Source organism: Delphinapterus leucas, chromosome X (genome assembly GCF_059928025.1).
Source record: "Delphinapterus leucas isolate spDelLeu-1000000601 "Yukka" chromosome X, BTC_Dleu_Yukka2, whole genome shotgun sequence".
Taxonomy (NCBI): Eukaryota; Metazoa; Chordata; class Mammalia; order Artiodactyla; family Monodontidae; genus Delphinapterus; species Delphinapterus leucas.
Genome location: NC_143150.1, coordinates 33,596,293 through 33,884,650, shown reverse-complemented (window position 1 = coordinate 33,884,650; position 288,358 = coordinate 33,596,293). Strand labels below are relative to the sequence as shown.

The 288,358-nt window shown below is 35.9% G+C and overlaps 3 protein-coding genes, 1 non-coding gene and 1 pseudogene across 4 annotated transcripts; 3 read left to right on the top strand and 2 right to left on the bottom strand.

The window, feature by feature from the left end:
- The first annotated feature begins 31,503 nt into the window (after positions 1-31,503).
- LOC115801576 (U6 spliceosomal RNA) lies at positions 31,504-31,610 on the top strand. The gene has a single exon (XR_004021884.1). It is a non-coding gene; the product is annotated as a U6 spliceosomal RNA (small nuclear RNA).
- Positions 31,611-85,451: 53,841 nt separating this feature from the next.
- On the top strand, positions 85,452-201,204 carry HTR2C (5-hydroxytryptamine receptor 2C). Its single transcript, XM_089904162.1, is given in 4 exon segments — positions 85,452-85,486; positions 89,816-90,129; positions 163,209-163,314; positions 200,916-201,204. Coding segments are annotated over 4 exon segments (744 nt in total).
- On the bottom strand, positions 140,845-143,081 carry LOC111165770 (mitogen-activated protein kinase 6 pseudogene; annotated as a pseudogene).
- Positions 201,205-201,256: 52 nt separating the features above from the next.
- LOC149744201 (5-hydroxytryptamine receptor 2C) lies at positions 201,257-201,736 on the top strand. Its single transcript, XM_089904897.1, has one exon. The coding sequence runs from the start codon at positions 201,257-201,259 to the stop codon at positions 201,734-201,736; it is 480 nt and encodes a 159-aa protein (XP_089761023.1).
- Positions 201,737-251,137: 49,401 nt separating this feature from the next.
- IL13RA2 (interleukin 13 receptor subunit alpha 2) lies at positions 251,138-267,207 on the bottom strand. Its single transcript, XM_089904161.1, has 10 exons — positions 267,184-267,207; positions 266,043-266,169; positions 264,114-264,265; positions 262,517-262,670; positions 261,868-261,988; positions 258,078-258,262; positions 256,989-257,134; positions 255,423-255,567; positions 251,949-252,064; positions 251,138-251,188 (listed from the first exon to the last, which is right to left on the bottom strand). The coding sequence occupies exons 1-10, from the start codon at positions 267,205-267,207 to the stop codon at positions 251,138-251,140; spliced, it is 1,221 nt and encodes a 406-aa protein (XP_089760287.1).
- Between the last annotated feature and the right edge of the window lie 21,151 nt (positions 267,208-288,358).

Sequence of the window (288,358 nt, the reverse complement as noted above, 5' to 3'; positions counted from 1 at the left end):
ATAGTACAGGGTAGGATCAGGGTAGGGGAGAGCCTTTGAGCTTTGAGTTTCTGTCCTCTTTGCAGATCCAAAATGAATCAGTTTTAACAGGAAAAACCTCACAGTGTAAAGGAACTTTGCTAAGAAATTATGAAAGTGCAAGTTAATTAGAATACAGAGCTACTTGCAAGGACTGACAGTTATTAACTACATGTTCTTGGGCTGGCTCAATTTCAGGCAATTTGCTGCTAAACTAAACAAAAAAATTTCTGTTAGTTTTCAGTCTTGCAGAGAAAAAAAACCCTTCAAGGCACCAACCAAGAAATAACTGCTCTATAAGGTGCAAAGAAAGCAGATTTTAGATTTAAATTTTTGAGCCAGTGTTTTTGGAGGCTTATTCTCTTTGCTATATATCACAATTCTAATTATATCAATAGCGAAACAGTTTGGGAGCTCGTGTGCTTACCTAAGTGAATAGCTGAAATTGTTCAAAAATCGATGTAGTTAGTGGGAGATAAGTGTGAGTTTGCCTTGTTTTAAGCAATAGATACATTTCTGAGAAGTTATATGTAACTGAACTTTCATTAAGTCATATTTTAAGTGCATGGAAACTATCTATAGCACCTCACGAGTCTCCTGAATTCACATAGGAGGATGACTAGAACTACCTGCTAAAAAACAAAATTCAACTGAGTACATTTTAAAGATCTAATTGGCTTTATTGAATGATTCATGAGTAGGGCAGCACATCCCATCTAGCAGATAGAAAGGAGCTCCAAGGAGTTGTACAAAATGGAAGCCCTTTATAGGCAGAAGGGGGGAAAGAGTGGATTATTTCAGTCTTAGGTAACCTACCTATGGGGACGGAAGGAGACTATGTGGCAGATTATTTTATTGGTTCTGACTAGAAAATTCCAAACTGACCAATTAAGACTACATTCCTGGGGGTGGTTGTAACTGTGGTTAGATCAGGTATTAAGTCTTCGTTTGCTGACATAGAGCTTAGCACAAGTAACTCCATTTGGGGCCTATTGTTTCTTTTTAAACACACTGAATTGTTCCCATTTAATTTTCTTCCCCCTCACACTTTAATCAGATTAGCATCGTATCCTTGAAAATTAGATATGTCGTTCCTATTTAATGGTTTATTAATTTGGCATATCACCTGCTTATAGGATCTGAAGGTTTTGGTATTTGAGCCTTTGTAGATAAGAGTTACATGCCCCTACTAATAAAATAAGTACTGCTAGAGGCTTTGAAGTAATTCTTTTCTCAGAACTGAAAGTATTAAAAATTGGTGGCAACATAATTATAGAAATAAATGAAAAGTGAGAGCATACTAAATAAAGTTTTAGACCTCAATACTGAGTTTCTTAATTGTGCTTAGTCCATAGTCGTGATGTGAGTGGCTGAGGGCCTCGGGTATGGGCCAGACATTGAGAAGAAGGTGAGTCAACAGAGAATGGTAGCTCAAATAATCCCAAAGTAGATTCTCAAATACAGCATTTTTCAGGAAGGGACTATGAGTAATTGGAGAGGAAAGACATATGAAAGCAGCCCATAGAAAAGCAGAAGAGGGCTTCCCTGGTGGCGCAGCGGTTGAGAGTCCGCCTGCCTATGCAGGGGACACGGGTTCGTGCCCCGGTCCAGGAAGATCCCACATGCCGCGGAGCGGCTGGGCCCGTGAGCCATGGCCGCTGAGCCTGGGCGTCCGGAGCCTGTGCTCAGCGACGGGAGAGGCCACAACAGTGAGAGGCCCGAGTACCGCAAAAAAAAAAAAAAAAAAAAAAAAAGCGGAAGAAAAGGCAGCACTTAATACCTCTATTGTTTTGGGAGACAAAAGAATTTCTGAGCTGGTGACAATAGTCCCTGTTCTATTGAATGCCAAAAAGCCACTTAACAGTTACAAAAGAGAGGAAGGAAGTATGAGGAAGCTCAGGAAGTAACAGAGGAAAAAATATATATAAATATCAGGTGGTGACAGGAATGCAAACTATGGAAGAAAATAGATACATTAGGGCTCATGTAAAGAAAAAAGTGCCTTAAGAAAACAGCATGAAGGTGATAGCTCCATAGAGGAGAAAATAATGAATATGAGAAAATACAATGGAAAGCCTGAAAAACAGTCAGCAGCTTCCCCGGGGAGCCACCAGGGGATCAAGAGAGAGAGAAGAAGGAGGGAGAGAGAAAAAAAACAAAACCACGAATGAATGACAAAGAATTAGGGAAACAAGCTGCCCTAGTTGGAAGCTGACTTTGAAAGTATAAAGGGCAAAGTCAGGAGAACTTAAGAAAGTTTAAAGGGAATCTTGAAGAATTGTTTAAAATCAGACAACCAAGTGTAACACAGTTGAAAGCATGTGCATGCAATGTGTAGTATAAGAATGCAAAAGGCAGGATCATAAAAATGCAGAAGGCTGTGGTGGTTTATGCAATTTCAGGTCAATAAATCAGATTTAATAATGAAAAAACCACTTTTACGAAAAGGGGTGAATATCGATTATTTCTGAATGAACTATATCAGTCACTAGATTTTTTTTTTTACAAAACAAACATAGAAGAGTCATTAAAAATGTGATTGTGGATGAGAAACAGTATTTTGGCAACATGCTTTGATTCTCATTTTCCAGTATGAACAAAGGTTTTTATTTTCCATTTTCCAGTATGAACAAAGGTTTTAAAATCAGCACGTCTATTTTCCTCAACTTCAGGTATCTGCAGGTAGTTTCCTTAACACTGCTCAGTTCAGTAATAGTTTACTAAATGCCTACTGTATGCAGGCACTATGCCAGGTGTTGGGGACCCAAAAAAGATTCAGTTATATTTGTTGTTAATTAATTGCTTCCAGTCTCACAGAGGAGAGAGATATGCAGACAAATAATGAAAATAAAATGGCATGAAGGCAGTGATGGAATAAGTATGAGATCCACAAGTACTGTAGAGAAGGGAATGGTTGGCACTGTCAGAGCAGGCTTCACAGAGGACATGATATCTAGCAGTGCTCTATGTCATGACTCTGAGATGGCCAAGCATGGAAAGGGTCAAAGGTCATTCCAGACAGAAGAAATAGCATGTGCCAAGACAGGGATGTCTTAAAACAGTGTAGTCTGTGTAAGGAAGGAAAAATAATTTTCCCTCTACCATTCTGAGTTCTTGGCTGAGACCCCCTATAATAAAAGACAAGTTAAGAAGTTTATTAACATGTGTACCTCCTGAATACATGAGAGATACTCAGGAAACTAACTCCCTGAGATGGCCCAAGAGGCCACCTTAAATGCTGCCTTCAGCTAAAGACAAAAGAGGATGTTGAGGGTAGTGGTTTGGGACTTCAAAGGGGAGGAAGGCAATTCACATGGAGATGGAAAAGCAAAATGTTTGGTAAATAAATATTTACTGGGCCAGGCAGAAACAATGAGACACAGCGTGGACTCTGATCTCTAGGCCCTCTTTGCCCCCCACCACCATCACACTGAGCCCATATTCTTTGCAGCTATCTCTGGTCATAGCTCTATTCGGGGAACAGGCCCTCTATCTAAATTCTTTTAGGCAGTTAGGGGGAAGGTCAAAGTTTCTTCCTGAGTCTTTTGGGCCTTGATTGTTTTCAGCTTGAAATAATCTGCATGCCAAAGAGACATTTTGGGGTGGCAAGTTTTGTTCCCCTAAAGTATCCACAGTCCTTGGCTCCAAGGGACTAGTAGTACATCAGTTCAGATGCAGGCATTATATTCTCCGTTTTTCCCCAATTATTTCATGTAAGTGTTTTCCACATATGATCATGACAATTATAGTACTAAATCCATAGTGCCTAGTATACTTTTCAAGCATTTGGGAGGATATTCTATTTTCACTTATCAAATTCAGGTTGTCTTTCAATACTATCTAAATATTATGCAGAAACTATTAACAGTTGGGAGCACATTTTGTCATTTTTGTCTACCGGCGAACAATGCAAATAGTAATTTTTATTCTTGTGGGGTTTTTTCTTGATGATTAATTTATTTTGATTATTCCCAATACAATATGATACAGCAGTCTTTCTTTTAGAATAGAGAAACACAGTGTTTATTGCACTGTAAATTGCATTTTTCTCTGAAAGAAAGCTTTGTTTTTTCATAGGTGGGGCACAGGTCAGGGAAGAGAGAGGATGTCATCAGGGCTTTTAGCTGTAGCTGTATCAGCCTGAGAAAAACAAGGTAGTCTTTTAGGCTTTCCTCTTTAGTTTTTTAAAATATCCGTATAACATCATTCAATCATTTCGTCATTGAATGACAGGTGAGAAGTAGGATAAAACATGGTTTTATCCACATACAGAGTGGTTCTGTCATTTTGCATGACTTCCTATGAAATGGAAATAGCACAAGACTGATTTGTCAGTCTTTTTTGGCATATCTGGAGAATGAGGACAAAACGGATGGCATAGATCTCTAAGCTGACTAAATTTAATGTCAGTCGTTACTCTATTGCAAAGTATCACATAAACAACTAATTAATGCTTACTAAACACAGATGAAAGGAAAATCCTAAAGTCCAATTTGCAGATCATTTACAAAGTAAAAGAAACCCATCTGATACTCAGTTGAATGTATTGAGAGGATTCAGAAATCACTGGGTAACTCTGAAGGTAGGTTTTTTAGTTCGTTGTAACACATCATTCCATCTTTAAAACCATTCAATGAAAAAAAAAAAAAAACATTCAATGCCTTCTTATCATCATACCATGACTTCAAACACCATAATGATAGGGTCCCAGGCTTTTCTCTCTAGCTTTTTCTTAAACGACTCATTCACTATTCCCCAGCCTCAGTGGCTCACACCCACCTTAAGCCATTTGCATTTTATGCTCTTTCTGGAACACTATTCTCCCAGATCCTCAACTGACTAATCCCCCTCTTTCTTCAAGTCTCAGGTCATACATCACTGTCTCAAAACTTCTACCCTGATGACCCCATCTAAACTACTCACCCTCACCTCTCATGTTTATCCGTTTTATTTTTCACAGCACTAATACTATATAAAATTATCTTATTTGTTCACTTCCTTATTGACTCTCTCCCTGTCCCTATATTGTAAATTCCATGGTAGACAGGACCTTATCTGTCTTGTTCACAGCTATATCTCAAGCAAGCAGTTTGCATGTTTATTGAAGTAAGAATGATAAGTAATAAAAATAGACCTCAGCCAACTAATTGATTAAATCTTAGGTCTAGTTCAGGGTGGTGGAATTGCATAATGATGTAAGAGAAAAGACTGAAAAGATTTCAGAGAAGAGATACAGAGATGATGAAAGGATTAGAAAATAAGACCTATGAAGAGGAGAAAATGGTGATATGAATTGGAGTATTGCTACTCCAGAGAAAGAATCCATTATAATTGCTTGTTTTTTATAGTTTACAGACTACTTTTGCATGTGTAAAGTCCCTTAACCTTTCACATAATAAATATGTAAATTTGTTATTATTATCCCTGTTTTACAGGCATAGAAACTGCGGCACAGAGAATTTAACTGACTTGTCACATAGTTATAAGGTATAATTCATGTTTTCTTAGTCTCATGTCCAATATTTTTTTCCATGACACCACTTTTGGTTTAGTCTGCAGAACAAGGAATTTAATTTGGATGTAATAAACAAAGACATTTCTTACTACAGTTTGTAAATTCTGGTAAGAGTTATCCCAGGTTGTTCCCAAATATCTTTGAAATGCACTTGGAATAGATATTCATCTGTCTGGTATGGTTTGGGAAAGGGTAAAGGATATGGCTAGAGGGTAAGAGATTACTTCAATATGGTCTCTTCAAGTGCTAAGATTTTAGTATAGTCTTTTGGCCAAATTTTCGACTTTCAGAATAAATCATTTCAAATTTATTTAACATTTAAAATTTGACCAAATGATACTACCTTTTGAGCTTTATATCACAGCTGGACTTGGCTCTAGGATGTGCTCATTGCATGGGCTGTGTATATTTTCATTCAATACCCAGAGCGTGCAGTGTGAACATAATAGAGATTGAAAGACAGCCAGAGGCTAAAACACAAATTCTTAAAAAGTAATTTTGTGCTTCATGTAGATTTATTAACTCTTCATTTTAAGCTTTGTACTAAACCTGCCTCCGAACTTTCAATTCCACAATCTAGATTCCAAACTCATAACTGGAATCTGCGTACTTCTATTTTTATAATGGATTTTTTTATTCCTCTTTTATTTAGATTAAAAATTTGTTAAAATTTCACATGGGTAGTCAAAGTTAGCTTTCAGTAACAGAAGAATTCTTTTAATAGAACTATAAAAAGCACATTTGGAAGAACATAATTATTATGATTTTTTATCATTTTATTGATATTTCTTTGCTGACACAACAGATGCTCTCTATTTACAGTTGATAGTTAAAATCTCCATAGTATGATTTTACTCCATGATAATATTGGTGAACATATCATCTTGTGATCAGCTAAATGGATGTTTCTTTAACCACCTTGTTAAAAATTTTCTATAATTTCCAATATTTTTACAATGAGAATCTATTACTTCAATAATTATAAATTGATTTTATATCCTTAAGTTGAAACAGAAAAAAAATTTCCTAGAGTATTAGAATGAATTAGTTTGATTTGACAGCTGTGTGATCTTTGCATAAAATTCCAAATATAAAATATACTTGCTCCAATCATGACTATAGTCCTCATAATTAGAAAATTGTTTTGTTATTCTTATTTTGGTATCTCCTTGCTTATATTAAGAACCAAAAGCTGGACTTTTAGACATCTAATAGCAAAATATATATTTAGAAGTTCTTATTAAGAGACCTGGACTTGGTTCAAAAGATGAATAAAAAGATATTATAGAAAAGAAAAATAACAAAAGTACATTTGAGTGAACCTATAAAACAGAATAGAGATAGAAAATGGGCTTATAGGGAAAGAGGAATTTTAATAAATGCTCATTTGAAATATTGGGATATTTTCTATAATATTATCAAACAAAATTATGGTGTAATAGTTTTAAAGAAAATGTCAGAATATGTTCAACACATTGTGTTTCTTCATGCCTGGCATATAGCAGGTCCTCAATAAGTATTTGTTGCAAGAATAAGAGAACCAACAAGTCTTATTTGAGCACCTGTTATGTGGAGGATAAAAACCTACGAGCCAAACAGAGCTTATGATCTAATATGGGAGAGAAGAAATATAAGGCTGATGCACAAATAACCACTACATAAGAAAGTGTGTGATAAGAATAAATGTATCTTGAAAGGTCGAGGAAAGCCAGATCATTTCCCATCTGGGAAGGTTTTAGAGAGAAAAGGTGACCTGAGCCTCAGAATTAGTAAAAATTAAGTGAGCAAAATTATTTATTGTAGAAATTTAAGCAAATATATAAAGATTACTAATCAATATTACTATAAGACACTTAATGAATCAAAAACAAATATCAGATCATCAAGAAATCTTTTTATAATCATCCATTCTTTAAAATTCCATTTGCCTTTTACCTTCTTATAATATGAAATAGTCTAGGTTCCTGGAAGCCTCTTTGTCTCTTGGCTTTGTTTTTCCTTAATATGTCACATATATCAATTCTAGTAGAGCATATGCAAAACATTTCAGTAATTACTCTGTCAATCATTTTATTCTTCATGTTAAACTTGTAGCCTAAGTTATTAGAAATTAATTTAAATCATGAAAACAACATTAGTTGTTTCTAGTATAAAAACTTGTAACTGTTTTCCTTCCTGGGAAGATCAAAGAGTTTAATTTTTTTTCTCTTTATTTCCTCTTTGGTCACCTTTGTGAGAAGTACCCAGTATTAGGAAATGTTGATTTCATCAGGGTAGGGAGCGGTGTTAGGAGTAAAGCAAGCTGATTGCCCCACCCGAGACATTTATGCCTATCATATGAATGATATGAAAATCACTTGGATTCTAAGCTAGTTTTCTCACCCCTTTCATGCATATTGCTCCTAACCCACTTTCCTATTTATCAGGAAATATCCTATTTATCCTATTTACGCCCATTTTCTTTTTCCTCTTTTTCCTTCTCTATCTCCTGTTTCTTCTTATTATTTATTAAGTGTACAGAGATCATGCAGGTTTTGCTCACCATTCTTTACCAACTACTAACACAGCCCATGGGCTTGAATGAGCATCCATATAAATATTTGTTGAATAAATTAATAACCACTTGGTCTGGAAAAGAAAACCCAATTAAATATAGCAATCTAATCAAGAAACACAATATAGGAAGATCAATCTGACTCCTGAGTATACACAGTGCATACTAAAATAAAATGCAAATGCTTTTTATTTTATAAACTCTTAAAATATTTCTACTACTGCTTCTCTACCCAACTCTGCCTAAGAGCACAGAAGACTTAGGGCCTGTCTGCCTCACACCCCTTCAACACTTTTTAGCTGTGTAACCTGAAGTCAGTGAATTCATATTCCTGAACTTCAGGTTTTCTCAATATAAAATCTGACTAATAATATCTTGTCAATCTGAAGGCAGTGGGTTGAATGAGAAAATCTATTGCTCCAACTTATTATGGATGAAAATGTGAATATAATTTTTTAAAATTTATGTGGAAAAATGCATGTGGAGTATTTTGCTCTTTGCTTATTAATTAAAACTAATTAGTTACTGTAACTAATTCCACGTGGGATTCTAAAACCCCCTAAATTAAAAATAATACATAAATATATATATCTTTTAATAACAGAACTCATGACACCTACTTAGTAATGCTGATTAATATTATCATTTCTAAGTATGTAATCCGTGACATTTCTAAACACAAATTTTTAAGATCAAAAGCTTTGTCATACACGATTGTATCCCTAGATGTTTAATAATCCTATATTTTGAAGGATTAAAAGTTAAAGAACCATTGATAATGGCCCTTCAATTGAAGTAATTGTAGAATACTTTTTATTGGTGAGCTCCTTTTTTTTTAACTTGCACTGAAAATTTATCCATATTGTTCTTTTATTCATTTAATTAAGTTGTATCTAATGTCTGGTATTGTGCTAGGAGCTGCAGATGCAACGATAAATAAGACTCAATCCCTCTCCTCAAAGAGATCAAATTTTATTGGGAGAAGTGGGCAAGTAAGCATACAATTAAAATACTGTGTTGGAAGTGCTACAGCAGGAGTAGCCCAGCATGCTTTGAGAGCACATGAAAGCAGTGCTCCTAGAGAAGGTGGTATCAGTGTTGCATGTCTCCTGCCTATTCATGTCCTTCCCACAGAGGTTGAAATGCAAATTATTTAAATATTTAATGTCTAACTGAGAGATGTAGCAAGAATTTATTGTTTGATTACTTTGAGTTTTGTACTACAAGGAACTACAAAACACGTTTCTGGGACTAGCGGTGGAGATGAAAAGAAAAGAAAAGAAAAACTAAGAAACAAAGAGGCAGTTTTCATGAACCTAGTAAGTAAATAAGGTATGATGAGGAATCAGATGGTCACGGGTACAATTCCTGGAAATTGCGAATTATGAGGTTGAATGCAAACTGATAGGTGACAATGCTAAGGATTTTTCTTAGAGGGTAATGTACTTAGATTTTTTAAGTACCAAACAAGACACACATTTTGAGTTGTGTGCATTAGGTTGTAGAACTGAACATTGCTATGAGGGCAATTTGCCATTACACTACTTCTTTAGATGTGTTAAATGGTCTGGCAAACCACCTGTCCAATCTGTTAGCCAAAATGTGTTAATGTGTTATAATGGCTACTTTAATATCTATTCTTAATTACACTCCTTCAATGTGTTCTCAACCCATATTAGTGTATTGCTAATGAATTATGTTAATATTCTTTTGCTGTATATGCTCATTTCATGGTTATTAGTTACTTTTTTCATTGTTCTTCAACTTCTTATGTAATTTCGGCACATATCATAGACTAAGTGTTCCTTTACTATATTTTTACAAATAATTTTACAACTACCTCATGTACCAAGCCAAAAAATGTTAGTAAATGAATTGGTTTACTAAAAATGCTAGAGGAGCTATATCTAGATCTGCCATTTTAGGAGACTGATGAGGCTACACATTGTAGAAATCTTTTCTGCCTCTTAAATTCCTTTCACTGGTTTGACTGGATTCTTTTGGAAGATACTGTACCTTCCCAATTTTTTTTTTGCGGAGCACAGGCTCCGGACGCGCAGGCTCAGCGGCCATGGCTCACGGGCCCAGCCGCTCTGCGGCATGTGGGATCCTCCCGGACCAGGGCATGAACCCGTGTCCCCTGCATCGGCAGGTGGACTCTCAACCACTGCGCCACCAGGGAAGCCCCCTTCTCAAGTTTTAACTGTGTAAAACTCTACTCATTTGAATTGACCTGCTAATTAAGGTTACAAAAATAACTTGCTGAATCATAGCACACTTATTTTGATTATTTCCATCCTGGCTTTCTTCATATTTTCATTATTATTTCAAATATGCATTTACTTTTTGTTTGCATGGTAATTTCAGCCAACTTACCTTCATTTAGCTCACTTTGTACAAGAAAATGAATTATCTCATTGTTTCATCCATTTGATTGATTTCTGCTACTGTATATACTTTTGAACTGTCCCAGATCTTTTCTGAGCTTCTCTATTATCTTTTCTGAACTTTTTATCTCAGAATCACCTATCATTGTTTTATATGCTAACTTTGTTACTCTTGGATGCTTTGTCTCCCTGCTTATTGTTTAACTGGAGAAATTAAAGATGGAGAGAAAAATAATTAGTTTAATTTAATCTCCGAATTTATTCCTGTCCTCTCTGCTTTTACACAGTGTTTTTCCTAAGGTATTGCTTCAACATGAAGAAAAAAGAATTCTCATTTAATCACCCATTGATCCATTTATACAAGTTTATTTTGTAACTATCATTAACACAGTTGGTTACAAAGGAATGGATATATCCATTAACTTCTTAATGCAATAAATTCCTATTTCCACTGAGTCAAGTTCTCTTTTGCTTTACCTTTAACTCCCTGTAGTCTAAAAAAGAAGAGAGACAGAGAGAGAGACAGAGAGAGAGAGAGAATATATATATATATATATATATACACATATATCTCAAGCATTGCTTAGAAAGGGTTTGCTAAAGTTGAGTCAAGTGTCAGGTAATATCAGGTAATTTTTTTTTCTGGAAGAGATTTGAAATTGAGCAAAAATTATCTAATATGAAAATATTCTGTTTGAAATAGCCGTCCATTATCATAGACCTTACACAAAACCTTCTCATGGAAATGAATATTTTTTCTGAAGTCATTTTTAGATATAGTCAAATTGTATCGGTCATATAGTTTGAAAAGTTAACACACTGATAATTTCATTTAATTTCAATTTGGTCAAAAGACATCTTGATCTAGAAAAGGGCATCTGGGAAAAAGAAACAAAAAATTAAATATACTTATATCATGTTTAACTTGGTAGGGAAAAGGCCTAAGTTATCTCAAGAAATGAATATTACATAATAATAAAATAATAAATAAATAATGTTTACAGTGAGATAGTCTTAACTCCAAAAATGAATTTTCAAGTTGTGATTATGAAACAATCTTATAAATAAATAGCTGCAGCTCAATGAAATTGGGAGGCACGTATCTTCAGCATAATTCAATTAGTTGCTATGTCTTTTGTCACACTTCCTTATTTTTAATAAATTAGTTTAAAATAGAAATATTTTCATACATTTCTTGATTGCTCTTTCATTTCAAAATAAGGATGGAATGGAACCAGAAAAAAAAATCATCTAAAAAATATTCATTCAGGGCTTCCCTGGTGGCGCAGTGGTTGAGAGTCCACCTGCCCATGCAGGAGACACGGGTTCATGCCCTGGTCCGGGAAGATCCCACATGCCGCAGAGCGGCTGGGCTCGTGAGCCATGGCCGCTGAGCCTGCGCGTCCGGAGCCTGTGCTCCGCAACGGGAGAGGCCACCACAGTGAGAGGCCCACATACGGCAAAAAAAAAAAAAAAAAAAATTCATTCATGTGATATTTTATGTTTTTAAAGACCATTGATGTTTTAGGGTATTTACCTAAATTACCCTTCATTTTTAATTGTTTAAATCCTTATTTGCTGGCAATCAATAGCAGGTTACATGCACAAAACCTGTGATAATAAGAATATGGGCAAAACTTTTCTGCTTTATAAATAATTCATGCAAATTCAGCAATGCAGCCTGAAAATGCATTTTTATAAACTACATGTAATATGGAAAGTATTTAGTGATATTAACAAGTAACCAATTTTAATGAATAGAAGAAATCTGTTTTAATGTGATAAGTCTACTTCCCTTAGGATACAGTTTGTCTAGAGCAGGCATGAATATGTTTTTATACATCATGATCCACCTAATCAAATTCTTCAGGGGAGGTAATTATTTTATTTCATTTTCATATTTTTAGAGTTCATAATTTCCATGAAGAAAAACTGATTATTGATAACTATAGCTTAGAACTCCTGAAGAATAAGCTAAAAGCTTGTTCTTTTCTTTTGATGCCTTCTTTAAAACTATTGACCCTTGTCAATTAATTGATGATTTGGGAAGCAGTCAATCATGCTCTGAACATCTAATGCATCTAGGCTAAAAACCAAGGTACCTCGGCTTAAAATCTCTTGGTTACTACTGGCAAAGCCCTGGATTTCTTCATCTTTGAATTTCTAGTATGTAGATCAGTATACAGTAGTTTCTCATTAAATGTTACTGACTGAATTAATTAGTTCCTTTCAGCAGGCATTTATAGGGCACCTGTTATTCCGCCTTCTGTCTCCAAACTCCTACTATACTTCTTGTTTGTACTGTTTTATCAGTACTATTTTAATACATACCCTGTCTTATGATTGTTTCCCTAGATAGTTTAGGACTTTATTTTATTCATATGTAGTTTATCAACAGAATTAAATTACATGTTCCTTGTAGGTAGGAATCAGGTCACTCATTTCATTTGACTCTTTCATAAAGCCAGCACATAAATACACAATAAATATTTTGCTGGTTAATTTGAACAGTATGAGAGAACATGAAAAAAATGCTGCCATATTCCCTTATACCACTCAACAAACTATTCCACAAAGTAACACGTATTTTAAGGGAAATGAGAGTATATATGTGTTATAAAGTAAAAATAATTTTTACTCCAGAATGTCAGCTAGGAATGCTGAAAACCAAACTTGCATAAAATAATTTGTTTAGAAGAACAAATCAGTGCTGGGGGAAGTCTTCTATTTTTTATTTTGTAGAATATACTCGTTTGTTAAATTTTGAGTTAGGCTTTTATTTGAAATTGAGTTATCAATTATATTTATTGCCTAATTTCTTATTTCATGGATAATATCTTGGTCTTCTGTGCCTATTTACTTTCCAACTAAGACTAGACTGCAATATGTGTGTACTTCATTGTTTTATTTTTATGATCTAATGTTTCCTTTGTTTACCAAAGAGGTTTAAATAATATGAAAATAATGTATTCAGTATACAGAGTTTTTCTGTGCATATCTTAATTACCCAATGCCAAGACTAGAGATTCAAAGAATAGGTTTTGTACATTTAAACCTAGTAGGTTTATGAGTATGACTTCATAGCATCTATAATCTCCTAGGATACCTAGCATGAGACTCAGTAACAGCAGCAGATAAGATATACTTAATTTTTTCATTCTTCTCAAATCAATCAGTATTCAACACTTACCAAGGAATCTATCTATAAAAAACTATATCTCACATATCTATCCATATTCTGCTGTCCTTTTGGCTTCCAGTACTCTCAAATCCCTAAGCTGTTTAGGGACCACTATTGTAATGCCCAACTGTGGGTTTTTCTTAACTTTTACTTAAATCTCCCAAGCAAACACACACATCGATCAAGTCTTACTTTCCCTAGGTCTCATTCTTTTTTAACGTTCAATTTGCCAGTTAATCTACAATGCTATAGTAGTCAGCTTGCCAGCCCTTTCAGATAGAATCTTACTGCAAACTAGCCATTTCAAAGTGTTTAAACATATGTAATGAATTTTTATGTATTGTACAGCCAATATGTTGCTTCATTCTATATTGATTTTTCTTTATCAGCAATTATCTTCCTCTTTGGGGCTAAAATAAATGCTGAAATAAAAGAGTGGCAGAATTTTTCAATATTATCTGGGAATACGAGATGAAGAGATTGGCTTTTTGAAATAACAAGGCATTTTAATACCTCACTTGGTACTTCTTAATTTCATATTTATCACACTCATGATACAGAATGTTGACAAGTACATAGAATTATTGAATATTTTGCTTAATTTTGTTTACATAGGTGTGCATATTATGAAGTTACATCTTTCTTTTTTTAACATCTTTATTGGAGTATAATTGCTTTACAATGGTGTATTAGTTTCTGTTTTATAACACAGTGAATCAGTTATACATATACATATATCCCCATATCTCCTCCCTCTTGTGTCTCCATCCCACACTCCCTATCCCACCCCTCTAGGTGATCAGAAACTGCAGAGCTGATCTCCCTGTGCTATGCGGCTGCTTCCCACTAGCTATCTATTTTACATTTGGTAGTATATATAAATCCACGCCACTCTCTCACTTTGTCCCAGCTTACCCTTCCCCCTCCCCGTGTCGTCAAGTCCATTCTCTACCGCTCCGTCTTTATTCCTGTCGTGCACCTAGGTGCTTCAGAACCTTTTTTTTTTTTTAGATTCCGTATATATGTGTTACCATACGGCATTTGTTTTTCTCTTTCTGACTTACTTCACTCTGTATGACAGACTCTCTAGGCCCATCCACCTCACTACAAATAACTCAATTTCGTTCCTTTTTATGGCTGAGTAATATTCCATTGTATATACGTGCCACATCTTCTTTATCCATTCATCTGTCGATAGACACTTAGGTTGCTTCCATGTTCTGGCTATTGTAAATAGAGCTGCAATGAACACTGTAGTACATGACTCTTATTGAATTATGGTTTTCTCAGAGTATATGCCCAGTAGTGGGATTGCTGGGTCATATGGTAGTTCTATTTTTAGCTTTTTAAGGAACCTCCCTGCTGTCCTCAGTAGTGGCTGTATCAAATTACATTCCCACCAACAGTGCAAGAGAGTTCCCTTTTCTCCACACCCGCTCCAGCATTTATTGTTTGTAGAGTTTTTGATGATGGCCATTCTGACTGGTGTGAGGTAATACCTCATTGTAGTTTTGATTTGCATTTCTCTAATGATTAGTGATGTTGAGCATTCTTTCATGTGTTTGTTGGCAATCTGTGTATCTTCTTTGGAGAAATGTCTATTTAAGTCTTCTGCCCATTTTTGGATTGGGTTGTTTGTTTTTTTGATATTGAGCTGCACGAGCTGCTTGTAAATTGTGGAGATTAATGCTTTGTCAGTTGCTTCATTTGCAAATATTTTCTCTCATTCTGAGGGTTGTCTTTTCATCTTGTTTATGGTTTCCTTTGCTGTGCAAAAGCTTTTAAGTTTCATTAGGTCGAATTTGTTTATCCTTGTTTTTATTTCCATTTCTCTGGGAGGTGAGTCAAAAAGGATCTTGCTGTGATTTATGTCATAGAGTGTTCTGCCTAGGTTTTCTTCTAAGAGTTTTACAGTGTCTGGCCTTACATTTTGGGCTTTAATCCATTTTGAGTTTATTTTTGTGTATGGTGTTAGGGAGTGTTCTAATTTCATTCTTTTACATGTAGCTCTCCAGTTTTCCCAGCACCACTTATTAAAGAGGCTGTCTTTTCTCCATTGTATATTCTTGCCTCCTTTATCAAAAATAAGGTGACCATATGTGCGTGAGTTTGTCTCTGGGCTTTCTATCTATTCCATTGATCTATATTTCTGTTTTTGTGCCAGTATCATACTGTCTTGATTACTGTAGGTTTGTAGTATAGTCTGAAGTCAGGGAGCCTGATTCCTCCAGCTCCGCTTTTCTTTCTCAAGATTGTTTTGGCTATTCGGGGCCTTTTATGTTTCCATAAAAGCAGTGAAATTTATTTTTCTAGTTCTGTGAAAAATGCCAGTGGTAGTTTGATAGGGATTGCATTAAATCTGTAGATTGCTTTGGGTAGTAGAGTCATTTTCACAATGTTGATTCTTCCAATCCAGGAACATAGTATATCTATCCATCTGTTTGTATCATCTTTAATTTCTTTCATCAGTGTCTTACAGTTTTCTGCATACAGGTCTTTTGTCTCCTTGGGTAGGTTTATTCCTAGGTATTTTATTCTTTTTGTTGCAATGGTAAATGGGAGTGTTTCCAGAATTTCTCTTTCAGATTTTTCATCATTAGTGTAGAGGAATGCAAGAGATTTCTGTGCATTCATTTTGTATCCTGCTACTTTACCAAATTCATTGATTAGCTCTAGTAGTTTTCTGGTACCATCTTTAGGATTCTCTATGTATACTATCATGTCACCTGCAAACAGTGACAGCTTTACTTTTTCTTTTCCAATTTGGATTCCTTTAATTTCTTTTTCTTCTCTGATTGCTGTGCCTAAAACGTCCAAAACTATGTTGAATAATAGTGGTGAGCGTGGACAACCTTGTCTTGTTCCTGATCTTAGTGGAAATGGTTTCAGTTTCTCACCATTGAGAACGATGTTGGCTGTGGGTTTGTCATATATGGCCTTTATTATGTTGTGGTAAGTGGCCTCTATGCCTACTTTCTGGAGGGTTGTTATCATAAATGGGTGTTGAATTTGCTGAAAGCTTTTTCTGCATCTATTGAGATGATCATATGGTTTTTCTCCTTCAATTTGTTAATATGGTGTATCACATTGATTGATTGGTGTATATTGAAGAATCCTTGCATGCCTGGGATAAACTCCACTTGATTATGGTGTATGATCCTTTTTTTTTTTTCATGGACCCAGTAAGATATTACAACTAGTTCAGACAAGAACTCAACATACCACCTTCACAGTCAGATAGGGATGCTGAAATAAATTTGCAAATGTATGCAAAACTGGGCAATATTCATAGGTTTACAATTACTTGCATTTTACTAGATACAATTTGTATTTCTATGGACAGAAATTGTTTGCATTACTATCAGTTTTCTGCAACTTCTACCTCTAAAGAATTGTGAGATAGTCTTGTCAAGGACAAAGGTGGAGGGACTTCCCTGGTGGTCCAGTGGTTAAAGACTTCTCGCTTCCACCACAGCAGGCATGGGTTCCATCCCTGGCTGGGGGAACTAAGATCTCACATGCCGTGCAGCTCGGCCCCCCAGAAAAAGAAAAAAAAAAAAGGACAAGGTGGAGATAACCCAGTTGAAACCATGCACCTCGGACTGGGACTCAAACACAGCCAAAACTCAGATTGGGACTTGAACCCACGTGGCTAGGACTTGAACCTGGCCAAAACCTGGATTGTGACTTGAACCCATGAGGCTGGGACTTAGACCTGGCCAAAACCCACAGTCTTCCAACTGAGATCACACACCTGGTTTCAGAACTTAATGAAGCTCAGGTTCTTGATGTCACATCGCAGAAAGAATTCAGTGAGAGACAAAGTGATAGATAAGAAGTAGATTTATTTAGAGAGAAACACACTCCACAGACAGAGTGTGGGCCATCTCAGAAGGTGAGAAAGGCCAGTGTACGGTCCTTTTAATGTGCTGTTGGATTCAATTTGCTAGTATTTTGTTGAGGATTTTTGCATCTATGTTCATCAGTGATATTGGCCTGTAGTTTTCTTTCCTTCTGACATCTTTGTCTGGTTTTGGTATCAGGGTGATGGTGGCCTCGTAGAATGAGCTTGGAGTGTTCTTCCCTCTGCTATATTTTGGAAGAGTTTGAGAAGGATAGGTGTTAGCTCTTCTCTAAATGTTTGATAGAATTCGCCTGTGAAGCCATCTGGTCCTGGGCTTTTGTTTGCTGGAAGATTTTTAATCAGAGTCTCAAATTCAGTGCTTGTGATTGGTCTGTTTATATTTTCTATTTCTTCCTGGTTCAGTCTTGGAAGGTTGTGCTTTTCTAAGAATTTGTCCATTTCTTCCAGGTTGTCCATTTTATTGGCATATAGTTGCTTGTAGTAATCTCTCATGATCTTTTGTATTTCTGCATTGTCAGTTGTTACTTCTCATTTTTCATATCTAATTCTATTGATTTGAGTTTTCCCCCTTTTTTTCTTGATAAGTCTGGCTAATGGTTTATCAATTTTGTTTATCTTCTCAAAGAACCAGCTTTTAGTTTTATTGCTCTTTGCCACTCTTTCCTTCATTTCTTTTTCATTAATTTCTGGTCTGATATTTATGGTTTCTTTCCTTCTGCTAATGTTGGAGGTTTTTTGTTCTTTCTCTAATTGCTTTAGGTGCAAGGTTAGGTTGTTCATTTGAGATGTTTGTTTCTTGAGGTAGGATTGTATTGCTATAAACTTCCCTCTTAGAACTGCTTTTGCTGCATCGCCTAGGTTTTGGATCATCGTGTTTTCATTGTCATTTGTTTCTAGGTATTTTTTGATTTCCTCTTTGATTTCTTCAGTGATCTCTTGGTTATTTAGTAGCATATCGTTTAGTCTCCATGTGCTTGTATTTTTTACAGTTTTCTTTCCTGTAATTGATATATAGTCTCATAGCATTGTGGTCAGAAAAGATGCTTGATACAATTTCAATTTTCTTAAATTTACCAAGGCTTGACTTGTGACCCATGATATGATCTATCTTGCAGAATGTTCCATGAGCACTTGAGATGAAAGTGTATTCTGTTGTTTTGGATGGCATGTACTATAAATATCAATTAAGTCCACCTTGTTTACTGTATCATTTAAAGCTTGTGTTTCCTTATTTATTTTCAATTTGGACGATCTGTCCATTGGTAAAAGTGGGATGTTAAAGTCCCCTACTATGATTGTGTTACTCTCAATTTCCTCATTTATGGCTGTTAGCATTTGCCTTATGTATTGAGGTGCTCCTATGTTGGGTGCATAAATATTTACAATTGTTACATCTTCTTCTTGGATTGATCCCTTGATCATTATGTAGTGTCCTTCTTTGTCTCTTGTAATAGTCTTTATTTTAAAGTCTATTTTGTCTGATGTGAGAATTGCTACTCCAGCTTTCTTTTGATTTCCATTTGCATGGAATGTCTTTTTCCATCCCTTCACTTTCAGTCTGTATGTGTCCCTAGGTGTGAAGTGGGTCTCTTGTAGACAGCATATATACGGGTCTTGTTTTTGTATCCATTCAACCAGTCTATGTCTTTTGGTTGGAGCATTTAATCCATTTACATTTAAGGTAATTATCAATATGTATGTTCCTATTATCATTTTCTTAATTGTTTTGGGTTTGTTATTGTAGGTCTTTTCCTTCTCTTGTGTTTCCTGCCTAGAGGAGTTCCTTTAGCATTTGTCGTAAAGCTGTTTTGGTGGTGCTGAATTCTCTTAGCTTTTGCTTGTCTGTAAAGGTTTAATTTCTCCGTCGAATCTGAATGAGATCCTTGCTGGATTGCATAATCTTGGTTGTAGGTTTCATCCTTTCATCACTTTAAATATGTCCTGCCACTCCCTTCTGGCTTGCAGAGTTTCTGCTGAAAGATCAACTCTTAACCTTATGGGGAATCCCTTTTATGTTATTTTTCCCTTGCTGCTTTTAATATTTTTTCTTATATTTAATTTTTGATAGTTTGATTAATATGTGTCTTGGCATGTTTCTCCTTGGATTTATCCTGAATGGGACTCTGCACTTCCTGGACTTGATTAACTATTTCCTTTCCCATATTAGGGAACTTTTCAACTATAATCTCTTCAAAGATTTTCTCAGATGCTTTCTTTTTCTCTTCTTCTTCTGAGACCCCTCTAATTCGAATGTTGGTGCATTTTGTGTTGTCCCAGAGGTCTCTAAGACTGTCCTCAATTCGTTTCATTTTTTTTCCTTTATTCTGCTTGGCAGTAGTTATTTCCACCACTTTATATTCCAGGTCACTTATCTGTTCTTCTGCCTCATTTATTCTGCTATTGATTCCTTCTAGAGAATTTTTAATTTCAGTTATTTTGCTGTTCATCATTGTTTGTTTGGTCTTTTGTTCTTCTAGGTCCTTGTTAAACATTTCTTGTATTTTCTCCATTCTATTTCCAAGAATTTGGATCATCTTTACCATCATTACTCTGTTTTTCAGGTAAACTGCCTATTTCCTCTTCATTTGTTTGGTCTGGTGGGTTTTTACCTTGCTCCTTCATCTGCTGTGTGTTTCTTTGTCTTCTCATTTTGCTTAACTTATTGTGTTTGGGGTCTCCTTTTTGCAGGCTGCAGGTTCGTGTTCCCATTGTTTTTGGTGTCTGCCCCCAATGGCTAAGGTTGTTTCAGTGGGTTGTGTAGGCTTCCTGGTGGAGGGCACTAGTGCCTGTGTTCTGGTGGATGAGACTGGATCTTGTCTCTCTGGTGGGCAGGTCCACGTCTGGGGGTGTGTTTTGGGGTGTCTCTGACCTTATTATGATTTTAGGCAGCCTCTCTGCTAATGGGTGGGGTTGTGTTCCTGTCTTGCTAGCTGTTTGGCATAGGGTGGCCTGCACGGTAGCTTGCTGGTCATTGAGTGGACCAACTGTGAGTAGTAGTAACTCACCTAGTCTATTAAGTAATAGACTAGGTGAAAATCTTGCCAGTAGGATATCACCTCTTATTCTTTTTGAAATTGCCAACAAAAATTGTCAACAAATCAGACACTATATTTTGTTTTGGGAATAAGTGAGGAATCACATGGATTTAGGGAGAAAAATCAACCTAAAATAAAATGTGTACAATAGTATCGCCTTTTATTGTAAAGTACTTGCATAAGTAACAGGAACATCATGATGCCTAATGTAAATGTCCGAAGTATAAGAGGGGCTACTCACATGAAAAAGTACTGTGAATTTTCACACGACACATTCAGACCATAGCAGATACGTAGTTGCATTCCGTGTGAAGCTTTGAGTGAAAATATGACAAGAGGATCAAAAACAACTGAAATCTATGCTTGCAATTTTCATCCAAATCTCTCAGACGAGTCAACAAAAACTAAACACACATTTTAAAAAAATCATTTCCATCTCCTTGTAGTTTTTGTTTTGCTTGTGCTTTTGGTGAATTGGTTTTATATGATGCTAAGATCTCTGAAACAGCAAGGCTATCTTCCAAATTTAACCACCACCAAGTGAGGGAAAAGTGTTTCTAACAAACCTGTGTTTGCTTTTAATTATTTATTTACTAGGTTGGCCTTTCTTCAGAAGATAAACAGGAAGACAATAAGTCAACTTACCTTGAATGTATTTTTATCAGTTGAGCCAGAAGGATAGGTTGAATCTTTGTCTCAGCAGGTAGGACTCTCTAGGAAGAAGAATCACATGAGATCAGGAGGGGACAAGGCAGGCAATTTACTAAGGTCCTAATTAGTAACCAACCAGGAAAATCTCTGATTAGGCACATTATGAATACTGACAGCAGTTAAGGTCCAGGCATACAGGAAGTTTATGTCAAAAGACCAAACCTATGCATCAGGTAGACATCCCAGAAATTAGGCAAATCATGAGATCGGTGGAGACTAGACAGATATATCTCTTCCCCTCTGACATACACCTGTATGGCTGCCACTGGCTGTGAAAGTCATCTCAATTTACCCAAGTACTTCAAGCTGATTTGTAGCTTAAGGTGAAGTTTTCCACAGTGCTGAAAAGTGTTCTGTTTCCTCTTGCTGATTTTCATGTAAATTTGTGGTTTCATTTTTAAACAGACTTATTGAGATATAATTTATATATTTGCTCAGTTTTTGATATGCCTTTCTTCTTGGCACATATACCCTGTAAGAAACTAAAGGTCCCTTTCTTTTTTTAGTATCCATGACACATTATTTTCTCCTTTCCTTAAGAGAGATTTTTCTACTTAAAATGTATTCTTTATCTATCTGATGTAACAGTTGTCATTTTTCCATCCCTATCATTTATAACCTAATTATTTCTTGGACTAAAACCTGTTTATAAGGAGATATGTTTGCCTATTTCATGCTGCTGACAAAAGATTCATAGTGATAGTAGGCAAAGCAACATGTTCAGTTATCAATTAAATATACTAAGGCAGGGGAAACATTAGATATAAGATCTAATGACCTAGAGGCTAAGCAGCAGATTGAAAACACAAGCTACAGTTGTGAGTATTGAGCTCAATTCTGTTCTGAGCTTGCTCTCTTTGCTTCAGCTCTCTCTGCAGAAATGGAGTAAGTCATGCTAACCAACCTTCAAATATAGTTGTGAGGAATGTTGCTAAAAATAATAAAATGTAATAGTCACTAACATAATTTTCTAGAGAAATTGAAATGAAAAGCAAACTGAGTATCTAAGAAATAGTTTTTCTAAAGTTTATTCAGAGAACAACCTTTCTAACAATCATCTTATTTCTCTTTACAATTATCTAGTTTTACCATATTAGTGTTACCAAGGTGCCATATTATGTAGGATGAGTCGAAAACTTGAATTCTGAGCAAAAATTTCATTTTAGGTTTTGTAATAACATGAGGCAATTCAAGATATGAGATTTGTGTTTGGTTATTTACATCAATATTGAACACACTGTGTTTCTTTTTCCTTCTAGTAGACGTGATTTTTAAGGTCATTTACATTAGAGCTTTATTTTTCCTAACACATACACATAACTATTATTATTTTTTAAGTATAATCCATTGTACAGCCAAATTTTAAAATGTTCTGAAGGAGTTTGATAATACCTTAAGTTCAATGAATAGCAATACTGGATACTATTGGATACCAAATGCATTGGGTAAATTATTTGTCATAGAGCTTTATTTTTAAAGTACAGTTTATATTTCAGAAAATGCACAGTAACTAAATTACTTCCCTACACTTTTCCTGAATAATCTTTTACTGTATTCTGGTTTTTTGGTTGTTGTTTTTTGTTTGTTTTTTACTTAAAATGTTACTTAGTAACTGAAGCAGTAATGTAAATAATAGAGCTCCCTTACAACATCCTTGCATTATATGTTCATTTTCTGCTCGGATTTATAGTATTCTATATAGTCTGTGGATTATCAGAATCATTGAACTCTTTTTTTAGTCATACTTCATTAATTCAGAATGGACATAAATTGAGGATGACTAAGTAAAAAACAAAAGAAAAGTATGGGGTTTAGGAAATACTCTAAATTCCTTCAGAAACAATAATGTTGTTCACTAGAAACTCCAGGGTTTTTTTCCCTTGAAAACATTTTTTTTTGCATCATGCAAGATTTCTTAGCAATGTGACGGTCACATTATATCAGAACAGACAAGTGAGATGATGGGGCACTGTTAATTTGATCTTGAGCAATTATTTCAAACATTCTATAGTACTCAATGATATCTATTATTAAAATAGGTTACAGCAAGACCTTTGCTAGTTACTTCAATCATTACTTGTTATCACTATATAATTATGAAAATAATTTAATAGTTTTACATTTTTATAATTCATGGTATCATTGAACTATTAATCATTTGTTTCTTGAGTTTTAAGCGAACTCTGGGCTCTACTAAATAGAGGAAAACAATGTCACATTGTGGGGAGCTTAATATATTCAAACCTGTAAGCAACAATTCTATTACACTTATGTTCTTTTTGGTTTTGTGAATCTATTGTATGTTTTTGATTTGTAGTTGTAAGCAACAATTCTAAATAGTAGATTATGAGCTAATCTGAAAATAATACTATCATTTATAGAATCTGTTGCTTTTTAACAATAAAGGATCCCTAGAGAACAACAATAAAGTATTGCTTACAGCAGTGCATTCAGCCGTTCCCCGGATCTGTCTTTTGCTTCAATGGTGTTTGGACAGAACAGACCCAGGGATGCCCCTTGCTCCAGCCTCAACCATCCTCCAACCCTTTTTTCCAGTCGCAGCTTTTGGAAACAGCCACTCAGCCATCCTCAGCTTTTGGGACCAGCCAACACCATTTTTTGAGCTTAACTCCTTATTACTGATCAGCCACGAGCTCCCAGATTCCTCAGAATTATTCCGCTGAGGTGGAGGCCGCCGCCAACCTCCTGGTCAACCTGCATCTGGGTCCTCCTACACCTACTTCTCTCTGGGCTTCTATTTCCACCGCGAGGATGTGGCTCGGGACGGCATGGGCCACTTTTTCTGCGAATTGTCCAAGGAGAGGCATGAGGATACTGACAGTCTCTTGAAGATGCAAAACCAGTGCCACGACACTACCTTCTTTCAGGACGTGCAGAAGCCGTCCCAAGATGAGTGGGGTAAAACCCAGGACGCTATGGAAGCCGCCATTCTCATGGAGAAGAGCCTGAGCCAGGCCCTTGCGGGCCCGCAAGCCCTGAGTTCTGCCCGCAGACACGCACCCCTGTGACTTCCTGGAGAGCCGCTTCCTGCAGGAGCAGTTGAAACTCATCAAGCAGATGGCGACCACCCGACTAACCTCCACAGGCTGGCTGGTCCCAGGCTGGGCTCGGCCAGTATCTCTTTGAAAGGCTCACCCTCAAGCATAACTAGGAGCCTCCAGAGCCCAGAGGCCTTTGAGGAGCCACCCTGGTGTCAGGGCTTCTGCCTGAAGCCCGTCTCTGCAGCCACTAGGCAGCTTTTTAACCGCCCTGGGGCCCTCTCCCAAGCCTTGGACCAAATGGAAACAATAAAGCTTTTTGCAGCAAAAAAAACCCCAATTATTTACACATGACTTTAATTCTGCTCTCTGTGAAAGGATACTTGGTTTCTGTCTTTGTTTTCCTGAGACCTTGAGAATAAGACAAGTAAATTTTGGAGAAGAGGATTTCTTTAGTTGTGTCTCATTTTTTTTTTAGTATTAGTTACTGAACCTATTTGTAAGCTGGCATAAACAATTGAATTATTGAATTAATCTAAAAGGAGCAAAGATCAGGCATCTATGTTAGGAAGCTAACTTATTTTTTTACTCCTCAATCCAACACTCAAAGCTTACTCTTTCCTTCCAGTGTCCTATAAAAGATATATTGATACTATAAAATATATACTGACTTGTATTTTGAGGAGTCTAAACTAAATGAAAATAGGACTAATTTGGACTTTGGAAACCTTATGAGAATATTTATGTTATTTATTATATGTTGAGGCAACTGAAGGTGAAACTGGAGCTGTGGAACTAGATGGCATTGAAGTCAAATGCAGCATTAATTTCTAGGAAGCCAAGTAACCAAATTGGACCCAATTAGCTTTTCTCAGTGTTGTGACCACAGACTGCACACAGGCTCTCTTCCAAATGTGTGTCACAGACCCAAGGCAGCTATGGAAGGAGTCAGACTGTGTATCCTGATTATGAGCCAGACACATGACCTTTACTGATAGGCAATGACATATTATGGGGTGTTTAAACATTTCTAGAAATACACAAACTTTTAAAATGTTTGCATTCCAATAATTTTAGCTAAATTCATTTACATACTTTCTTCTTATATATGGAAAAATTTACTTTCCTCTAGTAAAACATATCACCTATATCTGCCCATGTCTTGGAAGAAAGAGGACATACTAAAACTTCTGCTTCACTGATACTGAAGAGCAATATATGCATATATCCACAATACAAACATACATTAGATTTACTAAACATAGTAAATAATGAAAGGGTTTTAATATCAACATAATAGACTCTCAATGACAAGTCCTATGATTTTTTTCCTTCTCAGTACTTTTTCCTTTGTACAAGATATTGCCTTATGTTTCCAGAATGAGACTGATAATGGATTTATCCTCCTAAAATAGATGCCTGATCTATGCTCCTTTTAGAGTAAAATAAATTCTCTTAGGAAGAGCCTTACACAATAGGTTTGAAGGTACTTTGTGAACACGTTTTGAGAATACCTGAAGTTAATTACTAATCATCTAATTCAAAATGACAGGTACTCTGATTTACTTTTACACCTCACCCACACATTTTTTAAAATTTTTAAAAATTTTTATTTAGCTCTCAGAAATTCTGTGAGGGAATCCATCCCCTGAAGGACCAAAGTTCTATAATTACTTAAAAGATGTGTATTTATAGCTAGATTTAAATTTAAGATAGGTGGGTGCAGAAAAGGCATAGATAGGAGTAAAAGTAGGTTTTATAGCATGTGCCCCAATAAGTAAATTCCACTCCATACACTTCCTTCTTGCAAATACTCTAAATCCAGTGTCATTCTACTGTGTAGGTGCAAAGTGCATATCTCATAACCATTGAAACAGTAATATAATCATAAAAATGAGTACCAGGAATGATTTTTCTTTGCCTATAATATTTCATAAAGATGCTCTTATAACCCTTCTGCTTGGGAGGATCTAAAATTCAAAATGGAAGGGAGATTATACAGTCACAATAGTTCTTTGGAATCATTTAGCTATTTCAAGTAAAGTTACATATTTAAGACCAAAAATTAACTTCTACTTCAATAAAACATATACATATATTTTCTATAGTTCAGGCTATTTTCTAAACCAAGTAATTTTTGAAGGGTAGTGGTACTGCTGATGTACAGGGCATGAAGAGATATTTTCTTTCAAATGACTTAGAGAAGTCAAAAGTAAAGATGCTTGTGTTATGCTTGCGTTATAGTATATTTTCTATATTTGTGTCAATTTTTGATATATAGAAGAGCCTTTTTGCACTCCATTTCCTTTCAACAGGTCTTTTATTTTATAAAGTGCATTTTAATAGGTAAGATGTCACCATAAAAACTGATAAAAAGGATAGCAATCATACGGTGGTTTTAAATCTTTCAAATTAAGCTAAGAATTATATTCACACATAAATAACTTTCTGGTAATAAATTAGAGTTCTCTCAGCATGTGAAATATTACTTTAATTTGATGATCAGGTTGGTATATTAGAGCTCTTTTATGGGAGTAGAAAAACATAAAGCCTAATTCCCTGGTGATTTATGTAATAGTGCCCAAGCCATTACTAAGCCCACTTTGTCTATTAATTAGAATTTTGGTGATCAGATGAATTATGAGTCATTTAATTGAGTATAATCATCATCAGGTAAGCCAGTATGAGCCATGCCATTGAACAAATTAAGCTTACTAAGAATACCGATTTCAAACTAATATAATATTGCAAGTCAACTAGACTTCAATTTTAAAAAACCGCTGGTTTCAACTCTTCCCGTTCAGTACTTGCCAAACAAGATTATATCTTTTCTCTTTAAAGTTTTCTTTGCAGAGAAAAACTAAATGGTGACCTTGGCATAACAATAATTGGTTATTTCCAGACTCTCCTAACCTAAAGATGAATTAGTTGAACCTCTGAGCTACAAAATTTTCCATGCAACTTTCATTTCTTCTCTGCGTACTGGGAACCAAGTCAAACAGTTTTTTAAAGAGACTTTTAGTTAGAATTTACTTTTGAGTAGTGCTTTTGAAAAGATATAGTTAACTATTTTATTGATGAATACATACATTTCTACCCTTTAAGCAATGAGTTGAAAGAATACTTTTGTGCAATAAACTAGGAGTGTTGTGCACTGATAACAGCTCACATTCATTGAACATTTACTGTAAGCTCAGAATCATTCTAAGAGTATTACATGCATTTTTCACTATCTCTTCCAACAACCTTTTATGATAAGTTTTGCTACTCTTTTAAAAGATAAGGAAATAATCACATAGAAGTTAAATAACTGGCCCAAGATATACAGCTTGTACACAGCAAAGCTGAGATACCTCCTTTAGCAATTTATGGCATAAAGTTTTCCATTTTTATGCTCAGAAATCATTCTTTTGTGTTTGGTCTTTATTAACTATGTAAATAGCATACTGACCTTTGCCCCAAAGCAGTGCATACTTACCCTGAAATAAGCAGTTAAACAGTTGTACAGTTAAAAGAGAATTGATATTTTTCTTCTCAGCCTAGCATGCAATAACACATCTTATGGTGTTTACTAATCTAACAATGTGGATTCACTGTGTATAATGACTCTGTATTGACCCAAACGGAAATTTATGCAGTATATTAAATTTATCATTAAATACATACATTTGTGGCAGGTCGATGATTAATACCCTTGCAAGCAAACCCACAGACTGTTATGAGTTGGCCATGTGTTTGCTTTTAGGCACTTTGCCTGAATAAAATGTATTCAGGACCAAAATATTCTTCTCTTACACAAAAGTAGTCTGTTTTTTATAATTAATGTATGAGTTTAACTGGAGAACAGACCTGAATAAAGAATAGACTTAAAATGTATTTCTATTTAAAGTTATTGGAAGCAGTCAGAAAGAGAAAAACAAATACCGTATGCTAACACACATATATGGAATCTAAAAAAAATATGCTTCTGATAAACCTAGGGGCAGGACAGGAATAAAGACGCAGAAGTAGAGAATGGACTTGAAGACATGGGGATGGGGAAGGGTAAGCTGGGATGAAGTGAGAGAGTAGCATTGACATATATACACTACCAAACGTGAAATAGATAGTTAGTGGGAAGCAGCCGCATAGCACAGGGAGATCAGCTCAGTGTTTGTGACCACCTAGAGGGGTGGGATAGGGAGGGTGGGAGGGAGGCACAAGAGGGAGGGGATATGGGGATATATGTATACATATAGCTGATTCACTTTGTTATACAGCAGAAACTAACACAATATTGTAAAGCAATTATACTTCAATAAAGATGTAAAAAAAATAAATAAACTTACTGGATGCATTCAGTGAATTATCTATTCTTGGTTATCTATATATATGCATGGTGGCATACCATGTAAACCATGGACTAGCCTCATCATCAGACTTATGGCCTTTATTTGATATTTTTTGGTCAATGATTTTAATTAGGACATATCCAATATCTTCCACTTTGTGAAACTGTTTCTATACAGTTCTTAACACACCATGGGGGAAATCAAGCTGAAGATTTACATTTAAATATTCATGTATGCCCACTGGTATTCACTGATGGAAAAAATTCTAGAGTGCTTTCTTTACTGAAATTTATGAATGGTTCTTGACAAATAAATTTCATCAATTTCAGATAAATTTAAGTGAAAATCTGGGCTTTCCTGGTGGTGCAGTGGTTGAGAGTCCTCCTGCCAATGCAGGGGACGCGGGTTCGTGCCCCAGTCCGGGAAGATCCCACATACCGCGGAGCAGCTAGGCCCGTGAGCCATGGCCGCTGAGCCTGCGCTTCTGGAGCCTGTGCTCCGCAACGGGAGAGGCCACAACAGTGAAGGGCCCACGTACCGCAAAAAAAAAAAAAAAAAAAAAAAAAAATTTAAGTGAAAATCTAATTAAAATGACAAAAGCAATTATATGTAAATACAATTATATGCCTTGTTTTCAGATCCCAGATGCCCAATCACCAAATCACATAAAAATTATTGTTAATCTCAGTAACAAATATTAAAATGAGCATTTTGCTGCATTACTGGTATCTTGCACTTTTTAATCAATAGACTGAAAATTCAGAAGATTCGGGTTTGTAGCATTTAGGCTGCTTTGGATTTGACTTTAACTGTTAATTCAGCTATTTTTACATTTCCATCGTGATTGATGTCGTACAACAATATTGTATTTATTTCTGCAGTTGTTAAGCTGATCTATGATGGCTTAGACATTGTCACATTCCATAATGTGTAGATCTTTTGAAATACCATAAAATTTTCAGAATATTTCTTTGATCATTAGAATTATTAAATGCTAGTCATTGACATTATTGACAGGGACCATATTTTTAAGAATTTGGCATGCACAGTATTGGCCTCAGGCGTTACCATTATTCATAGTTGACGGTTCATTGGAAAGTAAAAAAATATTCAGATACTATTACCGTCTCTTCTCTAAAAGTACAGACAGTCCTCAACTTACAGTGGTTCAACTTAATGATTTTTTTCAACTTTACTGATGGTGCAAAAGTGGTACAAATTCAGTAGAAACCATACTTCAAATTTTGAATTGTAATCTTTTCCTGGGCTAGCAGAATATAGTATGATATTCTCCCGTGATGCTGGGCAAGCTGCAGCTCCCAGTCAGGCATGTGATCACAAAGGTAAACAACTGATACACTTACAACCAGTCTGTTTTTCACTTTCAGTACAGTAGTCAATAAATTACATGAGATATTCAACACTTTATTATAAAATAGGCTTTGTGTTAGATGATTTTGCCCATCTGTAGGCTAATGTAATTGTTCTGAGCATGTTTAAAGTGGGCTAGGCTAAGCTATGGTTAGGTGTATTAGGTTAGGTGTATTAAATGCATTTTTGACTTACGATATTGTCAACTTACTATGGGTTTGGGCACATAACACCATTGTAAGTTAAGGAAGGTCTGTATAGATAGTTGCATTCACTTGCAACATACTTGAGAATGAGTCTAATATGCACTTGTTATACAGCCTGTTCATAGAAAATGAGCAATGACAGTACCCAAACATTTATCTTTTTCTTTCTAAAGTACAGAAATGAAAATGTCAGGGTTCTGTTAGACATAGGCAAACAAGAAACAAGAAAAAAAAAACTCTTTGGGAGCATTTACCTTTATAAGAGAGAAATGTTAAATCTTAGAAGTAGAGTAACTTGGACTACAGAATTAAATTTATCTGAAATACACTGTAAAATAATATTTCACATCACTTGGATAAAATCACTTAAAAATTTCAATTCCATTTTATATTTTGGATTAAGTAACTTCACGCATAAGCATTTATTTATACAAAATAACTTTTAAAGGAATATGCTAGCTATATGACCTTGGGCAATTTACTTAGCTTTCCTGTAAAATAAGTATTTCTCACCTTTAAAATGGGGATAACAGCTTTGATGCAAAGATTAAATGAAAGAATATAATTACATACATAGTTTTAAATAGCTACAGCTAATATCTACATTAAGAATATTCACAACATATACAAACAGCCTCAAATTGAGGCGCATACACGTATTCTGTGGATTTTCAAATATGACTTTGGAAAAATGGCAGCCAATGTACACATATGTAGTAAAGTTAATAGGCAGAAATTGAGATTATTAGACTGTGTTACAATTTTCTGTTCTTGACTACATTGTTTGGTCAGTGTTTCCTGCCTTAAATTTTCATTATTAAATGAAACATGAACAGCATAGTTATGAAGGAAGGTTATCTTCATTTAACTATAACAAGATTAATATGGATCAGGAGACTTATCTGATTGCACCCTTAAGATCACCAGGATTTAAAGTGCTGCTTCCCCATGCATAATTGGGCTTTAAAAATTCTATGATTCTCCATTAGTGAGCTAGATATTCTCAGGGCAAAAGCTCTTTCCCAGTTGTCAAGTAGACAAACTTGAAAGCTATATTAACTCTTTAGGTTGCCAAAGAACTATAATTGGCCTAAGGTAATAACTCACTGAATCTCACTTTACTGACCTGAATTAATTAGAAATTAACTTCAGTTTGGGGTAAACCTTATATTAAATAGTAAATTCCAAGAAAACAAAAACACTAAGAGATAAATTATTTCACTAAATTATTCAAATTTTTATTTTAAACTTTATTTGTATCTTTATATTCCTATGACTATTTTAATGGATTTGATGGAAAATATATGATTGATAAATTTGACAAATATGAGCACTCGCTTCAGCAGCACATATACTAAAGTTGGAATGATACAGAGACACTTAGCATGGCCCCTGCGCAAGAATGACACACAAATTCATGAAGCAATCCGTGTTTTCAAGACCTTTGGACTGCAAAAAAAAAAAAAAAAAAAAAGGACGTATTGATATTAAGCCAAAGAAACCAAGATTTTGAAAGCAATGTTAAGAAATCTAAGGTTGTTACAACTCACCTTTTCCTTCATAAAAACTCAAAAAAGCCTTTTGGCCACTGCCTCTTCTCAGGATCTCCATCCTTAATGGAGGACATGCAAATAAATTCAGAAAAGGAGAAACACATTCATCATTTGGCATTCGATATTCTTGAATTCTACTATTCTTATTATAGACTATCTGGCATCATATGGCAATGTGAGGTTTTATTTTCAGTGAAAAATCTCAATATTAAGTAGAAAAATATGGCTATAAAATGATACATTTCCTATTTCATCTATGTGAAAATATACAGAAGTTTAAAAGTCGTTATATATGAGCGTTAAAATCACTTGGGATCTTTATATTCTTTCTCTTCTGTTTCTCAAATTTTATATGCTATATATGTATATTGTTTATAAGCAATGGAAATAATGTGATATCTTAAAACATTGGAAATTTTTTTGCCACAAAGACCAAAAGGAGTCTCAAACCTTCTACTTCTATAACTAAAATTTTCTGTCTCCAGATCTCTCAAAATACTTACATTAATAATACATTATATTATAATATATTCTTTTTTTAATAAATTTATTTTATTTATTTATTTTTGGCTGTGTTGGGTCTTCGTTGTTGTGCGCGGGTTTTCTCTAGCTGCAGCGAGCGGAGGCCACTCTTCGTTGTGGTACGCGGGGAGAACAGGCTCCAGGTGCACAGGCTTCAGTACTTGTGGCACGCAGGCTCAGTAGTTGTGGTGCACGGGCCCAGCAGCTCTGTGGCATGTGGGATCCTCCTGGACCAGGGTTCGAACCTGTGTCCCCTGCATTGGGGACTTAACCACTGCACCACCAGGGAAGCCCTATAATATATTCTAATAAGAAAACACATTAGCCTCTGGCTGCTTCCAGGCTATGTTTGATAAGTTTTTGAACTCCCAGCTTGTTATGGGCAGTAGGGAGAATAGCTCTGTTCTCAGTAGTTGTGTTTTTCCTGACAGTAGCTCCTCAGGGCAGTGCACAGACACCTTTTAACACATGAACAAATGTGTTTGTGGGTTAAACAAGGTCCAGGCTCTGCAATCATGACCCAACAAAGAGCTTCATAACGTGTCTTTCCACCTATTTCATAGTCTAGTTTTTCCAAGATATACTCCTAAGAAAATCCTTACCAGAAAAAAAAAAACGAAAGAGTGGCGTACGGCTCATTCTATCCAGTGTCTGAAGCTGTGTTTCTATGGCAACATTTAGAATTTGAAACACTCCAAGAGCCACCATTTCTCCTGTTAAACAACAAACTTTTCAGGGAAACTGCTGAACTCGTAGTGACTTTTTTTTTGTTTTTACAGTGAGACGTTTTCAAGAATTTTTTTTCTCTAAGTCTGCAGTAGGCAAGAAAAAAAGGAAAAATGTATCTTCTAACACCCCTTTTTCTTATCTGCTTTCTCACTTCAAACAAGTTTCTCATTGTGTTTCTGCCCATATTTTTCCAAATCCTAAATCAAAGAATTTGAAATAATATATTTGTGGTAAGTACTCAAGGCTGATCAATGTTCTTAAGTCAAAATGTACAGCACAATAAGAGATACTTTATATTACATAGTGTCTTATCCTTAAAAAATTACGTCTATTATTTCATTTGAGCCCCCCAGTAGTGGGACAGTTATTATACCCATTTAACAGATGTTTGATTAAGTTATGAGGGAGTGTTTTGCCTAAAGTCAAAAGCAGTGACTTAAAAGCAGTGGTGGTTCTAGAACCCATGTTTTCTGACTTTAAACTCTGCTGTCTACCAGATAATCTTCTTGATACTCTATTCATTACTGAGGTCTAAGAAGGTGGTAGATCTTAGATCCTATTTTACAGTTTCATACTCTGTTCACAATGGACCCTGAGCGCAAAATCATACTTATCTAAACTTTAGAAAAATATGGAACTACACTTCATCTGATTAGAGCTAAACATAGGAGGCACTGTGCCAGTTGCTGCCTTTGGCTCCTACATTGTGCCTACAAAACAAGCAAACTAGTGGCTTTCTAAATATTACATTAACATTTTCTTCAACATAGATGTATTATAAATAATCTAGTGGCATAATTATGAGAAAAGCTTATATATTCAGCAGCAAATATTCTGTATTATTTAACACATCTGTGGTTAGCCAGTTTAAAAGGTTGTATATATGTGATATAGGTACAAAAATATTCCTTCTTATAAATATTAGACAAATTAACCTCAAAACAAGTTGACTTTGTTAAGTTGGAATAGTCTGGTGACACAATTTCTGGTTAAATTCTTTTTGTTTTTTTAACTTCAATGCTTATAGTTGTACATCTTTCTAAAATGCATAAGTCTTCTGTTCTGGTTTTTATTCAAATATCTAATCTGTCGTTTACATTAATGGGAGAATTCCAAGGAATACCAAAGAGGTAATCAATCTATATTTATAGGCTCAAGAGTAGAAAGGGACCCGTGGAATGGCACAGTCTAATTTTCTCTTAATGTGTTATACTTAGTTTAACACATGCTTGTTGAAAGGTTATTTTATGTTTTCTCCTTGACAGTTCCAGTTTAAGGACCTTTGGTATTTACATTATTCCTTTTATTCCCTGGAGTTTGTTGTAGTACAGTGAAAAAATGAGTCATCGAATAACATGTGATGACCTGAAATAGTTGCTTTAGCTTCCCAAGAGGCCAGACATAGAAATAGTTTAAACCCTGACATCTTGATCATTTCATTGGACAAAAATTCAAAGGAATAAAAGTTGCGAAAAAATATGAACAATTATTGCAATGTTGAGAGATTTTTACAGCTTTTATGGGTTGTTTTGATAACCATATCTAAGAGTGAGTGGGTAAATATTAACTCTGAAAATCATTTGCCTGTAATCGTAAGTTTTGTCTGTGGGTGCCTAACACATACATGAAAAAATATATATAAATGAAATTGATTAATCTACCAAAATGACTAAGCAAAAAGGCTTGCTCTCTAACATTCAGAATTCTCCTTAATCTTGTGATATAATCACCTTTGATTGCCCATAGCCATTGTTCCATGCTGAAAATAGAAATGTGTTCCACTTCTGCTTTCTGAGGGAAGAAAAGACCCACTTTTGAAAAGGAAATTAAAAGATCACTTGGGCTGCAAAATGCAAAAATATTTCCATTTTTATGCACATTGGAAAAATCATTGCTAAGAAATCATTTGAAAAGAAAGAATTCATTGCGAGCTACAGGTGTGACAACTGTCAAATTGCAATACAGATTTTTTTCTTTCGCGGGGATTTATTAATTGCTGAAAGAATTACTCATGAGAGTTTTAAAATAGAAATGTAGAAAATTACTTCTCCCCAAAAAAGGGCTTAATTTGTTATTATTGCCCTATGATACTCTGTTTTTCAGTCGTTTGCTTGCTTGCTTGCTTTTTTACTTTTAGATCAGAATGAATATGCTCTATATGAAGTTTTTTTAATCCTTAGAAAACCATCAAAAGACTGCTCTGGAATTATCTACTTTTGAGCTAAAAACTAGTCAGATAACAGGTGGCCTGAGTGGGTGAGTGTGAAATTCAAGGGCTAGAAGAAGAGGGAGATTTGCTTGCTTAAAATCTTCCTCTAGTTCAGTGTTTGAACTCCTTAATTTAATTAAAATACCGAGCAATTGTATTTGATTTCCTCTCCGTAATAATAAAGGTATAGACTAGTGAAAGTGCCTGACACATTCAAGAAATATATTATGATTTGTGTTAGATGTGTGTGCATGTGTGCATTTGTTGTGTGTTTGCAGGGCCACTATTGATGGTGGAAATGAGAAATAGGCTTTGGGAATTTTGTGAAGGGCTAAAAATTTTGTTTGGACTTTATTCTGTGGTCAATATAGATTTCTTGAGCTGATGGATAACATGATCACATCTCACACAGGAATTAAGCTATAATGGCAATATTGAGAAGAATTGGAGCAAGTAAGAGTCTAGAGGCAAGGAGAACTATGTGGAGACTATTGGAATAGTCTAGACAAAAGTTGATGAGGGCCAACAGGAAAGGAGGGAACAGATCCGAAAATATTGATATTTTGATAAGCTGATGCCTTAAACTTAAGTCATCTGGGAAAACTACCAGTGTATAATATCTCAATGAAGTACTGATGGCTTTCGTCTTCTCCTTGGAGGGCAAACCTCATTTAACTACAAGAAAACATTCAGCCCTAGAGAATAATGAAGTACTTACTGGTACTTTAACCATGACACAATGAAACAGTATATTGGACGGAGTTAAAAATTCTGTTTTTCAGCCAGCAGCTTCTTAATGACAAATAAGGCCTTATATTTTAAAACACCAAAAGACTTGGAGATTTTAAAAACTAAACAGCTCAGATGATAATCCTTTGCTAATAAGAAATCATAATGGATGTAAATAATCTTGAGTACTTGTCAATAAAAGAGAAAAGAATGATAATTACAAGCAGGCTAAACTTTTTGCAATTATTATCTGCCTTCTTAAACAGAACATAATCGAGCTCAATTCTATGTATCTGAGATTAGGAAAAAATGAAAATATTACTATATCTATTTCTAATATTACCATTTTTTCCCTTTTATGATTTGCCAAATTATCAAAATGATCCCCTAGGCCATAGCTAAAAAAATGGGTATCCTAAAGCACTCTATTTTTTTGTTTTCCTGAGTTCTTATGACATATAAGGACATTAAGTGCTGCTACGAAACAATGCCATTTTACAATTAAAAATTTATTAAATTACTTCTGAACCAGAAGGTCTGGCCATCCTCCTCTTCTTTTTCCTGTTCTTTGAATTATTTTTGGACCCCAGCATAAATCAAGGTAAATAGACCCTGTGAATAGAGTATGGGCAGAATGATTCTTCTTCTGAACATGTAGTAAATATTAAAGGTTGATCAGACAGTATGTACTTGACAAGATATTTTAAAACTGCATATTTGGGTTCCATGCACAAACCACGCACGAGTGCACACACACACTCACACATTTATAAAGACTGATGCAAAACAGAACGAAATTTAAAGGATCAAACTAACCAACCCCTCAAATTCTGTCAGCCTTCCCACCTGTATTCTTACTTCCATGTTCCTAACTCAAACTGGAAAAAAAGTGATAGGCATAACCAGAAAATGCTGTTGTTGACTTAGTAGTGAGGATGGGAACAAGAGAGAGAAAATAAAGTTCTAGTGTTGCAGTGGTGTTGAAGATTAGCAGCCAGACCATACTGGGGAATGAATAGAGCCTCAATACTATTTAAAAAGAAAGATAGCATTTACTTTGCTTTTTTCCTCTTGTTTCCAATTCTGGTGATCTTGACCTTGTGAGGTTCAAATGAGATGATGAATGTGAAAGTGCTTTGCAAACTGTAAAATACCATAGATTTTAGGAACATTACACATTTGGGTTTAGGTAACATTTCAAATGATGTAGTAATTTTCATCTCTCCTACTCAGATTTAGTTTCTCAGTTACCCACATGTCACCTTTAAAATGTTAGCCTTAAGCCATTGCATTTTTACTATGTCACTACTAAGAAGAGCTATGAATTTAGCTAGTAAAGTGTTCTTGCTGCCTAAGTAATCTGTCAATTAGAAGGAGTATTTTCACCCACTGAAAGATGTCCTCTTAGACTTCCACAAGAGTTTCCTAAAGAAAAAAAAATTAAAATATAAATAAAACAGGCAGAAATATAAAATATTGGATAAACAAATCTGCTGAACCACAAATTGGAAACACATTGTTAGACTTCTTAGTAAAATAATTATGTAAACAATTCTGAATTGAGCCCCTTCTATGGGCATGGGCTTGTTTATTTCTCTCTTTTTCTCATTCCATACTTAATGTACAATTGTTATGTGTCCTGTGTCCTTTCTTTTCCTACATATAATGCTGGCCAATCCTTGGCAATCTGAAAGAACATTACTATCACAGAATTTTCTAAATGAATGTGAATTTAGAGATTATCCAGTAAGAAAATCACACCCATCTGGAAGGTAAGCTCTGTCAAAGTAGAGGCCATATTATATTTACAGTATAGCTGTATTCCTAAACCTAATAGCTTATATATAACGCATACCTGATATTTATGGAAGAGGAAATTCAGTTCTAAAAAGATTGTAATTTGTCCGAGTTCACAAAACTAGAATCTAGATCTTCACTCCTAGCTTAATGCTTTGCCTGACATGCCACGGAGTATCTTTAAGGATCCGATATCATCTTCAAATGAGTAAAATTTAGGTAGGAGAATAATATTTTCTTGGTTATTAATGTATAACTCACACTAAATTTGTAACTCTTGAAACTGATTATGTTGATATGTACTTGGTAAATTACAAACGATACCTACTTCACTTGGTTTATAATTGGACAATATTTGATTACAATTTCTCGACTTAAATTTGGAACCATGGAAAAGACAACAGAATTAAGTGACCAAAATAACAAAAAAGATATTGTTGTCCCCTTTAAACAAGCGGTAATTAATTACTAGATCTGAAACCACTTCTAATATCCAAGAAGTTTATTAATTATCTTGCCAAGAATGAAAGCTAAAAAAAAAATCTCCAGAAGAAAATTATGCATAAGATTAGTTGATAGGTTATATTCTGTGAAGATTAAAAGTGTTTAAGTGAATAATATATACCAAAAGACTCTTTGTTTAAAGCAACCTTTGGTGGTAACAAAAGTATTGTTATCTCCCTGTATCCTATATGTCCCAAAGTTTTGCAATTTCAAGCTTTACACGTTTCACAGAAAAAGCCTGCTATTGCCTTCTACTGATAAAAATATTGCCACGCAGATCATGGTGCCCATATTCTATGTTTAATTAATTTAGACCTTAGAAGAGAAAGTACTGTACTATACTGGTTAACATTGGTGACAGCCATATGGAAACCTCATTTCATCTGACTATCCGTTTTGCACTCCATCCAGAAACCTATGTCAATACTGAATTTTTTCAGTATCCTTCTTTCTTATATTATAGTTAAACATGTTGTTCCAAAAAGTTATCCTCTTTCACTTTCTATCCCCTGAGGAGATTGAGGACAGTTGGTCAACTTATTCTAAGTGAGATTACTATTTATATTTAGATATCATTATGAAATCACTCCCTTGGTCATTGCCAGCCTTAATAATTATTATAATATACATCCATTGAATGCTTTCTAGGTGCTATGTACTTGCAGGATTCCATGGTTCCCACAACTCTTTGAAGTAGATATTACCCTGTTTTAAAATGGAGGAAACTGATATTTTGAGAAAATGACTTGTCCTAAATCAACGAGTGGTCGATCAAGCCTTAACATTGGGTAACAATGCAAGAAACAAAAGGATAAAGGGGGCTCAAGTTATGATTTGCAGTTGGGTTTTCTAACCTCTACCTCCAAAGTGAGGAAAAGGAAATAAGAAGAGGCGATGGTGTTGGGGCAGGGGGATGAATTGGGAGATTGAGATTGACATATATACACTATTGATACTATGTATAAAATAGATGACTGATGAGGACCTGCTGTATAGCTCAGGGAACTCTACTCAGTGCTCCGTGGTGACCTAAATGGGAAGGAAATCCGAAAAGAAGAGGGGATATGTGTGTACATATGGCTGATTCACTTTGCTGTACAGCAGAAGCTGGCACAACATTGTAAAGCAACTCTACTCCAATAAAAATTAGTTTTAAAAAAAAGAGGCAATGGTGTCATCAGTAAGTTTCATTCAAACTTTTGAATGAAGTTATCATCTTTGATCATACTTTTCCTGGTTTGTCTTTTACCTCTCAGATTAATGAAAAGTCTCAGGTATTTTAGTGATCTAATCCCAGGAGATAATCATGATTGTCAGCTCTCTTCTTTCTATAGTGGAAACCTGTGCTGAAGGGACTATCCCTAATGTTTCTGTAACCTGTTAGAATATACTAGAGCTCTCTACTGTCAAAACATGCTCCTCAGGGGCTTCCCTGGTGGCGCAGTGGTTGAGATTCCGCCTGCCGATGCAGGGGACACGGGTTCGTGCCCCGGTCCGGGAAGATCCCACATGCCGCAGAGCGGCTAGGCCCGTGAGCCATGGCCGCTGAGCTTGCGCGTACGGAGCCGGTGCTCCTCAACGGGAGAGGCCACAACAGTGAGAGGCCCGCGTACCGCAAAGAAAAAAAAAAGCTCCTCTCTGCCAGTCTGCTTTCTATTAACCACATTCCCCTTCCTTCAAACACACATATTTATGGCTAGCAATGTCACAAAAGAAATGAGGAAAATGCAATCAATAAAGTGGGATACGGGACACATGGATTCCTTATTTTAATTTTTAGAAGGAATTTTTCTATCTTTACTATCTGAACAATTTAAATTAAGACTTATTTTCAGTCAAGTTTTGCCACCTCTAGAAATTCAATTGTTAGAGTTACCATATGATATATGATCCAGCAATCCCACTCCTGGGCATATATCCAGAAAAAACTATAATTTGAAAAGATGCATACACCCCACTGTTCATAGCAGCACTATTCACAATAGCCAAGACATAGAAGCAACCTAAGTGTCCATCAATAGAGGAATAGATAAAAAAGATGTGATAATATATATATAACGGAATATTACTTAGCTGTAAAAGAGAATGAAATAATGCCATTTGCAGCAACGTGGATAGACTGAGAGATTATCATTTTAAGTGAAGTAAGTCAGACAGAGAAAGACAAATATCATATGATATCACATATTGGGAATGTAAAAAAAAAGATACAAATGAAATTATTTTATAAAACAGAAATAGATCCACAGACATAGAAAGCAAACTTATGGTTACCAAAGGGCGGGGGGAGGGATAAATTAAAAGTTTGGGTTTAGCAGATACAAACCACTGTATATAAAATAGGTAAACAATAAGGTGTTACTGTATAACACAGGGAACTATATTCCATATATTGTAATAAACTATAATAGAAAAAATCTGAAAAAGAATATATACATATATATGTAGAACTGAATCACTTTGCTGTACACCAGAAACTAACACAACATTGTAAATCAACTATACTTCAACAACAAAAATCAATTGTTTACAATGTATACATGCCATTGATATATAATTACCTTGCATTCAGAGAAAGAATTTAAAGATTAGGAAACTCATTCCACAAGGTCACACTTATTTTTTCAATAAAACAAGTAATGAATACCTAGAACCATAAAGAAGCATATGTTAAAAGCATTAACGGAAGAATGATAAAATGAATACCTTTAAAATGCTATATTGAGATTTAATTGGTGTAGAATAAAGTTTGCCATTCTTCTCTCAACAATAACCTTTTAGATATATTTTTTAAGTGAGTAGTGCTATTTTAAATAGAAACTGAATCTTTTATAAAACTGGACTACTTAGTATCTATAATTAGTGGGTGGTAACACATACTGAAATTTCTAGATGACATTTTCATATGTAAATGTGCTTTTTATATCATTTAATATGCTGCTCTTTTCAGAATTTCAAAGTTCAGGGAATGAGGTTGCCTTAGAAATGAGATTTGTCATTCTCTTCAAAGAATACTTCATTAGCTTTCTGCTGCTTATTAAGTTTTAGACTAACATCTTCATTGAAATAAACTTTTTCTTTTTTTGCCTACCCAGAAAAAAAAAAATAGAAATCTACAATTCATTTAGAGATCAGATCTGTCTCCCTGTCTCCCTCCCCCACTCCTTCATACCCACCCAATACCTTTTCCTCGTGGCTCTGAAACCCAACCCGTGTATAATAGGCTTCAGCCAGACTTGTCCTTAAGCTTTTCTGTTTTTTTTTTAAGAAGCGGAACAGTCTATTGCATATAACTATTTGAAAAGGAGCAGTATGCCCTTAGTCACTTCATCGAACGTTTCCATTAATTTAACATTATTCGTATATAAATAGAAGCTCCTCTTTCTGCCAAATCGGAAAATACACGTACTCATACTGATGACACCAGGTAAGCAGAGCTGGTTCCCTGTCTTACTGATGGAAACATAATATGAGGCTGTAATTATGGCCATAAGATAAATAGAACAAACGTGCCAGAGATGTCACAACTTTGTGTCACTCTTGGAAGTTTGATGAAACACTTCAGTATTTGAAACACAGGTTGACTTTTTACCTATTTTTAACTCATCAGCGGTTGCTATATATACAAAGATGAATGTTCTCTTGGTGATTTTCTTTGTAACACACGTTGAAATACAAATAATGAATATAATAGATTGAGGATGGAAAGAGATAACTTATTTTTTTTTACATCTTTATTGGAGTATAATTGCTTTACAATGTTGTTAGTTTCTGCTGTACATCAAAGTGAATCAGCTATATGTATACATATATACCCATATCCCCTCCCTCTTGAGCCTCCCTCCCATCCTCCTTATTCCACCCCTCTAGGTCATCACAAAGCATCGAGCTGAAGAAAGAGACAACTTATCTTTATACTGCTGTTCATCTATGCTAGTATATCATTTAGCCATACAAAACACTTTCATACACAAAATGTCCCTGAATGCCATATTTGCACTTCCAAATTTTGCATTCCTAGTAAATGTAAGCTGAAGTTTCACTGAAGTATGGGTTGCGGGGGGGAGAGGGCATTCATCATTCATAAAATTTGTACACTGGCAAAGAAGAATAAGCCTTTAGGAATCCCAGATACTCTATATTCAAAATGCTTGACTTCTGAGAACTGTATTTTTTGCACTCAAAAATTTTGTTATGAGAATTACCTTTTAAAATAACAATATTCTCTTTACAAGTTCATCCAACTGCTAAGGTACATCCCTTTCCCTGAAAAAAATAATAACCCTTGGCAGCAGTGAATATATTTAATTAATAAAAATATATTTTTATGACATAAGAAAGCAGCTTTATATTGAGAACCCTTTGAGATACCAGGTTATATTGATAACCCACTTGGTTATTATCAACTACTTACCAATTTAGTATTTTTATATTTTTGTATCAGTTTTACCTTAGAATTCCACTGAAGTATTCTAACATACTTTGTATCATGACTGTTTCTCACATTTTGTAAAATGATTTGCTTACCAAGACTGAAGAATGCAATAAGAGTACATTATTCACTGACCTTAAGTAAAGATATTGCTCTAAGAACTTGTGGCCAAGCATAAATGTAGCTGGACAAGAATCCAAAGATTACACTTATTTAGAAAGAAGCATTGATTATACTAAAATTAAATACTCTTTATCAAGAAAAATTATGCTTTGGAAAGTCTTTTCATTTTCTTCTTCCAAGCCAGGTGTTTAATAACAGAAAATACCTCTCTTATTTCACAGTCTTGAAATTTGTAAAATCTAGTTTTGTTTAGTAGTTACCCTGGTTCTCTTGCTTATTTCGTGGAAGGGGGAGATATTTTTCTAAAGAAAGACAGACAATTTCCACTTTCTTGATACTATTTAAAAACACACTAAGAATAAGTACAAAAGCTTTTTTGGCATATAAAGTATTGCAGTTTTTTTGAAAAATATCAAATTTATGAAAATGGGAATGAAAGTTGGAGGATTTTATTTCTCCTCACATACTTTAAAAATATACTTTTATAGAAAAGGACTAACACAAGATACCTTTTAAAAAATCACCATGATATAAATGAATTTGCTATTTTAAAAGTTTAATCAAAAATAGTTCCTTCTAAAATCAAAAACCTCTACTGTAAAACTTTTATCTCTAAGTCCAGGCAGGTGATAGGTTTACACAAATATTTTAGATACAATAGGTCAAAAGAATAAAATCTTTCAACAATAATGAGGTGTAATTTGATGCACTGGAAAGAAAACTAGAAGAGCAATAATAGAATCTGTGTACTGCAGTCAAAACACTTTAGTAAACTAAAATTTGGTGGGTATTTTTTTTCTAAAGGTGATATTCATGTTTTTTTTAATTATTGTTTTATTAATTCTACCATTTATATTATAAATGCCATTAATTTGCGTCATTAAGAAATAGCATGATAATGTATTAGTGAACCAGTTAACAATAGCTGTAAGATTGATGAATACTTAAACTTTTATTAATGGTTTCTAAATGCCCTGGACTAATTAAATCTTCTCATCCCACCAGAACAATGTTTAATTATCCTGACTATACAGCTTATAAGCAAGATATTAATAGAGTATTCTTGTTTCACATATTCAGTGGTACTTTGGCACTTTAGTACCTTCAAAAGCCATAAGATGAATGCAGCATAGTTCTTTATATCCTTTAATCATGGAGACCCTGTCAATAAAACTATCACTTTGCATTGGTGCCACTTCATTGAACCAATCTCATGAATTCTGAATTCATCAGTGAAGTAGTAATCTATTACTGGAACTGATGTAATTTTTATTAGTACTTTGTGTGATTATATGTGCTGATACAGCTTTCAGGAGTTGATTTCTTTGCCTAAAACAAAACTGAAATTAGAGGAACCCATTACCAGGGAATTGTCAGTCCCTGGATGGTCTGTCAGAGCCACACATTTATCTGAGACAGGTTATAACAGTAGGTTAGCATAGATTCCTAGGACTTTATAACAAGAAGGAATGTAGCCCAATTGTTTTATTTTACAAATGAGGATTCAGTTAAGTGTTTCTACCTAGCCCCTACCTTTTCCTCATTAAAAATGTTGCTATGCAAGTCAATGAAGTGTAACAATATTTAGCCTTCAATAAAGGACAGTTGATATAAAGCAAATCCTTTTAAAATAAATAATATAAATTAAGGTCATTTTGGTAATTCTCTGACAGTCTTTCCCTGTTAGTATTTACCATTTACTCTAAATATTTTATTGTCCTCGGACATGATTAAAATGCATCTTTCATTTAAAAAATTAACTTTGTTATCTAAAACTTTTGACCAGATTAGGATATGAGAATCCTCTAGCAGAAGGAAGAATTTTTAGCTACTCTACTTTACAGCATGTTTCAGAAACAATTCTCCATTGGTTCCACATTCCTCAGAGCCCTTCCTCCATGGGCAAATAAAAAGAGAAACAAGGAATGTCAGCACTTTGATGCTACTGAGCACGTACAAATTTTGGAACTATTTTTCTCCAGTCAGAAAGTACTAACTTTGGGCTTCCCTGGTGGCGCAGTGGTTGAGAGTCCGCCTGCCGATGCAGGGGACACGGGTTCGTGCCCCGGTCCGGGAAGATCCCACATGCCGCGGAGCGGTTAGGTCCGTGAGCCATGGCCGCTGGCCCTGCGTGTCCGGAGCCTGTGCTCTGCAATGGGAGAGGCCACAACAGTGAGAGGCCCGCGTATCGCAAAAAAGAAAAAAAAAAAAAAGAAAGTACTAACTTTGAAAAGTACTTACTTTGAAAAGGCATTTCCAGTGGTAACTCTTGATGATTTATTGCTAGAATATTCATCTTCAGTTGAGGCTGAAGTTTCAATGTGAGAATGTGTCAGGAACTTATTTCTGAGAGGGCAATAGGTCTATTGGTGGAAGAGCGAGGTTGTTATTTCTAATTTAACATCTTGTGAATTATTTTAAAATATAAGTTTGTTAAAGTGTTCACAATTTAAAATGTTTAATTTGGAAAGTAGGCAAAGGTAGAAAGGAAGGAAAAATTTACCTGTATTACTTCTATCCAGAATAATTATATTTTTATTAAAACAATTAAAATAACATTTAAAGATTATAAAAGCAGATTTATTATACATATAAAGGAACATAACTAAAATAAATATACTAAATAGCCATTGTGCGAATACATTATAGATACAAACTTACCATAAATAAAAATAACAATACCTTCATAATATAATATTTCAGATAAGAACAAAATAGATTTAAAACCTTATGAATTGCATTTTATTTTCTGTTTTGAAAGAAGAGTGAGAAATTTTTTAAATTACTTTATTTTAATATTTGATATATCTTATATAGCTGAAGTTTTTCTTAGAAGAAGTAAAATTTGTATGTAAAGTCAGTGCCTGAAATATCATTTTGAAAATACAGCCATAGTGGAATTCATGGCATTGACTTAATTATGCTGAGGTTCAGAAGAGATTTTGTGAATTAAAAAGATTATTCCTATCATTTACACCAGTTATATTTTCTTCTGGTAAGCATTTAAAACTTGTTTTGGAAAGCGGTATGCAGAACAGTTACTTGGTATATATTATGAGATAAAGTGGAAAATACATATGAAAAACAATATTCTGAAAACTTACATTGTTCAGAAAGCAATTAGGTTTCTGCTGGCTGATAGACACAATTATATTTGTACTTTCACAATACATTATTTTGTGCACTTTCCATCATTTAATAATGTATCCATGTTTTATATGTTTCGTGTACTTGCACTGATTTGGGAATTTGAGTGTCTTTCAACATCACCTCAAGGTATCCTAAACCCTAGCAATTAGCAGTGCATTGCTTATAAAATGTCATGTTTGTTGTATATTTTCTATAAAAGCATTTATAATTCCTTTAGCAGAGAGTAAACAAATGCTTAAAATCTGTTTTTACTTTATTATGAATTTTGTAAAGCTAACAATTAAGATTAGGTTTATCTAACCTCAAGACCAATCTGGTATGATCTATGAAGTTTAGTAGCATAATTTCAGAGTAATTTATTTTAAGTTTTGAAAAGTATTATTTCTTAGTCAACAAAATACTGGTATAGATGATTCATATTTATAAATGTAAAGTGCATTGGAGATTCTTAACCTTATGATCTTTTAATGCAAATTTATTTTATTAGATTTCCTTTATAAATTACAATTCCATTCTTTGTCAATTTTTAATGTCTCAGGCCCTTCCTTTTGTACTATGCTTCTGATCTTCATTAAAGTCATCTGTTAGATCATAATAAATGTTAAACTAGTCATAAATACTAAACTCAGTTTCAATTGTTTTATGAAGCACAGATCTGTTTAAAAAATCTGGAAATGAAATTCACCTTAGCATTTGGGGAAAGTGCTATATCAACACCATAGTAATTGGCCTACAGGCACACAGCTGGCTAGAAAATGAATTATGATTACCAATTAATGATATACATAATGTACTGTGACATAGTAAAAAAAAGCTGTCTTATAATTTAACAGTCAAGTTTAATAGGTAGTACACTTAATTTAGCTGTTGCTACCTGGGAAGAGAAAGCTATTTTATCGTTCATTCTTTGATGAAAGCCTCACTGAAATAAGGAAATTGAATAATAGACAGATGAGGAGAATTCTAATTTGAGCAGATTTTTATTCCTGGTCATAGAAGCGCAGATGAGAATTTTGTCTTCAGATCTAAGTACTTATTATGTGGGAAGATACAATACTGAAAGAGCAGAAGAGAAAAAGGGAAGAACCAAATTTTCAGATAACACTCCTCACCCATATCCTAAGTCCCTTTTTCTAGCCAACTCTTATTTATGTTTCAAAACTCACTTACTATAAGGAAGTTTTAAAAATCCCTGTCTTGATGAGATGTGTTTCTTCTTAGCTCTCATAACACCTTGTAGGTACCTCCATCATAGTATGTAAGTCACTGACCTGCAATGGCCCACTTATTTTTCTGTTTCTCCTACTAGACATTTCTCTCAAACAGGATGATTTAATCTTGTATCTTCAGAAGTTAAAGTAAGCACTTATAAAAAATGGTACATAACTATTAATTTCCAATAACCAAATTTTATTGTACAAAATCTATGAAACAACCATAAAGGGCTTAAATAATAGCCTTTATTAATGTGTTGTGGGCATCATACTGTCCTCACAAACCACGTTTGCTGAACTTGCCCAGTTTCTATTAGTATCTTAAGGGGATGGTGCTTCTTCATAAGGTAATGTGGAGTCTTTGAGGAAACTACAACTTGGATAAAGATTACATCAGTCATTAGAGCTTTAATCAGCTCTTCTTCTGAAGCAATGGATTTTTTTATTCAAGTGATTGAAAATAGAAAAAAATGATACCTTTGTTTTCTGTCCTGATAAAAATTCACAAGAAAACTAGATACTGAAGAGGGAAAGGACCACAGCCTTGTAGAATCAGAGCAAACCTAGTAGCATTTTGTTTGAACCAGGTCTACTTTGCATTAGAATGGTTCAGTCTAGACCAGAGGCAAATGGTACTTCTGACAATTATTTTTTAATAATGGTTTTAAAAGGAGAAAATCTCTACAAATGCTTCCTTTCTAAAAAGCTTGGAAAATTCAGACAACTGCACTTTTAAAAACGTCTGGCCACTGAGAAAGAGAGAGAGTTCAATTTTTAAAAAGCAAGATTTTTGGTGGCAAATGTCTCATATTCCCCAATAGTACCTTGCCATACAAATTTATCCTCTAGGGTGTGAGTGTGATCCAAGAAAGGTCTACTTAATCTGGATAGAAAGTTCATTTTGAGGCTAACACAGTGTCATTCTGGTTCTATTTTCGTTAATGTCACATCAATTTGGCTTCCAAAATGACTCAGTTCCTTGAAATAAGGAGATATGGGTATATTTCCTTACTTTAATTTAGTAAAATAGGCTTTTTGTTGGACAATTCTGACTCAGTTGCATTTGTCAGTACAATTTGGCTGGCCAGAGGCTTATTAATAAATGGAAAACTGGGAACACTTGTGTAACTGTGGTGTTCCCAACTACCATATCTGTGTGACTGAAAAGACATTTTCTCCAAAATGGAAGAGACCTCAGGATTTGTAACACATCAGATGATTCATTATAACCAAAACAATGCAAAGACATTAGACTACAAACTAGATTTCACTGGAATTTCAATACAACACTAGTCCTGATACTAGTAACTTAATAGTTCAAGTGAAGTACAATATGGTTTGGTTTGTGATGCAGTAACTTTTTTTTTTTTTTTTTTTTTTTTTGCTGTACGCGGGCCTCTCACTGTTGTGGCCTCTCCTGTTGCGGAGCACAGGCCTCGGACGCACAGGCCCAGCGGCCATGGCCCACGGGCCCAGCCGCTCCGCAGCACGTGGGACCCTCCCGGACAGGGGCACGAACCCGTGTCCCCTGCATCGGCAGGTGGACTCCCAACCACTGCGCCACCAGGGAAGCCCCTGATGCAGTAACTTTTTAAAGTGAAATTAAGTTTACAGTTATTACTGGGAACATTTCCTGTCACTTGTAAGATAACTCAGCTCTCTTTTTTTTTTTTTTAAATCACTATTTATAAAAGTTATCAATTTGACAGCACTTCATATTTTTTTATTCAAATAATAAGAACAGCAATGCTGCAACTCTGTGTAATTTCCAACTAAAGCATCTGTTGTGTCTATCACTATTTTGAAAAGTCTGTTTCCTGGGTGAGGAATTATTTTGGTCAGCATATCTTAGCAGCACCCTAGAAAGGCAGCCTTTTTTCCTCAGAGCACTAAAGATGATCATGACACTTCTTGACTCTATGAGATACAGATGTAGATCTGGTTAAGAATTTCCAATCTGCAACTCAACCATTTCTTCCTCTACAAATTGAAGGCAAGGATTAAATATCTAGACATGTGGACATTCCTAGCATAGTGCCTGGTATTCAGTAGTACATGACAGTTTTCCTTTCCATTTTTCTTTTCCCCTCCAGAATATACCTAAAAGAAATGAAAACTAGCACTACCTGATTTTGATTGCTTGACTGTTTTCCATCTGCTGCAATATCTGTAAGATGTTTTTCTTTTTTTCTGTATCATCTTCTTCTGATCTAACAAAAGAATTCTATATAAAAAATGGAATACAAAGAAAGAACTTTAATTAAAAGACTACATTATGGGAAACAACTCACAAACAAAAATAGATGAACCATAGAGGATTCCTTTATGCCATACTGAGTAAATTAGTAACTAAAAAGGCAGTCGTTGATTCTGGGATAATAGAGCAAGTACTCTTTTGTATATCATTTGATGGTTAGCTTGAGATGAGCATTATAAAAATAAAACTCAGTTAATAGAGATTAAAAACAATAAGCATGCAATATTTTACTTATTCTCTGTGATGAAAACATTAATACTTTAATACAATACTGGAAAAAAATGTCTAAAATTATTTAGCAAGTTTACCGTGTTATGAAAAACATATAGCCTGAACCCTAGACTGAGACCCTTTTTGACACTACACTGCATCCTATTTATAGACACGAGTTGTCTCATTAAACAGGTATCCCTTGAATTGGTATCACTATTTATGTTTTATCATCACAATCATATTAACAACAATAATAATCTCAATTTCTATCATTCTCAATCCTCATAACAACCCAGCGAGATTGATGCTATTATTACCTCCATATTATAGAAGAGGAAATTGAGGCTAAAAGTGACTAAGTACCTTGTAGAACAAGGCCACACAGTGAGAAAGAAAGGAATTTTCTTTAAAAGAAATATTAGAACACTTCCTTCTTTGGTCTCCTTGGAAATTATTATATGAAAATCAATTATAATTACATGGAAATCAATGGCAAACCAGTGTGTGCGAACTAGAAATAGGCATATGCTCTTCAGTCTTATACACAGGACTGAGGTAACATAGAAATCACACCAGCAAATGCCCCATGCTGAACGTTAGAAGTGACAAAACAATAGTGGTGACATAGCCTACTTAACATTGAAACTAAGTTTATTTTGCTTTAGCACAGACTGATGAGAAATGTGAGTTAGAAAGCATTTCTGTATAAAACCAAAACTTACACATTTATCATATAACCCTTTGCTTTTTTGTTAGCTCTTTATCTTTGACAAGGCATATTTTTGAGCAATTATTTGAAATTTCTTTCTTTTTAAAGTATTTTCTCTGTCTTGCATGCCTCCTTAATTCTGTATAAATTCTTGAGAAAATCTCAACTAGTTTGAGAAATTTCAATAGTTTCTTCATTGAACAGATATTTACTAAACTCCTACTCTATGCCAGGTTCTGTCTTAAGGAATTTAATGTCAAATGTCAAATACCTACATTGATAATCTGAGACATGGTTTGGATTCACTTTGGCATCTTTGCATGTTAAAAACAAATTAGTTCCAAATGTATTGGTACAAATAAATAGGTTGTTTCATAAAATGTGTTTGCCCCAGATGGCTACTACTTGTTAGCAAAAAATAGCATCTATATATCTTGTTGATATCATCACTGCTAGCTTGGAATTCTTGAAACATTAGGAGGAAAAGAAATGCAACAACAGAAAAATGTTCTTCACTAAAATAGAAGTACTACGTTTTTCGTAAATTACTATCTTTTACAGAACGAACTCGTTCAGGAGAAGTGACTATCAATTTTTCAGTATTTGTGCCTTTCATGTAAGAAGAAATGAAACAGGAATTAAGAAATTGGGGTTCCTACTGCTGGCTCTACAGGCAGTAATATGTTCTAGTTAGACAAGTAGGAAGGGAAAGAGTTGGACACAAGCGGCAAATAAGAACTTTCTTTCCCATATAATGCCAAAGATCAAAAGCTTATCAAGCACTTGAGAGCCAAGAAATCAAAGTTGTGCCTAGGGAGCTAATGCATCTGTAGTCCCAATCTGTACAAAAGTCTTAAAACTGGGAAATGCAGGTGGAGTTAAACAATCGGAGGCATCCACTGTCAGGAGCAAATCAGGTTTGGGGCCGTTTGATAATAGATGTAGAATTGGATGGGAGAAACCTGAGCACAGTATTCAGCGGAAGAGTCCAAAATCCCAGAATGTCAGTTTAGAAAAGAAAACAGGATTCTGAGCCTGATAGTTTGCTTTCTGATCCCTTTTCCTGCTTAGAGTAGGGATCCCTAGTGCTGCAGGTACATAGATGAAGTAGGAAGGAATTAGCTAGAGAGAAGGAACTGGAGGACTTCAGGTGTACACTAATGCGACTCTAGGGGTGTTAGGAGTTTGGGGATATGGTACAGGAATGATCCACTAATGTATGGAGGATCTTTGTACTGTCATTTTTCCAATCTCTTCATTGAATTCCCAAGCCTGTCTGTTTAATTATCTCATGGGAATGAATGACAATGAGTTAAAAATATTTAGGTCTCTTTTGGTGAAAAAAGTTCTTTGAGTTCAGGATGTTTAGGTTAACCAGAAAGTGTTAAAGAATTAAATGACTCTCATTTTAAAACAGAAGAATGAACTCAGGTAACTGGACTGTGATTATTTTTTTTAATTTATAGTTTGGCTAGGTGTTTTGCCTCACTTTAGCATCTCCTTTATTACAGCATAAAGCCAAAGAAAATATTGACCTATATTTCCATATTACTGTACTGAAACATTTGTTCTTGGAGGAAGAATTGATTGGCAATAATTGTTTCCAGTAATATAGTTTTGCTTCCAATATTAGGTAGTCCCAGAAAAAGCATTTCACTCAGATCTAAAAGTTTGGTAAATTATAGGTTATACATTTTATTTCAAGAATATCATGTTAATATTCATCAGGCACCATTCCTGAAGACTATCATTTTTCAGCCAAAAAGAAAGTAGAACATTTTAGAAGTATTTATTTCTATGTACTTATTTCATAGCAAGACTTCAAGTAAGTCACTGCCCATTATAAAACAATTAGTGAGTTCTTATAGCCAGCTAGATAGAAAATGTCAGTTCTTATGGACTTTTCCAGAGGGGATAAGCATGCTTAACTTTTTCTTTTCAAAAATTAAGTAGTTTTTTTTTATCACATATGGTTAAAAGATTTAAGAATTTAGTGTAAGATCTTTTGTCTGTATACATTTATTAACTAGAGGTGTGTGGCTTGGGCATCATAAACTGAGTTGGTATATTCTTTAAACTTTCTGCCTCCTCTTTTGTCACCCAAATACTATATGGCATGTTTTGCATATGCTATAAACCTTCAGTGAAACTTTTCTTTCAAATTTAAAATAGCTTTCTAAGTGCTAAATAATATAGGTATTATAAGTGTTGCAACAAAAGATCATCAGCAGAAATGCTGCCTAGAAGATAAACTTGAAAACTTAATTAGCACACCAAACAATGTTAGTCCATTTCAATCTTAAAATACATAACTTGCTTTTTTTGAAAGCCAGTGGTTTACAGAATACTTATTCAACAAATATTTCTTGAGACTGCCTCTATATCCAAAGAACTCTCTTACGTTTCAAAATTCTCAGTTTCTGTAATTCTACACAGAATATTGAAATTGAAATTTTCCAATGCTACTGGCTGTGAAAAACCTAATTTGATATAATCCACTTAATGTTCACTTAAGATCAGTGAATTAACCTGACTACAAGAAAAAACACATGAAGAAAATAGTCATTTTAAAAATATGGTTGAATCATGAATCACAATTGCTAAAGCTAAACTGTGGTTTAAGATCCCTGGAGCCCATTATACCTAAGGGGGCTTTATTCTCCCCACTAAAGACTAAATGGTATGCAAGGGGGAAGAGATACGGGAACATATGTATATGTATAACTGATTCACTTTGTTATAAAGCAGAAACTAACACACCATTGTAAAGCAATTATACTCCAATAAAGATGTAAAAAAAAAAACACCAGACTAAATGGTAAAGAAAGTTAGATTTACTGAATGTACTATCACGATAGCAAAGTATCAAACCCTTTCAGCTTTTACATCTGTATTAAAGACAGAGTCTGTCCTAATAGCAGCTAAGGCACTGCTATCCAAGACAAGATTAACAATGGATGGGGTCCTACCTCACTCATATCACTGTCATAATTGGTCAACTTAGCATATTAAAATTCAGATTAAAATATACCTAATAGTGTTTAATTTGGAGAATGGTACCTTAATTGAAACTTTAGTTACTATCCACTGTAATTTGCTTTTAAATTGTTTAATGCAGCACTGACGTTATAATTAGAAAAATTAATCTGAAGAAACAACGTGCTCTAAAGGCTATATTTTGTTCTATGTCTTAAATAAAATGAAGAATAAAAATTCAATTTAAAAATGTGATAATGGATTTTTAAAAAAATAAATGACTTTGCTTGGGTGAGGAGGCTTCAGTAGATGATTGTCTGCTAGATTGCTCTATGTTGTTAAACATAATCAAGAGATTAGTGCATTGACCACCATAGTTTGAAATGCTAGTGGGCTAACAGAACGTTGTATTTAATCTAGTGTTCATGATGAATGTTGGGAATAAAATGGCATCATTTGAAGAATAATTAGAGGCATATATAATGAGTCATGAAAGAGAAGCACATCCATACTGAGAAATATAAATTAGCTTTACATGACTAGTATGAGACTTCTATGTAAAATGTCCCAGGACTTCCTGCTTCTTAAAAGATGATAATGGCAAATAGATTATAAAGAGCTGATATATGTGAAATATATACCACTGAATACAGAAGCCTAAAGTCTCTTGCTAAAGAATTACTATAAATAAAAAAGGACTAAATCCCTGGCAAGGTACAGCTAGACCAGAGTTTCCCAACCTCGGCATTATTGATATTTTGGACCAAATAATTCTTTGTTGTGGGAGCTGTCCTATGCATTGCAGGTAGTTTTGCAGCATCCCCAGCCTTTCTCCAGTAGATGCCAGTAGCAACATTCTTCCAATTATGACAATCAAAAATGACTCGACATTGCCAGAAGTCTCCTGAGGTGCAAAATCACTCTCAGTCAAAAACTACTGACTTAGACCCTAAATATTTCCACTGGAGTGAAGGAGACGTTTAGAAAAGGAAGAATAACCACTACCCCAAAGATATCCACAAAATAAATGCTATGGAAGAACAGAAATTATTACCTAATCTAGAGATAGGCAACTCTCCCTTATTTAAAATGACATCCATGGATTATTTAAAAGCATCTCTGATGGACTTGCTTGGGCCTCCTTCTTTTGGAAGAAAAATGCTGCTTTTGGTGTCTATGAGTAATAAAAACAGAAGCTATCAAGGCCAGCAACTTTCCATTCATTCTAGCCCCAAGTGAAGTCTTTTGTTAGTGCCATCCTGACTAATGCGGATGAAGGTGCCAGAAGAAATTGGGATGAATTCATCAAAATATTTAGTTATAATTTGACAAATGTAAACATTTTTCATGCCTTAGTTATTCACTGTTATCAATTAGCCATTTTTCCCCCACCATGAGATACTAAGATAATGTTTGAGGTTGGCAATAAGGGTAGACAGTGTTACCCTTTATTAAAAATAAAAACAGGGAGAAAAGAGAATCATAATGAGAACATATTATTCTTTGGTACAGTTTGAAATGCCTTATGTCTGAAGCTTAGTCATTTTTTTCTACCTATGAAAAAGTAGGCAAATAATAGTATGACCAAGCAAAATGCTAGAAAAAAAGAAAATGTTATTTTGTGTCAAAACATGGTTGTAATTAGCAATCAAAATTTACTGCATTTTTTTCTGAAAGTTTTAACAAGGAATATCTTTGGTTCTCTCTGTCTCAGATTTTGAAATTACTCCACCTACCTTTTCCTTGGCAACCTCATGTTTCTCATCTAAAGAAAAAAATCATAAGATAATTCATGAAATTATTTACTTTCCTTCACTCTTGAAAGCTTGAGGAATAATTTATTTTATTCTATAATTTTTTCTTGGCTTCCATTTATTAGCAATTTCCACATGGTGAAATCCAGGTGTTTTACATAGAATTTCTTTATTATTATAGACACCCAAAATAAATTCCATCTGCTTGGGCTTTATAAAACCATGGATTACATGTGTTCCAAGCTCAGTTTATTTCATTCCATGACTAAATATTCATTGGACAGTTTTAGGGTAGAAATGTCCAACAGAAAGTATACAGACAGATCAGAGGAAAATATTATTGCCTACTGAACACAATTTTGCATGCTTAACTACCCCATCTATTCTGTTTTTTCATAAACCTAGTCTAGCCCAGTCATTTTTAATTTACTTCCATCCCTTTTTCATTTTTCTTAGGCCATCTCCCAAATTAGTCACTTTAGAAATCATAGCCAACTCAAGATGATTTATGAGAAATACACAGATAGGGAATCGTGTAGTCAGCAAGGTGATTAATTTTTGGATGTAATAATTTGCTACTTGTTGAAATAATTCATTTTCTCAGCAAATGTAGTTTTCTTTCTCTGTCACTTTTGATCAAATTCAACATATCTCTCTTGCTATGTTTACCAAGGATCTAAATTTTTCCATCATGAAATAAAATCACAATTATTTGGATTATTCATTCTACTTTGGGAGATTTTTCTTATTATTATGAGTTGCTTTCTATACAGGTGGAGTATTTATTTGGCACATTGAATAAACAAAATTTATTTCAATTATCCAAATATACCTTTAGATATATGTATCTAATGTATATGCTCAGATTTTTGTATTATCTCAATATTTATGAAACTGTAATCATTTCTAAAATGTCCCTTGTACAAATGATAATGTCTTTCCTTGTATAAGTGGACTTCTGATTGATCCTGGAAGGAATGCTGTGCAGTTTTATGATGAAATCAGGAACATATTTGATACTAATAAAATGGTCAATGTTTCAACTCAGGATCTAGATTTTGGATTTTCCTCCAGGATGTAATTAAGGAACTCTCCCCCTATTAAGATAGTGCTGACCTCTAACATGTTTCCAAACAAAGATAGTAGAATCTCATTTGAAGGAGAAAAATATGTGTGCTTTGCAGAATAATTCAAACACATGTATCATATAAGCTCTGATGTCAGCATTAACTAATGGGAGATTTTTTTTGTAAGCATACAAATAAATGAACATTATCAGAGCAGAACATTTTTTTCTTAATACAAAAAATTATTTTTTATAATTTTATGTGTTTTTATGAGACTAATATTCAGTAATAGTCACATTTATTACTCTTCCTTGAGCAGCTTCCTGGGAAGTAATGCATTCAAAATGATAGCATCTGTGATTTATGTACATCATTACATATTTTCTGAAAATTGGTGCATTCAGTTGACTGCAGGCTTCATTTTAAGCTATTAAGAGAATTTTCTTTATGGATGACTTTTTGTAGGAACAAATGAAAAAAAAAGTTATCATTTTAACTGTTTCGTTTGTAAGAAATAGTTTTATATCTCTGAATGTTGAGTCCTTAGATTATTTGTAAAGGCTTAATGAGTCTCAAAATTCTAGTTGAGGAATAATCTTAGGTTGTTCTTGACCCCCTGGTTTAACTAACAATGTAGTCTTCTACAATTGTCACTTTACATTGAATATTTTGAGAATCATATCTTTGCTATGGACTCTGCCAGGTGCTTTGTCTATTACTTCATTTATTTACTTTCTCATCCCCATTCTAACTTGCTTAGCCATGATGAATAACATATTCTGAACTCAGCGCATCTTCTAGGCAGCAATCCAGTGACTTCCTCCCCTCAGGTTATTTGCCCTGAGTATATTCAACATTCACTTTTCTAAGCTCTGTGTTTTCTGAGGACACTCAAAAAGTCTTAAATTTGTGGAGAAAATAATTCAGCTGAGCAAGTATCAGCAAAGATAAGCAATCTTTGCTGTGAATTTTTCGTACAAGATTATGAACCCTTTGTTGATAAGGACTGTGTTTTATTTATTTGTTGGTCCCCAGATGTCTGCCATGATGTGCCTGGCACATAGCAAACAATGAATTGAGTGAGCTTGTTGGTATGAACATTTTTGTGAATAATTTGTTTCCTTTAAAAAATTATATTAATTATTTTCTGCAATATTAAGAATTGGTATTTGTAATGTTAAAAATGGCTTCTTGAAATTGTTTTTCCAGCTTTTAATCTTTGGACAAAATAGGTACTATCTATGTTTCATATATTGGGCAAATCAAGGCACTTGACAGAGGACACAATGAGGAATGACAAGATCATTTGTTGTCAGTCAGTGCTTCATTGTGTTGAATGCTAACATGGTATTCTCTAAGTAGCCTTTTAAACTTCCTCTAATAACATTATAATCTTTGAAAACAAGCCTTTGAAAAGTGTTCCTGGAAAAGATGAGCAGAAAGTATCAGACATTGCTATCTGTGTGCTTTTGAGAGTATTATTTTATATACCTAATAAGGTAATGTTAGAACAAGCTTAAATAGTTTTCTCTAGTCTACCTAAAGTTGGCATTACAGTTCAATGTCAGTATTCTTCACCAAACATATTTTTTGTTAAATTATGTATTTGAATAAGGGTGCAGTCAAAATACTTGCACATGTGCTTCAGATTACTTAATGTCACCAGTTAATTTAAGATGATTTATCAGGGTGATTTGTACTAGTAAGATAATTCCAGATAAGAAAAATGCAGCTTCCCAAACTAATTTTTTATTCATATTTGGACTCCTCATTCTTAAATCGATATGGTAGATTAAAAATAAGTAATAAAGGACTTCCCTGGTGGCACAGTGGTTAAGAATCCGCCTGCCAATGCAGGGGACATGGGTTCGATCCCTGGTCCAGGAAGATCCCACATGCCCCGGAGCAACTAAGCCCATGTGCCACAACTACTGAGCCTGTGCTCTAGAGCCCGTGAACCACAACTACTGAGCCCACATGCTACAACTACTGAAGCCCGCGCGCCTAGACCCCATGCTCCACAACAAGAGAAGCCACGCAATGAGAAGCACAGGTACCACAACAAAAAGTAGCCCCCAATCGCCACAACTAGAAAAAGCCCGTGCACAGCAACGAAGACCCAATGCAGCCAAAAATACATAAATAAATAAATAAATATAAAAAATCAAAATAAGTAATCAATACAGTGACTTCACAGAAGACGGCTCATATATTTCATGAGAACTTTGGAAATCAGACTTTCTCTTCCAAGTCATGATTTTTCGTTAAAAATTCATATCCAGTATGGAGGAAAAATATGGGGCAGTTATAAATTTGTCTGAAAATATATTATATTCCTAGTATTCAAGAACATCTTAGTAGTAATAGCAGTAGTAGTCATATTATTCTGCATTCATTCCCATGGTCGGTTTAAAACCAACATCGCCTATCTTCTTGGATTATGCTCTCCCATCTTTGTAATAAAAGTTGGCTAAAATGGAAGGTTAAAAAATAAAACAAAACAAAGAAAATTCATCAAAACTGGAGACAGAATTTCCCAAAGAAATCTAAGGGTATTCAATGAGAGTTGATTTTTTTAAATACTGCCCCAAGTCATCAGCAATTCTTAGACCATGACCTGCTTCTTTTTTTACTCTCCTTTTATTTTTTGAGACAATAACCATAAAACCCAATATGGAAAGTGACCCTATGGGTGCAACCACAAAGTTTCAGTGAGAAAATCATTGTTAAATTACTTTCAAGAATCTCCAAATTCCTGGTACCAACAGTAGACATCAGTGTCCTCCACAACTCCAGTTACATCCAGGTCAAGCCAAAGTAAGATTTTAAAGACTCTAAGCACTGAAAAGATTATGGTGCCTTCCCAGATAACACTTAGAGCACCAGGAAGGCAAAATAAAAAATTTAAACTAATAAGGCAACATAATTTAAGCATATTTTTAATGATTGATTAAGTATTGCATAAACTCAGTGCAGGGACAAAATATTCCTTTACCTGAGACCTTATGGCTGCTGGGAGGGTTTCTTTTAATTATCCCTAGCACACTAAAACAAGGAATACTTATTCTAGCTAGAACTATCTATTAATTTGATTTTTCTCAAATATATTCTGTAATATCTGTTATGTTTATGCTTTCTAGGACTGCTAGGATTATACTGTGTTCAAAGAAATGTTTTTGTTCTCCTTTGCTTTATAGACTCTCTTTCAAACCTCACTAGTAGCACAACGTCCTCTGTATTTCTAACCAATAATTTAGAAATTACTGCTGGATCCTGGGAATGAGGGGTTGCAGAGGGATAGAAAAGCTTGAAGTATTTCTTATTTTAAAATTTTCAGTTAATTTCACAGCTTCCCACTAAAGCTTTAAAGTTTAAAGGCAAGGATTATTGATACCTTGTCTCTCTTTAGGCTTGTTATCTAGAAGATTGTACCTTTTGGCCTTTTAAAAATAAGAGTTTCCTGTCTGCAATATCATCCCCTAAGGGAAGTTTGTCATACAAAGCAATTATTTGATTTATTAATGCCCTTAGAAATTTCATATGTTTTTAACAATGAAAACGATTATTTGATGGGGAAATTTTAAATAGAAACTATCTTTTAGTTGCATTAGAAACTCCTAAAGTGAACCACGAAAAAGAAAATATGCCAATAATTGTGTGATGGGAACATAGACCTAGTTCTGGGTTTTGTTTTGTTTTTGATACTATAGACTCAGATTCCTTAGGTAAGATTTAAAATATGTTTGTTTGTGTGTGAATGGGGACAAGAGACAATAGAGAAAGAAAGCTCTTTAACTTTCCTAATGCTGAATATCTATGTTTCCTAAATAATCAGCTCACTGTCCTACTGCTCTATCTCAAAATCAATTATCTTCAACCTCATCATGTTTCTCTCCCTTTACCTCCACAAGTTCATTGTAATAAACACAAGGAAGTCATTTTAAAATATTGTATTATATAATTCCTAGCACCATGATCTTTATTCACTGAAAAATTTTGAAGCGCTATGAATTTTTAATAGCAGAATTACAAAAATTAAGTTTTGTCCCAGTCAATAGTAAACACTAGTTGGGAACCAGCAGTGCTATAGTGAACAAATAATTCCTCCGAGGTTTTGTAAACTTTTCAACTTGGTTAATTGAACAATAGAGTTATGTGTTCACCCTGACTCCCCAAACTCAGTAGGAGAGTTAATATGAGTGCATTTGTTTTGCACATTGCAAATAAGAAGTGCCAGATAAATGCACCATGATAATAATAATGATGAGCTGCAGTGAAGCTTAGTGTCATTTAATTATATCTTAAGAGTTGATTTAGCAAAACTTTCCTCTTTTCATTAACATCAGAAATCATATACTCACACTAGGAAAAAAACGAATGTCACTAACGAAACAATTTTGTTCAAGTAGCATGCTTTCGAGTCAATTCTTCAAAGGCATATAATGGAGCATACTTCACACAGTGTTGAACAAGATTATATAAGCATTAGTCCTTCTCCCTGACTTCAAGTAAGACCACACCCTAAGCTCACTAGAAAAAACTGAAATACGTCCGTTTTCTAAAAGCTGAGATAAAATATGATTCACTGGTACCTCTTGTTAACTACAACAGTCAGGTCACCCATCATCACTTGCAGTATAGTGACTTCTAGGGTATACCTGTATCTGCTTTACCCTTCTTCTTTTCACCCGTACTTGGAAATAAAATCTGTATCTAATCAATAGCACCTACTAAGATGATGTTTCTAATTTACTGAGAAACCAGTAAGTATTTGCAGAAGAAAAAAGAAGTCTTACATATGCTACTGAAAATCATGAAATTAAGTGTAGCATTTACCTATACCATTTGGGGGTGGAAAATAAGTTTAGAAACACTGATACAATGCCAAGAATCCATAAAGATGGACTGTAATAGCAGTTACAGGTGCAAAACTGAATGAAAGTACATTCATAACAGGTTTTTTTTCATTTATCTTAAGTTCAAGTTGAGAGTGGTTTTACTTTCATTGTTTTGGACTCTTAAAGATTTGTGACACAAGGGGAAAAGGATTTGATGATTACTGATAAAACTATACAGTGTTGATCATTCTTCTTGTTCATCGTTCTTCTGTTTCCTTAGAGCATGAATTCTCTGTGGGCTTAGCATTTGCCCTCTTATTATATAAACCCTAAGGAGAAGAAAATAATGTCTTGTTCATAGTAGTTGCTTATTAATGGCTTTCTATGAGGTTTCACTGTGGGGAAAGGAATTAAAAACTTAATAATCCTGCTAGTTCTCTGAGCAGTTTAGAGCACAGGAGATATTTAAAGTTTTATGGCATTCTCCTGGGAAGCCATTATCTCTTTGCCTTTCCTCACATTTAAGATTTTAATTGCCTCAGTGTTTCAATAACAATTACAGCCTATTCGGAATTTTTCTTTTCATGATCTGACAGCTCTGAGTTTTAAATTCTGGGAATCTTTCCTGAAGTAGGTTATATTTGTTATCCAAAGTCTCAGAGGAATATCACTCTGTGCAATATGCGATCAATTTCCCATTTACTTGCTTTGGAGCCATCAGTCTTTTACCTGATTCTGTATATTAAGCAAGCAAAGCTTTTCAATGTTTCCATTTCCTTTTATGCCACTAATCTAACAATGTACTGACTTGATCACTTGATTTCTTAGTCCACATCAATCTGAATAAAGTGCCTTCTGCTTTTTTTGGCATAAATTTAATTCAATTCTTATTCATGCTTGTTCAAATCCAATAAAGCTTCTCTATTAAGATGGATTGTGACAATGTACAACTTCTAATTTTTTCCCATTTTGAGCCTGATTTTCCCATTTCTATCAAGGAGAATGCCAGAAAAAATGAGTTAAATAAATTAAAATGTAAAGGTTTTAAACCCATTTACCTAACAAGGAGAACAAGACTTCGCCTGCTACATCTTGTGATTCTTCTGTTCCTTGCCTCTATTCTCTTCTAGTCAGTTTTCTGAGACTCTACTTTTTGCCCATGCCATCGACCTCACTCTTCTACCTTTCCTGATATATCACAATCATTCCTACTCCTCACACTTTGATTCTATTTGCTCATGTCTCTGCCCCTATAATAACTGAACATTTTCCCCATGCCTCTTATATTAAATGTATTGATTAATTGTATGTTTTCTATTGCTGTGTAACAAATTACCAAAAACCTAGTGGTTTAAAACCATACCCATTTATTAGTTCACAGCTTTGTAGGGCAGAAGTCCAGGGACCTCCCCTGTATTCTCTGCTTAAGCTCTCAAAAGGCTGAAGTCCATGTGTCTGCTGGGTTGAGCTCTTATCTGGAAGCTCTGGAGAAGAATCTGCTTCCAGGCTCATTCAAGTTGTTGGCAGAATCCACTTCCTTAGGGCTGTATGACTGTAATCCCTATTTTCTTGCTGGCTGCCAACTGTAAGCCACTCTCTGCTCCTCGAGGAAACCCACATTCATTTTCACGTGGCCCTCTCTATCTTCAAAGCCAGCAACTGCATATAGAATGCTTTTCATGCTTCAATTCTCTTCATTTACAAACTAGAGAAAATTATCAACTTATAAAGCACTAATAGGATGAGATTAGGTCCACCTGGATAATATCTCTTGCTGTATAAAGCAACAAACTCATGGAAGTGATATCTCATATTTACATGTTCCAGTCACACTTAAAAGGAGGGGATTATGCAAGGGTGAGTGTCACTGAGGTCATTCTAAAAGATTTGCCTACCATGCTAACCCATTATCATGGAAAGCCTTCTAGTGCCTTTCAAACATTTTTGATTGATATCCATAGTATTGAAATACATTGTAGTGTGAAACTCAGAACACACACATACACAGTTTCACAAAAGAGAATTCTTACTGTGTGCAATAAATGATGTTATTTTCTATTTCATAAAAAGAAAAGATTGCTTTAACCTACTAAATTTAGGGCAAAACTTTTTTTAGCCAAAATGGGAAAAACAGTCACTTCTGTTTCCATTTTTGGAAACCCATTTGTAATTTTGGTGATCTGCAAAATTGATCTATGAAAATTGGGATGAGATAACATTTGAAGTGAGCTCTTTTCTTTTTAATAGTAACTTATCCTATTCTCCTTTTATATTAGTATCTTTGCCATGTGCACATGGAATTACTTTTCATGTAAAGAAAGAGGATTAGGAATTCAATACATAGATTGTTGTATTTAGGTGGGAGCATTTTATGCTGTGTAAAAACCACCATATGGCCTACCAATACAAATGACGTTTTTAGTAGTTATTGTGGTAGTCACTAGATGGCAGATGTGTATTGCCCAAAATAAAAGGTGCCCACAACCCAGCAAGGATCTCATTCAAATTTGATGGAGAAATTAAAACCTTAACAGACAAGCAAAAGCTGAGAGAGTTCAGCACCACCAAACCAGCTTTACAACAAATGCTAAAGGAACTTCTCTAGGCAAGAAACACAAGAGAAGGAAAAGACCAACAATAACAAACCCAAAACAATTAAGAAAATAGGAATAGGAACATACATATCGATAATTACCTTAAATGTAAATGGACTAAATGCTCCCACCAAAAGACACAGATTGGCTGAATGGATACAAAAAAAGGACCCATATATTTGCTGTCTACAAGAGACCCACTTCAGACCTAGAGACACATACAGACTGAAAGTAAGGGGATGGAAAAAGATATCTCATGCAAATGGAAACCAAAAGAAAGCTGGAGTAGCAATTCTCATATCAGACAAAATAGACTTTAAAACAAAGACTATTATAAGAGACAAAGAAAGACACTACATAATGATCAAGGGATCGATCCAAGAAGAAGATATAACAATTGTAAATATTTATGCACCCAACATAGAAGCACCACGATACATAAGGCAAATACTAACAGCCATAAAAGGAGAAATTGACAGTAACACATTCATAGTAGGGGAATTTAACACCCCACTTTCACCAATGGACAGATCATCCAAAATGAAAATAAATAAGGAAACACAAGCTTTACATGATACATTAAACAAGATGGACTTAATTGATATTTATAGGACATTCCATGCAAAAACAACAGAATACACATTTTTCTCTAGTGCTCATGGAACATTCTCCAGGATTGTTATATCTTGGGTCACAAATCAAGCCTTGGTAAATTTAAGAAAATTGAAATTGTATCAAGTAGCTTTTCCAACCACAACGCTATGAGACTAGATATCAATTACAGAAAAAGATCTGTAAAAAATACAAACACATGGAGGCTAAACAATACACTACTTAATAACGAAGTGATCACTGAAGAAATCAAAGAGGAAATAAAAAATTACCTAGAAACAAATGACAATGGAGACACGACGACCCAAAACCTATGGGATGCAGCAAAAGCAGTTCTAAGAGGGAAGTTTATAGCAATACAAGCTCACCTTAAGAAACAGGAAACATCTCGAATAAACAACCTAACCTTGCACCTAAAGCAATTAGAGAAAGAAGAACAAAAAAACCCCAAAGTTAGCAGAAGGAAAGAAATCATAAAAATCAGATCAGAAATAAATGAGAAAGAAATGAAGGAAACGATAGCAAAGATCAATAAAACTAAAAGCTGGTTCTTTGAGAAGATAAACAAAATTGATAAACCATTAGCCAGACTCATCAAAAAAAAAAAGGGAGAAGACTCAAATCAGTAGAATTAGAAATGAAAAAGGAGAAGTAACAACAGACACTGCAGAAATACAAAAGATCATGAGAGATTACTACAAGAACCTCTATGCCAATAAACTGGACAACATGGAAGAAATGGACAAATTCTTAGAAAGGAACAACCTGCCAAGACTGAATCAGGAAGAAATAGAAAATATGAACAGACCAAGCACAAGCACTGAAATTGAAACTGTGATTAAAAATCTTCCAACAAACAAAAGCCCAGGACCAGATGGCTTCACATGCAAATTCTATCAAACATTTAGAGAAGAGTTAACATGTATCCTTCTCAAACTCTTCCAAAATATAGCAGAGGGAGGAATACTCCCAAACTCATTCTACGAGGCCACCATCACCCTGATACCAAAACCAGACAAGGAGGTCACAAAGAAAGAAAACTACAGGCCAATATCACTGATGAACATAGATGCAAAAATCCTCAACAAAATACTAGCAAACAGAATCCAACAGCACATTAAACGGATCATACACCATGATCAAGTGGGGTTTATCCCAGGAATGCAAGGATTCTTCAGTATATGCAAATCAGTCAATGTGATACACCATATTAACAAATTGAAGGAGAAAAACCATATGATCATCTCAATAGATGCAGAAAAAGCTTTCGACAAAATTCAACACCCATTTATGATAAAAACCCTGCAGAAAGTAGGCATAGAGGGAACTTTCCTCAACATAATAAAGGCCATATATGACAAACCCACAGCCAACATTGTCCTCAATGGTGAAAAACTGATAGTATTTCCACTAAGATCAGGAACAAGACAAGGTTGCCCACTCTCACCACTCTTATTCAACATAGTTTTGGAAGTTTTAGCCATAGCAATCAGAGAAGAAAAGGAAATAAAAGGAACCCAAATCAGAAAAGAAGAAGTAAAGCTGTCACTGTTTGCAGATGACATGATACTATACATAGAGAATCCTAAAGATGCTACCAGAAAACTCCTAGAGCTAATCAATGAATTTGGTAAAGTAGCAGGATACAAAATTAATGCACAGAAATCTCTGGCATTCCTATACACTAATGATGAAAAATCTGAAAGTGAAATCAAGAAAACACTCCCATTTACCATTGCAACAAAAAGAATAAAAAATCTAGGAATAAACCTACCTAAGGAGACAAAAGACCTGTATGCAGAAAATTATAAGACACTGATGAAAGAAATTAAAGATGATACAAATAGATGGAGAGATATACCATGTTCTTGGATTGGAAGAATCAACATTGTGAAAATGACTCTACTACCCAAAGCAATCTACAGATTCAATGCAATCCCTATCAAACTACCACTGGCATTTTTCACAGAACTAGAACAAAAAATTTCACAATTTGTATGGAAACACAAAAGACCCCGAATAGCCAAAGCAATCTTGAGAACGAAAAACGGAGCTGGAGGAATCAGGCTCCCTGACTTCAGACTATACTACAAAGGTACAGTAATCAAGACAGTATGGTACTGGCACAAAAACAGAAAGATAGATCAATGGAACAGGATGGAAAGCCCAGAGATAAACCCACACACATATGGTCACCTTATCTTTGATAAAGGAGGCAGGAATGTACAGTGGAGAAAGGACAGCCTCTTCAATAAGTGGTGCTGGGAAAACTGGACAGGTACATGTCAAAGTATGAGATTAGATCACTCCCTAACACCATACACAAAAATAAGCTCAAAATGGATTAAAGACCTAAATGTAAGGCCAGAAACTATCAAACTCTTAGAGGAAAACATAGGCAGGACACTCTATGACATTAATCACAGCAAGATCCTTTTTGACCCACCTCCTAGAGAAATAGAAATAAAAACAAAAATAAACAAATGGGACCTAATGAAACTTCAAAGCTTTTGCACAGCAAAAGAAACCATAAACAAGATGAAAAGACAACCCTCAGAATGGGAGAAAATATTTGCAAATGAAGCAACTGACAAAGCATTAATCTCCAAAATTTATAAGCAGCTCATGCAGCTTAATAACAAAAAAACAAACAACCCAATCCAAAAATGGGCAGAAGACCTAAATAGACTTTCTCCAAAGAAGATAGACTGCCAACAAACACATGAAAGAATGCTCAACATCACTAATCATTAGAGAAATGCAAATCAAAACTACAATGAGATATCATCTCACACCACTCAGAATGGCCATCATCAAAAAATCTAGAAACAATAAATGCTGGAGAGGGTGTGGAGAAAAGGGAACCCTCTTGCACTATTGGTGGGAATGTAAATTTATACAGCCACTGTGGAGAACAGTATGGAGTTTCCTTAAAAAACTACAAATAGAACTACCATATGACCCAGCAATCCCACTACTGGGCATATACCCTGAGAAAACCATAATTCAAGAAGTGTCATGTACCAAAATGTTCATTGCAGCTCTATTTACAATAGCCCGGAGATGGAAACAACCTAAGTGCCCATCATCGGATGAATGGATAAAGAAGATGTGGCACATATATACAATGGAATGTTACTCAGCCATAAAAAGAAACGAAATTGAGCTATTTGTAATGAGGTGGATAGACCTGGAGTCTGTCATACAGAGTGAAGTAAGTCAGAAAGAGAGTGACAAATACCGTATGCTAACACATATATATGGAATTTAAGAAAAAAAAATGTCATGAAGAACCTAGGGGTAAAACAGGAATAAAAACACAGATCTACTAGAGAATGGACTTGAGGATATGGGGAGGGGGAAGGGTAAGCTGTGACAAAGCGAGAGAGAGGCATGGACATATATACACTACCAAACGTAAGGTAGATAGCTAGTGGGAAGCAGCCGCATAGCACAGGGAGATCAGCTTGGTGCTTTGTGACCGCCTGGAGGGGTGGGATAGAGAGGGTGGGAGGGAGGGAGAGGCAAGAGGGAAGAGATATGGGAACATATGTATATATATAACTGATTCATTTTGTTGTAAAGCAGAAACTAAGACACTATTGTAAAGCATTTATACTCCAATAAAGATGTTAAAAAAAATAAAAAATAAAAAAATAAAAATAAAAGGTGCCCACAGAAGGGAGTCTATTTATTAAGTATTAGAATTCTACCTCAGACATTCTATGGAATCTTGAGACTGTTCAACAATAAAGCAAGCCCTAACATGGTATAATTTAATGTCCTCCAGTTTTCTTTGAGAAATATTTATAATAGCTTTTTCTTTTATTTTAAGCTATGGCTTTTTAATATACTCATCTTACAACCCCAGCCCTATAAATGGATTTGGATCTGCTAAACTTGAGACTGACATACAATTTTTTTCCAATAACCTTGTAACCAAATGAAAAACTGGCCTAGCATGAATCCTTCAGATCCCAGTTAATTGTTACTTCTTTAAAAAGGCATATTTGACAAACCAATATAAATTAAACTCGCTCCTAGCACCCTATCCTTTCCTTTCTTAGCACCAATCACAATCTCCAGTTATATGGAATTGGTGTGATTTTTCATACAAAGTCTGTTATATGCAATAGACTTTCTTCTCCATACAAAGAAAGGATGTCTATTCTGCCTGTCACCATGTCACCAGCACCTAGCATAGTGCCTGACACATAAAAGGCCCTCAGTTAAGGCTTATGCAATAAATTAATGATGGATATGAGTGTGGATTCTTTTCTTTTTTCCTCATGAGGTGCTTTTTTGTTAGAGACCTTGCTTTTTCTCAGGGAGTACTAAGGCTAAAGTGAATCACCTTTACTGTCATTGCAAAAAGAAGGCAACTACTTTAAGGTATAGTTTCAAAAGTCTGCCTGTGCAACTTTTTAAATAAAATGTTGATTTTTTTAAAAAAATCCTTTCATGCATATAATTTTCATGGAGGAAGAGAAGAAATATCAAACTGCTAGCCAATGTGTACTTTCTTGAAACTGTATTTTCTGTGATCCATCTGATTTTATATGACTGCCAGTTCCCTCATTAACATCAAAGGTTACTGCCACAGATATTGGTCTGTTGCATTTCTTATGATTCAATATGAATTTCTTGGCAAGGAAAGCATGAGTCTACAGATTTGAAAGTATATATAATATAAGCATAATAAATGTTTCTCTTCATTTCACTCTAGCAGTTTATACTGGCAGGTGATTTTGTACTCATTCATAATTCTTCTTTTATAATAACATAAGTAATATAATGAAGCATTAAATTATTCCTTGAAGTGGAATATGAATTATGCTGAGTGTAAATAGGACTGACATGCTACTCTAAATCATTATAAATAGATGTGAAGGCATGTGATTGTACCTGCCTTTGTCAATAAAAAAATGCATTCTGTCATATTTTAAAGTTTGACGGACATAATACACCTTCCCTAATTCACTGGCTCTTCATTTTATTATTGTTTTATTAGAATAACAAATGCCCTGCTGAAATAGAGGCCTCAAGAATGTTTTGCTGAAGAGCTTTGAATCCATATAAAGACTTCAAATAGATTGGACACGCTCATTTTTTCTACACCTGCTTGCCCTGATTTTTTTGAACTTGAAAGTAAAAATAACCCAGTTATTTGACTCTTTTATGCTCATTACAAGATTTAAGAGCAAAAAGAATTGTGATCTGTTAAAATCAGTTTGCATAAATACACTCTCCAGTTGGCTTAATCCTCCTTAAAATAGGCTGGGGCTTCCCTGGTGGCGCAGTGGTTGAGAGTCCGCCTGCCAATGCAGGGGGCGCGGGTTCGTGCCCTGGTCCAGGAGGATCCCACATGCCGCGGAGCGACTGGGCCTGTGAGCCATGGCCGCTGAGCCCGCGCGTCTGGAGCCTGTGCTCCGCAACGGGAGAGGCCACAACAGTGAGAGGCCCGCATACCGCAAAAATAAATAAATAAATAAATAAATAAAATAAAATAGGCTGGATTATAGTACCATCTTATGCTGAAATCTATAGTTTTTGGTAATCCAGTCAAAAGAAAAGTAGTAACCAAATGATCATGTATAATTTATTTTAAAAATTATTATATGGTAATAAATTGAAATGTAATCAATCAGTGCTTTAAAAAAATAAGATTTTAAGATTTGTCCAGGCTGTTTTTTTCTAGAATTTTTTAAAAACAACCAAACAAAACAAAAAAGATTTCAACTGCTGTTGTATATATAGAGAAAATACAAACTGTCAATGAATACCAGCCAGCCACCCTAACTTAAATCAGAAAAAAATCTCCAAGAACTTGTTATCCTAAAACTTCAACTCAAAAAGCTCAAGACTATTTTTGAGTGCTTACTATATGTATGCTTAAAAAATGACGAAGTGGGCTTCCCTGGTAGCGCAGTGGTTGAGAGTCCGCCTGCCGATGCAGGGAACACGGGGTTGTGCCCCGGTCCGGGAAGATCCCACATGCCGCGGAGCGGCCCGCTGAGCCTGCGCGTCCGGAGCCCGTGCTCCGCAATGGGAGAGGCCACAACAGTGAGAGGCCCGCGTACCGCAAAAAAAAAAAAAAAAATGATGAAGTGATAGAAACTTCTTAAAGGAATTTTTACTCAAAATATTATTACAGACATTTAGATTAAAAACATATATCTATCATATTTTATAAAGATGTATTAATAGCGCATTGTTTCAATGGGACTATAAACCTAAAAATCTAAACATCACTTTAAAAACCTGCAGAAAAGGCCCATCAGTTTGAAAGCATGTGCTTTTATAGTAAACCATCATGATTGTTCAGTTACCACTTTCCCTTGAATGGATTGCCAAAAGCTAACGATTTCAGCTCAGGATGGTGCTATAATCCAGAGGATTATAAAGAAGATGAAGCTGACTGAAGAGCGTATTTATGCTGAATCTGCTACAAAAGAGTGATTTTTTTCACTATCAGAAATAATTTCTCCTTCTGACGGTCCACTTATTCCCATATTTCAGTTCATGGCTTATGTGAGTGACTTTCTTTCCCTACCCGTGTAAATTCTCAGAGTGTTTGTGTATCTCCTCATTTGAGTATCATGGAAACCCTGTTGATTTCAGTTCTACTCAGGCTTGAATACAGTTAATTCAGTCTTTCTGTCAAATTTGCCCTTTTCTTGAAAGTAAGACTACTTATACATAAATGTATTATAACCATTTCTAAGTGGCATGCCTCCCAATCTTTGAAGACAAAGAAAAAACTCTAGATGAAATAAATGTTTATTGTGAGTTGTTTCATTACGAATCTATTGTATTAGAGTTGCATATTAGGAAATCAATCAACGTTAACTAAAATAGTTTGGTACCTAATCATGTTACTCTGACCACGATTTTAAAATAATTACATGATTCTATTGACTAATTTCAGAAAATGCACTTACTCACTAAATCAACATACCTCTTTAATATCTGCCAATCATTTAGCTTTTTACAGAGCAATTTCACATTTACCAGCTTTTTGGCTACACACTAGATTTAAAAAGGCACAGAAGGATTAAATGAGTTGCCCAAAGTTATAAAGTTCAGATGTAAAATTTGTACTCAACTTTCTATCTTTGGACCGCAAAACTCAGTGCTCATTCAAATGCAGCATACTTCTGTCTTCCTTTAATAACAGTTAAAGTCAGCTTATCCCAGTATTTTACGCACCTTATCTTAAAGGTTTAGAGACATAATGTCCTCCAAAAGTTGGTTACCTGACTCAAAAATTTTAGTATTATTCAGTTTCACATGAAATGGACAAAAGACTTTCTATGCGTACTTAACTATGTGACCCAGAGGGAGAAGGCATTATTTGGCAACTCTTAAACTATAATAGAACACTTTATTGCTTGAAAGGAGTCTCTGCTTTCAAAACTACTAGTGCAATTAGTTTTATAAGATGAAAGGCAGTGTCATCATGTGAATCACTTGGGTTAATCCTAGTGCACCAAAGCTATCTTTCTTGCTATTTAAAACCTTCCTAGTGGAGTTTTATTTTGCCTATAATTGTGTCAATTATGCTAAATTCACAAACTGTATTAAACTAATAATCTAGGACTGTTGGTTGGTGGGATTATCTCCATACTACTTGTTTGAATACATAAACTAGTGTGTTTTCCAACAGAACAAAATTGCCTTCTTTACATTTTTACTCTAGTCTAAAAATCACTTTGTCCCCTTGCTATTGTTGTCAGTAAATTAAATGATCAAGAAAGCAACTGTGAGATTTAACAAAGTTTTGCATAAACACTAACTTATGTTTGAGAATAGCCCTGCCAGCTATTCCTGAAGAGTTAGTCCCTGGAACAGTATGCATAACACAACCATGTGGGGCTTCCAGACATCCAGGAATTAATACAGATTTGAAAACAATTTTCTTTCCCCTTCTTCCTTCTGTTCCCTTCCTCTCTCTCTTCCTCCCTCCCTCCTCCCCTTTCTCCCTTCTCTTTTTCTTCCTCTCCTTCCTTTCTTCCTTTTTTCTTTCTGCCTTTCTGCCTGACTTCCTTTTTTTGAATATTTAAAGAGTGAGGTGTTCAGGAATGCATTCCAAAGTAGCTTTCTACTGCATTTAATTGTGTAGTCTATGACATTTCCTTCACTTCTTTTATTTAAAGGGAGGATATGAGACATTGGTACTAAACATTATGCATAAACTAGTGAGACTTTAAACATCTGTGACTTTTAGAGGCCCTTTGCTCTTGGTAAGGCTCAGCATCAAAGGACTGGAAAGAGAATAGACTTGCTTCTAATCTTGGCACTAACAAAAATCAACATAAGGACATTGGATAAGTCATTTATCTCTTCTGGATCAGTTGCTTCAACCCTCAAAACAGGAAGTTGGATGGTCTTTGAGCGTTCCCTTCAATACCTTTCCTGAGAGCGTACTTATTAGACATAGAAATTGACAGGTATGATGTTCAACTTGGAGAATGTTATAGTTTCTTATAGGAATCAAAGAACCACTGTAAGCGTTGGTGGTACAAAGTGAAAGAGTATAGACATTGGAATGAACAATTTTGAAATTGAATCCATCTCTACCACTTACTATCTATATGTGATATTTTAACATCTCAATTTATTTTTTAATTTGGTATTGCATTGTTATCATGGCCAAGATTAATTGAGAAAAACTATATGAAGTATTTCTCACAGCATTTGGCATATAATAATAAATTAGTAAATGGAAACAATTATTATGCATCCCCTTTTCATATTCTTTTTTTATAAATGTATTTATATTTTATTTACTTATTTTTGGCTGCTTTGGGTCTATTGCTGCACGTGGGCTTTCTCTAGTTGCTGGGAGCAAGGGCTACTTTTCATTGTGGTGCACGTGCTTCTCATTGCGGTGGATTCTCTTGTTGCGGAGCATGGGCTCTAGGCACGCGGCCTTCAGTAGTTGTGGCACGTGGGCTCAGTAGTTGTGGCACATGGGCTTAGTTGCTCCGCGGCATGTGGGATCCTCCCGGTCCAAGGATCTAACCCATGTCCCCTGCATTGTCAGGCAGATTCTTAACCACTGCACCACCAGGGAAGTCCCTCATATTTGTTTCATGTTGAGAAATTTCTGCAGGGATTACTCCATCAGGAAGATCCTTTATTCTCTCTACATATCTTAGGGTGACAAATGGTGGCTTAGATACTAACATTTCCCAGGGTATATCACAATGACAGATTCAGTGGCATGAACTTTATAAAGTCCTGTACTGAGATTTTCTCTACTGCCAGATGCAAAATATCAAGCCAAAAGGTACGTGGGAAGCTGATGAATAAATTTACACAAATATTGGCAAGAGCTGAGTACTTGTTTTATGAATGTAAATTCTCAGTTTTTGGCAAGTTAATTGCAATGACCATTTAGATAATTTCTGGCTTTCTCTGAGTAGCAGGTGTTCTCTGGAATCTGTAGAATTTTTCAGACCTATATATATATATGTGATGTAATATGATCGGCTATGGAGGCACTATATTGCCAACTCTTCTATCTTTGGCTTTTTTTTTTTTAGTTGCTTTTCTATACAGATGGATTTAATTTGGACCAAAATATTTTAGTAATTTAAAATAAGATTGTAAAACTCAAGGAATCTTTCTTTCAATAACAAGTAATGCGGTGACAACTGGTTTTATTTCAGAACTCCAATACCAGCAGATGGTGGGAAAAATTGTTTCAATAGAGAACAGCAGTGAATATAAAATCACAAATATGTTATTCAGTAACCTTAAGGATTGAGGTAATTTGGCAAAAGTAGCTTGCAGAACTTTTATTCTTTTATTTGTAGAAGAGATGAGTAAAATCTTGAAAACATTTAGAAATTATACCAATTTATTTTATCATATATTCTCCATTAAGAAATAATTGATAATCAGGGAAAAGAACAAGAATGTAATCTCTACATGGGCAGGGGTCTTTGCTTTATTTACTGTTGTATTCCAAGTGTCTAGAATATTGTCGAGCATATACTAGGCATTAAATAAATGTGTTGAATAACTGAACAATGCCCTGATGAGCACTTAAGCTCTCTGCTTATATTGTCTTTCTAAATGTGTTGGTTTTTTAATCCGTAAAATGTTCTTTTAGAATCTTGACTTGTTATTTACTAGGAAAAACTGCTTAACCTCTTTGAATCTAGCAATTTCTTTTTCTGTAAAATGAGTTGTGGAACTTCAAATTAGGTGAAACTAATTGTCATAGTGCCTGGCACACAATAGGTGGTCATTAAATGTTTGTGGATTTTGTTTTATTAGCACTGTACCTGCATTTTGAAAAAAATAGGCCCCTAGAACTTTAACCTAGAAATTGTTATTTGTAAAATAAGAAAATAGGACTCCTGTGACAGTTTTTTTAATGTAACAATAGAAGTAACAACACTGCCTATGATTTACTACTTAAGAAGAACAAATGTCCATGTTGATGCATATATTTTTGTTGAACAAATGCATAATTTAGTCAGCATCATATGCTGTTTGGAAAAATAAAGCATTATTTAAATGCCATTTCTGTGATATCATGAAATACTGAGCCCCTGAAATGAGAAAAAAGAATAAAGTACTCTCATTAACCTATTTCCCAGCATAATTTCAAAGGTCTGTAAAATCACATATGAGGCAAAGGGGTCACACCGTACCTCAGTGAGGATTAGCACAAAATACATTTTCCTTTATAAATTTGCTGAGTGAACAGAGGTTTCCAATGAGAAATTAATACATTTAATCAATGCAAATTTTCAATATATTTAGTCACTGTTAAAAATTATGCCCAGTCATGCACAATGGAACCACTTTTGAATTTACAGCTACTAGAGAAATTCATAGCAAATTTAAATATTGTAATATGCATACTGCATGTGAAGCTGTCAGAAAACCTTATTTACAGTCAGTCACCCTCCTCTAAATGATCACATTGCTGTCCTGCAAGATTTTTAAGACCTTTACCAAATTAGAGCCATGCCCTGTATTTAATGAATCACCATGATTGCGTCTCCCTCGATAGCTTAAATGAGAGAGTTCAAGTTGTTGTAAGCTGTTGTTGAAGTGGAGAGGGTGTACTGATGAAAAGACTTTAATGAATTGGTATTTGAAATGTGGTTCACTCAAGGAGGCTACTTTTCTCAAAATACAGTGTCATAATATCCACTGGGAAGAAAGCTATCAAAGAAGAAAGAGGCCTAGATAAGTTTACAGTATCTAGAAAGATCACTTTTTTTCTAGAGAAAATACATTGTCTTCATCACATTAGAGATGGCTAAAATAATGTTTTGTGTTTTGTTTTTCTTTTTAACAACTGGACTGGTGGCATATTACGGTGCTAAAAATAAAAACTGGGTTGGGCATAAAACAATGAATTCTGTCATCTTTGAGAAAACTAAATATTTGTCATGCTATATAACCTGAAAGCATATCTCATTTGTAGTTACAATTTATTTTGAAAAACTTTCAAACATACACAGTAGTAGCGACAATAGTATAATGATCCTTCATGTACCCATCACCCAGATTTAATAATTAATAAGGTTTTTCAATGCTTGATTCATCTATCCCTTTTTCTTTCTCTCCCACTCTCTTTGTTGAATTATTTTAAATGATTTTCCTTTACTTCAGCATGCATTTCTAAAATTGTGGGTATATTCTTACATAACCATGATGTAATTATCATACCTAACAATTTTAAGAATAATCCATTGGTACCATCTACTATTCCAGTCCATATTCACATTTTCTCAATTGTCTCAGAAATACCTTTTTATATTTTTCTTCTTAAATTTACTTTAACTTTGGATGAAACTGTAGAATAACATGGTGATATTTTACCAAAGTTTCCTACAGTTGGTCTATATTACACTATGAATCTATGTGATAGAAAACTGTCTACTGTACATGAGTGGGTGGAACAGTCGTGACTGCCTATATATAGAATAATCTTTCAATGAGATGTAAAAACCGGTGTTGCTGTTATGAAGCATCTGTTATTTCACAAATTGCTTATTTCTGCCAAATGTGCAGTAATCAATATTTCATAGACTTTTAAAATTAGGTAAGTTAATTCTCCTGCTTGAAAAACATGAATGAAAATATTCAACCACTCAAAGGGGCTTTGAATCATCATGAAATGATTTCAACTTATGAGATTATGGTGTTATGGAGGATGATAAAATTTGTATATTCATAGCACCTTTCTTTTCATTCCCCAGCTCCAAAATACATACACACACACACACACACACACACACACACGTACACACTTTGAAATCATGAGCAAAAGGGTTTGAGGATTTATGTTGGTTTGAACTTCATGACAGATTGTGTTTTTGTAAACTGAGTTGTACAGGATGTACTCTGGGAGGGCAATTAGAAGAATTCTTCATGCGTCTAGTTAGGAAAAAAGTGAAAACATATCACATGTCGTTTGTGGTCTGATACTTTAGCTTTAATGTCACTGAGAGGAGTTATAAAATAGGCAGCTCTGTTTCTCTAAATATTAACACCATCTGATATAAAGTTCACAGAATTGGTGCAAGAAACAGTATTTTCAAAGTTGTCGAATTGCAGTACCATTCTTCTCCATAAATAAATAAAAAGGAAGAAGAGTACAAAAAGCAGTAAACAGGTTTTAGTTGAGCATTAGACCACTAAAGCAGAAGTGAAACTTTAGATAACCACGAAACTGGCCAGTACTTCTTATACTTCACTTTTCTGTAAAGTATCCTAGGCATAAAGACGTTTTAAAATCAGAAAATCACAAATAATTTTGTTTTAAAATTTGTGTGCATCTGGGTAGTCTCCTAATTCCTTGAGAATGAAATACATATTTAAGAATCATTTAAGGAAGCAGAAAGAAGAGATGGGACAGAATACATGCACATTAATTTGCAGGCTGCATCACAAGAAAAATCAAGGTAAAAACCACTTTCACCTTCCTTTCAAATCAAGAGGCTTTCTCAGATGAATGTCATGTCCTACATTTCATTGGCAATAAATAGAAGTAGAATCTAATTGTAACAAAACTTAGCTATTTAGAAGCATCTTACTTGTAAAATAGCATAGAATAATGTTCAACATTTATGAAGAAAACCGGAATCACAGCCTTTTGGAGTCACAAGGGATAGAGATCCCTTTATCGCAACGCTTTCATGTCATGGTTGAAAAAGCTGAGGCCCAAATTGGTCCAGTGACTTATCCTAAATCACACATCAACTAAGTGATGAAATCAAGACTAGAACCGAGGTCTCCTACCTCTCAGCCTCATGTTCTTTTTGCTATACCTCACATATTTAACACCTAGGTGACTGAATAGTATTAGAATGATGTATACATTATATAGCTTATCAGTTATACAATTAATTTCAATTTTGGCTCAATTTTTTGAATTTGTGATATATTTTATTTTCACATTATTAATTTGTTATTTAATAGTATTGCCCAATTTTAGGGATTTATATGCATTGTATAATAATAACTTATAAAACAATAGTAGGAGTTGCTTTTTGTAGCTGGGGCAGCAGAACCAGCACTAGATGGATCCTTCCACTCCAAAGTGGCTTTTTGTTGGTTTGTTTCTCTTCCCTTTATATAGGTGATTCTGAAGCTGTGAAATGAATAGCTATTGGAAAGAGGAGAAGTTAAGAGTTCATTCAGCTGTCCAGATGTATCCAAGTACCCCGATACTTGGCAATAAATACATCTGGGCAACTGATTGAATTTTTCGCTTTTCACGACTCGACTGGAATCCTCTACAGCCAGAAGGGCCTGCTATATAGCCAAAAGTTTGTGATCTCTTAACCTAATGATATGGGAAGTGGGAGTTGCTTATTGCGGAGGAGACAACAATGTAAATATAAGTGGGAAAACATTTTAGTTTGCAGCTCAATTGAATTTTAAGTATCTTAGCAAAAGATGAAGGAGAGTTTCCCACCCTAGTTTGCAAAATTAAAATCAAACTAACAGAAAATGTTGAACTGTTCCCACCAATGACACTTGTGTGCTTAACTCACCAGTGTAAAAGGACTGGATTTTTTATTGTGATTGAGAAGGCCCAGCAAATGCTGGCTCATATTATTAGTATACTATAATATTTTTAAAATATCTAACCTCAAGCTATGGCTACATACCCAAGTCCATCTAAAGTATTTCCCCCAGTCACTCTTTATCCCATTATGCCACTCCATTTTACTCATATCAATTCTTACTATCTGAAATTATCCTACTTATTTGTTTAGATGTTTATTGTCTGTATCTCCTACTAGAATACAAGCTCCTGGAGAGCAGGGACCTGTTCTACTTTGTTTGCTACAGCACCTGGCAGAGTGCCTACCATATAATAGGCAATCAATAAATATCTGAATTCATGAAAGTGCTGTTATACAGAGTTTTCAGTCCTGCAAATCAGTCGGAATTGGTCTCCAGCACAGAGATTTAGCATGTGGTTTGCTCCGCGAGCTCCCCTGTTTAAAAGCCTTCAATTTACTCTGCTATGTGGATACTTATGTTGAGATAATTCAGGGATAGTTCTGCTGCCACCTGTGGAGAAAGCAGCTTCAAATCGCTGAGCACACTGCCCACAAAGCCAGATTCTCTCAATGTCTGTTACTACTGTCAGGAAGTAGTTTACTTCCATTTACCCTTCTACCCTTCTTGAGTTCTTGTGGCTGGACTAATAAAATTGTCACAAGACAGACTAACAGGAGAAAAAGAAACAGATTTTAATTCATGCATATGAAGCACTCATAGAAATAGGACCTAAGAAGTGGCTAAAGCAGGCAGCTTGTATAATTTTTAGACAAGGAGACAATAAATTTGTGAGGAGTTGACAGGACAAAGAAACTTAGGCTTTGGGTGCTTAACTAGTGAGGAATCTAAACAGAGTTTGAGCTTGAGATAGTAAATTAAAGAAGTAACAAGGTATGTTTATACAGAGATAGTAAATTAAAGAAGCAACAAGGTATGTTTATACAGACTTCTTGGTCCCAAATTCCCTATCTCTGGCAATAAGGATGTCCTACTTCCAAATGCAAGGAGTGCATATGATATTTATTTCCTGCTTTCAGGGAGACAGAAAGGAGGGTCAGAGTGTCCCTCTTGCACTGGCTGTTTCTTAATTTTAATTGAAAATAATCAATATGCCATTGAAGCATATTTGGGGGCAGCCTGACCTGGGACCCGACACTACTATCACGAAGTGAGTTTGATAGCTATTTTAACTCTATCAATTTGGAGGCTATTTTGTTTTTGAAGTATTATTTTAGGTAAATGGAATAGGTCTAGCTGTGAAAAACGGGATTTTATATACTGTAGGTTTTAGGAGTTAACTATCTTGTAATGTCTCACTAAATTAAACAGTAATCACTCTCATGAAATATGTAAAATGCAAGCAGAAGCAGTTAGTAAATACAAATAAGGAGAAACTCTTTCATGTTTCATTTTAATTTCAAGTACAAGAGGAACAGTTGAATTTGCTTAAACAACCACTTACATTATCTTGAGGGGGTGGGGGAAGGAAATGACAGTAATGACACTAGATCTGCATTCAAATAGAATAATCACCTTATTACCAGATCTAATGAAATGCCCAAGAGAGACCCAGAGTCTCATCCAGTTAATGCTCCCGGCCCCCAGCCTTCACTTACAAAAGTATCTCAGTTTGGAGAAGAGATTATAAAATCACCCAACATATATAATTGCATATTCAGAAAAGTTAGAGTTCTCGATGGCACTTTATGAGGAAATGTCCATTTCTGTGTCTGAACGGCTGCATTCTCAGGCAAACCAAAGAAAGATGCAGTAAGCAAGTTGCTAGTATCATATTATCCTGTGATATAGATACTCAATTTAGTAAGGAACTAATCACTCCCATTGAAGACTGTTAGCTTGAGGCTTTTTGCCTAACATAAAGTAACATTTTCTGGCAAAGCAGATTGCTAAACATTCGAAGGTCATGAAATTGCCTTTCCCAAAGGTTGTTCTAAAGAACATCAATTATCAAATTTCTTAAAGTAGATTAAATATAGGTCTGTCTGAAGGCAGAGGACTGGATTATGTGATCACTCATAATTTTTTCAGCCTGAGTTCTGTGAATTCATAATTGTAGAAGAAATTAAGACCTTACTTGAATACAGAAGTTTTGAATTTATTTAACTTCCTAGAATAAATTTCTAAGTGAGCCTAACATGCTTGAAAATCCTGGATTGACTGATGGAACAGCAGGGTTTCTTTTCTTTATTGTAGAAGAGTTTTTAATCACACTGATTATAACTGGATAACTTAGCAATTTTTATTAAAACCATAAATAGTTATTATCTGATTTGACTGTAGTTAGCAAAGGTGAATTTTTCGTATGACAACTGTATATTTTATTAGAAAATCTCTACAGCACATTTGAAGTTGAAAGAAAATTCCTACAACATTCATTAGTCCTAAGAACAATTTTTGAATTAAAAGATTTCCCCTCAAAATGTTGTAAATCTGTGCCACATTAATATAGTCTTCCCAGGACTAATTTAAACATTTGTGACTAATTCACTTTTTTTTTTTTTTTTTTTGCGGTACGCGGGCCTCTCACTGTTGTGGCCTCTCCCATTGCGGAGCACGGGCTCCGGACGCGCAGGCTCAGCGGCCATGGCTCACGGGCCCAGCCGCCCCGCGGCATGTGGGATCCTCCCGGACCGGGGCACAAACCCGTGTCCCCTGCATCGGCAGGTGGACTCTCAACCACTGCGCCACCAGGGAAGCCCTGACTAATTCACTTTTGAGCTAGCCATCTGCTGAAAGCTCAGAGGCTATAGTAACCAGAAGGAAGATTTATATTTTAAGATTATGAGTCCATAATTTCTGAACAGAGAAAACTGACAAAAATTAAACCTCTTCGTATATTATCATTCAATTCTTAAATGCTTTATTATAAAAAATCAGAGAAGAATGATCTCAGTTAACTGTCTATTCAATAATTTTTAACAACATTTAGTGTCAGATGTAGGCTCTTCGGTATGAGAGAAACCAATCTGCTGCATCACCATGATGAGCTCGTGGAATTTCCAGAAATCTAATGTAAACTACATCTTTTTATGGGTTACTGTATACCCCCCAAATTTTGTTAAAACATCAAGTAGAAACACTGGCATTTTCTTTTTAGCCTCATCAATATTATGTTTGACCTTGTCTGGGAAAGAAAGAATAAGAAACAGTTTGAGGACAGAAAATGCGATTGAAACATGAACAATCTTTCTTCAGTGTCAAAGGTGGAAAAGGTAATAGTAAAAATGAACTATAAATGGTTAGCTTAGAAGGTGCAAGGAAATGTCCACGGTTTTCAATAAAGTTGTAGACTTTTATCATCTCCAAACACAATTTGGACAAAACCACAGCTCTCCCTTTATTCTTAGGATATTTTGATGTCACACCTTAAATCACTTCAATTCTCTCCCTTTCGCTTTCCTTCAATCAGCCAATTACTTTGTACCCAGCACTTCACTAAGGAATGTGGGAGTTACCTGGAAAGTACACTTAGATGGTTCTTCCTCTCAAAAAGTTGTCTTTAGTACACATTTAGTACACATCTGCCTCTGCTGCATCGGACAAAATCCTTTGAACATTTTCCATTTCCTCAGCAACCACCTCCTCTCATCTGGCTAGTCCTCTTCTCTTCCCTCCATCCAACTACATTCTAGATCCTTTCTACACTATTTTATTGAAATGGTGCTAGGCTCACCAGCAATCAATCTCCTTTTAGACAAATCACACCGTATGCACTCTGTTCCTTCTCAAAATACATTCCCTTGACATTTTCCCTTTTGCCTATTCTTTCCATTTTATTTGCTGCCCTCTCCCCTTATTTTTTTTTCTCTAATGTCTACTCTCTACTGGTTTAACAGTTGACTCTTAAACCTAATCCTCAATTATGACTTTACTGGAGACCAAAATCATGGGTTTTTTTCCCCTTGTTGTTGTTGTTCTTGTTATTACTTCAAAAAGAGAGCAATGTAGATGCTCTTTTATCAGCTAAATGTGTGTAAAACTGAGATAATGTGCAAAACTGATTTCCCTTCCTCATCTTTGTAGTTTTCACAAATGAATTTAATAAGTATTCTATGGACCACAAGGATGGCAAATTGGCGTGGAAAACTAGGTATCTCTTAGAGAGAGCACGGTACTGGTCTTCCAAGTGAATCATCACATTATTGCCCAGTGAAGGCACGAGGCGTAGCATGACTAAACTCATGACCATGAAAAACCCTTATAAGGTCACTAAGAAGAAGTCAAAATCAAAGCTGTGTGCTGAAGAAATCTTAGCCAGGTCCCATCATAGTCATTCTTAAATTTAGAGCTAAATGAGAATCACACCAATTAGCTATTAAACTAACAAATTCCCAAGTCTAGCCTGCAACCATGTTGGAAGAGTCAAAAATAGCTTTTGTTCTTTTTAATTCATACCAGCCTTTCTTCCCCACAGTGTTGTTTTGCTTTTTTAAAAAAAATTTCACTTCCAAGATGATTATTAATAATGGCTTTTAAGTATTTCTATGAGTGATGCTGATTCTGATAGTTTGAAATTTAGTTCTGAATATAGAGTAGAGATCCTATTTAGGGTCAATTATTTTCAAGTGCTCACACTATTTTTGATGATGTATGCTATATGACAGGTGACATATGTTGACATATGGGCACAGATTTCATAGGCATCAATTAAATATAATGCTCAGGATATGAGTTTTGCTTAGCTGAAATTCCACATTAACTGAAGTTATTCTGCAATATCTTGTGTACTATTAAGAACTATATGAAAAAAAAGAACAATATGAAAACTAATATTTGTCCCCTTTTTTGCCTTAGCAAACGTAGTTACTGTTAGTGATGCCTGAAGATCTTACAGAGCTTTAGAGAGAGCATGAAAAGATTTGTGATTTATGTTGCAGAAAGAAATGAGAGATTGGTCTGAATGTGTATTTACTGATCCTGAACTTATTTCTGTGACTTAATCTGTAATTTTCTCTTCATGCTTGAGACAATTTCAGGTTAATCAATACTTTTCTCTACACAAAATTTTATATATATATATTTATATATATACACAAACACAAATACATATATACATACATACACACATATAAATGTGTATATATATTCTTATAATGTTGCTACATGATCAAACATAGTCTCTATAAGAATCACAAATTCTCATTAAAAATTAATCAATTACTCTGTCAGTTAGATCATGTGATTTTAAAATTTATTTTATAAAACACAAGTCCTCCCAAATTTGAATACTTGAACTCACATATATCTTTGTGTTTGTGTCCACACAATCATGAGAATTCCGTTATTGGTGGAATCTGAGAGGTATGCAGATCAGTGTTCAATTAGAGTTGTTTTTGTTTGTTTGTTTCTCTTATTAATTTCTTATCCAAGGCTTTAAGAGATTTTGCATCCCCTCCCCTTTTTGTAGAATTACTCACAGAACATTTCTCATACTGTAGTTAAGGGGATGATTTGGGGATAAATTTTTGTGTAGGTAGCACTAAGAGAACTCACAAGTGAGAGTTGAGGGATAAGAAGTGAGAAAAAATTAAATTTGTAGCTTGACTGACTAGAATAAGAGTGCTGTTGAATAAGATGGGAAACATAGGGAGGTGCAATTTTTTCTGGTAAAATTTTATTTCCAAATTTCTAAAAGGAACTAGAAAACATTAAAAAAGATTACTGACAAATTTTTATCATATTCCTTGAAAATACTTACAAATTAAACAAAAGCGATGACCTTTCATTATTCCATGTTCTCAAGCTATTCAACTCTCTCTTTTTCCCTTTCTCTCTCCCTTTCTCTCTCCCTTTCTCTCTCTCCCCACCCACAAACATATACAACTAAATTTTTCTCATTGACAGCCCACTACATGCAAACTTAACATCACAATCTTGACTCTCATAATAGCTTGTGATCCCCAAAAAGAATACAGTTACATGTTTGGTATGAGAAGAGAGTATAATCAAAATCCAAAAAAAGAAGATATAGAGAAGGCAACATGAAAAACAGAGAGGTTTACCTACTCTTTTCCCAGTTAAGAATTGCTATGCAGAAAAACCAAGGGGTCTCTATGTTAATCATTAGGATTCACTCTGGGTATTTCTTCAATATCAATGTAAAAATTCATAGTGACACGTTTTACTCCGTGTAAAGATATTATTTCCACAAGGAGCACAGCAGAGATCCTCAGCGAATTTGCATCCAGTCTACTCTTGGCCAACATTTTAGCACACTGAATATAGCGAGGGCTAAGTGGTGAATAATCTCTTATGTAAATATTTGGTGGGGTTTTGCATTGCAACCAATAACTCCTTCAAAAATAGCCTACAGAAATCAAAGGTACTCACTCTGAAATTCTTTGATGTTTGTAGAGTGTTCATGTTTCCTTCCTAATTCCTCTGAAGATGCACTGTCAGTTCTTAATAAATGAAACTAAATTTTGTTTTTCAATCATCGAGTGCAACTGACCTTTTGTTTGCAATTTTCAACATTATCCCATGTGTCCTGACTGCAGCATATTATCTGTTGGATACTAACTAGTTGGTTCATAGGGTTGTTGCTATATTTAATTAGGTAAACTTAATCAACTCATTTATTTTGGTATAAACCTGTGGCTACCCTCTGGATAATACTGTTGGTTAATGCAAAAGTATAAAGAAAGCTATCTATGAAAAAGCAGATTGCTTCACTGGAAAAAAAGTTAGAAATGTTGTACAAAATATGTTCACTTTATAAAACTGCTTAAAACTTGTTTTAGTTTTTCATTGCTCTATAAGATGAAACCTTTTTACTTTATACATGCTACTTAATTATTAGATCACAAACTTTCCCCCAATAGTTTGCAAATTAAGAAGCATGTATTCTTAATTTCTTTTTCAAAACACTGCTTTGTACTCCAGCAGGGGGAGATTTAGTAGAAGCCCCATATAAAGAAAGTATATATAAGAAATTTTAGAAAAATTATGATGGTTGTATATTGGTAAATAAATGAAAAATCTATTCTCCTTGCCATTTTTTATCACTTATATAATATGCTTGCTTGTTTGCTAAATTTAGTATTGATTATTTCTTATCACTTAATAAATATATTTACTTTTATTTAATCGAAGGTTATTAAAGTTATTTAAACTTTTAACTAACTCTCTTTTTCTTTTTTCTCTCCCCAGAAAGGATGGCATAATGAATCCAGTCTGTTAAATTTCCTCTTCTCAATTTTAAACTTTGTTTGCTTAAGACTGAAGCAATTATGGTGAACCTGAGGAAGGCAGTGCACTCGTTCCTGTAAGGATGTTATTACCTATTATTTTTTTAAAATAACTTTTCATAGTAGTTTGCTCAAAAATGTTAAAAAGGTTTTTATATGATTATTCAGCTATATTTGCCTCAATCTGTATAAATGACTTGCATTCCAATAGACTAATATTACTGGTGTTTTCTATTCAAAAACAATAAATGGGAAAAAAACCAATAACTTGAACTCCAATTAAACACAACCACTCATATGTTCAAACAAGTAATATCATTCAAAAATAATTCTGATACTTGTGGTTGCTTTCTGTATGGTTAAAATGTAGAAATAAGAAAGGTTCTTTCCTCTTCCTTCCTGCATGAACTAAACAGCCAAGAGAATAAATGTCTTTACAAGTCTCTGGTTCTATGAAAAATAGTTAAGTTTGCAAAAGAATGAGCGAGAAGTCAGGGAATAGGGGTTGGAGGATGTAGCTGGACAGGATGTAGCCTTGAAACAATGAACCAGTAGTTAAAGTCAATAGAACATAACATAAAAGTGATAAGGAAAGCATTGAATTCAAGCACTAAGCAATTCAAAACATGATCTAATCCAGGTATATCTTCTTTTTAACTTAGTAAAAGGTTGGGTTGCTTTCTTCTAAACCTACTCTTTGAGGAATGGGGGCATGGAAAACAAGATCCAGGGCTCTGTAAACTCTGATCAGTACAACTGAGAAGCCTTGAATCACCTTGCTCCTGCACAATCTCCTCTGTGATTTCTATAAAAGTGCTCACTGAGGAAACAGTTTACAGAGCAGTGTAGATATAAAGTACATCAACACTGGATCCTCTGCAATATGCACCATTATAGTCCATCTTGGATGTCATTGTACATTGTAGTGATGATAGTCTCAAGGATACATGGTTCCAAGAAAACTAGAGCAGAGAGGAAAAGGAAAGGGTGAAGGACAGTGATAAAGAAGGGAAAAAAAGAGCCAGGTCTGGGAAAAATGAAAGGACAACTTAGTATATAGGCCTTGATCCATATACCAAATGCAGGGCTACCTTAAAGAGTACCAAATTATTCTGCTATGGAATTAAAGAATTCACATAGAATTTTTTCCATTACATTAAGAGAAACAAGGGATCATTCATCTCTTCTAATAATGCCCATTGTCATATGCCATGCAAAAACTCAGTAGATTTAAAATGTACTCAGACTTTTAAATCAAATTATAATTTTGTTTATCGACTAAAAATGTCAGATATTTTCATTCAAAACTTAGTAGCAATTAATAAGTTATTTCAATTGTTCAGATAGAAATTGTGATTTTTGTGCACGTATTTTATGAGACTTCTGTGAGCTTAATAGCAATCAGCATAAGCTTTAGAAACAAGACCTAGATTACTCCTCTTCTGTAAAAGGACTGTATGTTTTTCACTGAACATGTAAATGTTAGAAATTAGGTTTAATAAGAATACAGCCAATTCTTGATTATAATACTGTAGAAAATAGGACTGACTGCAGTAAGAATCATAATAATTTGCTCATAAGTAGTGCTCAATAAGAATTTATTAAATTGAATGGAATTGGAACCAGGAAACTGAAGTAAAAACTCTGTCAGGATTTTTCCCAACACCATTACTTTATTTAATAACTCACAAAAGATATATTTAGATTCTACAAGCTTCCTCAATAATTCAGTATTTGTTTCATGGACTCTTTAATAAAAAGTAAAAATATATTTGACCAGCAGAGGTAGGCAAGATGAATGTTTTAAGTGGTTTTCTACCCCAAAGTTCTAAGATACTCAAATCATAAAATTCATAATTGGACATAGTTTTTCATGTACTTTTGTTATATACAATTTTATTTTGTATTCTTCTACTATTTTTACAGAAATGTGAAAGGATTTAGATGTTTTCACAATTTACTGAGAAAATTTGAAGTTGCATTGCATATCCTGTTAGGACCATATTATCTAGGCTTAAGAATAAATATATTTGTGATTCTGCAACTGAAAATTGAAGATGCAGCATATCATTGTGAGCATAAAGTCTTGTGGGACTACTTGAAATGATCATCAACTAATTTAAACCAGAATTTTTTTTTAATTTCAGAAGAACATGTTTTTCGACAGCTAGGCCAGAAAAGACCTTGGATTTAAAATTACTATCTGAGCCAGTTCTGCATAAATAAGTACCTTCTTAAAATAAAACCAGGACCTAAATTCTTGACAAATTTTGAAGTACATTTAGGGTATAGCTACCACAAAATACTTTTGTTTAACTTTGAAGGCAGAAAGAAGGTAAGCTCCAACATTTACTGAGGGCCTATTACGACAAAGGTATTATTTTGAGACTTTACATATATCATTTAATTTTCACAACAATAATGTGATAAAGATCATCCTCATTGTAAAGATGAGGAAATTGATCTTCTGAGAGGTTAAGTGACTGGTCAAAAAAAATCATTTAGGTCAAGTAGCCAGGACATTAGCCACATGCCAAATACAACAAATACAGTGACAGAGTAATCAAAGCTGAAGGCAAATACCTTGCTTCTATTTATTTGGTTCTTTATTTCTATAATTTCTATTCACTTTAATCACAAATTAATTATGATACAGATTTTCTGAATCACATATTATTTTAGCTTATTTTTTATGTCTCAGGAAAAAAGAATACATCCAGCATTGGAAAGAATTTAATGATTACTTTTCATGATTTGAAGAAAATTACTATGTATGTCTCCCACCGACATGATGCTTAGGATATCAGGCAGCTTTGACTAATGAGGAAGTAGTTTTAAGCTAAATGTCCGAAGTACTAGTTTTCAGCCCTTGTAGAATGAGAAAGTCAAAATATTTTCATGATTTCTTCATTACGTTAAAATACATAAAGTATATTAACAAGATATTAAGAGAAATAATTTTTAAACGTGGTAGAAAATTATTATAATATTTTACTTAAGTTTAAATAAGGCCAATAATTTTTCAGGTTCAGTGTTCCAGTTCTGGTCCAGAAAGTATGGTGTGTGTGTGTGTGTGTGTGTGTGTGTGTGTGTGTGTGTGTATTATAGATACAATTATGATAATCATAATCATCTAGTGTTACTACTGCAAGTTTCTCTGATGATTGATAATAAGTGATAGTCAATCTAATCACACATATATTTTCCCTGTAGAAATAATATTTTTAGCTCAAAGAACAAGTGAATGAGATAATGAAATCAAAACTTTTACATGGAGAACTCATACACTCTGGATTTTGTAATGTCATGTGTTCCATCCCCCATGCAATTTTCTTGCATAGACAATTGGTTAGCACATATTGTACCAGTAGAGGAAATTTTCTTCTCTATAAATAATATCAGGGTTTAACAACTAGTACATATAGTATAGTTGTTGCTTAGTATTCATTAAATAACTATTACTGAACATAGAATACACATAAGACAGTCATTCACAGATAATAATTCTTGCTTTTAAGCAGGAAATATTGAATATACTTATCTTTCTTGTTTATCTTATTAAGGAAAATAAATATTAGTTTCATGAGACAATTTAGGGACTTACATTAATGTATGAAACCTGAATAAATCTCATATCACCATCAGGGGAAATTAATTTGGAATGTACAAAACATAACCACGTCTGTCTCTCTTGCATTAGTCTGCCACTTGGCCTGAAATTCCTACCAGTAAAAATCTACATAAGTACCATCATGAGAGGTGTACATTTTAAATGACTTAAGAGATTTCTTTTCCAGCATAGGAAAGCAGCAAACCCATAGGAGTTAATTATCACCACAAATCATTTTCTAACCTAGAACACCACCAGAAAACATAGGACATAAATGGGGAGAGTGTCAGGTAGAAGGAAAATTTACAGGACAGATATTAAGAAATTATGGGCCAGCATAAAGTCACTCAGCAAGTCAAACAATACTGTGGTTTCAGATTGAGTGTAGAGAGTAAAAGTCTAAAACACAGGCTTTGAATTCAACGGGACTTGAGTACGGACCCTGCCCCTGCTACTTACTGGCTATATTTCCTTGAGAAAGTTACTTAACTTCTCTGAACCTCAGTCTCTCCTTATACATAATAGATATAAATCAATACTGACTTCATGAGGATGTTATATGAGATCAAATGAGATTATACATATATATTTCAGTAAACTAAGTGCCTGACTCATATTAAGCATTCAATAAAAGTATTTGGGGGAGAGAAAGAAGAGATACTGAGGTTTAATTAAGAGTAGAAATGATGATGATAATAATAATGATTGTTAAAGGAAAAGCAGTTGATTTATATAAGTAATTTATTAGGTACAAGCAATATAATATATACCTGATTATTTTTTTCTTAATTTTCAGTGTGCACCTGATTGGCCTATTGGTTTGGCAATGTGATATTTCTGTGAGCCCAGTAGCAGCCATAGTAACTGACATTTTCAATACCTCCGATGGTGGACGCTTCAAATTCCCAGACGGGGTACAAAACTGGCCAGCACTTTCAATCGTCATAATAATAATCTTGACAATAGGTGGCAACATTCTCGTTATCATGGCAGTAAGCTTGGAAAAGAAACTGCACAATGCTACCAATTATTTCTTAATGTCCCTAGCCATTGCTGATATGCTAGTGGGACTACTTGTCATGCCACTGTCTCTGCTTGCAATCCTTTATGGTAAGTACAAATTTATTAGTATTTTGATCTCAGATCATGTCATAAATCTGTGGCAGGTATCGTAAAAAATCAGAAAGTTAATTATTCTACTTGTATCATTTGGAAAATAAACAAAAAAGAAAATTGTGTGACAGAAGAAATTGGATGTGTGTATATTTATTAAATAAATCAGTAGCAGACTCTTGAAAAAGCAAAACAAATGTTTTATAATATATTAAAATCATATATAGATACTCTATTGCTCAGTGTCATTTGTAAACAATGACAATTGCCTTCCAATATACAGACTGTGACAGTGAAAGAAACATGTGCCTACCCCTATGTTCTGGGCAGTACACATACCTAGTACCAGCTTTTATACAAAGAAGATGAAAAAAGCTCATCATCTTCATTTTTTTTTAACATCTTTATTGGAGTATAATTGATTTACAATGGTGTGTTAGTTTCTCCTGTATAACAAAGTGAATCAGCTCTATGTATAATATATCCCCATACCCCCTCCCTCTTGTGTCTCCCTCCCACTCTCCCTATCCCACCCCTCTAGGTGGTCAAAAAGCACCGAGCTGATCTCCCTGTGCTATGCAGCTGCTTCCCACTAGCTTTCTATTTTACATGTGGTAGATATATACATGTAAAATAGATAGTTATCTATTTTACATGTATATATGTCAATGCTACTCTCACTTTGCCCCAGCTTACCCTTCTCCCTCACTGTGTCCTCAAGTCCATTCACTACATCTGTGTCTTTATTCCTGTCCTGCCCCTAGGTTCATCAGAACTTTTTTTTTTTTTTGATTCCATATATATGTGTTAGGATACGGTATTTGTCTCTCTCCTTCTGACTTACTTCACTCTGTATGACAGACTCTAGGTCCATTCAACTCACTACAAATAACTCAATTTTGTTCCCTTTTATGGCTGAGTAATATTCCATTATATATATGCCACATCTTCTTTATCCATTCATCTGTTGATGGATACTTAGGTTACTTCCATGTCCTGGCTATTGTAAATAGAACTGCATGAACATTGTGGTACATGACACTTTTTTGAATTATGGTTTTCTCAGGGTATATGCCCAGTAGTGCGATTGCTGGGTCATATGCTAGTTCTATTTTTAGCTTTTTAAGGAACCCCGATACTGTTCTCCATAGTGGCTGTATCAATTTACATTCCCACCAACAGTGCAAGAGTGTTCCCTTTTCTCCACACCCTCTCCAGCATTTATTGTTTCTAGATTTTTTGATGATGGCCATTCTGACTGGTATGAGGTGATACCTCATTGTACTTTTGATTTACATTTCTCTAATGATTAGTAATGCTGAGCATCCTTGCATGTGTTTGTTGGTAATCTGTATACCGTCTTTGGAGAAATGTCTATTTAGGTCTTCTGCCCATTTTTGGATTGGGTTGTTTTTTGATATTGAGCTGCATGAGCTGACTGTATATTTTGGAGATTAATCCTTTGTCAGTTGCTTCACTTGCAAATATTTTCTCCCATTCTGACAGTTGCCTTTTCATCTTGTTTATGGTTTCCTTTGCTGTGCAAAAGCTTTTAGGTTTCCTTAGGTCCCATTAGTATATTTTTGTTTATATTTCCATTTCTCAATGGATCTTGCTGTGATTTACGTCATAGAGTGTTCTGCCTAATGTTTTCCTCTAAGAGTTTTATAGTGTCTGTCCTTACATTTAGGTCTTTAATCCATTTTGAGTTTATTTTTGTATACAGTCTTAGTAAGTGTTCTAATGTCATTCTTTAACATGTAGCTGTACAGTTTTCCCAGTGCCACTTATTGAAGACACTGTCTTTTCTCCATTGTATATTCTTGCCTCCTTTAACAAAGATAAGGTGGCCATATGTGCGTGGGTTTATCTCTGGGAGGTCTATCCTGTTCCATTGATCTATATTTCTGTTTTTGTGCCAGTACCATACTGTCTTGATTACTGTAGCTTTGTAGTATAGTCTGAAGTGTGGGAGCCTGATACCTCCAGCTCCGTTTTTCTTTCCCAAGATTGCTTTGGCTATTAGGGGTCTTTTGTGTTTCCATACAAATTGTAAAATTTTTGTTCCAGTTCTGTGAAAAATGCCATTGGTAATTTGATAGGGATTGCACTGAATCTGTAGATTGCTTTGGGTAGTATGGTCATTTTCACAATGTTGATTCTTCCAATCCAAGAACATGGTATATCTCTCCATTTGTTTGTATCATCTTTGATTTTTTCATCAGTGTCTTATACTTTTCTGCATGCAGGTCTTTTGCCTCCTTAGGTAGGTTTATTCCTAGGTATTTTATTCTTTTTGTTGCAAGAGTAAATGTGAGTGTTTCCCTCATTTTCTCTTTCAGATTTTTCATCATTAGTGTATAGGAATGCAAGAGATTTCTGTGCATTAATTTTGTATCCTGCTACTTTACCAAATTCATTGATTAGCTTTAGTAGTTTCCTGGTAGCATGTTAGGATTCTCTATGTATAGTATCATGTAAACTGCAAACAGTGACAGTTTTACTTCTTTTCCAACTTGGATTCCTTTTATTTCTTTTCCTTCTCTGAGTGTTGTGGCTATAACTTCCAAAACTATGATGAATAATAGCAGTGAGAGCAGGCAACCTTGTCTTGTTCCTGATCTTAGAGGAAATGGTTTCAGTTTTTCACCTTTGAGAACAATGTTGGCTGTGGGTTTGTCATATATGGGCTTTATTCAGTTAAGGTAAGTTCTCTCTATGTCTACTTTCTGGAGAGTTTTTATCATAAATGGGTGCTGAATTTTGTCAAAAGCTTTTTCTGCATCTACCGAGATTATCATATGGTTTTTATCCTTCAATTTGTTAATACAGTGTATCACATTGATTGAATTGTGTATAGTGAAGAATCCTTGCATTCCTGGGATAAACTCCACTTGATCATGGTGTATGATCCTTTTAATGTGCTGTTGGATTCTTTTTGCTAGTATTTTGTTGAGGATTTTTGCATCTATGTTCATCAGTGATGTTGACCTGTAGCTTTCATTTTTTATGGCATCTTTGTCTGGTTTTGGTATCAGGGTGATGGTGGCCTCATAGAATGAGTTTGGGAGCGTTCCTTCCTCCGCAACTTTTTGGAAGAGTCTGAGAAGTAGGTGTTCGCTCTTCTCTAAATGTTTGATGGAATTCTCCTGTGAAGCCATCTGGTCCTGGGCTTTTGTTTGTTGGAAGATTTTTAATCACAGTCTCAATTTCAGTGCTTGTGATTGGTCTGTTTATATTTTCTGTTTCTTCCTGGTTCAGTCTCAGAATGTTGTGTTTTTCTAAGAATTTTTCCATTTCTTCCAGGTTGTGCATTTTTTTGGCATATAATTGCTTGTAGTAATCTCTCATGATCCTTTATATTTCTGCAGTGTCAGTTGTTACTTCTCCTTTTTCATTTCTAATTCTGTTGATTTGAGTCTTCTCCCATATTTTCTTGATGAGTCTGGTTAATTGTTTATCAGTTATGTTTATCTTCTCAAAGAACCAGCTTTTGGTTTTATTGATCTTTGCTATTGTTTCCTTCACTTCTTTTACATTTATTTCTGATCTGATCTTTATGATTTCTTTCCTTCTGCTAACTTTGGAGTTTTTTGTTCTTCTTTCTCTAATTGCTTTAGGTGTAAGGTTAGGTTGTTTATTTGAGATGTTTCTTGTTTCTTGAGGTAGGATTGTATTGCTATAAACATCCCTCTTAGAACTGCTTTTGCTGCATCTCATAGGTTTTGGGTCACCATGTTTTCATTGTCATTTGTTTCTAGGTATTTTTTGATTTCTTCTTTGATTTCTTCAGTGATCTCTTGGTTATTTAGTAGCATACTGTTTAGACTCCACGTGTTTGTATTTTTTACAGTTTTTTTCCCGTAATTGATATCTAGTCTCATAGCATTGTGGTTGGAAAAGATGCTTGATATGATTTCAATTTTCTTAAATTTAACAAGGCTTGATTTGTGACCCAAGATATAATCTTTCCTGGAGAATGTTCCATAAGCACTTGAGAAGAAAGTATATTCTGTTGTTTTTGGATGGAATGTCCTATAAATATCAATTAAGTCTATGTTGTTTAATGTGTCATTTAAAGCTTCTGATTCCTTATTTATTTTCATTTTGGATAATCTGTCCATTGATGAAAGTGGGGTGTTAAAGTCCCCTACTATTATTGTGTTACTGTTGATTTCCCATTTTATGGCTTTTAGCATTGCCTTATGAATTGAGGTACTCCTATGTTGGGTGCATAAATATTTACAATTCTATATCTTCTTGGATTGATCCCTTGATCATTATGTAGTGTCCTTCTTTGTCTCTTGTAATAGTCTTTATTTTAAAGTCTATTTTGTCTGATATAAGAATTGCTACTCCAGCCTTCTTTTGATTTCCATTTGCATGGAATATATTTTTCCATCCCCTCACTTTCAGTCTGTATGTGTCCCCAAGTCTGAAGTGAGTCCCTTGTAGACAGCTTATATACGAGTCTTGTTTTGTATCCATTCAGCCAGTCTATATCGTTTGGTTGGAGCATTTAAACCATTTACATTTAAGGTAATTATCGATATGTATGTTCCTATTACCATTTTCTTAATTGTTTTGGGTTTGTTTTTGTAGGTCTTTTCCTTCTCTTGTGTTTCCTGCCTAGAGAAATTCCTTTAGCATTTGTTGTAAAGCCGATTTGGTGGTGCTGAATTCTCTTAACTTTTGCTTGTCTTTAACGATTTTAATTTCTCCATCAAATCTGAACGAGATCCTTGGTGGGTAGAGTAATCTTGGCTGTAGGTTTTTCCCTTTCGGCACTTTAACTATGGCCTGCCACTCCTTTCTGGCTTGCAGAGTTTCTGCTGAAAGTTCAGCTGTTAACCTTATGGGAATTCTCCTGTATATTATTTGTTGCTTTTCCCTTGCTGCTTTGAAAATTTTTTCTTTGTACTTAATTTTTGATAGTTTGATTAATATGTGTCTTGGCATGTTTCTCCTTGGATTTATCCTGTATGGGATTCTCTGTGCTTCCTGGACGTGACTGACTGTTTCCTTTCCCATGTCAGGGAAGTTTTCAACTATAATCTCTTCAAATATTTTCTCAGTCCCTTTTTTTCTCTTTTCTTCTGGAACCCCTATGATTTGAATGTTGTTGCCTTTAATATTGTCCCAGAAGTCTCTGAGACTATCCTCAATTCTTTTCATTCTTTTTTCTTTATTCTGCTCTGCAGTAGTTATTTCCACTTTTTTATCTTCCAGGTCACTTATCCATTCTTCTGCCACATTTATTCTGCTATTGATTCCTTCTAGAGAGTTTTTAATTTCATTTACTGTGTTGTTCATCATTGTTTCATCTTTAGTTCTTCTAGGTCCTTGTTAAACGTTGCTTGTATTTTCTCCATTCTATTTCCAAGACTTTGGATCATCTTTACTATCATTACTCTGAATTCTTTTTCAGGTAGACTGCCTATTTCCTCTTCATTTGTTTGGTCTATTGGGTTTTTTCCTTGCTCCTTCATGCTGCATATTTCTCTGTCTTCTCATTTTGTTTAAAATACTGTGTTTGGGGTCTCTTTTTTGCAGGCTCCAGGTTCATAGTTCCCACTGTTTTTGTTGTCTTCCCCCAGTGGGTGAGGTTGTTTCAGTGGCTTGTGTAGGCTTCCTGGTGGAGGGGACTGGTGCCTGTGTTCTGGTGGGTGGGGCTGGATCTGGCAGTGTGTTTTGGGGTGTCTATGAACTTAGTATGATTTTAGGCAGCCTCTTTGCTAATGGGTGTGGTTGTGTTCCTGTCTTGCTAGTTTTTTGGCATGGCGCATACAGCACTGGAGCTTGCTGGCCCTTGGGGTGAGCTGGGTCTTAGTGTTGAGATGGAGACCTCTGGGAGAACTCTTGCCAATTGATATTATGTGGGGCTGGGACGTCTCTGGTGGTCCAATGTCCTGAACTCGGCTGTCCCCCCTCAGAGGCTCAGGCCTGACACCAGGCTGGACCACCAAGACCCTGTCAGACACACAGCTCAGAAGAAAAGGGACAAGAAAAGAAAAAAAAAATAATAATAAATAAATAATTATTAAAATAAAATAATAATTTAAAAAAAGAGAGCAACCTAACCACTAAACAAATCCACCAATGATAACAAGCACTCAGAACTATACTACGATAAACATAAGAAATCAGAAACAAATCAGTCGCAGCCAGCAAACCCCAAGTCTACAATTGCTCCCAAAGTCCACCGCCTCAATTTTGGGATGATTCATTGTCCATTCAGGTATTCCACAGATGCAGGGTACATCAAATTGATTGTGGAGCTTTAACCCACTGCTCCTGAGGTTGTACAGAGAAATTTCCCTTTCTCTTCTTTGTTCACACAGCTCCTGGGGTTTAGCTTTGGTTTTGGCTCCACCTCTGCATGTAGGTCGCCCTCAGTATCTGTTCTGGCCCAGACAGGACGGGGTTAAAGCAGCAGCCTATTAGGGGGCTCTGGCTCACTCATGCCGGGGGGTGGGAGGGGTACAGTAGTTATAATTGGAATGTGGGGCAAGCCTGTGGCAGCAGAGGCTGACATGATGTTGCAATAGCCTGAGGCATACCGTGTGTTCTCCCAGAGAAGTTCTCCTTGGATCAGAGGACCCTGGCAGTGGTGGGCTACACAGGCTCCCAGGGGGCTATGGATAGTGACCTGTGCTTGTACACAGGATTTTGGCCGCTGCAGCAGCAGCATTAATGTTTCATGCCGGTCTCTGGGGTCCAAGCTGATACCCACGGCTTGCACCTGTCTCTGGAGCTCGTTTAGGTGGTGCTCTGCCTTCTGTGGGCAGAAAGGGAAGGAATCCCCTCTCCTCGCACATCCTGAAACAATGGTCTCTTGCCTCTTAGGCAGGTCCAGACTTTTTCCCGGACTCCCTCCCGGCTAGCTGTGGTGCACTAGCCCCCTTCAGGCTGTCTTCATGCAGCAAACCCCCGTCCTCTCCCTGGGATCTGACCTCCGAAACCTGAGCCTCAGCTCCCAGCCCCCACCTGCCCCAGCGGGTGAGCAGACAAGCCTCTCAGTCTGGTGTATGTTGGTCAGCACCGATCCTCTGTGCAGGAATCTCTCCACTTTGCCCCCTGCACCCCTGTTGCTGTGCTCTCCTCCATGGCTCCAAAGCTTCCCCCTGCCCACCCCCTGTGTCTCCCAGTGAAGGGGCTTCCTACTGTGTGGAAGCTTTTCCTCCTTCACAGCTCCCTCCCAGAGGTGCAGGTCCCATCCCTATTCTTTTGTCTCTGTGTTTTCTTTTTTCTTTTGCCCTACCCAGGTACACGGGGAGTTTCTTGCCTTTTGGGAAGTCTGAGGTCTTCTGCCTGCGTTCAGTAGGTGTTCTGTAGGAGGTGTTCCACATGTAGATGTATTTTTGATGTATTTGTGGGGAGGAAGGTGATCTCCTCGTTTACTCCTCTGCCATCTTGAAGGTCCCCAAGGCTCATCATCTTTAAAAACATATTTTAAGTAATCTTCTTAAACATTGACAAACTAAGTGCTTGGCACATAATAAGCACTCAATAACAGCTATTCTTCTTCCTAGAGTCTGTAATTCATGTTTTTAAAAGGAGACAGTGATAAAAATTAATTATTAATTATATAAGTTCAAGGTCATATTATCACAATAAAAATTCAAGCATTGAAAATTTTGATATATGATTTTAGAGAGCTTTTAATTTTTCTTTTGATTTTCTGCCATATCTTTGCCATATTCGTTTTAACCTAACTTTTGTTTCTAGCTAATATTTATTAACAACAATCAAAACCACTTATACTACACTGCAAAGTTTCTTTCCTAGGGAGTTGGAGAACCCAGTTTGAATTTCATTGCCGATATGCTCATCTCACAAGGCAGTGAAGTAGACTCCCTTTTCCCTGGAGTGTATAATGGAATTAGACTGGAAGGACTAATACTGAAAGTGTATCTAGTTCTCAAGTCCTAAAAGAAGATTACTGCATCTAGAAAATAATCTCTCATGGAACTTACAAATTAATTATCCTGTTCTAAATACACAGTGGTAATAGATTGTCTCAATAGGCATTTTATAAATAGTGTTCTCAGGAAATATGCTTTCCTTATATTTACTGAGTTTGAATGATGCATTAACTTCAAAGTATAAGTATTTTACCTTCTCTGTGAGCATTTTACCACACTATAGCTCCAAATTATGTAAGAAAAGGTCACTGGAATGAATGTGCTTTAGAAGGTATGCTTTGTCTTGTGGTGTCTATTTCATTTTGCCAGTTTCTCCCTTAAAAATATATGAGTGGTCAAAAAATGGCATCAGCCTAAATCCAAATGTCCTAACACATCCATCACCACACCCCCAAGCAATAAAGAACAACAAAAACAAATAAAACTACACAATACCACCACCTAATTTGGAGAACATTCAAATTCCAAATTATCTGTAAGCAGAAAATAAATAAGAGATCACAATGAGCTCTCTATTAGGCTCCCGCCATGTGCTGTTGTGAAGAGGAAGGGCAGTCCAGTAAATACTAGATGAAAGAGAGAGGAGGAAAACTAGTAGGAAGCCTAAGATTGATCTAAAATCATCATAAGAAAGAAAGTCTATCCCAAGTATGAAAATTCTGAGAAACTTCTCTGGAAGCTCATCCTTTAGAGAATTGACTTAGAAGTGTACATATGACTCAAGAAAGCAGTGTTGGAGAGGAACTCTTTGGAGGTAGAAAAGGGTTAAAAGGGAGAGGTGACTTTTGAAAAAAAATGCACAGTGAAGGGAAAAAGAAACAAGAGGGGAAATTTCATCATCTTACAAGACAAAAAAAGTCAACATGTAAGAACCCATCAACCCTCCCCCCACTGTCCTCCACTGTACCCCAAAAGTCCTCCAATAAAGAAATCATACTTTGTTACATGAAGAGAAAAGGGTGCTCCAGAGCTTGGAATCTTGGAAACTACCCACAAACCGCTAGCCATGGAAACCACCCACAAACTGCTAGCCATGTTCATACAAATTCAAAGATGCAACCAACTTTCATCTATACCAAGCTACTATAAAAAGAAAGCAGAACATGAGAATAAAAAAAGCCATTTGATGAAAGTTCCCACAAATAAAGAATGATCAGAAAACAAAAAAGCTGTAACAAAATACTTCAAGATAAACTAAATTTTCTCAAACATTTAAAGATATATCTATAAAAAAAAAAAACCTTGAAGTAGAAATCTAAAAACTAAGAAAAGAAATGGATTAAAAAAATTGGTCAACATAAAGCAAAAGTTGATTGAACCCAGGAGAATAAAATAGGAGAAAAAGATAAAATCATATTGGAATGAACATTAAATTAAAAGTGCCTAAAGAAGAATAGATTAATATGAAAACTTAATAAGGGGCACTAAAGAAAAACACGGAAACAACAGAAATAATGAAAATGAGATGAAGAAAGAAGTAAAAGAGGTCAAAAAGAAAGTGTTTGAGATGGAAGACCATCAAATAAAAGATCCAATGTGTGTATAATGAGAATCCTTGAAAAGAAAAAAATATAATGGAACAGAATTAATATTTAGAACTATAATCCTGGAAAGTTTTCCAGAAATAAAAGAGGGTCTAAATGTACATATTGATAGGGCCAACCCAGTACCAAAAATTTGACCTGGAACAGTCAACTCTGAGATATATCTGAGACATTAGGTGTTAAATAGAAAGAAAAATCTTCAGGCAAAAATAAGAAATAATTTACAAAAGCAAGAGAATTAGACTGGCTTCATAATTTTAAAAAATAACAAAACAAAGCAACACTGAAGCAATATTTTTATAAAAGTCAACCTCTTATATGATATTCTTTCAAAAGTAAATCTATAAAGACAGAAAACAGATCATTAGTTTCCAGGGTCTGAACATGCAATGCTGACTCCAAAGGGGCATTTACTTTGGTAGTATGGAACTGTTCTATATCTTGATGGTGGTAGTGGTTGTATATATATTTCTCAAAAATTTAAAAACTATATATTCTAGTATGCAGTTTTAAAAGGGTGAATTTTACTGTATGTAAGTTATACCTGAAATTTAAAAAGGAAAAATACTCAAATAAAGTTTCAAACCAAGATTTTATATCCAGACAAGTTGGCCATCAAGCTGTAAAAAGTTTAATATTTTTTAAACCCAGAGAATTCTGAACCCATGAGCCCTTCTTAAGAAATTGAATAATGGATAAGATTCATCTAACAAAGGGATGACTGGGAACTTTTCCTCAAAAAGATGGATCATGAGTGTTTAATATATTTAATTTTAGAGCTAAGACAGAAATAAAGGTGGTATAAGGGCATAAGAATACTGTCATATCTTATATGATATATATTATTTGTTATATAGTCTAACAACTTAGAAGCAATGCAACTAAAAATTGGGAAGAAAAGAGAAAGGGAAAGAGAAAGAAGTAGAATAATTTCATTGATTTTTCTATAAACAAAAGATGGGTGTTAATTTATATGACTCCAAAAAATGGCAAGCCAGAAAAACTAGATTTCATAAGAAAACAGAGGTCTAAGAGTATTAAACAGGATGTAAAGAAAACATGATATAAACATGATATAAGGTTAACCACTAGAACAAAAAGACAAACCTATCTAAAACCAAAAGAAATGCAATTAATAGAAGAGTAAAAAAAAAAAAAAGTCAAGTAGAGGAAGAAACACAAGAAAATAAAACAATACTCTCAACATTATACCATGATACAATGACAGAGTTGAAAACAAACATACCAGTAATAGCAATACACTTGTATGAACCTAACTTACCATTAAAAATAAAAGATTTTCAAGTTGGCTTACAACAAATTACCCAACTATACTCTCTATATTTAGTGGAACTCATAACCCAGTGAATCACAATGGTTAAAATAAAGGGATGGGCAAAGGTATAGTAAGCAAATAGAAACACTAAGAAAACAGAAATTGTGATGTTGACATCTGACAAAGTAAATTTTAAATAAAAAATTAAAAAACCAGTAAGAGTAAAAAAAAAAAAATGATGCTTTTTTTTCCCAAAAAGGATGTTTATTTATGATTAAAAGCTGTAATTAACAAGTATATAGCAGTTAAGAATATCTATGCCCCCAATAACACAGCAATGCTCTTTTAAAAGCAAAAACTAAAGAACATGGAAGGATACATTTATGGATACATTCTACTAATGGGAGACTTTAAATATCATACTCAGTACAAAAAAATTGGACATGTAGGTCTTATGGGTGTATATTAAACTTTATACCCTTATCATAGAAAGTATATTTTCTTCACGAGTTCATGGAACACTCACAAAAATTAATTATCCATTAGGCCACAAAGAAAATGTTAGAAAAGTAAAACTATTATGAAAAATACTTTCTGATAAGAACACAATAACGCTTGAAAGCATTAACAACAAAAGTTTAAAGACCATCTGATCTTGAAGTTATAACAAATTTTAAACAACTGTTGGTCAAAAGGACAAATGCAAACTGAAATTACAGACTACTTTAGAAATATGATAGCATACACACTACATATCAAAATCTATAGAAGATACTTAAGCAATGATCAAAGGAAAATTCATAGCCCTCATCACCTTTATAAGTAAAAATGAAGGTATACAAATGAATTAAATTCCTAGAAAGCAACCTTGAAAAAGAAGTGCAAAGTAACTCAAAAGAAAGCACAAAGAAACAAACTAAAGATAAAAGCAGAAATTAATTAGGTAGAGAATAGAAAAACAATATACCTAATTAATAAATCAAAATCCTGCTTTTTTAAAAAGCAACTTTTAAACAAAATAAAAGCACTACCTAACTGAAACAAGGAAAAAGGAAGAAACAAAAATATTCAAAATAAGAAATAACAAGGAAAATAACCATTGAAGCAAAGTAAATTTTAAAAATTAGATTACTTTGTAGGTTTATATGCAAATCAATTGAGAACATTAAAAAAAAAAAGGTAGTTTCCCAGGGAAAATCAGGTTAGCAAAATTAACCTCATTAGATATAGAAAGAAAGAGAACAATTTCAGTAGAAGAAATAAAGTTATCAAGGACCTACCACACAAACATAACATCAGATACAGATAGTTTCACTGGGGAATTCTTTAAAATGCTTGAAGACCAGATAGTTGTAATATTCCATAAATTGTTTAAGACCATTGAGTAATTTTTTAAAACCCTTCCTAATTCTTATACAAAGCAAGCATAGGTTTAACACATAAACCAAATAAAGACAAAGCACAAAGAAGGAATATTATAGACTAACATCACTTATGACAAAAATTCTTTATGAACAATTGGCAAACAGAATCCAATGTCACATTAAAAAATATTATACGATGAACTGGGATTAATTCCAGTAACACTATGTTGGCCCAATATTAGGGAATCCCTTAATAAAACATATTAATATATAATATCAACATTATTACTAATTAATATTTATTAATAGTTAAAGGTAAAAATATTATCAATATTGATACAATTATAATATTAACACAGCATTATATTTATAACATTAACATTAAAATATAATTTTTAAAGTATATGATTTAGCTCTAAAGACGTTGAGTGAAAAAGCCTTTATCCTAAAACATTCTAGAAAAGCTAGAGTTAATGGAAATAAACATGTGATAAATAGAATCTTTCTGATTTCTTTGAATTGGTTAATAAATAGTAGAAGATAATCTTCTCATGTACCTAACATATATCCAAAATTTGCATACCTGGAGTTCATTCTCAAAATGAAACAATTTTATTTGTATAAAGGTGGTACCACATTCCTAGATAAATGATGTACTAGGCTCTAGGACATTGGTACTTAGTGTTCACCGAAACCAGATGCCACTATCTTGTAGCTCTTTATCTGACTTCTGCCTGCAGGTGAGTTTTGTTTTACCCTAACCAATGATTTTTATTTTATTTTATTTTTTTGCGGTACACGGGCCTCTCACTGCTGTGGCCTCTCCCGTTGCGGAGCACAGGCTCCGGATGCACAGGCTCAGCAGCCATGGCTCACGGGCCCAGCCGCTCCGCAGCATGTGGGATCTTCCCGGACCGGGACACGAACCCGTGTCCCCTGCATCGGCAGGCGGACTCTCAACCACTGCGCCACTAGGGAAGCCCCTAACCAATGATTTTTGAACTTCGTAAATTGAATATCTTTTATTCAATTGTGTATGTGTTCCAACTTTGCTGTGTTTCTACTACTCCCCATTTTCTTACACCTCGCTGCCTTACTCACTGATTATAAACCTACCTGGTCCCTAAAAGCATTTAAGTTTGTGACAGGACTCACAGCTTGTGGGCACAAAAGAAACAACCTTGATATCAATACCCTAAATTCACTGGCTTGTTATCCCCATGTGCTAACAAAGTTACTCCAATCCCCTAGAAAGATACACACCTTCCCTCCAAATACTTCTAGAAGTCCCCAAGAGTTATCTCACATGTGATCATGAATAAATCAATTTGCATCACTCACTGTTGCAACCGTTCTGGGCTTTCATCGAGCACGTATGTATCCACCGTCACCTGCCACCATTCACTATACCTGCTGATAATCCAACATCTCTCACTGATCATCCATCATCGCCCACTGGGCATCCATCATCATTTGCTGGGCATCTGCTGAGTACCGCCCTGTCTGTTGGGAATCCACAATCTCCCACCAGGCATTGTGGTCTCTGCTGATGCTCTGCCATTTCACCACCCGTGACTTCCATGAGAATGCTGCTTTACCTGTCTTGGGTACTGTCACCTGGTATAGCCAAACCTACAAACCCTCAAGATACCACATGGTGCTGCATTTGCTTCAGTATTATATTTAGTGTTCCCTGCAAAAATTAGGTATATGTAGCACACTTTGTTACCTAAACATGGAAAAAGTAATGCTTGTCCTTGCCCTCTTCACAAAATCCCTCTGTAAAACAACTCTTTTTTTTTTTTCTTTTTTACTTACTGTAGTTTCCTCAGGGCTTACATTCTATAGGACTGATCTAGAGTATATTTGCTGATGCCTTAATTTCTGTCCTCAAGCATCCACATAAAAACTTCTCCCTGAAAGGCTAAGCAGTGACCTTCTCAGTCTTGTAACCCAGCATCTATCCCTGTATCTGGTATTTTTTAATGAATAAATGAAGGCTTCTTTCCCTCTTGCAAATCAATTCATGAGGTTAGATACTTGGGATAGCCCAGCCCCACACATCTAGAACTGTGAATCTTTACTTTTTGGTTTAAATGTCTACTCCCAATATCCCCTGTCCCAATCCACATAGTCATTTCACTACAGTCTCTTTATCCTGGGGCGAAAATTTTCTTTACCAAGTAAATTTTAATTCCAAGTGTAAATGGGAAGAATGGCATTCAGTATATTTACAGAAAATTACAGTGACATATATTAAAGAACACAGTCCAGAGGTCCTGATTGTTGTTCTTACCTCTAGAGTCTGCTATCTCTAGTAATTCTTTGTACTTTCTTCTTTCCTCCTTAGAACAACTTTTGCAGATTACTTCTTTTATTCTCCAACAAATTCATAATGTAGTTTTAGTTAACATTCCAGTTCTACTTGCAAAAACCACTTCACTTACAGGCAGATAGGCAGCACTAAGCTCACTAATAACTAACACCTGAGTGCTGGCTCAGTGTTGGACCCTATTCTAAGTGCTATACATTTACTATCCCCATTTAACAGGTAGGGAAATCAAAGCACCAAGAATTTAAGTACTACCAATGATCTATTGCCAAGTTGGGAAAAATCCCCCTACATTTTCTACAATAACAGGAAACTCTCTTCTATCTTCTCAAGTTGGGTTTGGGTTTCCTGGTAGAGTACCCATTGCTGATGTTCTGAAGATTCACTTCATTTTATCCTTTACTTCTATTTGGCTAATCCCAAACACAATTCCTGATATAGGTATTTTTTGAGTTTGGAAAATCTCATTGTTTTTCATGGAAACGTTCAATGGCTTTATATCATGTTATGATGTGCCAATTCCTAGAAAGCTAAATTCTCAGCTCTTATTTCCAAAGACTCTTTCCCCTAATCCGGTATGTGTGATCCAAGAGCCTTTTAACTTGGTTCCATGATGATGTTAAAGAAGATGATGATAACAATAATTATTATAGCTAACTTTAATTGAGCACTGTATGGGAAGGAAAACTTGTCTGGGGTCCTGCAAATTAAATTGACAAAAGACAGTTTAACAGGAGAAAGGGTTTATTACTTATGCATACTGAGTTCTTCATAGAAAAGAAATGAAAACCCAAAGAAGCAGTTAGACCCCAAGGGTGTATGTATCATTTTAACGAAGAGCAATAAATTGTGGAGAAGTGACAAGACAAAGGAAAAGCAGTTTGGGCTTCTAGGGGTGGTAAATTGTGGGAAGGTAAATATATGTGGAAAACTAATGGAAGATAAGGGTTACGTTTGTAAGGTTTGTTATGAAGCCTCAATCTTGTGTAGTATGGGGTGATAAGTGTGTCTCCAGTGATTGAGTCATTCTCCTCTTCCTGGTAGAGGTGGGGATGCGGACACCTTCACAAGGGGAAATTTATAACCTGACTTTAGGCAGAAACGGGGAGGGTCAGGAGCTTTTCCTATATTGGCTGTTTCTCATTTGCCTTCAGCTCAAAAGAATCCTTATGCCAAAGCAGCATATTTGGGGGATGGTATAGGTAGAACTTTACATTTTCGCCACTTTACAGATGAGGAAAACGAAAGCACACAATTTACCTGATTTTAGGGCCACGAAAGGCTAATATCCATTCTCACTTAGATCAATGACATTAAGGGCCCCATTCCCCCTGCTACTCAGACTGATATTTTTGCCACTCATCCATGGAAATGTGGAACTTGCTATATCTTCCTGAAAAACCAAATGCTGATTCTTGCTTCTGTCTTGATACAGCTTTAGACACACAGAGTACCATAACTAAGAAAATAATCTCTTGTATATCCAGGAGTAATTTCTCCAAGCCCTACAATGATAACAATAGTTCACAGTTCTTTTACACATATCAGTGCTATACATCATTTTAGCTGATAGACACTCTTTTAGAAACATAGCTTTGCTCAAAGTAATTTCTGTTCAGTACATTTTAGACTCTATTAATATCCCCTTCAGACACAGAGTTTGAAGGCCCAGGTTTCAATGCCTTTGTTGCCATGTGATTAGAAAATAGAATTAAGGGGGGGTGGGGGAGGGGCATAATATATCTTCAAATAGTTGAAGGCTCTTCATGGCTCCAAAAGGTAAAACCAAAATAAATGGTAAAAGATACAGAAAGAAGCAGATTAGGGTTCATTAAAATGTTCTTTATCAATGAAAAGTTCTATCTTTCAAAGAAAGGAACCACTCCATTACGGAGGTTATATAAGGAACTTCTGCTTCGAATAGGAAGTTACACTAGATACTTCCTGTATTTCCTCCTATGTTTTCAGATTGTATCAAGTTTCCTACTGATGTCACTTTGAATGAGTTACTTGGAGTCTGAAATTATCATTACAGAAGTAGAAGGAATGACAGGGAGATGAAAAGAATTACTATTTCATACAACAGGGTTACATTTCACATGTGCTTTTAAGAGACACTGGATGAAAAACCTACTCATTAATTATATATTATTTTAACAACTCAGAAGACATTTTATCTCTTGTTGCCATCTAAGTGAACATAAAAGAAAATTTGCTTAGGATGAATGGACTGTATATCCAAAACCCTCACTTTTAAACATTATGAGATGAATAAGAATAGCCTACTTAGCCTTTATCTCAAAGGGCAGTAATTCAATCTTGAAAGCTGTCTTTCATATGTTAAATAGAATCGCTTACAACGATGAATCTGAATTGTTCTCGTTTATATCTATGTATTCCTAACACAGTGCTTGAACTGTGTAGTATCCAGGTTCTTGGACTAATTGTTAAAAGTTGATTTCTTTCTTTTCCTCCTTAGTCAAACTAAATTTCTGTATTCTGCAAGTGCTAAAATTTGTTTCATGTTCCAAGTAAAAGATACCAGAAATATAAAATCTTTGCACTCTAATTTTTCTGCATTCAAAATATAGCAAATGCAAGCTACTCAACCATTATTCACATAACACTAAGTTCCAAAAATATACTTCATAAATTGTTTTTCCATGACTTGATGCCACTGTTTCTTTTTAATAAGAATATCACCAAGACAGTCAAGGTTAGATGAGATTTTTTTCTAGTATGGATCTTCTCACTGAGAAATATTTCATAAAATAGGTAGCAAAAGCAGAATTTTAATTCCCAGCCTATGTATCTTTATTTTTATTCTTTAATTACATGGCAAGAGATATTTGAGGGTCTTTATGGAAGTATACAATTTCAAATGAGCCCAAACCATTGTAGATTATTTATCACTGTTTACTATGTAATTATAAGATCAAAGCTACTGTGGATTTTTAACTCTATTCAGAATGAAGCAGGAAAGGAAGTATTCTGAATTAGTAGGTACACATGAGATAACTACAACAGGACACCTTCTGTAGAGCAAAAGTATTCCTTATTCTAGATCAAGATCATTTTGGAGCCCAAAAGAATTCACTAGCTAATAAAAAAAAAAAGTTTCTCCTCAAAATTATGTAGCAAAAACCTTGAAGGGGATAAAAGAAAGGCATTTAATATTTATCAGGCACTTATTCATTTTTCTATTTATTTTAACCCCATCTTATATACTCTCAGCTTAAAATTTCCATATTTGTAGGCAGAAAGGAATTTTCTGAGTTTCCTATTTTAGGAACAAGTACAGAAGAGGAAGTTAAATATGCGCTATTGGACTAATATAGATGAAGCTAACTTTCATGTATTTCATTTCAAATGGAAAATATACTCAAAACAGAGCACAGATAAATAGCGAAAAGTAAAATCCTTATGTTCTTTGAAGTATTTCTCATGATGGGAGAGAATGAAGTCTCTAATTTTCAATTCCTCAAAAACCTAGGATTATAATCTCTGTATATACATGAATTTCACCAGTGGGTGGCATATAAACCATTGTAATCAACCAGGGTGTTCTCTAGGAGGGAAATTGGAGTAAAAAATAAAGATAATTATTTCAAGGATTTGAATTATATTTTGCTTAGTTACCAATAAAAAGGAAACGGTTTAATAGAAAAATTATACAAAAGCCGAACATGAATATAAGTTAATCATATACATATTTGAATTTTGATAGTTTTATGCCCTTAGCTCCAAGTCTGCCTAAGAAATATTGTGTTTTAACTATATCTTTTTGATCAAATGACTGCAATAATGCCATATTAATATTGTGACTATGAGCAAATCAGTGGATATCTCTAAGAATTAGATTCTCCTTTATGAATGATTAGTTTTTATTGTGTACCTATCACGCTAAGTATTTTAACCTACATTACGTCACTTAGCATATACTTTACAGGTACTTATGACTATTAAAGACCGAAAGTGAAATTATTTAGTGAACTGTAAGCCTCTACACGATTTTAAGATATTATTATTTTTAGTATTACATTAAACCAAGCCTCTATCTAAATTTAAATGTAATGTGCATATGAAAATATAAACTATGTATTTCCACATCTACCAAAACAAATGTTCTGGAAGTATTTTCTTGGTTTAACTATAATATAATATAAAATATAAATTTTCTGTTTAATTATAATGAAGTAAGTAAGCTTCTTGTAGTTTAATTAGAGTAGGAAAATTAAAGGATCAGTTAGCCAAAACTCACTTCATTAAAAAATACAAGGCAGAGCTTTCCTGGTGGCGCAGTGGTTGGGGGTCCGCCTGCCGATGCAGGTGACGCGGGTTCGTGCCCCGGTCCAGGAGGATCCCGCGTGCCACGGGGCGGCTGGGCCCGTGAGCCATGGCTGCTGAGCCTGTGCGTCCGGAGCCTGTGCTCTGCAACAAGAGAGGCCACAGCGGTGAGAGGTCCGTGTATCGCAAAAAAAAAAAAAATACAAGGCAAATTTTGAAGACCAATATTTCATAAATAATTTTTTTAGCATGCAATACTATGACAAATTACTCAATTAACTTTTACCATGGCTTACTCACCTAAAAGTTTAATTTTAGGTTAGTCACAATATTATTTTACACGATTAGTGAACTCTAATTAAATTAGTTATATAAATGACTGAACAAAAGAGGGGAAATATAGTGAGAGAATCTGACTGTATTTAATTCTGATGTAAAATATTGCAACACTGTAATTAAGAACTACCCTATTTTTATTGTGAAACAAACAAAAAATGAGTAAAAATATTACACTTGTAGCCTACCTGATGTTCTCTTAGAATTTGTTTTTCAGACATGTTAGGATTACTTGAAAAAAAAGAGGCAATTTAAACAGTACACAAAGGTGATAGTAGAAAAAATAAAAGAATACAGAAAGTAAAAGTGGTAGGTAGACTCACGTTGCTTTCTTACCTATTGCTTTTTTTAAATTCATGCCTAATAGGGCAGAGCTATGGCCTAAGGAAATTATTATATGCTAACAAAACAATAACACAAGAAAGACCAATAATAGTGATAGCTATGTCTATATTGGGGCCCAGCTATATGCCAAGCACTTTACTCAAATCTTATGATTTAACCTGAAAATATTACATAATGTAGGTGTTACAATTCATCTTTTACAGATGAGGAAATCTAGGTTCAGGTTGAACAACTGATTCAACCTCAAAGTTTATGCTCTTTTCAGTCTGCTTTGCTGTGTCACACAAATAATAGTAGTTTCTCAGATTTAATATTTCTACTTATATTATTCACTAAAACATCAAAACAGTCTTTTGTTACAGGTATCATTATCGATACTTAAAGCTGGGGAGGAGAAAAAATGAGTATGTAGTGATTTCAAAACAGTGTGCTAATAAGTAAAAATTATACAAGTGGTTTAATCATTTTTTCCCTTAAAGAAGAAGCCAACCCCCTCACGTATACCACATAAGGAATGACACATATGGAAAAAAGTCCAGGTCATTATTTTTCTGCTCAATTTCTTACCACTATGACAATATTTTTCTGGATTTTGGAAGACCAACTACTGCTAGTCACAAAAGATTCTTAATTATCTTTTACCCTTGTCAACTAAATGGAGATGATAGAGATATTTTCTATTGTATCATTTAACTTACTTTGTTGAATTTTTCTACTGTTTTTTGAATTTTCTTAGAGGTTGCTCCAGGTCTTATAATATGCATCTCTTTATTTTCATTCCTCTTAAAAAATTGAGATATAATTCATATGCCATAAAATTCACCTTTTGAAAGTATACAATTCAGTGGTTTTTAGTATATTCACAAAATTGGGCATTCATCATTATCTAATTCCAGAATATTTTCATCACCTCAAAAAGATGCCCCATACGAATTAGCAGTCACTCCCTATAATATGCATTTTAGCTCAAAGCAATCTTGTTAAGATTAATATTGAATTTCAATAGTATATAGAAACTTTGTGCCAATACACTTCCATTCCTTCCCCCTTCTTTGTGCTATTATTGTCATACATACTGCATCTTATACATTATAACACATCAAAATAGTTTTGTAGTTATTGTTTTATGTAGTTGTCTTTTACATAATTTTTCATGTCTTTCACATTTAGGAGAAAAGTGTTTTAATTCATGTGAATTCAAGTTACCATCTAGCCTTTCAATTCACCTGGATGATTCACTTTAATAGGTATTGTAAGTCAAATATGCTGATGACAAATTCAATTTCTGTTTATCTAGAAATGTCTTTATTTTTCCTTCATATTTGAAGGATAGTTTTACTGGATATAGAATTCTTGGTTGACAGTCTTTTTCTGTCAACACTTTGAATATGTCATCCCAATGCCTGCTGGACTTGTTGGTTTCCAATGAGAAGTCAGCTGTTTATCTTTTTTGGGTCATTTTACATATGTTGAGTCATTTACTTCTTGCTGTATTTAGAATTTGCTCCTTGTCTTTGTCTTTTGACTTTGACTATGAAGTGTCTAGATGTCTTTCTCTAAGTTTACCCTAACTGGTGTTCCTTGAGCTTCTTAGATGTGTAAATTAATGTTTTCCATCAAATTTTCAGCCATTATTTCTTCAAAATTTTTTTCTGCCTTTCTCTCCATCCTCTCCTTCTGCATACATATTCCCATTATGCATACATTTGATGGTGTCCCACAGGCTCTGTTCATTTTTCTTATTCTTTTTTCTTTCTGTTCTTCAGACTGGATAATCTCTTTTGACTTATCTTCAAGTCCACTGATCTTTTCTTCTGCCTGCTAAAATTCACTGTTAAATCCATCTAATGAATTTATAATTTCAGTTATTATACCTTTCAACTCCAGAATTTCTATTTGTTTTTGGTTTTGTTTTAAATATTAGACTAATTTGTATCCCTCTATTGATTTTCTCTATTTGGTGAGACATTATCATCATAGTTTCCTTTAATTCTTTAAGTATAGTCTCCTTTACTTCTTTAAATATATTTTTATAGTTGATTTAAACACTTTGTCCAATAAGTCCAACAACTGAACCCCCTCCTGGATACTATAAAATGACTGCTTTTATTCCTGCCTATGGGCCATACCTTCCTGTTTCTTTGCTATCTCGTATTTTCTTGTTGAAAACTGGACATTTTAAATAATATATTGTAACAACTTTGGAATTAGACCCCTTGCCTTCTGGTGTTTTCTGTTGTTGCTGGTTTTTTTCTCATTCCTGCTTGCTTTAGTGACTTTCCTAGATTAATCTTATAGATTCTATATTCCTTGCAATGTGTGGTTGCTATTTTTTCTGGTGGGTTTTTTTTTTTTAATTCTTTTTTTTTTTTTTTTTAATTCTTGTTGTTATTTTTAAGCCTGGCTTCTTAGGAGTCACCCCTGAATCTGCATAGTGTCTGATCAGTCAATGATTGGTCAGAATATTTCATTAAATGTTTTAAGCCAATTATACTTCCACCCTTTTCCATGGGGATTTTTTGTGTGTGAAGTCATACCTTCAAATTTCTTGGGGGTTACAAGTCAGTTAAGACTTTTACTTTTACTTCTTACTTGAGAAGAGAATCAAGGAAAGCAAGAGATGAACTAGCAGGGGTCCTCTCCAGGCTTTCTTGGGCATATGCGCAGCCATGCATGTATGCAGCCTCTTTAGGTCTCCTAGAATATGTTGGAGCTTTTTAAAGTCCTTTATATTTGTCATATTCCTATTACAAAGGCATTCCTTCTAAACTTTTAGCCAGGTTCTTATTTGTTCCAACTGAATTCACAGCCTTACACAACTACAGTGTTATTGAATCCAACTTATTGCTATTGTTTCAATAATACCCAAGATATAGGACTTTTTCTGAGGGACTGAATTCAGAGTCATATCAAATAGCCACATGCCATGGGAATAGAGTGTTTCAAGGAAACTACTGTAAATATTATAAAAATATGTACAGTGCTATGGGGATGGAAATTTACAAGGAACTCCAAAACAAGTCAGGCCCCATTCCACTGGCAGCTGCTCTTCATGGCTACTGTGCTCCACTGTTAAGCCGGGAGGAGAATAGGAGCAACCTCAAGGGAAACACAGATGCCACTGTTCTTACCAAATGTAAGTAGGTTGTTTTTAAATGAATGTCTTTTATGTTAGTTCTGTGCCTTTGTTTAAGAATACAATATCTCACAAGTCAGCTTACAAGTGGAAGTGCCCTACAGCTTTGTGAGTAGGATTTGATTAGCACTTTTGTGTGCAGCATATATGTTTTGGTGGAGTGGGAAATGATCATACATACTTTGTTTTCCCATTCATATATATATCTTTGTTGTCATTTCCATGTTAAAAAAAAAAAAGTTTGTATCTGTCATTATGAAAACAGAGCCACCTAGATGAAGCTTCCTATATAAGAGACAGTGACGGACCTTCTGGGACATAGATGGAGGGTTGGCTGTATAATAAGGAATCTTTGCTCTCCCACGTCAGGCATGGAAAACTTTAACTTCCAGGCTGGTCATCCAGTTCCCATCCTGATTCTCTTTACTATCTCTTCAAACTCCGCATAAACAAAAAAAAGAAAAATGGAGAATAAAAAATATATAGGGCTAAATAATCAAAGAGAATATTAAAAGTTTTGTGTATAAATCCTATATCCTTAATCACAGACTGACTAACCTCCCCAGCATTCCATTTCCAAAGACATTTGATAGAAGATAAAATTGCCTCCTGTTGCAACATTAATTTCCAGTTGTCTACATAGGCCTTTGAGGTAGGGAAGAGTGCACAGGCCCAACACTGGTTCAGTGCTTTGGGTAACTTATGAGGACAGTTGAAGCATAAGCAGCAGAGGTATGTTATCTGGGGTGGAAGACTATAGTTGCTATCTTAAATATTTAACCCATTCATACACATTATTTTTATTTATTCTCAAACAACTTACAAAGTAGATAAAACAGGTAATTTTCCTGAGTTTTCAGAAGGGAAAAAAATCCAACTAAATCCCAAAGTGGATACACACTTATAGATAATATGTGACAAAGCAAATCTTCTTCCTCCCTTCCTCATTAGAACCATACTCATTAGAACCATAGAATGTTTTCTCCTGTGCCCTGCAGGTTGGAAGGAGAGTTAAGCACCTATTAACAGTAATGCGTAATATCTCCAATGCAGCTTCTTATTTTAGGCAAAAATCCTTTAAACTCAAGCAGGATCACTGCTTCACATGGACAGTGGGGCCCTGAGCTCTTTCAGACTCACACTGCACTACTCTGGAAAGCCACTGGAGGGGCGGGGGTGTCATACTCAAAGATTAGCAGCTATCTCAAATGATAACTCTACATTTCAATGAAAATCTCTCTAGTTCAGAGCTTAGTTTCCCTTTGTGGGACCTCAACTTATTTTTAGGGGAAGTGGAGGCATTAGGTACAAGATGAGACTTTATAAAGGTTATTTAGCAATGAGTTCTGTTTTCTGAAATATGGCAGTCTAAGTTTGTTTGAACAACACTACCAAGCAAATATAAGTAAGGAATTATCAAGGCAAAATTTTAGTCAAGAGTGGAACCCAGACATAGGCTCAGGATGTTTACTCTGCAGAAATCTGCTTAAAAAGGACGCTTGAGAGTATGCAGACAAGAACTCAAGCAGAAGATCATTCCCGTTTTAAGCTGGCACCCTAAATGACTATACCTTAATATAAGGGTGATCCAGAGGTAAACCAGAACCACACCCTCACCCCTACGGTCTGCCAGGAAAAGTGACTTGGAATTGAGGGGCAGAGGGAACCTGTCCCTGATAACTTTTAACCATAAGCCAGAACTCACATTTTCAGTGGTCCAAAAAATTCAAGCTATAAATTTAGCTGATAATATTCTTGGAATATAGTGCCCCTGTGCATCAATAAGGAAATAGCAAACAATGCAATTGACAAAAAGACAAAATTGAGGAGGTACTTCACAAAAGAAGTCCAAATGGCCAATAAACATATGTAAAGATGCTCAAACTTATCAGTAATCAGGGAAATTAAAACTACAATTAAGTACTGGTAAATACTCACCAGATCGGCAAAAATTAAAGTGTGACTATACTTGTGCTGGCAAGCATATGGAAAAACATGAAGTCATACACTTGTGATGGGAATGTAAATTGACACAACTATAATTAAAAACAATATAGCATTATATAGCAATACTAGAAAAGTGTGTACCCTATGATCCAGAAGGTCCATTGCTGGGTATATAGTATAGAGAGAGGCTTACTCCTGAGCATCAAGATATGTGTAAAAGAATTATTTGTAGCAGCATCGCTTGTAATTACCCCAAACTAAAAGGAACTAAATTGTGTAAGCAATAATAAAATGGATACTTAAGTTGCTGCCTTTGGTAATATAACCAAATACTATACAGATGAGGAAGCTTAGGCACAGAGAGGTGCAGCTGTTTACCCCAAATCACACAAATTTTAAGTGACAGAGTTGGGGTTTGCCTCCACGCAATCTAACCCTAAAGTCTTTAGCTATTACATTATGCTGCCTCTGTTAAATTTGTTTTGCAGGAAATGAATACTATTAGGTTGAACTATATGAAACTGGCATTTTTGCAAGTCAAGAGTTGAGTATTAGCAAATTCATATGGTTCAGCCTAATAGCTCTCCTAAATTCTAAGCCCAGTTGGCCTGAAATCACCTTGCCCGATGTATCAGCCTACTTCTCCTTAGCTCTGTCACTCAAAATGACTTTCTAAGCTGTCGTTTATCCGTGAAAAAAGTTTCCTTTGTTCTTTTCCTCTAAAAGCCTTCATTGCTAAAGGGCTGTGGTTGATTCTTTCTTCCAGTTCTCATTTTGTTAAGTGACTGTGGGGCAAAACAATCTGATTAACCATGGGGGATGGAAATGATGAAAGCAATAACAACTGCCAACATCTGCCGAGAAAAACAGTCTTTGGCATACATTTGTACTAGTCATCCGCTTCTGGGCAACAGAGTCTTTCCTAACTTAAAAACCCGTAAGAATCTTTTTCTGGGTCACCCTATACACAGAATGAGGGTAAACCATCTGTCCCTGCACCTCGTCCCCCAGAGGAGTCTATACAACACAAACCCACCAAGTTTGAAATATCCTTCCAAAATTTCATGGAAGCAAATAAGAAAACATAATGCATCAATTTATACACACAGAGAAATTTCTCTCAGAATTATAGTTCAAGGTTTTAAGAAGACAGCAGAAGATAAAGGAAGATGACAAGCAAGTCATGAAAAATTTGGTCACAAGGAAGTCTTTATGATTTCACAGGCCAGAAATATCTATTTGTTGGTTATGGAAAAAAATGAATTAAAATTCACAAATGCTTGAGACAACTTGTCTTACGTATAAGAGATTGAATTAAATTAAATAATCTGGAAAAAGAAAGCTATAAAATGACAATGTAATTTTGGCCTAAAAGGTAGACCTTTTTCTAATGATTCAAAGCTGGGGTTTTCTTTTCATGCAGAAATAAACACACCAAAGCTAAATTTTAAAATCCCCAAATATTCCCTACAATAATGAGGAAATTCATTTTTATATATATTTTGTGTTTAGGAGGATGAGAACACTCTGTTGAAGTTCAGGGATTAGTCCTGCATTATTCATCCAATAGTATTAATAAAACTAGGAAAAACTAAGGAATTCCCTGTCTCTGCCTTTCCATCCCCTTGCCCCTACCTCCAGACTAGCTGTAAGTCTTTATTAACTAGATAAATTTCAGATTCTAATGAGGTTTTATGCTTCATCAATATAACCTTCCCAATTCAGATGAAATCAGGTTCAGAAATTAGGACAGCGTCAGGGACATTTTGGGAAATTTGTTGTTATATCTCAAATTCAAGTTTTTGTCTTCCTACTTTAACTTACGTCTGGGGAGGAAATGACTTTATTAATGTCAGTCTCCTCAAAGTACACTTGCTCTGGTCTATTCTTAGAAGAAGCATTAGAAAAACTGCAGTTCTCAAGAAAGCTGAGACCTCCCCCCCACTTAGTGATACCAGCTCAAGAAGAAAATAATTTGCTTCAAACTTTTGGCCCAGGGAGAGTTTTGAAGGAAAGATTTTGAAACAGTTTAATTACCCTTTTGTGGTAATCAGAATGGAAAACTGTTTGAGATTCTAATTGTGTCGCAGAATTCCAAATATTTTGGTGTAGTCATTATTTTGTTACTGTACAAGAGAATTATGATTCATGCTTTATCTTACTTTACACTTACAAGGAACCAAATACCCCAGCATTTCTCATTAATTTCAGGCATACACGCTATACAATGTTGAGTCAAATCCTCCCAGTGCTGCAGCTTCTCATTGGAAATTAAAGCCTTTAAAAATGTCACTTAAGGCTTCCGTGGCGGCGCAGTGGTTAAGAGTCCGCCTGCCGATGCAGGGGACACGGGTTCGTGCCCCGGTCCGGGAAGATCCCACATGCCGCGGAGAGGCTGGGCCCGTGAGCCATGGCCGCTGAGCCTGCGCATCCGGAGCCCGTGCTCCGCAATGGGAGAGACCACAACAGTGAGAGGCCCGCGTAACGCAAAAAAAAAAAAAAAAAAAAAAAAAAAAAGTCATTTAATTCTTTCTCAGTTGATTCCTGAAAGTAAGCTAACCTTTTACAGGCCTTTCTCAGAAAGAAAATAATTACCAGTAATTATAATTACTAGTGACCTTAATTAGAAGTTATCCTCAATACTAAGGTAAAAAGAAAATTGCCAAGGACCTCTAATAACTCGAAAAGTGAGCTTTGAGCTTAGCAAAAGCATGGAGGCCACAAATGGGAAATACTGCTAACACACGCACAACCAAGGACAATATTGATAAGAAGGGGAGAAAGTAAGAAAGTCCTCTCTTATGTTTAGACAAGAGTTTGGAGGATGAGAAAATGGCTCAGGTATACTCCAAATTCCTTATCCGTAAAATGGGGATGATAATAGTAAGTACTTTACATGATTTGAGGACTAAGTAAGGTAATAAATAAAACTCCTAGAATAGTGCCTGGTGCATAGTAAGCAACATATATTACTTACTATTGCTGTAAATAATATGTTTAGTATTCTAAGGATTTTGTTTCCTACCAAGTTTTTATATTATCTATAGGCCCTTAGAGTATCTTTTGAACAATGCTGAGTTATGTTTGTGCATCTAAGTACTTATATTTTGGCTACATTTTGCATAAAATAAATTGCTTTGTTTATTCTAAATAGACAATAACAGATTGGTTGGTCTGTGAAGGACATTACTGCATTTTTTTTGTTCTTTAGTCATGTTTAAAAAAATATCTAAAAATATCTATATAGTACATGTAGTTAGATGTCTGTCCCATTCTTCAAGATATCTAGGAACAAAGATCCTACTATTCTTTTTCAGGATAATCAAAGCCCTCATGATATTCAAAAAAAAATTCCACAATAGGTGTAAATGTGAATATTTACTTCTATGTCTTTCCAAGCCCTTATTTTTTCCACTGGTTCTATTGTCTTAATAATCTATTTGAGATGCAATTGCTTTCCTATCAAATGGATATGTTTAGTGGCATGAATCTCCATAAGTACTGAATTAAATGTTTGAGGCAAATAAAGTCCAAAAGTACCATTATGTTGAAATGTTTTACAAAAACAAAATGATTTCTGAATCCCAGCCAATGAACCACTTAGGTTAGGCAATATCAGTTCTTTATAGAAAAAATAATTTTCTATTTTATGGGAATTCATTGTGATAAGATATATGAAAGATAGATAGATAGATATTCCACTGTACTTATAAAATTCCATTTTAGAAGCTAAGTCGAAAAATAAGCACTCAAACCAATATACATTTTTATTAGCGATACAGAGTAGAAAATGATAACCCTTTCCTTTCTCCAACTTAGAATATAGCACTGCTCATCTTCCCACAAATATATTGTTCTCTATCAAGAGCTCACTGTTCTCGGGACTTCCCCAGCAGTGCAGTAGTTAAGAATCCGCCTGCCAATGCAGGGTACGTGGGTTCAAGCCCTGGTCTGGCAAGATCCCACATGCCACAGAGCAACTAAGCCCGTGCACCACAACTACTGAGCCTGTGCTCTAGAGCCCGCAAGCCACAACTACTGAGCCCACGCACCACAACTACTGAAGCCCGTGCACCTAGAGCCCGTGCTTTGCAACAAGAGAAGCCACCGCAATGAGAAGCCCACACACCGCAACGAAGAGTAGCCCCCACTCGCCGCAACTAGAGAAAGCCTGCGCACAGCAACAAACACCCAGCTCAACCAAAAAAAAAAGATCTCTCTCACTGTTCTCTATCAAGATCTTTCTTTCAGAAAGACAGTTTCTGCTACTAAGCCCTGTGGTCCGTCCAGACATATGAGAGCAGCAGCACAATAATTTTCTAAGGGTCATTCTGCCTTTTTATCTTCTTGACCAAAGTCCCATACAATAATATACTGACCTCAGCCAATGCAGAGGGAGAGAGAGTATTTGCACAATCTTTAAAAAACTTATTATTTAACAGTGAGTCTCTTAGGAAGGTAGTGATTTTTTGTTTTTTTCTGTTTTGTTTTTTTTTTTTTTTTGCGGTACGCGGGCTTCTCACTGCTCTGGCCTCTCCCGTTGCGGAGCACAGGCTCCGGACACGCAGGCTCAGCGGCCATGGCTCACGGGCCCAGCCGCTCCGCGGCATGTGGGATCATCCCGGGCCGGGGCATGAACCCGTGTCCCCTGCATCGGCAGGTGGACTCTCAACCACTGCGCCACCAGGGAAGCCCCGGAAGATAGTGATGTTTAACTGACCTAATCTTTACACTTCCAAATACTGAAGCTAGGTATCACTGGCTTCTCATTGTCCCTTGGACTTAGGACAATTAACGTTTGATAGGAAAAGTTACTTTATAAATCAATAGTCTTCAAATAATCTTCAAAGAATAATCTTTTCATTACACACATTACCTGTACTACCCATGTTCACCTTTCTATAAGGGGACATTATGGATTTTCATAGTTATCTTTCTCTTCCATTGATCAGCATCAAGCATGGTGTAATAAAGAGAGTACAGGATTGAAAGTCAGGAGATTTAGGTTCCAGGTCTGGCTGTACTACAGAGCTCAGCTCTGTCTGACTCCAAAGCTTGAGCTCTTTACGCCATTTCATAAGCACAGTGACACAAAGAGGTAGATGGTTGAAGCACTATCATTATTCTCATGTATCAAGATACGGTGGAGAATTGAGTGCCACATCTGTAACCAAGTGGTTTTTTTTTTTTTCATTCTATTGACAACCAGAGAAGGTGATATGCTTATGACAGTAATTGTTAACACTGGAACCACAAATCATGTGTCACCCTTGACCCTGTTTTCTTTCCACTATACCATTCTTTCTGCCGAATTGTGGCCCTCTTAACTCCAACCCACCTGTAGTCGGCCTAAGGTAAATTCTGGTGAAGGCCATTTAATGTAAGGTTTTCTAATAATTAAGAGTTCAGTTTCACTGACTAGGCAACACTGTGTTTTGAGTTTTTAACCTAAGCTATAGTATATATAAGTTAACCATCCATGGGCATAAAAGTGCCTACAGATTTTACTTCTTACCCTTAAATTAATTAAATAAGCAATTAGTTGTTGTGCTACCAGGATTAAGTAGTGTTAGTGGCTATAAAAGATCCCATTGTTCCATAAGTGTTCTCACTTGGGAAGTTGGCAATAAGGCTTAATCAAACTAAAGAAAATTTTGCCAAGGCGGACACTGTGTAGCTGAAATACCCCTAGTCAGACTGGATGAGGTCTGTTCTCATAAATGGAGCATCTGGCTGTAGCCCAGAACAGCATATATGAAAAGGGATTTATTTCTGGGATACGGGGACTGAATCATCATCAGTTAGAGAAAGGGAACAAGCAATGTCCCATTGAGACACAGTAATAAGATTAACCTTGTACTTGTCACCTATACGAGATGTTATGGTATGCATGTGCTAAGATAGGGGTCTTTAGAAATCACATATATGAAATAGCCAAATTTCAGTAAGAATATTTGCTTCCTTCATGTGATTTCACACAGCTCTGAGTGTTAATCTTGCTGTAACTTAATTATATTAGTATTAACATTGTCCTGTTAATATGATTTCAATAAGCCTGAAAGAATGGCTTGGCCATCTCTACATTCCCCAGATAATTAGGAAGACAACCTACTAGTTTATACCCAGAGTCTGAGGACTAAAAGAGACCTTAAAATTCAAACATCTCAGCTTCCCTCCTTTCACTGACTTGGAAACTAAGGTTCAGTGTGGTTAACTGATTACTCTAGGCACAAAGGTAAGTAGTTTCAGAGGCAGTAGTAGAGTCTGTTGAACCAGACTGCAGTCCTTTAAAACCAAGAGAGCCCTAGGCATTTAGAGTTTCCCAAGCATCCCTGGCCTTGACTACACCAGGAACTGATTAATCTGACCCAGTCACAGTGCTTGGGGTTTTAATGTCAGGAAATGACCTAATTCTTTACTTTTCCTAGTATTTGTGTATTTCAACATGGCCCTTCAATGACCAAAAACTTCATTGCATATTATAATTTTATTAAATGGGAATGTGAACAGAAGGATGCATAACTTAAGGAATTTGATGTGTCAGAGCAGTAGTATGTTGCCGACACACAAAGGACTTTCAAGTAGTGCTTATATTCTTCAGATTACAATTAAAACCCATCATATTTTCTACACGAAGTTAAATATGTTGTGGCATTAGTTAACACATAAAAACACTGCTTAACTGTAATATGCTGTTGTTGGTCATAGTAAAGACAGTGTATTATCATAGCACTAAAAACAACTTTCTCACTGTACATATTTACCTTTTATTTCTAAATCCTTGACTCTGAAAACATTAAGAAACATCTCCTGTGAGTTCCATGGTTAATTATTGAACAAACTATTTTGAGAGTTATTTACATAAAATTAAATAGCCCATAGTAGTGTGTAAATGTATATATTATATACAGTATATATGTATTTCTCCCCACAAAAGGAGAACATTGCTCAAGTCTTCAGCACTATATAGCATTGAATTAATTATATTTAAAATTATCTCTCCATTCTAAATTTCAATATTGTCTATATAGTCTAAATTTTACTTAAACTTTGACCATACCAGTTTATGACTATTTCCTTGCTATTAAAAACACAACAGAGAGACAGAGCCCCCCCAATTATTTTCATTCTCCTCCCCTTCAAATGTTTATGTACCTAGGCTCAAGTGACACAGAGATACAAGACATGATCCCTACCCTTGATGTTTATAGAAAGAGATAAAAAACAATGCAAAGCAGTTTAGACCAAGTGACACATACACAATGTGTCAAGTGAGGTGAGAAAAGGGAGGGATGACTAAGGATTAACAGTCAGAGAGGGACTCTTTGAGACAATATCAAACTCAAATGATATTTTCTTGAACCTCAAAGTTACTATTAGTGAATTTCAAGGGCTAGAAAACTTTAGTTTCAATGTGTTAATTTCTCCAAGATGATATTCTTAGATAAAGAAGATGTGGTATATATATACAATGGAATATTACTCAGCTATTTAAAAAGAATGAAATAATGCCATTTGCAGCAACATGGATGAATCTAGAGATTATCATATCAAGTGAAGTAAATCAGACAGAGAAAGACAAATATCATATGACATCACTTATATGTGGAATCTAAAAAATGATACAAATGAACTTATTTACAAAACAGAAACTTACTTACAAAACAGATATAGAAAACAAACTTATGGTTACCAAAGGGGAATCGGGGAGGAGAGGGGGAGAGGGATAAAGTAGGAGTTTGGGATTATCAGATACAAAATACTATATATAAAATAAACAACAAGGTCCTACTGTATAGCACAGAGAACTATACTCAATATCTTATAATAACCTATAATGCAAAAGAATCTGAAAAAGAATATATATATTATTGTTTTATATATATATATATATATATATATATATATATATTATACTCAGTCACTTTGCTGTACACCAGAAACTAACACAACATTGTAAATCAACTATACTTCAATAAAAAAAGATATTTTTCAGGTAAACAGTCTCCGCACAGCTCTCTAGTAAGGAATACCACTCAGAATAATAAAGTGACAATAAGGCAAATTGAAATATTATGCATTCTTTGGCATTTATTAGCATCATTTATATCACCATTCGTGAGTTACAAACGATTGGCAGGAGCCATAAGGTCAAGAGTCACTCAAAATCCCTCCTCCCTGAAGAATAAAAAGATTTATTTTAATTACAAAGATTCTTTCTTCTTTTTTTGAGGGATATTTGGAAATTTTAGTACATATTCTTTCCCACCACAATGGGCAGAAAAATGAACTCTTCAATATCTAAAAATAGACTACAAAAAATTCATTAAATGAAAAGATATAACAAGTATTATAGACTTGAATTTATCAGTCATTAAACAAGTTAATACCAAGTATGACACTTACTTTGTATTATATATATATATATATATATATATATATATATATATACACACACATACACACACACACACTCCTGGACATATTTATATATGCACTACATGAAAGTTTTTTGTGTGTAGGCAACATACTACTGTTCTGACACATCAGTCAAATCCCTTAAGTTATGCATCCTTCTGTTCACATTCCCATTTAATAAAATTATAATATGCAATGAAGTTTTTAGTCATTGAAGAGCCATGCTGAAATACACAAGTACTAGGAAAAGTATATATTTATGTATTTATAAATATATCCATATGTTTATATACATTCCACTATGATAATATTTGATAGATGCTAAATTAGAAGTATATACAAACTTCCGATAGGAATATATCAGCTCAGAAGTTTCATTCACTAACTCATTCATTTATTCAATGACTAGTATTCACTTAGGATCTACTGTGTATGAAGCACTATTCCATATGCTGGCCAAGAGAGTTCTTAAAATATGGGATTTTGACAGGCAGAGAAGGAGTAGGGCTTGACATTGTAAGTAGCGGGAATGACATAAAAATGAGTGGTAAATAAGAATACATGATGTGATCAGGGAAATTAACCCTGTGTGGTAAGAATACTGGGTGTGTCAACATTAGAGTAAGCTAGAAAAGCACCCATTCCATAGGAACAAGTTTTTGTGGCAGTTTATTTAGCCCTCCTATGACTGAGGCAACTCTCACTTCATTATAAGATATGGCTCAATAAGCCTTTCTGTGTGTGTGTCAGCTCATGCTAGTCACAGAGGGACTCAAGGCAGCCTTTCAAGCAGTGGGGAACATAATGCAACAGTAAAGAACACAGGGAGCCCCTATTAGGTAGTTGAGAATGTTCAGCTGTCTTTATTAGGCAGTGGAGAAGAGAAGAGCAGACCTACACGTTAACACAGATACCAAGCCCTAATTTATGATTTTTTTCCCTCAAGTGTCATTTCCAGCGTTAATCTTTTCCTCTGGCTTTCCTATGTTGCCCAGACATACAACATTAACCAATAAGCATTTGAAGACATCTGCCTAGATCACAGTAGAGATTCCACTCAGAATCATACAGGCTCTCCCCAAAGTTCATCATCAATGCATCCAAGAAAAAGCAATTTACACGGAATCTAGGATAGAAAGGAATGCAAGATCATTTGTTGCTATGGATAGATGTGGTGCCTAGATGTAGTAAAATGAGCTCCAATCAAGATTAGCTTTTCTGCCCTGTTCTTTACCATCATGGTGACATATTTGCCTCCACGCTAGCAAGGCATACTTTACTTAGATTCGCCTAATTTTATGAGTTAGTTCCTACCAAAGTTAAACATCCACTCTCTGATAGAATCTGAGCATTTATGGACAACTATAACCACTTTGACAAGTTCTAACTGTGCAAAGAACTTTATCATCAGGAAAACCTGGTTGTGTACATATATATATATATATATATATATATATAAAAATTTATTCAAATGAATGATCTTAATTTTAAAAGACTACTGCAGTTTCCCTAAATTTGGATGCATTTTCTAAGTCACAAAGCATCTTTGATGAAAGTAGTAGTGCAATGAGGTAAAGAGACAATAAAGAATTTCCCCTATTCTAAAAAGGTCCATTTATGAAACTTTTACCATATTCCTGAGAGCCTAATAACTTATTTTAAATTGAGGCATTGTAATTTTGGAATCAGCAATCAGGGATTCTGCAGTAGAATTATGGGAGCTATCTAGTGAATATTTAGCACCAGCTATGAGGTATTCATATACAATTTTATGGAGCTGCATAAAGTTCCAAATACAAGCTAATGAGCTTTCTCATCTATCTCTTTTACTTGAGCAAATAGGAGTCTCTATGGAAGCCGACTTCAAAGTCTGGTCTAATGATACTATTAAACACAGAGATGGGAAATCATAGAGTGAGGTCAGGAGCTTTTGCACGGAGTTTCTGTGCTATTTCCTGACACTTCCATTAGGAATATGAGCTAATTAAATACAAAAGGCGGGCAGTCATCTTAGAATGTGCCATAGAGTTTCACAATTTACCTTCTTCTCAGAAATATGCTCCATTATTTCCAAAGAGCCAAATTAATTTCTAGAAACTCCTCTGTCTCCCTAACCAGATGACAATTATTATGTAGCCCATGATGACAATCAGAGATTTTGTTGATAAGGGTCTCTACTTACTTCATCGAGTTTTGCTCAGGATAATGCCTTTTAGCTTTACATTTTCTGGTCTTATTTTACTGACACAGTGTGCTTAGGTTCTTTTTATCTACATAGCTGAAAAAAGGTTACCATCCTTCTCTTTTCATTCTTCCTGTAAGAAAAAGATAAATCAAGCCACTTGAGTATTGTCTATTCATCTGTCTTTTCAAACATTAAAAGGAGCACCTACACGTGCTGAGCTCTATGTTGAATAAACATATTCCTTTGCCTGTTAGGAGTCGTAATGAAGGAAACTGACACAGTAGCTGATAATTTTAATACACGGTGGTATAAATGTCAAGTTAGATCTATGTCAGTTTCTTGAGAAGACAAAAAGAAACTAGCTAATGGCTTCATGGAGGTGGTGACACCTAAGCTAGTGAAATTGTGTCTCACACTCAGGTTTGTCTAGTTTCAAAGTCTGTGTTCATTTCACGATAGTGTAAGAGCAGAGGTTGTACAATGCTGAACTAGCAATTAAATGTTGCTGAATCTAAGAATAGCATGCTTTTATTTTATATAAGGTTGTTGAGATAAGAAGAATAAAAATCTTTAAGAAATAATTGCTGCCAAAATGATGTAATGTTAAAATTACTTTCTGATTTTGTAAAACTTTGCAATATCCAAAAGACATTAAAGTGATCAAAAGGAATAAAATAAAAATTTAGAAGCCTTCAGCTTTAGTATATGGATTCTGGAGTAAGCTTTTGTAATCTACATTTTAGAAGGAGAAAATCAGCCTTCAACTGGTATTTCTAGGGACTTGCTGCAGTACCATAATTTCAGGTAAAAAGTAATTCAAAAAGCTATCAAAGTCTTTGGTCCGGTGTCTACTTCCCCTATAGTCTTTCCCTGGACAACACATCTACTTTCATATTCTCAGCTACCATCTGCCAATGACACCCAAATCTAAAATCCAGGCCGCAAGCTTTTTCACCACTTTGAGCTTTTTATCTTCAGATCTTATGAGTGTTTTTATGCCAAGAGGAAAGCTTATCTGTTTGTGAAAAAGCCATGCCAAAGAAAAAGGAAGCTGATCAGAATCCAGGGAACAAAACATAAAGGTTGAAAGTTAGGAATGTAGCCAGATAGTACATTTAATCTGAGGGAAACAGGCAGGACAAGAACTGGGATTCACCAATGGGTTAAAGGAGACTTTTCCCTGTTTATCCTGCTGAGTCCTATGGGGTGCCGCAATTGCTCCATTTTACTTTCCAGCCATTTCTTCTTGCCTTTTTTCCCTTTTATTCCCCCTGCCTATCTGATTTTCATACTTTAACAGATTCATCTGTTCCTCAAGGTGTAGACATAACAGCTTCATTTCCTGATTAACCTTTGTTGCCTCCTTAACCAGGACTCAGGGCCTTCTCTTGTAATACGGTTTCACCATCCATCCACTATTTTCATCCCTGTAACTGTCTCAACACCTTTTCTTTTGCCATTTCATGTCTTCAATTTCAATTTTGAACCAAGACTTTCATCACACACACAAAAAAAGAAAAATTCTTATACTTCACCCCAAAGTGATTATATGATAGTGATGGTTCAGCTAAAATGTATAGTTTCTGTTTTTAAAAACCAATTTATAAAAATATTTATTATATTATATTGAATATTAATCAATAACAGACAAAATGTGACATAGTTAGACTAACAAACTGCTTATATCATAGATAGAATGGCTAAGTGTGTTCTTGGAATTCTTAGAACTTCAGAGCAAGCCTCTTATCAGGTGTGATTTGAGGGACACTGCGAAAGTTGCTTTGTCCTCCCACACCAGCCAAAATTGTTCCCTGTCACTTTGCCTTCCCTACAATTCCAATCATAGAAATCTAATTTATATTCAAATTGCTTAATTAAAATATAGGTACTATAAATGGGAAAAAGAGGTTTGAAAGTAATGAAAGTGTCCAAGGACCAATTTCATCTTTTCATAATTTTCCCCAGACCCCCACACTACATATTTTTTAGAGGATTAATATGCTAATGTTTATAGAATCCTTTAAAGTCTTTGGATAATGAAAGATATTTAAGTAGTACAATGACAATAGAAATATAGCAAAATATCCAAAGAACATACAGATGTCACATATAAATATGGAATACTCATACTGGGGAAACCCTTACATATTTCCTCTTTACCTTTACATGACATTTCTCGTCACTTTAATCATGACAATATCTGCCTTATGGAAAAAAAAGTCATGATAATATTCCCATTGCAGGCATTCATTACGAAGAGTTAATTCGCTGAGAAATATATTAGCATATTAAATCTACAGTTTGTCTATCAAGGCTAAATGTTTTATGTCACTATATTTCTAAATGCATAGTCTGAATAGAAGATAGGAGAGGAGTTATTGCAGGAAGTTTCTTCATGGGAACATTTTTGCTTTCTGGAAAGCTACTACTTGCTCCCAGCATGAGCCTTCATTAGTCATTTACATGGAATCTATTTATTAACAACCACCAGTTCATGCTCCAAACATTCGAGGTTCCTCATGGCAAAACAACCACTTCTTCCTAGGGTCACTTTTTTTCCTACTGTCTCTATGCAGCCACAATTTTGGAGATATTTTTAGTCCCACTACCTTCTCTTATGTCCCTTAGTATTCTGTGAATGGTTATTTACTCACCTAAATGGCTTTTCTGTAGAAATCATTATCTAGAGTGGTAGCCACCCCGAAACTCTATGACTCCTTCCTTGGTTACCCCAATTTTGTTCCCCATCCCTTATATGGGTCATACACTTAACAAACCTACATTATGAAAACCGGGCCATATTCTATGAAGACACTGTCTAGTAGCTAAGACGGATCCAGAATGTTTAAAGAGAATGATGAAAATGCCATCTTAAGCCCAAATAAACTGTTAGTGAATTGAAGTAGCTGATACTAATTTCCAAACTTCCCAAGTAATGCTGGCTTATAAATTGAATTATTATGCTAAAGAGTGGATATTTTGTTAAATAAAAGTAAAAAACAACAAACAGTATAATAAGTATTTGAATATTTTTACCAGACAAAATGTCCTTTGATATTTAAGTTTATGATTAACTTTTTTAAACATACTGCAGACTTAGGAAGTCAAAAAGGTCTTTATAGTTTCATCTAATTAAATTCTTTGTACTCAAAAAAGGCATGCCACCCCGTAAATGAAAATCTACCCCAAATCCATCATACACATCCAAAATATATTTCACAATCTCCTTTATTAATGCATGCAAACATTAAAACTACAACCTCAATGATTAAATAATGTCAGAAACAGACTCAAGAAATAAGGATTTCGAGAGGGCTCGCGCCAGGGGGTGCTTCCCAGAGCTTCTGCTGCTAGTGTCCTTGTCCTCGCGGTGGGACACAGCCACCCCCCGCCTCTGCAAACCCTCCAACACTAGCAGGAAGCTTACAAGTTCACTACCAGCTAAGCAAGGAAGAAACCCATGTATTCACCATTTATACAGAGAACTTTGCCAAGAGACGACTGCACCACCTGAAGATTAACTGAGAGGGCAGAGGGCTTACCATTCAGATGGATCAGCAACTCTGACTCAGTATAACTTCTCCTCAGAGGTTGAGTTCAGGGCTATCAGGTCCCTCACCTTGGGCAAAGTCACAGAGAATCTTGGATTGGATTCTGAAGTTGCTAAAGCAAACACCTTGGGTTTTGTTGGCTGTCTGGCTTCAGTCCAATACAACCACATAGCACCACTGAAGGCAGCCCTGTGCCATGCCACCACCGCACCTGTAACCATCCAAGGGATCTTGCCAGAATCCAGCTGTGGCTCAATGATGGATTCGGATGTGAATGCAGTGACCATGCTGCATTCTTCATCAGATCTTTTTGAGAAGACAGATGAACCACCAGCGCAGTGCAAAGTGACTCAGCTCTCATCGGAGGAGTAATAGCAGTGGTGATATTCATTATCTTCTCCATCATCGGCACCATGAGCCGCTTCCTTTGCCAGCATAAGCAGTCACATCGTACCAACCAGATGAAGGAGAAGGAATATCCGGAAAATTTGGACAGTTCCTTTAGAAATGACACTGATTTTCAAAACACAGTGAGCGAGTGTAAGCGGGAATATTGCATCTGAAAACCTGCAGGGCCACCTCATACTCTTTCTTTGTTGTTCATTTTTGGTTTCTCTTTCTCCTCTTTCTCCTCTTTTTTCATTTTGCTCATTCTCTTTCTCTGTTTCCTTTTATTTTTGGAACATACCTGCATTCACCACAGCATCTATCCCCTCGAACCAGCCCAGAATACCAGGCAGCTATGGCCACTGCCTTCCTCTGTGACAAACTTATCATGGTGAAAGTGATCGTTCAAGAGACTGATTACTTTAGACAAGGAAGAGATACATGTATGCACATGTCCATATTCAGTTCCGTACTTCCACTTTCTAAGATGCAGCCTTCAGTTCTGCAACCATTCAGTCTTGCAGGCTTACCTTGAACCTGAGCTCTGTGACTTCGGCATGAAACGGTCATCCTCAACACCCTCCCCCATTTCAAGTCCACCCCAACCAGGGAACTCAGGGTACCAAAAGAAGATGCTAGGGCCTGGTTTGTGTCAGTGGCACTTTAAAAGGAACAAGAGAGGTTTGTTGTGTGTTAATTTTCCCCCCACAGGAAGCCCATTACCCTAACTCATCATCATCGTTCACTCTGACACATCCCCTGAGTATTTTCAAATATAGGATTCCTGATAGTCGTGAGCTATTGCTTTGTTCCTTTCTTACCACTCTCTCCCGGGGCTGACACCTTAGAGCAGCACACAATAGCATAAGCCTAGGGGAAGCATGGAAAATAGTCACTTGAAACTAGGAGGTAAAAAGAAAGCTGCTAGGAAGTAGAAGTTCTATAACTTAAAAAATGCCTCTTCCAGTTTTGTGGGAAATGCTAGCTAGGTTATTCCTGGGATTATTATACTGATATATATATATGTATATATATATATATATAATTATATATATATTATAATATATTATTATACAGTATAATATATACATTATACTAATTCCTGGTATTATTATACTGATATGTATATATATATATATATATATATATCATTGCTGCAGCAAAAAGCAATTCAAATAAAAGTCTAAATTAGCACTTGGTTCCATGAAAGAGCTTAAACCATCTTTACTCAGCTTTAAAGAAAAACAAAAGCAAAGCAAAACAAACAAAAAAAACTGCGTGAAAGCAAAGAAATACCAAACAGAATTCTTTCCTCCTCTCCACTCACTAAAGATCTGGTGAAGAAAATAAACACAGGTTTCACATTTTAGAATAGACATAATAATCCACGTCTGTCCACTGAGCCATTTCTCTAGGAGGTTTAGAATGAACTGATGTATGAGGCATTCTGACTAGCTCCAGGGATTCCCCCACTGCTTAATTTGAGAGGAGCCCTTAAGTTCCACAGCACATCACATTTTCAAATCCGCTTCATCCTATGTATATAAAGGCTCCCACACACTTCTTTCTGCAGGCATAAACTCCCAGACGAGTCAGTGACACATTTCAGGGTATTTGCCCCTTTTGACACCAAAACATCCATGAAACACAGTCATTCCTTCAAGAAGTTATCTTAGGCTCATGCACGAGGTGATGGTACAAATCCTGGTGATTTTGCTGTAGTGATATTCCTCACTCTTTGCCTCTGGTCCAGCTTCAGGAAAAAGATGAGGGGGAAAGGATATAAATGCTCCAGTAGGCTGGGAATGCGAATAGAATGGTCCACAGACGTGGAAAGTACTTGCTGATTCCCTTTACAAGACAGACTTGATTTGCATCCCATCTTGTTCTCCGTGTATCTGTTGCTTCTGACTATTTACCACTTTCCTGCATGATAAGGCTCACAAGGAGGAATTCCTCAGCTTCACCCCATTTCAGGTCTATTCCAGGCTTTTCTTTCAGTGTCAGAGCACATGGGGTAAGGATTTTGTTTGTAATCATATTTCTCAACTTGAAGATGTTGTTCCAAATACACCCTCTCCTTTTAAAAAAAAAAAGAAAGAAGGATTTGGAAACTCTTGACGACAAGTTAGTGGAGGAGGCCCATTAATACTGTCATAAATTTCTTCCAGGGTAGGATAAAATAGTCGAGCAAAAAATGCTATCCCCATCCTGGAGACTGGTTCATCAGATTGAATCCAAATTCACAAATCTGAAGTGCCAAATTACAGTTCAAACATGGAGTATCTGGACAGTCCAAGGAAGCTTTTTGTGCTGGTAGTGATGTAACTTTAGGTGTTTTTGCTAGTCTTGACATTCACTCTCGAGAGAAGATACCACAGGAGAAGATTTTAATGCAGAGGAATCTAGACCTGAGATGAGATATAGAAGATCAAAAGTAGATATTCTGCTTCCACACAAGCTATGTCATTCCAGAATGACAAGTTATGTCTCTACCAAAGATCTTTCTCTGTAGCAAGAATGTTGGAAAACTTAGGTACCAGGAACCTATGCAGTGAGACCAGCTGCTAAGCAGCTCGGCCACAGAGGGCAAGAGCCGGTTGTTAGAAGCTTCTAGTACACTACTAGGTCTGTCTCTCATTGGTCCAGAATCTGGGTGGGGCTTATTATGTCAATAATCGGGAATTGTGACACCATAGAACACGTAGAGACTGACGTCTGTGTTATTAACTGAGCTATGTGAAACATTACATTACAAACAAACATTACTAAGGCAGACTGTAACTTCAAGAAGTTTACAGTATACCAGAAGAGATAAAAAGAAAATTACAGGGCTTCCCTGGTGGCGCAGTGGTTGAGAGTCCACCTGCCGTTACAGGGGACACAGGTTCGTGCCCCGGTGCGGGAAGATCCCACATGCAGCGGAGCGGCTGGGCCCGTGAGCCATGGCCGCTGAGCCTGCACGTCCGGAGCCTGTGCTCCACAACGGGAGAGGCCACAGCAGTGAGAGGCCCGCGTACCGTGCAAAAAAAAAAAAGAAAAAGAAAAAGAAAAATACAGCAAAATATAGATATTAAGACACAGATGTACTCAGGGTACCATGGGAAGATATAGCAAGGAATAATTAATTCTGTATGTTAATTACTAAAACTAAACTAAACTACTAAACTCTGCAGAAGTACTGTCGCAGCTGGGTCTTTAATTATGTGTAGGAGTTTGTCTAGTGGACCAGGAAAAGGATCTGAAGAAGGGGTATTTTACAGATGTCATTCTAGGCATTCCAGTCCTTTCCCTAACTAAAATAAAGTTTTACTTATCCTTGCCAGGTTTTCCAGATGTACATTCAAAATGTACAAAGGTATGGGAAAATGAAAGTGGAAAAATGGCTAGAGATGGGATTAGAGTAAAAAGCAAAATATTAGATCTCAGAGAAATAATTCTTCATGACATAGGTATGACCTCTTTACTTAGGTTTTATACTTGATGGGAAGAGGAAATATCTGGGCAAAAACACTTGTAAACCATAACTAATGCTGTATTTCTTAGAAAGCTAAGCAAAATTAACTATTTAATGAAATCCTATAGATTTATTTTTATAATGCATGTAATATTCTTAGTGACTTTCCTGTGAAGTCGTGGAACCTAAAACTATACCTAGGGTGTACCTAGCCAGTGCTACAAATTTGTAGGACAACAGACCATTTTATATGATTAATTAGCAGGAAGTTAAAATGTGACTTGGGTACTAAGAATATACAGTAATATTAGGTAATCAACATCTAAAATGTTATGCAGGTATTAATACCATGACAATATAATAAAAAAACACAAATTCTCCTCATCCAAAATGAAGCCATGCATTGTTCAAATTACTGGCTGAAAGAAATCTTGTGTTCATCAAGTTCCACACAGAAAATTATATAATAAATAGTATTCTGCTTTGTAAACAGTCCTTTCCCTAACTAAAATAAAGTTTTACTTATCCTTGCCAGGTTTTCCAGAGAATACAGTCAGCCCTTTGTATCTGCGGGTTCTTCATCTACAGATTCAACCAACCACAGGTCAAAAATTAAAAAAAAAAAAATTCCAGAAAATTCCAAAAAGCAAAACTTGAATTTGCCACACAGCTGCAACTAGTTACATAGCAATTACATTGTACTTATAACTATTTACATAGCAATTACATTGTACTAGGTATTATAAGTAAACTAGACATGATTTATGCATTCGGGAGGATTAATATGCAAACACTACACCATTTTATGTAAAGGACTTGAGCATCTGCCCAGAGTCCTGGAACCAATCTGAACCCCACCCCCAATACCGAGGGATGACTGCGTTAACTAGCAGAGTGTTTTTCTATAAGTCTTTCATTTTTATCTGCTTCTACTTAATAGCACTGCCCTATTTTGGGCTATTTGACCATAAATTTCCATTCTGTCTCCTTTCAAAATCAATATGTAATGTTTAGGAGGGCTAAAGAGATATTCGGATGATGACTTGAAAAAGATATTCTACATCAGACAATCAGGCTCACCTTTCTCCTTGATACTTTTCCTCAACCCTAAGCTAAAACTAAAAGAATAGCTTTTACCTTAAAGTACCTTAAAGTATCAGAATATGTAAAAATGCTGGAAACTGGTCTTAGCATTTCACACAAGTCCTATAAAATCAAACAAAAAGAAATCTAAAACCCCAGCAGAAATTAATAAAGAGTATTGGATGCATGGTAGAACTTTTAAATGTTTATAAAAACTACAATGATGTGACTAGAATGAGAAACAATACTAAAGTTTGTCAACCCAAAGGACCACAAACTATAAAGAGTCCAAAAGGCAGTTTATTTGGGGTCTTAGAATTGCTATTCTGGGATCACAGATCCCAGAGGAACACAGAATAGTGTCCCATCAGAGGAAATGGATAGGGGTTTTTACGGGAAAAAGCGGGAAGCTCATGCAGGCTTAGGCAAGTTGTTTCCCAAGAATTTGGATTGGAGGATAAATTTGTTCTATAAATACAATTGGGTTATTGAGCATATCTCATCTATTACTACGGAAAGGTATGTTTTCTCTAGTTCAGAAAAAGTACAGTTCTCAGCATTTTTTTTTCCTTTTGGCAACTCAGCAACTATTCAGCAGTTTTATTTAGACTGTTCAGCAAAAGTTCAGCACAAGCAGTGAACATGGAGGTCCTCAGGGCACGTCTCAGTCATTACTGACCTTGCTCCTTTCACATGTTCAACCTAAGTTCTATCTCCTCGGTTAGGATGGAAAAGTGGTAAAAGGAGATCTTGACTCACTCTCAGTCTTGCTTTCCAACTTCCTGATATGACAAGAGAAGCTGGAAGACTAGAAAATCTGCATTAATCTAAAAAACTGGCAGTAGAGAAAGTATAGAATACTATATAGTTGGCGTATATACGCCAAATGTGGGAATAAACATTTTTTAAAGCACGTTACTGTAAATTCACGGAGCCACATGATTTTTATAGCTACTCTTATAATTTGACAAAAATTAAGAGCGGGTCTACTGTAATCAACTTCCTACATCTCAATATAAAGTTCTTCCTTCCAGCCCTTTAACTCCTTCATTCACAAATATTGTGTTCTATGACATCATTGCAGATCTCCTTGACTTTTGTCCAACTCTCTTGCTTCCTCCAAACTTCACTTTCTTCCCTTTTCCAGCTTTATCTTATAAACCTGGGGAGAGTTAAGTTTATCATACTCAGTATTTCCAGAATATCATGGGTACTACCTCTGTCATGGCACTTAACTCATTGTAGTGAAATTTTTGTTTGCATGTTTGTCTCTCCATTATACAGTGAATCCCTAGTTATTAACATAGAAAAATTTTCAATGAAACACAATACAAATTGAATTAACAGGGTGAAGTCATGGCTTTTAATACGTATATTCAAATCCAAATTATCAACTGCATCACTTTCAGTGTTAATGTCACCAAACCTCAGGGGTTTTGGGCTTTGATCTGTAACTAATTTATGAGTTTATTGTGATGCATAAATGATATAATCTGTAAAGTTTCCTGGAAAAAAAGATATACCTAACTAATGCTAGTTTCTTTTTATCTAATGAATTTAAGGATTTTTAAACATATTATGAAATATATAAATATGGCACTGTGATAGGTTAAACACAATAAACTATAATTAATCCTGGTAGAGCCTGAAAATCATTTAATAAACTTCAATGCATATTTCTAATAAACATTTTTCAAAGACGGAAATAGAAAAGTCATTTCTTAATATATTCTAAGTCAACAGCCAGTATAACAATGTGTGGATGTAGGATTAAACATATAAAAACATTTTTTTAAAAGTTAAAAGTACAGCAATAGGTCATACTATTTATGATAGATGAGATATCAAAATCAATGATAAAAGAAAACATGTTAGATAAATTTAGACTCTTGCCTCATTTCACACACGAAAATAAATTCTAGGAAGATTAAAAAGTTGACTATTTAAAACCTATCCAAGTAAACACAAGAAGAAATTGAAAAGGATATTTAGCCAACTATTGGATATTTACCTAACATCTAAGACAAAGAAACCATAGGTGATTACACAAATGAGAAGACTGAGAGATTTGGCTACATAAAAATATAACATTTCTGACTACGGAAACATTTTTTTAAAATGTAAAGTAGAACATAACTAATTATCAGAGAAATGCAAATCAAAACTACAATCAGGTATCAACCTCACACTGGTCAGAATGGCTATCATCAAAAAGACTACAAACAATAAATGCTGGAGAGGGTGTGGAGAAAAGGGAACCCTCTTACACTGTTGCTAGGAATGTAAATTGGTACAACCACTAGGGATAACAGTATGGAGGTTCCTTTAAAAACTAAAAAATAGAACTACCATATGACCCAGCAATCCCAATCCTGGGCAGATATCCGGAGAAACCATAAATTGAAAAGATACATGCACCCCAATGTTCACTGAAGCACTATTTACAATAGCCAAGACATGGTAGCAAACTAAATGTCCTTTGCCAGAGAAATGGATAAAGATGTGGTATATATATATATATATATATATATATATACAATTGAATATTCCTCAGCCATAAAAAAAGAACAGAATAATGCCATTTGCAGCAACATAGATAGACCTAGAGATTATCATATTAAGTGAAGTCAGACAGAGAATGACAAATATATATCAATCATATATGGAATCTAATTTTTTAAATGATACAAATGAACTTATTTACAAAAGAGAAACAGACTTACAGATATCAAAAACAACTTATGGTTACCAAAAGGGAAACATCGTGGGGGGGGATAAATCAGGAGCTTGGGATTAACATACACACACCACTATATAAGATAGATAAGCAACAAGGAGCTACTGTATAGCACAGGGAACTATACTCAATATTCTGTGATAACCTATATGAGAAAAGAATATGAAAAAGAATGGATATGTGTAACTGAATCACTTTGCTGTACATTTGAAACTAACACATTGTAAATCAACTATACTCCAATAAAATTTTTTAAAAAACGTAAAGTAGACTGGGATAAAATAATTGCAGCAAGAAACAAACATAAGCAAAATTATAAGATAAAGCAATGGCTGACATAAAATATTTGTCTCAAATATTTAACAATTGTGTTAAAATACTATGTTATAAAATATACCTATAGGTTTATTTATAAGAACAGTGTATAATGCATCCCCTAGATACTGGGAAATGAATATGAACATGATGTTTCCATATTCTCATTCATACTTCTGTTCAAAATCACCATTTCCATTCTGTATATTAGTAATATGATCTCAGTGTGCAAAATTTTCTACAATTTCTAAACTGTGTGAGATTATACAATTTTAAGATGTGTTTATAACACAAAAATTATATGTGGCTATCAGTCTTTAGTCCTTCCAAAATTCTCTCTTCCTTAAAAGCAACAAGAAATTTTACAAAAATTGTCAGAATCAACTAATTCAGGACTCTGGAAGTTACTTAAAAGCTCAAAGCAATCCAGGGAGTGTTTATTCAAAAAAATGACTGAATTTTGCTAAGAGCAGCAGTCTCTGTAGCATTTTAACTTGCCCTATTTCATTACCTGTCTCAGGCTCCGGGGTAGCCTTGAAAACCAAGAGCCTGCAATCTCAGTGCAAACTAGCAGCCCAATACCTACCAGAGGGAACAGAGTTAGCACACTCCTTCAGAGCCTCATTTCCAGAGAACTGTCATTATTTGACATGTCTGGTGGTCCCCTGGAAGAATTAACACCAATTCTTCAAAAACTTTTTCAAAAAAAAAAAAAAACTTTTTCAAAAATTTTTTTAAAAAGAGGAATTCTTCCCTACTCTTTTTATGAGACTGATAATATCCTGATACCAAAACCAGACAAAAATAGCATAAGGGAAAAAAATATAAATCAATATCCTGTATGAATATAGATGCAAACATCCTTAACGAAATACTAGCAAATATATGAAAAAGGTTGGACACCAATAAAATGGGTATTATCCCAGAAATGCAAAGTTGGGGCAAGCCGCTCAGGCGGTCCTGCGGATCTGTCTTTTGCTTCAACAGTGTTGGGGCAAAACAGACCGAGGGACGCCCCTTGCTCCAGCCTCCAACCACCCTCCAACCTTTTTTCCAGTCGCAACTTTCGGAATCAGCCACTCAGCCACCCTCAGCTTTCGGGACCAGCCAACGCCATTTTTTGAGCTTAACTCCGTATTACCGATCAACCATGAGCTCCCAGATTCCTCAGAATTATTCCACTGAGGTAGAGGCTGCCATCAACCGACCAGTTGACATGCATCTGGGTCCTCCTACACCTACCTCTCTCTGGGCTTCTATTTCCACCGCGAGGATGTGGCTCTGGAGAACGTGGGCCACTTTTTCTGCGAATTGGCCAAGGAGAAGCACGAGGGCGCCCAACGTCTCTTGAAGATGCAAAACCAGTGCAGCAGCCGCGCCCTCCTCCAGGAGCGCAGAAGCCGTCCCAAGATGAGTGGGGTAAAACCCAGGACGCTATGGAAGCCGCCATTCTCATAGAGAAGAACCTGAGCCAGGCCCTTGCGGACCCGCAGGCCGTGGGTTCTGCCCGCGCAGACACGGACCCCTGTGACTTCCTGGAGAGCCGCTTCCTGCAGGAGCAGCTGAAACTCATCAAGCAGATGGCGACCACCCGACTAACCTCCACAGGCTGGCTGGTCCCAGGCTGGGCTCGGCCAGTATCTCTTTGAAAGGCTCACCCTCAAGCACAACTAGGAGCCTCCAGAGCCCAGAGGCCTTTGAGGAGCCCCCCTGGTGTCAGGGCTTCTGCCTGAAGCCCGTCTCTGCAGCCACTAGGGCTTTTTAACAGCCCTGGGGCCCTCTCCCAAGCCTTGGACCAAATGGAAACAATAAAGCTTTTGGCAACAACAACAAAAAAAAAAGCAAAGTTGGTTCAACCTGTGAAAATCAATCAGTATAATGCCCCTTATTAACAGAATAAAGGGAAAAACACTACCTGATTACCATAATAGACTCAAAAAAGCATTTGACAAAATCCAACCCCTTTTGTGATAAAAACAGATATGTGGAATCTAGAATAATGGTACAGATGAACCGGTTTGCAAGGCAGAAATTGAGACACAGATGTAGAGAACAAATGTATGGACACCAAGGGGGGAAAGCTGGATGGGCGGGGAGGGTTGGTGGGATGAATTGGGAGATTGGGATTGACATATATACACTAACACGTATAAAATACATAACTAATAAGAACCTGCTGTATAAAAAAATAAAATTCAAAAAAGTATTTAGCTCTGAAACAAAAAAAATGATATTTTAAGAATAAAGTTGTATTACTAAAAAAAAAAAAATACTGAATCATCTCCATCAATCCTCAACCACACCTCAGTTCCCCCTTCCTAGCCCTTGAGGTCAGGTGTTGGCTAACTACATCCATGTGCCAAATCCTGCTGACTACTGATATTGATAAATAAAGTTTTCTCGGAATACAGTCACACCCATTCTTTCAAGGATCGCCTATGGCTGCTTTCAACCTACAAAAGTAGAGTTGAGTAGCTGCGAAGACTAAAATATATATTACTTAGCCCTTTACAGAAAATGTTTGCCATTCTCTGGTTTAAGATGCCGTTTGAAAATCCCAAGTTTTTCCTTGCTTGTTTTTTGGTTTTGTTTTGTTTTTCCATTGGCTTTCTTCTCTCTTAATTGCTGCATGTGAAAAAAAATAAAATGCCCTTCTACTCCATGTATGCTTTTCTTTTGTCCAGTTAATTTATTTAATTAGTTTTTCATCTTATAATATTTCTCACTATACTATAAAATCATGAGAACAAGTATAATGTTTGCCTTCTGTATCATTATCTCCATCTACCTACTATATATTAAAAACTTAATATTTATTAAATACATAAATCAATGCCACATCAGTAAAACACCTTAAACTTATTTTGGAACAAGGAAGAGAATAAATCCATAAATTAATAAAATATACCAATTCTCCTAAGATTCATTTCAATATATTTCTACCATATTAACAATTCATACTAATAATTTGAGTAATGTATTACTCTGAAAAGAACATGCCTATTATACAATGTAGTAGTTACTTCAATACTTGGCTCCTGAAACATATTGTCACTGGTTTTGTGGGGTTTTTTGTTTTGTTTATTTTTACATTTAACCTAATTTTATTCATGCTTGCCTTGGGATGGGGAATAGGTCATTCAGTAAAAACATACAGTAGAAACAAAATATGTCTTATCATGTACAACTTTTAAACTACAATAATTATGTACCTTAATTACTTCCATGCACACATGTCTAACATTACAGTTTTCTTTTTAAATAAACACAATTAAGACTTCTAGGAGCATTTTATAATAAAGTAATTCCTAATTTTTCCTTGTAGATAGATCAAGTACCTCCAAAATACAAATTCCTATACACAGTGAGCGCTTTACTTAAAATGAATACTTAAGTAAATTAAGTACATGGACAGCCTTAGGATAAGCTGACATATATTCAGCTAAGTAGACAACAAACCATAGTGCCAAATGGAAAAAGTGTATTTGCAAATAAATTTCAAAAACTAAGTTAACTTTTTAGAATTAAATACAGAAAATATATTGATTTGCTAAAATAAATAAGATGTGATGTAGTAACACTTCACTATAAAGAATGCATACCAGAACATTTATAAACGGTGAGTGAATCTTATTAAGAATAGTTTACTGCAATAAACGCTGGCTAAATAGAAGTGCATATTGTGAAGCACTATGGGTAGTATATGTTTTGCCACATACTTCTGTTACCTTGAGGTAGATAACACATGTGTACCAAATTCGTCATTCATTTTCAGTTGCTGCTGGTATCATGTGTTTTTAAGAAATGTGTACAGTAGGAAAAACTTGAAAATACTCAAGAATGAAAAATATTTTAAGAAAAAAATAGATATTTTCATGCAATTATGTACAGTCTCACTGTGTAAATTTCAAGGCAAGATTTTTGTTTCCTGTAAAACAGATCATTGTTCTATGAGAGAATGTTTTTTACTTGTCTTAGTGCATTTCTTTTGTCTCCTCCCGCATTGCATTATTTTGCTCTATTCTTTATTTTTGTGTGCAAATGACATGCCAGTTAAAATGAAAACCATCTCACATGTAGAAAAAAAGTCTGGATTTTAAAAACCAAGAAAAAAATGCTTTCTAAATGACACCATCTGATTCAAGTAAAAAAATGACTTAAACACTAGTAATAACAAAGACAAAACACATTTCATGAAGAATACAAAAAGAAATGCGTGCTGAGTGTTTTAGTTCAGATGTTTCAGAATGCTGCTGTATGTTTTATGAGGAATCTGAGGGGAAGATTTCATAGCAGGAGGTGTTAATGTGGCCTGCATTGACTTAAGTGGTGACCCGGCTGGACTGTGAAACTGTGGGATGCCTATGGATTAAAGTTGCTTGTTAAAGAGGAACTCCCCACTGTTGTTCAGAAATCCTTCCTCACTTCCTCTCTCCTCAAGCTTCCCATCCTCTACCGGCTCAGTTTCTAGCATTTCAATATCTTCTTCCTTGCTAAAGAACTTGTCCAGGTAACTGGGGTAAGTGTTTTCCTTTTCAATTTGCTCAACCTTCCTTACCTCACAACAAAACTGACTTATGAGAAAACAGTCCTCCCCATCACCCACAAACTGGCTATCCCAAGAAGACTGGTACAAGCCTTCTGAGCCAAATTGGCCATTCTTTTTTCCTGTTTTTCTCGGCTTACTGACTTTGATATCAAACTTTTCAATTCTAGTTCGGACACTGAGCTATTCAAGTCATTTAATTTGTCATCAACAGCAGTGGGCTCATGTCGTGAACTAAGTTGAATAGTTCCTGCAATAAAGGAATCAAAATCAAATCCCTGATTCTTTTCCCTTTCTTTTTCAGCAAGTTGCTGTGATGCCATTGGACTTTAACCAATCCATTCCTTTCACATTTTGACTTGCCTTTCTTATCAGATTTTTCTTTGCTTTGTTCTTTCCAATAAGTGTGGGTTCATAGTAATGATTAACTTCACTCTCTCTCCAAACTAAGTTATCTAAGTATGATGATGACCTCATTTTGTAGTTACCAGTATTTGTTTTCATGATGATCTGGGTATTGCCAACAAGGCTCAGTAGAGTAATTGGTCTCAAAAGCAGGATCCTCCAAATACTTTTCACTATCTCCATCCAAATATTTTCGAGATCAACTTGTACTTCTTCTTCATCAATGACATCAGACAGAGCTCTTGGGTCAAGCTGAACTTCATCAATATCAAAGTTGTTATGTATAGGCCAATCATGCTCTGAAAATTGACAATCATGGTACCTTTCCCAGTTATAAATGTGACTATGAGTTTCATCCATAAGCAAAATATCATCAACTTCATCTTTAATATGAAAAGGATGACCTGAAATTGGCTCATCCATTGGAAAAGAATAAATACTCATGTAAGGATGAGAAAGCACTTCTTCTGCTGTCAACCGATCCATGGGGCTAAATGTCAAAATTTGTTCCAGGAAATCCAGTGCTTCTCGACTGATTCCGGGGAGCAGCTGAGTTAAGGGTTTGTGTGGCTCAGTCATGTCATTTCTAATGTAAACTGGAATTATGCTGAGAAGCTCCTGTCAATCTTCCTCATATACAATAGGAATAGACTCTAAAATCAGCTGCATCTGTTCAAGTTCATGTGCACCTGCAAAGAGGGTTTTACCAGGCAGCATTTCAGCAAAGATACAGCCTGCAGCCCACATGTCAATGGCTTTAGTATAAGTATTAGGAGAAAGTAAAAGAGGTGGGGATCTGTACCATTTAGGAACCAGTCCTTCAGAAAGATGACCTTAATGGGAATAATGGGGATCCATTATCCATGCAAGACCAAAGTCACCTATCTTCAGCACCAAGTCTTCAGTATTAATGAAAAGATTAGCTGGTTTCAGATCTCTGTGCAGTACGTTTGCTGAGTGAATATATTTGAGCCCACGTAGCAGCTGATACATGAAAAGCCTGGCATGCTCTTCCAGTAACGGGCCCTGCTCCAGCACATTAGCCAAGTCTGCCTCCATGTACTCCTGAACAATGTAAACACTGTTCAGTTTGGTAAGAGAGCCCACACCATCTGTTAACGGGCTTCCACTAGGACCAAGAATTTCAAACACCTTCACAATGTTATCATGGTCAAGTCTAAGAATTTTGATTTCACGTAGAGCATGTTTGACACTCTGGGGATCAGTAAGGACAATTTTCTTGATGGCTACTCTTTTGTCACAGTCATTGTCTACAGCAGAATAAAACCAAGCCATTGCCTCCACAACCCAATGGTTTTAAGTCCATATACCTAGAGCCCAGATTTCATGAGACTTTTAAATTTCTCTGCCATTTTGAAACCCTTACTATTGCCTTTCTTTCAAATTGTTGAACTTGTGTAAATAAGGAAGAAAATTGGCATCAAAAAGAAAGATCTTTCAAAAAGGTAGAAAAAATAATAATTTTGCTTCCACAGCAAGGTGGTTTCATTGCATATGCCAACCAGGCCTGTTGAGTTCCCCTTAGATTTAAAGCTCAAAAAGCTCTACTCATACTGAGAATTAAAAAGATTGCAGTACTCATAGGTGAAGAAAGGGGCAGCAACTCTGCAGACATTTAAAGAAAACACTCAAGAAACTCAAACGGAATGAAGTGACACTCAGATTTACTGTGCTGAAGGATTTAACATTTAACAAAAATGTGAATAAATATGCACACAACAGGCTTCTATGAACATTCTCCTCGCAGTGCAGATACAGTCAGTGTTGGACTGGTCCTGAACAGCATCATTCTAAGGTGCTGGCAAGCACTATTTCCGTTTTGCTTCTTTTCTTCCTTTGTTGCTGTATATTTCAACAGGAAGCTCTGGGGGCGGTTGGTTAACAAAATGTCTTTCGTTAGTGACCAGGTGGCTCCAGCTCACCACAATCACAATCAAACCTACCGTCCATCTTACTCTGATACAACGGGACTTCTACGATTCATCGAGGGAGTGCGGGGCCCATGGACAGCCCCCAGTGTCGGCTCAGGTCTCCGGCTGTGCTGGCGGTGGCGCCTCGGAGGCGCGGTTTTGTGTTATTTTAAAGCAAATTTGTGAAAGTTTTAGGGAAATTTTTTAAATGGCAATATTTTAATTGTAAACCACAACTTTATAAGTCATATATATGTAAAATATAGTTTGTTTTTAGCTATGAAATTCTATGTCAATATTGCTTTCCTTTCCCCTTTAAGAAGCTTTAGAAGGAGTTTCCGTTTTCTGTTAATTAAAATTTCACAGTAACTTTTTTTTTTTTTTTTTTTTGCAGTACGCTGGCCTCTCACTGTTGTGGCCTCTCCCGTTGCGGAGCACAGGCTCCGGACGCGCAGGCTCAGCGGCTATGGCTCACGGGCCCAGCCGTTCCGCGGCATGTGGGATCTTCCTGGACCGGGGCACAAACCCATGTCCCCTGCATCAGCAGGCGGACTCTCAACCACTGCGCCACCAGGGAAGCCCCACAGTAACTTTTAATCTATTCTCATTCGGCAGAGTAAACTGTTTGAACAGGGAATAAATAAAAACCAAAAAGCTTTACTAAAACTTAGGATGTGGGGATGTTTGAAATTGGGCATATGAAAGGCAGTGAATAAGTATTGGTTTCAACCTATGATGTAACAGAAGGGAGGTCATGGGGGCATTCAAGGTTAATACCTGGAGTTCACTTGGAGATGTATTGAATATTTTTAAGCCTTGGGTATTTACTGCAAGTAATCAAAAGGATCACTAACTAAAGAAAGCAGATATGGGTATGGGTTACAAATTCACAAACAGCAGTTACTAGGGTGCTCTAATTAAGGCTGTAGGTGGTGTCTCTGACGTAGCTACTTTGAGTGTTCTAAAATCATGATTGCTACTCAGTGCTTTAAGAAATCTGCCTGATACCTGGCAGCATGTTGTTGACACTAGTATCAGTAGCTATTAATTTAGACTTGACTAGATTTTTAGTAAATATTAGTATATAAATTTAAGATAAAAGTAAATTGAGGGGCTTCCCTGGTGGCGCAGTGGTTGAGAATCCACCTGCCAGTGCAAGGCACACGGGTTCGAGGCCTGCTCTGGGAGGATTCCACATGCCATGGAGCAACTGGGCCCGTGAGCCACAACTACTGAGCCTGCGCGTCTGGAGACTGTGCTCCGCAACAAGAGAGGCCGCGATAGTGAGAGGCCCGTGCACCGCGATGAAGAGTGGCCCCCACATGCCACAACTAGAGAAAGCCCTCGCACAGAAACGAAGACCCAACACAGCAAAAATAAATATATAAATTAATAAACTCTTACCCCCAACATCTTCTTTAAAAAAAAAAAAAGTAAATTGATTTTACAGGTTTTGTCCTATATCTTTAGTTTAAATGTATTGTAGAAAATGTATCCTCCCAAATAGTAAATTAACTAGTAGCCACCAAAAATTTAGAAACATTGATCCAAAAATTTCAAATGATAAATTGTTCAGTCAGGGATAAGTTATTCATTACTTGAATACTAATCTTTAATAAAATGTGCATTTTAGTATTTATGAATATGTTATTAGAGATTTAAAGGATTATTATAAAAAAGCATTATTCAAAAGAACATTTTAGGTTTACTTTGGTCTTTAGTGAACATTAGAATGATGGGGTGGTCATCATATTTATCATTCAAGTACCTAGGAGAATTACCAAAATTTAATCCTGCTAGTATCATCAAGACTTGATAAATTATGAATACCAGATACTTTTTTTTTTTTTTTTTTTTGGTACGCGGGCCTCTCACTGTTGTGGCTTCTCCCATTGCGGAGCACAGGCTCCGGACGCACAGCCTCAGCGGCCATGGCTCATGGGCCCAGCCGCTCCGCGGCATGTGGGATCTTCCCGTACCGGGGTACAAACCCGTGTCCCCTGCATTGGCAGGCGGACTCTCAACCACTGCGCCACCAGGGAAGCCCAGAGATACTTTTTTTAAAATATATTTTCTCCTGTTGAGTTAGCAATCACCTTACATAAATGACACAGTCAAATAGGATTTTTTTTTCTTTTGAATATAAAGTACCAGATTATGGGTGTGCTAAATGTATTAAAATGAAACCAAAACCAAAACCAAAAAATCTAGAGGCATAAATTTAAAGCCACAATAATATCTTATTCTCTTACCTCTATCTTTTCTTTTTCCCGCACTACTGTGCTAGGGTAGAGCCACATACTACAAATAGCAGAATTTTTCATTAATGTATACTTGGTTAGGTAGAAAGCACCAGGAAAACACTGATCATTTCTTCTTTGTCCTTCTCCCTTTCCCACCCAAGATCCATAAAATTGCTGAGTCTTCCATTCTCTGGAGAAAATATAAACAGAGACATGGAAATCATTGCCATATTCCCATAGGGAAAGACTTGAAGCCAACTTGAAAGGAACTAGCTCAATTGCAAATCATAAGGAAAGCTTCAGGGTGGATGGGTTGTGGGACTATTTCAGGGAAACAAATCCAGGGTGTTATTCAAAAAGGTATTATACATCATATTGAGCCTTTCAGGTGTCTGGTCCTGGTGGAACTTCAGGTTCACGAATTTTTACAGGTAGAAAAGTTCTCAGAGCTGAGAGGCTTGAGATAGGAAAGTACATAATGCAAAATTTATTCAGCTGAAAGAACGAGGCCGACAGAATCTGTCTTTAGCTAAGTTTCTTATTTATTTCAGGATGTGGTAGTCAGACTGCATAGCCACAGAGCAGCGAGTCTCAGGATGATGCTTCTAGACCTATGTTTTTGGCAAATAACTTGTGATACATATAAGATGGTTAATTTCAACTGGGATAACCTGGGATAACTGGGATAAATGTATGCAGCCCATCTAGGTTCTTCTAGCAATAGAATTGCCTCTACTGTAATATGTCTGTGTTTATATTATTTAGAGTGGCTTATATAATTTAGAGGTTTATGTATTTATTTAGTAAAGGTCGACAAAATTGGAAGTGGAACTGGAGAGTGTTTGTAATCCATGATATATCTTGGCATCTATGTCAAGAGAATTTTCTCTTTTTATTTAAGTTGATGGAAAAGTATATTGTTAGAGATACGGGGTTTAAGTTTGAGTAAGAGGTGGGTTATTAGTTACCAGGCTTCTAGATCATGTAGGCCATTAGTAATCACAGCCAGTTCATCGGGAACAGAAGACCAGCTTGGAAGAGGTCTCCCTGAAATGGTTCACACAAAGACACATCAAGCGACAAGCCCTTTGACAGAAGCTGGAAGGAACTTCATGATGCAGCAGTTAACAGTCACATGGGTGGGGAGGTTGAACATCCTGCATAGTGCTGCCAGGAAATCCCTATTTTATACTAAGAGGGGGCTGGCTGGTTGCATATGTAGGATGTCCCATCTCCCCGCCCACATCGTCGAGACATACCAGACCGCCCACATCATCAGGACATATACCAGAAACACCACTCTGCCTCACTGAAGAACCATAAAATCTACGTGTCAAGGAAGTACAGATGCTGAGCTACATCACTAGAAAGGCATTCTGACAAATCTTCATTAGAGGATAGAGTACTGTTTTCTATGACCTTGGCTCATGAGAGACAGTGGGTGTATGAGTGGATCTGTAAGCTCAGGGCCAGTAGGAAATTATTGAACAATAGTAGCCAGATGAAGAACCTGCAGAGTTCCCAGCAACTCCACTAGCCATACAGGTAATGCCTCCAGAATTGCACCTCCTCCTCTCAGCACTACACCAAGGTAGGTGAGTTTAGTAGTTGGACATACTTACTTAGGGTGCTCAGAGACAGAGTAGATAGAGGGAGAGAGAATTTAATTCCTACTGCAGAGAGAAGCAAAGGTTATAGCCTAAAAAGCATCCCAGAATTTCAGGTCTGAGTGTCAAGGTAATACTTTTTTAAATGTCTCAACTTCAGAAGCAGGAGATTTGGGTGCAGTGGCCCAGAGAAGATCCAGTAATTCTAAATCAAGTTCAAGTGGGTGCAAACACAGTCTAGTATCGGGGAAGAATCAAGTTGCAAGGGAGTGGGTGTGATTCCAAGGGAGAAAGTTAGTGGCATTCCCCGAAAGCATTTAGAAGAAATAATTGATGTAAGATGCAGTATCCAATGATATCCAGGAGACTCCATCAAAGGCAAGGTGATAGGAAACATCAAGAACAGGGCTGAGCCCTTCAAAAACATAGGATAAGGAATAAAATAGTAAAGCAAAATCCAGCTTTACTGAATTTTATGGGCTAGACTCTTCTACTTCTGGATTCTCTAGAGAAGATAATCTCAGAATAAAAATAAGTCCATATATTTATTGGACTAATTTATTTAACTAAAATATATTTAAATGGAATAAATATAGCTTTATTAAAAATACACTGTCATACTTACCTTCTCAATTTTCTCCATAGACTGAAAATTTCACTATGGACCTGTATATGAAAATTACTGATCTATAGGAGACGCTGCTGATAATCAATTCTGTCAATAGCATCAACCTGAGTGACAGCCTAGGATGCCATTGAGTTTTCCAGACTTTAATTAAGCTCCACATTAACCTGGCCATCTCAAAAGACTTTGGAGTTCTAAAAAGGCTTTATTCACTATGCATTCAAATCTGGGTTAAGCTTCCAGTAAACTGCCCTGGCTTTGGCAGTCTTCAAAGAGTGCAAGTGGGCCAGTGTTAGGCTAAGGAAAAGGCTGACTCAGGTTTGGGGATTCAGAGCTCTTGTATCCTTTTAATTTAATTTAATTTTATTTTATTTTATTTTATTTTATTTTATTTTATTTTATTCTCAGCAGCACACTCTCCACTGAAATTCTGGCCTCGGTTCATGGTTCAGGAAATTTGTGATTTCATGTCTAAGGACCCCCAAATCCCACAAAATTTATGGGCCAACCATTGTTTATAATTATAATTCCCTTATACCTGTCTATGGAGTCTACAGAGATATTCCTTCTTTCATCACTGATAATGATAATTTGTGTCTTCTAGTTTTATTTTTCTCCCTCAGTCTGTTTGGAAGTTTATCAATTTTATCAATCTTTTCAAATAACCAACATTTCATTTCATTGAAATTTGTCTGTTATTGTCTTTCCTCAATTTCATTGATTTCTGCTTCTGTATTTATTACCTCCTTTCTTCTGATACTTTGGATTTAATTTTTACCCTTCTTTGTCCATTTAATATGGAAGCTTATCATGGATCTGAGATATTTTTTCTTTTCTAAAATAAACCATTAATGTTAGTAATTTCCCTCTGAGTACTGCTTTAACACTGTCACACAAATTTTGATGTTTTAATTTTCATTTAGTTCAAATTATTTTCTAAGTTAATTTATCTTCCTTTTTGAAACATGGATTGTGTAGACCTGTGTTAATTGCCAGATGCTTTGACTTTTTCAAGATATCTTTTTGTTACTGATTTTTAGGTTAATTCTGTCATGGTCAGAGAATATACATTATATGATATCAATTATTTTAATTCCTTAAGATTTAATTTATGGCTCAGGATGTGTTGTTTCCCAATCAATTTCCATGAGCTCTTGAAAAGAATGTGTATACTCCTATTGTTGGGTAGAGTGTTTTGTAAATGCCAATTTGTTGTAGTTTGTTGTTAGTGCTGTTCAGTTCTTTCATATCATTGGTAATTTTCTATCCACTTGTTATGTTAATTACTGAGGAAAAGATGTTGAAATCTCAAAGTATAATTATGATTGTACTTTTTTTCCCCTAGGGAATGCACACTTTATTGATAGAGCTATAAAGAAATGTTAAGTTACTGGTTACTGTAAATGTCAGGACTGTGGTTAATTTGGGGGGGAGAAGGGTTTACAATTGGGTCAGACCACATGGAAGGGCTTCTAAGGTGGCTGGAAAAGTGCTATTTCCTTTTTTTGGTAAAAGATACATATCATAAAATTCATCATTTTAACCATTTTTAAGCATACAGTTCAGTAACATTAAGTATATTCACACTGCTGTGAAGCCATTACCACTATCCATTTCCAGAATTTATCATTCCAAACTGAAACTCTGTACCCATTAAACAATAACTCCTCTTGCTCCCTTCCCCCAGCCCCTGGTAACTACCATTCTGCTTTCTGTCTCTGTGAATTTGACTATTTTACAAACCTTATATAAGTGGAGTCATCATTCTGTGTCTGGCTTATTTCACTAAGAATAATGTCTTCAAGGTTCCTCCATGTTGTAGCATGTATCTTAATTTCATTATTTTAAAGATGAAGCAATGGTCCATTGTACATATATATATGTGTGTGTGTGTGTGTGTGTATATATATATATATATATACACATATATATATACATATATATACATATATATACATATATATATACATATATATATAGTGATTATACTTTTGTTTTCTTTTTTTTTTTTGCTTCATGAAATTTGAATCTCTGTTATTAGGTGCATAAATGTTCACTATGGTTATATTCCCTTGAGGAATTGACACTTTTATCACTATAAAATGGTTTCTGTTATCCCTAGTAATATTCTTTGATCTGATTTATTTTGTCTAATATTAATATAGCAACTCCAGCATTCTTTGATTAGTGTTTGCATAGTTTACCTTTTTCCATTCTCTTACTATATATCTATCCACATTGTATTTAAACTTGTAGGTTTCTTATAGACAGCATATAGTATTATTGTTCTTCTTTTTAATCCAACATGGCTATCTCTTTAAATTGATACAAATTACACCTTATACCATTTACATTTAATGCAATTATTAATTTGTTTGTAATTATGTCTGCTATTTTATTATTTTCTATTTATCCCTTCACTTTTTCATTCCTTTTTTTCTATTTCTGAATTATTTGGTGGGTTCTACATTTCATTTTAGTATTCCATTTTTATTGATCTGTTGAAGTTTTACTATATTTCTCTGTACAATTTTTTAGTGATTTCCTCTTAGATTGAAATATACATACCTAATCTGTCAAAATTTCCTTATAATTAGTACTTTGTTCACTTCAAGTGAATATAAAAAACTTACAACCATATCGTCCCCTTGGCGCTCCCCCTTTTTGTTTTAATTGCAATATGGAGTACATCTATATACATTGAGAACCTTCAGATGATTTTATAATTTTTCTTTTTGACAGTCACATATATTTTAAAGATTTAAGAAAAGAAAAATAATTATTATATTTTCCCAGATTGTTTACCATTTCTGTTGTTCCTCACTTATTCTTTTTTTTAAAATCAGGAAACTTCATTTTTTATTAATTTTTATTGGAGTATAGTTGCTTTACAATGTTGTGTTAGTTTCTACTGTACAGCAAAGTAAATCAGTTATACGTATACACATATCCCCTCTTTTTTAGATTTCCTTCCCATTAAGGTCACCCCAGACCACTGAGTAGAGTTCCCTGTGCTATACAGTAGGTTCTCATCAGTAATCTATTTTATTCATAATAGTGTATATATGTCAGTCCCAATCTCCCAATTCATCCCATCCCCCTTCCCCCCTTGGTATCCATAAGTTTCTTCTCTACATCTGTGTTTCTATTTCTGCCTTGCAAACCAGTTCATCTGTACCATTTTTCTATATTCCACATACATGCGTTAATACACAATATTTGTTTTTGCCTTTCTGACTTACTTCACTCTGTATGACAGTCTCTAGGTCCATACACGTTTCTACAAATGACCCAATTTCATTCCTTTTTATGGCTAAGTAATATTCCATTGCATATATGTACCACATCATCTTTATCCATCTGTCGATGGGCATTTAGGTTACTTCCATGACCTAGCTACTGTAAATAGTGCTGCAGTGAACATTGGGGTGCAGGTGTCTTTTTGATATATGGTTTTCTCTGGGCATATGCCCAGTAGTGGGATTGTGGGGTCATATGGTAATTCTATTTTAGTTTTTTAAGGAACCTCCATACTGTTCTCCATAGTGGCTGTATCAATTTACATTCCCACCAACAGTGTAAGAGGGTTCCCTTTTCTCCACACCCTCATCAGCAGCTGAGGGTTGTCTTTTCGTCTTGTTTATAGTTTCCTTTGCTATGTAAAAGCTTTTAAGTTTCATTAGGTCCCATTTGTTTATTTTTGTTTTTATTTCCATTACTCTAGGAGGTGGGTCAAAAAAGATCTTGCTGTGATTTACATCAAAGAGTGTTCTTCCTATGTTTTCCTCTAAGAGTTTTATAGTGTCCGGTCTTACATTTAGGTCTCTAATCCATTTTGAGTTTATTTTTGTGTATGGTGTTAGGGAGTGTGCTAACTTCATTCTTTACATGTACCTGTCCAATTTTCCGAGCACCAGTTACTGAAGAGACTGTCTTTTCTCCATTGCATATCATTGCCTCCTTTGTCATACATTAGTTGACCATAGATGTGTCGGTTTATCTCTGGGCTTTCTATCCTGTTCCATTGATCTATATTTCTGTTTTTCTACCAGTACCATATTGTCTTAATTACTGTAGACTTGTAGTATACTGTAAAGTCTGGAAGTATGATTCTGCCAGCTCTGTTTTTTTGCCTCAAGATTGCTTTGGCTATTCGGGGTCTTTTGTGTCTCCATACAAATTTTAAGATTTTTTGTTCTAGTTCTGTAAAAAATGCCATTGGTTTTTTGATAGGGATTGCACTGAATCTGTAGATCACTTTGGGTAGTACAGTCATTTTCACAATATTGATTCTTCCAATCCAAGAACATGGTATATCTCTCCATCTCTTTGTGTCATATTTGATTTCTTTCATCAGTGTCTTATAGTTTTCTGAGTACAGGTCTTTTACCTCCTTAGGTAGGTTTATTCCTAGGTATCTTATTCTTTTTGTTGCACTGGTAAATGGAATTGTTTCCTTAATTTCTCTTTCTTATCTTTCGTAGCTAGTGTATAGTGATGCAAGAGATTTCTGTGCATTAATTTTGTATCCTGCAACGTTACCAAATTCATTGATTAGCTCTAGTAGTTTTCTGGTGGCATCTTTCGGATTATCTATGTATAGTATGATACCACCTGTAAACAGTGACAGTTTAACTTCTTCTTTTCCAATTTGTAGTCCTTTTATTTCTTTTTCTTCTCTGATTGCCATGGCTAGGACTTCCAGAACTATGTTGAATAACAGTGGCCAGAGTGGACATCCTTGTCTTGCTCCTGATCTTAGAGGAAATGCTTTCAGTTTTTCACCATTGAGAATGATGTTTGTTGTGGGTTTGTCATATATAGCCTTTATTATGTTGATGAAGCGTCCCTCTATGCCCACTTTCTGGAGAGTTTTTATCATTAATGGGTGTTGAATTTTGTCAAAAGCTTTTTCTGCATCTATTGAGATAATCATATTGTTTTTATTCTTCAATTTGTTAATATGGTGTATCACATTGATTGATTTGTGTATATTGAAGAATCCTTGCATCCCTGGGATAAATCCCACTTGATCATGGTGTATGATCCTTTTAATGTGTTTTATTTATTTATTTATTTATTTAATTTTTTTTTTTTTTTTTGCGGTATGCGGGCCTCTCACTGTTGTGGTCTCTCCTGTTGTGGAGCACAGGTGCCGGACTCACAGGCTCAGCGGCCATGGCTCATGGGCCCAGCCGCTCCGCGGCACATGGGATCCTCCTGGACCGGGGCATGAACCCGTGTCCCCTGCATCGGCAGGCGGACTCTCAACCACTGCGCCACCAGTGAAGTCCTTAATGTGTTTTTGAATTCTGTTTTCTAGTATTATGTTGAGGATTTTTGCATCTATATTCATCAGTGATATTGGTGTGTAATTTGCTTTTTTTGTAGTATCTTTGTCTGGTTTTGGTGTCAAGGTGATGGTGGCCTTGCAGAATGAGTTTGGGAATGTTTCTTCATCTGCAATTTTTTGGAAGAGTTTGAGAACGATGGGTGTAAGCTCTTCTCTAAATGTTTGATAGAATTCACTTGTGAAGCCATCTAGTCCTGGACTTTTGTTTGTTGGGAGATTTTAATCACAGTTTCAGTTTCATTACTTGTAATTGGTCTGATCATATTTTCTATTTCTTCCTGTTTCAGTCTTCGAGGTTATACCTTTCTAAGAATTTGTCCATTTCTTCCAGGTTGTCCATTTTTTTGGCATAGAGTTGCTTGTAGTAGACTCTTATGATGCTTTGTATTTCTGTGGTGTTCATTGTAACTTCTCCTTTTTCATTTCCAATTTTACTGGTTTGAGTCCTCTCCCTCTTTTTCTTGATGAGTCTGGCTAAAGGTTTATCAATTTTGTTTATCTTCTCAAAGAACCAGCTTTGAGTTTTATTGATCTTTGCTATTGTTTTCTTTGTTTCTATTTCATTTATTTCTACTCTGATCTTTATTATTTCTTTCCTTCTACTAATTTTGGGTTTTGTTTGTTCTCCTTTCTCTAGTTCCTTTTTTTTTTTTTTTTTTTTTTTTGCAGTACGCGGGCCTCTCACTGTTGTGGCCTCCCCCGTTGCGGAGCACAGGCTCCAGACGCGCAGGCTCAGCGGCCATGGCTCACGGGCCCAGCCGCTCCGCGGCATGTGGGATCTTCCCGGACCAGGGCACGAACCCGTGTCCCCTGCATCGGCAGGCGGATTCTCAACCACTGCGCCACCAGGGAAGCCCTCTAGTTCCTTTTGGTGTAAGGTTAGATTGTTTATTTGAGATTTTTCTTGTTTCTTGAGGTAGGATTTTATTGCCATAAACTTCCCTTTTAGAACTGTTTTTGCTGCATCCCATAGGTTTTGGATCGTCATGTTTTCATTGTCATTTGTCTCTACGTATTTTCTGATTTCATCTTTGATTTTTTCAGTGACCTCTTGCATATTTAGTAATGTATTATTTAGTTTCCATGTGTGTTGTTTTTACTTTTTTCCCTGTAATTTATTTCTAATCTCATAGCGTTGTGATCAGAAAAGATGCTTGATATGATTTCAATTTTCTTAAATTTACTGAGGCTTGATTTGTGACCCAAGATGTCATTTATCCTGGAGAATGTTCTGTGTGCACTTGAGAAGAAAGTGTAATCTGCTGTTTTTGGATGGAATGTCCTATAAATATCAATTAAATCTATCTGGTCTATTGTGTCATAAAGCTTGTGTTTCCTTAATTTTCTGTCTGGATTATCTGTCCATTGGTGTAATTGAGGTGTTAAAGTTGCCCACTATTATTGTGTTACTGTCGATTTCTTCTTTTATAGCTGTTACCATTTGCCTTATGTACTGTGGTGCTCCTTTGCTGGGTGCATATATATTTATAATTGCTATATCTTCTTCTTGGATTGATCCCTTGATCAATATGTAGTGTCCTTCCTTGTCTCTTGTAACATTCCTTATTTTAAAATCTGTTTTGTCTGATATGAGTATTGCTACTCCAGCTTTCTTTTGATTTCCATTTTCATGGAATATCTTTTTCCATCCCCTCACTTTCAGTCTGTATGTGTCCGTAGGTCTGAAGTGGGCCTCTTGTAGACAGCATATATAAGGGCCTTGTTTTTGTATCCATTCAGCAAACCTGTGTCTTTTGATTGGAGCATTTAATCCATTCACATTTAAGGTAATTATTAATATGTATATTCCTATTACCATTTTCTTGTTTTGTGTTTGTTTTTGTAAGTCCTTTTCTTCTCTTGTGTTTCCCACTTAGAGAAGTTCCTTTAGCATTTGTTGGACAGCTGGTTTGGTGGTGCTGAGTTCTCTTAGCTTTTGCTTGTCTGTAAAGCTTTTGATTTCTCTGTTGAATCTGAATGAGATCCTTGCTGGGTAGAGTAATCTTGGTTGTAGTTTCTTCCCTTTCATAATTTTACATATATCGTGCCACTCCCTTCTGGCTTGCAGCACTTCTGCTGAGAAATCAGCATTAACCTTATGGGAGTTCCCTTATACGTTATTTGTCGTTTTTCCCTTGTTGCTTTTAATAATTTTTCTTTGTCTTTATTTTTGTCAATTTGATTACTTTGTGTCTTGGCATATTTCTCTTTGGGTTTATCCTGCCTGGGACTCTCTGTGCTTCCTTGACTTGGGTGGTTATTTCCTTTCCCATGTTAGGGAAATTTTCAACTGTAAACTCTTCAAATATCTTCTCAGGTCCTTTCTGTCTCTCTTCTCCTTCTGGGACCCCTATGATGTGAATGTTGGTAGGTTTATTGTCCCAGAGGTCTCTTAAGCTATCTTCATTTCTTTTCTTTTTTCTTTATTCTGTTCTGTGGAAGTGAATACCAGCATTCTGTTTTCCAGGTCACTTAACCGTTTTTCTGCCTCATTTATTCTGCTATTGATTCCTTCTAGTGTATTTTTCATTTCAGTTATTATATTGTTCACCTCTGTTTGTTTGTTCTTTAATTCTTCTAGTTGTTTGTTCTTTAATTCTTCTAGGTGTTTGTTCTTTAATCCTTCTAGGTCTTTGTTAAACATTTCTTGCATTTCTCGATCTTTGCCTCCATTCTTTTTTCCAAGGTCCTGGATCATCTTCACTATCATTATTCTGAATTCTTTTTTTGGAAGGTTGCCTATCTCCATTTCATTTAGTTGTTTTTCTGGGGTTTTATCTTGTTCTTTCATCTGGTACATAGTCTTCGGCCTTTTCATTTTGTCTATCTTTCTGTGAATGTGGTTTTCATTCCACAGGCTGCAGGATTGTAGTTCTTCTTGCTTCTGCTGTCTGCCTTCAGGGGTGCACATATCTTTTTGATTTATCGTTTTCTCCAGGTATATGTCCCAGATTGGGATTGCTGGAACATATGGTAGTTCCATTTTTAGTTCTGTGAGGAACCTCCATATTGTTCTCCATAGTGGTTGTACCAATTTACATTCCCACCGGCAGTGTGGGAGGGTTCCCTTTTCTCCACATCCTCTCCAGCATTTATTATGTGTAGACATTTTGATGATGGCCATTCTGACCTGTGTGTAGTTTTGATTTGCATTTCTCTAATAATTAGTGATGTTGAGCATCTTTTCATGAGTTTCTTGGCCATCTGTATGTCTCCCTGGAGAAATGTCTATTTAGGTCTTGTGCCCATTTTTTGATTGGGTTGTTTGTTTTATTGATATTGAGCTGCATGTGCTGTTTGTATATTTTTTTTACAAGTTTTCTTTCTTTCTGAAGAACTTCCTTAAAAATTTTTAAAGTAAGTCTCCTAGCAACCAATCTCTTAGTTTCCCCTCCTATGAAAATCTCTTTCTTTCACATTCATTCTCTGAAGGTATTTTCACTGGATATAAAATTCTGAATTGTGATTATACTGCCTTCTGGCCTCTGATGAAAGAGTTATTTTTCTCAGCTGCTTAAAAAGTTTTTTCTTTATCTTTTGTTTTCACCAGATTATTATGTGTCTAGGCATGATCTTATTTGAGTTTAACCATTTGGGTTCTGCAGAACTTCTTAAATCTGTAAATTTATTTTTCATCAAATATGGAATATTTTAGTTATTTCTTCAAATAGTTTGTTTCTGTATCAGTCTCTCCTCTCCTCAGATTCCAATGGCACAAATGTTAGATGCATACATATGTCCCATAGGTCCCTACTATGTTCATTTATTTTTAATTTTTTCTCATTCTTGTTCAGTTTGGATAATTTCTATTGATCTGCATTTGGTTTTAATGACTCTTCATCTACCATATCCATTCTTCTATTGAGCCCACCTGGTGAGTATTTTCCTTCAGATATTTTCTGCAGCTCTAAACTCCTCATTTGGTTCTTTTCATAAGTTCTATGTCTTATTCAAGAAGTCCTCTTTCTGTTAATTTCAACAACATCCACCGTTTCTTCACTGAGTATGGTTATGGGAGCTGCTTCAAAGGCTTTGTAAAGACTATACTGTCCAATTTTAAAATTTAATGTAATTGAAATGTATTTAATGCATTACTGATTACAATAATTGCTGTTGGTTTTTGTAAGTTATCAAATTTAAGGGGATTCCCTTTATCTCTATATAATTAAAGTTTTAGTTAGGAATGGCTCCTGTATTTTATCAAGTTATTCTTTAAAATCTATTAAAAGATCATAAAAGTTCTTTACAGATGATAATATAAGGGATTATATTGGTAGATTTTTATAATATTAAATTACCATTGCATTCCTGGAATAAGTTTTGTTTTAATGTAATATATTTTTCATTTTACTCTTTGCTGGATTCTATTTGTATTTTGTTTGTAATTTTGAATCTATATCAATGAATGCTATTTGTCTCTAGTATTATTCTTTCAGTATTTTGTAAGTTTTGATATTGACACTGTATTATTTTATGAAATGAACTAGAGAATTTTTAAAACTTTTTTGTGGTTATTCATCTTTTCATATATGTTAACCTAAAGACATCAATTATAACTTCTTTATTTCCATTCTAGCTTTGGGATGGCTTTACAGCCCAACATTTCCACATTCCTTAATTATATTATCAGAATATTGGAAGATTATTTTTTCTGTGATGGGATTATAATTTTCAGGGTGGGGTTATTCCTTTATACACTTAACAAATATTTTTTGAGTGCCTACTTTGTGCAAGGCAAAGCTTGTCTCCATTATTTCATAGAAATAAAGCCCTTGTATTTTTTCATTTGCACAAATGAACTGAAATTTTACAGTGTCTATTATTCAGTCTTTGCCATTATTGTCAATGTTGGTGGGGATGCCTGTGATTTTTGGAGTTACTAAGGCTGACATAACCTGTGAATGAATAAATGAATGACTGAATGTAGGAAAATGTCTTATGAAACACTACACAATTTTTACCTCTGAAAACAAGATTTAATCTCATTCAACTAATTGACCTCCCCCATGGAAATTATGCTATATGGCCTTTTTGCTATGCAACTTCCACAAAACTTTTCACATATTTCTTGTCTGGAATGTGCCTGATCACATAAATTTATCTAAAGAAAGTACACTTTAATTCCATTGAGACAACTTGAAAAATCCATTTGTCTTCTTAACAAGACAAATATGAAAACTAAATTCTAAATATTTTGAATTAACAGGTCTGTAGTGAAATCCAGGAAGGAATATATTTAATAAGAATCTTAGGGGATAATTGTGATCAGCCATAATTGAACATCTTGCATGTTTGGAAGTAGACTTCTTGAAAACCCTGTACAAGGAATATTGTCCTCTATTATAAAAGCAATTGAATTTATTATTCAATAAGAAATAGTGTATGGTGATAGGAGGTACCTTAGTGTTCAGGAAAAAGTGTCAGACTTGGAGCAAAATTCTTTACTCACACTGTAGACTTGAACAAGTCTGAAACTTTGAGACACATTTTCCTCACACTGTAGGATAACAGAACTGACACTACAGAATTTTTTGTGTTGTATGGGATATAACTAAAAATGAAGTACCTAACTAACACTGTGCTTGGTATATGACAGGTACTGTACAATAGCTATTGCCATTTTTGCCATTATTAAATATGCAACTGCTGAGAAATGACCAGATAGTGTATTGACTTTGCAGAGTGGATATGTATCCTCATGAGGCTATATATTGGCATATGGTGAAGTTGGGTTTAGAGTGAGGTTATGATCTGTTGAGAGGGATGTATTCTTTTATACATTTAACAAATATTTATTTAGTGCCTACTTTGTGCCATGCATTGACCTAAGCATTATGAATAAAACAGTAGAAAAATAAAACAGATAACAATATTGACCCAATGCATCTTATATTCCAGTGGTTATGGCAACAAAATTTTCCACATAATGGCAGTGAGGTAATACTTGTGTATTTGAAACACAATTTGAAAAATAATTTTTGAACGTCAAACAGTTCGAGAATACCCAAACCCTCAACACAATCAACTTCTAGGTGGATACAATCTGAGGAGATTACAAGATAATGATGAACAGAAATGGAAATTCATAAACAGTTTTGTTTAGAAGAATTTTTAATAATGTCTTTGATTTCTTTGTTGTGCTCCTTGAATTCCAATGGTTGTTAGTTACACCTCTGCAGATAAAAACTATTAACTCTATTAACTCTAAACATAATACAAAAACAACTATCTAAAGGTACTGGAGAAAAACCTAAAACAGAAAGATTCTGGAGGGTCTCAAGACTTGGAAGAAGAGAACAGCACTGGTTGAGTTTCCAAATTTCATGACTTACAGTCGAAGAGGAAGATGCAGTCTATGTCAGGTCAAGTGCCTAAACCTCCAAAAAATCTGCAGCTATTGTAGCCCAAAGAAACTGAGGACAGAGTTTGAGGAAATCTCAAAGCTGAAAGTTGAGGGAGCATATAGGAAAGGGTAGAGATAGAGGGAACCATAGATTCTTCTCTGGGGAACCATAAACTTGGCTTAAATCTCTAGCTAACCTCTGAACCATACATGTCTGGGGCAAAATCAAATTTCCTGAGTTGCCAAATTATAAAATTCAAAATATTCAAGTTTCATCAAAGGTAAGAGGAATGCAAAGAAACTAGATAGTATGGCCCATTCACAGGAAAAAAAAATTAATAGAAAATGATCCTGAGGAAGCCTAGGCATTAGACTTACTAGACAAAGACTTTAAATCAACTCTCTCAAAAATGCTCAGATAGCCAAAGGAAACCATGGACAAAGAACTAAAGGAAACCAGAATTTGTCTCAACAAATCAAGAATAGCAATAAAGGGATATAAATTATAAAAAGAAATCAAATAGAAATTTGGAGGATGAAAAGTACAAAAATTCAATTAAAAATTTACTAGACCAATTCAACTGCAGAATTGAGCAGAAAGAAGGAAGAATTAAGGAACTTGGAGATAGGTCAATTTAGATTATCCAGTTTGAGGAGAAGAAAGAGAAAAAAATGAAGAAAAATGAACAGCACCTGAGAGAAACAAGATACTATCAAGTTTACTAAGCTCAATGAATGCTAAGCATATATTACTCCAAGAGATCCACACCAAGACATTATGGTCAAAATTACAAAGGATCTTTAAAAAATTAATAATGAATTTTCTTTAGAAACCATGGAGGTCAGAAGGCAGTGGGATGACATATTTAAAGTGCTCAACAGGGGCTTTCCTGGTGGCGCAGTGGTTAAGAATCTGCCTGCCAATGCAGGGGACATGGGTTTGAGCACTGGCCCAGGAATATCCCACATGCCGCAGAGCAACTAAGCCCGTGCACCCCAACTACTGAGCCTGTGCTCTAGAGCCCAAGAGCCACAACTACTGAGCCTGTGTGCCTAGAGCCCATGCTCTGCAACAAGAGAAGCCACCACAATGAGAAGCCCACACACCACAACTAGAGAAAGCCCGCATGCAGCAAAGAAGACCCAGCGCAGCCAAAAATAAATAAATTGGAAAAAATAAATAAATAAACAAAATTAAATAAATAAAGTGCTCAACAGCAACAGCAACAACAACAATTCTGTCAACCAAGAATTCTGCATATGGCAAATCTCTAAACTATCCTTCAAAAAATGGAGAAATTGAGATTTAAGGCACAATAAAGTCAACAAAGTTGATAAACCTTTAGCTAGAAATACTAAGAAAAAAAGAGAGAGAAGACACAAATTTCTAAAATTAAAAATGAAAGCGGGGAAGGGCATTATTACTGACCTTACAGAAATTAAAAGGATTATAAAAGAATAAATGAACAATTGTACTCCAACAAACCACATAACCTAAATAAAATGGACAAATGACAAATTCCTAAAAGCATGCAAGCTACTAAAAGTGACTCAAGGGACTTCCCTGGTGGCACAGTGGTTAAGAATCCACCTGCCAATACAGGGGACTCGGGTTCGAGCCCTGATCTGGGAAGATCCCACATGCTGTGGAGCAGCTAAACCCATGCGCCACAACTACTGAGCCTGTGCTCTAGAGCCCATGAGCCACAATTACTGAGCCTGCATGCCACAACTACTGAAGTTCGTGTGCCTAGAGCCCATGCTCCACAACAAAGAGTAGCCCCCACTCGCTGCAACTAGAGAAAGCCTGTGCACAGCAATGAAGACCCAACACAGCCAAAATAAATAAATTAAATAAATTAATTTTTTTTTTAAAGTGACTCAAGAAGAAATAAAGACTCTGATTAGACTTTATAACAAGTAAAGACATTGCATCAGTAATCAAAAAACCTTCCAACAAGACAAGTCCTGGACCAGATGGCTTCACTGGTCAAATTTTATCAATTATTTAAAGAAGAACTAATACCAATATTTTTCAAACTCCTACAAAATAAAAGATTAGGGAACATTTGTAACTCATTCTATGAGACCAGCATTATCCAGATACCAAAGCCAGAAAATGACATCACAGGAAAAGACAATTATAGACCAATATCACTTATGAATACAGATGCAAAAATCCTCAACAAAATGCTAGCAAACTAAATTCAGCATCATATTATACACCGTGACCAAGTGTGACTTATCCCAAGAATGAAAGGTGGTTCAGCACATAAAAAATCAATTAATGTAATGCATCACATTAATAGAATGAAGGTAAGAAAACCACATGATCATCTCAAATGATGTAGAAAAAGCATTTAACAAAATCTCTCTTTCATCATTAAAAACACAGAACATACTAAGAATAAAAGGAAACTTCCTCAACATGATAAAAGGCATGTATGAAAAACCCACAGCTAACATATCCTATTCAATAATGAAATAATGAAAGATTATTCTTTAAGATAAGGAGAAAGACAAGATATCTGCTTTCACTACTTATATTCAACATTGTACTGGAAATTCTATCTAGAGAAATCAAGTGAAAGAAAATTAAAGGCAGAGGAAAATTGGAAAAGAAAAAATAAAATTACCTCTCTTTGCAGATGATGTGATCTTACATATGGAATATCCTAAAGAACCCACACAAAAAAATATAGATCTAATAAATGAATTCAGCAGAGTTGAAGGTTTCAAGATTAATACATGAAAATTAGGTATAGTTCTAAACAAGAGCAATGAGCAATCCATAAAGGAAATTAAGAAAATTTCATTTATGAGAGCATGCAAAAAAATTTCAACTGATAAGAGCATCAGCCATAGAAAAGAATGAAGTACTGATAGAAGCTACAAAATGGATGAACCTCAAAAAGAAAGAAACCAGACAAAAAAGGTTGCCTATTGTATGATTCCACTTACATAAAATAACCAGATTAGCTAAATTCAAGAGACAAAAGGCAGATAAGAAATCGTCAGGGGCTGGGGGTGGTGGTGAAAATGGAGAGTGACTGCCTAATGGGTAGTGGTTTCCTTTTGCAATGATGAAATGTTTTGGAACCAGAAAAAGGTGATGGTTGCATAATGTTGTGAATGGACTAAATGCCTCTAGATTGTACACTTTAAAGTGATTAATTTTATAATATGTAAATTTTACCTCAATAAAAAATAATGTATGTAACACTGAATGCATTATCATCATCATCGTCATATCATTACTATGGAAAACAATGTTTACCAAATTTTACTTTCTTTTATAAACTTAGATTATGAGAAGAAAAAATACATAGACTAAATTTAAAACTACAGTTGGTATAATTTACATAACATGTTCTTGTCTTCTCTCTGTTCTCTTTCAGATTATGTCTGGCCATTACCTAGATATTTGTGCCCCGTCTGGATTTCTTTAGATGTTTTATTTTCTACAGCGTCCATCATGCACCTCTGCGCTATTTCGCTGGATCGGTATGTAGCAATACGTAATCCTATTGAGCATAGCCGTTTCAATTCACGGACTAAGGCCATCATGAAGATTGCTATTGTTTGGGCAATTTCTTTAGGTAATTAACTTTCTTGGCCAGTAGAATTGCAGCGGCTATGCTCAATACTTTCGGATTATGTACTGTGAACAACGTACAGACGTCGACTGGTAACATTTGCGTTTAATCGGGATTCTTCTATTTAATAATTATTCTTAACCTATTTATCTGATATTTAGGTTAACAATAATGTAAGAAATGTAAAGTATATAAATATGCAAATGTAAAGTTTCCATTTATCCTGCTAAATTATTTTATGTGTCAAAAATGCCAATGAATTCTGCAACACAGACACATAACCTTTGAGATAATTAAAACGATTTGAAGAAAACAAAGATACATGGTAAAATCTAAATTTTTAAAATGCAGCTTTTAAATCTTAGAAGAGCTCAATCTATCCCAGAATATTAATCTTAATATTTTTATTCTAATTCTATATCTTCAGTGGAAAACTTTATAGTGCAAGATGAATCTTCACAAAGTAAACATGTCAAAATTTATGCTGTTAATCAACCTAAAATATACTATTTCCCCTTCACTTTTAAATATCTCCTTGAATTCTGGTTATACAGAAACAAAAACATCTATTGGTTTCTTTAAAGATTTGGGGGAGGTTAAAGGGAGAGAAATGATCATCTTACTGCTTTTATTTAAAATATTCATGCTCAACAATACTAATACTCAAGTCACAAAATTTAACCAATTGGAATATAAGGGATTTTACAATCCATGTTTTCCTTTTTTTTCTCCTCCAGTTGGAACGTACATTTAGTGTCTCATTAAATAATTCCTCTTCAAAGTTATGTTTCTGTAAAAGATTCTGATAAATTTTACAATATCAAGATGTCTTTACTGATATCATCTAAAGATCTTGACTCTGGGTTCATTGATAAAATAAATTTAAGTTTTAAGATTGTTCTATTATAGGTGAATGCACACACACACACACACACACACACACACACACACACCCCTTTGGATAAAAAACAATGAAATTTCTCCAAGAAAAAAAAGTGAATCTATATACACAATTTGACCTACATATTCAAGGACTTACACATTTTACCCTCTCCATCATGAAGACCTTCTCTAGAAAGATGCCAGTTCTTACGGCACTTACAAAGGAAATACACAGCTAAATTAAATCAGAATATTAAAAGCATCACCTTCTAACAACTGCAGACTGGGTAATTTGGACTGACTCTTGTGCTAAATACAACAAAAATATGGGGAAAATACTATAAGCATTGAGAAGCTAATAAGAAAATCTACAAACAATAAATGCTGGAGAGGGTGTGCAGAAAAGGGAACCCTCTTGCACTGTTGGTGGGAATGTAAATTGATACAGCCACTATGGAGAACACTATGGAGGTTCCTTAAAAAAATAAAAATAAAACTACCATATGACCCAGCAATCCCACTACTGGGCATATACCCTAAGGAAACCATAATTCAAAAAGAGTCATGCACAACAATGTTCAATGCAGCTCTATTTACAATAGCCAGGACATGGAAACAACCTAAGTGTCCATCGACAGATGAATGGATAAAGAAGATGTGGCACATATATATAATGGAATACTACTCAGCCATGAAAAGAAATGAAAATGAATTATTTGTAGTGAGGTGGATGGACCTAGAGTCTGTCATATAGAGTGAAGTAAGTCAGAAAGAGAAAAACAAATACCGTATGCTAACACATATATATGGAATGTAAAAAAAAAAAAAGGTTCTGAAGAACTTAGGGGCAGGGCAGGAATAAAGACGCAGACGTAGAGAATGGACTTGAGGACACAGGGAGGGGGAAGGGTAAGTTGGGACAAAGTGAGAGAGTGGCATGGACATATATACACTACCAAATGTAAAATAGATAGCTAGTGGGAAACAGCCACATAGCACAGGGAGATCAGCTCTGTGCCTTGTGACCACCTAGAGGGGTGGGATAGGCAGGGTGGGAGGAAGACACAAGAGGGAGAAGATATGGGGATATATGCATACGTATAGTTGATTCACTTTGTTATAAAGCAGAAACTAACACACCATTGTAAAGGAATTATACTCCAATAAAGATGTTAAAAAAAAAGATAGTGAGACATCCATAAAAAGACAGAAATCCAGGAAAAATGATTATGACTTTTGGGTCACATCTGCTAATGAGGCATTTGCAAACCTGAAGATGTGATGACAGGTTGAGAAGCTCATTCAAGTCTCACGAGCCTGGCAAGGGTCAACGAACTTGGGCTTAGTTTGGGGTCCCAAAGGACTGTACACTAGAAGTAAGGATGAACCAGGGTTAAACCATCCTTGGCATGGAGTTCAGGCCTGGTTCAAGCCACCCATCTAAGCAAAATAATCTTGAGCCTGGAAATTGGATTAAGGTGATTTCATAGTCTTCACCTTTCCAATTTTCTTGGTATAAACAAAAAAATCCTTATCATCCTAGGCATCAAATGACTTCTTTCAATAATTTTCAATTCCTGTAACTGAAATACAATGATAAACAGACACATGAAGAAACAAGACAAATGAACTAGATATAACACAATAAAAGATAATACAAATGAACCCACAGGCACTCAAGATAGTTGAATTACCTGACATAGACTTTAAACAACTATTTGTAGTGTGAACATGGAAATTACAAGCTGAACTTACATATTTCAGCAAGAAACTGCAAGCTGTAAAGGGTGACATTTAAGATATAAGAAACAACGAGAAAACCTGGAGCTCAAACATATGAAAACCTTAGAACTCAAAGACAGATTAGACATGGCTAAAGAGAGCATTACTGGAGGTCAGTCAGAAGAAACTGTGATGAATGAAGCAAGGAAAATCAGAAGGATATAAAAGAGAAAATAAGAAGATAATGGACATACAGTACAAAGTGAGAAGAATTCCATAAGGTGAGAAAAGAATGGCAGAAAAGCAATATTTGAAGAAATAATGGCTTTTAAAATTGATGAAAAACACCGATTCTCTCATTTAAAGAGCTCAACAAGTCTCAAGCAGAATGAATAAAAAACAATCAACATTTAGACCCATCACTGTGACATTGCAGAAAAAGAGAAAACATATATCAACCTTAAAGAAAAAAAGATCAAGTTAGTTCAGTAGAGCAACGATAAGATGGATGAATGCCTTCTCAACAGCAACAGTGAAAACTAGAAGATATTAAAATGATAGTGTCAGTGTGCTGATGAAAAGTGAATACTGGGACTTCCTGGGCAGTCCAGTGGTTAAGACTCACACTTGTACTGCAGAGGGCGCATGTTCGATCCCTGGTCTGGGAACTAGGATCCCGCATGGCACAGGGAGTGGTGAAAAAAAAATTTTTTTTAAGTGAATGCTAAATTAGAATCATATATTCAGCAAAATTATACCTCAAGAATCAAAGTGAAATAAAGACATTATCAAGCAAAAACTAAGAGAATGTGACAAAAGCAGTCTCCTGCTTAACAAAATACTGAAGGGTGTTCTTCAAACAAAGGAAAATGGCCACAAAAGGAAGGTTGGAGATGCAGGAAGCAATTAAGTGCAATGAAAATGGTAAATGTGTAGTTAAATATAAATAAACATTGACTGTATAAAACAATAATGATAATGTCTTACGGCATTCAGTATATTAATGGAACTAAAATGCACTAAACAATAGCATATAAGAACAGAGGGTTGAAAGTAAACTTTTATCATTGTCCAGGAGAAAAATAAAAATGATATTTAGTATTAAGCTTTGATGAATAAAGTATAACTGTCCGTTCAACGGTAATCACTAATAGAAAGGAAACGTTTACCTTCCAAATTTTTAGAAGACTATTAGAGAATAATATAACAAATCCAAAAGGAGGCAATAAAAGATAAAAAATAGTAACACAGATCAGGTGGGAAAATATAGAAACACATACTAAGATGGCAAAATTAAAACCAAATATATCCATAATTATATTAATTGTAAATGGGACTAAATATTCTAAGACTCTCAGATAAGATTTGAAAAAATAATCCAACAATGTGTTTATAAGACACATATATATATCATAAGGAAAGTAAGGGATTAAAAAGGTACTCCACACAAACGCTAACCAACAGAAAGACTGTATAGCTATAGTAGTAATCTATCAGAATAGATTTTTCAGCAAAATCAATTATTTTAAAGAAAGAAGGTTACTTCATGATTATGAAGGAGTTAATTCATTTGGAAGACACAGAATAATGAATGTATGTATATAATATTATGGCCTCAACATTACTAAATTAAACATGGACAGAATTGTAAGGACAAATAGGCAACTCTACAATAACGTTGTAAAATTTTAACACACCCTTTTCAGTGATTGTATGAGGGCAATGAAAAAAGCTGAACTAATGGACAAGTGAAAAATACATATTCCTATCATTTGCATAAGAAATATTTATCATAATTGACCATATATTCGGCCATAAATTAATTCTCAATAAATTTCAAGTGTTGGAATCATAAAGTAATTCAAATTCAAATGAAATAGAAATGTTTACCAAAAGGTAACTAGAAAAATCTACATATATTTGGAAATTAAGAAATTATTTTCCAATAAACTATGACCCAATGGATTTAGAATCCACTGATGACTCTTCTCTGAACCATTTATTATTATGTGATTGTAAACTAATGATTTTTTCTCACTTTATTATTCTTTCTTCCTTTATTAGTTGGCATTGTACTGTAAGGAAGGTTTTCCCTCCCACTTTGTTATTCATTTATTCATATTGGTAAATACTCTTGAATTCTTTTGTAATCAATATAACTTAATTCATTACTGTCCTTAATTATTTTGACGCTCAAATTGTCCCAGATTTGTCCGATAACTCCTTTTGTTATGTCCCATCAGCACATTAAGCACTTTCTTACTTTCTGTCGTTGATTTTGCCAGATTTACCCTTTATTTTCCATGTCCCAGTTCTGAAATCAGTTATTTCATACAAGGAACCCTTGGGTTTTTTTAGTGGTCAGAGGTTTTACAAACAGATATGGTATCTAGGTACACTCATTGCTTTATCTATGCCTTTAATTCCAATCCAGTAACACAGGATTCTTCTGCTACCTTCCCAATTCCTTGTTATTCCTCACCTTTCTCACAATGAGTAACCTGATCCTCAAAAGCATCAATATATTTAATATTTATATTTTCTAAATCCTACAATATGAAAATTCATTTCAGAATTGCTATCCTCATACCACTAAATAAATAAAATGCTATGTTTAAAATTGTATTGCAATTTTTTTTTGGTTTTTGGGTTGTTTTTTGTTTTTTTGCCTTTAGAATGTTTCCCACTGAGGTTATATGTCAAAGCATTCTGTTCAAAATATTACAATTAATACAGATATTTTCTTCTGCGTGGTTCTGTTACCAATTCTTTAAAGTTAGGGATTTTTTTGGTTTCTGTATGCATTCAGTATTGATTTACCCTACCTTGCTGCCTTTATTTTTTAATATGTAAGACCTTAATATTATGTTCCAAAGTATGCAAATAGTATACTCAGAGAAGTGTCACTCTTTCTTCTCTCCCTTGGTTAACCCATTCAATAATTTCTAGACTACACTTCGAAGTTTATTTTTTCAAAAAACTATATATATTCGTTTCTCCTTTCTTAGATAAAAGATAAAATACTACATACATGTTAACACTTTGCTGTTCTTTACTTTGTAATATGTCCTGGGAATTCCTCTCTATCCATTCATAGTAAGATGGTAGATGTAAACCCAAATATCATGTAAATGACCTAAACACTCTGTTTAAAAGCCAAATTCCTTTTTTAAATGCTCATTAGTACTGCATTTTATAGATATATTGTAATTTATTTAACCAGTCTCCTGTGTAGTATGAGCATTTGTTTCTAATATTTTGTAATTACCAATAATTCCACCAGAAATAATCATTCTCTCAGTGTGTGTGTGTTTCATATTTTTGAAAGTTTAATTTCACCAAAAATTCCTCTTTCAGTCTTTCATAATGAAGTAAGATATTAGCTGTAGGGCTTCCCTGGTGGCGCAGTGGTTGAGAGTCTGCCTGCTGATGCAAGGGACATGGGTTCGTGCCCCGGTCCGGGAAGATCCCACATGCTGCGGAAGATGTTAGCTGTAGGTGTTTTACAGATGTCCTCTATGAGGTTGAGGAAGTTCCCTTCTATTTTTTGTATGGTCACTATTTTATCATAAAAACACATTGCATTTTGTCCTTTATTCTATTAATATCACGTTACATTGATCGATTTTCACATGCTGATACAACCTTGCATTCTTTGGATAAATTCCCCTGGGTCTTGATGTATACTCATTTTTATATGTTGCTGGATTTGGTTGGCTAGTATGTTGTTGAGGATTTTTGTACTTATATTAAGAAAAAGTACTGGTCTGTGGTTTTTCTTTTTATATGACACCTTTGTCTTTTTTTTTGGGTATCAGGAGTAATACTAGCCCCATAAAATGGGATGGGAAATATTCTTTTTCTATTTTTTGGAAGAGTTTTTGAATGATTGGTGTTAATCCTTTAGATATTTGATAGAATTCACCAGTGAAGCCATTTGGGCCTGAGCAGTACTTAGTGGAGTTTTTTTAATGTCAAATGGAATCTCTTTACTGTAACAGGTCTATTCATATTTTCTTTTTCTTTGTGAATTAGTCTTCATAGCTTGTGTATTTTTTTTAATTCATGTATTTCCATATAAATTGTAAAGTTTTTGTTCTAATTCTGTGAAAAATGCCTTGGTAATTTGATAGGTATTGCATTGAATCTGTAGATTGCTTTGGGTAGTATAGTCATTTTGACAATTTTGATTCTTCCAATCCAAGAACATGGTATATCTCTGCATCGACCCCAAATAGCCAAAGCAATCTTGAGAAAGAAAAATGGAACTGGAGGAATCAGGCTCCCTGACTTCAGACTATACTACAAAGCTACAGTAATCAAAACAGCATGGTATTGGCAGAAAAACAGACATACAGATCAATGGAACAGAATAGAGAGTCCAGAAATAAACCCACACACCTATGGTCAACTAATCTATGACAAAGGAGGTAAGAATATACAATGTAGAAAAGACAGTCTCTTCAGTAAGTGGCGCTGGGAAAACTAGAGAGCTACATGTAAAAGAATGAAATTAGAACATTCCCTAACACCATACACAAAAATAAACTCAAAATGGATTAAAAGCCTAACTGTAAGGCCAGATACTATAAAACTCTTAGCATAGGCAGAACACTCTCTGACATAAATTGCAGCAATATATTTTTTGATCCATCTCCTAAAGAAAATAAAATCAAAAGTAAATAAATGGGACCTAATTGAACTTAAAAGCTTTTGCACAGAAAAGGAAACCATAAACAAAACAAAAAGACAACCCATAGAATGGGAGAGGATATTGGCAAATGAAGCGACTGACAAGGGATTAATCTCCAAAATATACAAATAGCTCATGCAGCTCAATATTAAAAAAACAAACAACACAGTCCAAAAATGGGTGGAAGATCTAAATAGACATTTCTCCAATAAAGACATACAGGTGGCCAAAAAGTACATGAAAAGATGCTCAACATCACTAATTATTAGAGAAATGCAAATCAAAACTACAATGAGGTATCATGTTACACCAGTCAGACTGGCCATCATAAAAAAATCTAAAAACAATAAATGCTGGAGAGGGTGTTGAGAAAAGGGAACCTTCCTACACTGTTGGTGGGAATGTAAATTGGTACAACCATTATGGAGAACAGTATAGAGGTTCCTTAAAATACAAAAAATAGAGCTACCATATGATCCAGCAATCCCACTCTTGGGCATATATCTGGAGAAAACAATAATTCAAAAGGATACATCCACCCCAGTGTTCATCACAGCACTATTTACAATAGCCAAGACATGGAAGCAACATAAATGTCCATTGGCAGAGGAGTGGATAAAGAAGATGTGGTACATATATACAATGGAAAATTATTCAGCCATAAAAAGGAATGAAATAATTCCATTTGCAGCAACATGGCTGGACCTAGAGATTATCTTACTGAGTGAAGTAAGTCAGACAGAGAAAGACAAATATCATATGATATCACTTATATGTGGATTCTAAAAAAAAATTGTACAAATTTTGAATGAAAGAATGAGAATAAGGCAAGTTCAAATTCCACAAAACACTGTTCTTACGGAAGTAGAGCTTTCTTCTTGAATAAATACTCCCCGAATTACTGAAAGACTTTGGCATATTTCTGGAGTTCTGACAGGTTGATTTTGACAATATTTTCCAGTGTTCTCATTGTTTTTATAGATAAGAGCATTTTTATGTCTTTATCACCATTTCCACTAATGTCACCTTCAGTTGTATCATCATTCTTTACTTTAACCTCCTTTTGTCTTTATAATTAAGCTAGGTTTCTTATAGATAAAATATAGTTGTCTTGTTTATTTATCTAATCTTGCAATCTCCACTGCTCATATTTATATCTTTTATATATAATGTGATTATTGGTATAGTTGGGTTTAAAACTAATCTTTTGCTGTTTATTATTTGTCCCTTTTTTATTGTTGTTATTTTCTTTTTTTTTTTTTCTTATTCTTTTCTCAATACTCAATCACCTCAGGGTCTCTTTTATTAACTCTTTCATCTTCTGATCAGCAGTTACTGCTTCAATGTCCTTTGCATATCTAGTACTTTTAATTGTATGCCCAGCATTGTGGGTATTATATTATAAAAGCCCTTGATTTTGTCATCTTTCTCTTGTGTTAAATTTTATTCTAACTGAAAGTTAAATTATCAGCATACCACCTGGATACTGTATTAGATTCCTAGCGCATAGCCTTACTTCAGTCTCAACTAAAGGCCCTGAGTATTTTCCAAAGATGGTCCACTATGCGTATACGATCTCTAAAATCTCAGCTTTGCTTTCCAGACTTCCAGTGTCTGTTATATGCTAGGACCCCAAGAGGCTTACCTAGGTCATTTGCATCTCAGGAGTTGGCCAAAATCATGAGAAGAAATTTTATGCAAGTTTCAGAGAATCCCCTGTGTGTCTGTCCATTCTCTCCTGGCATAACACCCAAATTTAAGTCTCCATTCAGCTCTGAAATGTTATTTATGTCTCAACTTCCCAGCAAAAGTGCTACACTTTGACTGGGCTCTATTTCCTTAAAACATAGTTTCAAAATTGCTCATCAGGAGGAAGCTTGTGTAAACGGGAGCTCAAACATGGGCTTCCTGTCTCTTAAAGATTGTAGCTTTGCACTTTAGCTTATCCAGTAAATAGAAACAGTTGTATAATGTATTTGGTGCAGCCTTGTTTCTTGTTGCCAAGGTATAATTTACATACAATAAAATGTACAGATTTTTATGCATAGTGATTGATGAGTAAGAAAAAATGATAATTTCTATGTAACCATCAGAAATAAAACAAGATTTAAAGTAATTCTACTGCTCGATAATTGTCCCCATTCACTTTCCAGGCAATACACCTGTAATGGGACAACCATTGTTCTTTATTACTAATATTTAGTTTTAACTTTCCCAGATATTCAAATAAATGAAAATAAACATTGCATTCTTTTATGTGTCTATCATCTTTTTTCAATATAGTGATTTTGAGATACATCCATTTTGTTGCGCTTATCATTAACTTGCTTTTTTATTGCTAAGTAACTATCATTGCATGAATATACTACCAGTTGTTTATTCAATTATCTCCAGATGGATATTTACATTATTTTCAGTTTGGGACTATTAGGAATAAAATTGGTATGAGAATTATTTTTCAAAGTCTATTTTAGGTTCTCTGTTTTTATTTCTCTTGGGTAAATACTTAGGAATGGAATTGCTGGGTCAAAACAAAGTTGTACGTTTATCTTTATTTAGAAGAAACAAACAAACAAACTACCAAACCAGTTTTCAAAGTGGCAGTACTATTCTGTATTCCTACCAGCAACATATGTGAGTTCTAGTTGATCCATGATTTCATTGCCACTTGGTAATGCCAGTTGTTATTATTTTTTTAGCTAATTGTAGACTTACGGAAAAGCTGCAGAATAGCACAGAGAGTCCCCTTACATCCCTCATCCTACTTCACTGAATATTAACATTTTGTATACCCATAGTACAATGATCAAAAACAGGAAATCATCATGTCGTACAGTATTATTAACTAAAGTACAGATTTTGTTCAAATTTCACAACATTTTCTGCTAGTGTCCATTATTTGTTTTCATACCTTATTCAGGATTCCACATTGTATTTAGTTGCATTGAGCAGGTTCAGCTGCATCCAACAAATTCTGATAAATTCTCTTTTCATTTTTATTTGGTTCCAAATATTTTCTAATTTTCCTTGTTATGGCTTCTTAGATACACCCATCATATAAAAGTGGACATTTAATTTCCAAATATATGGGGGAGGGTAAGTATTTTTTGATATTAATTTCTCATTTTGATATTAATTTCTCATTTAAGTGCTTTCTTCTCTGCAATCACCCTCTGTGTTTTTTTCAGTCTTTTAACTTTATTGACGCTTTCAATAGCTAAGTCAAAGATCTCTCTTGGTAAATGTCACATTGCACTTGAAAATATGTGGGTTATTTCCAAGTACCTTTGATAGTGATTTCTAACAAAATTCCACAGTAATAAGAGAACAGACCCTGTATGATTTCAATACCTTTAGACCGTGAAATTTTTGCACCTTGTTTTATGTCCCTGGATATGTTCCAGTGTGTCCTGGTTTATAGTCTATAGGCACTTGAATAGAATTTGTATCTTGCTGTTGTGTGAAAGTTGTATAAATCTTAATTATGTTGAATTGGCTCATAGTGCTTTTCAGGTCTACTATATCCTTCTACTTTTCTATTCATCCTATTAATTTTTGAGAGTTTGATATTGAAACTCCAACTAAAAGTCTTAATTTATCTACTTCTCCTTTCAATTCTGTTGATTTTGCTTCATGTATTTTGGAACTGTGTTATTAGGTGCATATATTTTTTTAAATTATTATATCATCCTGCTATATTAACCCATTTTTAGTTATGCAATCTCCCTCTTTGCCTCTAATGCTAATCATATTATTAAGTATATGTTATCTGAAATTAATATGTACTATAGTGTCTTATGCATATCATTTCATGTAGTATATATTTCAATTCTTTACTTTCAACTTATATGTATGTTCATAATCAAAATATATCTCATGTTAGCAGCAAAAAATTTAATCTCTCTTTTCTTTTTAAAACTTTTTATTCAATCTGATTACCTTTAACTTTTGATTAGAGGGTTTAGTCAATTTACATTTAATGTGATTATTGATATTGCTTTTGACATTTGTTTTCTATTCATCTTTTATCTTTATTGTTGCTCCATTCCACCTTTCTGTTTACATTTTTCTTATCATGGTATAGTTAACATACCTAAAATTTACCATTTTAAGTGTACAACTCAATAGTTTTTAGTGTATTCACAAGGTTGTACAACCATCACCATTATTTAATTATAGAGCATCTTCATGACACCAAAAAAAAAGTATTTAAAAGAGTCATTCCCCAATCCCTCTCACCCCAGACCTTAGAAATCACTAATTTACTTTTTATTTCTATGGATTGGCCTACTCTGGACATTTTCTATAAATAGAGTCATACAATATGTGACCTTCTCTATCTGCCTTCTTTCAAATATCATGTTTTTCAATTCTTCCTTGTTGTAGCATACATTAGTACTTCATTTACCTTTTTCCTTTCTTTATTAGATTTTAGCAGTTGATTGAGAAATAATTCAGATATAATTCACCTAAAGTATATAATTCAATGTTTTTTAATATTTCATAGATGTGTGCAACCATCACCTCTATTAGTTTTAAAACACTTTTGTCACCACAAAAAAAAATAAAAACCTTGTAAGTATCACCACCCCTACCTACCCATCCCCCATGCCTAGGCAAGAACTAATCAATTACCTGTCTCTATAGGTGTGCCTACTCTGGCAATAGATGGGATATCATGTAGTTATGATCATATAATATGTGGTCTTATGTGACTGGCTTTTTCACTCAGTAATCTTTTAAGTGTGAATAACATTCTGTTGTATGTATATACCACCACTTATTTTTTCACTCTTCCACTGATGGGCATTTGGGTTATTTCCAGTCTTTTTTAATCATGAATAATGCTGCTGTGAACATTCATGGAGCAATTTTTCTTTGAACACCTGTTTTTAATTCTCTTGCGTATATAACTAAGGAATTCCTTGATCACATTGTAACTGCCAAATTATTTCCAAAGCTGATGTACCATTTTAAATTCCCATCACCCTTATAGGAGGACTCCAATTTCTTCACATTGTTACCTACATGTTTTGCTGTTTATATATATGATTATACCTGTCCTAGTATGTATAAAGTGGTATCTCATTGTGATTTTGATTTGCACTTCCTTAATAGCTAATGATGACGAGCATATTTTCATGTACATATTGGTCATTTGTATATCTTCTTTGGAAAGATACATATTCATATCATTTGCCCAATTTTAATTGAGTTGTCTATCTGTTACTATTGAATTGCAAGCATTTTCATATATTCTGGATGAAAGACACACAGAAGACATATGACTTCTTAGTATTTTCTACCACTGTGTGAGTTGTCCTTTCACTTTCTTGATGGCATCATTTGCAGTACAAAAGTTTTTAATTTTGATGAAGTTCAATTTATCTATTTTTCTCTTGTTGCTTGTGCTCTTAGTGTCACGTTTAGTAAAACATTCTTAACACTAGAATTATAAGGGTGTATCCCTATGTTTTCTTCTAAAAGTTGTATAATTTTTACCTCTTACATTTAGGTCTTTGATTCATTTTGAGTTAATTTTTGTAAATGGTGAAAGGATCCAACTTCCTCCTTCTGTATGTTGACATCCAGTTATCCCAGCACCATTTAAAAAGACTATTCTTTCCCCCTCGAATGGTTGTCTTAGTTTTTACAGGCTATTGTAACAAAATACCATAAACTAAGTGGCTTATAAACGAAAAAATATTTATTTCTCACAGTTCTGGAGGCTGGGAAGTCCAAGATCATGGCACTGACAGATTGGGTGTCTGGTGAAGTCCCACTTCCTAGATGGCCATCTTTTCACTATGACCTCACATCTCAGAAAGGCAAGGGAGCTTTATCTAGCCTCTTTTATAGGGCACTAATATCATTCATGAGCACTCTGCTTTCGTGACTTAATCATTTCCCAAAAGCCCCACCTCCTAATAGCACCTTGGGGGTTAGGATGTCAACATATGAAGTTTGAGAGGGACACAATCATTCAGACCATAGCAATGGTCCTGGCACCTTTGTTGAAAATTAGCTGATTGTGGATACATAGGTCTACTTGAGCACTCTCAATTCTATTCCAGTGATCTGTATGTCTATTTTTACGTCTGTACCTCATGGTCTTGATTATCATTATTTTGTAGTAAGTTTTAAAATCAGAAAGTGTGAGTCCTCATACTATGTTCTATTTCAAAATTATTTTGACTATTCTGGGTCCTTTGCAATTCCATGTGAATTTTAGAATTGGCTTGTCAATTTCTACATACAAAGAAGTCAGCTGGGATGCTGAAAGGAATTGCGTTGACTCTTTTGATCACTTTGGAGAGTACTGCCATCTCAACAATTTTAAATCTTCTAATCCATAGACATATGCTTTTTTCCATTCATTTAAATTATTTACTTTCATTCAACAGTTTTGTACTCTTCAATTTAAAAGTTTTAGATTTCTTTTGTTAAATTTATTCCTAAGTACTTTATTCTTTTCAGTGCTATTAAAATTGCATTGGGTTTTTTCTTTGAATTTTATTTTATTTTTTTTATACAACAGGTTCTTATTAGTTATCTATTTTATACATATTAGTGTATATATGTCAAGCCCAGTCTCTCAGTTCATCCCACCAACTGCCCCCTGCCCGCTTTCTCCCCTTGGTTGCATTGTTTACTTAATTTAATTTATTGGATTGTTCATTGCTAGTGTATAGAAATATAATTGAATACCAAAATAATAGCACACTGAATGTGGCAACATTTTAAAAAATTACATACCATGATCAAGCGGAATTTATCCCAGATATGAAAGAATGATTTAACCTCAATAGAATAAAAACAAAAAACACATGATCATCTCAATATATGCATAAATAGCATTTGAAAAAAAAATGTCCATTTTTTAAAATTGAAATATTATGGATGTATAAAATTGTTTAAGATGCACAGGATGTTGGTTTGATACATTTATATATTGCAGTATGATTGCCACTATAGTGTTAGCTAACACCTCTATCACATCATATAACAGTCATTACTTTTTTCGTTTTAAGAACAATTAAGATCTAGTCTCTTAGCTACTTTGAAGTTTATAATAGAGTATTGTTGACTATAATCACAATGCTGTATGTTAGCTCTCCAGGACATATGTAGCTACTAGCTCCAAGTCTGTACCTTTAAAAAACATATCCCCAATTCCCTCACCCACCAGCCTTTGGTAACCACCATTCTGCTCTCTGTTTTTACAGGTTTGGCTTTTTTAGATCCCACATATAAGTGACATGATATAATATTTGTCTTTCTCTGTCTTACTTACCTCATTTAGCTTAAAGCCTTCAAGGTCCATCCATGTTGTTGCAAATGGCAGGATTTCCTTCTTTCTCATGGCTTAATAATACTCCATTATATCATATATATCATCCATTGATGGACACACAAGTTGTTCTCATTTTTCGGCTATTGTGAATAATACAAAAATAAACACTGTAGTGAATATATCTCTTTAAAATCCTGTTTTCATTTCCTTTGGATATATATACCCAGAAGGGGAATTGCTGGATCACATGACAGTTCTATTTTGAATTATTTGAACAACTTCCATATTGTTTTCCATAGTGGCTGCAACAATTTAAATTTCCTCCAACAATGTGCAAGAGTTCTCTTTTCACCACATCCTCTCCAACACTTATTATCTATTGTCTTCTTGATGATAGCCATTCTAACAAGTGTGAGGTGATATCTTATTTTGTGTTTTTTTAATATATATTTATTTATTAGGTTGCACCTGGTCTCAGTTGTGGCAGGTGGACGCCTTAGTTGTGGCTCACCAGTTCCCTGGTTGTGGCATGAGAACTCTTAGTTGCAGCATGCATGTGGGATCTAGTTCCCTGACCAGGGATTGAACCCGGGAACCCTGCATTGGGAGCACGGAGTGTTATCCACTGCACCACCAGGGAAGTCCCTCTTATTGTGGTTTTGATTTACATTTTCCTGATGATTAGTAATGCTGAACATCTTTTTATGTACCTAATGGCTATTTATATGCCTTTTTCTGAAAAAAAAAGTCTACTTGGTTCCTGTGCCCATTTTTTATTGCGTTGTTTGTTTTTATAAAATTCAGTTGTATGAGTTCTTTATATATTTTGAATATTAACCCCTTATCTGATATATTGTTTGCAAATATTCTCTCCCATTTCACAGGTTGCCTTTTCATTTTATGATTTATTTTTTGCTGTGCAGAATCTTTTTTTAGTTTGATGTAATCCTAGTTGTTGATTTTAGCTTTTGTTGTTTGTGTTTTTGGTATCATATCAAAAAAATTATTGCCTAGTCCAATGTCAAGGAGCTTCTTCCTCCTTTTCTTCTAGGAGTTTTATGGTATCAAGTCTTATGTTTAAGTCTTTAATTCACTTCTAGTTAACTTTTTGATTGATGTAAGATAGGGGTGCAATTTTATTTTTCTGCATGTGGTTATGCAATTTTTCCAACACTATTTGTTGAAGAGACTATCCTTTCCCCATTGAGTGTTCTTAGCTCCACATCAAATATTAGTTGACCATATATGTAGGAGTTAATTTGGGGGCTTTCTATCCTGTTCCATTGGTCTATGTATCTATTTTTATGCCAGTACCATACCATTTAAATTACTTTGCAGTATATCTTGAAGTGTGATGTCTCCAGTTCTGTTCTTCTTTCTCATGATTCTTTGGCTATTTAGGGCCTTTTGTGGATCCATACAAATTTTAGGATTGCTTTTTCTATTTATGTGAGAAATGCCAATGGAATCTTACAGGGATTACATTGAACTATAAATGGGTTTGGCAGTATGGACATTTTAGCAATATTAATTCTTCCAATCCATGAACATGGGGTAACTTTCCATTTGTTTGTGTCCTTTTAAATTTCTTTCATCAAGGTCTTATAGTTTATATTGAACAGATCTTTCACTTACTTGATTAAATTTATTCCTAAGTATTTTATTGTTTTTGAAGCTATTGTGAATGGGATAGTTTTCTTTATTTCTTTTTCAGATGTTTTGTTGTTTTTGTATAGAAATGCAACTGATTTCTTTTTTTTCCCCTCTTTTTTGGATTTCCTTCCCATTTAGGTCACCACAGAGCACTGAGTAGAGTTCCCTGTGCTATACAGGAGGTTCTCATTAGTTATCTAGTTTATACATAGTAGTGTATATGTGTCAATCCTAATCCCCCAGTTCATCCCACCCTCCCCTTCTAAATCCAATATCTGTGACCAATAAATATAGTTTACTTATATTGACTTCTCTTTTCACTGATTGTGGTTCCCACCTTTCTGTTCCTTTGGATAGCTAATAACTTTTGATTTAAAACTGGACATTTTTATACTTTGTGATATTCTGGAGTTTGTTTTCTCTTGTGAAGATTATTGTTTTTGCCTTATAGTAGGCAGTTACCCTTCTGTACTCAAACTATAAAACTTGTGTCCCTCACATTATGCAGCATCTAATGCCTCTGCTCAGTTTTCTTGGCTTCCAGCTTCTACTTTTTTAGTGTATTCCTCCTATATTTCTTCTGTGCCTGCATAGTTTAAAGATCAGTCAATAATTGAGGTAGAGTTTATATACAGATTTACAGGTGTTATTGAGGAATTCTGCATCTATGTATATAAATGATATTGTTCTATAAAAGTCCTATCAGATAAAGTCATCAGGTTTTCATATCAGGGTTATGCTGGCCTCATAACATTAGTGAATACATAACATTAGTATTTCTTACTTTTCCATTTGTGTAAATTTGATGTTTCTCTCTTAAACGTTTGAAAGAATTAATCAATGAAGCCATTTGGATTTGGAGAAGTTTTTAAATATTAGTTCAATTACTTTAATAGATGAAGAGAATTTTCAATTTTCTATTTCTTTCCATTTTGACTCACTTTAGTTCATAGCCAGTGAATAAGGCAAATATAAATAATAGAGATAACAAAGATTGGGAGAATGGTGGTGCAGTGGTTAAAAATCCGCCTGCCAATGCAGGGGACATAGGTCTGAGTCTGGTCCGGGAAGATCCCACATGCTGCAGAGTAACAAAGACCATGCACCACAACTAGTGAGCCTGTGCTCTAGGGCCCGTGAGCCACAACTACCGAGCCCATGTGCCACAACTGCTGAAGCCTGCACTCCTAGAGCCTGTGCTCCACAACAAGAGAAGCCACTGCAGTGAGAAGCCCACACACCGCAACGAAGAGTAGCCCCCACTCACCACAACTAGAGAAAGCCCACGTGCAGCAACAAAGACCCAACGCAGCCAAAAATAAATAAAATATTCCCAGGTGATGCCAATGCCACCGGCCACAGACCATACATTAAAGAGCAAGGGGTAACATAGTCATTTAGGTTAATAAATAAATAAATTTATAAAAAAAAGAAAAAGATTGGGGGAAAAGTTAAAACTTTTTAACTTGAAGATAACAATTGTCTATGTGGAAACTCTTAAGGAATCTATTATACTAAAAAGAAAACTACTAATATAAATAAATAAATTTAGCAAGATATGACTGTATGTGTCTTCATATTTAAAGTTCATCTCTTTTAGACAGTGATAGTCTTGCTTTTTTATCCTACTATACAAAGTGCTGTCTTCTAACTGGAGTATTTGGTCCAATTACATTTTATATAATTATTGATATGACTGGATTTAAGTCTGACATCTTGTTATTTGCTTTCTATTTGTTTCATTTGATTTTTGTTCCTCTGTTCTTCTTTTCTTGCTTTCTCTTCTGTTTACCAAATATTATTAACATTACATTTCAGTTCCTATATTGTTTTTTTAACCACACATCTTTTAAATTATATTTAGTTGATCTAGGTTAATCTAGGAATTACCACATGCTTTCTTAGCTCATAACCATCCTTAAATTCAATAATATACCACTTCAGACTTCAGAAATGTAAGAAATTTAAAATAGTATGATTTCATTTACCAAGCCTTTTCTTTTTGTTCTTGTTTTCATGTATGCTACTTCTACATATATTACTGACATAACCTTAAATTTAAATTATTTTTGCTTCAAAACCTCATTTATACATTCTAAGAAATTAGGATAAAACAAAAGTTAGTCTTTCACATTTACTTATGTATTTACCATTTCACATGCTCCTCTTTCCTTTTGTAGATCTGAACTTCCACCTGGTATCATTTCCATCAACCTCTAAAGACCTTCCTTTAGCATTTCTTTTAATGAAGATCTATTAGCAACAAATTCTTCCAGCTTTAGTTTAGCTGAAAAACGCCTTAATTTTACCCTTATTTTTGAAGGATCTGTTCACTGAACATAAAATTCTGGTTTGACGGCTGTGAGTTTGTATCATTTATATTTATTCTCTTAAAAGAAAGTTTTATTATCTTCCATTCTCTATGGAATCTGATGTGAAAGTCCTTGGATATTTCTATATTAATCTTCTCTATGAAATGTGTCATTTTTCTCTGGCTACCTTTTAGATTTCTTATTTATATTGGTTATAAGTACTTTGATTATAATATTCTTATGTTTTGTTTCCTTTGGGTTTATTCTACTAGAGATTTGTTGAGCTTCATAGATCTATAGGTTAATGCTTTTCACCAAGTTTGAGAAGTTTTTACCACTATTTCTTCAAATGTTTGCCTGCCCCATTATTTATCCTCTTCTTAGACTCCAGTTTACATGCCAGAGTGCTTTATATTGTCCCACAGGTCACTGAAACTCTATTTTTAAATTTTTTTTTCTTTTTGTTCTTCTGATTAATTTGTATAAATATCTTCAAGTTCATGGTTCCTTTCTTCTGCCATCTCCACTTGTCTGTTAAACTTATGCAGTTTATTTTTCATTCAAATATTTAACCTTGTAATTCCAAAACTTCCATCCTGTTCATTTTACAATTTACAGTTCTCTGCTGAGAGTTAGCATCCCTTAACCCATTAGGACCACATTTGCCTTTAAGTCCTTGAACATCTTAATAACAGTTGCTATAAATTCCTTATCTGATCATTCCAATATTAAGTAGTACAGGGAATCTTTTTTCATTGGCTGCTTTTTTGTGTAATTAATATCTTAATTTCTTATTTCTTAGCCTATCTATATTTTTGTAATTTTATGCAGGGCACTGTAAATGATACATTGAAAAGAGTCTGGAATGTGTTGTTTCTTTTAAAGAGTGTTCAATTTGGGGGTGGCATGCTATTTTCTTTTCTTTATTATGGGTCACATTTTTCTGTTTCTTTGTATATTTAGTAATTTTATACACATACTCTTATGGAGGCCTTGTTTTTGCTTTGTTATGGTGGGTTCCAGGTTTGCTTTTATTCCTAGGTCAAATCCTTTATTCTCAAGAAATTGGCTTTTTTCCTAAGGCATGCTCCTTCTGAGTATAGATGAAAAGGCCAGGGTGTTTACTAAGCTTTCCTGACTTGGTGTGATGCAAACTCCCAACTCTGTTTCCTTTTCAGTAGAAAACTGTTGAGAACTCTATTAAATATTTTCAACCTCTCAAATGTTGCTTGCTCCATGAGTTCCTTGGAGAGTCACAAATAAAGGACTCAGGTGTCAAACAAGAATGTGAGGGAAGTTTGTACAGAAATTTTAAACCCCATCCTGCCTATAGCTTGTCCTCTTTCTGACTGCACAGTCCCCTGTAGTTTCTACCTGCTTTTTGTTCACTCTCAAGTATCTTCTCATGTTGGGTGTTTTAAATTTTGTTCAAGCTTTTGATTGTTGTCAGCAGGAGACCTAGTCTTCTATAAACTATTCCACCATTATTAGAAAATGATAGTATTTACTTACAAGTTCTTATAGATTTTTGTGGCAGGAAGTTAAATCTGACTCTGATACCAGCTATTGAATCATGACTATAGCTGGGAGTTTGTACATTTTTTTTTTAATTTTTTTTTTTTTTTTCCGGTACGCGGGCCTCTCACTGTTGTGGCCTCTCCCGTTGTGGAGCACAGGCTCCGGACGCACAGGCTCAGCGGCCATGGCTCACAGGCCCAGCCGCTCCGCGGCATGTGGGATCTTCCCGGACCGGGGCACGAACCCGTGTCCCCTGCATCGGCAGGCGGACTCTCAACCACTGCGCCACCAGGGAAGCCCTGTACATTTTGATGGTGAAAAAAATTTGCATTTTTTCTTCTAGTTTTATTGAGATATAATTGACATACAGCACTGTATAAATTTAAGGTATACAGCATAATGGTTTGATTTACATGCACCATGAAAAGATTACCAGAATAAGTTTAGTGGATATCCATCATCTCATATAGATACAAAATTTAAAAAATAAAAGTTTTTTTCCTTGAGATGAGAACCCCTTCCCTCTTAATAACTTTCATATATAACATACAGCAGAGTTAATTATATTTATCATGCTGTACATTGTGCCCCTAGTACTTATTTGTCTTATAAGTGGAAGTTTGTACCTTTTGACTGTCTTCATCCAATTCCCCCTCCTCCCACCTCCCGCTTCTGGTAACCACAAATATGATCTCTTTTTCTATGAGTTTGTTTATTTATACATTATACATTTCAAATTGGTCACCATGAGAAGTCTAGTTACAGTATGTCACCATACAAAGATATTACTTAATTGTTGACTATATACACCACACTGTACATTTTATACTCATGACTCATTTATTTTGTAACTGGAAGTTTGTACCTCTTAATCTCCCTCAACAATCCTCTCCTTCCCTACCCCCCTCCCCTCTGGAAACAACCTGTTTGGTCTCTGTATCTATGACTCTGTTTCTGTTTTGCTATGTTTGTTCATTTTGTTTTTTAGATTCCACATATAAATGAAATCATACAGTATTTTGTCTTTCTCTGACATTTCACTTAGCAAAATACCCTCTATGTCCATCCATGTTGTCATAAATGACAAGATTTCATTCTTTTTTATGGCTGAGTAATGTTCCATTGTGTGTGTGTGTGTGTGTGTGTGTGTGTGTGTGTGAGTATACCACATCTTCTTTATCCTTTCATTTATTGATGGGCAGTTGGGTTGCTTCCATATCTTGGCTATTATAAATAACACTGCCATGAACTGGGAGGGCATATATCTTTTCAAATTAGTGTTTTTGTTTTCTTTGAATAAATACCCAGGGGTAGAATTGCTGGATTATACAGTAGTTCTATTTTTAAATTTCTTGAGAAATCTCCATACTGTTTTCCATAGTGGCTGCACCAATTTACATTCCCACCAACAGTACACAATTGTTCCCTTTTCTTCACATCCTCATCAACAATTATTTGTTGTCATTTTGGTAATAGCCATTCTGACAGGTGTGAGGTGATAGCTCATTGTGGTTTTGGCTTGCATTTCCCTAGTGATTAGTGATATTGAGGATCTTTTCATGTGCCTGTTGGCCATCTGTATATCTTCTTCGGAAAAATGTCTACTCAGGTCCTCTGCCAATTATTTTAATGGAATATTTACTTTTTATGTGAGTTGTGTGAGTTCTTTGTATATTTTGCAGATAACCCCTTATTAGTTACATCATTTATCTTCTCCCATTCAGTAGGAAGCCTTTTCACTTTGTTGATAATTTCCTTTGTTCTGCAAAAGCTTTTTAGTTTGATGTAGTTCCATTTGTTTATTTTTGCCTTGTTGGCCTTGCCTAAGGAGACTTATTCAAAAAAAATATTGCTAAGACCAATGTTAAGGAGCACACTGCATACATTTCCTTCTAGGAGTTTTATGGTTTCAGGTCTTACATTTAAGTCTTCAATCCATTTTGAGTTTATTTTCATACGAGGTATGAAAGTAGTCCAGTTTGATTCTTCTACATGTAGCTGTCCAGTTTTACTGACACCATTTATTGAAGAGGCTGTCTTTTCTCCATTGTATATTCTTGCCTCCTCTATCATAGATAAATTGACCATATAACTGTGAATTCATTCCTAGGTTCTCTATTCTCTTCCGTTGACCTAAGTATATGTTTTTTGAGCCAGTATCATACTGTTTTGATTACTGTAGATTTGTAGTGTAGTTAGAAATCAGGGAGCATGATACCACCAGCTTTGTTCTTTTTTCTCAAGATAGTTTTGGCTCTTCAGGGTCTTTTGTGTTTCCATACAAATTGGGAAATTTTTTGTTCTAGTTCTGTGGGAAATGCCTTTTGGTATTTTTATAGGGATTGCATTGAATATGTAGATTGCCTTGGGTAGTATGGTCATTTTAACAATATTAATTCTTCCAGTTCATGAACACAGTATATCTTTCCATCTGTTTGTTTCATCTTCAATTTCTTTCACCAGTGTCTTATAGTTTTCCAATACAGGTCTTTTATCTCCTTAGTTAGACTTAATGTTAGGTATTTTATTCTTTTTGATGCTATTATAAATGTAATTGTTTCCTTAATTTCTCTTTCTGATAGTTTGCTGTTAGTGTATAGAAATGCAACAGATTTCTGCATATTAATTTTGTATCCCACAACTTTACCAAATTCGTTGATGAGTTCTAGTAGTTTTTGTAGAAATCTTTATGCATCTATATATAATATCATGTCATCTGCAAACAGTGAGTTTTACCTTTTCCATTCCCATTTGGATTCCTTTTATTTATTTTTCTTGTCTGATTGCTGTGGCTAGGAATTCCAATACTATGCTGAATAAAAGTGGTGAGAGTGGGGCATCATTCTGTTTCTGATCTTAGAGGAAATGCTTTCAGCTTTTAACCACTGAGTATGTTGTTAGCTGTGGGCTTGTCATATATGGCCTTTTATGTTGACTTATGTCCCCTCTATACTCACTTTCTGGAGAGTTTTTATCATAAATCAATGTTGAATTTTGTCAAAAGCTTTTTCTGTATCTATTGAGAGGATCATATGATTTTTATTCTTCAATTTGTTAATATGGTGTATGACATGATTGATGTTTGAATACTGAACCATCCTTGCATCCCTGGGATAAACCCTATTTCATCACGGTCTATTATTCTTTTAATGTATTCTTGAATTCAGCTTGCTAATATTTTGTTAAGGATGTTTTTGTATCTATGTTCATCAGTACTATTGGTCTGTAATTTTCTTTTTTGTGATATCTTTTCTGGTTTTGGCAGCAGGATGATGCTGGCCTTTTGGAATGAACTTGAAAACATTCCTTCCTCTTCAAGTTTCTGGAATAGTCTGAGAAGGATAGACATTAACTCTTTTCTAAATATTTGGTGGAATTCCCCTTTGTCACCATCTGTTCCTGGAATATTTTTTTATTACTATTCAATTTTATTACTCAAAATTGGTCTGTTCATATTTTCTATTTCTTCCTGATTCAGTCTTGGGAGGTACATTTCTAGGAATTTGTCCATTTCTTCTAAGTTGTCCATTTTATTGGTATAGGCTTGTTCATAGTAATATTTTATGATTCTTTGTAGTTCTGTGATGTTGACTTAACTCCCCATTTTTCATTTCTGAATTTATAGTTTTGAACACTCTCTCATTTTTTTCTTTATGAGTCTGGCTAAAGGTTCATCAATTTTGTTTATCTTTTTAAAGAACAAGCTCTTAGTTTTATTGATCTTTTCTATTTTTTTAGTCTCTATTTTATTTATTTCTACTCTGATATTTATGATTTCTTTCCTTCTATTAACTTGGGGTTTTGTTCTATTTCTAGTTCATTTAGTGTAAGGTTTGGTTGTATATTTGAGATTTTCTGGTTTCCTGAAGCAGGCTTGTATCACTATAAACTTCCCTTCTAGAACTGTTTTTGCTGCATCACATAGATTTTGGATCATTGTGCTTTCATTTTCATTTGTCTCCAGGTATTTTTTGATCTCCTCTTTGATTTCTTCAGAGACCTATTGGTTATTTAGCAGCATATTGTTTAGCCTCCATGTGTTTATGATTTTTGAAGTTTTTATCTTGCAGTTTTCTGATCTCATAGTGTTGCAATGTGATGTTTAATATGATTACAATCTTCTTCAATTTACTAAGATTTGTTTTGTAGCTTAGCATGGGATCTACTCTGGAGAATGTTCCATGTGCACTTGAAAAGAATGTGTATTCTGCTGCTTTGGATGGAATGTTCTATATAAATCTATTAGGTCCATCCAGTATAATGTATCATTTAAAGCCAGTGTTTCCTTATTGATTTTTGGTCTGGATGATCTGTCCATTGATGTAAGTGGAGTGTTAAAATCCCCTACTATTATTGTGTTCCTGTCAATTCCTCCCTTTATCTGTTAATATTCACTTTACACATTTAGGTGCTCCTATGTCAGGTGCATATATATTTACAATTGTTATATCTTCTTTTGGATTGATCCCTTGATCCTTATGTAATGTCCTTCTTTGTCTCTTGTAACAGTTTTTATTTTAAAGTTTATTTTTTTGTGGTATAAGTATTTCTGTGCTGGCTTTCTTTTCATTTCTATTTGCATGGAATAACTTCTTCCATTCCCTCAGTTTCATTCTCTTGTCTTTAGATCTCAAGTAAGTCTCTTGTAGGCAGCATAGTGATGGGGCTTGTTTTTGTATCTGTTCAGCCACTCTATGTCTTTTGATTGGAACATTAATTCATTTACATTTAAGTAATTATTGATAGGTATGTACTTATTGCCATTTTGTTCATTGTTTTGGGGCTGTTTTGTAGTTCTATTTTTTCATTTATACTTCTTTTGTTCTCTTCCCTTGTGATTTGATAACTACCTTTAGTGTTATGTTTGGACTTCTTTCTCTTTTTGTGTGTATTTCTATTATAGATTTTGTTTGTGGTTACAATGAACTTTATATATATCTATATAAATATATGATTATTTTAAGTTGCTATCTCTTAAGTTCAAATGCATTTTAACAAACCTGAATTTTTATGTCCTTCCCCACTTTTAATGTTTTGGACATCATAGTTTACAACCTTTTTGTTTTGTGTATCCCTTAACTATTTACTGTGGATATAGATGATTTTACTACTTTTGTCTTTTAAGCTTCTTACTAATTTCATAAGTGATTGATCTACTACCTTCACTATATATTTGTCTTTAGCAATGAGATTTTCTCCTTTTGTAATTTTCATTTTTCTGGTTGTGGAGTTGTGGTCTTTCTTTTCCAATTAGAGTAGTACCTTTAATATTTCTTCTGAAACTGATTTCATGGTTCTGAATTCTTTTAGCTTTTGCTCATCTGCAAAATTCTTGATCTCTCCTTTAATTCTGAGTGACAGCCCTGTTAGGTAGAGTATTCTTGGTAGTAGGTTTTTTCCTTTCATCACTTTTAATATATCATGCCACTCTTTCTGACCTGCAGAGTTTCTGCTGAAAAGTCAACTGATAGCCTCATGGGAGTTCCCTCGTACATAACTTGCTGCTTTTCCTTTGGTGCTTTTAATATTCTCTTTTTATCTTTAATTTTTGTCATTTTAATTACAATGTGTCTTGGCCTGTTCCTCTTTGAGTTTATCCTGTTTGAGAGTCTCTGTGATTCCTGGACCTGGATGGCTGTTTTCTTTCCCAGGTTAGAAAAGTTTTCAGCTATTATGACTTCAAATAAGTTCCCTGCACATTTTTCTCTCTCTTCTCTTTCTGGGATCCCTACAATGCAAGTGTTAATAGGCTTGATGTTGTCCCAGAGGTCTCTTAAACTGTCCTGATATTTAAAAAAAAAAATTTTCTGTTCTGCCTGAGTGATTTCCACTGCTCTGCTTTCCAGTTCCCTGATCTTTTCCTTTGTATCATCTAATCTACTGTTGATTCCTTCTGGTTTATTTTTTATTTCAGTTATTGTATTCTTCAGCTTTGCTTGGTTCTTATTTATATTTTCTCTTTGTTTAAAAACTTCTAACGTCTAACTGTGTTTATCCATCCTTCTCCTGAGTTATTTGAGCACCTTCATGATCATTACCTTGAACTCTTTATCAGATAGACTGTTTATCTCCATTTAGTTCTTCTGGGGCTTTATCTTGTTCCTCCTTTAAGCACATATTTCTCTGCTGCCTCATTTTGCCTAATTTGCTGTTTTTATTTCTATGTTTCTGGTAGGTGGGTTACATTTCCTGACCTTGGAGAAGTGGCCTTATGTAGGAGACTTCCTATGCCTTTCAGCAGTGCACTCCCCTCTGGTCACCAGAGCTACATGCTCTAGTGGTGTCATCTATGTGAGCTGCATGGGCCCTTCTTTTGTGGTGGGCTGACTACTATAGGCATGCTTATAGGTAAGGCTGGCCCCCAGTCTGGTTGGTTGCTGGGCCCTGCCTATTGTGAAGATTGCTGGTTGCTGGTGGGCAGGGCTGTGTCCCATCATGTCTGGTGGCACAGTCCAGGGGTTCCTGAGGCTAATGCTGGCCTGCTGGTGGGCAGGGTAGGGTCCTGTGATCTCTGGTGCTAGAATTGGCACTTGCCAGCACCATTGTCCTCATGGCAGAATGAGCTCCCCAAAATGGCTACCGCTAGCATGTATGTCCCCAGGGTGGATCCAAGTTTTCTCCTGCCTCTCCAGGAGGCTAAGATAGCAAGTGGTTATGACCCAGGCTCCTTTCATATTACTGCCTCTGCCCTGGGTCTCAGAGCTTGTGAGGCTTTGTGTGTGCCAAGAGTAGAGTCTCTTTTTCCTACAGCCCTCCCCAAAAGTAAGCCCCACTGGCCTTCAAAGCCAAACATTCTGGGGACTTGTCTTCCTGGTGCAAGCCCCCTGGGCGAGAAGCCCAACGTGGGGCTTGGACCACTCATTCCTTGGGAAGAACCCTTGCAATTGTAATATCCTCTAATTTGTGGGTTACCTACCCAGGGGGCTGGGTCTTGTCTATATTGTGTCTCTACCCCTCCAACCTGTCTCATTTTGGTTCCTTCTTTATATTTTTAGTTGTAAAAGATCTTTACTACCAGTCTTCAGGTTGTCCTCATTGATGGTTGTTCTGTAAATAGTTGTAATTTTGATGTTCCTATGAGAGGTGGTGAACTCAGGGTCTTTCTACTTCACCATCTTGGCCACTCCCTCCCTGCATCTTTATTTTAACTAACTTATAACTGAAATTTGGGATTTACTTCAATTACAAATGTAAGCAATAAACCAAAATAGTAATTTGCAATATCTGTAACAGTATCACCAATAGGCATTACAAATACTTGAAAATCATATTTGGTTGTGGCAGATATCTTGCCATATGATAGATGCTCATCACTATTTCAAATTTCAGGAGCTGTTAGGCCCATTACTAGATTTTGTTATTTAATGTGCTAATTAAAACCTGCATATATTACTGTTTCTAAATTTTATCTTTAATATTTTGATAGCAGAATGTCAAAATAATTTATTTCCTTTGCAATCTCCTGTATGTTATTTTATACATTAAAAACATTATTCTAAGAAGAGATCCTTAGGTACAAAAAGGTTTGGAACACTTTCCCTAGATTTTTGTATGACTTCTTTTCACCAAAGTTCTCCCTAAAAGATCATGACCTTGAAGTTTCCCTTTATAAGAAAGATCCTGTTCCCAACCGCACCTGTCTCCTGAGTTTTAAACAACTATATTCACAGAGAATTCCATATTGATACTCACAAACATCTCTAACTTTACACAATCCAAAGTGAGTCCATTACTTTCACTGCCAAAATCCTGCTCCTTCATCTATGTTCTTGTGCTTAATGGCATCCCCATCTACCTAATGACACAAAACAGAAATTTTCATTTACTTATTAACTCTTGCCTCTCCCTCACATGCCACATCCTATCAATCACCATATCCTATCAATGGAACTTCTAAATGGCTCAAAAAATCTGTCTATTCTCCCAATCCCCTCTACTCTTCCCTTAATTCTTTCCCTTGTATAATAATCTTTTTTTTTTTTAACCTGTTACAAGAGAATTGAGGCCACCCTCTACCCAAGTCTTGACTTTCTTCCTGGAACCCATGAGTCTATTTTTTCTCAAGTTCTCAGGGTCTGGCTCCATTACTCAATGTCTTTTTCTCCACATCTTCAAACTCCTTCTCCTGAATATTTTTCCAATAGCATGTAAGGGTGTTCAACTGTCTGATTTTATCTTTAAGAAAGCTGACTATCCACACTCATCTATCTGCATTTACTCTCCTTATTTCTCACTGCTTTGTGGAATCAACAGATATACATTTAAATCACTTTGTGCATCCAGTTAACAACTCTGTTCTTTTGCCATTTAACACTTTCTTCTCATCTCTCTTCTACCTTTTTGTATAAGGCCCAATAATTTCTGCCACCCATTCATACTACTATGTCTTCTAATAGAAAGGAACAACCAGTCTTTAGTCCTAGTGTAATTTTTCCAACTGTTTCCAACTTTGCCTCCTCAGGGACCTTTATCTAACATCTTAACCTTTCTTTTCTGTATCTTTTTTATTATTATTTTTTATTTTTTTCTTTTCTGTATCTTTAAGCTCTTCCACTCTATTGGCTTTCACCTTTAATGTGTAAGCATATTATTGCACCTTAAATATAATCTTAGTTTCCTCAATCTTCATTAGCTTGTGAGCAATGTAGGGGAGGAAAAATAATTTTCCCTCTACCCTTCTGAGTTTTGGGCTTAGACTCCTATAATAAAACACAGTTTAAAAAGAGAAAACAAACAAGTTTATTAACATGTATATGTTATGTATACATGGGAGATACCCAGAAAAACTAAGTAACTACCCCAAATGGTGTAAGCCATCACCTTAAATACCATCTTCAGCTAAAGACAAATAAAGATGTGGGGTGGGGGAAACCATTTATAAGAGGTGACCAGGAAAAGCTAGGTAAACAAGGGTTAGGTTTGTTATGCAGAATTAAGTGGGTTTCTTCTCCATTGATAAGATTCTCTTATGATTTAGTCATCCTTCTCTTCCAGGTACAGAGAGGAAAATGTTTACAAATGGAGATTTCCTTTGTAAATGCAAATTTCTCTTAGGCTGTTTTCAGAGCTTCTCTTGTGTCTGTCATTTCTCAAAATAACTCAAAATAATCCTTACGCCAAAGACGCATATTTTGGGGTGGCATATTCTGCTACCCATCAGTAGTAATGTTGCCATATTTCAATGTTATCTCAAATTTCACTTCCTCATGCACTCAGCCATATTATAGTTGGACCTCCCTAGGACCTCCCTCACTGTTAAAAAAATAAAATTCAACTGAGTAAATTGGAAGATCTAATTGGCTTTATTCAATGATTCATGAATTGGGTAGCATCCCTTCTAGTGAACAGATAAGCACTTCAAGGGACTGGGCAAAATGGAAGGTTTTTACAGGCAGAAGGAGAGTGGGGCAAGGAAGTTATTAGCAAAAGAAAATAATTATTTCAGGTTAGGTCATCTTCTTTTGAGGGAAAAGGTAATGGAAGGGGTCATTATGCAGATTACCTCATTAGTGCTGACCAGGAAATTTCAGATTGCTTAAAAGTCACATTAGTGGGCAGCAGCCGCATGGCACAGGGATATTGGCTCGGTGCTTCGTGGCAGCCTGGAGGGGTGGGATAGGGAGGGTGGGAGGGAGGGAGACGCAAGAGGGAAGACATACGGGAACATATGTATATGTATAACTGATTCACTTTGTTATGGGGCAGAAACTAACACACCATTGTAAAGCAATTATACCCCAATAAAGATGTTAAAAAAAAAAAAAGTCACATTATTGGGAGAAGTTGAGACTGCTATTAAGCCTTGGTTTGCTGTCATGGAGGCAGATGACTCCATTTGGTGCTTGCTATTTCTTTTTAACACCCAGCTGTCCAGAAACTCTTACCCAAGTTTATCTTACAAACCCTGGGCATTCCTTTTGTCACCTCATGAACTGTCTTCTCATGCTTTCCTGCTTACGAAGAATCTTCTTCTTTTAGTTCCACTTCCCTCAAAGTCATTTAAGGTCTTTTCCTTACTCGATATCCTTCATTCATGCATGCCTAGGTTCCTACTCTTCTCAAAGCCAAAAACTCCTTAAGTTCAAAGTTGACTCTCAACCTGATTCTGACTTCCTTAAAATTCCCACTGCATCATCACAATACTGATTTATCTGCCGAAGTATGCAAAATATTTCTCCAACTCTCAGTCACACTTTGTCACCTGAGAACTAAGGAAGCACTGCTTGTGTTTTGTCTTCTCTGTTCTTCTCTGAAAATGGTTCCTTCATCTTCTGCTGTCAATTCCCATTGTCAAGGGACTCACTTATTACTCCGTGAGGCAAGGGACCATTCCCATAGCCTGACATTGTGTCATCCTCCTAGGTGTCCTTGAAAAAATTCCTCTCCATGAAAAACACATGAAAATAGATATCTAGGAGATAGCCCTGCAGTTCAGTAAAAAATTCCCTTAATCTATGTTTTCATTTTGATGTTGGTCAATCTGCTCCAGGAAATGTATTTTATAATCTATCTTTCCTCTATCTAATTACCATTTATTATTCATCTCTTGGCAATCTGTTTCCTGTCTTCACTACTCCACTATAATTGTTCTCTCTATAATCACCAGTGACCTCATTTTCAAAGACAGAGGAAATGTTTCAAATTCTAGACCCTTCTGTGACATTCGATGCTGTTGAGGATGCCTTGTTCAGAACGCTCCCTCTTCTTGCATGTTACGACATAATTTTTCGTTCACAGTGAACTATTACCATGCTGCTGATAGCCACTTTGCAAATTTTGCTACTGGTAATTTTGATCTTACCAGAAGATGTCAAAAGAAGTTTATCAGACCAGGCTCACACATACGCTGACAATGTAACGCTATGTAATGACTACTGTCTGGCCAACACTGATTGTAAGATACTATCAATTGTAAGATGCATCACACATTAGATGTTAAAATCTAAAAGAAATGTACATCTAAGAATAATTGGCATATGGTATTATTATCTGATTGAAGAGAACTGATCTGTGTTGCTTGAATTCAAGGCTTCAAGAAATAATGCGAACATCTTTATACATTCTCTGAACTTACTTGCCTTATCTGAAGTAAAATAACTGCACCAAGTTATTTTATGGCTTTTATGAGGCTAGAATAAAATAATGCATATAAAGTATATACTGCAGATACAGTACCAAAGTTAGTAAGCACTCAATAAATGATAGTAGTCGTGGTAGTCATAGTAACACATATTTTCAATAAAAACTTGAACTATAACTATTACTGAATTCAGTGTTCCTAAAATGCTAAGACTCCACATGTTTATTGAAAGTATTTTTTTCTCTCTGAGTTTAAGTACCTTAATGAATAATAATCACTTTCACAGGATTTTCTGAGAACTAAATGAGATAATGCATGCAAAATATTTGACTGTTTATTGGTTGAAGTAGTACCTGATATTCTCAGCCGAATGTGAATTATAACTTATCTTTGTTCTTTCTAAAATTCTAAAGATGATGTAGATTAATTGAAGTTAATTTCAGAAAGACTTAGTAATTCTAGTTAATAATTCCTTCTTTTTATGTTTTTTGTCTGGATTAAATAATATATGAAAGTATGTAATAATTATAAAACACATGACTCAGCGTGTGACAAATAAAAAGCACTCAGTAAAAAGTAGTTATTATTATTGCAATTGTTGTTATTTATACCTGGCATTTTCTTTCTTTTTTCTTTTTAACGTTTTTATTGGAGTATAATTGCTTTACAATGGTGTGTTAGTTTCTGCTTTATAACAAAGTGAATCAGTTATACATATACATATGTTCCCATATCTCTTCCCTCTTGCATCTCCCTCCCTCCCACCCTCCCTATCCCACCCTTCTAGCTGGTCACAAAGCGCTGAGCTGATCTCCCTGTGCTATGCAACTGCTTCCCACTAGTTACCTATTTTATTTTTGGTAGTGTATATATATCCATATATACACTACCACTCTCTCACTTTGTCCCAGCTTACCCTTCCCCCTCCTGGTGTCCTCAAGTCCATTCTCTAGTAGGTCTGCGTCTTTATTCCCATCTTGCCCCTAGGTTCTTCATGACCTTTTTTTTTTTTTTTTTAGATTCCATATATATGTGTTAATATACGGTATTTGTTTTTCTCTTTCTGCCTTAGTTCACTCTGTATGACAGACTCTAGGTCCATCCACCTCACTACAAATAACTCAATTTCATTTCTTTTTATAGCTGAGTAATATTCCATTTATATATGTGCCACATCTTCTTTATCCATTCATCTGTCGATGGACACTTAGGTTGCTTCCATGTCCTGGCTATTGTAAATAGAGCTGCAATGAATGTTGTGGTACATGACTCCTTTTGAATTATGGTTTTCTCAGGGTATATGCCCAGTAGTGGGGTTGCTGGGTTGTATGGTAGTTTTATTTTTACTTTTTTAAGGAACCTCCATACTGTTCTCCATAGTGGCTGTATCAGTTTACATTCCCACCAACAGTGTCGGAGGGTTCCCTTTTCTCCACATCCTCTCCAGCATTTATTGTTTGTAGATTTTTTTAAAATTAATTTATTTATTTTGGGCTGTGTTGGGTCTTCATTTCTGTGCGAGGGCTTTCTCTAGTTGTGGCAAGTGGGGGCCACTCTTCATTGGGATGCACAGGCCTCTCACTATCGCAGCCTCTCTTGTTGCGGAGCACAGGCTCCAGACGCGCAGGCTCAGTAGTTGTGGCACACGGGCCTAGTTGCTCCGCGGCATGTGGGATCTTCATAGACCAGGGTGTGGACCCGTGTCCCCTGCATTAGCATACAGATTCTCAACCACTGCACCACCAGGGAAGCCCCTGTTTGTAGACTTTTTGATGATGGCCATTCTGACCGGTGTGAGATGATATCGCACTGTAGTTTTGATTTGCATTTCTCTAATGATTAATGATGTTGAGCATTCTTTCATGTGTCTGTTGGCAATCTGTATATCTTCTTTGGAGTTCATTTTCACTTTTTCTCCTTGGACATATCAAAGGTTTAAAAATATCAAAGACTGCTCCATTATACTTGCTAAATTAATTTAACTTTTCTGAAGTTAACTTCAAATAACATGCGCCTTTCATAATTTTTACGACAATGAGTGAGATGATGCATGTAAAATATTTAGTTGCTATTATTGATGTTGTTTATGTTTACCCTGACATAACATCACCTGAATTTCTACTAGCTGACAAATTTAAAACACTGAGAAAGACTTTATAAATTTGCTGAATTTAACTCTCCAGGGCTTAAGTAACTTCATCCATTAATATAGAACAGCAGCTCTCAAACTCTTTGGTGTCAGGACCTATTTATACTTTTCAAAATAATTGAAGACCTCAAAGAGCTTTTGTTTGTGTGGATTATATCTATTGATATTTATTATAATGTAACTTAAAACTGAGAAATGTTTAACATATTTATGAATCATTTCATTTTAAATAACAGTAATGAATCCATTTAATGTCAACGTAAATATTTTTTATAAAAATAAACTATATTTCCCAAAAATAATTGAGAGAAGGCTGACATTGTTTTACAGTTTTAAAATCTCTTTAATATTTAGTTTTAGGGAAATATAGTTGGATTCTCATTTATGTATCTGCATTCAACCTGTTTTATGTTATTTGGGTTGAAGTTTATAAAGAAAATGCAGTTTTAAAGATAAATAGCTGGAAAAGGGAAACAGCAAACTCTCTAAAAGAGTATCAGAGGCCCCCCAGGGTCCTTGAACCACACTTTGAAAACTGCTGACATATACTTTTAATTTTTTTTAAGTATTGATTAAGATAATCTGTACAATAGGTACTGCTATTAATGCTGCTTTAGTTGCTATTATTTACATTTCATTTCCAGATACTGACAAAAGAACTTAAGTTTCTTGTTTTGTTGACTGCATTCACAGTTTCTAAAAAACCAAAAACCAATAAAACTAGTGATGATATAGATTTGGTAAAATGGTTAAGCTCCTTCACCAAATAATATCTGTATTTTAGGAGTTTTAACCAAATTGAGATAATACATTTTATATCTTTAATGTCAGTAATATGCATGGCTCAATGCCTGGCATACAAGATAGACTCAATAAAAGGCAGCCTTAGAATCACTCTTTGTTCAATGTACATAAAATTATACAAATAGATGCCAGGGATAAAACTGGCCTCACATACCCAATAACTCCTTTAGCTCATCTGGGATCACTCTGCTACCCTCTCTTGTTGTCTCTCAACAGGCTTACTTTTAGGCCCAAGAATCCTTTAGGAAAGTGAATAAATCTTTTAACAGAAACAAGCTAATACCAGTTCAGAGCTGGGCTCTGAGTAATGCTGACTTCCACTGACCTTCTGATCAGAGTGTGAGGCCTTCCCTAGAAACTTCAGATATCTAGAAATACCTAAAATACTGTGCAGCATTTCCTTGGGAATTGAATCTCCACTCCAGCACTTGTTTTCTGAGTGTAGATATGTCTACCCTTGTCAGGATTCCTCCAGAATGAATGCAAACTCCCCAGATCAAGTTTCTAGCCTCAGGCTCTTGTTCTCACATTGCTAGAGGGCAGGGGAGGGGGCAGTTTGGAAGGGGAGCCATTCCACTATACCCCTCCTCTGGTCTTGCTATAGGATCCTGAGAAAGTATAACATAGTTTTCTACCAACATTTTGTCAGAAAACCACCTTCTTCTCTATACTTATATGAAAATGTTGAGCGTTTCCACTCAGGAGGCCAAGACTTTTGCTCTAGAAATAATCACTTCCAAAGTTAGCAGTGGTAGTAAATCTTAGAGACTTTTATGATCTGAGGTCTAACAGTCATTTCTTTCTCTGTTTCAGAAAGGACTTCTATGTCTTCTTTTAATTTCTTCAATTTTTAAAATATTAAACTTTTGTTATAGACACTTTCAAAGATTGTAAAGTTAGATAGAATTATATAGTAAAGACCCATGTACTCATTACCCAGCTCCAAGATTTATCAGTTTATGGACTGCCTTCTTTCATCCATACTTCCATCCACTTCTCCCTCCCATATTATTTTGAAATAAACCTCAGAATCATAATACTTTATCCTTAAATACTTCAGTCTCTATATCTAAAAATATAAGATTTTTTCTACAGAACCACAATATCAACATCACTTTTAAAAATTAGTGAACAAAAATTATTTAATATCATCAAAAGGCCAAACATTGTTCAAAATTTCCACCTGTGTCATGAATATTTTTTAAAATTTATTTGCATCAAGATCCCAAGAAGGTCCACATATTATAATGCTTGATAGGTCTTTTAAGTCTCTCTTAATCTTAGGTTCTCTCTCTAATTTTTTCTCTTGTAAATGATTTGTGTTTAAGTAACCCGTCCCTCTTTTCTTAATCTCATATTAGCTTCCTTAACTCCAGAAAACTTCCTGCAGCCTAATCCTCACTAAAACATTTCATGAAGGATAAAGCCAATACTGACTTTTTTCAGGCAAGCTGGATCTACACTCTTTCTAGATATTCCCTCATATTTATAACTTTTGGAATAAAGATCCTAACAGTACAAACTGACCACATTCTTACCTGTCATTTTATAACTCTTAAGAAATGTAATCTGCGTGGTTCATCAAACTGGGTGAATATTACCTTCTGATACTTGCCACTCTTCCCATCCAGAGTTCAAAGGTCTTTTCACCGGATCCTGCACTGTATTACCTGAGGACACTTTCTGTTTGCAGTGTCTCCTAGTTTTCACAGCCGTTTTTACTTTCTTGAATGGCATGCCCAGGTTCAGGGTTGCAGGCATACACCAATACCCCAAGAAGTCTTGTCACATCTATCACTGGTTCTCATACCATCACTTGGCCTCTTTCTCTAGAAAAAACAACAAACAAAAAAAAACGGTCATTTAAGAAATTCAGGGTCTGAGTTAGAAGGCTTAAAGATCACTTTCCAAAGACTCTTTCTTCCTCATGTCTTCCTAGAAATTAATTACCAATCAATATCCTCAGCGAGCTCTTAGCAAAGAAACATTTACCATTTATTTCCTTCTTGATCATCCAGCCAAACACTCTATACCTGACAAAGTGTGTTAAGACAACCTGTAGGGGAGTTCCCTGGTGGCCTAGCGGTTGGGATTCTGGGTTCAATCCCTGGTCGGGAAACTGAGATCCCACCACCCACGTTGTGCGGCAAAAAAAAAAAAAGACAATCTATAGGGACTTTTCAGTTTCAGATTTGTCACTGTTCCCTAAAGCCAACAATGATCTTTGAGAGTGCGCTTCTATCCCCTCTCACAGTTCATAGTGCAGATATCCACCAGCTCAGGATTCCTCATAATAATCTCTGATAGAATCCTAAAAATGCAGTCTGAATTTTCCCAGGCTTCAAGTTCCTGTGGACACAAGAGAGAATAAATTAACATTAAAATTTGAATTTCACTTGCAAGTTATCCCTACTTATTAATGTAGAACCTCTTCAAGATCTACCATAATGATTTCTAAAAATTTCTAGGTTTCTTACTTATGCTCAGGCATAAGATCACCTTCTGCTCCCACCTCCTTGTTGATATCTTCTGCCTGTGAGCTTCTTTATTAATGGAAGTGCTTACCAAATTACTACCTCTCAGTATTCTTAAAAAACAAAAGAGTTCAAAACTCCACACAGAAATGGGAGGACTGTATCTTTCCCAACTCAGCATTTCTATCTGTCTCTTGACCCTGCTTAAGCACAGAGTCTCAGGAAAATGCTTACTAAAAAGACAATCCTTTCAGTTTCTGCATAGATTATGTCCACACTGTGGTCAGATCTAATTCCTGTTTGGGGGCCATACTATCCTCTCCATCTCCAGTAACTCCAGAGCTCCTAGGCCCTGTCTCCAAAGGACACACACACAGAAGTTCCTCTTCTTGACCACTTTCCTCAGGAAAAGATGTCCTTGGCTAAAAGCTCAGCCAACCCTGATATGCTATAATTACTCTTGTAGGTGGCATACACATCATTTTTACTGCATTTGGAAGATGCTTAAAAATGAACAGTTGAATTTATTGACATCATTGAGTATAGATGTGAAGTTATTCACTCATTCAACAAATATTTATTGAGTGCTTTCTATGAGCCAGGACAGTTCTAGGAATTGGAGATAAAACAAAAAAGACACGAACCACTCTTATGCACAACCATACCTATCATTATCTCAATAATGATAATTCCACATCTTCTACAGGAAATTTGGTGAGAAGGCATTCCTAACTTGAAAAAAGCTGTCATTTTCTGATATCATACTGCTACTCTTTCATGTGACTACCCATTTATGCTGTGAATAGCCTTCAACAGATAGATCTAAATTTTCTTCAGTGAAATGCAATTAAATGCATCCCACTGTACAAATCTGTGCGACCCTTCAATATGTTGTAACAATGTCCTACCTTCTTTTCTGTTCCTGTAGGTGTATCAGTTCCTATCCCAGTGATTGGACTGAGGGATGAAGACAAGGTGTTCATCAACAACAACACCTGCGTGCTGAATGACCCAAATTTCGTTCTTATTGGGTCCTTCGTAGCTTTCTTCATACCGCTGACGATCATGGTGATTACATACTGTCTAACGATCCACGTCCTTCGCCGACAAGCTCTGATGTTACTGCACGGCCACACGGAGGAACCGCCCGGAATTAGCCTGGATTTCCTGAAGTGCTGCAAGAGGAATACTGATGAAGAGAACTCTGCAAACCCTAACCAAGATTTGAACCCACGCCGAAGGAAGAAGGAAAGACGGCCAAGGGGCACCATGCAAGCTATCAACAATGAACGGAAAGCCTCGAAAGTCCTTGGCATTGTTTTCTTTGTGTTTCTGATCATGTGGTGCCCGTTTTTTATTACTAATATCCTGTCGGTTCTTTGTGGGAAGGCTTGTAATCAAAAGCTAATAGAAAAACTTCTGAATGTGTTTGTTTGGATTGGCTATGTTTGTTCAGGAATTAATCCTCTGGTGTACACTCTTTTCAACAAAGTTTACCGAAGGGCTTTCTCCAACTATTTGCGCTGCAATTATAAGGCAGATAAAAAGCCTCCGATCAGACAAATCCCGAGAGTTGCTGCCACTGCTTTGTCTGGGAGGGAGCTTAATGTTAACATTTACCGGCACACCAATGAACCAGTGATTAAGAAAGCTGATGACCAGGAGGCCGGTATAGAGATGCAAATCGAGAATTTGGAGCTACCAGTTAATCCCTCCAATGTGGTTAGTGAAAGGATTAGTAGTGTGTAAGAAAGAGCGGTGCAGTCTTTTCCTACAGTAAAGCTACAAATGTAGGAAATTGTTCTATAATTCTTCTGCCGGTCATAACCTAATGTAAATATTGCTGTCTGAAAAAGTTGTTTTTATATATAGCTTTGCAATCCTGTACTTTACAATCATGCTTACAGTAGTGAGATTTAGGGTTCTGTATTTACTGTTTATAATAGATTGAGAATAATTTACTTTGGTTGTTTGATGCAAACATGTTGATTTTTTCCCCCCTTCCTTCCTTCCTTCCTTCCTTCCTCCTTCCCTCCCTCTCCTTCTTGCTTTCTTTCTTTCCCTCTTCTCTCTCTCTCTCTTTTTCTTTTTCACATACGGAAGTGTTGATCTTCATCTCAGGTGACATTTGCAGGAAACCAGAATGATGCACAGGACAGTGGTTACATTTCAACCACGCCAAAATTGAACAAATTCAGTGAAATCTATTTTCTGGGTTAACAGTAAATATACACTTTAAATTCTTGCTCAGCTCATCTACACACATAAACACAGTAAGATAGGTTCTGCCATCTGATAATCTATCATAACTATTAGTGAGTCAAAGGCAGAACTTAGCCTTGTTGTCACACATAGGGGAAATTTTGACATTGTCAGAATGTTCTGTTGATATTTTACTGCAATGTCTGTCACCAGACATAGTGGTATTTTAACATAGCAGCTGGTTAACCAGGACTACAGAAGTGAAAGGATGATACGAGATATATACACCAATAACAGCTTTTCACTTCTTACAGACAATGTTCAAATTCTGATTATAATGACAAGCAAACTGGAATTAGTGTTTTCATTCTGGTCCTTAGTAAATACCTAATTCCATGATTAAACTGGGAAACAAAATCCCAGAGTTATTTCCCAATCCAGGATTCATCATCAATTGGGTTTTGATCTCAGGATCCTGGAAGTTTGTGTGCTACACACAAAATGAAATTAGCATTTTGAGCCTTATTAAAATAGTATATTAATTATGGTACCTCTATCTATAGGACCTAATTTAGCAGTCCATTTTTGAGTAAAACTTGCGTTGGAAGCATAGATGATCAAAAGCTTGGAAGTTTTGCTTGATTAAGGACTACAGAACTGGGCCCTTAGAATGTGAAAAAAAGGAATTAAAAAGAAGCTTTTACTGAACTTTGGGAAAAACAGAAATACAGAGTTTCCATTTGGATTTTAAACAAAATGTATCTCATTTACAGATCCTTCCAAACTCTCTAGTGCAGGCAAGGCTGCAGCTAATTTGTAAAAGTGGCAAGCTCTTCATTGTACTGCAATTATGTACCAGAAGTTTAAATCTTTGTTAAAATATAGTGTTGTGTTACAGTAAGTGTTGGCCATTGTTTCATTCTTGGGCCTGCTGCTCTCTAAGAGTTCAGTACCATTTTACTAGTTTGTTAACCGTGAAAGGTTTTCAAACATTGTTAAAGTCAGACCATTAAGTCTATGCTGTGTGCAGAGTGTACAAGGGTTTCCAGTAACTGTATTTCCATGTGTGTCCATGTCACACAACTGTGGATCAATTTCTGAAGAGTTCATGATGCTATTTCTTATGCCTGACAGTTACTTACACACCTTAGAGTATCTTGAAATTGGTGAAGGCAGAATCTGAATTTCTAAAACCCCTGGTGTGTGTCCTCAACACACAGCATAGATAAATCCAACAGTCTGCCACAAGGGCGGTGGGAGAGCCAACGGACGTATTTGAGGAAACTCATACAGTCCCTACGTGATTTGCAACACTGCCAAATGCCGGTCAATTGCTTGAGCATGCCCAAGTATGACATGAAAGTAAAGTCTACCTGCCTGTTGGCTCTGTTGAACTGCATGTTAAAACAGTTACATGAAATTGAGTGAGATCTAATTCTTACTGAAACGAAAATGTCTGAAGAAACACACCATGCACTGAGCATGAGTTCTGCACATACAGATGGTGTCCTGCATGTATACCATGTATGATGCATAAATCCATCCATTTGTATTAATGTAAGGCAGAGTAGGTGATATAAGAAGGACTGAAGCAAATCCTTCAGCAGTCTTTAAAAAGACCACGCAATCAGATCTGAAGTATGGTGAGTATTAGAGAAAATTGGAAACATCTGATTTCTTTCCTGAACTATCGGGGCAAGCTCATAGCACATGTTTTACAAAGAAATAAAATATAAACCACAGATTTTCAAAAGCACTAGCAATAAGTTGAACAATAATAGCTTACAGCACATTTGTTAATAATTCTTATGCCATCAAGTAGTAGTACTTAATAGTACCCAACACAGTAATTATTCTCAAACTGTGTGCTATTCATTAAGTTCTGTGCAGTTTGGTATGAAACAAGTACACTCATTTGGATATAAACCTTACAGTTCAATGTTAAACCTACAACTTTTATAAATGTTTTAAAGTCCATGTGATAAGTGTAAATGTGGTGAATTTACTGTCAAACAGATCATTTTGATGTCCTATTATGTATGTATATCTGTTTAAGACACGTGCAACAGACTGCCTTATATTATTTCCTGTAAGTCTTCTTCATCAAGTGGTACTTTTTGTGAGTGGTTGCAAAGTGTTGTCTTATTCCTGGTTCCTGTATGTTATCCATTCCAGGTTTTTGTGATACTTCCTATTAATTTATTAAATTTATTAAATGTTGCCTAATATGTCACCTGTCTTTTTTCCCCCTGCATCTTTTGAGGGAAAAATACACCACTTCATTTCTTGGAAAATTAAATTGTAACCTGTTAAATAAGTTCATAAAGACAAATACAACCAGAAAATATTACTCTTCTCTATGTACTCAAAGACTGTGACACCTGAGGAAAGAGGTGTAAACAACAAACGCAATATTAATAACAACATCACTGATGCCTGGTAAGCAGAATAACTGCAGTCTCAAATTATCCTACTTTCCTTAACCTGAGCAGGGGCCTGGGGTGGCTCATATGCTCTCCTTGCTATAGGTATCATTGCTATCTTATTCCCATCAAACTCTAAGCTCCCCTAGAGAGGACCATGTTTACCTTATTGATGGTTTTATCCCCAGTTGACAGCGGCCACTCTATGTTCAACAGACACGTATTGAGCGTCAGTATTTGTGGGCATTGTATTATCTGTTCCTGTTGCCAGAAGGAGTCTTACAACTCCCCACTATTCAGTCATGTGGTGTGACTTGATCACCTTAACTGACCCCTATCCCAAATGGCTTTGGATACCTGTGCAATCATCAGGGTCACCATACTAAGCTGCTCTGTTCCTCCATACCTGAAGCCATGGGTGACAAAATACACTGGGCTTTTCTTTCAACATTTGTACCTTCCTGACGCTGAGTGAGCCCACTGGCATGAGTTCAGTTCCCTGAGAAGAAAGCAGGAATACCTCATTCCTTTGCAACCGTGACTAGGTTGAGTCCTAGGAATGGGTCAAAGGATAAAGGTTGAACTGCCACTTTGAAACAACAGCGTCACTGCTGCCCATGGCTAGAAATATCTTGTACCACTGAAGCTAGGGACTACTCTTCCCCAACAGCAAGGCAATGGAGAGAGGTTGAAATTTCTGATGGCACAGACCTGGAGTTGTTACTACCAATGAAAGGGAAGGAGGGGCAGAGGAAGACTGGAGTGCCACATCCCATTGTACAGGAAGGTCTTCATGGTCTGAGGAAAGAAAGATGCTCCTTGCCATCAGGCAGCAGTACATTTCTGCTTACAGCAGAAACACACAGTTTCCACACAGTTAATCAGCTCCCCCTTAAGTCAATGCAATCTCCATGGTTGAGGCCCATTTCTCCTTGTATATTCCCCTAGACATATATTAACATATCACACAGAAAGCTGAATATATTAGAAAGAGGTATTTTTATAGGCAATGCCAACAGGAGTAGGTGACAGCATAGTGGCTCTCAAATATTATGTGACCCATAGCACACACTTTTAAACATAAATAGCTCTAAGATGGGTCCTCTGGGATATAAATTCTGAGATGGAAATAAGTGTGCAGGATGTTTATTAGGAAGTGATCTTGGGACCCATCTGCACGGGGAAAGGGAAAAAAGGATGACTGGGCAGAGGGAAAAGTTGGGCTGTGATGTAGTTACAATAAGGACTTACTCCCCCTGCATCTTTGGTAGGAAAAATATACCACTTCACCTCATTTTCTTTGAAAGTTAAATTGAATTCTATAAAATAAGTTCAAAAAGACATACTTAACCAAAAAGTATCACCTTTCCTGACTAATTCTGCATGTATTCAAAGACTATAACACCAGGGGAAAGACAATTGAGAGGTGTGAACAACAAAAACAATATCACACTTAGATGACTCTCATGGGAAGCTTCAGAGTTGTCCCAAGTTGAAGCAAGGGGCCAATCCTCTATAGCACCACTGTCCCCAAGAGAGATGTATGACTTTATGCCAGGTCACTCTCTTCAACAGAGGCAACTCCCCAAGAGGGCTTATACCTGAAAGTTGTCAAGTCCACAATCTCCCATCACCTGGGGAATAAACCCTTCAGCCCTGAAGGTAGGATCTGGTCAGTGTAGCATAGCATCTATAACAAATAGTACATTTATTGAGTAGAAAAGATTCACCACCTAATTCAAAAAGATTCACCACCTAGTTCAGCACCTATACAAATAACATGAAAGAACCTGGCTGCCTGTTACTTAAGCCCAAATCAAGGCAAATGGAGGTGAAAATAAATATATGTTTTTATATGAGATTTCTTTTCATGCTAAAGGTGTTCTCAATCAACAGCTTACTAGGATTCTTAGATTTCTGAACCCATCTGGATAGCTCAGGCTAAGCTGCAGTAAAAAACAATCCCAAAGTCTCAATGGCTTAACAAAACAAACACTCATTTTGCTCTCACACTCCATGTCTAACGTGGATTGCCAGGAAACCTCTTCTCATCATAGTTACTCTGGGAAAAAATGGTGATAAAGGCTTCATCCTTCACACTTGCTTCCATGTAGCAGAGGGACAGAAATTTAGTGACTCTATTTCTTAAACCAAAACTAACCCTACCGTTTACTTTCCATTTAATCCTAACTCTATCCATACCCTCATGTCTTACCTATAACAATATTTCTGTTCTTAACTTTATCCTTAAAGCTATCTCTATGTGTGTCCTGTCCTGCTCTTAACTTTATAATTAATTCTAACCCTGACTCTTGTTTCTAAATTACCTCTAACCATGATCCTGCCTTCTGCGAACTCTAACCTTACTCAAAACTCTAACCTCACACTTACTATTAACTCCAATGCTTCCTTTGTCTTTAACCCTCCCTTAGGGCTAACTATAAACTTTCTTCTAACCTTACATCTAAGCTCCAGGTCTAGCTCTAATTATTTCTATTTTATTCTAAAAAAATTTCTTTTTGTTAAGAGTCTGAGAAGCTGGACTGGAAGACACAGAAGGAAACTTTATGCTTGATCCTTTTGTACTTCTCTGTCTTAAAACCTCACAAGGGGCCAAACACAGACGTGCTTTGTCTTATGTAAACAGGTGGTTCATACATTTAAAAATCTCCACTTTGCTATAATGGAAACCAAGGTCAGTGAGGTAAAGGGTCTTCCCCTAAATCACACTGCTGGAAAGAGCAGAGGATGAACTATCTGGTTTCTAAGGCTGTGCTGTTCCCAATATACCATATGACTCCTCTTTACTGTCCCATAGGCAAAACTGGCTTCCCCAGGGCAGGAAGCACAACCCATATTAAAGTACATCTTTCCAAGTGTTACCACTTCAAAATGGGGTAAAGAAGTAGATGAGTGCAAGTTAGGAATAGCCTTTTTAAAATTCATTCACTCCTGCCATTAAAATTAATAAGGACGGCCATGTATAGTCCACTGTGAATCCCTATTATGAGCGAGTTTTACCCTGAATAGGTTGGAAAAGGGGACAAGGATTGAACAAACAACGACTAACATGAGATTCATAGTGACAAAGACAACTCTCTCAGCAGTGACTTGTGCATGCTTAAGATGAAAGGGGTGCTTGAAACACAATAAAATAATTTTGATGATGAAGATAATGTTGCCGATGACATTCTAACATCAAAGAAAATACAATTACTATTTCAACAGGGGATTCATTCTAAGACTAGTGTCTTAGCCCATTCAGGCTGCTATAACAAAATACCACACACTTGGTGGTCTGTAAACAATAGAAATTTATTTCTCACAGTTCTGGACACTGGGAAGTCCAAGATCATGGTGTCAGCACGGTTCTATTCTGGTGAAGGCCCTCTCCTAGGTTGCAGACTGCCTGTGTCCTGCCAAGTCTTCACATGGTGGAAGGGGTGAGGGAGCTTTCTGAAGCCTCTTTTATAAGGGCATTAATCCCATTCATGAGGGCTCCAGCCTCATGCCTAAGCATCTTCCAAAGACCCACCTCCAAATACCATCATGTTGAGCATTAGAACTTCAACATACGAATGGGGAGGGGGGACACAAATATTCAGGCCATAGCAATTAGTTTAATTTTACTAGGCAAAAAGGCTAAAATTTTATTTCAATGTTTAATTCAGAAATTACCCATATGCTTTTTATGGAAAAACCTAGCTTAGCTCTTCCCAGCTGAAGTAATCTTTCTGTGTAAGACAGTCTAACAGAGACAGTCAACAAAAAGGCTCAAAGGGAAAAAAAAACAGGAGAGACATTCAATTCCAAAACCTACTAGGGTATGTTTTTAACAGAACTGGAAATAACTTACATGAAAGCTGCTCCTGGATGGTAATATAATTTAATATCCCCACTGCATGATTCTAAGGAGAATTTTGCAGGCCTTTGAGCATCAAGGGTATGGGTTCTCAGTAAATCACTGAAGTGTGGAGCTACTCTACTTTCAAGTGTCTCCGGACCCCATCATTAAGTACTTTTCCTCTACTGTTCACTCCTTTCCTCTTTCATATCTGTATAATTTTTTTCAGTTTTACAAATATTTTATTTTTTAACAATAAATACAATTAATATTACAAGAAGCAATACATGATAAGATTTTATTTGCATTATTTTTTAACACAGTTCTATTGAGGTACAATCTACAAGTCTGGGACTGGTAGTAGGAGTAGAGATTTACTGCAAATAGGCATGAAGGAAGTTTTGTGGGTGATGAAAATGTCCTAAAACTAGATTGTGGGGATGGTAGCACAATTCTATCAACCTACTAAAAATTATTGAATTATACACTAAGTGTCTGTATTCTTTTGAATGGATGCTCTGTGAAAAATGCATTCAAGCAGGCAATGAATTCAAAGATACCACCACAGTTAGTTTAGCAACCTCTAGACAAACCATAGCCTACGTTGCCACTGGAGCTTCATGACAGCCTGGATCTCTTACCTAGGTGGAAACTAAGGACTTTGGTGATTCTACTGGTTTCTTCAGAACACTTTGACCTTTTACACTGCCATTGCTGTGCTATATAGCTTACTGGGCCTTGGGAATAATCTAAACCACCCAGATGCCTCCTGATCCTGATGCCCCAATTCAGATGGTACCTCAGGAATATGTCATCTTTAAAAATTAGAGTGTGGGAGTTCCCTGGTGGTCCAGTGGTTAAGACTCTGCGCTTCCAATGCAGGGGGCGTGGGTTCCATCCCTGGTTTGGGAACTAAGATCCCACATGCCCCGTGACGTGGCCAAATTAAAAAAAAAATTAGAGTGGGAGCCAAGTGCCCTGAAAGTACCTTCACTAAAAGCAGCTGAGAAGCACATACATTAACCTATACACCTTCTCAGTCACTCCTCCTGGTCTTCTGAAATGATACCATGATAACAGACCAGAGGCTGTTTCAAAGAGATAGTGTCTTAAGGGAAAGATACTGGTCCTTCATTGTATTGTAGGAACCACCCTTCGGTTCAATTTTGGAAACTCTTGGTTCATTTCTCTGTTACGATTCAATCAATAGTTCTTCTGCCCTCCAAATGTACACTATTTTCCCTTAGGTGATTAAAGAAGAATAGAAAATAGCATATTACATATTACTTACTACTTCAAGTCACTGTAAAGCCAGTAAGTAAACACATAATCCTTTACTTTGTTAGTGGTCAGCAGTTCAGAGAAAGCTAATAACGCAATGAAACTAGTAGCAACAAAACCAGAGAGAAGTTTAACAGAGAGAACCAGCAAAAGAAAGGGACAAAAAGGGCCTTGTTAATAGTACACTCACTGCTGGAGGTCTAGAAAGCTGTGCACACATGCTAGGCTGCACCCATTCAGGAGGGACTAGAGTGGACATTTTAGACATGGGACAGATCTGAAAGCCTTCCCCAAGCCACACACAGATTTATCTGCAAAGGATGGAAGTTTTACTGCCTCACGGGAATCAAGAACCAATTATGCCAAATCACTAGCAGAACACTAAGCAGTGCTAACTTTAAGGATGACTTCTAGGAAGCCAGACTTTAAAAATAAACACAAGGAGGGGCTTCCCCTGGTGGCACAGTGGTTAAGAATCCGCCTGCCAATGCAGGAGACACGGGTTCAAGCCCTCGTCCAGGAAAATCCCACATGCCACGGAGCAACTGAGCCCATGCACCACAACTACTGAGCTTGGGTTCTAGAGCCCATGAGCCACAACTACTGAGCCCGCGCACCACAACTACTGAAGCCTGCACACCTAGAGCCCGTGCTCCATAACAAGAGAAGCCAACGCAATGAGAAGCCCACACACCGCAACGAAGAGTAGCCCCAGCTCGCCACATGTAGAGAAAGCCCACACACAGCGACGAGCGACAAAGGCCCAACGCAGCCAAAAATAAATAAATAAATAATACATTTATATATATATATATAAATAAAATAAACTCAAGGAGAAAAAATAGAGTTGCACCATCAGAGGCCTGCACACTGTGTGGGAAATAGATTTTGCAGAATTAGTCTATACAAGTCATTGAGAAACAAACAAAAATAAAAAACCAAGCCCTAGTGGGTAATCAGAATCCAGACTTGCTACAGTATATGATCTAAAATATCTAGTTATCCATTTAAAAAATTAGACAAGAGACAAAATAGTGTGAACCATGTTCAGGAAAAACAGAAGGCAATAGAATTTGATTCTGATGGGGTCCAGGAGTTAAACTCAGCAGAAAAAGACTTCAAAGCTGCTATTAAACCATAAATAAGAAAGAATGACAACATCTCACTAAAGAGAGAATATCAATCAAGAGGTAGAAATTATCAATAAGAACCAAATAGAAATCCTATAGCTCTAAAAAGTACAATAATTGAAATGAACTTTTGCTAAGGGCAGTTTGGCAGGTCCTCAAAAGATTAAACAAAGAATTATCATATGATCCAACAATTCTACCCACAGATACATAATCAAGAGAATTGAAAAAATATGTCTACATAAAAACTTGTACATAGCAACATTATTCATAATAGCCAAAAGGTGGAAACAACCCAGATGTCCATCAACTGATGAATGAATAAATTGTGGTAGATTCAGAAAATGGAATATTATTTGGCAATTAAAAAAATGTAGTTCTGATAGCTGCTACAAATGAATAAAGCTTGCAAACATTATGTGGAGTGAAAGAAGTCAGTATTTTCACTTCACATATTTCATAAATATGATTATGTTTATATAAAATGTCTAGAATATTGACAATTCACCTACAGAATGTGTATTAATGATTGTCTAGGGATAAGGATAGGAACATGGATTAACTGTAAATGGGCAGCAGAGATCTTATTGGGTCAAATGAAACATTCTAAAATTAAGTTGCACACTTAAAACAGGTGAATGAGGAAATTCCCTGGAGGTCCAGTGGTTAGGACTCAGCTCTTTCACTGCCAGAGCCCCAGTTTGATCCCTGCTCGGGGAGCTAATATCCTGCAAGCCACACAGCATGGCCAAAAAAGAAAAAAAGAAAAAAAAAAAAAACAGGTGAATGATGAATTTTATGGTATATAATGAAAATTCAAAATAACTATTTATATATATATTTATATTACATATATACATACATACATATACATATATACACGTGTGTGTGTGTTGTTGTGAGCCTATAAAAGTTGTGATTCAGCTATGTCAAAGAAATCAGAGACAAAGAAATAATATAGTTACTTACATTATTATAATCTTTCTCAATGTTGATTAACAGTATTTCATAAAATGAGTTTGGAAGGTTTCCTCCTGATCCACACCTCTAAAATAGTTTGAATTTGAGTAAAAAAGTTTGATCTTTTCTTGAAGCTTAGAAAGACTCCACCTGTAATACCTGGGTCCTGGGGCTACAAAATCTTGCCCTGGGGATTTTCTTTGGGGTTAGAGGGAAATCTCATTGACAACTTTCTCAATTTCTTCCAAACTAATTTATCTCTTCTTATTCTCTATCTCTTCTCCAAGGAATTTTGATTCAAATCACTAATTTTATCTTACTTTCAAATATATTTTCGGAGATATGATAAAGTACTATCTAATTCTTTTAGGTTTTTATCAGTGATTATGTCCACATTCTTAGTTCTAATTAAGTGCACTTATGCTTTCTAAATTATTTTCTTGATTATTTTAGGCAACTTGCTACTTCCATACTTGACGAATTGTATTTCTTTGATATATTACATTTCACCAGCTCTTTTTCAGTATTTACATGAATTGGTTTAATTTCCAACACGAATGTAAAAATATTTATTCCCTTCTCATATGTAACATGAGATATGGATAATGGTTTTAGACCCTCATTTGTATTTTCCTTTTACCTAGTTTTTGTTAATAATCTCAGCAACTGATATTCATGTTATTGATTTATTTTGTACATTACTTAGATTCTATATTGAAGAGTTTTTGCCATTAATATTGATTTTATAACCTTTATACATCATCCATTAATTTCAAGGCTTACTGGTTTCAGTGATCAATGCCATGGCTCTGATAACTTGTCCCTATTTCTTAAACTCTTGATTTATTTCCATTTTCAGTTTTCTAAAACTATTTAAACAATATTTTTCCAGGAAGAGTAATTATTAGTATACTTTCTGAGTTTTTGCAAATCTGAGACTATCTCTTTATTACCCTTGCACATAAATGATAGCTTAGTTGGGCATAGAATTCGTAGGTAAAAGTATTCTCCCCTCAAACCTACATATCTGCTACCCAAATTTCCTGACAGGTTATTTTTTTAATGCTTGTAGAATTTTACTTCATTCTTAAAATTCAATACTGTATACATGTAGATCTCTTTTCCTTAATTTTTTCTAGTACTTGGTAGGTTTTTTGAGTTTGAAAAGACTTTATATAGCTATAGGGAAATTTTTTCTATAATTTCTTATTGTTTGTTCTGAGCCATGTACTCTGTTTTATGCTTCTAGGATCCTATGATATACATTTTAGATGTTTTTTATCATTTTTTTCATGTCTCATCCTTTTATTCATGATAGTCATTTACACATCCCTTTTTTCCAAGTGCTAGCATAATTTCTTAAACTGAATTTTTTTTTCTTTTGGCTTTGTTGGGTCTTCATTGCTGCACGCGGGCTTTCTCTAGTTGTGGTGAGCGGGGTCTACTTTTCGTTGCAGTGCATGGGCTTCTCATCGCGGTGGGTTCTCTTGTTGTGGAGCATGGGCTCTAGGCATGTGGGCTTCAGTAGTTGCAGGATGCAGGCCCTAGAGCACGCAGGCCTCAGTAGTTGCAGCTCGCGGGCTCTAGAGCCCAGGCTCAGTAGTTGTGGCACACGGGCTTAGTTGCTCTACGGCATGTGGGATCTTCCCAGACCAGGAATCAAACCCACGTCTCCTGCATTGGCAGGCGGATTCTTAACCACTGTGCCACCAAGGAAGTCCCTTAAACTGAACTTTGATTTACTGATTTCATGTTCTGAAATACCCAACATTTTATTAACTGAGCATATATTTTAATTTTTTTATCTGAATATTATTATTTCTGATCTCAAATTCTTTCCTTTTTATGGATGCAATATCCTCTTGAGCACTTTAACCGTGGTACTATCTTGGTTAGAATTGTTATTGTTTTAGGGAATTCCCTGGCAGTCCAATGGTTAGGACTCTGCACTTCCACTGCAGGGGCATGGGTTCAATCCCTGGTCAGGGAACTAAGATCCTGCATGCTGTGTGGCCAAAAAAAATAAAAAATTGTTATTGTTTTTGTTAGTGCACTAGTTACAAAGTTGCATATGTTTTGAATCACCTGCTTCAAACTTATTTTCCAATAAACCTTGTTATTTTTAGTGAAAGATTGCATGATATGAGATTTATTTTTCTAGAATGCATGTAACATATTATAACAAAATGTATATTCTGTAATTGATTTTAACTGGGTTAGCCCTAAATTACCTGGGACATTACCCCGGGCCACAGAGTTGCATGACTCTGGCAGTGTAAGTGTATAGCACCTCGCAAAATCTGCCCAGCCATATATGATGGCAATGGCACTACACTTCTTTAATTGTCATGCTTGTTCTCATTAGGAATCCACTGTAACTAAGGATCTCATTTTAGTTATTATGCATTCCCTTAGTTGAGTATCTTGTCAAAATCTGGACTGCCTCCTTCTCTATGTTCCCCTCCATCTAATTCATTGACTATTTATAAAATGAATAAGATAAAAATCTCAAGACACCAAGAAACAGAGAAATATCAAACTTTTTATACAACTCCCTTATCTTTTTGCCTAATATAATATTAATGGTCAGATACTATTTTCAATGCTTTTCAGATCTCTGTTAGTGAGTTTTCTTCTTTCCTTCCTTTCCTTCCTTCCCTTCCTTCCTTCCTTCCTTCTTTCCTTCCTTCCTTCCTTTCTTTCTTTCTTTCTTTCTTTGTTTCTTTCTTTTTTCAGAAGTCACAGTAGTGTTTTATGTGCTCCAAACTGAAGGAATGGACAAACAGAAAGCCAAGCCCAAAGCCAGGCTTCATAGTAATATACTGTAACTGCTTAGAAAGGGAAATGTGTCTGGATCTCAGCTTTTATTTATAAACTTTCCTGAGTAGTATTAATTCACAATAATGAAATTCAACTTTTACATTTTACATTTCATCTCCATTCAAGGCACTGAAAGACAGATTTCTTTTTCCTATTCTATAATAGAATCATTAAAATGTTGTATGCATATATGCTTTCTGGACAATGAGATACATAAGAATTTTGTAGATTAATATATATGTCCATTTCCAGCCCTTGTTTACAACCTGTGTAAATCATCTCTTGGGATGGAATGGACAGAGACTTCTAGTATTATGCTCTAGGAACACTAGTGACAGTGCATCAATCCCTTCTCTTTCCAAGAGGAATGACTTACATGGCCAATTTCCCAAAACCCATTAGCCTGCAAGCAGGATTATCTAAGGGTCTTCTGAAAGATTAAGTCTTAAAGTGAAGGACATGGCCAACTCCTCATTGTGCTGATGCTAGTAGGTTTGCTCTATCTACTCTTCCAACCCATTAGCTCCTATTGTTCTTTTCCCTGGAATAACCTCCTTTGGAGATTTTTTTCTTTGCATACTCTGGATATCAAAGTAATGGCAATACTCCTATATTTTGATCATGTCTTTTATTATCTTTTAGAAATTTGAGCTTGTTGCTGGCAAGCTTCCCTACTTCTAGTACTGATCCAGTGTTTACTGAAATTATTATATTCCTTTAATTACAAGAACTAGGGCAGAAGGAGTGTTAAATATGTGGGATATAATTGCCATCTTGAATAAGAAGTCCAAAGTAGTTTTTATTAAAACTGTAAAGTCAGCAAGAAATAAACTACAGAAATAAAAATCATTAAATTATTAAATACCAGAGTTTGCAAATGAATTATATCCCAAATATATTCATGCCAATCAATACCACTGGGAAAAAACTCGCCACAAAACATTATATATTTTGTCATATTTTGTATTATAATAAACAATTAGAGCAGTCACAGGAAATATAATTATATCTTCTTAGATAAGCACAATAAATATAACCCATTTGGAGTAATGTCATAAAAACGAAATAAACAAAAGAGATAAGCACAAGACTGTACAGTCATAAATTTTGAACCCAAATGATAACTTTGTATTCATTTTTTTATGTTGCTCAAATTTTTATCAATCTTATTATGCAAAGTTGCCAATTCAGAATAGTATTACTAAAATATACTTGACATGAGAAACAGCATAGGTTTCTATTCCCTTTATTGACTGAACTGTTGGAATTCCTGATAGAGTTTGTCTGAATTATCTTCAGACTACTTTAAGGCTTTCATTGGTAAGTAGGGGTTGATTACAATAAACTCTGTAATTGTCCCAACATCTTCCATATGAGGCCATAGGAAAATTGATAGAGACAAGTAACAATTCAAATTTAATATTATAAGCACTTTTTTTAACATAATCAAATCCACCTTGTAACAGTCCTAAAGCAGTGTATGGGATTTGTATGCTGACAATTAAGTTCTCACAAATATTGCAGTTTCATGTTCTATGAAGTAATACAGCTTCATACTTGACAAGAGTTTACATAATTTACCTGACTTCATATACAACAGTGAGACTGCATTTAAACAGTGCTTTTGGCACAGCTTGCCTGATCACCCTTGGTTCCACTAAGATAGACAGACCTGCTGTTGAGAAGCCTAAGTGCCCTGAGGGGCCTGTGGGGCTTCTAGGGGTCTCTTCAGGTGTGAGCTGCCTTACAACCTCTCTATCTCTGCCTACCAATTTCCTCTTATGAACTACGTCCTGGTATTTGAGGCAAAGTGGTTAGTTTCTACTTACCATGACACATCTGAATGCAATCAACTTTAAAAAAACTTCACATTTGGCTTACAATCAATAATCATTCATTTATTTATTATTTTATTCAACTAATATTTGGCAAACAGCTACTACTTACCAGGCATTTCTTTAGGTACTGGGGATGAAGTGTGAACAAAACAGCCCCCAAAAATCTCTGTACTCATACAGCTTACATTCCATTCAGGGGAGACATATTTTTAGCTAAGTTATAAGTAGGTTATATGATGTAAAGTGTGAGCAGTATGAAAAAACCTAGAGTCTATCATACAGAGTGAAGTAAGTCAGAAAGAGAAAAACAAATACTGTATGCTAACACATATATATGGAATCTAAAAAGAAAAATGGTTCTGAAGAACCTAGGGGCAGGACAGGAATAAAGACGCAGACATAGAAAATGGACTTGAGGACATGGGGAGGGGGAAGGGTAAGCTGGGATGAAGTGAGAGAGTGGCATGGACATATATACACTACCAAACATAAAATAGATAGCTAGTGGGAAGCAGCTGCATAGCACAGGGAGATCAGCTCAGGGCTTTGTGACTACCTAGAGGGGTGGGATAGGGAGGGTGGGAGGGAGATGCAAGAGGGAGGGGATATGGGGGTATATGTATACATATAGCTGATTCACTTTGTTATACAGCAGAAACTAACACAACATTGTAAAGCAATTATACTCCAACGTAGATGTTAAATTAAAAAAAAAACAGACTGTCTTATCATTCAAAACATTCTACTGCAAAATATACTACAAAATTATTGACATATGAAGAGGTTATCAAATATATGCAGCCAAAAATACACACTAAAAAATTTTATGGTGTTCGGGATATGCTACTCCAAAATATGTTACCTTGACATATTACATTTGTGCTAAAGAAGTCTTCTCTAGAAAGCTGCCTGCTCCTCCATAAAACTATTCTCCTGTTATGATTTCTAAGAATTCTAAACATACATAAATGAACTACAGACATACCTCAGAAATGCTGCAGGTTCAGTTCCAGATCACTGTAATAAAGCAAATATCATAATAAAGCAAGTCACACAAATGTTTTGGTTTCCTAGTGCACATAAAAGTTATGTTTACACTATACTGTAGTCAATTAAGTGTGCAACAGCATTGTATCTAAAAAAATGTAAAGGACTCCCTGGCAGTCCATTTGTTAAGACTCTGCGCTTCCACTGCAGTGGGTGCCGGTTCGGTTAGATCTCTGGTTGGGGAACAAAGATCCCACATGCCACGTGGCATGGCCAAAATAAATAAATAAAATTTTTAAAATGTACATATTTAATTTAAAATACTTTATTGCTAAAAATGCTAGCCATCAACCCATATGTTCAACCTTCTGAATATGTCTAACATGTCTCTTACTCTGTCATCTGTTTTTATCCATTTTATTTTCCTCTTTTTACTTCAGTTTATGTATTTTCTATTAACCTAGCTCCTATTTAACCATTTCTGGAACTGATGTCCAATCTGCTGTTAAACTCATCCATTGAGTTATTAATTTCAGGTATTGTATTTATCAGTTTCAGAATGCCTATTTAATTATTTTTATAGATTCCAAGATGAAATAATCCAGTCATTTATTTGTTTGTTCATTTTCTCTATTAAACTCAACATTCTAGTCATAGTTATTTATTTATTTATTTTTGCTGTACGAGGGCCTCTCACTGTTGTGGCCTCTTCCGTTGCGGAGCACAGGCTCCGGACGCACAGGCTCAGCTTCCACGGCTCACGGGCCCAGCCGCTCCGCGGCATGTGGGATCTTCCTGGACCGGGGCACGAACCCGCATCCCCTGCATCGGCAGGCGGACTCTCAACCACTGCGCCACCAGGGAAAACCTAGTCATAGTTATTTTAAAGTATTTTCTATTAACTTCAGTATCTTGATCACCTGTGAGGGTGCTTGACATCTTTTTTTTCTTTCTTGACATCTGTCACATCATCTTGCGTCTTTATATGTGTCATAATTTTTGTTTACCCAACATTATTAATTAAAGAACCATAGAAACTCCAAATGAGGCTACCTTCTACCACAGGTGGCCTACCTTTTGTCTATTAAGCTAATAGTATATGATGTGGGGGGGAAGGGATGGTCATGACAATCTAATCAGGGATTGAGTTAATTTTTACTGGATTTAAATTTTCATAAGGTTGTTTACCTCTACGTCATCAGTGATTTTATGGCATTGTCCCTCCATTGTTTTCAGCTGAAACCTTGGTAGAGCTTTGTCTCCTTGGCCTGGAAGATTGTTAAAGATTCAATTCTGCCCTTTAGAAATTTTCAGCTTCAAAATTTGGTAAACGTCTTGAGCAGGAAATAGCAATGTTTTTTGGAGGCCTTTCAAATTTCCAGTTTTGTCATTGTAGCCTCACACGAATGCCAAAATCTCTGCAGATCTTTGCCCCCAACAGTGGCCTTCTAAACGAGGTCCAACCTACATTTGTAAACTCTAGATGAGTCCAGCATTAATAAATGCCCCCAGGTTAAAAGGGACCATACAGCCTCAGTGTTAACTCATCACTCCTTTTAGAGCTTTCATTTCTTTTCTGTTTTGATTTTGCAGGCCCTTCCTCCTGGCTAGTCTCTTTTTCCCGAATACTCTGAGCCCATGGGACATTTTACTTTGCCCTTCTGAAGCTTTTAGCTTGGCTATTTACCTTCCTACATAGGATCATAATAAAGCCTCTGTATTTGAGGCCTAATTTCCAGTTTTGTCACACCAGAGCCATGTAATAAATAAAAGCTCTGCTGGTTTCTCTTTCTCCAGACGTGGCCCTTCCTTTATGCCCAGAAACAGCAAATGCCCACGGTGGAAAAATAGTGACCAATAATCTGCTCAGTTTTTCAATCTCCGAATTTTAGTCAATTTAGTGATTGTTGCTTCCATAGTTTTCTGATGCCTTTAAAATATGATTTTGTAAAATATCCAATTTTTTTTAGTCATGGTCAGTGGAAGCTTTAACCTGCCATACTTATTATGTAATACCTAGAAGTAAAAGGACCTTTGTTGCTTTTCAAAGAGTGATTATGAGAATAAAACTTGCTCTGGGTAAAAATTCTTATTGTACATATATTCAGTAAAGGAAAAGGCTCCCTCTAACTAGCTCCATACTCCATAATCCTGTATTTTAGAGGTAAACATTATCACAGTTGTCTTGTTTGTCCTTTCAAAAATCTTCCAGACATATACATACATATGTATATCAGTACTGTGTGTCTCTTATTTATAAAAGGCATTATTCTGCATTTGAGAGTTTCTCACTCAACTTTATATTCCAAAAGGTTTTTAACTCAACTATGAAATGTTTTGCACTCAAAATCAGGAGATGGAAAACTACTTCATTCAGTTGCAGAAAAATGCTAAAATGTATTTAAATAGACTCTTTCTGATGTAAATTTAGAGTTTTTTCAGTGTCTTGATAATACAGTTCTGCAGTAGGCGGTCTTTTATATATGCTGTGAATATATGAGGTAGTAGAGATGGAGGACTCATTAGACAAAAATGAAATCTCTGAATCATAGAGTGTATGCATTTTATGTGTTGACAGGTATTATTTGTCCTCTATAGAGATTTTACCAATTTTTCTTTTTCCTCCAGTTTCGTCTTGAAGGGGACTAGGATTTGTCATCCCAAAATATGCCACTTTGGCATGAGGATTATTTTGAGATGAAGAAAAGACATTAAAACCCAGCAGATTCAGGAAAAGCTCTTCACCTCCCCCTCAACTGCCTAAATTTACATTGGAAAGGGGCCTGTACCAGGAAGAGAGCTATTACCAGTGTTAAAAAACAAAATTCAAACAAGTTAATTTGAAGATCTAATTGGCTTTACTAAGTGATTCATAAATCAGGCAGCATCTCACCTAGGAAAGTAGAAAGGCCCTCTGAGGAATTGTACAAAATGGAAGGTTTTTATAGGCAGAAAGGAGGTGGTGTAGGGAAGTTAAAAGAGTGGATTATTTCAGGCAAAGTTACCTTCCGTTAGGGGAAGGCAGGGGGTCTTAAGCAGATTAGCTCACTAGTGAAGGCCAGGAAATTCCAGACTGATTAGTTTAAAATTCCACTCCTGAAAGGGGCTGAAACTACAATTAAGTCTTGGTTTGCTCTTCTCGGAGCAAATAACTCCACCTTGGGCCTGTTGTTTCTTTTTTTTAACACCAGAGATACCTTTTTACCTTTGAAACTTATCTGCATAACAGGGCAAACTTTGTTTTCTAAACATCTCCTCTGAGGTGGCTTTTTTCCTCTTTGCATCCCCAGACCCCTACTCCTTTCCTTAACTCAGGATGTTATATAAGCTTCAGTTACCTGGTTGCCATTTGTGTGTTCATATCTTTATGCGGCTTCTGTATGTATGTAATTTTGTTTGTTTTTCTCCTGTTAATCTGTCATATCAATTTCATTATTGTACCAGCTAAAGAACCTAAAAGGGAAGAAGGGGAAATGTTTCCACTCCTACATTGTGATGGGATTCGGGAGATGCTACCACAAATTATAACACCTTGGGATACTGAATATTTTAAGCTGAAGGAGTTTGAGAAAACAGTTGTCAACTACAAATTGGCACTCACCATGGGCACTTGCCATCTCCCTCTACAAGGATTAAACCAGGTGCTGCTGCAGCTGCTGACTTTCAACACCCCCTGAAAGGAGTTCAGGGGGGAGAGCAGAAATGAGGCACTCTGTGCCCTGGGAAAAACTGGCAGAACAGGTCTTCAGATAGTTAGATATTTTCAGGAGCCGACTTTATGAGCCCAATTCTTGTATCTCCTCATATGCAGAAAAACACTAAAATCCTTCATGGTGATGTCTGCTCCTCTTGACTAGCAGTAACTTTCACGAGACTAGCAGAAACCTTCTGCAAAAAATATGTGCTCGATTGCATGTACTCCCCCTTCACCAAAATCACATATATACTGACCTTCCCCCCTGCCTCTCAGGAGCAATTTCTTAGAGATATCTGAAATGCTGTCTCCTGAGCTATCATCCTCATTTTGCCCCAAATAAAACTTAACTCTCAACTCTCACGTTGTGCATTTTTTTTAAGTCGACACAGTAAAATCAGGAAGGTCACACTGACTTTCCTCACCTCTCCCCGCAACTCCAACCCAGCCCTTCTAGCTCTTCTCTCCAGAAACAGGTCATAAAACCCTCATGTGAGAGGTGCTCTCCCTATACTTGGAGGAAAGGAGCATCCTTATCTCTGAAGACAGGGGACACCTAGAAGAATCCTAACAAACAGGACTTGCTAAGTTTTCCCCAGTTTACTACAGTTTCCTCATAGTCCTTAACTTACCATATTGCTGCACAGCTGCACACTCTATCAAACCTAGCATAAAAATACTTAGGTCTAACTGTTTCCTGGGGTCTTCATTTCCCTATGAATGCTCTTGTATCCCATAAACAAATTTGTATGTTTTCCTCCTGTTAATCTTTGTCAGTTTTATTTTCAGACCCAGCTAGGAACCATAAGAGGGTCAAGGAAAATTTTTCCTCCCCTACACATGCCAACATTGTGACAGTGACAGTGTGAAGTCAATCTTTTCACCATTACTAATGTGATAAAGGAATATTTACTTCCTTTCTGTTTTATTTGAATTATTCTTACTTGGAGATAAGACTTTTTTTGTCACTTGAACATTTCATTTTTTTGTATCAAGATATTAGTCTATAATTATTTGTAAGAGAGTCACTCCATTTCTATTGTGTGCTCCAAATACTTTTCTCAATTTTACATTTAAATTGTAATTTGTTTATGGAATTTTTAATCCACAGAAATTTTTAACTTTTCTGATTGTTGGGACCCAGGGCTGGCTGCCCCAAAATATGCTTTAATGGCATATTGATTTTTTTGAATTAAAGTTACTTGAAAAGCAGCTGGTTCAGAAAGAACACTTTGACCCTCCTTTGTCTCCCTGAATGAAGGAAATAAATTTCCCATGTGTGAAGGGTACCCTTCTTACACTAGGAAGCTAACAAGAGACACCGTTATCACTAGAGATAGGGAATTCAGCCTGAGAAGCCTGTATAAACAAACCATGTTTCTTCTTTAATAATATACTACCCCAAGCCCAAACTTTGCTTAAATTCCTCACTAATTAGGCACACAAACCTAAGCTTCTTTGTGCTGTCTAATCCTCACAAACTTAACATTTCTTTATGTAAAAAGATATCAAAGCTGCCTACTTCTGGTAACTCTCTGAACATGATTGTCATGATCCTTCTGTATATACAAAATTAAATTGGTTTTTCACCTGTTACTCTATCTCACATCATTTTAATTCTTAGACTAACCATAAGAACTTAGGAGGGTAGAGGAAAATTTTTTTTCTCCCCAACATGACAAAAGATATTTTTCCCAGAATTCCCCGGTAGTCCAGTGGTCAGGACTCGGTGCTCTCACTGCCAGGGGCCCAGGTTCAATTCCTGGTCAGGGAAACTAAGATCCCGCAAGCTTAGCAGCACAGCCAAAAACAAAAAAAAAAAGAAAGACAGAACTGCTGTGGGTTGTTGGGTGCTGCAGAAGCTCAAAGTCATGAAAAGCAAGGCCTTCTCAATTGACTTTTTAAAAAAAGATATTCTTCCAATACTCAGTAGCTTTTAAGATTTCAGTGTTTCAGCAAAAGCTATCTACACTCTAAAATTCTTTGAATATATACATTGCCCAGAACTTCTAGTCAGATTTTAAGGTTACAGTTTTTAAAACATGAAACTTAGATTTAACTAATATTTCTGGCAAAATGGCACAGTAATTTAAAACAAAAAAACCACCTTTATGCAGCATATAAATATCTTGGATTAAAGATAATAAGCATTTTTTAAATATGCAGTTTTTAAAGCTCCCCAAGTGGTTATGTTACCAGTCCAAGCTCACTCTGCTCGCCACGTGACAGGCCAATGAATCGGAGATGATGTGTTGAGGCAAGGAATATGACTTTATGGAAAGCCAGCAGACCAAGAAGACGGCAGACTAGGGTCCCCAAAAAACATCTTATCTTATCGGGGTCTGGATGCCAGTTTCTTTTATAGAATCAGAGAGGGAGAGGCGGTGAGGAAGTAAGGTAAAAGGGCCATCAGTCTTGCAAAACAAACCCTGGAATGGCCAGCCTCCGTGAGGGGATGTGTTAATTTCTTCTTTTCTGCAGCCATTCACAGGAAGGTGAGGTCAGATTGTCTCCCTGTGAGCTGAATAGAGGCACTTTAGTTTAACATTCAGGCAGAGGGGCAGGGTTCCCTGAGGTCGGCCATTATCTATGATTCTAATAACAAAAGCAACGAAAATCAAACGTTAAAGTCAAAGAAAGAGATTGAACACGGAGTCCGATTTAGCTCTTCCCTGTTACAGTTATAATGGCAGCTAGGTTCTCAAACTTAGCAGTTCTCAAACCTAGCTGCCATTATAACAACTTGGGGAGCTTATAAAATACCAATGCCAGGATATCAGTCCCAGAGATTTGGATTTAATTATTTTGTGTTGGAGGTTCATCAGTACTTTTAAAAGCTCACCACATGATGCAAAACATGCTATCTGGGTTAAAAACAGCTGTTTCAAATTCATAATAGTACTCAAAACAAACGATAGAATTATCCCCAAGGGCGAAAAACAAAGAAGAAGCAGGAAACCAGAGAGTTAAGTTACAGTGAAATCTATGGCTGCCCTGGGATCATTCTCTCATTACTGTAATGATGAGACCTGAATGTTAAATGACCAGCTGCCCAAGGATAGGAGATGATGCCTTTGTGTAACACAAGTTACGGAGACAAGAAAAATTTGAATGTAAAAATAGAAAGATTCACCAAGCATTTACTAACCAAAACACACAGACAGACAGACACACACACACCCATACAAACACACACACACACACATACACATACTGTTTAAAACAATTATTCAATGACATTTGTTTAAAGACAGTAAGACTTTATTTAAGGTGGGACTATTGTGATAAGTAGAAGACCAGTGAAATGGAGTCTTGCTGTAAGGGAGAGAAATTGGGCACAACTCTGAATACAGCATAGGAAAATGGGAATTTAAAGCCAAGGAGTAGGATGGGGGTCACTGAATGGAACATTACTAAGAGGAAACATCAGAGGTAAGGGAGGATTCTGGCTAAGCCAACCTAATAGGATTCTTGCTTAAGACAGGCCAGGGTAATCAGACATCACCTGGGGGACAGGAGAGAATGAGTAACCCAACAGATATCAAGGACCAGATATGGACTATAGGGGATTCTACCTAAGCAGATTAAGTAGGATTCTTGCTAAAATTGGGCAATACAGAGAGGAATACAGAAGTACAAAAGTCAAGGCCTAGCTGAAAAAAGTTCAGAGGAGCTTGAGTAGAGTTTGCTCAAGGACAGAATTTTGGTCAACACACACACATGCACATGCACACATACAAATCCACCTTGGGTAGTTATATTAGTATCTATCAACATATACCTTAAGATATGATGCATTATAAGAGATACAGAGGGCTACTACATAATGATAAAATGTTCAGGTGACTCAGAAAATATAATATAAGGATCCTAAGTAGTATAAATCAAAAGATGTTGACTCAAAACATAAGCAAAATTGACAGAGCTATGGAGAAAATTTAATAAATTTACACTCTTGGTGGGAGACTTCAAAATGATTTTCCAGGGCTTCCCTGGTGGCGCAGTGGTTGAGAGTCCCGGAGCCTGTGCTCTGCAACAGGAGAGGCCACAGCAGTGAGAGGCCCGCGTACCACCAAAAAAAAGATTTTCTAGGGCTTCCCTGGTGGCGCAGTGGTTGAGAGTCTGCCGGCCAATGCAGGAGACGCGGGTTTGTGCCACGGTCCAGGAAGATCCCACATGTCACGGAGCGGCTAGGCCCGTGAGCCATGGCTGCTGAGCCTGCGCATCCGGAGCCTGTGCTCCACAACAGGAGAGGCCACAACAGTGAGAGGCCCGCGTACCGAGAAAAAAAAAAAAAAAAAGATTTTCTAAATTGCTGATCAGTCAAGTAAAAAATATTTAGTAAGAATAGAGTAGATTTAAACAACACAGTTAACAATCTTGATTCAGTGGTCATATATAGAACTTGCAGGTGATCAAAATATGCCACCCCCAAATATGCCACTCTTAAATAAGGATAATTTTGAGCTGAAGACATTTGAGAATCAATGAATTTAAGAAGAGGCTTTCTCTGAAATTACCTTCTCTGCTTAAAAACAGATCCTCCAAAAACAAAGAAAGAAGCAATTGTCATAAATCTTCTCCTTCAGAGATTAATCAACCAGGGAAGACTGACTCTTATCACAAAAGAGGAGAGAAGTCAGTACCATGCTCAAACAGACACTGTCAAAAATTATCTCCCATCCATTCTCCTAAGGGCTCATTTATCTTTCCTAAAAATCGTTTGCTCTCCCATAAGTGGCCTTTCATCCCCTCCCCTGCTTTTCCCCTATAAACTCTCAAATCTCACTGCTGATTTGGGCATTAATTTCTTTCTGTGATACCCCCATGCACATAAAATAAAAAATTAATATATTTGTGAGGAGATTGGTTCAAGATGGCAGAGTAGAAGGACATGCCCTCACTCCCTCTTGCAAGAGCACCAGAACCATAATTAACTGTCAAACAATCATCAAAAGGAAGACACTGGAACTCACCAAAAAAGATACCCCACATCCAGAGACAAAGGAGAAGCCACAGTGAGATGGTAGGAGGGGTGCAATCACAATAAAATCAAATCCCATAACAGCTAGGTGTGTGACTCACAAACTGGAGAATAATTTTACCACAGAAGTCCACCCACTGAAGAGAAGGTTCTGAGCTCCCCATCGGGCTTCCCAACCTGGGGGTCCAGCAATGGGGGGAGGAATTCCCAGAGAATCAGACTTTGAAGGCTAGTGGGATTTGATTGCAGGACTTTGACAGGACTTGGGGAAACAGAGACTGCATGCATGGAGGCCACACACAAAAGCAGTGTGTGCATCAGGACGCAGGGGGAAGGAGCAGTGACCCCAAAGCAGACTGAACCACATTTACCAGCTAGTGTTGAAGGGTCTCCTGCAGAGACAGGGGGTTGGCTGTGGCTCACGGCGGGGACAATGACACTGGCAGAAGAAGCTCAGGGAAGTACTCCTTGGCATGAGCCCTCCCAAAGTCCACCATTTGCCCCACCAAAGAGCCTGTAGCCTCCAGTGCTGGGTCGCCTCAGGACAAAAAACCAATGGAGGGAACTCAGCCCCACCCATCAGCAGACAAGCCGATTAAAATTTTACTCAGCTCTGCCCACCAGAGCAACACCCAGCTTTACCACCACCAGTCTCTCTCATCAGGAAGCTTGCACAAACCTCATAGATAGCCTCATCCACCAGAGGGCAGACAGCAGAAGCAAGAAGAACTACAATCCTGAAGCCTGTGGAATGAAAACCACATTCACAGAAAGACAGACAAAATGAAAAGGCAGAGGACTATGTACCAGATGAAGGAACAAGATAAAACCCCAGGAAAACAACTAAATGAAGTGGACATAGGCAACCTTCCAGAAAAAGAATTCAGAATAATGATAGTGAAGATGATCCAGGGCCTTGGAAAAAGAATGGAGACAAAGATCAAGAAGATGCAAGAAATGTTTAACAAAGACCTACAGGAATTAAAGAACAAACAAAGATGAACAATACAATAACTGAAATGAAAAATACACTAGAAGGAATCAATAGCAGAATAACTGAGGCAAAAGAACGGATAAGTGACGTGGAAGACAGAATGGTGGAATTCACTGCTGCAGAACAGAATTAAGAAAAAAGAATGAAAAGAAAAGAAGACAACCTAAGAGACCTCTGGGACAACATGCAACAACATTCACATTATAGGGGTCCCAGAAGGAGAAGAGAGAGAGAAAGGACCCAAGAAAATATTTGAAGAGATTATAGTCGAAAACTTCCCTAACATGGGAAAGGAAATAGCCACCCAAGTCCAGGAAGTGCAGAGAGTCCCATACAGGATAAACCCAAGGAGAAACACGCCCAGACACATAGTAATCAAATTGCCAAAAATTAAAGACAAAGAAAAAATATTAAAAGCAACAAGGGAAAAATGACAAATAACATACCAGGGAACTCCCATAAGGTTAACAGCTGATTTCTCAGCAGAAACTCTACAAGCCAGAAGGGAGTGGCATGATATACTTAAAGTGATGAAAGGGAAGAACCTACAACCAAGATTACTCTACCCACAAGGATCTCATTCAGATTCCATGGAGAAATCAAAAGCTTTACAGACAAGCAAAAGCTAAGAGAATTCAGCACTACCAAACCAGCTCTACAACAAATGCTAACGGAACTTATCTAAGTGGGAAACACAAGAGAAGAAAAGGACCTACAAAAACAAACCTAAAACAATTAAGAATATGGTCACAGGAACATACATATCGATAATTACTCTAAACGTGAATGGATTAAATGCTCCAACCAAAAGATGCAGGCTTGCTGAATGGATACAAAAACAAGACCCATACATGTGCTGTCTACAAGAGACCCACTACAGACCTAGGGACACATTCAGACTGAAAGTGAGGGATGGAAAATGATGTTCCATGCAAATGGAAATCAAAAGAAAGCTGGAGTAGCAATACTTATGTCAGATAAAATAGACTTTAAAATAAAGAATGTTACAAGAGACAAGGAAGGACACTACAGACTGATCAGGGGATCAATCCAAGAAGAAGATATAACAATTATAAATATATATGCACCCAAAATAGGAGCACCACAATACATAAGGCAACTGCTAACAGCTATAAAAGAGGAAATCGACAGTAACACAATAATAGTGGCGGACTTTAACACCTCACATACACCAAAGGACAGATCATCCAAAAGGAAAATAAATAAATAAACAGAAGCTTTAAATGACACAATAGACCAGATAGATTTAAATGATATTTATAGGACATTCCATCCCAAAACAGCAGATTACACTTTCTTCTCAAATGCGCACGGAACAATCTACAGGATAGATCACAACTTGGGTCACAAATCAAGCCTCAGTAAATTTAAGAAAATTGAAATCATATCAAGCATCTCTTTTCTGACCACAATGCTATGAGATTAGAAATGAATTACAGGGGAAAAAAGGTAAAAAACACAAACACATGGAGGCTAAACAATACGTTACTAAATAACCAAGAGATCACTGAGCAAATCAAAAAATACCTAGAGATAAATGACAATGAAAACACAATGATCCAAAACCTATGGGATGCCGCAAAAGCAGTTCTAAGAGGGAAGTTTATAGCTATAGAAGCCTACCTCAAGAAACAAGAAAAATCTTAAATAAACAATCTAACCTTACACCTAAAGGAACTAGAGAAAGAAGAACAAACAAAACCCAAACTTAGCAGAAGGAAAGAAATCATAAAGATCAGAGCAGAAATAAATGAAATAGAAACAAAGAAAACAATAGCAAAGATCAATAAAACTAAAAGCTGGTTCTTTGAGAAGATAAACAAAAGTGATAAACCATCAGCCAGACTCATCAAGAAAAAGAGGGAGAGGACTCAAATCAATAAAATTAGAAATGAAAAAAGACAGACACCAAAGAAATACAAAGCATCCTAAGAGACTACTACAAGCAACTCTATGCCAATAAAACGGACAACCTAGAAGAAATGGAGAAATTCTTAGAAAGGTATAACCTTCCAAGACTGAACCAGGAAGAAATAGAAAATATGAACAGACCAATCACAAGTAATGAAATTGAAACTGTGATTATAAATCTTCCAACAAACAAAAGTCCAGGACCAGATGGCTTCACAGGTGAATTCTATCAAACATTTAGAGAAGCGCTAACATCCATCCTTCTCAAACTCTTCCAAAAAATTGCAGAGGAAGGAACACTCCCAAACTCATTCTATGAGGCCACCATCACCCTGATACCAAAACCAGACAAAGATACTACAAAAAAGGAAAATTACAGATCAATATCACTCATGAATATAGACGCAAAAATCCTCAACAAAATACTAGCAAACAAAACCCAACAACACATTAAAAGGATCATACACCATGACTAAGTGGGATTTATCCCAGGGATGCAAGGATTCTTCAATATACGCAAATCAATCAATGTGATACACCATACTAAAAAACTGAAGGATAAAAATCATATGATCATCTCAATAGATGCAGAAAAAGCTTTTCACAAAATTCAACACCCATTTGTGATAAAAACTCTTCAGAAAGTAGGCATAGAGGGAAGCTACCTCAACATAATAAAGGCCATATACGACAAACCCACAGCAAACATCATTCTCAATGGTGAAAAACTGAAAGCATTTCCTCTAAGATCAGGAACAAGACAAGGATGTCCACTCTCACCACTATTATTCAACATAGTTTTGGAAGTCCTAGCCATGGCCATCCAAGAACAAAAAGAAATAAAAGGAATACAGATTGGAAAAGAATAAGTAAAACTGTCACTGTTTGCAGATGGCATGATACTTATACACAGAGAATCCTAAAGATGCCACCAGAAAACTACTAGAGCTAATCAATGAGTTTGGTAGAGCTGCAGGATGCAAAACTAATGCACAGAAATCTCTTGCATTCTTATACACTAATGGTGAAAAACCTGAAAGGGAAATTAAGGAAACACTCCCATTTACCATTGCAACAAAAAGAATAAATTACCTAGGAATAAACCTACCTAGGGAGACAAAAGACCTGTATGCAGAAAACCAAAGACACTGATGAAAGAAATTAAAGATGATACCAACAGATGGAGAGATATACCATGTTCTTGGATTGGAAGAATCAGTATTGTGAAAATGACTATACTACCCAAAGCAATCTACAGATTCAATGCAATCCCTACCAAATTACCAATGGCATTTTTTACAGAACTAGAACAAAAAATCTTAAAATCTTAAAATCTGTATGGAGACACAAAAGACCCTGAATAGCCAAAGCAGTCTTGAGGGAAAAAAACGGAGTTGGAGGAATCAGACTCCCTGACTTCAGACAATACTATAAAGCTACAGTAATCAAGACAATATGGTACTGGCACAAAAGCAGAAACACAGATCAATGGAACAAGATAGAAAGCCCAGAGATAAACCCACGCACCTATGGTCAACTAATCGATGACAAAGGAGGCAAGAATATACAATGGAGAAAAGACAGCCTCTTCAATAAGTGGTGCTGGGAAAACTGGACAGCTACATGTAAAAGAATGAAATTAGAACACTCCCTAACACCATACACAAAAATAAACTCAAAATGGATTAGAGACCTAAATCTAAGACCAGACACTATAAAACTCTTAGAGGAAAACATAGGAAGAACACTCTTTGACATAAATCACAGCAAGATATTTTTTGATCCACCTCCTAGAGTAATGGAAATAAAAACAAAAGTAAACAAATGGGACCTAATGAAACTTCAAAGCTTTTGCACAGCAAAGGAAACCATAAACAAGACGAGAAGACAACCCTCAGAATGGGAGAAAATAGTTGCACGCAAATCAACTGACAAAGGATTCATCTCCAAAATATATAAATAGCTCATGCAGCTCAATATTAAAAAAACAAACAACCCGATCCAAAAATGGGCAGAAGACCTAAATAGAGATTTCTCCTTAGAAGACATACAGATGGCCAAGAAGCCCATGAAAAGATGCTCAACATCACTAATTATTAGAGAAATGCAAATCAAAACTACAATGAGGTATCACCTCACACCGGTTAGAATGGGCATCATCAGAAAATCTACAAACAACAAATGCTGGAGAGGGTGTGGAGAAAAGGGAACCCTCTTGCACTGTTGGTGGGAATGTAAATTGATACAGCCACTATGGAGAATAGTATGGAGTTTCCTTAAAAAACTAAAAATAGAATCACCATATGATCCAGCAATCCCACTACTGGGCATATACCTTGAGAAAACCATAATTCAAAAAGACACATGCATCCCAATGTTCATTGCAGCACTATTTACAATAGCCAGGTCATGGAAGCAACCTAAACGCCCATTGATAGACGAATGGATGAAGAAGAAGTGGTACATCTATACAATGGAATATTACTCAGCCATAAAAAGGAACAAAATTGGGTGGTTTGTTGAGACGTGGATGGATCTAGAGACTGTCATACAGAGTGAAGTAATGTCAGAATGAGAAAAACAAATATCATATATTAATGCATATATGTCAAACCTAGAAAAATGGTACAACTGAACTGGTTTGCAGGGCAGAAACTGAGACACAGATGTAGAGAACAAAGTATGGACACCAAGCAGGGAAAGTGGCGGGGTGGTGGGAGTGGGATGAATTGTGTGATTGGGATTGACATGTATACACTGATGTGTATAAAGCTGATGACTAATAAGAACCTGCTGTATAAAAAAATTAAATTAAATTAAATTTAAAAATTGAAAAGAAGCAAAAATGGAGAGAACTGAAAAATAAGCTATTACAAAATTATACTTGAATACTGCAATATTTTTCTCTGTGACTGATATTGGTCTACTTTATTATATGGTTATACTGGAAGATGTTTGAAAACTGGGGTACAATACTTATATTTGTTAAACTACTAGGTAATATTCCACTTCATATATCATCTTGCTATCTTGGCCAACTTAGCTTACTGAAAGAACTTGTCAGGCCTGGTCTACATAACGTGAAGTCCATATTTGTACAAATGTGGTACAGGTAAAAATTTTGTTATCCACAGTCCATTGATCAAAGATAATAAGGTAAAGCATGTCTTTCTTGGTAAACAAAATCTTCTCAAGTCTGTCATTTTTTTGTTTGCCCTCCAATACATTATGTTTCACCATCTCTTTGTGAAAAGGTCAGCCAAGACAGAAAGTTTTACCATGTCTCATGAAAATAGCACCTTCAACTTCAGTCTCAACATTTTTCATGTTAACAGTTCAATCTCCAGTTATCATGACATCTTCTGTCATTATTTCTTCAATCCTCCCACAAATCCCTACTCCAATCCAAAACTCTTCTGCTCACTCTATTTAAACACAAAATCTCCCATGTAAATATGTGCAACAAAGAGATAAGGGGGTAGAAAATCCTCCCTCTCAATAAAGCCTGGCTTTTAAGATGAAAACTGCTTCTTCAACTTACTCCTAAAATTTCCCACAGTAGAGGCTCAATCTAATCTATTTTGAAGATTAGAAACATATTAACTAATTATGTCTTTCAATTTCTGCTGTAATTATCCTAAACCTCACCAGACATGTGTGACTCTTCTAGAATAAAAGGGAAATCAGTACAAGAAAAATAAATCATGTTAATACATAATCAAAAAATTCTCTTCTTGGGAATTCCCTGGCAGTCCAGTGGTTAAGACTCTGTGCTCTCACCGCCCCAGGACCCAGGTTCAATCCCTGGTTGGGGAACTAAAATCCCACAAGCCACAGAGCGTGACCAAAAAAAAAAATTATCTTCTTGCTATAACAGTGTATGATTTCCTAAGGTGATGACTTTGAAGCAAATACCATTAAAGTTTTTGTGTACACTTTGCATGATTTCTTACAAAATTTTCTTACTACTTTTTTATGTCATAGTGCATTATTATTGAAATAAATCATGTTAGTATGCTGTTCAAATGAAAATCTTATATTCTTGACAAGTTCTATTGTCTTTCTGCCATTAGAATTAGAGAAGCACCCCCACCACCCATCCTAAATCTATCCTCCGTGCTGTGATCAGAGTGATATTTCTATAACACTAATCACATAATTCCAGAGCTGAAACTCTTTGAATTATTTCCCTATCCATCATCCACATTCATGGCTTCAACTATCACTTATATGCTGATGACCCCCAAATCTTCAACCCAAATCTTTCCACTGTACTCCAAACCTATATCCAACTATCTATGAGAAGTCCACCAACATCTTCAAATACCTGTCCAAAATTAACCACTGATTTTTTTTCCAATGTCATTACTTCAGTGGCTCTATACACATGTTCTTTGCCAACCATACTAAACAATTTTAAGTTCCCAAAATGTGTATTCATGCTTTTGCAGATGCTGTCAACTTTGGAAGGAAGTTCCAACCCTATAACTATTCACTCTCATCCCTATGTCCTCTCCTTACTGCCCCCCCACAGCAACCTGTGGGTTCATTAATAACAAACTAATACTATGAGATACACTGAGTGCTTTGTGTCCAGTACCTTAAATGGATCACCTCACTTAATTTTGCAAACAATCCCATGTGATGGGTACTATAATTATCATCATTGTACATATGAGGAAAGCAAGGCTGAGAGACATTAGGTATTTGTGCTCAGGTCAGATGGCTGGTAAAACCAGGGATGGGAATACAATGACAGCCAGACTCCAGAGCTGGAGCACTTAACCCCACTACTATGCTGTCGTCCCTTTACGTATTATACAGCACATATTATATTCCCTATAATTGTAATTTTACTTTTTTGCCTTCCCAACTAGACTCTGAACAGTTTGAGAGAAGGGATGATGTCTATCTTATTCACCACTTTATCCCCTGTACCACGAACAATTCCTAACACACAGTAAGCACTCAGTAAATGTGTGTTAAGTGTGTGACTGTAGAGTTGAATCAAAGAATGGCTTCTTTAATGTGTTTTCTGGGCAATCCCACTCTATCTAGTACTTAAATGATTTGAATCTATAAACACCCCCCCCACACACACACATGTATACAAAAAACTGTAAGCTAGCAAACTGAATCCAACAACACATAAAAAAGATCATGAACCACGACCAAGTTGGATTCATCCCAGGGTCACAAGGATGGATCAACATACGCAAATGAATCGATGTGATAAACCACATCAACAAAAGAAAACACAAAAAGCACTTGATCATCTCAATAGACTCAGGAAAAGAATTTGATAAAATTCAACATCCATTCATGATAGAAACCCTTACAAAAGTGGGTATAGAGGGAACATATCTCAACATAATAAAAGCTATTTATGACAAACCCACACTCAATATAATACTCAATGGTGAAAAGTTGAAAGCCTTCCTGCTAAAATCTGGAATAAGACAAGAATATCCACTCTCACCACTTCTCTTCAACATAGTATTGGAAGTCCTAGTCACAGCAATCAGAAAAGAAAAAGAGATAAAAGTGATTCAAATTGGTAGGGAAGAGGTAAAATTGTCATTATATACAGATGGCATGATAATATATATAGAAAACCCTAAAGACTCCACACAAAAACTACTAGAACTGATAAATTAATTCAGCGAGGTAGCAGAATACCAGATTAACATACAGAAATCAGTTGTGTTTCTTCATACTAACAATGAAATATCAGAAAGGGAATGCAAGCAAAAAATCCCTTTTAGGGCTTCCCTGGTGGCACAGTGGTTGAGAGTCCACCTGCCGATGCAGGGGACACAGGTTCGTGCCCTGGTCCGGGAAGATCCCACATGCTGTGGAGCGGCTAGGCCCATGAGCCATGGCCGCTGAGCTTGCACATCCGGAGCCTGTGCTCCACAACGGGAGAGGCCACAACAGTGGGAGGCCCGCATACCGCAAAAAAACAAACAAACAAACAAACAAACAAAAAACCCTTTTAAATTGCATTTAAAAATAGGAATAAACCTCACCAAGGAGGTAAAAGACCTATATGCTGAGAACTACAAAACATTAATAAAGGAAATTGAAGATGATTCCAAAAAATGGAAAGATATCCCATGCTCTTGGATTGGAAGAATCAATATTGTTAAAATAGCCATACTACCCAAAGCAATCTACAGATTTAATGAGATCCCTATCAAATTACCCATGACATTTTTCACAGAACTAGAACAAATAATCCAAAAATTTATATGGAACCATAAAAGACCCAGAATGGTCAAAGCAATCCAGAGGTAAAAGAACAAAGCAGGAGGCATAACCCCCCCAGACTCCAGACAATACTACAAAGCTACAGTAATCAAAACAGCATGGTACTGGCACAAAAACAGACATACAGATCAATGGAACAGAACAGAGAGCCCAGAAATAAACCCACATGCTTATGGACAATTAATCTTCAACAAAGGAGGCAAGAGTATACAATGGGGAAAAGACAGTCTTTTCAACAAGTGGTGTTGGGGAAGTTGGACAGCTACATGTAAAAGAATAAAATTAGAACACTCCCTAACACCATACACAAAAAATAAACTCAAAATGGATTAAAGACTTAAATGTAAGGCCAGATACTAAAAAACTCTTAGAGGAAAACATAGGCAGAACACGCTCTGACATAAATTGCAGCAATATCTTTTCTTTTTTTAACATCTTTATTGGAGTATAATTGCTTTCCAATGTTGTGCTAGTTTCTGCTGTATAACAAAGTGAATCAGCTATACGTATATATATATCCCCATATCCCCTCCCTCTTGTGTCTCCCTCCCACCCTCCCTATCCCACCCCTCTAGATGGTCACAAAGCACTGAGCTGACCTCCCTGTGCTATGCAGCTGCTTCCCACTAGCTATCTATTTTACATTTGGTAGTGTATATATGTCAGTGCTACTCTCTCACTTTGTCTCAGCTTACCCTTCCCCCTCCCCATATCCTCAAGTCCATTCTCTCCATCTGCATCTTTATTCCTGTCCTGCCCCAGGTTCATCAGAATTTTTTTTTTTTTTAGATTCCACATACATGCGTTAGCATACGGTATTTGTTTTTCTCTTTCTGACTTACTTCACTCTGTATGACAGACTCTAGGTCCATCCACCTCACTACAAATAACTCAATTTCATTTCTTTTTATGGCTGAGTAATATTCCACTGTATATATGTGCCACATCTTCTTTATCCATTCATGTGTCGATGGACACTTAGGTTGCTTCCATGTCCTGGCTATTGTAAATAGTGCTGCAATGAACATTGTGGTACATGACTCTTTTTGAATTATGGTTTTCTCAAGGTATATGCCCAGTAGTGGGATTGCTGGGTCATATGGTAGTTCTATTTTTAGTTTTTTAAGGAACCTCCATACTGTTCTCCATAGTGGCTGTAGCAATATCTCTTTTGATCCACCTCCTAGAGTAATGAAAATAAAAACAAAAATAAACCAAAATAAACAAATGGGACCTAACTAAACGTAAACACTTTTGCACAGCAAAGGAAACCATGACAAGACGAAAAGACAGCACTCAGAATGGGAGAGAATATTTGCAAATGATGTGACTGACAAGGGCTTAATTTCCAAAATGTACAAACAACTCAGACAATTCAATAAAAAAAAAGAAACAACCCAATCAAAAAATGGGCAGAAGACCTAAATAAACAATTCTCCGAAGAAGACCTACAGATGAGCAATAGGCACATGAAAAGATTCTCATTATGGCTAATTATTAGAGAAATGAAAAATCAAAACTACAATGAGGTACCTCCTCACACTGGTCAGAATAGCCATCATTAAAAAGTCTAAAGATAATAAATGCTAGAGACGGTATGGAGAAAAGGGAACCCTCCTACACTGTTGATGAGAATGTAAATTGGTGCAGCCACTATGGAAAACAGTATGGAGGTCTCTTAAAAAAAATAAAAATAGAGCTACCATATGATCCTGCAATCGCATTCCTGGGCATATATCCAGAGAAAATAATTCAAAAAGATATATGCACCCTTATGCTCATAGCAGCACTATTTAGAATAGCCAAGACATGGAAACAACCTAAATGTCTATTGACAGATGAATGGATAAAGAAGATGTGGTATATAGATGTACAATGGAATATTACTCAGCCATTAAAAGAATGAAATAATGTCATTTGCAGCAACATGGATGGACCTAGAGATTATCATACTAAGCAAAGCAAGTCAGAAAGAGAAAGACAAATACTATATGATATCACTTATATGTGGAATCTAAAATATAACACAAATTAACATATCTACAAAACAGAAACAGACTCACAGACATAGAGAACAGACTTATGGTTACCAAGGAGGGGAGATGGAGGAGGAATGAAGTGGGAGTTTGGAGTTGGCAGATGCAAACTATTATATATGGAATGGATAAACAACAAGGTCCTACTGTATAGCACAGGGAACGATATTCAATATCCTGTGATAAACCATAATGGAAAAGAATATAAAAAAGAATATACATATGTAAAACTGGGTCACTTTGCTGTACAGGAGTAATTAACACAACATTGTAAATCAACTATACTTCAATAAAATTAAAAAAAACTGTAATCTAACAGCTTGGTTACATTTTGTTTGCTTTCTAGAGGTCTTCAGTTTATTATGTTATCGAATTACAAGGAGGTGTCATTTATTATGTGTTCTATAATATTGTGGTGATTATAAAGCATTATCAGCCAGGGAATAAAATTATCATAAATATATAAAATTGGTGCAACAATATAAATCTCAAATGAGAATAAATATTAAGTGAAATACAAACACAAAATAGACTCAGATTATCATACAACTTCATTTAAAGATTCTAGGTTGAAAATCATACATTGCTGACACCCAGTGGTTACCAGATATAAAGCAAGCTTGGTTTATTTAATGACTTTCATTTCCAGCTGCTACATTGAATGATTTTATTCTTTATTTTATATTTGTATTTTATTTTATTTTTATATTCACAATACTTTTTTTAATTTTTGGAAAGTATAGAAATTTCAAAGACTATTGTTTATTAGCATATTATCAAGAAACAACAACTCTAAGGCTTTTAATGAAATTTTAATTATAACTGAGGTCCTAACAATAGTGTTTTAGAAGGAGTATCCAAACATATAGCCTAGGTCTTTTCTCTAGCACATGAAAAGTCATAAATCTATGAGGGAGGCAAATAAAAAAGTAGAAGAAACAGTTTTCAGGTGGGTACCAGCTAATAGTATTTTGCACTTCTCTAGTGCTTTAATCTTTGCAAAGCATTTTAAGTGCCTTATATGGTAGATACCTCAGTGTATCATAAGAATTTATCTCCTTTTTTGATAGAATTAATGTGGAAGCATTAAATAACAGAATCAATAATCCCTTCTAATAGTTTCATGTCTTAATTATTTAACTGATAAGCATAGTAAGGCTTTTCGGTGATTGTGAAGTACATAAATAATCCTAAAATGACAACTAGAGATCACTGCCACCATCTTTACGAATCTTGCCTTTTATCTAATGTGTGAGCAAAGTCTGTTGCTGTGTTTAACATCAAGATGACAGCTGCTCTGGAAAACTGTCAGTTGAAAACCAAAACCACTTTCAAAGACAGCTGGAAGAAATAGGTTACTTGCACTAGTAGATAGCCAAAGGAAGTGAGAACTTATGCTTTGATGCTTTATCTTTAAGTGTATCTCATAGTGATCACAGGCCTTAGTATAGGGGTTCTTAAATTATTTTATCTCAAAGACCAGTAAATTTTCAAAAACCATTGTGAAGGTCTGACGTAGGTCTGTTATAAAAAATTTTTTTTCAAGTATGGGAATTTAAAAGAGGGTACTTTAGGAGGCTGTTGTTTCCGTCCTGCCCACGCCTCACAGCACTGCAGGGCCCAGCGTCCCAATTTGGCTGGTTTGTGGTTCAAAGAGACACAAATAGGCTGTTTGGCTCCAAGAAACCAACAAAAATCGGTGTTTTGTTTGATTTTGTTTTGTTTTTCCTCGCCATGTTTGGGAAGAAACATCATCAGCCTGAATTGGAATGGCGGAAAGGGGACTCGAACTGAGAGTCCTGAAATCCGGATTCCTGCTTACTAATTTAGTTAGTATCTGGAGGCTTCCGGGAAGATGGCGGAAGAGTAAAACGCGGAGATCACCTTCCTCCACACAGATACACCAGAAATACATCTACACGTGGAACAACTACAGAACACCTACTGGACGCTGGCAGAAGATCTCAGACCTCCCAAAAGGCAAGAAACCCCCCATGTACCTGGGTAGGGCAACAGAAAAAAGAATAAACAGAGACAAAAGGGATGGGACCTGCACCAGTGGGAGGGAGCCGTGGAGGAAAGGTTTCCACACACTAGGAAGCCCCTTCGGGGGCGGAGACTGCGGATGGCGGAGGGGAAAGCTTCGGAGCTGCGGAGGAGAGTGCAGCCACAGGGGTGCGGAGGGCAAAGCGGGGAGATTCCCGCACAGAGGATCAGGGCCGACAGGCACTCACTAGCCTGAGAGGCTTGTCTGCTCACCCGCCGGGGCGGGCGGGGCTGGGAGTTGAGCCTCGGGCTTTGGTCGGAGCACAGGAAGAGAACTGGGGTTGGCGGCGTGAACACAGCCTGCAGGGGGTTAGTGCACCACGGCTAGCCAGGAGGGAGTCCGGGGAAAAGTCTGGACCTGCCGAAGAGGCAAGAGATTTTTTCTTACCTCTTTGTTTCCTGGTGCTTGAACAGAGGGGATTAAGAGCGCTGCTTAAAGGAGCTCCAGAGACGGGCGCGAGCCGCGGTTAAAAGCGCAGATCCCAGAGACGGGCATGAGACGCTAAGGCTGCTGCTGCCGCCACCAAGAAGCCAGTGTGCGAGCACAGGTCACTATCCACACCCACTTCCAGGGAGCCTGTGCAGCCCGCCACTGCTAGGGTCACAGGATCCAGGGTCAACTCCTCCGGGAGAACGCACGGCGCACCTCAGGCTGGTGCAACGTCACGCCTGCCTCTGCCTCCACAGGCTCGCCCTGCACTCCGTGCCCCTCCCCCCCTCCCCCCCCCCCCCCCCCCGCCTCCACGGCCTGAGTGAGCCAGAGCCCGCGAATCAGCGGCTCCTTTAACCCCGTCCTGTCTGAGCGAAGAATAGACGCCCTCCGGCGACTTACACGCAGAGGCGGGGCCAAATCCAAAGCTGAGCCCCTGGGAGCTGTTAGAACAAAGAAGAGAAAGGGAAATCTCTCCCAGCAGCCTCAGAAGCAGCAGATTAAAGCTCCACAATCAACTTGATGTACCCTGCATCTGGGGAATACATGAATAGACAACGAGTCATCCCAAATTGAGAAGGTGGACTTTGAGAGCAAGATTTATGATTTTTTCCCCTTTTCCTCTTTTTGTGAGTGTGTATGTGTATGCTTCTGTGTGAGATTCTGTCTGTATAGCTTTGCTTCCACCATTTGTCCTAGGGTTCTATCCGTCCGTTTTGTTTTTTTTTTTTTGGTGTTTTTAAAATTTTTTTTTCTCTTAATAATTATTTCTTTATTTTAATAACTTTATTATATTTTACTTTATCTCCTTTCATTTTTTCCTTCCTTCCCTCCTTTCTTCCTTCCTCCCTCCCTCCTTTCTTTCTTTCTTCCTCTCTTTCTACTTCTACTAATTCTTTCTTTCTACTTTTTCTCCCTTTTATTCTGAGCCGTGTGGATGAAAGGCCCTTGGTGCTCCAGCCAGGAGTCAGGGCTGTGCCTCTGAGGTGGGAGAGCCAACTTCAGGACATTGGTCCACAAGAGACCTCCCAGCTCCACATAATATCAAATGGTGAAAATCTCCCACAGATCTCCATCTCAACACCAGCACCCAGCTTCACTCAATGACCAGCAAGCTACAGTGCTGGACATCCTATGCCAAACAACTAGCAAGACAGGAACACAACCCCCACCCATTAGCAGAGAGGCTGCCTAAAATCATAATAAGTCCACAGACACTCCAAAACACACCACCAGACGTGGACCTGCCCACCAGAAAGACAAGATCCAGCCTCATCCACCAGAACACAGGCACTAGTCCCCTCTACCAGGAAGCCTACACAACCCACTGAACCAACCTTAGCCACTGGGGACAGACACCAAAAACAACGGGAACTACAAACCTGCAGGCTGCAAAAAGGAGACCCCAAACACAGTCAGATAAGCAAAATGAGAAGACAGAAAAACACACCGCAGATGAAGGAGCAAGATAAAAACCCACCAGACCTAACAAATGAAGAGGAAATAAGCAGTCTACCTGAAAAAGAATTCAGAATAATGATAGTAAAGATGATCCAAACTCTTGGAAATAGAATAGACCAAATGCAAGAAACATTTAACGAGGACCTAGAAGAACTAAAGATGAAACAAACAACGATGAACAACACAATAAATGAAATTAAAAATACTCTAGATGGGATCAATAGCAGAATAAGTGAGGCAGAAGAACGGATAAGGGACCTGGAAGATAAAATAGTGGAAATAACTACTGCAGAGCAGAATGAAGAAAAAAGAATGAAAAGAACTGAGGACAGTCTCAGAAACCTCTGGGACAACATCAAATGCCCCAACATTCGAATTATACAGGTTGCAGAAGAAGAAGAGAAAAAGAAAGGGACTGAGAAAATCTTTGAAGAGATTATAGTTGAAAACTTCCCTAATATGGGAAAGGAAATAGTTAATCAAGTCCAGGAAGCACAGAGAGTCCCATACAGGATAAATAAATAAAAAGTGGGAGAAGTTCATGCAGAACTTAAACTTTTGTGTAGAAGCATTAAACATTAGTGGACAAAGCAGTACTCAGGAAAAGAAAATATGGACTGTTGCTCAATTAGAAATAAATATTTTCCAATATAAATGAAAAAAATTATTAGAGGACAAATTTAGCAAAGTAAGAACTGATGGTATAAACAGCAGCAGAAGTTTTGTTGAGCAGTGGATCTATTTAAACATAAGATTAAACACCTGTGGAAATTATGGTACTAAAACACAATGTAAATGCTACAGTGGAAATATGGAAATAACTTTTTAAAGTATACTTGTGAATTAAAACGAGATACCACTACACACTTATTGGAATGGTCAAATCCAAAAATCTGACAATACCAATTACTGGCAAAGATGAGGAGCAACAGGAACTCTTATTCATTGTTAGTGGGAATGCAAAATGGTACAGTCACTCTGGAAGCAATTTCTTACACAGCTAAACATTGTCTTACCAAAATGTCTAGCAATTATGCTCCTAGATATTTAACCAACTGATTTGAAAGCTAATGCCCACACAAGAACATGCACACAAACTTTATACCAGCTTTATTCATAATCTTTCTCTCTCTCTCTCTCTCTCTCTCTCTCTCTCACACACACACACACACACTCATACACACACAAACTGGAAGCAACCAAGATGTCCTTTAATAGTTGAATGGATAAACAAACTATGGTACATCAATATAACAGATTATTATTCAGGAATAAAAAGAAATGAGCTATCAAATCATGAGAAGAGATGGATGAAACTTGAATGCATGTTGCTAAGTAAAATAAGCTAGTCTGAAAAAGGCTATACACTGTATGTTATCAATTATATGACATCCTGGAAAAGGTAAAACTATAAATAAAAATATCAGTGGTTGCCAGGGGTTCAGGTGTAGCATAGAGGATTTTTCAGGGCAGTGAAACTATTCTGTATGATGTTATGGTAAATACATGACATTACACATTTGTGAAAACCCATAGAACTTTACAGCACAAAAAGCGAATCTTAATGTATGCATATGAAAAAAATATATTTTGACATCGAGAATGGAATGCAGAATTTGACTAAACAATCTAACTATATTACAAATGTATGAAACAACCTCACTAACGGGGTGGAGGAAAACGGTGCTGACAAGTAACTTGGGAAATGATAAGAGTTTGTAAGACTAAAAGCGAAAGAAAAAAGCACTGTACTCTAGTTGATAATGTTCTTTCTCATGGGGGTACAGGTTAACAATCCTGATATTGTTATACATGTATACTTGAACTTAACAACTAATTAAATAGATGGCAGATGCTGGGAGACAGGTTTCTCACTGTTAGAGTGGGAGGTTATAGGTAGCAAAGTGATTCACGTGGTAATGTATTACTGTTGGATATATCAGTATAACTTTTAAACAGAAATATTTATATATAGAAATATTTATAGATATCTGTATATGTAACTAATATGATTTGAGTATATTATATGATTATGAGATATGAGTATTCACACATATATTTCTTTGTCCTGTTAGCTGAAACGGTCTAAAAGAAATGATACTCCTAAAATCTGAAAGAAACAACGACATAGAAATAAGCACAGATCTTGGTTCCTAATACTATTTTCCAATAAAAGTAACCAGGCTTCTTGGAGAAATTACTGATTCTAGGGCTCAGAGAGGAAATATAGAAGATGAGCCTGGAGGATCTTATTGTGTCAAAAAGTAAAGAAGTGCTAAAAAATAAAAAAGACCCACAGTGATGGGGTTATGTCAAAGAAGACAGGAAAGACCTCCCAATGGCCAAAGCTGTAACAATATGAGCAACACAATAAATAAAGTAATATTGGATTAGACCCCAAAGTATAAAATAAATATCTATGAGTTCACACTGATAGAAATAAATGATTGAATAAACAAACGTGAGAGAGCAGACCAATTTCCCATGCAGAAGAATTCCAGATAATTTATGTAGGTAATTTTGCTCTCAGGGAGGTGGAGTATAACTCCCTATTCCTTAAGAGTGAGCTACACAGAGTGACTTCCTTCCCCCAAAATACAATATGGAGAGGGAGAAAAAGAGTAACTTTACAGTGGAATAACCTGACAAACTCTACTTCAGCCAAGTGGTCAAGGTCAACATTAACAGGGACAAGTCATGTTGATAGTATATAACCTTGGTATCATTCGATGAAAAGGACACTCCTCCTCTGTGGTCTTCCTCCCCCAAAATCCATAGTCCCAGGCTAATAGGAAAAACATCAGACAAATCCAAGTTGAGGGACATTTTATAAAATACCTGACTAGTACTCCTCAAAACTATCAAGGTCATAAAAAATAAGGAAAGCCTGAGAAATTGTCACAGCCAAGAGGAGCCTAAGGAGACATGGCTACTAAATGTAATGTGGGATCTGGGATGGGTTCCTGGAACGGGAAAAGGACATTAGGTAAAAACTAAGGAAATCTTAGTAGGAAAAATCTTAGAAATAAAGTGGGGACTCTAGTTAATAATATGTGTGATATATGGGAACTCTCTGTACTATCTTTGCTTTTTTTTGTAAATCTAAAATTGTTCTAAGATTTTTTTAAGTTCATTTTTAAAAACTAGAGTGATGGAGGTAACATTAGCATTACTTACTGATGACATAATTGTATATCTGGAGACCCCAAGAGAAAATTATTATATACAGTTGGCCTTTCCTATCCATGGGTTTCACATCCGAGGATTCAACTAAGTGTGGATTAAAAAAAAACAAACAAACAAAACTCCAGAAAGTTCCAAAAAGCAAAACTTGAATTCATGATGTGCTGGCAACTATTTACATAGAATTTACATTATATTTACAACTATTTACATATCATTTACATTGTATTAGGTATTATAAATAATCTAGAGATGATTTAAAGTATATGGGAGGATGTGTGTAGGTTATATGCAAAAACTAAAATACTATGATACTTTATATAAGGGACCTGAGCATCTGTGGATTTTGGTATCTGCTGTGGTGGGGGCAGGATGTCCTGGAACTAATCTCCCACAGATAACGAGGGACAACTGTACTTTAAAGGAATTGAGCAAGATGGCTGGGTAAAAATAACAATATATAAAACAAAGTGTTCCTATATACTAACAACCAATTACATTTATAATGGAAGACACCATTTACAAAAGCTACAAACAGATAATTACTTAGGAATATATTAAACAAGAAATATGCAATAGCTATTTGAAGACAACTCTGAAATGCTACTGAAAAACACAATATAATACCTGACAAAATGGAAAGATACCTATTTTTTTGGATTGGAAAAATTTTGTACAGATATCAATTCTCCCACAAATTATTTTATAATTATGATGAGATCGCAACAAAAATACCAATATGATTGGTGTGGGGAATAAAACAAGTTAATTCTAAAATATATGTGGAAAAATAAACATTTAAGAAGAGGCAGGAAATTTCTGGAAAAGAAGACTTATGAGCATGGTGGGCTATCCTTACTAGATAGTAAAGCATATTATTAGACTACATAGTTAAATAGAGAAGTACTGGTACATGACTAGTACTGGTACATGATTAGACTTACAGCTCACTAGGCAAGAAGAGAGCCCAGAAATAAACTCAACTACACACACACACACACACAGCTCTTGTCTGAATGTTTGTGTCCCCAGAAAATTCATGTTGAAAACCTAATGTCCAGTGTGATAATATTAGGAGGTGGGGCCTTTGGGAGATGCTTAGGTCATGAGGGTGGAGCCCTCAAGAATGGGGATTAATGCTCTTACAAAAGAGAATCCACAGAGCTCCCTAGCCCCATTTCACCATGTGAGAATACAAAAGAAGTCGGCAATTCAGAAAAGGGCCCTCACTTGGCCATGCTGGTACCCTGATTTTATACCTCTAGCCTCCAGAACTGTGAGAAATAAATTTCTGTTGTTCATAAGTAACCCAGTGTGTGGTATTTTGTTATAGCATCCCAAGCGGACTAAGATACACACACACACACACACACACATACGCATACAAATTAAGTATATGATAAAGGTAGAAGGTGTCATTTTGCATCGGGAGAAGAGAGTTTGTTCAACAAATTGTGATGCAATTATTTAGTAACCTTCTGGAAAAAATATAAGCTTGAAAAATTATTTTTCTATACCCCATAATTCACATATAAGTTCCCTACCCAAAATGCCCTTTATCTATCTTTGATTGGCAATGCCCACTTGTCCTTCCAAATTCAATTCAAGACCCCCCTTCCTTCCCCTTCTTCCTCTTGCTGAGCAACTCATCATAAAGCAATTAGGTGAGATAGATCAAGATAGGCATCCATGACAGGGAGGAGTGGAATCATAGTGACCCAGAGCGATATGTTAGAGGTGAAGTGGGGGTGAAGAGAATACCCATGCAGTCAGAGTAGCCCAGTATGGGGAGTCAGAACTCAAATAGGGTGAGATGATAAGATCCACAAAAGCAGGGAAGGGAGGTGTGTAGTATGAGATGTCAGAACGTGAGCAGGGTAAACAGGATGACCATGCTAGGACTTGTTATGGGCAGTCAGTGGCCAAGTGTGATTAAGAAGCATTCACAGAGCCGAGCAGCTTGACACAAGAAGTCAGTTTAGTCAGGAGGATATTAAATAGGAGGCTTGCCTGGCATGCAGAGTAAAAGCCTAAGTCCAGAGAAGAGGAAATCCACAAGGGGGAGGCAGGCTAGTGTAGAAAGTTAGCGGCCAAGCAAGGTGGGGAGGGCATCCATGCATGGAGGTGGGGCATCCCTGTGTGGGCAGTTAGAGGCTGAGTGGAACAAGGAGAGTATCAGCACATGGGGGAGTCCCAGCACAAAATATCAAAGCCCAAGCAGGGTAAGGGGGGCATGTCTGTGAAAGGGTGGTCTGGAGTGGGGTGTCAGAATCTGAGCAGGCTGAGAAAGGTATTCACATGGGTTGGGGACAATCCAGCATTTTGTGATAGCACAGCCTGAGGTATATAAGGAGGATACACACATGCATGCATACACGCTCACATGTACATTTCCCAAACTCTTGTCCAATGAGAGGAACTGGGAAATAATGAGTACGTATAGCCCTCATATAGCCTTCTTTTATGTCATTATTAATATGATTGAATTTATGACTGTCATTTTACTTTTTGTTTTTTTCTGACTCATGTTTTTTCTTTCTTTTTCTGCTTTATTGCCTTCATTTGTAAATGTTTTCAGTGTAGCATTTGAATTACTTTAAAGATTGTTCTCTACATTTATATTTATTTTCTTAGTGGTTAAGTGGACTTTCAGTATACAGCTTATTAGATCTACTTCAGATTTATACTAACTTAAAGACAGTGACATACAGAAATGTTATAGAGCTCTATCTCCTCTTCTTTTTGTGTTATGTTTCCTCACCAGCAAAATCTGCATTTCTTTACAGCACCCTTAGACTTGAACTTCCTCAGTCTCTATTCCAAATAAAGTCAGGGAGAGCTACACAGCTCTCTGTTCTTATGGCCTGACTCTCACCCTTTGCAGAACCTCTGTGCTACTGCTCCAGAGATGGGGGCAGGAACTTTTACTCTTGCAGGGCCACCCGTTACAAGCAAGACTCTAGGCTGGGAGGCAGGGGGGAATGGGGCATCGCTGGTCTTCTTGGTTTGTCTCTCACAGAATGGAACCTCTGCCCTACAGGGAAACTGGTGTGAAGATTATTGAAGCCTAGTATTCTCAGCTTACTATGCCTGGCGTAGAGTTTCTGTCCTATGCATGTGAGCTGTGTGGAGGAAGGGAGCCTCAGATCTCTCTTGCCTGGAAAAGAGCTTCTGCAACAGAGCTGGGAAGGATAAAGAACGCTGGTGGCCAACCCCTCCTGGGGAGAAATCATTGTCTTAAACTGAAATCTGGAAAAAGAGCAAGTCCCGTGTTATTAGCTACACCTACCTGGAATAGAATTCCCATTGCACTGAGCTGGGAAAGGTGGGAGGTAGGGAATAGTTCATGGTTCAAATGCCATAGACTCTAGCTGATCTTACCAAGATTTACCAGATTTTCTTGAATAAATGTTTCTCCATTTGCTGTAGGCTTTTAGAGCAATTTCTAGATACTTTAAATATTTGTTTTTTTAAAATAATTTTTACCAGTTATGGTTGTTTTGCTGATAGAGAGGCTCCATCGAGCTCCTCATGCCACCAATCTAGGAGTGCTTTTTCAAATAACTTATTTTTAGAGTGAATGAACCTAGGGCTGTTCAGAGCATGGAAATAATAATGAATTCCCATTCTAGCTTTAACACTTTAAGTGTATTATTTAGCCTAAGTTTTTCCTTATTTATAACATGGACACTTTATATACCTCTCAGATTGTGATGAGGATTGAAAGACTATTGAAATAGTGTTATATAAAGCACCTAGCATAGAAGTTGACTCATAGTAGACACTCAATAAATGTCACTTCTCTCCCCTTCAAGCAAATGACTGTCTCAGGCTGGATGGCTATTTTAGTGACTATCACAGTGTCTGGAATATGGTATTGTGCAATAAATGTTGAACTGGATTGAAGGATGGACAAATGAATGGATGATGGGTGGGTGGTGAGTGATTTCTAAGGTTCTAGTTATTGATTTACCAATATAAAAAACCAGGGGTGATGTCCAAAATGTTTTAATAGTACATCCTGAGAAAACTAAATCAGAACTGATGCTGGCTCTCAGGAGTGGCTACATAATTAACAGAACACAGTAAAGAGTAAAATATGGGGCCCCTTCTTCAAAAATGATTAAAAATTTCAAGATGGTGACAGCAGATCATTAAACCATGGCTGAGGCCCTTCCAAGCATCCAAGAATAGGGCCCTGTGTAACTGCACAGCACACATACCCATGAAGCCATCCTCGCTCACTTTTGCCCAAGAGTAGGATCCTAGGGAACTCCTGATATAAAAGGTATTATTCCTTAGTTGCTGGGATAGCCCAGGGGAGGGGGGTTCAAAGTAAGGGGCTAGGGCAGCCCTAGGTGGCAGAAGACAGATGGCCAAGAGCGGGACCATGGCTTAAGGCACTCTGTATATACCAAGCATTTGGGAAATATTCAGTACCTTAAAACTCTATCATAATGCAAAACAAAAACGAGAGAGAGAGCGATTTCAAAAAATTCAATTTCAATTTCAGAAAATTTGGGGTCACATTACTTAAAGGTTAATAAACCTATACAGCTAGCAGGCCAGGAGTTCCAGGGGTCCTTTTGCAAGGTCCAGCTCTGTCCAGATTTGGTGCCACATGGTTGTTATAGCCAGTTTATTGGGGCAATTCTGGTAGGGACTGCTAAGTTTATGGCAGGGATTCCAGAAATCTTTGATTAGAAGAGCTTGCTATGCACGTTCTGAACAGGGGAATTGAAATACTAGGTCCCAAAGACCCACTCAGCCTCCAAGGATGGGATTGCCTGCGATTTCCCTGCCTAGCCATGACCTCTCCCCTCCACACTCCTTCTTCCTCCCCACAATCCCTTAAGACACTAAGAACAACTTTAGCAAGCCCTGAATTGAGAGTAATTTGCCAAACATATTATGTCTTAATTCATATTACCTTGGGGGTTTTAATGTTTAACAAGGATAGGTCTACTTAAGGAAATGGTGGTGCATCCTATCACTGATTACAAGTGATAGTAGAGGATGGTATTCTGGTTTACATCTCAGTTTTAGCTCTTTTTTCCCCTTTTAGAGATAGATGATCAGTGCCAATGATAGTCAAAGCTATAGTTACTCTGCCCATGGGCTTACCTCTCCATTATATTATTTTAGTCTTTTTCATTCTAGAATACTGCAATATATTAGTGTTTTTCAAATTGAATGTGCAAATGAATCACCTGGGGATGTTGTTAAAATGCAGATTGCTAATTGAGTATGTCTGGGTTGGGGTCCGAATTCTGCATTTCTTCTAATAAGCTCCCAGGTAATGCCCACTCTATTGGTCTGTGGACCACAGAGTAGAACCATTATGAATAATATTAGATATTGATCCAAATTAAAACTTGATTGTAATCTGTAGGTCATTATTCTCTAAATTTTAAAGTAACTGTCTATAACTAGGTTGCCACGTCTCCTCCTAGAAGTCAACTGTCAATTAGTCTAAAGTTTGCATATGCTTTGAAAGGCTTCTTACTGATTTCAGAGGCTTGTGCCTTTTGGTCTCTGAACTAAAAAAAAAAAAAAAAATCCACCATCAGAAAGTAGGAAATACTGCCTGCCAACTAGTATAGGAAACTCTCAGGCTTGTATTGTGTAGTTTGTGACATCTGAATATTTCGAATATGATTTCTAGTCATTTCATTATTTTCAGTCTTTTAAGCACTGCATTCTTCCCGCCTTTTGATGAAACGTGAAGCACACATTTAGACTATGAATGTATTTAAAACTTCTTGCTTCTTATTAATCCTCTCCACAGGTTATTTTTAAAGCCAAACAACCTTATTCATGGTGAATAATTTCATCCCAAGTGCAATGTTAAAAAAAACTAGAATCTCATCTTCCAAGATTTGACAATATCTCTATGGCTCAGTGAAAGTCACAAGATCACATTGCTTTATGAATACATCACAGATTAGATTCTGACCCCTCCCTTGACTTTTCTACATGCAGCACTCTCATCTTGGATTGAGGAATGTTAAAGAGAAAAACCACAGGCCCAAAAAGGCATAACTTGTGCTAAAGCCCATGATACCAAACCTAGATTTAACAACTAACCTAACTGCAGTTTTGACCTTCCCCAGAAATGTAATCTTAATCAACCAGCCTGGAATTTTCTGGTCAGCACCAATGAGGTCATCTGCCACATGGGCCCTCTACATCCCCTAAGAGGAAGAAGAGGCAATCTGCATGATAAAACCCTTTCCTTTCCCTTCCCCCTCAGAAAAGATGTCTTGGTCTAAAAATAATCTTTTCTTTTTTCTTTTGCTAATAGGACCTTGTCCCATCCTTCTTCCTATAAAAACCTTTTATTTTGTACAACCCCTCAGAGCACCCTTCTACTTGCTAGATGGGATACTGTCTGATTCACAATCATCTAATAAAGCCAATTAGATTGTCAATTTAATTGGTTGAACTTTGTTTTTTAACAAGAAAAAAATCAATAGGATTCAGATAATTTGCTGCTAGTTGAGGATTTTAATAATCTAATGCCTATTTAAATACAACAAGGCTTTCAAGATAAGATTTATTCAACATTTGGGGAAAAAATTCAGTTTGATAAGACTCTTGTTTAACATTTGGCCATAAGCCTGGAATTTACTGAGTCAGCACTGTATCACCTGATTAGAAGAAGCTTCTTTTTTGGTATGAAAAATCTGAAATTAAGAAAGAGCTCCATTATTAACAGTCATTAATAACACAAACTATTTCACTTAGATTAATAACTCAGAGAAATAGACAAAAGAGCATTCAGCAGAGAAATAAAGCAAAACATTTCACACACATTCACAGTTCTCTTTATCTTTAAAAGACCTGGCATTAAGATATTTTTTTTCTCCAAGTCACACTTCCTCCTTAAAGCTCACCAACCCATAGTGGTCCCTCCATCTTCTGAAATTCTATAGCATTATCTGTATAACTCAAAAAGCAATCAGATAAAATCAGCTCATAATGAAGGTTATATTTTTTTGTATAGATTCTAGCTCCTCCAACTAGAGTGTGAGCTCTTGGAGGGTACGCACCAAGTTTTTTTAATCTTTGTGATCTTTTGCCTGTGGCACACTAGTAGTATATCTCAGTCTATGTCCATTTTAAGTCACTCTTTCCTTTCCCCAATCCTGCTTTTCTCCTGTAATTCTCATATTTTTCCTTTATCTAGAGGTAAATAGTGTTTCATGTTCTAAAGCATTATTCTTATATTTCATTCAAAAGTAAATCCACCCCAAAACGTAGCTTTTTAGGGTTGATTTTTTAAATTACTGTACTTTCCCTGAAGACATTATCATAGTCTACACAACATCAATGAACACTCACAGTGTACAGGCAAAATTATAAAATGTAGGTCCATCAGTTCTAAATGCAAAATATTTTTTATCTACTATCTCAGACTAAACATTGTAATGTCATACAACTTACCGTTTTCAGCAAATTTTTTTGCTTATACAAAATCAGGCAAGTTATTAACAAAACAAGTAATGAGACAAAAGCCAATGGTATCATGAAAAATATTAAGGTTTCCTTCCATGTGTCACCTAGGATTAAAATCACCAAAAAAGGGGGAAGCATTAGATGTGTACAATTATTTTAAAAACTGAATTATTTTATAAGTAAACTAGTAAATGGTGAAGAACTGAGTCAAACTTGGCAACTTCTGCCATATTTGCCAGTACCTAGATACCATAGTGATGCTTGAGAACAGCATTCCTTTCATTTGTGCCCTTTTTTGCTGTACTACTTTACTGAACTGTGACAGCTCTTTATTTTGCTTAGAAAAATAACTACCTAAAGCCCCATTCTTATTTTCTTATATGATTTTGTTTAAAATTTGACCTTGCGAATTTTTCATAATAACAAAACGATAAAACGTTAGCCAAGTGATTAGATAAACATTTCTTGTGTATGTATCTCTTAACTCTCAATAACTCAAATGTTTACATTATATCATACAATGATGTAGTGAGTGAAAGCAGGTCTTCAATAAAAGTCTCAGTGCAAATAATGGAGCTAGTCTTTAAAGTTCATGTTTTTAAAGTTGCCTCACATTCTGGATCCTAAAGAGATGAGGTTTTTCTCTTCTTTTTTTCTTTTCTTTTTTTAGGGATGAAGTTTTAATGGTTCGTCTGCATAGCAAGAAATGAGCAATCACTAGATAAACTTAAAAAGTACACAAAGCTTGTCCTTCTAAAACTAGTATCTCCCACATGTTTTGAAATACTATGGAACACTTTGAATCCTAGGCCTATATCTATACTCAAAGCTACCTCCAACCCCACATTTTTCTTTGTCCTAGTCCCTTGGGATCTTATTTTCTACTAGAAAATTACCAAATTCATAGGCTCAGTTCAGTTAAGAATTGCAACGATATAATCCAGAGAAATGACTAATAACGTAAGTTTTTTGGCATGCAAAATTAACAGTGGGAAAACAGGCTTCTTTTGTGACGTTTCAGTAGAGTTAATTTTATAGTCATTTCCAAAAAAAATTATTGTGCTATTTTTCTATAACTTAAAACAACCAATAAGAAATGTCCAAAAGAACTAAAGACCACATGCATCTCAGGAAAGTCGTTGTTCCTAATCTGAAATTTATTAAGGTTCTACCAAGAGATACCCATCAGGGCAAAAGAAATCTGTCATAAATAACATGGTTAAGTGTATATTTAAAAAAATTTAAAAAACAAAAACAAAAAACAAAAAAACAACATTGTAAATCAACTATTCTTCAATTAAAAAAAAGATTGCATATAAAATACATAAAAGTATGTATATTTTGAGGATATGCCTAAAAACTCACCATATGTACTTTAAACCATGCACTGAATAATAACAAGATATAATTCAGGGCATGACTTTCTCAATGTCAGTTCCACAGAGTCTCCAGATTTTTTATATTAGTGACAAAAATGAAAAACAGAACAAGTAAGTATTCTTTCTGATTCCATATATCTTTAGTTAATTGAGTTCTTCCTCTCTCTTCCTATTTTTTCTCCATGGCCCTGATTATATGATATATTTGGCTTCTTTATTTATTGTCTATCTCTACTCAACTTGGGAATAAAATATAAATTCCATGAGGACAAGGATTTTTTTTTACTGCTATATCTCCAGTGCCTGAAAGAGTCTGACACATAGTAAGTGCTTAATAAATATTTCGTGTATGAAAGAGAACAATGATACCACTATATTAATAGGGAGATTACAGTCAAACACAAATTCTATTATAATGGAACAACATAAAAGGAGATGATTGATAGAAGTGACATTATGTTTGCATCTATATCTGTATATGTATTTATATACCTTTATGTGAAAGAGCAATGCTGAGTTAATCTCCTTCAATTTCAAACAACTATTAATATTTTCTATTGATAAAGCCAGTATACTGCGAAGTACAATAATATTTTGCCTCATTCTCAAGATTTTTTAGTTTATATTGCTATTTTTTGTCTTCTATGAAAGTTTATTTTCTGTTTTTAATTTTATATTGGAGTCTAGTTGATTAACAATGTTGTATTAGTTTCAGGTGTACAGCAAAGTGATTCAGTTATACATATACATGTATCTATTCTTTTTCAACTTCTTTTCCCATTTAGGTTATTACAGAGTACTGAGCAGAGTTCCCTGTGCTATACAGTAGGTCCTCGTTGGTTATCTATTTTAAAAATAGCAGTGTGTACACGTCAATCCCAAATATATTTAATTTAAACATGTCTTTTATCATAAGTCACTTTAAATCAGTGTTGGAAGTGAACGGAATGTTCATTTTACTAATGATGACATATTAATTAGAAAAATATTCATTAGGCACAGTACCAGACACTCGAAAACAAGTGTATGCTACCTATCCTTGCTTAAAATTTGTTCTCTTGAAAATTGAAAGCATAGGAAAATATTGATTAAAATAGGCTTCCCCGCAAAGAACTAGCATATTCTCTTTACTGACAGTCAGAAAAACAAGATGTTGATGACTGAACTATAACAAGACTCTTAAACTAGTTAAAACTGAACATTAGATTTTCCATAAATCTATGTTCGATTGTGGTGATTGCTAATTTATCTTCTCTGTTTATAGACTATATGCAAGAGTATTTTGACTTCCATAATTACAAAATACACCGAGAGAAAATTATTTTGCTAGCCAATAGTTAGCAAAATAGTTTAGTTACTGTTCTTTTTTTAAATATATTTTCTTCAATAACCATGTCAACATATTTTATGATTGTTCCTTCTTTCTAACATCGTATAAATGGATTCCTTTAACTCCCAATAGGGAAAAGGCACAGACTATAAAAAATTTGAATAATGAGCACGTAGTTTTTCAAGCCATATAAAGAAGGCACACAATAATGTCAAGATTCTGATAAAATACATATATACTTGTAAGTAAAACTTCAGAGTAAATGTACGACTACAATTGGTACTAATACACGCAGATTTGGTTAACATCTAGTTAGTATATAAGAAGCTCGAGAATAGTGCCACCATACTTTGGAGCTAAGACTACCACTGGAAAGTAATCCACTAGTAAAATCAAAGCAAAACAGGTAAGATTATTTTGTCAAATGAAAGTAGGAAGAATCAAACAGAATCTATTAACTCTTGGAATGTGGAAAAGATACAGCTCAATTAATGTTATAGACATCTATAAAAATATGGAATATAGCCAATATTTTATAATAACTATAAATGGAGGATATATAACCTTTAAAAATTGTGAATCACTATATTGTACAACTATAACTCATACTTCAATAAAAAAAAAATGAAGAGTTGACCCTATGACCTTCATAAGCAGTGTCACTGAACTGTAGTGACCTATGACATCCAGTAAGGCATCTTCTTCCTCAAACAGTGCTAGAAATAGTCTAGTTACTGTTATTTTATCTTATACCTTTCCAGCATTGTTCATCACTCCACTCACTCCATATTCCATCATCTGAGCAATAAATATTTACTTTGCTCCTTACTAAAAAGCATAATTCGTGGCTTTCATTTGATGTTCTTGTGATGTATATTTCATTTTCAACTGTGGTAGTCTGAAAGCCAAGGAAAAAATGAGATATCATTATTTGATCTAACTGCAGCTAGCCACACCCCATTTGATTTGTCATTTTCTAAGTGGGTTTTGTTACATGAAAGAAATGCATCAAATGACTAGAAAGGTATATACCAAAATCTTAACAGTGGTTATCTCTCTGTATGGTGTTTTATTTTTCATTTTTCTTCTTTATTTATATTTACATTTTTTTTCTATAGTGATAATGGATTACTAGTAGTAAAGGGCATGTGTGACAGGGCAAAATTCCTAGGTAGTTTTGGTGCTTATGACACCCATTTTGGATTAGTGTCAAATTTCCCAGATTCCATAAATTGGAAAATGCTATATATACTGAGTTAGCAAAAAGAGTCCTCATGTGAATGTTGTTTCTATGGAAACTGTAGAGTTCATATACACAAAGCTTCTTTTTTCCCTTATTCTTATTTTGGTTAATCATCATAAGACCAGTGTAATAGTGCTCAGGGCTTGGCATGAAACTACCCCTTCCAATATGAGAATACACAAGGCTGGATGATCTCAAAACAACCAAAAGAAAAAAAATCACTGAAGTGATTACTTAAATTTTGCATCTCAAAGAGCTGAAGAGTGTTTCTCATCCAAAATAACAGCTTTTCTTTTGTTGTAACTTTTCTTGGGAGACAGCACAATGTAATGTAGGTTAAAGTGGACTGGGAATAAGATCTGGATTCTAGTTCTAGCTGTGTAATTTGATTGTAAGTCAACTCACTTCCTTGGGACTTGTAAATGTATTCAACTCCCAGTTTTCTCATCTGTAAGTGAAATGAATTGATTAGAAATAATGGCTCACCTACTTGTCTCCACCACTCCCTAAGTTGGAAACCAATGAATAAAATTAACATATAACACAGTGGGGCTAAAGGCATCATCACATTGCTGGCGCTGGGTGGTAATCAGTCTTGGAACCATGACTCACTTCCCCAGTTAGCCTCTCTTCCCTGCTACAAGCAATTCTCTGGTAGCCCTGACAGGCTCTATTCTGATTTTGACCTGATAGTTGCTCCTCAAGAAGTAGTTTTTATGTTTGTTTGTGCTTCTTGCTTTGTGTTCTTTTTACATGAGGCCTCTTCGCAATCCGTCTTATGCATGTGCTTGACAACTTTAATTTTTTGACATAATATTGGAAACAAGAGACTACATTATCTCTAAGGACCTATGTAGCTTTAAAATTGGTATAATTGATTGATAATACTTTCAGACTGCAAGCATCTTTCTTTTGTCCACTAGATTATTTGATTATTTGGTTTTCTGGAAGTTAAACTAAGGTACATGTCATGTTCTATTCTTCATGTGGATAGCAACTGATTTTGGTTCTTATGTTTGCCATTTTATTTAAAAGGCTATGTTCATGATTTTCTCAAATAAACGCAATATCCATACCACCCAGGCAGTATCATCTTCTGTGAATTCAATTTCATAAATGAAACACTTTGCTGGAATAGGTCCTTTGGGAATGCTCCACTTCAGGTTAATTTCCTCTGAATTCTTCACAGTAAGACTAAGGTAGTCTGGTGGCAAAGGTTTAACTGAAAAGCAGAAGGAAATAATTTCAACATGGAGGTTATTAAAGTTTAGCAGTGGCCCTTATCAAAAGCTAGGGACACTTACTAACAGAAGCCTCCAGGATAAATTAGGTGGCTCAAGACTATTCACTATAATGTGAATTAAAATCAAAGCTGCTTGCCAACCAAGATTAGTTTATTAAGAAACCTGGTTATTTGGGGAACTCATTTTTTGATAAGTCACATATTGACAAATATTTAAGTCCAAGAGAAAAGTTAGATGATCCAAATCATTACACTCATTTTTCCATTTTATAGCACTAGAAACAACTACCACAACAAATTACTACTACTATTTTTATTAATAGCTAATTCTTATTTAGAGCTTATGATGTGTCAGGCAGTGAACCAGGAATGTTACATCATAAACTTATTCATGTCTCACAATAAATCTATGAGGTGGTCCTCTATTATCCTCATTTTACTGATAAGGAAATTGAAACACGTTAAAAGTAACTCGCCCAAAGTCATACAGCTAGAAAGTGGTAAATTCAAGATTCAGACCCAGGTATGGCTGACCCTAGAACCTGTCATTCTCATAACTGTTAGGACTGAGAACACAAGCTCAGAAAATATCCACCCATTTGCCTATTGAGGCCTGGGAATAAGTGATTCCATAATTACTCCATCACCAACACTGGACAAAAATACTTTATAGCAGACAGACTCGAGCTGGGAAACAAATTGTGAGTTCTAAATGAAAATGATACTTTATATTCATTCAATTCCTTATCTTCCATACTTTCATATTTAATCAGTGCTTCCTCATACTCTGTTGGCCCCCAGTTTTCTGGCTTTGCATTTCTGTAGGTATCTCCTTTATCTCTATCTCTATCTCTTCTCTTCCACATGGTCGATTGTAAATGGCCTAAACTGGAAACATTCTGAAGTTGTTTGTTTACCTCACCTATATTTTGAAGCTGAAAAATGAAATAGCTGGGTCTGATAACTTGGGATTCTGATGATCCATTAACACAGATGTAGAAATCTTTACAGTCTGATGACTCCAAGTAGGGAAACATGCATCCAATATTTTTTCCGTTAGCCTTGATGTAATCAGCACACTGTAACACGTGGTCCAAGCCCTCATACCTGTAAAAAGAAGTGTTGTAAGAACTGTGTTTACCAATATCTTCTAGTAGCATGGTATTCAATTTTCAATTATTTTAAGATACTAGGTAAATAAAAAAATCATTTAATAACATACAATACTCATGGAGCACCAACTATGTGCCAGATCCTATGATAAGTGCTAGGGCTACAATAGTAAGGAAAGTAGAGATAGGCCATGATTTTACAGAGCTTACAATCTGGTGGGAGTCTTTACAAAATCTCAGATATAAGGCAAGAATTCTTACTCATATACTTAGGTTATGTTGACTCACGAACAGGATTTGAGAATCAAAGAATAAGATTCCTATTAAGAAAATATGGGGTTTATATTGATAATCCTAAATGATACTGCTTTTTTTCTATTGTACTGGAGAACTTATTAGAAGAAAACAGATTTTTTAATAAGAAAACAGATTTAAAAGCAGACTTACAAGATGGCCAAAAAGCACACGCAAAGATGCTCAACATCGCTAATTATTAGAGAAATGCAAATCAAAACTACAATGAGGTATCACCTCACACTACTCAGAATGGCCATCATCAAAATGTCTACAAACAATAAATGCTGGAGAGGGTGTGGAGTAAAGGGAACCCTCCCACACTGTTGGTAGGAATGTAAATTGGTACAACCACTATGGAAAACAGTATGGAGGTTCTTTAAAAAACTAAAACTAGAACTACCATATGATCCAGCAATCCCACTCCAGGCATATAGCTGGAGAAAACTAATTCAAAAATACATGCACCCCAATGTTCAGAGCAGCACTATTTAAAGTAGCCAAGACATGGAAGCAACCTAAATGTCCACCAACAGAGGAATGGATAAAGAAGATGTGGTACATATATACAATGGAATATTACTCAGTCATAAAAAAAAGAATGAAATAATGCCATTTGCAGCAACATGGATGGACCTGGAGATTATCATACTAAGTGAAGTAAGTCAGAAAGAGAAAGACAAATGTCATATGATATCACTTATATGTGGAATCTAAAAAAATGATACAAATGAACTTATTTACAAAACAGAAACAGACTCACAGACTTCAAAAACAAACTTATGGTTACCAAAGGGGGAAGGGATAAATTAGGAGTTTGGGATTAACATATGCACACTACTATATATAAAATAGAAAATCAACAATTACCTACTATATAGCACAGGGAACTCTACTCAATATTCTGTAATAACCTATATGGAAAAAGAATCTGAAAAGGAATGGATATATGTATATGCATAACTGAATCACTTTGCTGTACACTTGAAACTAACACAACATTGTAAATCAACTATACTCCAATATAAAACAAAAATTAAAGATAAAAGATATATAAAATTTTTTAAATTTAAGAGAAAATTTTTTGATAAAAAATAAAAGCAGACTTACAAAATATCGTTATGTTTAATAAAATGAATTAAAATCCTCTGAGGATATAATACACATCAAGAGATAAACCTCAGAAAAGCCAACAGGGGCTCAAAAAGAAAAAGAGGAGTTGTTTGGCAAGTAAATATCTAACTTCCCATTCTCCTAGACAAGAAATGTTGCCATATCATTGAAAGTTAACCTCTTTTCAGTAATAAAGCTAATGGGAATTAGGGGAGAATTTCCCTACTGATTTCCAAAGGAACAAATGCCTGGTTTATTTTCCTAAAGAATAACTTGTAATACAAAATTGACATTATCTTAAAAGCAGCCAAAATCCCGTTTGCAATAATCTAGCAGCTGATAAGGTGCTGGTACAACTATCAGGACTCTACTGAATTCACTTTATGCCAAGTATTTATTTTAGGCCAAGTCTGCAAAATTGTAGTCTCTGGTTTAGTTCACCTGGTTAGAGTTTGGGATATTTGCCTTCTAGGCTTGACTTTACATAATTTACTTTATGCCAGTGGAAAGCCTCACGGTACCCTTATTTTCCAGTCTCTAAAATGTCAATATTTATTCCTCACTACTTTACTAAGGTGAGGATAAAGTTATGTTAAACATGAGCTACAATGAACAAGAGGGCAGGGACTTTGCCTTATTCATACTTCCTTTTATCTAGAACAATGCCTGGCATTTAATAATTGCTTAATATTTATTGAATTTATTTAATTAACAAATAAATTAGAACTTAGAAATTGACCCATCCAATTCCAGATGAGGAAACTGAGACCCCAAAACAAGAAATTGTTTGCCCGAGACCACTAAGTTAAGTGAGGCCATAATATGGATTAGAACCCAGTACTCAGGAGATTGTTAATAGCTTATACCTTATTGCTTATACATTGTAATTTTCTAAAGAAAAACACCATGATAATTTGTGTCTGAGACTCACAAAGAGTAATGCTTTGTCCTCTCTTGTTTTTTCTGTTATTTAAAAATGCATAAGTTCTGATACTTGTCTATCAACTTACCGATGTTATTATCATCATTTGGTTCATTCATTTAATGAATATTTAGCGATAATCTACTATGGGCATAGCACAGCAGAGACAGTCAAGAGAAGTATCAGAAATAGTTTGTGCCCACCAATCTCTTAAAAATTTAAGAAAGGAAGGAGACAAAAATTTAAAGGTCATCTGGACAATAAGTAGTTAAGAACTATAATAAGTAATAGTTCAGAGAAAAACTGAACAGAAGCTAATGTGAGCAGTAAAGGGTTAATGAAATTGAATACCAGATGGGTCTTGAAGGATGGATAAGGGTTAGTAAAAGAGCGAGTCAGATGGTATTCTAGGTACCAATGCACACAAAGGCATAAAAGATCAATCATAACATGGATAGAAAAATATGTAGAGATGAGTCTAAATGGAGCAGAACATTCACATTGGTGGTAGCAGATGGTAATGTTGGAAAGGCAGTGATGCAGTGAGGCAGAGACTTGAATGGCCTAGACTTTATCCTGGAGGCAATGAGTAGCCACGGCAGGTTTTTGAGCAAAAGAATGGCATATGAAAATAGAAGAATAGGAAGATAAATCTGGCTACAGTGTGCAGAATGAATAGGAAGGGGAGAGACTAGAAGCAGAGAGACCATCATGTGGGAGGCTATGGCAATCATCCAGGTGTGGAACGAGGTAAGCCTGAAGAAGAGTTCTTACAGTAGAAATGGGAAGTAAAGAACAGATGTGAGACCTTGCAAAGCAGTGTCATTGTTGATTATGGTGATTAATGTTACCATGAAAAAATTAAGGAATGAAGGAGATGGAAGATTCAAGATGGTTGTAAGTTTAAAAGCCTTAGTGACAGTTAACAAACGTAGGGAAGTCAGAAAAAGGATCAAAAGGCAAGAATATGAAATATGCCAAAACTTTTTAGGTTATAACTCCATCTATCTAAAAGATACAAAATATTTAATCCAGTACAGAAACAACGACTACATTCCTTATTATCGCCCATAGAGTGCCTTCTAGTAGCTACAGCCTAAACCTACTTACTCCCATTGAAAATCCCAAATAATTGTAAATAAACTTCATCATAAATACAACTCTGAAAAGATATAATGAATTTAATTTAATGAAAATACAGTTACTCATACTATGAATTAATTTTGATAGATATCTTCCTAATATGGAATTCTTATTATAAAAATACTTACCAATAAAACAAGTTGTAATTGGTATCAGAATGGACACACATGCCAGGTTTCCAAGAGCAAAGTAAATGTTGCCAGTTGTAATATACACAATCCATATCCTGAATTTTAGTTTCCAGATTTCCTAAGAAATGAAAAAACTGTGAATGCTTGAAAGACATGACGATGAATCATATGGGAAATAACTATGCAATTTCATTTCATTTCCTTTGACCTCTCCACTTGATTTAGCAATCAACATAATCAGGAATATTCCAAAAGGAAGTTGTTGCAAATCACTTCACTGTAAGTGGGACATGAAAAATCAAAAACTTTTGAGGGCTTATTTACTGCTACTAGTGTAAGCATATGCAAAAGTACTAAATTAATAATTCTAGGATGCTCTGGGCAGTTGCATAAATAGTCACATGCATGTTTACTAATATGAGCCCCAAACTGGGAACTATATTAACCTAATAAGATGTAGGTTTTGCCACATGTGTTTGCTGATTTAAAGAATTCAAAAAGGCCAGTCACCCACTCCTAAGAAGGATCCTCTTTTGTGCCACATTCTCAATTGTATATGTAATCTGATGTATAAAGGTTAAGGGACTTACTTCCCATATAGATTGTTCTGAAAGTATTAAATATGAAAAGAGAGCTTTGTTTTAACCTTGTGGTGATATCCAATAAGTAGCTTCTGACCATGAACTTTGAACTTCTGATCCATTTGTGCATTGCCCTAGCAGAAGTGTGTGTATCTTTGCTTCAACACCTTTGTTAAGATCAAACCCATCTTTGTAATGTAGATTCTTAGTAATGATGGTCTGTTTGATAAAAAGATGAGACAAAGTTAAGCTTAAAACAATAATGGTATCATGAGCCACATTAATAAGGCTAAAAAGTCATTAACACCCTGGAGAGTTCCCAATATCTAAGAAATTCCTGATGATTATCTGATAAAATGTCCCAGATATATATCTGGCAGAGTTCACTTCTGCATAGTATATCATTTGATGAGATCATTTGAATCTTAGCATCTCATTTAAAAAAATTCTGGAAGACAAAAAAGGCTCTATGGGAGGAACTTTTGAGCTATAACCGTCAAGTTGAAATTGAGAGAGAATTTCCATGTACCATATGCCTATTATATGACAATTTATCACATTTCAAATATCATATGAACTCTTCAGGAATCATATAAAATCTTGGAGGTAACTGAAGAAAGCCAGACAAAGTGTGACCTCCTGAAGGACTAAAATCATGTATCATTTATCCTTCTATTACCGATACCTAGCTAGTGGAGTGCTTGGAGAAAAAAGTTGCACAATGAATGTTTGATTTGAATTGTCCCTTGAAACTACCTAGCTGAATTAGGAAGGTAACAGAATGCCTTGTACAACCAAAATCTTTGAATAAACATGCTTGTTGACTAGGTAAATAGTTAATTCAGTAAACCTTCACTGAGCACTTAATACAATATATGCACAGAACCATGCTGTGTTCTGTAGGGAGAGTACAAAGATAAATAAGGCTTGATTCCTACAGAGCAAAAGCTCACATAGCCCAGTAGCATATATAAGACCCATATACAGGTATATAAGTAACTTTGAAATATGGTAAAATGTGTAAGTACTCTTCAAGTCCATATTCTATGGGACCAAGTTTTCTTTTTTCCTGTATTTCCAATGGTAGACTTAATACTGGGTGGGGTGAAAACAGATGTTGCAGGATGCACAGGAGATAGCAGCAGGCATGCAGCTTATTATTTTTTTTTTCTTAAGAATTTTATTCCATGATACAATACTTTAATGAGTCATAAATCAATCAAAAGCTGATTTAATGCAATGGACATTGTAATTACTATTTCAGAAATAACTGAAATGTCCACTCTTTTCCAATACAAATAAAAGAATTGCCATTTTATGCCTAGATAATTCAGGAGGAAAATGTGGTGAAACTGTGAAGAATATTCTTTTTTTTTTTTTATTGGAGTATAGTTGCTTTACACTGCTGTGTCAGTTTCTGCTGTACAGCAAAGTGATTCAGCTGTATACGTATACCCGCCTCTTTTCTGGATTTCCTTCCCATTTAGGTCACCACAGAGCAGCGAGTTAGAGTTCCCTGTGCTATACAGTAGGTTCGCATTAGCATGCAGCTTATATCTTAATAATAGCTATTGAGATACAGGAATAAAAGTAGACACTGACATCAGGAATCACAAGAAAACTAATAATCATTCCAATATCTTAAGTGCATGCTTTACTTACCTTCCAGCTTGCACTACCAATGTTTCGATACTTTAATTCATATTCTACTGTGCATTCCTTAAAGTTATCCAGAGACAGTGGAGGTTGCCACTGCAAATAGAGATAGCCTAAATATCCAGGATCCACTATTTCAAAATCCTGAGGAGGATTAACTGAAAAAAATCAATAAGATATTTTAATTTTTATCCTGTATCTTATGACAAAGATTGCTAAATCTAGATTACTTCCATATGTCCATCAACTGATGAATGGATAAACTGTGATATATCCATACAATGGAATATTATCCAGCCATAAGAAAGAATGAAATACTGATACATGCTACAACATGAATGAACCTTGAAAACATTAAGCTAAGTGAAAGAAGCCAGCCACAAAAGACCACATATTGTATGATTCCATTTATGTGAAATATCAGAATAGACAAATCCATAGGGACAGAAAATCGATTAGTGGTTGCCGGGGGCTGGAGGGAGGGGAGAATGAGATGTGACTACTGAATGGATTTGGGGTTTCTTTTGGTGGTAATGTAACTATTCTGGAATTTGATAGTTGTGGCTGTTACACAACTTTGTGAATATACTAAAAACCACTGCCCAGTATACTTTAAAAGGGTAAGTTTTATATCCTTTAAATTGTATCTCAATAAAGCTGTTTTTAAAAATCTAGGTTACTGCTACATAGTTGTCCCTTCTTTAAGGAATTGCATATGTAAAATGTGACTTAGCCAAGCTAGGTAATAAGTTTTCATGGAAATAAGAAATTCAACATGGAGTTATCTCTGTGGTCATATAGACAAGAATTTAGTCTAGGATGGGAACACTTTATTACCTAAATCTCTCTCATAGCAAGAATCAGTCAGTATTAATCCTGTGTTTACCATATGTAAATAACATCATGGCCCACACGAAAAAAGGGATAGAAAATATAAAATATGACTACTATGGCTAAGCGCCTTAAGAATTAGGAGAACAGGCAGATCTTGTTGGTCCATTCAGGATAATTGAATCCTCTAGTCAACTGAAGTTCAGAGGTATTTGTAGAACATGGCAAACCAGAGCCACTCTTTGGAAGGGCTCAAGAAAAAGTGGCAGGCAGCTGAGTAGAGTGACAGGAAACAGCCTGTTTTATTTTGAGGGGGTGGGGGCAGTGGGAGGCAATGGCTCCCTCATCTGGTGATTTAAAAAGCAATAAAAACAAACAAATTATTCTATAAACTTACTAAACCTACTAGCAAATCTAGTACTATAGTACTGTCCTCATGTTGCCTTTCTGCTAACAATTTCCTCTCATTTCTGCCCTGTTGTTCATTTTAATACTTCACTTCATATTACTTGTTGAGGTGAGGAAAAGAATCAACAGAAAGAAACGGTGGCACAAATAATGATTTGAAATGGGACCTGCATGAACAAATAAAGAAGGTTTCTATTGAGGATGAAATGACAATACTATTGTTTCAACTTTTATGATTAGAAATCTTTGTTAAATGCATTGTTCTAATTACCTTCTGCAATGAAAAGTTCAGTAGACATGATTTAATAATTCTGTAATTATTTTAAAATTTTATTTTAAATCTCTGTATTTTTAAAATTTATCTAATTGTCTTAAAAGTTAAGGATAGTAATAAAGGAAAGTTTTCAGTTAGTTGGGTACCAGGCAATGAGGTTTCGGATAATTAACTTCTTTGTTAGAAAAGACTACACAGAAAGGTATGGAAAGTGTCTTTTAGTTTGGCTTTTATCCCACAAAATGTTTATTATCATCAGTTACCTTATACATGAGGCTGACTAGTAAGAACATATCTTTTGTGTATGGACTCCCTGAAATATTTCCCATAACAAGCCATCTACTTGTTATGCACTTTTCATAGGGTAGGTTGAAAAGGCAGTTAATATCCCTAATTTTAAAACTACTCCATTCTTGGTTTACCTTTTATCTCAGCATTTGAAGACAAAGTAGAGCCGAATGCTGTGCAAAGAAGAAGGGTATACAGGCATCTGATATCCAAATGAATGAAAGCCATTTCTCCAAGATTTAATACCTTCAAATTTCTACTCTAGGAAGGAAAAATATAGCAGTTTAACTTTATCATACCTCACAAAGGACTAAATGTGACTAAAAATACATTTGGGAACTCTCTGTGTGCTTTCTATCAAGACTTGTGAAAACTGTGCCCCTTTGAACCATTTAAACAGAAAAAAAATCAAGTTTGGAACCAAAATAATTGGAAAGGAGGATTTTAGTCTCATTCTTCTTATGAGAGCAAAAAAAAAAAGCAAAACAAACAAACATATCCCTTCAACCCCCACCCCCGCCACACACACACACACACACACACACACACACACTTTTCTACACATCATATACTATGACCAGGATTTGAAAGTTATCTGAATAATGACAAAGCTCAGAATCTACACCAAAGCCTCAGATAACTCAGAACTTTGCTTCATTTCTTCATAAATATTAAAATCATCATCTTCTACTCTCCTATCTGTTCTACTCTTCCCTGTTATTTCCTATATCAGTAAATGGCACCATCATCCTCCCAGTTGCCCAAAGCAGAAACCTGAGAATTTTCCTCAACTCCTCCCTCTCCCATCCAATCTCCCCTTCCTAAATTGAGGATCTCATCATCAGGGGTCTCCTTATCCAGTTTTTCCTGCCTCCAAACCATTTTCACACCACATACAGTAAGGACAAATCTGAATTTACCACCTCTTTCTTAAAAGAGCACTTCACTGTCACAGAATACAATTTATTCATCTTTTTATTATTGAAGAATAATAGTTTATGATTGAAACTAAACTAATAGTTTATGATTGAAACTAAAAGGATTCATGTCTCCACATATTCATTCAATCAAAAAATACTCTCCTTTCAATGAAACATCACTACTTGCAGTTCTACACTTCTCTTTGAGTCTATATTCCTAAAACCAACAATTTCACAGGAAGTTAAGGATTAAAGGTCACTTACCCCAACAGTCAGGGATTACCTTTCTTTTCTCCTACATAAATTAATTAAGCAGAACAGACCCTCTCTCCCTGCTCCACCCTCTTCATCTTACCTGGTCCATTTGTAATGTTCTCATGTTGGTAGGCTTCGATTATTACATAATGGAACCTTGGGATCAAACTGTTACAGCCAGCAAGTATATTGGAGGCAATGCTAGTCCAATCCTCTTTCATATATTGGGAAGTAAAACTCAGACTTACCCAAGATTACACAGCAAGTTAGTAACAGAGCTGGAAGTAGAAGAGATGAGATTCCCAGTCTAGTGCACTTCCACCTTACTATGCTGGATCCCACACGTTTGACTCAGGATTATGAAAGCTTTTCCTCTGAGACTCCAGCATTTAAGTCTTCCTTCAATTAGCTAGCCAGGCTGAATCAACACGATGCTGTTTCTTTTTCTATGCCTCATAAACTCATAAGGGGATGCCATTTCTCTTACTGAGGTCCAGTGAATCTCTCTCCTCAATTCCTCCCTCCCCACCACCAGCCCACTGCTGCCTTCTAAGGCATCTGTAAATAGTAAGTAGGTTTCGTCAACAGAAAGCCATATTTCTGCCATAGAGCTGCTTTTACAGATTGAGGCGAACAGACGGTTTACTTTTGGATCCAAGGCAATAGGTCTGACAAAGAGAAATCCTTTCATATTACCTATAAAGACTAAGACAATCAGGCTTCCCTTAAAATGCTCTCAGAGAGATTTTTTTTTTAATAACTATTTTATTTTAATTTTGGCTGCATCGGGTCTTAGTTGCAGCACGCGGGCTCCTTGTTGCAGCACGCGGCTTCTCTCTAGTTGTGGCCTGCGAACTCAGTAGTTGCGGCACGTGGGCTTAGTGGGCATGTGGGATCTTAGTTCCCCGACCAGGGATGGAACCCACGTCCCCTGCATTGGAAGGAGGATTCTTAACCACTGGACCACCAGGGAAGTCCCTCTCAGAGAGATCTTAAAGTTCTCTCTCCCCTATCAGTCTGTCCTTAAATATTTCATAGCCCTGTGTCATGTACAGCATAAATGCTAAGAGTTAAAAATACCTTGCTTCTATTCTATTTATAGGCTACTGAAATTTGATTCAGGCTATCAAATAGCACTTCCTGGATTAGCCAAATACATTAAGCAAAGGTAGGAAATGGGATAGCTGGCTTCCTGAATCACTTATCTAGAAATCCACCAAAGGAATTCCTGAATCAACCTTAGTGTCCCACCTAGACTTTCTTACCCAAATGAACATGAAGACAATTCTTTCCTTGGCTTGTGGGTTACAGGACTGTCACTAGTGCAATGAGGTATTTTGTATACTATATGGTTACCAGAGGACAGAGTTTTTCACAAGAGGGGAAGGGATCTGAAGACAAAGGGAAGATGGGGGATGGAAATGCAGAGATACAAAATTTGAAACATTTTCTGATATACTCCCCACCCCCAGTCCACAGTTAACAACCACTCATCTGGTCATTTTATTTTAAAAAATGAGGAAATACCCAGAGAGGAAAGTGAGTTATCCTAGCTCACACAACTTATTGGGGGCAGAGCTAGGACTGAAAACCAGCTCTCTTAAGTGCTTTCCACTGACTAGCAAATGAACTTTCTTGTTATAAGGAGTCTGTCCTGAACCTATGTTACCAGAAGGCTCCCTGCGAACCTTCCTCAACCTATTGTCACCGCCCATACCATCAACCCCACCACATAGTTTTATCATCATGACATTTTTAGCAGAGTAATAATTCAATAATCTTTCATTGTGCACTTTTTTTTTTTTTTACCAAATACTATCCCAGCTGAATCTTGTCTAAGACACAAGGTACAAGTGATGAATCATAACATCTGTAATAATGAAAATAATACCTCCTACTATTTATTTACCCTTCCCAGCATCCCAGGCACTAGCCTGTGCTAAACCCTTTACGTGCATAATCTCATATAATACTCGGTCAGCCTTGGATGTATGTACTATTTTTATTCCCATTTTAAAGACCAGAAACTGAGACAAGGAGAAATTAAACAACTCCCTGCAAGTTACCACAGGCAATAAATGGTGAAGCTTGGATCTGAACCCAGACAGCCTAGTATCAGAACCCTTGATAACCACTACACAAGTGTAACCCTTGTGGAGGACAGCTTCCTGTTTCTACCCACTCAGTTTCCCACAACACTGTTACTTAGACAGTTTCCCACTAAGAATCTCCTTTGGAATGGCAGGCCTAAAGTTATTTCCTGGTTTCAGCCTCACTTCCCCACCTCTTCAAAGCCATGCTACATAATCCCTTCATTCTAAGAGTTGGCTGGGATAATCCTTGCATTATTGCAGAAACTACAGGTACTTACCAATAATACAGTTTCTCAAGAAATGGATTATCATAGGCAATTATCACAGCCCCTCTTTTCTTCCCCTCTCCAACTGAGAGACAGTTACTGAAACTCTAACACTTCCCTTCCTGTCTGATAATCAAGCACACTGAAAAAAAATAGATTGGTATTCCTGAAACAGCCAGTGGGCCAGGATACAGATTCTGTAAGTCACAAGACAGGGGAGGTTACGGGTAGGGCTAAAAGCCATCCAAAGCAAACTTAGACTCACAGCACAGTGTTGCAAAAGCTGACAGGACTAAGTAATCTTTGAATAAGCCAATAGATATATAGATGAGGAGCTTGTATACAGGCACAATAGTGTAAATATCAACCTGGATTTCAGCCCTGCCTCAACCACTAATGTGTTTGGAAGCAAATTAGAACTCAGTTTTCTTCTATAAAATAGAGGTAATGACACCAGCCTGGCAGTTTTAAGATTAAATGAGATAATGTATGTAAAAGTGAAAGAGAATAGTAAATTGCTCTATATACTTGCAAGGGGTTTGCTTCTGAGCACCTTGTTACTATGAAAAAACTTGAAAACAGCTTGCTCCAAACTACACATCTGCTCCTACTAATTCAGCAAACTTGACTTGTGCACAGTTGATAAGTAGGTACTTATTATTAACCTCTAACTTCTACCACCCTTGTTGATCCAGTAGCTGCCTTTACTGGTCTTTGTCTTAGTAATAATAATCTATTGCATTTGTTTAGCTTTTTATAGTTTACCAAGAATTTATTGAATTATTTTAACAAATCTGCAGGTATGAAATGTTGGTATCACATATTTACAATCAGTAAAATTGGGGCTTAGAGAGGTGATGTGACTTGAACAAGACTCCACTGCTGGTACAATCCACACTGAAAGGAAAGGTAACAGAAATAAGGAACAGAAATATGTTGTAAAGCTAATAATGCAGTCACTTACATAATACGGTTTTGTAGAAAAGTTCCTTCTCTGCCTTGACAAAGAAAAAAAAAGATCCTTCCAAAGTATCTGAAATAGCCACAGGTTCTTGTTTTGTTTGTAAAGGCAGTGACCAAGTTACAAAGACAAATAATTATCTATTATAAAATGATGAATGGGGTTTTGCAATGTCACTAAAGTGGCTTCTAAGAAAACCTCCTAAAGGAAGTATGGCCATGTTATTTCTGTTGCCGTTGTTTAGAAAAAAAAAAAGTTATGAAATTTGATACTTTCTGTATTATTTAAAATATCTAAAAATATCATCCAAAGCAATTAGAATAGGGATAAGAGAAAAAGAAAATGGGAAAATAGAAGAGAAGTAATGCTTGAAGAGAGAGAAATGGAAAAGTAGGGTTGATGCTGGAAAAGCTTTATCAAAAGTCCAGGCTCTTGTTCAACTTGTCCAAAAGAGTTTGGGCAAGGAACACAAGACACCAAGGAAAAATAAACACACACACACACACTGAGGCTGAGGAGCAAAGAGAACAAAGAAGCAGTTTATTTAGGGCAGAAGCTAAGAGTGCCAGCTAAGTGCGTCCTCACGAGTGAGGAGTGCCCACAGGCTTGTTGATCCCCCTTTTCATCTTATTTTTAGTCCTTTGAATGGGTGGGGGTCTTTTTGATTAGGAGCAGAATACTCGAGGGGAAGGTTTAGGTGTGGCCTGGATTGCACCAGCTTGCATCAGCTTCCGGCACACTTGCCTCCTGAAGCCACTGTACATGCGTTCTAAGAGCTGTTTGCCCTTATATTTTCCCTTACTAGTTGAGCGCCACACCTGGAAGGTTGTACAGGCTCATCAGCAACCTGTGCATTTTTATTTGCGCATGCTCCACTGTTTTCATGTTCAGAGTTTCTTGCTCAGATGCTACAAAGTTTCTGTTTTAGATGCCATTCTGACTTGCGTCACGGCCTCATTAAATGCAAAACAAGGAGGTGGCTTTGCCTTGTGCCTAATGCGTATACATAAGGAGGATGTCCTTGGGCCCCACCCTGTCTTCCCTGCCTCAGGGTGATTGCAAAGGCTTAAATGTTGTCTGGGAGAGAAATGACAAATTTATATGATCTTACATGAGAAGGCATTGACTAGGAGATCTGGGCTCTAGCACCAACTTTGGCAGGGGATTTAGAAAATGATAATAATAGGGACTATAGTTTATCTTACCAGGTGTCAAGCTCTGTGCCAGATGTTTGATATGGATTAGCTCATTTAAGTCGTTGATAGTTACAATTATTATTATCGCAATACTGTATTATAAATGAGTTGTTTGAGGCTCAGAAAGGTTAAGTAAATTACGCGAGGTCATACAACTTAAGCAAAAAATATGTGTATATCTAATTCTAAAGACTATGCTCCTATTAACATATCTCACTTTAGTGAAACTCAATTTCCTCTCCTATGAGTTATCCCTGGGATATCTTTCTGTTTTATCAGTTAATCTGGTGTGTATCCATCCATGTTTTCAGGATGTGACTCAAAAGCACCGGCTTCCTGAATAACTTATCTCATTTCAAGGAGACCATCCAACATGTACAAATGTCTATTCATAGTTCCTGGAGTACAGCCATGACTCAGCATCAAAATCAGCACCTCTGGAACGGGACAGATCCTGAGGCCTGACAACATTTTAAGATCAATACATAGCTCAATAATAGTACAATCAGTCTATGAACTGTTGGTGAGTCAAATCTAATTTAGATAATAACTAGCACGTAATATTTCACGCAGTGGAGTAGTTTATAAAGAATGCTGAAGATGACTTTGTGTACTTTCAAACATAAAAGGACTTTGAATCAGACAGATTCATCATGCTTGCCCCTAGTCAACTGTCATTTCCCACAAAAATACACAAAGAAGTTAGGCACATGCTGAATGATGAAAATCACTGCAGACGAATGAAGTACAGGTAGGATCTCTTTTTAACAAATACCACTTTAACATCCAGTTATATATAACATGATTATATTTGTGTCCCTGCCAACATTACATACTAATATTGTTTCTTGATATTTATGAAATATGTCCAATAAATCCTGTAAAACATAAGTAGTCATTTTATTCCCAAATCCTTTTTGTAGATGGTTTCCTGTATGACATCCTGAGTTCATCCAGCTGACAAGTTTCCTGAAGCACTGTCAAAGCTACAGAATTCAGTTTTGAGCTACCACAGCAACTGACAGGTTTATAGTGTTCCTTCATGAAGCAGTTTACACATTTCAGAATCTGTCCCTAAACTGGGCAGATCAGAGCTTTTTAGCTTACAATTCCATCCAAATAAACCAACAACAGGCTTTTACAACCGTTTTAAAAAAATCTACCAGGTCATCGCTTTCTTAAAATAGGTCAGATTCTTATTATTAAATACACCTTAAGTTCTATTCAAATGAAGTCACAGCTGAAGAGCAATGCAGTTTCTTGAAAGGCACCACTGCTCTGGAACTAGCAAAACAATCTCTTTTGTTTGTTCAACACACTTCTCCTCACTCCCAGATGCTCCCAAATAATTATTAGCAAGCAAACACTGTGTACCCAAAACATTCACTTCAAGTAATGACTTTAGAATAACAACTTTAGAAGTCAGTAATAGAGTGTGACCCACCCTCTCCATACTAAGTAAAAACAGAATAGAAAATGTACAATAGCAGATTTTATATTGTTTCAATGTTATTCTACCAGTATGCTCTTGCATGTACATAAGATATAAACTGTAAATACATGAAAATATGGTATTGTGTAACATATACTGCCATATGGAAAAGAATGTTAACAAAAACACATAAATATTTCTATCATGTATTCATTATTCAACGATTATTTCTGGAAGCCTACTACATGCCAGGCACTGTTCCAGCCACTGGAGGTACAGCAGTGGACAAAACAAAGAACCTGCTTTCTTGGAACTAACTTTCTGGAGTGGGAGACAGACAATAAACAGACAGACAGACGGACAATATCAGATACTTATAAGTTTCACAAAAAGAAATAAAGCAGGATAATATGAAAGAGAGTAATGAGAGTTCATTTTAGATAGGGTGGTCAGGGAATGCCTCTCTGAAAAAGTAACATTAAGGACCTCAATGAAGTGAGGGAATGAACCAGATGAAGATACAGGGAAAGAAACTTGCAGGTAGAAGGAATAGCACATTCAAAAGCCCTGGGGAGGGAATCAGCTTAATAGTTCTAGGAATAGCAACAATGGTAGGATAAGAAACAGAAAAGGTTAGATGATCTCACAAAGATAGGCCGACTGTGGGCAATGGTACTGGATTTCCTATTTATTTTTAGTAAAATGAGAAGCAATTGGATAGCTGTGAGTAGAATAACATGATGTAACTTACATTTGAAAAGGCTACTCTGTATGGAAGGGAAGGATAGAAGCAATAATCCAGGCTAGAGCTGATGGTAAGTTGGACCAACTTGACAGCAGTGGAGATGCTGATAGGATTTTACTGATGGATTGAGTGTGGAGTACCAGAGGATGATGCCTGTATTTTTGTCATGGGCAACTGAATAATTGTTTATGGGGCTTGGGGATGATGGACAAGAGTTCAGCTTTATATGTTTCAGTTTGAGCTGCCTAACTAACATCCAAGAGGAGAAGATGAGTAGGCAGTTGGATAGTTGACTCTGGAGATTAGGGGAAAGACCAGAGCTATGGATATATTTTTGAGAGTCATCAGTATATAGGTAGTATTTAAAGCCATAGGATTAATTAAAGTCACCTAGAGTATAGTGTAGATAAGATAAAGAGAAGAGGACCAAGGACTGAGATCTGGGACCCTCCAATATATCGAGGCCAAAGAAATGAGGAGGTATCAACAAAGGACACTAAGGAGAGGCCAAGGAGGTGAGAAGAAAACCCAGAGTTTGTGGTGTCCCAGAAACCAAGTATGGAAAATGTTTCAAGGATAAAGTGATAGACAATGTCAAAAGCTACCAATAGGCCAAGTAAGATAAGGCCTGAGAATGGTCTAACAAATTTGGCAAACTGAAGATAGTTGGCGACATTGATAAGGAAATAAGTGGAATGTCTGGAGCAAAACTCAGATTAAAGTGGGTTCAGGAAAGAATGGGAGGGAGACAATGAGTATGGATAACTCTCTTGAGTAGTTTGCAATGAAGGGACATAAGGTTCTCTTGCTAGGAGGAAGTCACTCATTTCTTCCCTCTTGAAAACAGGAATGGAGAACATCTCACATAAAGGTTTGATCCTGTTGTTACTTAGATTTTTGTCGTACCTGTTTAGTAACAGTGAGTGTTCTTCTTTGAGGGATGCAGGCCAGAGTATTTTAGGATTGTACTTATCAAAGGGCACCATACCAAGGTAGAACATTTTTCTGAGACAATTAGAAACTATCAAAGTTTAGTTTCACCAGTGATTACTTTAACAAATACTTTCCATCTGCTCAAATTGTTTTACAAAGGTATCTCCAACTTGTCACATTTCCAATGAAATATTATTTTTAAAAGCCTGCAATTTCTCCAGACTGTAGAACATCTTTACTTTCCATCTATGTGCAATCTGAGATTTCATTGTTTTTCTTCTAAATTTGTCTCCTGCAGCAAAAGTAATCAGAAACAACTTTAACTATATTTTTATAGGGCACTTTAAAAACTTGGCTATTGGTCTAGAAACATGATTGAAAATCAGAATCAAGGGATATCAGAAATTCTGGTTCTAGGGAACATAAAGCCTTTATTGTATTTTGAAAACTCTGAAACTGAGGGATCAAATAATATAACTGTCCATACTCCCAAAGGGCTCCAATAAGTGCATATCTCTAGGCAAGAGGATTTGTATTCTGGCTTAGATTGGCAGCCTATTTGAGATTCAGAGCATGGATGATCCTATTTCATCATTTAGGCTCTTGCTGTTTGCTTCTTCTCCCACACGCCCCTCATCTTCTTTCCTTATATTTTTCTTTTTCCATTTTCTCCCTCTTTTCCTCTTTCTTACTGATGTTTTCTCTTTTCCATTAAGTGGAAATAAATATATTTTTGGATTCCTGGCTGTCCTTATTTTAAATATACTGGAGCATTCTCTCTTCTCAATACATTTTCTTTTCTTTTCTTTTTTTTTTAAATAAATCTATTTATTTATTTATTTATTTATTTATTTATTTATTTATTTTATTTTTGCCTGCATTGGGCCTTCGTTGCTGCATGCAGGCTTTCTCTAGTTGCGGCAAGCGGGGGCTACTCTTTGTTGCAGTGCGCGGGCTTCTCATTGTGGTGGCTTCTCTTGTTGCGGAGCACAGGCTCTAGGTGCGTGGGCTTCAGTAGTTGTGGCTCGCGGGCTCTACAGCGCAGCCTCAGTAGTTGTGGCACATGGGCTTAGTTGCTCCGCAGCATGTGGGATTTTCCCAGACCAGGGCTTGAACCCATGTCCCCTGCATTGGCAGGGGGATTCTTAACCACTGCACCACCAGTGGAAGTCCCTCAATACATTTTCATTAGTTGTTTGGCTTCAGAATATTTTCCATGCATTACTTGAAGATTAGACCAGTTTTGTAACTTTGTGAGTTTACTTTTTTAAAGTACTTATGATAAAAAGGTTATTTTTTACTTGTATGTCGGCAGAGCTTTATTGTTTTTCACTGGACTGATTGCCCTTCATAAAAATGAATTTCCTGCTTTAAGAGAACTGGTTCTTTATAATCATCTGCTTGAAAGCTCTGAATCCACTAATAATTTTAAGTGGTAGGTCTGCCTACTCACCTACTTTCTCACTTTTTTTGATAGCTGCTTTCGAGGTTGGGTTAGACAATGTTTCTTAAATGACTTTAGGGGCTTCTCATCAAAATAGAACCTCAGTTTCTATTTTTATGGCCTGTGCCTTTGATTGCTGTATTGGTGCTGATACAATCATAGGCATCTATCCAGATCTTCATTTCACAGACATTTCCTGAGCATCCATTTTGCACTCAAGGCTGCAGATATGAAAGCAAGCAAGACACAGAGTTCCCTGCCATCAAGTTTATGGAAGGAGAGCCAAAGAAACCAGAAACCAAAAAACAACAACAAAACCCCACAGTAACTCACTACACACTTGTCAGAATGGCCAAAATAAAGGACACTGACAACAACAACAAATGATGGCAAGGATGCTGAGCAACAGGCACTCTCATTCTTTGCTGGTAGGAATGCAAAATGGCACAGCCACTTTGGAAGATAGTTTGGTGATTTCTTACAAAACTAAACATACTCTTACCATATGATCCAGCAATCATGCTCCTTGGTTATTTACCCAAAGGAGTTTAAAATTTATGTGCACACAAAAACCTGCACACAAATATTTATCGCAGCTTTATTCATAATTGCAAAAACTTGGAAGCAACCAAGATGTCCCTCAGTAGGTGAATGGATAAATAAACTGTGGTACATCCAGACAATGGTATATTACTCTACTAAAAAGAAATCAAGCCATGAAAAGGCTTGGAGGAACCTTAAGTTCTTATTACTAAGTAAAAGAAGCCAATCTGAAAAGGCAATATAAGTGATGATTCCAACTACACGACATTCTGGAAAAGGCAAAACTACGGAGACAGCAAAAAGATCAGTGGTTTCCAGGGGTTGAAGTGAGGGGGAGGGATGACTAGGCAGAACACAGAGGATTTTTTAGGGCAGTGAAAATACTCTGTATGATATTATAATCATGGATACATGTCATTATACATTTGCCCAAACCCATAGACTATACAACACTAAGAATGAACCCTAATGTAAACTATGGACTTTGGGTGATTATGATGTGTCAGTGTAGGCTCATCACTTGTAACAAACGTACCACTCTGGTGCGGGATGCTGATAATGGGAGAGGCTATACATGTGTGGGGGCAGGAGGTATATGGAAAATCTCTGTACCTTCCTCTTAGTTTTGCTGTGAACCTAAAAATGCTCTAAAAAAATAAAGTTTTTAAAAATTAAATTATATAAACTTACAGTTAAATAATTTATAATATAAGCAAAATTAATAAACAAAATGGTTACTATAGTGTGTGAGCTTTCCTTGGGCTACTGGCAGAAATGTGAATTGATAGAATCTTTTTTGGAGGCAGTGTGGCTGAGATTACTACTTGTCCCCTAATATTCATTCTCCTCTCCTTCAGTGTAATGAAACCCCCATGTTTTAGCTGGGCACATGGGCATACAAAATGAAGGCTACCATGACAACATTAAGTTCTTGCCTAAGAGGTATAAACAGAAGTGTTATCTCCAATCTCTGTCATGCCTTTAAAGAGAATAGACCATTTCTCCCCTTTCCCTTTCCCCCTTTCTCCACTCTGCTTCTTAGAATGTGGTCCTGGTAGTGAGCCATCTTTGATTAAGCAGATGAGGAAAACACCCTAGGCATGGCAGAACAAGTTTGGAATAGCCCAGGGCCTTTGACCTCATGAAGTAAAGCTTCATGCAGCCCTGGATTAGCTATCTCCAGATAGTTATGTGAGAGCAAAATAAACCACTTTCTTATTTAAGAAGAGCCTGCAACCTAATTAGAGGCGTATTTAGCACTGTGTATAAAAGTCCTTTTCTTTGGCTGCGCCACATGGCTTGCAGGATCTTAGTTCCCCGACCAGGGATTGAACCCAGGCCCACGGCAATGGAAGTGCTGCGTCCTAACCACTGGACCCCCAGGGAATTCCCTAAAAATCCTTTAAAAGTTCATAATCTTTTAAGCCCAAATTTCCAGGTAATCAAAGTATGCGCTTATACAGTCCAACCCCTCATTTTCTACATAGGCTTTGAGTCAGCTACATTTAAGCTGTGTAGCACTTCCTTGGCTAAAGTCTCCAACCAGATACCTGGGGGGGAAAAATCATACTGAACCACCCCACTTGCAAATATTATAACCACAAATGCTGAAGTAGAAACTTTTCACAGTGACAAAACACAATGTGATAAAACTCCAACATCCCCTTTGAGGCCTTCAAAGTCCTTACTGTGCTAAATAAGTGCTAGAGAACTCTCTCTGGACATCTGGAGATTCTGCTAATATGAGCTGCTCTCAGGTACCACAGCACTTTTCCCACCACCATGAGCTGCTGCCAGTTTTCTGAATGATGCTCTGATGGTGCACTCACATAATTTTAATCCTATGCTGCTTCACCTTTTCCAGATGTTGATAGCTCATCCACATGCTTTGGTTATTATCAAAATGCCCTGGAGTTCAAGTTTCCTCTCAATGAATCAGTACTAATTCCACCAATAATGTACACTGTTCTTCCTGTAAAAGTGCTAGATAAAGGAGATGGCTGATTCCATAGTTAGAGAGTAATCACTGCTGGATGAGCAAAGTCAAACATACCTAGAGAAAAGAGAACTACTTGTAGTAGAATCACACCTATAGAAGCATGGCTTTGTCTTCCTTTGACTGAGCATCAGTGGGAGAGTTAGAATGACTCATACCTCCTACCCTCTAACCCTGTTTCATTCCACTTCCTATCTTCCAACCCTACTTCATTCCTTAGAAGTGGGCAGGATGCTCTTCAGAAATTCCGAGGTCCTCCTGATTCTCTTGATACTATCAAAAGGCAATGAGATACATGCATAAATTTATACAGACACAAAGCATACTTGGCTTCCACTGTCTATCACCATGGCTTATATACAGATGAGAAAACAAGCCAGAGAAGTTAAGTGATTTTCCCATAATCTCCTTTCATTCTAGCTTACGTTTTAAGTACTGCCACTGTGATCATTTTTCAGCTTTGCAAAGACTTGACTGTTTTTTCCAAATCCATCTGGCAGACTTTGCTTTCTTCCCTTTTTTATTCAATCTAGATTAGTTTCCATACCCCCAAACTAAAGCTGCCCCTCTGCCTGTTTATCATAACTTCCTAACAAAATCCCAAGCTTGAATGAATCCAACTTTCAGGTTTTCTCTGTACCTATACCAGAGAAGGTGGGTGCTGAAGGAATAAGTCCCACAATAGATTAGTTCCATGATAAAGTTATAATATTCAATTTCACATGAACCCACAGTACTACTCAGAAACATTACATGTCTCTGTTCAGCTTTATTCCATTCTTGACAACAATTAAAAACTTCTTCCAGTATCTCCAATCCGCTCATCTCCTCTCCCCAATCTCAGCACATGACTTTGTCTCTTTAAAAACAAAATTGAATAAGGACTTACTGTATAGCACAGGGAACTCTTCTCAATATTCTATAATTACCTATATGGGAAAAGAATCTAAAAAAGAGTGGATATATGTATAACTTATTCACTTTGCTGTACAGCAGAAACTAACACAACATTGTAAATCAACTATACTAAAAATTAAAAAATAAATAAAAACAAAATTGAATCTATCAGATGGAAATTCCCTCATCTTCTTGATTCCACATTTTCCCCACACCCTCTCTTCCTTCCCTACTGCTGTAATAAAGGAGTATATTTCCTATTAAGGTAAAACTCCTCATGTGTGTTTTGGATTCCAGCCCTGATCACATTATCAGGAATCTTACCATTTAATTTTTTCTTCTCATATATTTTCAACATACATGAGATGTATGTATACATACATATGTAAATATCAGGTGGATATATCCATTAGCATTTAAATATGCTCATTTCTCCCCAAACTTAAAAAAAAACTATCTTGTCCATATATTTGTCTCCAGCTACTGCCCCAATACTCCCATCTTCTTCACAGCCAAATTTCTAGGAAGAGTTGTCTATACTTGCTATTTTCACACCTCCCACTCACTCTTCACCACTCCATTCCCTTCTAGCTTCTTCCTTCATCCCACCACCAATCCATGACTCTCCTGAAACATGTCCCACTAAAATAACTAATGGTCTCCATGTTACTGAATCCAATCAATATTTTTTATTCCAATCTTAAAGTGGCATTCACCTGTTTACCACCATCCTTCTTGAAACACTGTTCCCTTGGTTTTTCTCACACCAGCTTCCCAGTTTTCCTTCTACCTCTCTGGCCACACTTTTCATTTCATTTTTAGGTTCACCCTTTACTTATCCTAATATTAAATGAAGTTCTTTGAAGCCCTCATCTCTTTTGACTCTGTGTTCTCCCTACGTAATTTTATCCACTCCCACAGCTCCATTACTATCTATATGCCGATGACTTTCAAACATATATCTCTCACTCAAGCTACTGTTCTGAGCTCCAGACCTGTATATCTAATTGTTCTCTCAAATTTTTGACTTAGAAGTCTCAAACACACCTCAAATGCAAAATATCAAACACCAAAATCATGATCTTCCATCTGAAAATGGGTATTTAGAGAAGGAGATCTGTGATGTGTGTGGGTATGAAATGATGGTTGAAGATAAATGAGAGAAAGGAATCTAGGATGATTCCTATGTTTCTGGTTTAGGACACTGCTTGGGAATTTATGCTACCATTTGGTACTGGAAATAGAGGAAAGGAAAATGATGATAAATTGCATTAATGTTTTGAATATTTATAATCCCTGTGTATTCATGTTCTTTGAAACAGAGAAAACTGAATTACAACATCCATCTGTGTTTTGAAATCATGTATTGAAGGATCATCTGGCTATTTTAAGAAAATCTGCATAAATGGAATTTATCACTGTTCTAGGGAAGATATACTTTCTTCTCCATGCCTTTCTTTGATATTTGTTATTTACACAGCTTAAAAATAGTATTAGTGACTGATGTTGTGCAAATGAATGAAAGCATATGGCAGGGCACCAAGTCTCCTGACTTCCATTCCAGTGCTCTTCCCACTCTACTACAACTACCCATACCAGATATTTAATATATTATAATTATTATAATAAGGGCCTATGCATATACATTATTATCTCTGTTTTATTCAAGAAGAAAGTGAAGCTCTGAGAGATTAGTTATCACATGCAAGTTAAAAAGCTAGGACTTGGTGGCATCAGAATTCAGTTCCAGGTCTTCCTGGCTCCTAAATCTGAGCTCTTTCTCCAATTTCACACTGTCTGCTAAATACATGAACTCTCCTAGGAGTATGTGCATTTGAAAATCCTCACAACCTCCCCACTGGCAAAGAAAAACAAAACAAGCAAAGTAATCATTTTAGTGGTAAAATCTCAGGAAAAGTGAATGTGACAAGCCAATGAAGATGATACTTGTGGGCAGGCCTGTCAACTGCTTCCCAAATCATATCATGTAGGCACCTGCCTACCTACTCTGTGACTCCACGTTATCCATCTCCCCAGTATAAGTCTTGATCCCACAGAAAGAATGGAAGACATAATTCCAAATCTTCTTAGTATTGCCCCATGAGACTCTTGGAGCAGCATGGAATAATGGAAAGAGCCCAGACACTGCAGCCACACAGATCTAAAGAAGACACTTCAGCTCTCTGCACTTAAATTTTCTTATCTATAAAATGAAGGCAGTAATACTTGGGGCTTAGGAAATAATTAAATGGGATAGTGCAGTGGTCCCTAACCTTTTTGGCACCAGGGACCGGTTTCCTGGAAGACAATTTTTCCATGGACTGGGGAGGGCGGGCGGGGGGGTGGCGGGAGTGGGGGATGGTTTGGGGATGATTCAAGTGCATTACATTTATTGTGCACTTTATTTCTATTATTATTACATTGTAACATATAATGAAATAATTATACAACTCACCATAATGCTGATAGGAGGCGGAGCTCAGGCCGTAACGCAAGCTATGGGGAGCAGCTGTAAATACAGACGAAGCTTTGCTCACTCACCCACTGCTCACCTCCTGCTGTGCGGCCCAGTTCCTAACAGGCCGCAGACAGGTACTGGTCCATGGCCCAGAGGTTGGGGAGCCCTGGGATAGTTCACATAAAATGTCTGCAGCATAGTGGCCATAATTACCCAATTGTTATTAGCTGCCTTCAGCTTCTCCCATATCCAGGAGTCACTTCCTATTAATTCTTTGAAGACACTCTGAAAAATACATCAAAAGGAACCAGCAACCTACCCCACCCCCACTCCTCCAAGTTGCAGAAAAATACAGGTGATATTTCTCCGATTTTCAAAAAAATACCCTGAAAGCAGCTTTTCACTTACAGGTAAGATCTTAGCATTAAAAAAAAATAAGAAGAATCCAATAGTTGTTCTGTCTCTCCTTTGTTTAATCCTATTGTTTAAATAATCATTTTTAACATTTCTACTGCCTTTCACAACATTAGGCAGAGTCAGGACATCTGGCTCACTTTACAGATGAAGAAATAAAGATGGAGAGGGGGTCGGATGTCTATCCTAAGGTCACAGGACCATATGGAAAAGATCTAGAACTAAAACCCAGATCTCTTAGTCCTTAGTTTATTACTTAATAATAATAAATCTATGCAGTTAAGTCTTGAACGCTCTAAAAATTCTATACATTAATAAAATTTTAACCAAAAACAGCTGATAAATGCCCTATATTCGTGTTCTGGTTTTATATATCTTTTTACATATTGAAGAAAGAAAGCTAACCTGGAAGCATCCAAAATGAGTGCAATGTATAAAAGTGATGGTCAGATTTAAATCTTAACTATGGATTCTTTCAAAGGAAAACAAGCATCAAATGTATAAAATGTTAGTTCATTTCAGAGCAAAAGCAGTGAAAATTGTCATTTTTATTTTAATAATCTACTATATATGTAACTATAATATTCAAATAAATGAAATCACCATATATACAGGTATGCATGTTCCATAAATTAAATCAAAATATCATATAAAGGTAAATTAAATCATTCATTTTAGAGGAGCTCTATGGTTATTTCTGAGCTTAAGAGAGAAAAGTTATGGCAAAGTGGAAGATTCTCACTTATAGAAAAAAAATCACATAGAAAACAATCTCAGAAAACCTCTTAACTCTAAAATTCAACTATTCTTACCATTTCTAAAGGACCAGGCTTGCTTCTAAGAGGTATGATTTGTATAGAAAATAAAGGCTAATAAGAAAACAACAATAAAAATTAAAATCACTAGTGTTTATACTGATTAACCAGCACCTATTAATTAGCTTCATGCAAAAAATTACATTATTTCCCCAAATTAATATTATGTCAAGTCAAACAATTTTTGCCACAAAAAAGATCTATGAACCCATTTTAAAAGAGGTGAACAAAGTGAAACAAATAATTATTCAAAACAATTTACCTCTAATCCCCTCTCTCCCTCCCCCAAATTTAAGTTCCAGGCTTACTATAAGTAAATAATGTGTCCAGTTATAATCAAATTCTTCTGCAATATCACTGAAATCTGCTCATTGAACAGCTTTTTAACTTAGTGGATTTTATATGACCTTAGAACTGAAGTCTTTATGTAGGAGGAGCTCTGCTTTATCCACCAAATGTACTGTCATGAGAAAATGTGCATTCAAAGCAGTTCAGCATTCAAGGTTACGTTTGTCAAAAGACTCAGAGGAAGTCATGAAGTTCATCTGAGTGATTTTCTTTCCCTTTTAATTAGTTCCTGATACAGCATTTCAGTATGCTAATGTTATTTTACTATGTGACTCACCACATTGGGAATTAAAAGATAATCCAAAGGTAAGTATGTGTATGCTAGGACTATGCCAGGACTATAAACTCACTGTGTTGAGTTTCAAATATCTTTAAGTAGGAAGAGAGTCAAAAGTGGACAAGGAATCCAGAAACCTGGGTTCAACTCTAGGCTCTCCTTCCCACAATCAACTAGGTGACCTTGGGCAATTTCCTTAACTTCTTTGGGCCTCAGTTTCAAAAAATTTATTGAATGTAACCTCAGAAGTCATCTAGTCTAACTTTCAATTCCAAGCAAAACTTGCCTCTGTATTTTCCCTAAGAAATGGTCAGTTTCTCATATGTAAAATTAGCATTAGAAGTAGATGATGGCTAAGGTTTCCCTGAGTTCTAAAATCCTCAGTGTTATAATTAAAATTCATTAAGTGTCATGTATATTTTCTCCCATTGAAAGTTTATCAAATAGTTCTTTATATAACCAAACAAGATTTTATTTCAGCCCAGATAAAATTAAATTAAGAAACTCAGATCAACACCAAATCACCCCTCATCTTTCAAGTCTCCACAGAGTTTTTAATCCACCCCTGATTTTATCTCCATGACCAGGAACCATGCAAAACTATAAGAAGCCAGGATACTTTTGATGCTTTTCTAAAGTAGGTGAAGTGACATCATTGATTTATTCTGAAATAGGGATGAATTGAGACTGAATCTCAGTCTATATACCATCTAATATTCCAAGGGATAAAAAGTATCGTCCTTGCTTTGGAACACAGGTTCAGAGTTGATAGCTTCTCTCAAATACCAAAGATATATTTTACACTAAATATATGAATAAACAAAGAAAAAGCAAAGAGTCTGAATGAAGAGGGGATCATGGATTACAGTCTTCACTCCATTACTAACTTTATGTTTTACCTAAGATATTTTTTTCTTTCTGTGTTCTTTCGCATAGTTAATGCTTCCCCCTAAATTGAAGTTGGAAAGTGGAAAGAAACTGAGAATTGTTTAGGGAGTTTGGTATCTGCTTTTCAGATGTCAGCTAGTTTGCCTCTTTCACAGTCATTTTTGTCAGAAATTACTTATCAGGCCTACGTGAGGAATTTTATAATCAGAATTTGCTGACATGATGGTAAGAAAAAGGAGACCTAGATTCAAAATCTTCTTTCCTTTCCCTGTGACTACAATTCCAATTAACTCATTTACTTTCTTCTATTTAAAAAAAGAAAAAACAAAAAACAACTCTCCAGGAAGTTTTCTTCAAGCTTCCTATTTCCCCCAAATTTTCTGGCCCTTGCAAGTATTTTATTATACTATACTTTATAGTAGTATAATGGAGAGGTACAATTCAAAGAAATAAAAGTATAATAATACCTTGGAATAATACAGCACATTTATTTGTAGACATGCGAACCATAAATTAAATACAGTCATCCCGTGGTACCCACAGGAGATTAGTTCCAGGATCCCCACACGGATACCAAAATCCATGGATGCTCAAGTCCCTTATATAAAATGGTGTAGTACAGTTGGCCCTCCTTATCTGTGGATGCAGAACACACAGATATGGAGGGCTGACTGTAAAGTTAATAAAATGCTGTTGGAAACAATAATGCACCATGCCTCAGATGTTAAAGTTGATTAGATTTGAACTTCTACATTGATTTGATAGCTTAATCAGTGAAAGCATAGGCTTAGCTTTGCTCCTTGGTGTGAAGAGAAAGAAACTAAAAAGACAACTCATTTTAAAATACTAAAAGTCCTATTTGATGGCTTTCTAGTGACATCATTAGAAGTTGCCAGTGAAACCTGTATGCTTATACCTTAGCACTCATTACTCTGACACAGATACAAGGCATGTTGCAACTCCTAAGAGAGAATTTGGGAGTAAGCCTGACTGGTGTAGAGAAAGGAGGTGGGATAAGACTAGTTGGAATGGTGCCCCCATAGCTGGAAGCTGGTCTACACCAAAAAAAGTGTATAAACCCACGTTTGATGCAGGCCAGGGTCATGTCCCTTCATTTCACCCAAGGGACATGAAATGAAGAGGTACATCAAAGCCTCAGAGTGGGGAAGTTCCTAAGGACAATTGGGGTCAAGTCATTCTTCTGAGAGAATAAGGCAAGATGATACAAATGATTCTGTAAGCAGTCAACTGTCAGTCCCTGGAAAGGGGCCAGCAGAAATGAGGCAGAAGATTTAGGTCTGGATCCCAATTTCAACAGAGACATGGAAAAAGAGCTGAGCTTCCAGATTGGGACCAAAGTCCAATTAAACAGCCAGTAGCAGATGGTGGGGTAAGAGATAAATGCTAAAGCCTGATGCTTACAAAGCTTCCCAGGGGCCCAAATCAATTCCAGAGGCATAGCATACACTAGGTTATTTCCAGACTTCTACCTGCTAAAAGAAAATGGTTCTCATTGGGCCAGGGGTATGTCAGAACTGAGACTTCTTAGGCTGACACCATGAAGTGAAGCTAGATGGGCCTAGGGTAGACAAGTACTATCTCTGAGCTCTTTAGTAGGAACATATATAAGTTTCAGTAGGTTAAATAACTTCCAGAAGTCAAAAATTCAAGAGAAATAAAACCTAGGTAGACCTGACACATAGTCCAGTGCTCTTCCTACAGAGCTACTGCTGGGATTCTTCCTGATACCTCAGCCACTAAAATAGCTTACTGGCAGGGATCACGATATCTCTTTCATTGTGTAAAGCTCAGTGACTCCCACTCTGTGGACCATCAAAACAGGAAATGGGTATTCCTGAACTGCTGTTCAAGTGAGGCAATCAACAAAGGCATTATTTAATGCCCCAAAGTGTTATTTCCTTTGTAATGCTAAAAAGACATCAAATTAGCATGAACAAGAAAAATAAAGATTTAAAAAGTAAATAAAATAACCATTCTAGTTTATATATGTGCACACACACACGCGCACAGACACCCCATTCTTAAAAAAATTCTCTGAATCTGAGAACAGTTTTTAAACTTTCAGGCAAATGTTAAACTTCTTAGGTTCTGTGGGGATTTTTTAAAAATCATAACACCCCGGAAAACTGACTTGAAAAGTTATTTGGTATAGTTGACATGTATACAGAAAAGCAGTGTCCTATAAAGAACATGCTCTGTAAGACAAAGGGCATCTAGACTGCCTGTGTTCCCCCAAATCCAGTTTTTAATACTCTGAAACCAGCTAATTTATGAACTCTGAGTTCCCCTACAGACTACCACAGATTCAACAGCAGGATACCAGAGCTGAGATTCTCAGGAAATCCAAATGAGCTGGGAAATACAGTCAGCAACATCATGATCTAGTCCCCAGATTAACACCAAACACACTTAAACACAGACACACAGACTGCCAAAAGTCAGCAGTGCCAGTCTCTGCTTTCTATCCTCTCACATTCATTTAACGGTTCACAGAGCAATGATGTGTCAAGCACCTTGCTAGATGCTGGGGGTACAAATGTGAGCTAGATAGTATCTCATGTAGTTCACACTCTAGTTAGAGGGATAGAAACTAGAAACTATTGATAATTATAGTACTGTATGATAAGAACAGTATACTATGATAGAATCATTGGCAGCTAAGGGAGCTCAGAGGAAAGAACAACTCATTCTATGTGCATTGTGGTAAAAAAGGTGAGCATCTTTAGGAAGAGATGGCTTGGGTGGGGGGAACTGCTGCTCCTGATATATTTGGTCCTTTGTCCCCAGTTCCTGGCACGAAGCTCCTAAAACCCTTGGAATTTCCTGAGTTTTGTTATTCGTAATGAGCTCCTTTCAGCAAACTTGAGTTTATGCTAATGAGGTGATGATTGGTGAGCCTCCACTTAGCTCAGGATGAGGGCTGGTTTCCAGAGAAACCAATCTTGAGATTAGAGGTTGGAACTATCATCCCCACCCCCTGAGCTCCTGGAAGGTGAGAGGGGCTGAAAGTTGAGTTTCAATCGCTAAAGATTTAATCAATTATGCCTTACTAATGAGACTTCCATAAAAACCCCTAAACAACTGGGTGTGGAGAGCTTCCAGGTTGGTGAGCACATTAAGGTACTAGGAAGTTGACATGCCTGGAGAGAGAATAAAAACTCCATGAGCTGTGGTACCCTCATCCCCACCAATACCTTGTCCTATACATTTCTCCCGTTTGGCTGCTCTTATAATAAACCATTAATAGCAAGTAAAGTGTTTCCCCAAGTTCCTTGAGTCATTCTAGTGAACTATCAAACCTGAAATGAGTCGTTAGGACTTCCCAAATTTATAGCTAGTTGGTCAGAAGTGCTGGGACTTTCGACTGGCATCTGAAGTGGGGACAGTCTTGATGGACTGACCTCTTAACCTGTGGGGTCTTTGCTAACTACAGATAGTGTCAGAATTGAATTGAATGGTAGGATACCCAGTTGGTATTAGAAAATCTGAGACTGAATAATTGGTTGATGTCAGAAAACACCACAGACGAGTGAACCGTCTTTTTAACC

Coding starts and splice junctions, on each gene's coding strand:
- IL13RA2 (XM_089904161.1), bottom strand. CDS start 267,207: ATGAGAACATTACAAATGGACCAG. Junction 258,263..261,867: donor AATTACAACTTGTTTTATTG/GTAAGTATTTTT, acceptor TTCTTTTTACAG/GTATGAGGGCTTGGACCACG. Junction 257,135..258,077: donor TTTTCAGCTTCAAAATATAG/GTGAGGTAAACA, acceptor TCTGCTTTTCAG/TTAAACCTTTGCCACCAGAC.
- LOC149744201 (XM_089904897.1), top strand. CDS start 201,257: ATGCAAGCTATCAACAATGAACGGAAAGCCTCGAAAGTCCTTGGCATT.